Raw genomic sequence first — 276741 nt, 5'->3', positions numbered from 1 at the left:
AATTGTCAATACATTGGCAGAGCCCTGTTGTTTTCCCTAGTAATAGTAGTAGCCCTTTTCACATATGTTGTAATCCTACCCGTCAATATGTAAAAAAATAAAAAATCGATATTTTTTTCATTCAGTACCTACAAACGGTATTTCTTGTATTTGGATTTAGTTATTGCAGAGTATCACCATATAAAATTAAATTACATTAGTATAAGCATTAAATATTAGTAATTTTTAAACTAAAACATTATTTTTTAACAAACGCGAGAACCTCAAAAAATGGTCTCAGTAGACGAAAACATATGCATCGGGGCTCGTATGACGTCACAGTAGGCTTAGATTACGATAATTCAAGAATAAGCATTGTTGAAAACGTCTTGATTTTGTACGTTACGCATTATTTTTGTATTACTCACTAATCAAAATCTCTAACGAAATATAGGAACGTATCCTCAATCCTCATACCTACTTCAAAATATTACTTATTTTATACCGGCTAGCAGTTCGCTCTGCACGTGTTTTGATTAATTGTCATTGGTGCCCCACATCTTTATGAAATTGGCCTCAGCCGAATTGTACGCCTCAAGATTCCGTCATGAGCCAAGAAACTTGAGGTTTAATATTTAATATACCGGGTGTGGCCTGTAACATGAGCAAATAATTAAAACATAGATTCTACTCCTCAAACGGTGACACTTTTGTTCCACAACTTTTAAACATTATGAAGTATTTTGACTCCCTATTTTTCATACAAAATAAATATTATCTTCAATGGACGCCATCGCCGCGCCATATCATTGTGATTGACGTTGCTTGTCACGCCTTAAACATAACAAAATTCGCAATACATTGCGTCTTAGAATAAACTTTAAAGTGTACTAAAAATCAAACCATAAGTTATTTTTAAAGTCGCTGAACAAATGTTGGTCAGTATGAGGAGTACAGCCTACAGTTTAATTTTTTGCTCATATTACAGGCCACACCCAGTATAGCCCGACTTGAAATTAACGCGGTTGGAATTTGTATAAGTTTTGGTACTTTTAATTAGAGTTTGATGTCGTTATACACCGTGTTTTTTTTGTTTTCCGTTAATTTCAAGGGTGCATTCCTGAGCTTAAATCAAGTAACTTTCTCAAAGACAGCGATATTCTAATTAACTCCATTTCGGAGATAATCAACAATTTATTTTTTTCCTTTAGGGCCTCTACAAGCGTGTACACTTGCCTTAGGGCCTGTTTACATATTGATCAGTGTTTAGAATGAGTTCATACATTTGCTACTAAACTTAAGTACAATCTCGGTCGATAGATTCTGATGTTCGAAATGACATTGATATGTCACAGATTTCAATTGTTTGGTTGAGTTAAATGTAATGCCTGTGTTACAACAACGCTATATGCTACATTTAATTATTTTTTAAATTATTTTTTTGTTTTAAAAAAAGCAATTTTTTTTTAAAAATTAACTATGCCATTTAGTTCTCTTAAACGTTCTTAATCATACCCCGAAGTTAACGGAATTGAATAAAAACACGGTGTATAGCCCGACTTGAACTAAACGCGGTTAGAATTTGTATAAGTTTAGGTACTTTTAATTAGAGTTTGATGCCGTTATAGAATCGCACCAAACAAAGTCTGCAGCGGATTTGATAGCCCACGCAGTGTAAGTGTTATGTATACGTCGTAATTTCATAAAAGTTTGACGTTTAAAATGACACTTGCACTGCGTGGGCTATCGAAATCGCTGCAGACTTTTTACGGTCTGACTATAGTTCGTTTCTTTAGCATTAGAAAGAAGGTAAGGGATCTGACATGTCTTGAATTGAAAAACGCCTTTTAAAAATTTAGTAACTATTACTCATGAAAGCAGAAGAATATAAATGATCGATTGATCGTATTAGATTAATAATTGTTACATATTTGCCGTGACTTATTTTTAAAACGTGTTTTTCAATAAAAATATCTTATTTCTGATGCTAAAAATATGAACTATATAAAGTTATATTTTTTTAAGACGATTGGCCAAAAAAAGGAGAGTTATATTTTTAAATTCTATCGATGGTAATCAATCACAAAACCCAAAATAGCTAATTATTTGAACTAATTAGCAAATCAGCTTTTTCCATATACAATACATCTACATATTTATCTGGATTTCTGCGTAGCTATAATGTAACCTCAATATAACGATCTCGTAAAACAAAACATTATAAGTAAAACTGTCAGATCAGTCGCTACTGTAGAATTAGTTTAATCCAACGAACTAATGTAAGTAAACATAGAAGTTTGACCAAAGCTCAAAAATGCCTAGCGTGTAGGTAATTGTGCGCAGCTACAAAATAATTAGTCAAATACAAAATAATTCCTCGAAAGATGCTTAACATATAAAAGTTTTTTAGCTATTCAACGTCTTTTTTAATAACAGGAAATCGTGTATAATTCTTCTTCTTCCTCGCGTTATCCCGGCATTTCGCCACGGCTCATGAGAGCCTGGGGTCCGCTTGACAACTAATCCCATGATTTGACGTAGGCACTAGTTTTTACGAAAGCGACTGCCATCTAACCTTCCAACCCAGAGGGTAAACTAGGCCTTATTGGGATTAGTCCGGTTTCCTCACGATGTTTTCCTTCACCGAAAAGCGACTGATAAAATGATATTTGCTACATAAGTTCCGAAAAACTCATTGGTACGAGCTGGGGTTTGAACCCGCGACCTCCAGATTGCAAGTCGCACGCTCTCACCGCTAGGCCACCAGCGCTTCTGAAATCGTGTATAATTATTGAATAATATTTAAAGTTGCAAGCGTACACTCCTACAAATCTAGTGCATAATTATTTTCCATCGTATTTTCACGGAAACGCACGAACGTGTCTTGCTATTTCAGTCAGTCTCGGAACAGAAAGTACTGAGGTTGACTGATGTAGCCATGACAGATACGAACGTTTCCGAGAAAATACGATGAAACACAATTATGCACTACATCTTGTACCCTATATTTATAGAGACCGGAGTCAATGATTCGTGTCAGTATCAGTCATGTGAACCGTTTTTTGAAGTCAAAAATGTACTAAGGTCTTCGACTACTGTCGCGATTCGGGAAATGAATTAGAGATTCACTAGATATGAAATAGTAAAGATATGTGACGTCCCACGGGTAAGGTACTTATGGCGGTTAGCGCTTACGCTATTTTAACGCCGCTACAATATTATTGCGGCCGCCATAAGGTACGTCACATATCTTCACTATCACATATATTATCTTTACTATTTCATATCTAGTGAATCTATAATTCATTTCCCAAATCGCGCCGTACATATATTTCGTCGCTGATCTAATCCAAATATTAATAATATATCCTTGAAACTGGATCATTCTTACACACCCACATCGCAGCACTTAAACTTATTTCAAATCCGAAATATACAGTAGTTTACCCGCCAGTCTCGTATGGGACAAATAAAAACTGTCAACCGACGATATACGACCAGTGGAGCGCACTCGCAAAGCATTATAGGATGTAATAAATATAACCACTCTGTTCTACCATTTGGCCGACACTGCTATGTACATAATTGCAGACTTCTGGCCCGTTCTGTTGGAAAAAAACGTTATTTACATATGTAAGTCATGATTAATCGTGTTCTGTCTAGTGCCCTGGATCTAGACAAGGTTACAGTATCGTGCCAGACGTCTAGCCTAGTAATCTAGCCTAGGGAGTGGTTTGATCTTTTTAAGGGATAGATAGGTTTTTGGGTTGCAAGTGGGCATTTTCGTGATATATCGGTGTAAAGATAATGGAGTCTAGCTACCTGATTCGAACTTTAAGATACTTCAATTAGTAGATCTAGAAACGATATGGATTAGATGTGATATTTAAAAATTTCGCGTTTTGAACTCATATTAACTCACAAACGCCAACAACGTAAAGAGAGACCGAAGCCCTCTTACACGTATACATACAACGCGTCTGGCCAACTCTATTGTAACACCTGCAGAAGAGTCTTTAGGACCAAGTTCGGCCTGGCCAGTCACATTCGGGCCTATAACAGGCGTAATCCGTAAACTTTTTTGAGGTCACCGTCATCGAAATCGATGAGGAGGACTATATAACTCACAATTGAAATTGAATAAATTTCAATTGAAATTTCATTTGAATTTGATTGAATTTTCATTTAAATTGGTAATTGAATAAATTTTGCGTTAGACCCGTCTATAAATGTGAGTTAATATAAATTAGATGTGTCAGTGTCAAAAGTGACTTTTTGGTTGAAGAACCGTCACATTTGACACTGATATTTATATCTAATCCATATCGTTTCTAGATCTATTAATTGATTAATATTAAAGTTCGAATCGGGCCGTAGGAAATGGTCCTATCGTAATTGTAAAGGGAGAAACTAAGTCTCTTCGTATTTTTTGGTACATATTGTTAGTTTATTATTTATTGTGGGTTTCTCGGGAAAATGGGACGGGTACCGCCGTGACGGGTTGCCTAGTGGCCCAGTGCTATAACCGCGAAAATCGAAGTTCGAATTGCGGGCATTTTTCTCTGTCACTCTAATTACGCCTTCATTGGAGTAAAAGTGAAAGATCCCCGCTATTTGCAAATTTCGGTTTTCGCGGTAACCCCTCAGAGTGTGAGCCACGTAAGCTGAAGGCCTACCGCGAACCATGTTCGACGTGTTGCCTCCCTGACCATGTCACACTTACGTATGAATTTACAAGTGCGACAGAGACGCATCACATTGAACGTGGTTCGCGGTGAGCCCTCTGATGACGCTAGTTCGATTCCGGCCTCCGCCACTCAAGGGCTTGATGACTTTTTCTTTCTTCTTCTCTGTCGTATCGCTCTTGACAGAGCGGTCGTGGTCACGTTGAGGCGTCCGCATCGGTAGTAGAGGCGGACACAGCTCTTCGCACGATCTTCCGCCATCTCTCCCTGTTGGCAGACTGTCTGCTTTCTTTACTATATGACATATGACATTTATTTTATAATTTAATTTTAATTTTTATTGTTTTTTTATAATTTGTGTTATGTTTGTGTTGGGATGCTCTTTAAATTGTTGGCTGACAATTTTCTGTGTATCCCACTGTTGTTTTAGTTGCGGGGATAATAGTATTTTCTGTTTTTAAAAACTTTTTTTTTGTAAACCATTGACATGTTAGGCTCATTTCTCAGTTCTTTATAACTAGTACATACTTCTCGTAGTACCGTCGCCATCAGATATATCGGAGCGGCCAAGGTGCTATCAAATATCTGAACACGCCTCTATTGCCGGGGCGTTAGAGAGCGTGTTCAGATATTGTGGACACCTTGGCTGCTCCGATCTATCTGATGGCGATTATAACAACATACGTTGTATTGTAATCACATAAGTACAGTCAACTGTAATCATATTTTACTCTGCGAAGGCCGCAAAAATATGTGACACGCTCTTATGGCTCTACAAATAAGATCGTGTCAGATATTTTTGCGGCCTTCGTTGTGTAACATATTATTGCAGGTGACTGTACCTAATAGTGTTTCCAACGTACGTGTGTCAAAATTGTGGGTAGAAATTCACGTTCATATCCTTTTACCACCTGTCCACAGTGTCCACCATCATGAAAGACAAATAGAGTTAGACCGTAAAAAGTCTGCAGCGATTTTGATAGCCCACACAGTGCAAGTGTCATTTTAAACGTCAAGCTTCTATGAAATTATGACGTATAAATAACACTTCCACTGCGTGGACTATCAAATCCGCTGCAGACTTTTATTGGTGCGACTATAAAACTTAGAATATACCGAATAAGATACAGAATACACACTTAACCCTTTGAACGTCAAGGCTATCGTTTGCGCCTTTTGAACCTTAATAGAATGCACGAAGATTGATATTAGGCTGTAACCACGCGCGTTTACTTGTTTGGCAGTCAATGGGTTAAATATAAATAATTTTAAAAATAAATGGAAAAAGCGAAATGACTCATAATAAAATTTGGTTGAGAATTTAAAAGTTTGACAATACTGAGAGAAAAAGTAATAAAATACCTTAAGGCGAGGTGTGTCCAGAGTCCAGGCTGATTGTAGTATTTTTCCATAACCGCTAATGTTGCTTTGCTAGTTGTTTGAACTACGGTTACTAATTATTCGTTTACTTAAAAGCTAGATCTAAAATCTAATCTAAAATTTCTTAATTCAGCCTGGGCATACCTCACCTTAAACAGCAGTATGTTTCTTGTACTATTATAATCTACTGAATGTTATTTCAGTGTTCATAATGGATTTTTGCTAATATAATTTTAATTAAGTTGTTTTCAGAAAGCATTCAACTCATGACCTGAAACCACAGGATTTGAAATGGTAAGGAAAATATTTTTTTTTTTGTTAATAAGTATTAAGCTTATTATATATTTAAGTATTATAGAAATTAATAGATACAACGGCAGCAATAACGGCATCGTAACAGTAATGCAATGCAATAGAAAAAAAGTTAACCTATGAAAGGAAAAAAAACCTAAAAATATCTACTGAATATGAGCGAATGAGGTCCATCCCATCTTAAAGGCCGGCAACGCGCTTCCATCCCTTCTGGTGTTGTGGGTGTCCATGGGCGGCGGTAATCGCTTACCATCAGGTGATCCGTCTGCTCGTTTGCCTCCTATTTCATAAAAAAAAACCGGGCAAGTGCGAGTCGGACTCGCGCACGAAGGGTTCCGTACCATAATGCAAAAAAAAGCAAAAAAACGGACACCCATCCAAGTACTGACCACCCCCGACGTTGCTTAACTTTGGTCAAAAATCACGTTTGTTGTATGGGAGCCCCACTTAAATCTTTATTTTATTCTGTTTTTACTATTTGTTGTTATAGCGGCAACAGAAATACATCATCTGTGAAAATTTCAACTGTCTAGCTATCACGGTTCGTGAGATACAGCCTGGTGACAGACGGACGGACGGACGGACGGACAGCGAAGTCTTAGTAATAGGGTCCCGTTTTACCCTTTGGGTACGGAACCCTAAAAAGAAGAATGACCGTAGGGCGACTGCTAGGTCGATGGTAGGTTGGCCTCTACAAAGTAATTGGCCACTCTTAACAAATTAAAAAATAACAAGCCTATTGGAGCCTTATTGTTTGAAGCAAATACTATGTAATAGCCAATAACTAGGAACCAAATTATTTATTTCATCGCGAAATACGTAAGGCACTGGTCCCACCGCGAGCTAGTACCTAAGCTATGAGCTATCGGCTATAAACACGAACAAAAGATAAGCACTCCCGTGTAAATAAAAGAGACATGGCGATATTTATAGCTCACCGCTGGGCGAGTAACTATAAATATTGCCGTGTCTCTTTTATTTACACGGGAGTGCTTGTCTTTTGTTCGTGTTTATAGCCGATAGCTCATAGCTCACTAGCTCGCGGTGGGACCAGGGCCTAAAAGCTACACTTTTTTCTGAACCTCATAAACCTTATCAATCTAAGGTACTTTACATATGATCTGATAAATCGCTAGTAAAGGGGTAAATGGCAAATGGCAAATGGCAAGTAAAACGAAGGGTTACTCATAAAAACGTCCATGGGAAAGAAAGATTATACCTCGTATTTTTGCCAGTGTCATTGTAGAGAGATTTAGAATTATGGATATGGTATTTTACGTATATTTATTTGCATATATTTTTCCGGTAGTTTTATCTTTTTTTTGATCTCATTCAATCAGTCAAACTTTTATTGGTAAAATAGAAGTATTTTATACTTCCCGCCATAATTGACAGATTTGGCGGCAAGACAGGACCCCTATTCGACAAGCGACATTTGACGTATCGTGTTGATCTCCCGTTGATGTGGGAAAAATCATAAGTTCTCGAATACGTACAATGTCAAAATTTGACATTAACAATCCACAGTTAGGGTGACAAGCAAACCAAACCGAACCACCCTTAGATTAGAGTTGAGTTTTGGTTGTACCAAATGATATTATCCACCGTTGATGGAATCAACACTCAGTATGCAATAAAATCAACTGTTGATTTGACGTGGATGCGAAATCTGACAGTTGTACATGTCGAATTTGGCCCCAGATATGACGGACACATCTACACGTAGGTTTATCTAATATTGGTAGAAACTCATATCTTATTATGACTTATGAGTCTGGGCTATAACCGCGAAAATCGAAGCTCGCAAATTGCGGCCTATTTCTCTGTCACTCTAATTACGTCTTCATTGGAGTAAAAGAGAAAGATCCCCACAATTTACGAACGTCGGTTTTCGCGGAGGGTCTAAAATTTGAAGAACAGCCGGCCTAGCCAAGGTTACAATCGCTATCGCTTCGACAACGAAAAGCATTATGTCTCTCTATCACTCTTCCTCATTAGTGTGACAGTGACAGTTGCGTTTCGATCGCTACAGAGCGTAAGCGATTGGCATCTTGGCTACGCGGCCTGGATCGTTTTAAGAGACTTTGCTCTAAAAAGTTTCGTCTTCAAGTCCCACAGTCGAGTAGTTTGTCGAGTCTTTTTTTTTTATTAACTTAATAAATGTGGAAGATTCACTATCTCCATCGAAACTACTATTCATGCTCTTTTTTCTCTGTAAGTACGTTTTTAGTCCATTCATTTTAATGTACATTTATTTTACCGTAATAAATAAATAATTTATATCGATTCCACTTTCTATATTTACATAGAATCATAAAATGCGTCTAAATACTATATTTTATATAACTGCATTGATAGTACGCAAACATAACATAACAAAAACAAAAAACGGTTCATCAAAACCATCAAGTTTTAATAAAACGTCATCCATGTCCACATAAAATTGGGTAACTGTCAATTGACCTCGTAAAATGTCAGATATACAGCCAAGGCGAACCGAGGGAAATCTGAAGGAATTATATAAGCGTCCGGACTTCTAGAGGTCGTCAGGAGTCGGAGATTATTTGGTTATCTGTAGTTCTGAGTATAGGAGTTAGAGTATTGGGAGTTGTTTTTATAGGATTCCTTTAGGTACCCTAAATGCGAATGTAACATTAGGACTTTAGGATCGATCTTTATGGTGGTGATCTGTATGGTGTGGTGTTGTTGTGGTGGTGTTCAGGGCGTCCAGGGCCCGATTCGGATTTATAATAGACATCTATTAGATATTTTTAGACATCACCAAGATACGATAACGATATGTTTAAGATATCTCACCTGTCAAATTTGACATTTGCGCGATTCTGGACATACTCCTGAACGATTTCCACAGGATATGACTTAGAGATTCAATTCATATCTAATAGATATCTTACTCTATCTAACGTAAAAGTGACATTGGTTGCCCGAATTGCGCCTCAAAAGAGAACTAGTTGATATCTAAACTATAACGTATCTAGAATGGATCTAGTACGTGTCGTCTCTTGTGAATATCTTGAAGATCGAATACCACAGCTAGTGTAAATTTCATTCGAAAACATTTCGAAAACGTGATTAAAAAACCGGCCAAGTGCGAATCGGACTCGCGTTCTATGGGTTCCGTATATTACTTAATTTTTAACACTGTATTTTTTTATGTGGAACGTGAATGAAATGTCTTTAAAAAACCCGTAGGGTTTGAATCAAAAACTAAGTTAATAAGTCCGACTCACGCTTGGCTACACATTAGGTTTTCCTATCCTATACTATAGGTTAATAACTATTTTGTGTATTTTTTTCTAAATTTTAGACCCAGTAGTTTCGGAAAAAAGGGAGGAATGGTCGGACAGACAGACAGACAGACGCACAAGTGATCCTAAAAGGGTTCCGTTTTTTTCCTTTTGAGGTACCAAACCGTAAAAAGAGACTGTATTGCCTATTGTAATGATTATTATTTTGTTTGTTTGTTGTGATGATTATTATACTATGATGTCGACATTTTCTTCTCCCAGCCAATTCTCTGGCCATTTCCCATCTCAATACGGTTATGTTAAGTCAATAACATATCAAAATGCATGATTTACCGATATGGGAACAGTCGATCGGGCAGTTTGATATATTCGTGAATTATTTTATTCATACATGTAGGTATATGTATTCGCAAAATGATGAATAGATTTTTCTCTTTAAATCTAATGAGCGACAATGGTTTTATCTCTGAATGAGTAGTTAAGTATAGTAGTTTTATAGAATGCCAAATGAAAAGAAATAAACCGGCCAAGTGCGAGTCGGACTCGCGCACGAAGGGTTCCGCACCATTTCGCAAAAACGGCAAAAAAAAACACGTTTTTGTAGGTATGGGAGCCCCACTGAAATATATATTTTATTTTGTTTTTAGTGTTTGTTGTTATAGCGGCAACAAAAATAAATTGTCTGTGAAAAATTCGACTGTCTAGCTCTCACGGTTCATGAGTTACAGTCTGGTGACAGACAGACGGACGGGTAGACGGACAGATGGACGGACGGACAGATGGACAGCGAAGTCTTAGTAATAGGGTCCCGTTTTTACCCTTTGCGTACGGAACCCTAAAAACGCATCGGGATGCTACGAAAAGTCACATGACTATTTCCATAAATTTTTCAAGTTTCGATTGGCGTTTCTTATTACCGATTGTCATCTTAGCTAGCCCCCCAATAATATCAAAATAATATAAAGATTCAAAAGTTCCAATGTTGCTTTACGTGACATCCTATGTCTATGATTATCATACCTCGCAATCGAGCTAGCAAAACCGTAGCAAATGACAGTTGAATGTAAAGGTTAGCGTTCATATGTCATGAATCATCATCATGACTCATGATAACATAGTCACTATTTTTTAAATTTTAAAGTTAAATTTGTGTTTCAGGAAAGTAAATTATTAAATTACTTCTTTAAATTTTTGTTTATTTGATCTCAATTTGTTTACTCTTAATTTGAAATACAAAATAAATTCTACCTACTTATAACGTAATGATGTGTGTATGTGTATAGCACAAGGATGTAAATACCTTATTTAGCGTAATCACACGCAAACAGATCTTAAATAATTAATTTAAAACATAGTTTTTGTATTTGACTTAGTAAATACGTATATATACGTCAACCTTAATGTGCAACTGCTACGGTTTTGCTAGCTCGATTGCGAGGTATGATAATTATATATATCATTCACAATTGCAATAATACAATTTCAGATTTGGAGACAATAGCGGCTGGTGCGGACGGCGTATGGCTGAAAGATGTCTGTGTAAGTAAAATTTTGTATTTATATTAATTGTTATATTTATAATATTAATGATATGAGTATGACTTAAGTACTAAATGGAGCATAGGGATGACCCACGCTAGACCGGGCCGTGTCCGAGCCGGGGCGTCCGACATGTCATTTTTTATGACTAGAGGGCGGAGTACCGGTGGCAAATTTCACACAAAAGGTATGGAGTCGTTTTTATAATTATTATTTTAGGCTTGAATAATAAAATTATTCATTTACCTAATGTACTTAGTATGGTACCTACTCGTAAATTGGAAGTAAGTACTTAACACTATGCACTAAAATTCCGATAGAAGAAAGTTTTCTGGTAATAGATATAGTTAGGACTATTTTAAGCCTCCAAGGAAGTGAAACCGTGCGAAATAAACTCGAATTGGTTCTAGATAGAAACCCAGATGCTGACGAATTAAGGAATATGATTACATTGGAAAATTATAAACAAGTCCTTAAACATGCAACCATGACATCGGTAGATGTAGAGCGATCGTTTTCCACTCATAAATGGATCTTCAATAAATTAAGAAACCGATTCACTCCGAAAAACCAGGAACATGTGGCCATAGTCCAGTCATTTTATAACATGGATACGCACTTAAGTGTAGATTGTGAGGAGGACCTCGAACACATAATTCCAGTCCTCAATTGTAATTGAATGGTCTTGAAAATAATATATCGTTTGGCAGGTATAACTTCTTAGTCTAGTATTTAGTACCTAATGATAATGTTTTGATAAGAAAACATATTATTATGTATTATAGATATTAACAACATATTACATTATATTTGTATGCTCGTAAGATAATTTCTATAAGTTCCTAAAAATTATTACGCAAAATTAATCATTTATTCGTTATTTATTTAATCATAAGAATACTTAGGCGACTCCATACATTTAGTGTGAAATTTGCCACCGGTACTCCGCCCTCTATTTATGACGGTTGATCGGTGATCACGTGGTGCTTACCATAGAAAACTAAGCTCCGGAAGCTCCGGCCACGGCCCGGTCTAACGTGAGTCATCCTTAAGGGCTGATTTAGACGGCGCGCGAATTGTATACGATTTTAGTTACGACTAATGGTTACATCCAATTAAATCGACCAATCAAATACCGACATGTAATGAAACTCGCATGCGAGTTCTCGCACCGTCTAAATGAGCCTTAAAAGCATAAAAATATGGCCCAAACAACTCAAATGGTTTTCATTTCATTTCATTTCAATACCATCTATAAGTGGCGAAATGTCTAATAGGCTTAAAAAATAAGTTTTTCACCTCAGCAGCTCGAACAAGAGTACTTTGCTTCTTAAAAACAGTGAGCAAAATGCGATTTTGCTCACTGAGTCATTTTGTCTCACTCAGTGAGCAAAATCGCATTTTGCTCACTTAGTGAGACAGTATGAGTGAGCAAAATCGCATTTTGCTCAATGAGTGAGACAAAATGTCATTCAAGTGACTTTTATAGTCAAATTTCAACATGCGGGGTCTAATACAAGTTCGATATACTTGGGTTCTATTATCTCTGTCCCTCTAGGTATATTCTCACTGCTTAGGGTGAAAAATTTTGTGTACTACACGAGATCAAAGTTATTTACATCTCGTGCGCTTTTGAATCCCTTACTACGCTCAAGATTCTAAATTAGATTCACTCGCTACGCTCGTGAATCTCTATTATAGAATCTTTCGCTTGCACGGGACTCAAAATAAGCACTCGAAGAAATATCAAACTTTGATCTCTTGTTGTACAAATAACTATTTTAAAGGTAGTAGTAGTAGAAAAACACTTTATTGTACAAAATTCATAACAGTAGTCCGACAATCTTAAAGTGACATTCTATTTCCAACTGCAGCTGCAATACTGTTCATTTTACTATGGAAGTTGACAATGACAGCGACGCGTTTCCATAGTAAAATGAACAGTATTGCAGCTGCAGTTGGAAATGGAATGTCACTCTTACTCTACGCGCTAACATACTAAACGGTACTTGATCGTGACGTCACTATCAATATCGATAACATGAGTCGATATTTAATTAACCACTAGCACTGGTACGTTTTTGCCCCCGAATAACCGGGGGCAATTATAATAACTTCTAAGGGTCTCCCCAAATATATCGACGCGCATTCGGCAAAAGCCGATAGGAAAAAGCTTTATGTCCGCGCAATAAGAGCGAAAAAGTCGTCGAGGCTTTTGCCGAATGCGCCTCGATATATTTGGGAAGACCCTTACCAAACATCTCAGTTGAAGACTAAACTTATAACTTCATTAAGTCCCACTTGCACCACTAACCCGGGGTTAACCGGTTAAACCGTTAACCTAGTGTCAAATTGTACGAGTACTGGTAACCCCGGGCTTAACCGGTTAACCCCGGGTTAGTGAATGGTGCAAGTGGCCCCATAAGAACAGTAGGTAACCAGAAAAACCGTTATAATATTTTAGTAGCTCTACTTATACTTTGAATTAGAGATGGGCTGAATATTCGGTAATTATTCGGTATTCGGCATATTCGGTATATTTTTTTTATTTTCAATGTTCGGCCGAATAGTTACGTCTACGCATCGGCTAATCTGTGGCCATGAGTAAGCCCACTCATAATATAAAAAAAAAGTTCGGTTTGAACTGCCGATTATTTACCGAATAAACAAATTCTTTTATAAGAGCGCCCGCTAGCTGGTGCGGGTGCACTTCGCGGTCAGAGGGGCTACCGCGAAAACCGAAATACGCGAATTACGGGGATCTTTCTCTTTTACTCCAAAGAAGGCGTAATTAGAGTGACAGAAAAAAATGCCCGCAATTTGCGAACTTCAATTTTCGCGGTTATAGCCCAGGCGTGAGTCGGTTTTCCGTTTCTTTTCATAAACATTCCCGGCAGGTCCAGAGGGGAAAGGTCAAAAACACGTGCGGACTGCAGATCGCGGACATGTAGGGTAATTCGCCAGTAACTGGCCACCTGTTATAAACTGGCCACCCTAAACTAAAAACGAATTCTATTCACCTATAAACATAATTCATTTTAGTATAAGGTGGCTAGTTATTGAAGGCTGGCCAGTTATTGAAACCCTATACTAAAATGAATTCTATTTATAGGTGAATAGAATTCATGTTTAGTTTAGGGTGGCCAGTTATTGGCCCGTGGCCAGTTACTGGCGAATTACCCTATGAACTTGTTTTCAGCGTTTTAGGCAGTTTTAGCCCAACCGAATATTCGGTTCGGTATGTGCTGAACCGAATATTCGGCCGAATATTTGTATTCGACAAAGTCCATATTCGGCCCAACTCTACTTTGAATCAATAACCGAGTACAGTGGGAGAAAAAAGTCGTTGCATTTTATATTAGCAGTAGATAGAGATACCCTAAACAGAGGGTTGCGTAACGCCCGTGTGTGGTCTAAGTAATAAGCGGTGGCGGGTGAATATTGTTTATATTTCTTCTTCTTCTTGATCGGGACACTCTTGACAGAGCGGTCGTGGTCATCATTGGAAGTCTCCCTTTGTGACACGTTTGACGGCTCGCCTCCACTCCTCCCTGACGGCTGCGCGTTTAGCGCATTCGTGCAAGGGGCCGTCCATTGCTGCCTTTATTTGGTCCGTCCACCTCATGGGCGACCTTCCTCGCGCTCGGGTACCTTCTACTCTGCCCTGCACTACCAGTCGCTCTATGGACACATCTCCACGTCGAGAAACGTGTCCAAAGAAAGTGAGGATGCGAGCTTGAACGATGGAGGATAGACGCTGCTTGATGCCGAGTTTATATTTAATGGCTTCCTAATCTAGTCGTTCCTACGAGCAGGAAGACCAGGGTTCGAATCGTGGTAAGGGCATTTAACTATCTGATGTGTTAGTTGCAGATATTTAGATATTTGTCCCGGAGATAAAGATGTCTCACTTTAGACTAGGCCGGAGCTTCCGGCGCTTAATTTCCTATGGACAGGTGACAGGTGATCACGTGGTGCTTTCCATAGAAAACGAAGCGCCAGAAGCTCCGGCCCGGACCCGGCCCGATCTAACGTAAGTTTAACGTAAGACTCAATGGCAAGTAATAATAATATTAGACACTTGGTTTTCATATTCACTTTGTAAACTCGCACTGTGACAAGTGGCAAAATCGCTATAAAGTTCATTTGGGGGAATAATATATGGGGTGATGCAACGGATAGTACGAATATTGTTTTATGCCCAATATTCAAAAGATATTCCTACTTTTTTGAAGCTTTTTCTTATTTCTAACGCGTTTAGTCTTACAAGGAAAATCATTATCGTTGCGAGTTTTATGGCGTTATTAACATAAAATTACGTTGACTATCGCAACGTAAGTTTAAATGGAAAACAGTACAAACTCAACCTAATTTAATGCTTTAATGTGTATGTGCTTCAATATCAATATAAAAACGTTCAACCTGGGAAACCAAGCCACTCGAGAGGGTAACATAAAATAAATAAATTCAAAGAATATAAACAAATTATTCGCGCGAGTGTGGTAAAAGTATTATGATAAATTTAATTTTCTTGTCTTCCGCCCCTTGCCGCTGTATAAAAAGAAATCCTATGTTAAATCAATCAAAAGGTACGTTTTTAGGGTTCCGTACCCAAAGGGTAAAACGGGACCCTATTACTAAGACTTCGCTGTCCGTCCGTCCGTCCGTCTGTCACCAGGCTGTATCTCACGAACCGTGATAGCTGGACAGTTGAAATTTTTACAGATGATGTATTTCTGTTGCCGCTGTAACAACAAATACTAAAAACAGAATAAAATACAGATTTAAATGGGGCTCCCATACAACAAAAGTAAAGTTAAGCAACGTCGGGAGTGGTCAGTACTTGGATGGGTGACCGTTTTTTTTTTTGTTTATGTTTTGTTTTTTTTGCATTATGGTACGGAACCCTTCGTGCGCGAGTCCGACTCGCACTTGCCCGGTTTTTAGTGTTCCGTACAAAACTTTGTTTACGGAACACTTATTTTGTGTCATTTCAGTCCGCATCAAACAGATATTCGCAGCAATACCTAGTGGCCAAAGTGAAAAAAAGAGCAACAATGTGTAATAAACACATACATTTTTTAACAAACACGTTATTATTATTAATTAAACATAAATAAAGGCCCTTACCAGGATTCGTACCCGGGACCTATACTACCCAGACCTATACTGAGGATAACATTACATGATCAAATAATGTAGGTTAAAGTCAGGTCGTTCAGTGACAGATTCAGGCGGTTTTGTATTTAGTTGGTTAAGCAATAAATGTTATCACTACCCGAAAGTATACAAATCGTTTATTTACTTTTATTTAAATACCTAAAGATACAGACTGTAGTCTAGGAAGCCTTGATATTTGGTAACTTTGACTGTCACTATATTGATGCTGACTGTACAGTGATCAACATTTAAACAATACTTTAGTATTACTTTACATAACAAAAATTAGGCAAGGATTATCATACAGCACAAATTAAAGGGAAAACCCGAAAATTGTATATTTATACATACTTCTTTGATGGCAAAATATTTGCAGTTGGTTTCAGTTTGTACCTCAATTACAAATCAATTACAATTCGTATTCGTTAAATCACTACTTAGGGCATACTCAAAATTCCTGGACTAACCACTTAGAAAAAATAAGTCGTCTCATACAGTGTGGAAAGATAAGTCGGGCCCTGGAGGGAAACTACCTTAAATCCTTAAGCTGGCTCATTTTACTTAAAGGAGACCATTCCTTTATTTTTAAAAAGAAACAAAACTGCATTCAAATATTTTCTAAAACTCGCTTGCCTCGCCCGGTACTCGAACTAAAAATTGCAAAAATAAACACTCGCAATTTTATTACACTAGTCAATACAGTTAATGTTAATGATAACAATTCTCTAGGAAACATAAGGTCTTACACTCGTTTGTCGTACAAAATATCCATAAAATCTAATATTTAGTACTCAAGATTTTTTAGACCACCAAATTGACGAAAAAAATAAAAACTTTGAATGCAGTTTTGTTTCTTTTTAAAAATAAAGGAATGTCTCCTTTAAGTAAAATGAGCCAGCTTAAGGATTTAAGGTAGTTTCCCTCCAGGGCCCGACTTATCTTTCCACACTGTATATCAGAATCCAAAAACTTTCAGTATGGCCCACGTATTCGTTGCATCACTGACTATACGCGTACTCTATTTACCAGCATGACAATCTAATCATTTAAATTTTGTGGTTAAAATCGTCACATAAATTAAAATATGCCTTCCTAATTATGACGACCGGTCTGGCCTAGTGGGTAGTGACCCTGCCTGCGAAGCCGATGGTCCTGGGTTCGAATCCCAGTAAGGGCATTTATTTGTATGATGATACAGATATTTGTTCCTGAGTCATGGGTGTTTTCTATGTATTTAAGTATGTATTTGTATATTATATATATCGTTGTCTGAGTACCCACAACACAAGCCTTCTTGAGCTTACTGTGGGACTTAGTCAATCTGTGTAAGAATGTCCTAAAATATTTATTATTTATTTATTATTTATTTATTTATGAATGGTTACATTGTACACTAAAATTACTTTCATTATTAATAAACTTAGCATTTTGTTCATGTAGTAGCAGACGCGCAATTTACACGCAATTGCTCCATTTGTGTTAAAAGATTTTTCTATTCACTAATAATGTCACGATTTTAAAACATTACAGATAATAGGTAATAATTTCAGTTTATATGTAAACAATGCAGGCTTCGTCAGGAGACAAATGCAAATCAGCAACATGTTTAATTCCACCCAAACCAACGACAATACAATCTACAACCAGGCTTCGTAAATTTTACATAATATGAATTCAAATCCGTTTACATTATTTAATTTAATGATTTAGGGGCTATTCATAAATTACGTCATTTCAAATTAGGGGGGGGGGGTCTGGACATCGGATGGATCGGATGTAGCATGATGTAGGAGGACACGGGGTCATTCGAAACATGATTTGGGGGGGGGGGGGGGGGGGTCAAAATTCTTCAAAAATCGATGACGTAATTTATGGACAGCCACTTATCGCTGGTGCCCATGACATAAGCTTAAGCACAGACCATCAAACCGCTGTCGCCTGTGCCTTAGACCTCAGCGCACTTGGGCGCCGGCCAGAGGAGGCGTGCAGCACGAATCTGACTCCTCGCTATTCGGCCCCATACTGCTCCGAGATTGCACGCAGATTTTATTTAACCGCGCATTTGACCCATTAAAGAAAATTAAGGCTTGAGTTTGCTTTAAAATTGTTAAGAGTATATTCAACAGTAAAAATATGGATAGGTAATTAGGTACTTGGAGAGTAAAACTCTTTAAAGTCGAATAGTCTTACAACCAGCTTCAAAGCACGAACGTTAAGTCGTTCTTTTTCTAACAGATGGCGTTAGTAGTAATACAAAGTGTTATTCCTTTATTTTATTTTTTTTCGGTTATAAAATATTTTTATGTTTGATAAGATAACAGATAACACATCTAGATATGAATTTAAATAACTATGTTAAATCTCAAACTTAACAGTACGATAGTTTTTCCGTAAAGTGTACCACAAGAATGCATAGATTGTTAGTACACTAATTATTTTATTAAGAATATATCCTACCTTTACCCGAAACTTTTCTACTAGTATTAATTATAGTCAAAAGGCTTACCTATAATTATGTATTTTACAATTTATATATAGTAGTGTGACTACTTAAACACAAATCAAGATATTTAATAAAATTATTTGAGTTGATACCAAAGTTATATGACCCGATTGCTTGAATTTATCTGCACATCCTCTTCTTTGTAAGATTTTAAAATGAGTTTCTTCACTCTAGTATGTATAATACTTTCAATCGTGGAATTATTTGCACGAGAGCTTGCAGAAATCAACCCTTTCACTGCAATAAATATATTTCTCAACGGTTAAAATCTGAAGCGTCGCTAGTGTCTCTAGATTGGTTTCAGTCTGCGCTCCGCTACTCGTAAAATTTACTATCGATCTGGTGACTCACGAGTGTAGATAGCTGAGGCTCAAATAAAGACTTAGAGAACTTTCTTACAAGCAAAGAGAATTAAAAATAGAGGCTTATTGTCAAAGTAAGTAAAATTTTGGAGTCATAGTAAATACAAAAGTAAAGGGAGTAGTCAGTTTTGTAGTGACAATACGCCTCTATACCAAATTCTCTTTGATACAAGCTTACAATGTCTAAAACACTCATAGGTTCACAGGTCTAGAATGACGCTTTAAGTGTTGCAAAAGGGATATCACGTATATGAGCATTTAGGTATATGAGTGCAAGAGAACTACTAAATTTCTGATCTCAATTAGATTTAAGTTTCCATATTGTACGCCTCTCTGAGACAGGATATGAAGACCGTTATAAATTAGAATAATATCCTATGTAACTCGTGATCAACAATAAATAATTTGATTGATTGATTTAAATAAATGAAAAAACCGGGCAAGTGCGAGTCGGACTCGCGCACGAAGGGTTCCGTACCATAATGCAAAAAAAAAAACGGTCACCCATCCAAGTACTGACCACTCCCGACGTTGCTTAACTTTGGTCAAAAATCACGTTTGTTGTATGGGAGCCCCATTTAAATCTTTATTTTATTCTGTTTTTAGTATTTGTTGTTAAAGCGGCAACAGAAATACATCATCTGTGAAAATTTCAACTGTCTAGCTATCACGGTTCGTGAGATACAGCCTGGTGACAGACGGACGGACGGACGGACGGACGGACGGACAGCGAAGTCTTAGTAATAGGGTCCCGTTTTACCCTTTGGGTACGGAATCCTAAAAACGTGAATTTTTAAGCTTCACATCGACCACTTGAATGTACCAAAACTGTTAACGGACTGGAAAATACGAAATACGAAAAATTCAATGGATGGGATCCCCCGTCGTCGTTGTAAATTGATTATAATTATTATAATGGGTAATTAATTGATTAGGTATATCTTCCTATAAACAGATATGAATAAATCAACGATGATCAACTTTGGCCAACGTAGGACTCGAACCCACATCCTTGGATTGCCGGCCCAATGCGTTTATGCGTTACGTGATTATATCTTATTGATTGTAATTATTTACAAAAGAAAATAATATACACTGTCACATATTATTCCAGAATTCAATGGCCGGGCGTATAGTAATAAATAAATTTGACGTTCATAAGCGCATTGTAATATGCCTACTTGAATAAACTATTTTTATCTTTATCTTTTTTTTTATCAATACTTCCTAGAGTCAGACGAAGTTAACTATGCAACGTCTTTGATACCACAGAGTGTGGAAAAATTCTCATCAACGTCATACTTCTATAAAATTAAGGCGTTTAAAATAACACTTTGTAGTATCAAAAACGCTGCAGAGTTTGGTCGCACTTTTGATATTTGACAGGCAATATTTGACATTGTAGATCTAAACTACTACCACCAGTTATGACATTGACAGATACGCTCGCGTCTAAGTAACATACTTTCTATGCATCTCGCTCGTATCTGCGTATTAGTGCAAGAGAGATGTATAGAAAGTAATTTACGTAGACGCGAGCGTATCAATGTCAAAACTGGCGGTAGCCGTACAGTAGAACATAATAGCCCCTCGCCGTATATCCCCAACTCTTATTTAATACTTAAAAGAACACAATAAAATCCCAAACTTCTCCACAATAATTATGCCTCTCACATTGGCGACCATTCGGAATATATCAAAATTATGTTTCGGCGGAGCAATAAAATTTCGAAGTTGAATCTCTTTGCATTTCCGTTCGTGGAATTGAACCGCCATGTTATACCTACTGGATTTTCTTTAGAGGAATGTAGTCTTTATGTCCTGGGTTTAAGGCTTATAAACGCGCCGGGCTTATATCGATTAGGCTTTAAGACGATGTTATTTTGGAGCGTTTGCGTTACTTACGTATTTATGTAGGTTTATATTTAAGTTGTTTTAATTTAAGTAGTCTAAGATCCAGTTGCACCGACCACATTTGACAGACTGATGAACGTCAGCCGGCGCGCCCCGGCGCTTTACAATGAAACTTTCCATACATAAAAATTCAGCGATAGCTTTAACGATAGAAACAGTTTGGTGCAACCGACCCTGAGATGAATCTTACAACAAATTAGTTATTGTAAAGTAATTAAACAAATAATTATCAGTTATTATTGTAAAAATATATATTATGGTAAGGTTGACGACACATAAAGTGAGCCGATTTGTCGAACAAGTTTAAACAAGGTCGGCTCACTTTATATTTCGTCAACTTTACTTAACTATCTACTACTTAATTAGTGTTAAATAGGCTAAAACTATTATTAGGGTTCCGTACCCAAAGGGTAAAACGGGACCCTATTACTAAGACTTCGCTGTCCGTCCGTCCGTCCGTCCGTCCGTCCGTCTGTCACCAGGCTGTATCTCACGAACCGATAAAAATGATAGCTAGACAGTTGAAATTTTCACAGATGATGTATTTCTGTTGCCGCTATAACAACAAATACTAAAAACAGAATAAAATAAAGATTTAAATGGGGCTCCCATACAACAAACGTGAATTTTGACCAAAGTTAAGCAACGTCGGGAGTGGTCAGTATTTGGATGGGTGACCGTTTTTTTGCTTTTTTTTTGTTTTTTTTTTTGTTGCATTATGGTACGGAACCCTTCGTGCGCGAGTCCGACTCGCACTTGCCCGGTTTTTTTATATTCAGAATCACACAATAACATATACAGATTTAAGTAATTATATATTATCGTTCCGCTATACATGAGCATTATACACTAGGTTCGGAGCCGATAAATCGTGTCTTTGCCGTCAAGGATCTGGGCGTAGTGTTCGACGCACGGCTGACGTTTCACGAACATATTTTTTCTCTTGCCAAGAGTTCCTTTCAAAGGCTGGGTTTCGTAATCCGAAACCTCCGTGATTTTCATGACCCGGTGGCCATAAAAATGGTTTACAATGGTCTAGTAAGGAGTAAGCTAGAGACTTCGTCGATCATATGGAACCCCTACGAATCGACGTATGCTTTGCTGCTTGAGAAAGTTCAGAAAGCGTTTCTAAGGTTCCTTTATAAAAAAATATTCGGATTCTATCCGTACCTGTACCCGACAAAGTATCTTCTCGGCTCCCTCGGGTACAACTCCTTGGAGGTCAGACGGAATCACCAACTTTTAGTCACGGCATGCCGAGCCTTGCGTGGTGAGTCGGACTGTCCCGAAGTTGTCTCTGGTCTCGTGCGTCTGTTTGTTCCGGACGTCCCGAGGATGACCCTCAGACCACGACAACGCGACCTATTGGCCGTGCCGCCGGCGCGCACCGTATCGCGCAGGAACTCGCCGCTGCCCCGCGCCCTCTCACTACTCAATGCGCTCCTGGCACCTGGCATCGACACCTGAGTGCGACCTATTTGCTTGGCGATGGACGGCAGTGTATAGAGAATGCTTGAGATTCTGTGAGGCGATGGATGCTAGGTGCTCAACTGTTCCAATATAATTTGTCAAATGTAATGTGCTATTATTGTTGTTGTTAAAATAATTGTTGCTTTTATAAGTACTTATTGTTATTGTTTTTAGTCTAAGTTTCGTGACGCATTGGTTTAACTGTAATGTCATGTAAACATTTTTATCAATAAAATAAATAAATAAAATAAATAAATTATATATATCGTTGTCTGAGCACCCACAATACAAGCCTTCTTGAGCTTACCGTGGGGCCTATAGTCAATTCGTGTAAAAATTCCTATAATATTTATTTATTTATGCGTGTCAAAGAACCTCTGTTAATTGAAGCTCCGGTTTCCTCTAGGTTTATTTATTTTTCATAATAGCTACCGCTTATGACTTGGGCCGCTGTAAGATATCGGAAATAGTGCACGTCCCAGTAATGAGCGTATTGACTCGCGGGCGCGACTGTACGGACTGTGCCGGCGGTTGACCTTTGACGTGGCGATTGTACCGGCTACAGGGTGCTGTTTTATCCACTAAAATTATTTAATTACCCATAATAATATTTCTACTTAAACGATTATGATAAAATATATTTTAGTCCGGATCCCTTTGTTTGTCATAATTATTGAAAGTCATAATGTAATGATTGTCAGATTATCATTAGTCATAATTCTGAAACAGTTAACATTTCAGGGTTTTCATAAGGTTATCCTATAGATAAGTTAGGTTAGGATAGGTTTGTTTTATGGCAATCCTGAAAAGTTAAGTTCTGAGAAAAACCAAATTATGACTAACGAAAATGCGGACAAATCCTACATTATGACTTAACTTTATGGGAAACAATAGAGGCCTATTTTAGTCGGCCTCTAAAGTACACCACTTTTTATCATAAAACCAATCACATGCACCTCCATACAATTACAATTAGCTGAAATATGACGTTATAATTACTGATGACTGTGATGGGCTGTCGGAAAGTTTCAGAATTGCGAAATTTCCACAATGAAAAAATTCGGAAACTTCTCATATTTTTGTATGAATATTTGTCCAAACTGTTTTTTCATTAAATTCATATGATGTTTTCCTTTCCGAAACCTTTTCCAACTTTTTTTGACTTGCATATCTGTAGTTACATGAAATAATCAAGTTATTAAGATTTGGTGTTGAAATTTCCCACTAAGTATTTCATGAAGATTTCTTAATAAGATCTTGAACCTAATGATAAAGGAAGACATGGGCCAACTAAACCAATTCAAATAAGTAAATAATCCAAATCGGTTCAGACATCTTTGAGAAATCGAGGAACAGACTTTTATTTAAATCCCAAGAAATATATTTTCGATAAGTTTTTATTTAGTTTGTTTAAGGATTGTCTCATTTCAATCATAGACAGAGAGAATCATCTTTGTCTTACACTAGTACTTAGCACCCAAAAGAAAAGGATGAGTATAGTTTTCCTGGTTCCTCCTGACTGACAAATTGGTTTGACCAACTATTATGAAAACTTCTCATCACGATTCCGCCCCACCCTGTAGCTGTACAATGGCGGACAATGTAACGCCACGCGATCGAGATGCACTGGCGAGCACGAAAACTGCTGAGCGGGCGATTTATGCAGTACAGACAGAATAGATAAAATATATATAGTGCAGTGCGGATATGGTGGTCGTTCTTGTCTACGTGACAGCGTGATAAGACGGTGTCCGGTGTTTCTCACCCACGGGGTTAGAAAGTGACAGTTATTTTATCACGTGGATAAAGATGGATAAAGCTATCCATAATACGCCGGCAGAGAGCAGTGACGCTGTCGAATGGAATTTACTCTAGCCTCATAAGACCCAAGGTCCTACGTATAGTACTTCTTCATCATCATCATCATCATCTCAGCCATAAGACGTCCACTGCTGAACATAGGCCTCCCCCTTGGACCTCCATTCGTACCGGTTGGAAGCGATCCGCATCCAGCGTCTTCCGGCGGCCTTAACAAGGTCGTCCGTCCATCTTGTGGGTGGACGTCCTACGCTGCGCTTGCTAGTCCGTGGTCTCCACTCGAGCACTTTTCGACCCCATCGGCCATCTTCTCTGCGCGCAATGTGGCCTGCCCATTGCCACTTCAGCTTGCTAATTCGGTACTTCTTCAATTCAATGAAATATCAGTCATATTCATTGGGACAGAGTCGCTTTTGCATTGTTTCGTTAAATTTTCAAACAACGCAAAATCAACTCTGTTTCTTACACTGTAGGTTCAAATTTTAGTAGGAAATCCAAGTTTTGGATTTTTAATTTGTATGGTTGGGCCTTAGGATATGGGACTGAGCTACCATGCTAGCACCACAGAATTCGTATTTCTGTGGCTACCATAGATTCTTCTCTTTGCTTTAAGCGCCATCTATCATATTTAGAATCATAGAGTACCAGACTATCTACACATAGATAGTCTGTTCTACATAGATCTGGCTCCGTAGCCACTCTTCAATGCGTATACTGCTACAGATGTAGCGTATAATTATTTTCCATCCTATTTTCTGGGGAGCTGGGATTTCCTACTATTCCGTGTTTAACTCTAAAGAGAAATGAAACAACAAATTATCATTGACAAACTAAATTCATACATGCGAGACACTTTTTATGTATAATAATCAATGTGCCACATATAAAAATAAGCTTTTATCCAGGTTTAAACTTCGATTTCGGCCCTACTCGCCCCATTTTACGATACCGAGACTGACTGATATAGCAAGCTACATTCGTAGATACGTTTAAGTGAAAATACGATGGAAAATAATTATGCACCTCTGTAATTATTTATGTTGTCATTAATATTTAATTTTATCTAATTTCAGGTGTCACAGTCCAGAAATCGGGAGAGCTTCGGAGCTTGGACTAGCCCTACTGAAGACGGCATGACTCCTTGAACAATAGTGAATAGAATCAGGCGTTACTTTGTGGAAATCTATATTAATTAAAACCAAAATATTACTTTGCTAATCCGCGTTAAAGGTAACGTGCTAGTCAATCGGTGCTAACCCGTTATACTTACTTGCGTATTTTTTTACATGCAATTAATGTTCCCAACCTCCCACCGCAAAAATAAATACGCAAATAAATATAACAAACCACCACCAAAAGAATAATACTCGACACGTGTTTCGCCTCTCTACGAGGCATCCTCAGGAGATGTTGACAGTCTGACGCCCGGCAACGGAAAAATTGAAAAAAATTGAATTGATTTTGATTTGAATTGGAATTGTGTTTCCTAGCCTAATTTATTTGTGGATTTAAATCTGTGCCGTGTACGGCGGATGAATCTGTCTCTGATTATCGGAACTGTGATTTTTGATCTAAGCCAGCCCATTACGACACTTAGGGATCTGTTCCAGCGGTCAAATAGTTACTTACAATTCTAATTGATTCCCGGTAATTGTTTTGCCAACATTAAGATAACTTACGGCGTATCAACGCAGCTGCATCCTTGATTGTATGTCGCAAGGAAGCTAGTGAAATAGGAAATTATTCAAAATTACCTGATTTAATATAGTTACTTACTGTTGCCCGCAGTTAATATAAACATTGTACAGGGTGGAAAGATAAGTCGGGCCCTGGAGGGAAACTACCTTAAATCCTTAATTGGCTCATTTTACTTAAATGAGACATTCCTTTATTTTTAAAAAGAAACAAATCTGCATTCAAAGATTTTCTAAAACTCGCTTGCCTCGCTCGGGACTCGAACCGACTAAAAATTCCAAAAAATAAAAACTCGCAATTTTATTCTACTAGTCGATACAGTTAATATTAATGATAACATTTCTCCAAGAAACATTAGGTCTTACACTCGTCTGTCGTACAAAATATCCAGAAAATCTAATATTTAGTACTTAAGATTTTTTTAGACAATCCAAATTTAAGAAAAAAATTAAAATACTTTGAATGCAGTTTTGTTTCTTTTTAAAAATAAAGGAATGTCTCCTTTAAGTAAAATGAGCCAGCTTCAGGATTTAAGGTAGTTTCCCTCCAGGGCCAGACTTATCTTTCCACCCTGTATATGTACTTACATTTGTAAGTTTTTCAAGACTACGGGTATGAAATATTGTGTTAAATTATTTTAAATGCTCGGTGTCAAAATTTTAATTTTAATATAACTCATTATTTAACCATATATCAGTCAATTTAATAATTTAATGTTTTACATACTTACTTATAATTAACTCACATTTACTCACACTTATATACTGGTCGTGATCGCGGCTGACCAGTGAAACCTGCGTCGAAACTATTACGCGGATACGAGGTTCCGCAGCAGCAGGGCGGTGGAGAAAGAATACTCACTGTTCGCACAATGCACATGAACTTTATTATCTAGTAAATAATATATGTTAATACAATTATGGGAGCTAAAGCTTACGCGTCCGACCATCAACGCAGCCGAAACCAAAGAGAGAGGGAGCAAATAGAGTAGCAACATAGACTAAAGAACATAAGGTGTCATTCACACATGCGTACATTCATTGGTTGGTATTATAAGGGTGTACATACAAGATTCAATTTTCTAACACTTCCCCTCACACTTATAAGACCAAATGTCTCATGCTTAAACACAACATAAGTACACAGAACACTATACAAAACTAACATATGTTGTCAATGTGTATTGGCACATCCCTGATAAAAGGCTTGAACTTAATATAATATCAATTATATTAGTTAACATTTACAATAATGCTTGCCCTAAGTAGAGACTAACTCTATCCATATACACATTCGTATAATAACATGCTTTCACGAGACACAAACATGGACTGAGTGAAGAAAGAATGCATGCTATTTTTACGATTGCACATGTACATTTGTAAACAATATAAACGATTATATAATGATTTTACACGCACATAATGCAAACATGCCTACTCATTTAACTCTATATTCATGCTTTGAATAAATTTAGAATGTTTATAAAGACTCAGCGGTTTGGTAAGTACATCGGCTATCATTACTTCTGTTGGTAAGTATTTTACAGTTAACACATTATTATGTACCAAATCTTTTATATGATGATACCGTACATCTATGTGTTTGGTACGCTTATGTGAATATTCTTTACAAAGTAAAAGCTTGTGCGCACTCTGATTGTCATTGAACACAGTGATGTTAGGTTTCACATGTAAAATTTCAAACAAAATATTTTTGATGAAACATAGGTCTTTACATACATCATTAATTGAAATAAATTCACTTTCAGTAGAACTGAGTGCTACACAACGCTGTTTGCGTGATTCCCAATGTATACAATTCGAGCCTAACTTTATTACAAAACCAGTATAAGAGCGTCTATCTACATCATTAGCCCAGTCGGCATCAGCATATGCAATTAAATTCAATTCTCTACTCTTTATGAAATATAAGGAATAGTTAATTGTTCCCGCTAAATACCTTAAAATCCGTTTTGCTGCAAGCCAATGACTTTTATTAAACTTTGAATTATACTGACTTAAATGGCTACAAGCATATGCTATGTCTGGCCTGGTACAAACAGCTAAGTACATCAAGGAACCAATAAGTTCTCTGTAATTATAAGTTTCATCACATAAATTTTCTCCTTCAGATTCAAATTTACAACCTACAGACATAGGTGTAGAGACAGGTTTACAATTTTCCATATTAAACCGCTTGAGTACTTTCATAATATAGTCGCTTTGATCTAACTTTAATACATTTCCCTCCCTTACAACATTGATGCCCAGACAACTTTTTAAATTTCCTAAATTCTTACAATGAAATTCACTCTGTAGTAAATTAAAAAGATTATTTTTACAGGATTCGTTATTCGAGAAAATGTAAAAGTCGTCTACATAAAGCGCTACTACTACTAAACTATTTTTATCTTTACTTATATAGATACAAGGTTCATGTTTACTTTGAACAAACCCATTTTCACACAGTAATTTATTTACTTTGTTATTCCAAATTCTACTAGCTTGTTTAAGACCATAGATCCCTTTTTGTAACAAACAAACTTTATTTTTATGGTTATTATTAAAACCTGGTGGAAGCTCCATATAAATGGTTTCCTCAAGGTCTCCATTGAGAAAAGCTGTGGTCACATCAATGTGATCTATGCTTAAATCATACTCACAAGCTAAAGCAAACAATATTCTCATTGTACTATGTCTTACAACTGGTGAAAATGTGTCTTTATAGTCCACACCAGGGACTTGTGTATAACCCATGGCAACAAGACGCGCTTTAAATTTATCAAAGTTACCTGATGCATCTGTTTTGATTTTATATACCCATTTAGACTTTATTACGTTCGTATTATGTGGCCTATCAACTAATCTCCAAACTTTATTAGCTATAAGAGAGTCAAACTCACATTTCATTGCGGCAGACCATTCTGCACTAAGGGGACCAGTGACAGCATCCTTATACGATAAGGGTATGTCTAGGCTGTGGACAGACGCAGCATCGTGCGCTACCATGGAGTAGTCTGACGTGTAATCAGCATACCTTTTGGGTTTTTGTGACCTTGTAGTACGTACGGGACGCGAGGAATGTACAGCCGGCGCATCAGCTGGGGGCAGGGCTTCCCCTGAATGTGACGGTCGCGGCGACAGCACTACAGACTCGCTCGACGAGTCACCTGAGCCCGAAGTAGAGCAGCCTGGCTCCTCATTCTCGCTTCCGGTACAGAATTCCTCAGAATCTGAAAACACCATGGAAGAATCATTAGGTTTTTGAGTACACATTTGTTTTTCACTTCCTGGGTTGCAGATTGGAATTTGCTCACTTTGAATAGACATTGAATCCACATCAGTTTCACTAGAGACTAGATTTTCATTACATTGACTAGGGATTTCAATTACATTATTCTTATTTAGATTCTCATTATTTTTATTAGGAATTCCAATATTATTATGACTAGATTTATCGTTATCATTAGAAATAAATTCAAATTCATAAAATATATTCTCATTGTCAGATTGGTTAAAACTTAATTTATGTAAATTGTTGTAAAATTTATCTTCTAAAAACACAACATTTCGAGACAAGATCACTTTCTTAGGGTTCAACGGATCCAAAAGCCTATAGCCTTTTGTCGTTTCACTGTAACCAACAAAAATATAAGGTTTGCTTCTAGGATCAAGTTTGCGACGATTTTCTTTAGGTATTAAGGAATGGGCAATGCAGCCAAAGACGTGAAGATGCCTGAGGTCTGGTGTAGAACCTGTCCAGAGCTCTTCAGGGGTACGTCCCGACAATGCACTTGTTGGACTCCTATTCTTTAAGTATGCAGCAGTCATAACTGCTTCACCCCAAAAACACTTGCTGAGACCAGCTTCATATAGCATACATCTAGCCTTGTCAAGAAGAGTCCTATTCAGTCTCTCAGCAACACCACACTGCTGATGGCAGTAAGGAACACTCTTCTGATGAACAATACCTTCTCTTCTAAGAAAATCAGCAAAACTTTTGTTACAATATTCAGACCCAAAATCTGTCCGAAGAGTTTTAATTGGCAATCCTAATTGTTTTTCTACTAAATTCTTGTAAGTAATAAAATGTTTAATTACCTCGGATTTATGACGCATGAGGAAGATGTGTGACTTCCTGGTGTAGTCATCAGTCATGGTAACCATGAACCTCGCACCTCCAATGCTGTCTTCTTGAAACGGACCTGCTACATCGCTATGCACTAGTTGCAAAGGTACGTGTGCACGTGTAGCCTCGCCCACGGGATACGGCAAGGCAACTTGCTTCCCAAGCAGACAGGTCTCACACTTCGCTCCAGAAGTTTCCTGAAATTGTATACCAGTTGCAGGATCATCCCTTAGAGTACACATGCTTTTAAAGCTGAGGTGACCTAAACGGGAATGCAGAAGTTGAACTGGCAGAGAAGAAACAGCTACATTAGCACTCTGTGTATCTTGCCTATTATGCAAAAACATGGAAGAGTGCACTTCTTGCGAAGTTCCTTTTCCTTGACTACACCCATCCCATTCATATAAACCATTCCTATTAAATGCTGAGGTAATAGGGTTGCCATGAATTTTACAACTATTGTATATATTACATTTCTCTTTGGTAAAAACTACAGTATAGCCTACATCACACAATTTACTAACAGATAATAAATTAGCAGTCAAGTTTGGAACATATAATACCTTATTAAGTTTATCGATGACGCCTCCCACTGGCAGTTCCCCGACGCCTTCAGCCGATATAGAGTCATCGTTGGCCAAAGTCACTTTACTTCCTTCGCCCGGCAGCTCCTTGTAGTCCTTCAGGATTGTCTTGTCGTTGCAAAGATGATTGGAGCATCCAGAGTCCAGGTAAAAGGATGACTTCTTCACAAAGAACGCTTTCGATGACTCGGTAGCCAGAAGCGACCGATTCTTCACCTTGTCCTTCCTATATTTGAAGCACTTGCTTTTTATATGGCCTGATTTTCCGCAGTAGTGACAAGTAACCTGTTTTTGTTGTCTGGGTACTGTGTTTCTTGCCTTGGAGAACAGGGCGGCTTCATCTACACAGGAAGATCCTTCCATTTTCCTCGATTCTTCTTGAAGAAGGCGAGATCTCACCATATCAGCGGTGAGGTTGGTGTCGGCGATATTTGCAGTCTCGAGGTTGCTTACCAGCGCGTCGTATTCGTCTGGCAGTCCGCTAAGGAGAAGTTCCACCACTTCTTTATCTTCTATGTTCTTGTCAATATCCGCCAATTGATGAACGAGCGACATCACCGCTTCCAGGTAACGGGACATGCAGTTATATTGCTTGTACTCTATACGATGCAGCTGCCGCAATAGCAGCACGCGCCTGTACAAACCTTTGTTTTCAAAAACAGTTTTTAGGTTATCCCACGCTTCTTTAGCGGTCGTCGCCTTTCTGATGTGTTGTAGGCACGCGGTCGAAACGCTGAGGCCGATGCGAGCCAATGCTCGTTTGACGTGCAAAGGGTCAACGTCCGTCCCTTCCACAGTCTCCCACAAACCGTCCAGGGTCAGCAGCATCCTGATCTGGTACTTCCATGTCTGGTAGTTTTCCGAGCCACGTAGCTTTTCTATCGAATGGTTGGAGTAGCTGAGAGGTTGGTTTTGATTCACCTCGGCCATGATGAATGCGCTTACCGGCGATCATAGGATGATGACCCACGTGTGGATGGCGTGATGGCGAACAGTGAATATATATCAATCGTGACTGTGCCCAGAACCTATTACGCGGATACGAGGTTCCGCAGCAGCAGGGCGGTGGAGAAAGAATACTCACTGTTCGCACAATGCACATGAACTTTATTATCTAGTAAATAATATATGTTAATACAATTATGGGAGCTAAAGCTTACGCGTCCGACCATCAACGCAGCCGAAACCAAAGAGAGAGGGAGCAAATAGAGTAGCAACATAGACTAAAGAACATAAGGTGTCATTCACACATGCGTACATTCATTGGTTGGTATTATAAGGGTGTACATACAAGATTCAATTTTCTAACAGAAACGTCGGTAAATAAAGTTAATTGAATAAAATTCGCGTTATACCCGTCTATAAATGTGAGTTAATTATGTGTTCAAAACGCAAAAGTTTAATATCATATACTTATAATTTATAACCCTAAAAGAAATTCATCGTTACCGAAAAGTTTGTTAATTTCTCAGAACAACATTCTATGGTGTTGGCCGGTCGAAGCAGATGCAATTTAGCAGATGGCGCCAGCATAGCTTGCCCTGTCAATCCCTAGAATTGTGTCCATTTTTTTTTTATGGAGTTTTATGCCCTGGATGCTAGCCCTTTAGGCCAATCTCATAGAAAAAGGGGCAAGCTATGATGGCGCCATCTATGCAAACCTTTGACAGTTTCCATTCGCATAAGCATTATAATTTAAAAAGCAAAAACATTAGCCATTTTCTAAAAAATAATAGATAAGTAGATACTCGTAGATGGGCGTTTTCAGAAATAAATATCGAAAACCCACTTCTCACAGATCCCGGTGTTTTTGGGTTCTTTCAACTCAGAATCACTGGCATATTGAAATGAACCCCAGCCTGAACTCTACTTATCTAGACGATGACGGCCCAAAAATACCCCAACATTCACCTCTAAATTAAAACACTTGAAAGTTTCCCTAAATTGAATACTTACCATAATTGAAGATCCTAAATCTAACCTTATCAGGACCAGGGCTCCATGCATGTGTGGCTTATCTTACAAACTAAATTGGCCAGGCTTGTGATCAAGTGGTAGGACTCTACACTGTGAAGAGTAGCAACTCAGGTTCTTTAGAGAGAGAGAGGCATATTATTAAAACAACAGAATAGATTTTAAGGCATTTATTAAATGAAAAATTGATTTTATATTATTTTGATTGAGAGGATTTGTTTTTAGTTTGTTTTGTTTTAGTCCCTAAGAAGCTACCTGCCTAGCCTTAATTCCTAAAGCCTCGACCTTGGGTTCGTAACCTACTTCAGCTGGAAAAGTACCCAAAATAAAAACCAGCGAGCCTATCAACGCGATTTGTTTTAAGACGAAACGAAAATCTAAATCTCATACTAAAAGACTAAAATCTCTGAATAAATTCAAAGCTATTTGTACAAAAATTTGCAAAGCTAGGTGTCCCTACTAAAAATGAATATAAACAGAATCAATTCATTTGAATTTCTTTGACGTGAAGGCTTGCAGAAGCGAAGGCTCCATGACCGCATAGCCCCTGTAAATTATCTAAGCAGTAGTATTCTGACAGACAATGCCTAAGTTTTACATGCTTCCTTTTACAAATTTTACCCGCAAACAAAACCAGATTAAAGCCCATATATAAATACATACAAATAAATTATAAACTGTTCAAGTTTCAATCATTATTTATAAATGGTTATGAACACAGAATGCAGGAGAGGTTCTCTTACCCCCACAGACTTACGGCTTCGTTCAACTATCCGTTGTTCACCATATCATGAAATCTGAACAGGTTTTTGGCATACTTTTTTACGCCAGGCCTTATTCTTCTTACAAGGCTTCATTCTAATTTTATTCACATTTTATAAATCACTCAATTTTTCTTGAGCAAAAGCACATTATTTTTCATTAATTCAGTATCAAATCTCTTTAGAATCAAAATTTCCATGTTTAATATCAATAGCACATAATTTCATATTGCCATAGTTGAAGCTTTTTTATTTAATATCACTCTATTTTAAAGAAGTTCATAGAAAACAATTCATTTGCTCAAAAGTTATTTGGAAGAGATAAGTTCACCTTTATACAAATGATCAATGTTATTTTTTCTGTTTTGTTTTGATTTTTGTACAATAAAGTGTTTTTCTACTACAATAAAATTCGCATTGCCAAAATATTCTAAAATAAAGACCAGTATTAAGTTTTTCAAATTAAAAGAAAACACAACTTTATGAATTTATAAACACTCACCCGGAGAATTGAAGGCTTCTTTGAGGTGAGGAGCTCGGGATTCCCTGGACCCTGCCCTGATGCTCGGCTACCTGGCCCTTGTAGCTCTGCAAGCAGCTCCCGTTGCTCGAAGTTGTTCGGAGAATGCCCGCTAGGGCTCAGCCGATGTCCTAGGGCTCCTCTGGACTCCAGAGGCACCTCCGTAGATCTTCGACCACTCCACTCCGCTGAAGGTCTTCTGTCTGCTGTGGCTGGCGTCCCGGGCTGCGCAGGCTCCGCTAGGGCTCCGCTTCGGTCCCTGGGGCTTCTCTGGATCCTCTTCCTTCTTCTTGGTTCTTCTCCTGGAGCTCTTCTTGGTTTGGCTGCTGTAGACTGAATGTCTCTCCTAGGCTTTTGGCCCGTCTATTTATACCCCCTAAATTTTGGTATTATTTTGTTTAGTTCGTAACCATGGTTACAATCGTCGACTTCGTCACCATCGTCACCATCGTCGCCTAAAATATCTTTGTACTCTTCTAACAACCACAACATGCATTTTTTTTAGCTAAGGCGTGCAAGCAAATTTGAACTTTATATATATGAAATTAAGGTCCATTTTTCAATGACCCTGTATACTGCAAATTTTCCTATGAAAATTGTTTTTCTTACTTTTTACAAAAATTACTAGTTTTCAATTGATTTTTTAAGCAAAATTGGATGTATTTATTTTTTATCTACGATTTTCAATAAATTTCTTCCATCAAAACTCTATACTTTTGAAGTAATGGACAAAAACAATCTAACATTTTATTTGCATGTTTATGTGGAGTTTTTTAGTATTTCCACTCTTATTTATGGCTAAAACTAATTCTTAAGCTTATAATCTAATTTACTATGGCATTATTTAACAATACAAACACTATTTTCATGTTTTTTTTTACAACTGAACTTTCCTTGCAAAATTCCATTAGTACTAGTAAAAATGTGATCTTTTATTATTTAAATGTCCCATTTTTATATACAATATGCTTTATAAATTGACTAGAATACACTACTCTCATACTTCCAAATTCCCCTGGTCTCACGATGGCATACAAAATTAGCTTTTCTTGGTCTATATTCATACATAAATACACTCAAGAATTATATGCAAATTTTAGCTTTTAAGACATTATAAAATTTCAATGCCTTACTTAATTACATTCTACATAAATGAATCATGATATGCTTCTATAGTTTTAACAATTATTAGCAAGAACAGGTTCTCATTTTTCAATTTATTTGCTTATTCCATATATGTATGAAGGAAATATTTATTTTAATGGATTGACTAATTATTAAATTCCTATGTACCATACACATATAATGACTCATTTTACAATGAAATTATGTATATCAGTTCTCTAGTTTTGTAGAAATTAACAAAATTAAGTTTTTTTATATCAAGCGAACACTAATATTGTCATACTTAGTCATAAGTGATGTCTACAATGTCTTATGTAAACCATATATCTTTCTATCAATTTATTTATGTTTACAGTTTATATAAAACATCTCTACATATAATCAAACTTATAATTAATTAGTTTAATGATAACAGAGAACATTTTTATGAATAAATTTATTTTTCCCAATAATTCTTTTCTATGTAAAAACATTTTTATATGTAACTAAATGCCCATAACTTTGATGAACGAGCACAGAGGTCATCTGTCTCGTTTCAATATTCAATTCTAGTGATAAAATAAAATGTCCCAAAAATTCGTATGAAAATTGTACATTCCACTTACGTCACGCACATACAAGTGAAAAAAAATTTCATACTAAAACGTGACGTAATGGAATGGTGTTAATGGTGGGATGGAGAATGCTGTCGATTCTGAGTAGAATGAGCCCAAGAACGTCCAGATGTGAAAGAATCAGGTTTTCAATATTTATTTCTGAAAAGGCCCAGATAGAATACTCTTTATTGGCACACCTCAGTAAAAGATAAGCTTAAAGAAAAACAATTGATTAAACAAAAGACACAATAAATAATATAAAGTCGTAAATTCTTGTTTAATTGCAGAAACCCTTCGAGCAACACCGGCTTCCGACACGTCGGAAGGGAGGGGCCCAAGCGATATCTCACCGTACAAATCATTCTGCCATTTTTCGCGGGGGGAAGGTGCACACAGTCGCACTTCTCACACACTTACATACAAAATCCAATCAAAGGCCCTACCGCGAACCACGTTCGACGTGTTGCCTCTCTATGGCACTTGTAAATTCATACGTAAGTGTGACAGGGAGGCAACACGTCGAACGTGGTTTGCGGTAGGCCCTCTGTAATGACGACACAAATACATAGAAAATGACACACGTCAAAGACAAATCTTGCAAACCTCGATCTCTTTTTGTGTACGGACGAGTGACTAGTGTCACAACACGCACACTAACACATTTTCTTTGAAGTATGTCATTGTATTCTGAGAGATGAGAAGTCGGATTTGTCGCTCGACCGATCCGCAATTTGTACTGAGCGAGCAAAATCGATAAATCCAACAATTACTTGAGACTAAAATATAATAATTGTATTTAAATGTAATTAAACGTATGATATGTAAAAAAAAATATTACATGTGAAATGTAACACTTTCTTTTTGTAAATTTGATGTCCCCGACCTCTTTTTATAAGAAAAAACCGAGCAAACAGGCATTTTTGTGCAGCAGTGTTCACGCGCGCGTCTGGACTCAGTCTAGTGAAAAATCCAAGTGCAACTAGTTTTATTACCCGCGCTAGATTTTATTGACGCGCTAATCTTGTACCTCGGCAGAGGGGAAATAGTGCGAATGCCGCCTCCCTTCCGTGTTGCTCGAAGCAGAAACCTAAACACCTCTACATTAAAGTTTTCCAAACTCTTATTTAACACATTGCAAGTAACATGATAACATACTTGTAGGTATATCTATCAAGCAGCTCTGTTTGTAATAGTGCACTTTGAAACGCTTCCTGTTGTGCCTATACCGGGTGTGGCCTATAATATGAGCAAAAAATTAAACTGTAGGATACTCTCATACTGACCAACATTTGCTCAGCGACTTTTAAAAATAACTCGTGGTTTGATTTTTAATACACTTTAAAGTTTATTCTAAGACGCAATGTATTGCGAATTCTGTTATGTTTAAGGCGTGACAAGCAACGTCAATCACAATGATATGGCGTGGCGATGGCGTCCATTGAAGATAATATTTATTTTGTATAAAAAATAGGGAGTCTAAATACTTCATAATTTTTAAAAGTTGTTGAACAAAAGTGTCACCGTTTGAGGAGTACAATCTATGTTTTAATTATTTGCTCATGTTACAGGCCACACCCGGTATATGTAAAGTACATACACAAGTATATTATGTATTCTTTCTAACACGTTTACTTACATATTCTGTAGGTTACACAAATATACTTAGTTATTTATACTTAATTGATAAAGAGTTACTTATGTACGAAATATCATTTGATATTTACCACTAGCTTTTCGGTGAAGGAAAACATCGTGAGGAAACCTGCATGCATCTGCGAAGAAATTCAAAGGTGTATGTGAAGTCCCCAATCCGCAGTGGGCTAGCGTGGGGACTATATAGCCCAAGCCCTCGCGCATGAGAGGAGGCCTGTGCTCAGCAGTGGGACGTATATAGGCTGAAATGATGATGATGATGATGATAAAGAGTAGAATACTCTTAGGGCCAATTCCACCAATCCACTATGCTACTAACCCGGGGTTAACCGGTTAAACCTGGAATTACCATGGTTACCAGTACAATTTTACACTGGTTACACCGATTGGTTGGTTGATTTGGTTACACCTTTAACCCCGGGTTAGTGGGATGGTGCAAGTTGCCCTAAGAGGTGTAGAAGTCTTAGAAAAAAACCTATTCCCGGTCTGGCAGCCTCTGGCAGCCAATCTAGATGGCGTTATATAATTTGTGCTTGTATTTGCGGTTATGTAACCGAATTGTCAAACGTTATCTTTTGACAAGGGGTCATCCATTAATTACATCACAAGTTTAGGGGGTGGGAGGGGGTCAAGAAAATGTGACATATTGTGACATGGGGGAGGGCGGAGACACAAACTTTGTGACGTCACTTTAACTTCATCAGTAACCGAAAATTTATTTAAATTATTTTATTCGCTATATATTTAAATAACAAGTTTTTAAAACTGTAATCGTTTTTATTCGTTTAATTTGACTTCATTAGTAACCGAAAATTTATTTAAATTATTTTATTCGCTCTACATTTAAATAACAAGTTTTTAAAACGATAATCGTTTTTATTCGTTTAATTTTCTTTCCTAAGCAGTTTTGGGTTATAAAATTACTAATATGTATATCGTCAAAAATATTTTGATAAAATATTAATAATACTTAGGTACTTACTTAATTCGATTTGGCGATTTCGTAGAAAAAATGTGACGTCACACTAGTGGGGAGGGGTTTGCCAAATGTGACCAAGTGTGACAAGGAGGGGGGAGGGGTCAAAAAACCTAGAAATTCGTGTGACGTAATTAATGGATGACCCCTAACCAGAGTTACCACATAATTAATGTACGGACCGTACAGCGACAACTACACATTTAAATTCATTTTATTCGTAATAAATCTTAGCTACAACCAAAGATATACAACTCCGTACAAGATAAATAAAGTCTAAGAAAAAAACATGCCACCGAAAATCAAGACGAATATAATATGCTCGAAAAGATAGGCGTCATAGGCCCCGTGCATGAACTATAGGGTGCAGCATAGGAGCCGTCAGATTTTTGGCGCAAGGCGTAAATGTGTCGTTTATGCTTCCGATGTAGTCCGCAAGATGGCAGAACCTACTATGCACAAGGAAACGAACCGACGAGAACGGCAGATGGTAGCACTTGCTTTGGCAATATACATGTGCACATATGTTTCCGATTCAGGCCACAAGATGGCAGACCCTCCAACGCGCAAGGTCCCTATATAACTCCGTATAAGGTAATCATAAAGTCTAAGAAAAGAACGTGCCTCCGAAAATCAAGAAAAGTGTATGCTCGAAAAGATGGCGCCATACCTTTGGCCTATGCTAGATAAATGTCGACAACATTTAACAATTTCAACACATATCAGTGGAAGGACAAGGATCAAAGTCAAATGGCGTTCGAAAAGTTTTAATCCTGTGTCGAAAGATGGCAGTAAATTTACTGTAGAAAATTTGTCTTTGACAATGCGCCTCTAATACTAATAGTGTAGTAAATAAAGGTAGTGGACCCCGCAGTAATTCCTCAGCCAGAAAAAGCTTTACAGTATGATAAAGTATCAATAAATAAAAAGTATTGTATAAATTTCCAAAGAATAATAATAATAGTATTTAAGTAAATACCTAAAGTCTTAAATCGTTAATATCTTTTTACGGAAAATTGCTCCGTTTAAACTTTCTTCTCCGGACATGTTCATGTAACGTATTGCAACAATATATGAAATATCAAAAAAAAAATCCCCGCAGAAATACCAATATTAACAAAATATAATTTTTTGGCGTGGCTTGGACCGGAAAATTGCTCAGTCTAATTTTTTCACTGGAATGCCATTTTATTGCCTATACATACAAATTGAAAATCTAAAAAAATTACCATGTAACTATACTTTTTTTCAGAAATTGCCTTTTTACTCGCTGTGGAAAATTTCTCTATCCATTTTATTTATTGAATTAAGTTCACAGTTTTCTTCCCATTCAACTATAAAAACATCCAAAAAATAATTTTGGACGGAGGAATTACTCGGTTCAATATATAAACAGATTTGTATTTTTACGTATAAATACCTAACTTAGGAGTGGTTTTTTTTTTGGATATTTATATGTTAGTTTCGGCTCATACTATACAATAACCAAGCAAAATTTCATCGACTGAGAAATTAATGCATGGGTCTCCATACACAACTTGCTTCGTTTACTACACTATAAATCCTCTTAGCTACAACCAACTACAACTTAATTAAAACTTCAATATTACTTCACGGATTTAGATGTTTTTATTCCAACCTCATTAGTAATTGAGGTTGAATCATATCAATACGTATTTTATTTATTGTTCTCTCAGTAATTACAAGTAGTACCGTACCAGTGATAAGGTGAATGTATATTGTAAACACCTTTGTCTCATTAACAAATTGGTACTTATTTGTGTATAAAATATAGGCATAATAAGCCTAGGAACGGTGCCCTTAATAAATAACGGTAATCGTCTTTTATTGTATATTTTTATAATTATGACAAAAGAAACGTTTTGTTTTGCAATTATTTATTTATTTAATCTTTATTGCACAAAAGAAAAATCTTATAGTACAAAAGGCGGACTTAATGCCATAAGGCATTCTCTACCAGTCAACCTTAATTAATATGGCATTTATATCATTAATTGATTAAGATTTTACACCTAATAAAAAATAACTTCTTTCAATATCTCTCTCTCTCTCTCTCTCTCTCTCTCTCTCTCTCTTCTTCCCGGCCGATTTCGGCCACAGCGACTGCATTATATTATGCCTAGGAGCGGGAACTGAGCTGGTCCGCTCGCTCGTGCGCCCTCATGTGACTGCAGTACCCAATCTTCGTCTGCAGTGCTCGTCCACACCGAGGACATGTCAGGACTCCGTCAACGTAGTGATAGGTGAAGGCTGTAGGTGGTCGGGCCTTAAGAGCATCTCGTTTATTATCAAGGCCTACCCTCCTCCGCTCTTCAAAATCATCAACCTTTAAATGCACCATCCGTCTCCACTCCGGACGCTTCGCCGCTTGCGCTTCCCACTCAGAGGGGTCAATATTGCATCGCCTCATGTGCCTTTTTTGAACATCCTTATAACGGAGGAATTGGCCGCCTGGTTTCCGCTTGCCGTCCTGCAGCTCAGAGTAGAAAATGCGCTTCGCTACCCGACTCTCAGACATCCTCGAAACATGGCCACACCACCGCAGCTGTTTCAATATACAAAGAGTATAATTAGTAAGTATACATTTTATTGACTTCCCCATACCAAAGAATTTGAAATAGAGAGTTACTGTCATGGTAAATTATGTAGCTACATTACATTTACTGCCATCTTTCGACAGAAGATTAAAACTGTTAGAACGCCATTTGACTTTGATCATTATTCTTTCACTGTATACTTATGGCCGTTTACGAATGTACCCGGAAAGCTGCAGTCCGCGACGAATGGCGCCGTATTAGGGTCTCCCCAGCGAAAAAGCCGTCGACGCGTTGGCAGGTGCCGGCCGATGCGAGCCGAGCCGAACGACGACTTTTTCGCTCTTATTGCGCGGACGTAAAGCTTTTTCCTATCGGCTTTTGCCGAATGCGCGTCGATATATTTGGGGAGACCCTTAGCAAGATCATCACTCATCGAGATTTACAATGATGGCCACGACCACTCTGGCAAGACTGTACCGACTAAGAAGAAGAGATGGCCGTTAATTATTTTGACATAGGCACGTATTGTCCTTAATCCTGCCCTAGGGCGGCAAAGTAGCACCATATGTAAAGTAGCATTTATGCGTTAGAGGGAGCAAGTGATATTGCTATCTCATTCTACCGTATGGCTGCGTCCCTTGGAGTGGCCGGCGCTGGCCCATCGTGTAGAGGAGCCATTAAGAATGAAACAGTCAATGAGCTTAAATATGATACCAACGTGAACTCCATAAGAATGTTCGACATTGAACTTACATCCTTATCTTACGTATCACACACTATAGTTAGATGTACTCAAATTCAAACTGACGTATGTGTACTCAAATGTTATGGCAGTTACGCCTTTTTGGAATAAGAGGGAGCGGCTATCTCAGAAGTACGTGACTTCTATCACTCGTGAGCAGCGGGATATAGTCAGTCGTAGTGGATTGGTCACTACGTTTTTATACACAAAAGGTAAGTATAGCGTAAGTTATACAATTTAAAAGGAATTACAAATTAAGCACGAAACCAACTTTAGTAACCTAAGTGGAGAATCATATACCGGGTGTGGCCTATAACATGAGCAAACAATTAAAACATAGATTATACTCCTGAAACGACGACACTTTTGTTCAACAACTTTTAAAATTTATGAATTATTTAGAGTCCCTATTTTTCGTACAAAATAAATATTATCTTATAATTATTAATGTAAAACCTAAATGATACATCATAGATCATAACTATCATAAGGATATAGATTTTAAGAAACTCTGTTCTTTACCATTTAATATTTCCTATTCATTGTCATTTAAATTGTTAGCCGGATTTCGTCGACAACTGAACTGACAGGTTTCCAAAATATATTATATACATATATGTATACAAAGTAATAAATTGCCAGTTGTTGTGAGCCTGTCTGTTGGGTTGCACGATGGATCTCTCTACCACTCAGTATCAACTCCTATAATGTTTCTACAATAACACTTGTAAACTTCGGCACTGTTTGTCTTCTCTGTAATCCATCCTTTGTATCTTTTGATGTAATGACTGTTTGTTGCCATAATAAAATAAAATAAAAATTATCTTCAATGGACGCCATCGCCACGTCAGCAACGTCAATCACAATGATATGGATCATTGTGATTGACGTTGCTTGCCACGCCTTAAACATAACAAAATTCGCAATACATTGCGTCTTAGAATAAACTTTAAAGTGTATTAAAAATCAAACCACGAGTTATTTTTAAAATTCGCTGAACAAATGTTGGTCAGTATGAGGAGTGCAGCCTACAGTTTAATTTTTTGCTCATATTACAGGCCACTTCCGGTATAGTAGATTTAAGTGTAACGTTGTCAACCATATCGCCCGGTCGCCTCATGTGAAGGCTGAAAGTGAAGGTGGTGGCAGCAAATCAACGTGCCTGAAGAAAATAGCAATATTCGGATGGCAACTGCATTAAGGACTCATGCTAGACTGGGCCGTGCCCGGGCCGGTGATCACGTGGTGCTTTCCATAGAAAACCAAGCGTCGGAAGCTTCGGTCCGGCCCCGTCCCGGTCTAACGTAAGTCATCCTTTACTGATGCGACATTACTGCAGTATCGTTGATATCGCCGCTGTATCTGTCAATTTTTTGAGTGACGTCATGTGACGTGCGCCATTTTATCCGTCACTTCTTTTATCAAGGAACGCTCTCATGAATATGTTTTTGCTATACAGCAAAATATAATGGCCAGTCACAGCAACAAAAAAATACAAAGGCCAGTCCACATTGGCATTACTATAATACAAAAAACAAGTTTCATGCAAAGCTATTCTATTTCTTAGGTAAAATGTTGTAAAACTGAATCTACGTCGAATGTCTTTATCATTTCGTATTGACCTACGATTATGACCTTTTTTTAAGGAAGGCAATTGCTACAACTCATTCATTTCAACACTTGAATGCTTAATACATGATAAAGATAGGTACAGTCAAAGAATTTAATTTCAGTATAATTTCGTACTTTTTCACACTATTTTTTTTGACAATCTGATGGCCCCTATTTCACCAACGTGACAGGTGCGACAATTCGACAAGTCTCATTGTTGCTGACGTCACTGGCATCCATGGGCTAGGGTTTTCGCTTACCATCGGGCGGGCCGTATTCCTGTTTGTCACCATCATTGTATTATTTAAAAAAAACTTTATTATATCGGCAAAAAACAGATATTTCACTTGCTAAGTTTATGACAAATGTCACAAGAAACACGACAATTGTAACGAAATTCCGACATATAACTCATTTCCTGTCAAGATTCACCAACAATTCTACAAATATGTCGACTAGAAAAAATAATTCTTGTTTCACAACATAATTGACACAATCCGACACAAGACGGCTGTCCCATAGCAAAACCTAGTAAGTGCTTCAGACCAAATTTTACAGGAGAGCGTAAAAACATAAAATGTGTCAGCCTCAAAAAATGATTTAAATTTGAATAAAAAAATGTACATGAATGGGTTGATTAGTAACTATTGCATGTATCAACATCAATATTATATAATAATATTGTATTTATACACGTTTTATGCCCCTTACTAACTTTGAAAATGGGAGCGCCGATGTTTTGTGTTACACATTCCCAGTCCAATACTAATTCACACATAAAAAGAGCACTTACTAGTAAGTGCTCTTTTTAGGTGTGAACCTGGTGTATCACTTATCAACATTGAAGACATTTCGGGGTTTTTCCCACTAGTTACCACCAAGTTAATACCAGTGGTAACAACTGAGATTTTTTTCTCACTTTTTACCACTGTAACAACTGAAAAAAAATCCGGCTAGGTATTTACCACTAAACTTTGATGATAAATAGCTAGTGGGTGAGATGGTGGTAACTACTGGGAATTATTTTTATCTGTATCAGTAGCATACTGTAAATTATAGCATATCACGCTCTTGTAATTGGGTGTTAAAATTCTGTCTGAACACTTACTAGGTTTTAATATGGGGTCGGCTCAGTGCCCCGCGCGTCTTCCATGCATGGATACCCAGTTCAAAAACCTAGTAAGCCTGCTGGATAACCAGGCTAAAACCTAGTATGTCTCAGTCCCATACTAGGTTTTGATATGGGATTTGTGACTTGCTGAGTTTTACAATGGTAAACCGTCACTATACATGCTACTTACTAGGTTTGGAGGTGTCAAAATCTCTGCTATTTATGTCGATTTTTGAGCAGGTGTCTTTGTAATCGGGTGAGGACTTACTAGGTGGGTCCAAATAACATGAGAAACAAATTTTGAGAAATTTGTCACTTACTAGGTTTTGAAATGGGACAGCCGATTAGAGCAGCCGACACAACGGAGCCACGCCGTTTTGTCGTCTAAATAGTGTTTAGTTTTAAGTTTATAAAATACATTATGTATGTTAGTCTGTAAGGTATTTGTAATATGGGCCTTGTTGCCTGAATTAAATATTTAAATAAATAATTGTAATACATACAGTTGTAGCAAAATGCCTGTCATGTTTGTAAGTATTTCTATAGAAAATATTTTATAAAATTGTAATATGTAATGTGTCGCTTGACAATTGTCGCTCGACATATGTCACTGAGAATTGTAGCCATGGTGAAATTGGGGCCTGGTCGCTAGGGACCTCATACTATCGTCACTGTGACATTGCACGCCTCCTTGCACAATGTACTTTAATATCAGTTTAGTATTTATGACTCCTACTTTAACCTTTTCGACGCCGGGTCAAACACAAAAGCTGCTCGGACCCCACGTCACCGAAGTGCCAAAACTGAAATTGAACTTTGTGCATATGCACGTAGGTCTATGTTGCTCTGTAGTCTGTGACCGATTATTCGGTCTTTTGCGTTGGACCTGCGGTGCGGATATATCGGTCATTAGTGTCCAAAAGGTTAATAAAAATTACAGTCTGACTGAGCGGATCTAACCTAAGTAACACTATAAACTCTCGCATTTTGTACACATACATATTTAATAAAAATAAAAAATATTTAATGAAAGTATATCGTGGTAGACCCGTTTGTGTAATTAAATACGGGTCTAACCTAAAACCTTACCTAAAGTTGGTAACCGTATTTATATGAATGGCATGGAAATATACTCATTGCGCCTAAGTGACTAATAATCTGATAAATTAAATATGTTTAGGAGAGTACCTATGCAGTATCGCAAAGCCAAAGGTTATAGCGATAGCAACTGCCAAGTATATTATAAATTATAATGCTATCAGTTACAAGTTAAAATGAAGGTTAGGTTAGAAACTTCCACGACGGTTCCTCAACATCATCAGCCTATTAAGCTTAGAATAAATTTAAAAGTGGAAAAATTACTGTCTTGGTTGAGACATGAACTCAATGCCTCTGGATCGATACTCCAGCGGGCTGCCATCTGAGCCACCAAGACCTCATCCATAGCCAGGAAATCTTTCCACCATATTATGGGTCAAGGGACCCTAGCGACATCTACCGTAAGAGTGTTACACTTCTCGACATCTACCGTAAGAGTGTTACACTTCTTAAACGGCTACCGGAGTTCCAAGTCATAAGGCGCTGTACATATCGCGCCTGCATTATACCGCCACGGCTGCTGAAGTGGTGGAGTATGTACATCAGAAGACCGGCTACACGCTGAGGGTGTTCCAACTTCGATCGCGCCACTACGTGCACTTCAACTCTTGTGGTGCGCGTGCCGCGACCGCTGCAGGGGACCATCGAGTGCGCCGACTTCTGGCCGAAAGGTGTCGTGTTTCGGAGGTTCCGGGGCAAACTGCCGAATCCGACACAAGAGCAGCCGCAAGCCACAAGCAGTCTAAATAGTGTTTAGTTTTAAGTTTATAAAACACATATGTATGTTAGGCTGTAAGGTATTTCTAATATGGGCCTTGTTGCCTGAATTAAATATCTAAATAAACTAAATAAAAAAAATAAAAAAAAATATTGGAAATTCACCAGTTACGATGTGCTACCGGACTAATTTAAATTTTTAGCAAGCAGAAACGTCTGCGAACGATGCTATTAAGCTTAGAATAAATTCAATTGCTGGCTATGGATGAGGCCTTGGTGGCTCAGATGGTAGAGTTACTATAATAAAAAGGTACAGCGCTTATTTTTTACATGTTTATGCAAGTAGCTGTCGGTTTTCCCACCTCTATACAATCGACTGACGGTTTTTTTTTTATATTTTTTTTATAATACACCTGATAGTTTAGATGTTATTATAAATAAAAAAATCTGACAAAGTATCAAACGGGAGGTGATGACAAAATTTATCTTATTTTTGACATGTTTCGGTGGTTGCCATTTTTCAACCCACCAACGGAGCGCCAGATGACGTCTATGAGGAATCATCATAAATAGCCGTTAACCAATATACGAGTTATCGCCAGAGAGGCGATTGTCATGGAAATCTGTTCGTGGCTCGCGGTCAATAGTTCGTTTTTTTTAGCATTAGAAAGAACTTGCAAGAAGGTAAACGATCTTGACATGTCTTTTAATTGAAAAACGCCTTTAAAAAATCAAAAACTATTACTTATGAAAGCAGAAGAATATAAATGATCGTATTAGATTCATAATTGTTACATATTTGTCGTATTGTATTTATAAATTGTGTTTTTTAAATTAAAAGACACATCAAAATTATTTACCTTATTTCTAATGCTAAAAAAAACGAACTATAGGTATAAGTTTAATATGAATTTTATTATCATAAACCGTGATCGGACCAACACAAGCGAATCATACTTCAGTATCCTTGAAAATTAATCCTAGATCATAAAATCAAGACATTTTAACCCCTAGAACACCCACGTGTAGATAATAAGTTCAAGGAAACTAACTATTTTCTGCACAACATTATTTTTAACACTCGAAAAACAAAAACAACTGTGCAGTTTCATACTGGAGTAACATTTTCCAACCGCATTATTGCTTTGTCATCATTACTTTGTATGTAAAAGCTTGCAAAATTTTATCAAGACGCGGCTTCGATAAAGAGCTTAAGTCTGACCTTATTTATATCTAAAATGAACTTTACTATTATATATATAAAGTCTATATTCGAAAAGCTTTACAATGTAATTAATATTTTAAGAAAAGTAGCTAGTTTACAATATATTATCGTTGCGGATGTATACACGCGTAGCAGCAATCGCCGAGGTGCAAATGTCAAGAGTATTTAGATCACTTTGAACTCTACTTTTAGGCACATAAGCCCTGTTTTAGTGTGACATTTTTAAGATATTTCGTTCTTACCTTCAGATTATCAACTCGATGTATGATTTTAGCATTTTTTTATTAATCTTTCGTGTCAAAGAAAACTGAATCTTATTGTATTAAAAGTAAAGTTTTGTTTCAAAAGGCAACAAAATATGATACAGGTCGATCAGTAACATAGGTTTATATCTTGTTAGTAACTTGCTATAAGCATAGTGAAATATAAGCAAAGAAAGGGTGGTGAAGATACATCAAATTTCTTACCAAAACGCGAGTTACTGCCGTATTCGAACTTCAAGATTTTCACAAGAGACGACACGTACTAGATCCATTCCAGATACGTTATAGTTTAGATATCAACTAGTTCTCTTTTGCAGCGCAATTCGGGCAACCAATGTCACTTTTACGTTAGAGTAAGATATCTATTAGATGTGAATTGGATCTCTAAGGGTCTCCCCTGATATATCGATGCGCATTCGGCAAAAGCCGATAGCAAAAAGCTTTATGTCCACGCAATAAGAGCGAAAAAGCCGTCGACGCGTCGGCAGGCGCCGGCCGATGCGAGCCGAGCCGAACGACGACTTTTTCGCTCTTATTGCGTGGACATAAGGGTCTCCCCAAATATATCGACGCGCATTCGGCAAAAGCCGATAGGAAAAAGCTTTATGTCCACGCAATAAGAGCGAAGAAGCCGACGACGCGTCGGCCGGCGCCGGCCGATGCGAGCCGAGCCGAACGACGACTTTTTCGCTCTTATTGCGCGGACATAAAGCTTTTTCCTATCGGCTTTTGCCGAATGCGCGTCGATATATTTGGGGAGACCCTAAGTCATATCCTGTGGAAATCGTTCAAGATGAGTATCTCCAGAATCGCGCAAATGTCAAATTTGACAGGTTCGATCTTAAACATATCGTTATCGTATCTTGGTGATGTCTAAAAGATATCTAATAGATATCTATTTCAAAATCCGAATCGGGCCCTTATTTTGTAGTCGATATCTAGAGTTAGTAGTGGAAATCTTTAGTGTTTAGAAAGTAAACCTCATATCATAGGTACCTTGACTTTTAACAAGTTTTTTTACTTACCTACCTACTTGGTTCGTATGAGTTAGAGACATCATTTAAAAAAAGCTATAACTCCCGTTGGATAAACTAGACTTTACCTCCCGCTGCATTTCCGTGAAATAACACGCTTACCCACTGCGCAAGTGTTATGAAAACAATTGAAACACGTCAAGACTGAAGTTCACATCCGCCTATTTTACGGATCTTAAGCACAATATTGATAAGCATACTTATTATCAATCCAAGTAGAATAAAGCCCACGTCAATGATCCTCTTGACAAATATATTACTCATTCTTACCTTAGAGCATTTAGTTACTGGAGACGCCTTGGCTGTCGTTTTGGTCTAAGAGCTAGCTACGGAAATAGGTTTGCAATTTATAGAGCAACGAAATCTTTCTAGTTAGTGTGCGGTGGTGGTGTGTGTGTGGGTGTCCTTTGTTGCCCAACCACTGTCACACCCACAGCTGAACAGCTGCCAGGCGCCCGAATTAATTAATAATGATAGTATGGCTCACTAACTAGAGGGATTTCGTTGCTCTATAAATTGCAAACCTATTTCGTAGGTAGCTCTCCGTCTATTTTCTGTACAAAACAGTCTGCCGATTTTTGCGGAGAGGGGCACGTCAAATGTATGGCTATTTCTGCATGATTTGTACGTAACGTATAGTCAACTGTAAAAATATGGGTGTAGCTAATTTATTCAAAAATATGTCCCATAGTTCTTAATTCGCTGACATAATAGCTATGGGACATATTTTTGAGATAATTTGTGCATGCACCCACATTTTTACAGTTGACTGTACAAATAGCCATGTCAAATAAACGTCAGTCCATACAAAAGTTTGCACAATAGTGTAAGGTTTTCGGCAGAAGGTTAAGCTCTTAAAGGCGACTCCATTTATTAAATCCTCTAAGACTCTTACATCTTAGTTTTGTTTACAAAGTTTCAAGGAATTGTTACAAAACATGCCCTGGATTTAATGAGGCCTAGATGGACAAAACAGCCTAATAAATTAGTTATCATTATACTGGTCGGTTTCCACTTAATGAAGGAAAATACCACAGTTGTAAACACAACAATGTAAAATCACATATTTGTTCCCAATAAAGTAGGTTACCTAAAAAACAAGTCTGGATACCTGATTATTACCTTATTACGATGTTAAGGAAGACTCACACTAGACCGGGCCGGGCCAGGGCCGGAGCTTCCGGCACTTTCAGTTTTCTATTTAAAGCACCACGTGATCACTGATCAGCCGTCATAGAAAATGACATGTCGGACGCCTCGGCCCAGGCCCGGCCCGGTCTACCGAGACTCATCTTTTAAGACCATTATAATGATCGGAAGAACTCTTTTCTTTTTTTTAATTTAAATGGTCTATTACAATTTAAATGGTTCTATGTAAGGTCTATTACAATTTAAAGGGTTCTATGTAAGGTCTATTACAATTTAAATGGTTCTACGTAAGGTCTATTACAATTTAAATGGTTCTATCTAAGGTCTATTACAATTTAAAGAGTTCTATGTAAGGTCCTTTACAATTTAAATGGTTCTAAGTAAGGTTTATTTAATTTTCTCGTACTTCTTATAGAATAGTTAGTCCTTAAAGGCCAACAAACTTGAATCTTGTATCTCTGGCTACTTGGCCATATCGAAGTTCAACGAACGCTGGAAATAAACAACAATTATCGAGCTGGCACGCAATCTGCAAGTATTTTTAACTTAACGTAACCGTTGACACTTTAAAGGTTCGTGGGAGAACAGACTGAATAGAGAATAAAGGTCAAATTCAGAACCATGTTCCGGTCTTTCCTGTGGACATATCTTGTGGAGCTATATAAAATAATTACAGGACTAGATAGACCTACTGCCGTATTAGAACTTCAAGACATGTATTCACAAGAGACGACACGTACAAGATCCATTCTAGATACGTTATAGTTTAGATATCAACTAGTTCTCTTTTGCAGCATAATTCGGGCAACCAATGTCACTTTTACGTTAGATAGAGTAAGATATCTATTAGATGTGAATTGGATCTCTAAGTCATATCCTGTGGAAATCGTTCAAGAGTACCTCCAGAATCGCGCAAATGTCAAATTTGACAGGTTAGATCTTAAATATATCGTTATCGTATCTTGGTGATGTCTAAAAGATATCTAATAGATGTATATTTCAAAATCCGAATCGGGCCCTCTGTATGTGAAAAGTTTTATTACAATGCAACACGTTACGTAGTTTTAAAGTGAGAACGAAACTCCGTTTGTATGGAAAGGTGAAATTCGGCCGATCATGCTGGGGACTAAAATACCTGTCCAGTGTCCAATACTGAAATAAACTAAGAAAGCAGTGTGAAATACGATGTTTCATAATCTGAGATGATGATGATGATCATCATCTCAGCCATAAGACGTCCACTGCTGAACATAGGCCTCCCCCTTTGGGGGAGTGAATGCCATAATCGCCACGCTTGGAACTGAATTTGAGGGACGCTGCTGCCCGTCCACCGGTGGTCTTGGACGTGGTTTAAGGACATACCCGGATCTGTTTGTATGGAAAGTTGAAATTCGGTCGAACTTGCTAGGGACTATTAAATACCTGTCCAATACTGAAATAAACTAAAAAAACAGCGTGAAACACGATGTTTCATAATATTTCACAGCAATGCCAAGGGTCAGTGTTATTTATCTCCATTATTTGCTAAACTCCATTATTAAAGTATGTCTAATTACAGTTAAACCAATAATTGACTGTTTGTTATACTTATCAGTGTGTTGAACTGGTTTCTAAATGAGCAGGACATTATAATATGTATTAGCACGTGGTAAGAAGAATTTTATAAAACGAATGGTAATCGTATAGGTGTCGGCAGGATAGTCGCCTTAGGGCCACTTGCACTGGGCGCTGGTGGCCTAGCGGTGAGAGCGTGCGACTTGCAATCTGGAGGTCGCGGGTTCAAACCCCGGCTCGTACCAATGAGTTTTTCGGAACTTATGTACGAAATATCATTTGATATTTACCAGTCGCTTTTCGGTGAAGGAAAACATCGTGAGGAAACCGGACTAATCCCAATAAGGCCTAGTTTACCCTCTGGGTTGGAAGGTCAGATGGCAGTCGCTTTCGTAAAAACTAGTGCCTACGTCAAATCACGGGATTAGTTGTCAAGCGGACCCCAGGCTCTCATGAGCCGTGGCGAAATGCCGGGATAACGCGAGGAAGAAGAAGAAGTGGTTAAACTGTTAACCTAGTGTCAAATTGTATGGCTAACCATGGGAACTCCAGGTTAAACCCCGGGTTAGTGGAATGGTGCAAGTGGCCCTTACGAGGCTAATGTTCGGATTAAGCTCTCTGCATGGCATTTGACAAAGTGTTCCACTTCCCCGCTTTGTTCTATTCAAATCGTTGCAAAGTTAGATTAGACGGACTTTATCCGCCTAAATCGCCCTTGAAGTGTCCTAGACATTCCTGAACATAAATATATTATGAGGAATAAATAAATAAATATTAGGGGACATCTTACACAGATCAACCTATTAGCCTCAAACCAAAGACATATGTAACTTCGTATAAGATGAATAAAGTCTAAGAAAAAAACGTGCCTCGGAAATCAAGAAAAAGTCATTCTCGGATAGATGGCGCACATACCTTTGGCCTATGCTCGGCTAGATGGAGTGACGACACCGTTTCATGTTTCACAATTATAACACATAGATATTAGTGAATGAACATGGGTCAAAATGATATAAAAATAATAAAATCATTTATCCATATATGTATATTCATTTTTTTGATAATTTTATACGTGTTTATTTTGAGTTATAGTCTTGTGTGGATAGATGGCAGTAAATTTACAGTGACTACAACATTTACTATGACAGGACCCCTCTATACTATCTATTCTTTTTGCCCAAACTAAATAAGCAAAGCTTTGTACTATGGGTGCTAGGCGACGATATACATACTTATATAGACAAATAAGGTAAACGTACTAGTGTCACTTCTATTGACAATGACTTAACTTTCAAGATGACATGTACAGTCAAGGAATTTAAATTCCGACCCATTTCGTACTTTGTCACAGTGACAATCAATATGAAAGCCGCTAGAGACCTCATACGGTTGTCACTGTGACAAAGTACGAAATGGGTCGGAATTTAAATTCCTTGACTGTACTGGGACCGCGTCGAGCACCAATACGTTTACCTTGCATACTTATCATACCATGACTCAGGAACAGATATCTGTGCTCATTACACTAATAAATACCCTACCGGGATTCGAACCCAAGACCATCGGCTTCACAGGCAGGGTCACTACCCACTAGGCCAGACCGATCGTCAATCTTTATCTTAATAATCGTTAATCTCGGGAACTTATCAAGTAATCCTGTTTCCATTTAAAGGGTCAAAATAATACACTATGTGGCTATTGTTTTCACACGTAGGCCTACGGGTACTTCAGATAGGTACCTATCATAATGAGAACTCCTCCACAAGCGGCCTTAATCTCGGGAACTTATCAGGTAATCCTGGTTCCATTTAGGGTCAAAACAACATGCTAAGTAGCTATTGTTTTCACGCGTAGGCCTACGGGTACTTAAGATAGGTACCTATCATGAGGAATCTTCCACAAGCGGCCTTAATCTCGGGAACTTATCAGGTAATCCTGTTTCCATTTAGGGTCAAAATAACACGCTGTGTGGCTATTGTTTTCACACGTAGGCCTACGGGTACTTAAGATAGGTACCTATTATGAGGAATCTTCCACAAGCGGCCTTAATCTCGGGAACTTATCAGGTAATCCTGGTTCCATTTAGGGTCAAAACAACATGCTAAGTAGCTATTGTTTTCACGCGTAGGCCTACGGGTACTTAAGATAGGTACCTATCATGAGGAATCTTCCACAAGCGGCCTTAATCTCGGGAACTTATCAGGTAATCCTGTTTCCATTTAGGGTCAAAATAACACGCTGTGTGGCTATTGTTTTCACACGTAGGCCTACGGGTACTTAAGATAGGTACCTATTATGAGGAATCTTCCACAAGCGGCCTTAATCTCGGGAACTTATCAGGTAATCCTGGTTCCATTTAGGGTCAAAATAACATGCTAAGTAGCTATTGTTTTCACACGTAGGCCTAAGGGTACTTAAGATAGGTACCTATCATGAGGAATCTTCCACAAGCGGCCTTAATCTCGGGAATTTATCAGGTAATCCTGGTTTCGTTTAGGGTCAAAATAACACGCTGTGTGGCTATTGTTTTCACACGCAGGCCTGCGAGTACTTAAGATAGGTAGATAGGTACCTATCATAATGAGAACTCTTCCACAATCGGCCTTAATCTCGGTTACTTATCAGGTAATCCTGTTTCCATTTAGGGTCAAAATAACACACTGTGTGGCTATTGTTTTCACACGTAGGTCTACGTGTACTTAAGATAGGTAGATAGGTACCTATCATGATGAGAACTCTTCCACAAGCGGCCTTAATCTCGGGAACTTATCAGGTAATCCTGGTTCCATTTAGGGTCAAAATAACACGCTATGTGGCTATTGTTTTCACACGTAGGCCTACGGGTACTTAAGATAGGTAAATAGGTACCTATCATGATGAGAACTCTTCCACAAGTGGCCTTAATCTCGGGAACTTATCAGGTAATCCTGGTTCCATTTAGGGTCAAAATAACACGCTGTGTGGCTATTGTTTTCACACGTAGGCCTACGGGTACCGTAGACCGGGGTGACTTTGGAAAATATGGGGTTACTTTGATAAATTTAAAACGGCCATAGAATTACCATTATTCATTATTTACTGAAAATGTTCCTGTAACTATACCTTGTTTTTTTAGCATTAGAAATAAGGTAAACAATCTTGATGTGTCTTTTAATTTAAAACACATTTTAAAAATAAGTTACGGCAAATAAGTAACAATTATGAATCTAATACGATCATTTATATTCTTCTGCTTTCATAAGTAATAGTTTTTGAATTTTAAAAAGCGTTTCTCAATTAAAAGACATGTCAAGATCGCTTACCTCCTTGCAAGTTCTTTCTAATGCTAAAAAAAAGGAACTATAGTTAGATTACTATATATTCATATTCACCTACTGTAAAAAATCTCGCATAAATATATATTATGGCTTAAAAACTAGAATTTTAATGTCGCCCCTGCATTTGAAAGTCACCCCGGTCCTAGTACTTAAGATTGGTACCTATCATGAGGAATGTTTCCATTTAGGGTCAAAATAATACGCCGTGTGGCTATTTTTTGTCAACGGGTACTTAAGATACCTATTGCGGTATATAAGTACATCCTATCTTTATTAAATATTTTATTTTTATCGTGCGTTTGATTTCATTGACTCTAACTACATTCATTAATTCTGTTCAGTAAAAAATATATCTTACTCTTAAAACGTTGCGCTTTAATAATTTAACAATTTTTCACAATAATTGTGACTGTTCACATGTCATGCCGAATATTCGGTATTCGGCCAAAACCACTATTCGGGGAATCTCTAAAATAATTATGAGTAGGTACTGTATGCATATCATTGCCTCCTGTAATGGAGGCTAAAAGCTTACAGACTGGATTTAATTTTAGGTCTCTGAATAAATGATGACTCACTTTAGACCGGACCGTGTCCGGGCCGGAGCTTCCAGCGCTTACTTTTCAGAGATTGTAAGGAAAGATGGGCATCTTTGCAACAGTGGGCAATATAGGCGTCACTGATTATCTAACAGAGTAGAGTAACACCCTCAAGCAATTACATAAAACTGACAATTAGATTTTGTTTGCTTACTCGACTCCTGATTGGCCGAGGTTGCGACCCCCCGCGTCTATAAAAGGGGGTGCGCGCCGCGACATATCGCATTTACCTTTCGGCCGAGGTAGAGGCAACAAGTATTGCTAGTATAAGGACTGCCGACTGATTTAATTTAATTCTAGTGTTAAAAAAACCCCGCCAAAATGGGGCCTAGTTTAAGTTGGAACATGTTTTGTGTTCTTTTAGTAGTTTCCGTTTTATGGAAACCAGCGTACACTGATGGTGAGTGTTTTTTTTAATTCTTTTTAGTCAGATGACAACAAAACTCACTAATGGAAGAAAAATAAATAAACAAAAATGAACCTTGTTTTGTTACTAATACGGTTCACTATGGCCCTGACTTGTTAGTAATTACTGCGTTTCGGTTGTCATCTGACGATTTGGTACCTCAGTTACTGGCACTCAAAATGTATAAATAAATTGTTTTGATATCACTTTTTTTAGAGATATTATATATTATAAGTTCTAGTGCCAATAACTGAGTATAGGTATCACTGTTTATTTCATGCTTAACTAATCATTGTTCTAAAACAATTCGTTATTTCATTTAATAGATGCGTTCATAAGTCATACTATAAATAAAAATATCTAAGAGTTTAAATTTGATGATAGGAATAGATGAGATTTAGGGAAAAAGAGTGCTATTCAAAGGGACAATGCCCCAGGCAACATTAGGTTTTTAATGTTACCTACTATTTGTCATTTTGTAATTTTTTTACTATCTTTACTAAATATAGTTGGTCAAGCAGATATTGTCAGTAGAAAAAGGCGGCAAATTTGAAAAATGTAGGCGCGAAGGGATATCGTCTCATAGAAAATTTGAATTTCGCGTCTTTTTCTACTGACAATATTTGCCTGACCATCTATACCTAATTATATCACATGCTATTCAAACCAAACGTAACTCTAAACGGTTTTCGTTTTAAATCTTTATTTTTTTGCCTATCAAACATTTTTCTAGAATTATATTTACTAAGGAATCTAGTGAACTAACCAAAACAATACTTTTATCGCAATGTAATTGTAAAACCTTGACTTTTACGATTTGCCGTAAACTCATATCAATAAGTTTACTTCATCCAAAATGTTATGTTATGAATCATAATCATAACTTATGATTATTCAATCTTGTAATTTACAGAAATTCCTAACAACTGTTAGGAAAAATATGGTTTTTAAATTGTTTAATTTGTCTAGTTACCAGAAGCTTGAAAATTTTAAAAAGCTCACATTGTCGGCAGATAAGTCAGTAATAAATAATTTTATTTTTATTCTTCTAAATCGTAAGACGCATCTAAATTCAAAATACGAGTAGCTTAAAAAGTTTAAAAGCTATAATTATCCTACTTAAAAATTTTAATAAACGTGCTTTAGATACCTAAAATTACGATTATCAGACTCTATGTTTAACATTTTTGAGATTATTAAATCAAATATGTTAAATGACAAATGTAGTTGTTCAAAAAGTTTTCTAACAGTCTTTAAAAACGCCTGTCCCACATTAACAATAATGATTAAGTAACTTATGTAACTGATATGTTCTGAGTAGGTAAATTCGGTGTAGGACTTTTAGGTACCTACATTATATTCTTCTTTGTCTTATCTTTCTTTTGTTTAATAACCGTCAAAAATATATATTTTGCAGCTGATTTTTGTAAGCTTTCTTACCACGCAGCTGCTAATCAAGCATACTATCCATCTGATAGTAAGCTATTACTGTAGTCTACAGAATATCTGTTCTAAATGTCACCTTTAGAACCCTGTTCACTCTTTGAAGAACTGAAGCTTTTACTCATTAACGGCTTCTGTTGCCAACATGATAACTCAATGCAATAACATCGGATACACTTTGACCCCTTATCACAGTCTTATCACTATAGGTGCTCGTTAATGTAACACATAGGTATAAAGACCACACAGTGTACAATGGACAATGTTGACATTGATAATTCCGTATAATTTTCCACTTACAGTTATAATATGTCTTGTTAACCGTTCTTAAGTTAAAGATCTTGATGGCTTTTGACTACGCATACTCAAGAGGACTTAAAAAGCACACTATTATTAAAGATTATTTTTTTTAATACTATTTCACATGTAATACGTCCTTTGAGAGTCTCAAGAAAATTATTTCTCCTAAAAACCACAATTGAGCTTCAAGTTCGTAGGAAAGTACATTTGTAAAAGAGCATACTTAAAAGAAAATTCCGTGCAGTAGACTACTTAATCGAATTCAGAAAACTTATATGACTCTACGGCCCTATTAGACCGCCTGCCATTAAACCACCAAAAACGGTGTTTCTCCGGTGTTACAACATAAATCGTCTGATATAGACGAAAAGGCCTATGAAAGAATATTTATTTATTTACTTACTTAGGATTAAGCTTAGGTCAAAATTAGTTCTTTCTTATAAATTGATCCTTGTTGACTATCAAATTGACAGTGATAATTCAAAACAAGGTTTTCAGATCTTCAACTTTTTTGTTCCTTATAAAAGCCTGCATCTCGGTAATCCTTCATATTAGATCAAGCTTACTTTTTCCTTACCTAAGGTAAATTAGCATGTCAAAATTAGTTGTTTCTTATAAATTGATTTTTATTGACTGTCAAATTGACAATGATATTTTAAAAAAAGGTTTTCAATTCTTCAACTTTTTTAATCCTTTTAAAAGCCTGTATCTCGGTAATCCTTCATATCAGATGATCGTGATCATATTAGGATTAGGATCAAGCTTTCTTTTTCCTTACCTAAGGTAAATTAGCATGTCAAAATTAGTTGTTTCTTATAAATTGATTTTTATTGACTGTCAAATTGACAATGATATTTAAAAAAAAAACTTTTTCAAATCTTCAACTTTTATGATCCTCATAAAAGCCTGTATCTCGATAATTCTTCATATCAGATGATCAAGATCGTAAAATATTACAATTTAGGGTAGCTAGTATGACTTAGGTACTTCCATAATAATATATTCCTATTCATGGCTCTAAATTAAAACTTGCAAATCTTTCTCATAAATGACCAATTGTGGCCAATCGCTATATTCTATTGTTTAATATTCTCATTATTGGCCTGCCTTGACAATGACCGGTACATGATAAACAACGAAAAACAGATAGTTTTGCCCTCCGACCCGCTTATCACACTCCATTGTTTTTGGCGTATTAATAGTCTCCTATTTCCAAGGCCGGTAGATAAGTAACTGATCTTTGCACTTTCGTCATTGGAGTTGATTATGTTAAATTAGAAAATTAAAGCAATAGTAATAAAGATTAAACTTTACCATTAAATAATTGTATGTAATATATTTTTAACTTATCGGGAGACCATGTCCTCAGCACTTCAAGAGTAGAGGAGTATTGCCCCCGGTCGTGGCATGCATTTCTAAAAGCAAAATTCAATGAGATTTTTTACAGTTTGAAAAAATGAAATTAATATATTGATCTTATAAATGTCTACCTCTATTCTTCTCCATTTCCTACATCTTTATCAATATCGTTATCCGTGCCCGTAAAAAAATGCTTACTGATAGATTCGAATTGCATGTAAATTGATTTGTGAGAAAAACATCTTCGGCAGTATCAGGGTCACCAACAAATCACCTGTTTGCTACGAAATCTTAATCTGGAAGCTTACCATCAGGCATACCGTTGCTGTTATCGCTTGTTTTATTTTCAAATGATTGAAATAATTAAGTAACGAATCAATTATCATAAACTGCTTTTCAATAATCTACTTAATTGTTCTTCAATCAATGTAGTCTTGTTACCACAGTAATCTCTGCCAGTCAATCAGAGCTTATATATTTGTTTACCACTTCAAGGCCTAAACTATTCACCATCCTTATCAACCGCACCGCATTCAAACCAGCATCAATGTTACCTGCAAATACATACAGTTGCGACTTATGTTGATATCAATTTATTAACAGTCGAAATGTTTTGTGAATTGAAGTCAGATCACATGGGAAGGGGTCGGCCCCCAGTCGCAGTCAGGGCACTGATCGACAAATAGAATAATTGCTATGAGTGTACAGTTACCATACAATAAATTGTCAGTATATAATTTTCATACGATACGATACACTGATTTTAATTTTATTTCCATCAAGAGGCGAAAAGTAAAATAGGGATACCCAAAACTTCCGAAAAACGTTTATCGGAGGGAAGGACGCAAAAAATAAAATTGCCACATGGATTGCTAGCTTAATTTTGAATTTCAGGGCTGGAGTAGAATTTTTAATTAAGTATTTATAGTTAAAAGAGTATGACGACTTTGATTGTGGTTTGTTTGCAATATTTTATATTTAACAACTAGAATACCAAAACTATCAGACTCAGATCAACCTTTACTTTAGAGATCGGGCCTCAGATGGATGTCATTACATCATCCCAATGATGAAAATAATTGTCAGATCTCTTTAGAATATGAGTCTTAAGAATACCAGACAACAAATAACTAACGCGGACTGTACATAAATCACGTGGCAGAGAAAGTAACCCCATTATTTAATTTAGACATTTACAGATCTGAAGGAACCGATAAGGTGACCGAGGAAGCTTGTTTCCTTTACTGTAATTTTGTCATCAAACCTAATTTTTGTCAGTTGTGGATGGACATTAAATTTTACAAGCATCTTGGCTCTTTTGTTTCAAAATAAGTGATACAAGTGAATAAGTGACACAGAGCAAAACAAAAGGTATTTTGTACACTTTTTGATTAAAATAAAACCGTTTAGCTTAAAACTTTTTTAACTTAATTTTATTTATTAATACCACGTGTAGTTAAAATACAGGATTAAGATGGTGGTATTTATTCTTTGGATAAAAGGCTTTCATCTTTTTCTACATCGTGCAGAAGGGGGTGATTGCTTTACATTGTCCTTAGCATAGTCTTAACGTGCTTTCTGGGAATTTTGAGTTTTGTAAAGGGTATACAAAATGTAAACCTGACCAGTTAGATGTAAAACGTTCTGCTATGTAAAACAAACTATAACAACCCATTATATAATCTTCTAGTCAAGGTATTAGGTCAAACCCGTTTTAATGGCTACGCTAGATCATTCGGACTACACAACGGATGTTAAACATCGATCCATCTGCCCGTTTGTCATTGCTTCAATGAAAAAGTTACAACTGCGAAGATTTGGAAGGAATGTCGACTCTATGACAGAGAAGATAAAGGTCAAAAATTTTGGTGGGATCAATTGATGACTATGGCCGTTTATGAGTGATTGTTGCGTCCTGTTTGGGATAATTGTATCCAAGATTATTCTGTAGGCAAACAGCTTCTCTAGCAGCAGAAATTGGTTTAGTGGGCAATTTGTTCAAAATTATCTGTACACGCTCTTTTTCAAACAATAAGGTTGTAACCAAACAATTCTAACATACAAAATTTATAGATAAGTGCCAATAATATTGTTACAACTAGTATTAAAATTTATGGATATAACTGATACAAAATTTGGATTCCTGCTTACCCGAAAATACTTGAATAACATTACTATTCCATTATACTTTCAGTTATTTTGGATAGAGCTTTCTTATCTAATCGTGATGAATACCTACTAAATATTATATTCAATGTCAAATTTTATCAGCCTAATATAGACCAACATCTAATGGCTATTTTTAGCCTCATGAAGTAATTTTACTTCATCGATAGATAGATGCATCAAAAACCACACGTATCTTTGATTTATGTTTTAATTTACCACATCAAAGTAAAGAAAAAATACATTACCCTTTAGTCCTACTAATCAAAAATATATTATATTTACTCGTAAATTTCCGCTCAAAAGCTTAGCATTGTTTGATAACCAAGAAATATCCGGAACAGATAAATACAGGAATAAACAAATTTACTAATATCCTTATTGCCACCCCTATCTTAACTACAGCTGCTATCGCAAGTGTCATTAAGCTCTAGATCGAGGTTAGGAACATCCCGATGTACTGATTCATCGATAACACTGACCTCTGTGACCCCAGTGACCCCAGTGACCCCCTTACATCCGTCAACAACTTGACCTCACGTAATCACAATAGAACGCAAATATGATAACTTGATAAAATATTTTTCTAGGAAATGTTTTCTCGTATTGAGGTGGCGGAAAATAACAAATCGTGTTGATTCTTCCATGTCTTTTACCAATTTAAAAAGTTCTCTGTTATTTAAATAAATAAAAAGTCCAGGAAACACAAGAAGCTTTCATTTCGGAAATGCAAAATCTCAATTCCCATATAAAAATATGAGCCCATTCCGAAATTTTTCCATGTGCCAATTGACGTTTGATCATTAATTGCCTACAAAATATATATGACGCCGTAAAATGCCTTACTACGGCGGCTATCAAAATCGAGACCTCGACTTATCCAACCTTACACTTTACATCTTTCCTGTAATCTATAATCAAAAACTTTTTGCTTTTCGTTAATCTACACACTTTCATTTACGTGACTTTCAATAGGTATTTAGATACCTACTTTAATTTTCTGAATCTTAAAAATATCTCAAAGTATATTTTATTTGATTGTCAGTGCATTCATTAGATAAAGAAAACTTTGTCAATGTCATTAATAACTCTGTTGTTATCATGTTTTATTACAAATAACTAATTGCTGGCATAAATTGACTGATAACAAGACAATTTATGCTGTCATTATTGGACGCTGCTTGATGTAGTAATTAGATCATTAAATCATTAGTAAGTAGTGTTCAATTGTTAATTGCAAGTTTGTTTATTTTGTTATTATTTTCTTTACAGATAAGTGCAATGTTGGGTGCCAAGGATGTAAGTATACTATCTACATTTTTCTTATTTCTTTTAAAAACAATATTTGTCTTGTTACCGTATACCTTATTCTATCTTACCTTTAAGTTTTACTCTATCGTAAAGTTTTGTACTTGAGTAACTCGTCTTGTTCTTTTTAACTACTGGTAAAACTGTGTTTTGTCGGTGTTTTTTTTTCGCATTCTTGCATTCTTTTCTGGTTCCTTTTATTTGAAATAATTTAGATTGGTCTTTTCTTCGTTTGTGGTATTCTTTTTCTGCTGATGATTAGTTAATTTCCTTTATTCCCAAATTTTACTGAATCACCATTAAAATCCCCAGCCCCCTCCGGCCCAACGTTCCTCAACGGCCACAAGTACAACTACGGCGTGGAAGGCACCGTCTCCATCTACCTGACCGGCGCCGACAAGCAGGAGACCAGCGTCAAGCTCCTGGGGCAAGTCTCCGTGGCTGCCTTGGGTAACTGCGCTCATGTGCTGCGAGTTCAGAACTTGGTGATCTCTGGTCCTGATGGCAAGGTAAGGAAGAAGAAATATATTAATTTCTCATCATTAAACGAGATCTCAAACTTAATCAAGAAGAAAATACGAGTACTCAAAGTTTTTTTGCTAGTGGATGTACCGCACACATTTAAATCCAAAGGTTGCAAAAGAGCTTTTTTGTTGATTGCTTTTTTGCTAAAATAGAACCTATATAATGTAGTTGTTACATTCCGGGACGATAGCGATATTTCATTTTCAATACTACATACAAGGAGCTAAAACATGGCAATCTGGATAAATCCCTACTATACCACAACAGTAGAAATACTTTTATCTTTTCAATTCTAGTGACACGTTGTGTGACTCTTGAACGTTCTAACATATTTTCTCATTCTCCTCAGAAATACAACAAGCCTCCCGGCCTCGAGAAGCCAGTGCGCTTCACGTTGCAGGATGGCCGTGTCGGCGCAGAGATCTGCGCTGAGGAGGGCGACACCCGCCGCTCCCTTAACATTAAGAGGGCCATCATCTCACTGCTGCAAACCGAACAGAAGTCTTCTAGCCAGGTAAATGAAATCATTATCATAATTTTGTCCATTTGTTGCTTAGACTAGGCAGTTTAAGCCAGGAGCGACTCACTATTATGAGAGCCTTGAACTTCAAATACGAGTAGAGATTGAGCTGTTGTGTTGCTGCTGTTTTAATTACCAGCATTTATCTCTCTCCTTAGCTACTGTTGTACGGGAGTAACGGGAGTGACCCGCAGTCTCTCGAGTTCCAGAAACTTGTGTATTGGTTGGATAACCGACATGAGAATTAACGTCATGGCTAGAACTTTTTAAACAATGACGGCCAAAAGCTTGCTAAAAATCTCTAACGTTTTCTGAATTCTACTCCTCATATTCAATGTCCATTTTTCCCAGGTTGACGTATTTGGCGCTTGCCCCACTGACGCTTCTTCCTCTCAAGAAGGTGGCGCTGTGTTGGTACACAGGACTCGTGACCTCTCCCGCTGCACGCATCGCGAGCAGGGACAGAACAACCCGGTGTATGCCATTGCTAGTGACAATGCTGTAAGTTCAAATCTTCGAATTTCAAGTAAGATAAAATCGCTAAAATTGATTGTACACTTTTTGAAGGTCATTTTCGCCTTTACCTCAGAATACTAAGCTCTATAAATTATACTTAGTACTGGTTGTGCCAAACCGTCAGTTGTGTTTGAGACGAAGTTCTTGTAGACGAAGTTGTTGTTCACTATTGTAACCAATTTTTTTCTTACTTAGCAAATCGCCGACACCCAAGTGCTCCAATCTATCCTCAACGTAGAATCCAAGGTCAACAATGGAGTCCCCGAGAAAGTGTCAGCCACTGAGGAATACCTGTACCGCCCCTTCTCCGTCGGCGAGAACGGTGCCCGCTCGAAGGTCCACACCAAACTTACCCTGACTGGCAAGTCAGCGGGAGCCGACGCTGGTGCCTTCACTCAAGTTCGCACCATTATCTTTGAGAACCCCCACGGTGTTGTTTCCGAACAGAGCAACTACCAAGCCGCTTTGGCGCAGGTCAAGGAAACCGCGAAGACTTGTGCATCTGAAGCCAGCTCTAAGTCTGCTGGCAACTTCGCTCAGCTCGTCAGGATTTTGAAGCCCACAAGCAAAGATGACCTTGTCAAAATCTTCAACGCCGTTAAGGGCAACAGCTTGGAAAAGTAAGTAGCCTATACAAAACAATTCTAGGTAAAACGTGATGGTTCAATCTTTGCTATTCAAAATCCATCCCTTTAATCTCCCTTGTCTCATATATTTGCACTCTCAACAAATAAATTACTGCCATGAAACCTTTTCTTTCGTTGGAACCAAGATAATATCCGAAAATTTGCCTTCATTTCAACAAATATCACTGTCTTTCTTTGCTATCTTTTCAACATCAAACTTGCAAAGACTCTTATCTTCTTTTCCTTTGCTATCTTTTTTTCCTTATTTTTTCTTTCTTCGAAATATTACTCTTTTTCACCAACCACCTTTCCCCAGGCGCGTGTTCATTGACGGTCTCCTCCGCACTGGCACCGGCAACAGCATCGAGGCCTCTATCCAGATCCTCAAGCAGAAAGAGCTAGATGCCTTGGAGCAGCAGATCGTGTTCCTGTCTCTTGGCAACGCGCAGCACGTCAACAATGAGGCGCTGAAGGCTGCTACTGTAAGTACTTATGGTTTTCTTTCCCAGGATGTTCTAAGTAGTTTCCGATCAGAATTAGAATTTGTTATTGACTCCTAATAATGAGTGGTGCACTGAAAGTAATAGCTAAGGATTGAAGTTGGTAGACTAAAAACCCCCATGGTCTTCAGATTCTAGTCTTCGCAACTTGCGTTTTGAAATTCCAATATTACTGTTGTAAAAAAAAACCCACACTTAAATCGAAAGCTGATAAAAAGTTTTAAAGCTTCTTTAGCGAATGAAATATATATTTTTTTGCCGTTCATGCCAGAGAGCCTATAGCAAACATCAAAAAATCGGAATTATCCGATGGAGAGGCTGATCCTCAGTATGTATCCGATTTTGTCTAATCGAATTCATTTATCTATATTGTCTCTACTTTCTTCCACAGTCCCTCCTGGACCTCCCAAACATCCCCAAGGACACGTACCTTGGCGTCGGCGCTCTGGCCGGCTACTACTGCCGTAGCCATGAGTGCCACCACAAGAAGAACGAGGGCATCATTGCGCTGAGCACCAAGCTGGCTGCCAAGCTCGGTGGCTGCAAGGCGAAGAGCAAACTTGAGGAGGACACTGTAAGTCATGTCATGTTATATTGTTTCACTTACATATCTATGCTTGATCTTAAACATTGTAATCATTCCAACCGAAATACTCCCACTGCTGGCTTTCAACGTTCGGTCGGAACGTTTATTGGGATCTTAACCTGACTTCTTCGCTGACTATCAAATCCTAGCAGAAAATAGGTAATTTAGTTCAAAAAGCAGTAAAAGACATTCAAATAACCTTCTCTGCGCTATGCTCGGCCCAAAAGTCTTCATCGCGCTCACAGCATTGCGACGCTGTATGCCGATGGAGAAGTCTCCATGATGGAGCGCGATGAAGACCAACAAGTGTTGGACAGTATCGCATATTGTTTTTTTATTTATAAAGTCAAAACTTTAGCCAGTTGCAATTATTGCTATCAATTACACTCATAATTAGCGCTGTTCTAATCTATCCTCATTTCCACAGATCGTAGCCGTCCTGAAGGGTATCCGCAACATCAGACACTTGGAGGATGTCCTTATCGACAAGATTGTGCACTGCGCGGTTGATCCCACCGTCAAGAACAGGGTTAAGGCTGCCGCGCTTGAGGCTTTCCAGGCTGATCCCTGCTCTGCTAAGGTAAGAACTAACTACTTTAGTCTTCTTGTTAGGTTCCCGAACTAAAAATGAAAAAACCGGGCAAGTACGAGCCGGCTCGCGCACGAAGGGTTCCGTACCATAATGCAAAAAAAAAAACAAAAAAAAACGGTCACCCATCCAAGTACTGACCATTCCCGACGTTGCTTAACTTTGGTCAAAAATCACGTTTGTTGTATGGGAGCCCCATTTAAATCTTTATTTTATTCTGTTTTTAGTATTTGTTGTTATAGCGGCAACAGAAATACATCATCTGTGAAAATTTCAACTGTCTAGCTATCACGGTTCGTGAGATACAGCCTGGTGACAGACGGACGGACGGACGGACAGACAGCGAAGTCTTAGTAATAGGGTCCCGTTTTACCCTTTGGGTACGGAACCCTAAAAAAGAAACCCTTATGGTGCGACTCTGTCCATCTGTATATCTGTCATATCATTATTTTTATTATTTTGACCTTTATCTGGAAATGGTTCATGAAGACCCTTATTCGTTTTAAAAGACCTATCTAATTAATGACACACCAAACCACAGTGTTCAACCAAAAAAATTTTTTGGGGCTCTTAAATTTGGTCCCATGAAAATATTTATTTGGTCCAATAGAGGGATAGATAAATATTCAATTCAAATTAAAAGATAACACGCAAAAAAGCAGTTTTTAATCCGCCTTTGCTCCTCAGATCAAGAAAACCGCATTGGACCTGCTGAAGAACACCCAGCTGGACTCCGAGATCCGTATCAAGGCTTACCAGGCCGTCATCGAGTGCCCTTGCGGCAAGTCGGCTTCCGAAATCAAGAAGCTCTTGGACAACGAGCCTGTTCACCAAGGTATGTCATCAATCTCTACTTTATAGTCAGAAGCAAAAACCTTTGTAAAAAGGTCTACAGATTTTGAACTATTTTATAACTAACCTAACTAACCTAATTACTTATTTAAAATATCCCATCACGGTCGCCATGTGAGGAAGCGATATGATCAAATATTTAAAGGCCTAATGTTAGGAACAGCATCTCTTTTTTCTTCAGATTATGTTAAAATTCAAACTTTATCATTGATAAAAAATATGACAATGTACCTGTGCTTTATCTCGTTTCTTTGCTAACACCATATGTACAAGTGTAAAAGAGAAGTTTTACTAAATGCTATTATTGACATTCCATTTGTAGTCGGCCGCTACATTACGACCAGCCTGCGCCACATCCGCGCGTCGGCCAACCCCGACAAGCGCCACGCCCGCGAGCACTACGGCCAGATCCGCACTCCCAACCGCTTCAACGTTGACGACAGGTAATTCATTATCATTATTCATTACACTGTTTCCTTTTTCTTTATTTGGGTTTTTACTGTCGACGTCAAAGATATCTTTACAATTTGCGCCTTATTACCAAGGCTTAAGGTGCAAAAGTGTAAACATATCTTTGACGTAGACTATACCTACTAGACGTGTGCGCCGCGCCGGCGCGCCGCCGCCGCCGGGCTTTTTGACCACACCGCCGCCGCCGATAAATGATCGGCGTGAAATCGGCGTGACCTTGAGTGTTGTTAATTAGCTATTCTAAGTTGGTTTTTGAATTACAATATAGATTTTTTTGTATTATTTATGTTACAGTTGTCAAATATACATCAATCATTAATTAAATGAACCTGAATAGCCAGTTGCAGAAACTATTAGACACACCAATTAAAGTAACTGAGTAACCCAAAGTAGTCACCGTCAACTGTTAACGAACGAAAGAAGACTGCTGCTAGTGCTTTATACCTTGGACAGCTAGAAGAACAAACTTCTCCATTGTGAAAGAGCTCTATATCGCCACTCATCTATTCCAAACATGCCATGGGTGAGCCCTTAGCTTCTTCGGATATATTATCCAACGCATGATGTGGAGAAACACATTAATTTAAGCCGAATGAATGGCAAACGTGCTCGAGATGGAACATGTGTGAGATGGTCGAACGCTATGAAGAGGTCGGCTTGCAGCAGTCTGCACCGTGCAGTCCATACGGCTTATGACTGCACGAAATGGAGACAAATTAGATGTGGTCGCAAGCCTCGGCAATGAGAAAACGAGAAAGAAGATACGTCTCAGTGAGCCTGGTGCTTGTACTACAAGAAAACCATTAAAAAGAAGCCACAGCAGTGTACCATGTCTAGCAAATGTCAAGGAAATATGAAGTTCTGTTTTGTTAAAGTAAAAAGTACGTTATTTTAATAGGATAAGCCATGGAAAGCTTGAGAAAACGGAGAGTTACAGATTGGATCGAAGGTCATTGGGAGCAGAAAACCTCTTAATGAAAGCCAGTTACTAGGGAAATCAAGTTATTATACCTATCCTATATTCATTAACAAACCTTATTTTACTCACAGCATATTCAAACTATACGTAGTTCATTGACCAGCAACTTGCATTGATAAAATTTTCAAGAAATACAACAAATTAATGATTTTTCTTAAGAAACTTGAAAGTCAAGGTCACGCCCATTTCACGCCGAAAACACGCCGCCGCCGCCGATTTTTTGGCAAACGCCGCCGCCGATAATTTTTTAATCGGCGCACACGTCTAATACCTACAGTATTCGCTTCTTTAACCTTTCATGATATATAACTTTCCTTTTATTATTTTTGTCTGTTCTATGTATAATATATTGCACGAATTGAGCATTTTAAACCTTACTCTCTTTTCTTTGGCTTCTTCTTTTTTCGAAAGCCTTCCCCAGATTTGAGCATTTTCGATGCTGGTTATATTTCCTTTTTAATTTTTTTTTCCAACTTATCTACAAATTTTGTCTCCAACAGGAAATACTCCTTCTACCGCGAAGCCTCCTACAACATCGACGCTCTCGGCGTCGGTGGCAACGTAGAGCAGAGCGTGATCTATTCGCAGAACTCTTTCTTACCTCGCTCCGCAAGCTTGAACCTGACCACCGAGGTCTTCGGACACAACTTCAACCTTCTCGAGGTAACTATTATAATCAAAAAATATTACAGACTACTACGACTATATTTAATGAGTCTTTCAAATTAGACTTAAAAAAAGAGATAAAATTGACTTTATTTGGTAGGGCTTAAGAGTCGGACCACTTACAAATGACAAAGTGTGTTAATGTCATCATTATTTTTTTATGAATATATAGCATGTATAATGACACTCCCTCACTTTGTTCTGAAGTCTGTGCATAGTTAGTTAAGACGGACTCTAGGTAATTCATCGACAAATTGGTCGTTGGATCGGATCATGTTTTTGATTTAGTTTTTTTGTGTATATTACCTTTCAAGTGCTTTTATAAGATCCTTTCCTCTTCAGCTCGGAGGTCGTCAAGGCAACCTGGACCGCGTGGTGGAACACTTCCTCGGCCCCCGCAGCTTCCTCCGCACCGAGGACCCGCAGTCCCTCTACGACGACCTGAAGAAGAGGTTCAAGGAAGCTGAGGACAAGGTCAACCATGGTGTGCGTGGACGCCGCTCCATCAAGACTGAGATTGACAGCTTTGACAACCGCGTAAGTAGCTTTAAGAATATTCTTGGTCTGTGAACGATGCTTTAAGTATGGTCATCATGCTGTAAATGCAATAAGTACTTAATTCCGACTCGTTGAGTACTTTTTTATATCTAAACACAGTTTTGTATTTCCACACTTTTGATATAAGTCTCTTGATTATGATTACATACGTTAGTACCTAACCATATACTCTAAAACAAGTAGTATTATGCTTTTTCTGATACAATAATGCCTCAGGGGCCTATTTTAGATTTAAGCTAGTTATTAATTTCGTTTAGTTGTACCACTGTATATATATTGTACGTAAATAAATGTTACAATACACGGTGTAACATGAGTAAACCGAATAATTTTAAAAGCGTATTTCTGATCATATTTAGAGACAAAAATGTCCTATAAACTTTTTTGATATTCGCCTAGTTTCAGAGATATTATTAATTTAAAAAAAAAACAAGTTTTTATTGTTACATAGTGCTCAGAAATGCGTGGTTAAAATTATTCGGTTTCCTCATGTTACACCGTGTATAAGCTTCTAAATCGACTTGAGAAAGTCAGTTAAAGAAGAAATAAGTAGATTATTAATTACCTAAAAAAAATGTCCTGTTCACAGGTAAAGGCTGAATCTAACTCTTACCACAATGAGTTGGACCTCGACATTTACGTCAAGCTTTTCGGAACCGACGCCGTATTCCTCTCCCTTGGCGACGACAAGGGCTTCGACTTCAACCACGTTCTCGACCAAATAGTCCACTCGCTCAGCGATGGCATCAACAAAGTCAAGCACTTCCAAAAGGAAATCCATGCCAACGCTCTCTTCCTGGATGCAGAGCTCGTCTACCCTACCTCCACCGGTCTTCCCCTGAAACTCGACCTCATCGGTGCCGCCACTGCTCGCATCGATATCGCTACCAACGTTGATATCCGCCAAATCCTCCGCAACCCTGAGAACGCTAAAGTCGACATTAAACTGGTACCCAGCACTGATATCGAAATCTCTGGACTGTTCCTTGTCGACGCTGATGCCGTCGCTACCGGTCTTAAAGTCATCACCAACCTGCATTCCTCTACTGGTGGACACCTCATCGCTAAAGTCCTTGAGAACGGACACGGTATCGATCTGCAATTCGCCCTGCCAATTGACAAACAGGAGATCCTGACCGCCTCCAATGACTTAGTTTACTACACTGCTGAGAAAGGACAGCAAGAGAAACATATCCCGATCAAGATCGACGCCGACAGGAAGGACTACAGTGGATGCTTCGATCAGCTGTCTGGCCTCATCGGCCTCACTTTCTGCGGAGAGGTTTCCGTGCCTTTTACTGTTTCTGGTCCGGAGGCACAAAACTCGATTTCCAAGTTCCTTGCCCGTTATCCTTTGACTGGATCATCCAAGGTCAAAATAGTCGTCGAGAAGAACGACCTCCGCGGTTACCACATCAAGGGTATCGTGCGCGGTGACAATCCTGAACGCCGCAGTTTTGAGTTGCTCTTCGAGGCTGAAGGTGGCAAGAACCGTCGCGCTCAGGTATCTGGAGAGCTTGTCAACAACCAACAAGAAAAAACCATCAAACTGGCTCTGGATTCTCCCATCAAGAAGGCTGGCGGTCAAGTTTCGATCTTCACCAAGCCCAGTGAATATGTCCTGCTGGTCAAAGCCAACTTGGACAACGACCAATACTACGCCCGTGCCGGCTTCAACGTTCAAGGTAACGAGCAACGCAGCGTGTTCAAGCCCGTCGCTGAATACGAATTGCCTGGTGGTAAGGGCAAGCAGTCTTTGAAGGTTGACGGACAATTGGTCAGAGAAGTTAACGGACCTAAATCGAAATACACGCTTGAAGGCATTAAGATTAGCTTGCCTAGCAATGAGGCTGTTGATATCACCGGACACTACGTTCATGAGCCTAACAGCTGCGAAATCGACCTGAAGGCGAAGAAGGGAGAGCACAACGTGATATTGGGCGGATCATTGAAGGGCCACGACTTCAAACTCGAATTCCAGAACACTTTGAACGCTTACGTCAACTTCAAGGCTAGCGGACACACTGAATGGGGTGAATCGGTAAGTCAATATTCTTACATCACATTTTGACTCAATTTTATAATTTTTTTCCTTCAGTGTTAACAACATGACTTTTCAACTTTCAGGTGATCCATAACGATCTTGACCTGTTATATGGTGGAGACCTGCGCGACCAGCGCAACCGCGTGACCTTCAACCAGCTCTTGAAGCATCACACCAAGCCTTCGGAGTTCAGCCTTATCACCAAAAACAAATGTAAACATACACATGCGCTACCATATTATAAATAGCATTTTCATGGTGATGGCGGTGTTCATTTTTAACCGACTTCAATTCGGCTGAATGTTTTTTGTTATTTAGAATATAAATATGTACATACATATCCGGTACAAGTTACTTTTTTCCTTTACAGTCGAGGTCCACGCTTTGCCCATCAAGGTCAAATTCGACGGTGAAGTTGACCCCAAGAAGGTCGACATTGAAATCGAAGGACAGTACATCGACAAGAAGGCCGAATTCGAACTAGAAGCCCGAACTCAGATAAAACACCCCGGCGATTACAGCGTGAAACTGATCGCTAATGCTGACAAGAATGGTATTGAGGTCTTCGCTAAGCGTGACATCGTCTCCGCTGACAAGTCCAACTTGGAGAACTACATTGCTGTCAAGAACATTGGCAAATACGAGCTTTCTGGAGTTGTCACTCACAAGAACAAGCCTAATGACGTGCATCTTGGAGCCGTTGGTCATTTGAAGATTGCTGGCGGCGGCAAGAATGAAGACATTACGTAAGTAAACCTAAACTGATAAATAATTCGTATCACGAGAATAATTGCGAAAGAAACAGAGATATCTATTAAGGTGGTGGTACTAGTGCTCGACATGCTAATGCCCAATAGATGACAGCCTGCTGTAACCTCTATTGACAATGACTTAAGTTTCAAGATGACATGTACTGGGACCGCGCCGAGCACTAGTACCACCTCCTTATTAGTTATAAATCAAATAGGATCAAAGTTACATGACAGAAAATGAGATTCCAGACAATTTTTGAGTAGCAAACAACTTACCATTACGTAACGATTTTACATGTAGAACATTAATTGAAAGAATTCAATTAAATTTGCTGTGTGTATTTTTACAGATTCGACCTCGGAGTAATCGACAACAACAACTTATACTCATCCCACGCCAAGATTGCCTATTCAAAGGGTCCCATCCTTGACTGGCTTCTCAAAGTCGTCAAGGGAGCCAACTCCAAAGGAGAGCTCAAGCTTATCATCAAGGACACCATCAGCGCTAACGGTCAATACGCTGTCACCGACGCCGACGGCAAGGGTAACGGAGCCGTTTTGGTTGACTTCAAGAACGTTGGACGCAAGATTAAGGCTGATGTGAAGTTCCAAGTTAAGAACCCGGTATACAACGCAGACGTTGATGTGTTCTTGAACTTCGAGAAGGACAACAAGGATAAGGTTTCGTTCTCAACCAAGACGAAGACCACTGAGAAGCTTGTTGACTCCAAGTAAGTATAACAAGTGAAAATTTGTTTAAAGAGTGAAACAAAGTAGTTGTCTTAAATCATAATTTTGAGGTCTTGTTTTATGAAAAATAGAAGAAATTGCTGATGTTTCAAAAGCTGTTGAAGAGTTTCATGCTGGCTGTCAGTACACACTCGTCGAGACACCCCGAGACAGACCGAGAACGAGTGTGTATGTACTGCTCTCGTCACGCTCGTCTATTCGTCTCATTTCCCGCTTCTCCGATTGGATCGGAGCGGTGCCGAGACTCTCGGTGAGAGGCTCTCCACGAGTGTGTACAGCCAACATTACAACAAAAACCTCTTTTCAATAAGTCAATTATTATTTTCCTAGGAACAAGCTGGATTACGCCGGCAAGAGGACCGAACTGAACGTGAACGTGAACAACGACATCAACGCCCAGGCTGCTGGCAAGACCGCGGCGCTGATTGAGATCGTCCTGCCTACTGAGAGACTGCTTAGCTTGAAACTCGACCGTGACATCACTTTCAAGGATGATGTAAGTATACCACCGAAAAAATGTGTAGTCTGCCTTAATTTTTTCTTCTTTTCATCCTGTTACCCGCGCTGGGGTGTAGGGCTCGAATCATAGTCTTCCACTGACGCCGTTTCTGGGTAAGTTGGGTCACCTCCTCCCATCCCAATTCTATTCAATTCAATTCTTTATTAATAACAATATAATTTTACATGCCCCATCCCCAATACACCCAACTCTTGCTCCACGGAACGTCGCCAAGTAAATTTAGGGCGACCATATTTACGTCTACCGTAACACTGCTGATAAACGGTTTTTCCTATTGGTTTCCGCCCTAGCTCTTAACAACGTCCATCCAGTTGTCATCTCCACATAACGTAAAAGTTACTTTAGAAAACTCCTACACACAGTGGACTACTACTTGCTATATGTTGACACCAATGAGTAGAGATTATGGTTTTAAACAAGGCCCGTAGTCCATGAGAGGAAGTTTAACCTGTTGATGAAGATGACATTGAATTTCGAATTAATTTAAATTAATTAATTTATATTCAGGTGTACAACGGCCACGCTGAAATCATTCTCGCTGACGCAGTCAAGCGTGGTGGAGCGGCCTCCGAAATTAGCTACAAGTCTAAGCTGAACAACTGCAACTTCAAGAAGGACGTCTACCACTACGAAGGCGAGCTTGGTCTGTCTCTCAAGGATGGCAAGCAGCTGAAGAACACGTTCTTCATTAAGAATCAATTATCTGGTGACAAGGGCAAACTTGAACTTAAGGTACTTATTGCTAAAGCTTATTAAATCATACATTTCGCTTACGGTCCAGTAGACGCTAAAGAGTTTTTGAAATACTTAACTAATGTAGTTCTTCTAACTTCCGTTGTCCTGGCTTTTTCCACGGCTCATTTAACCCTTTGACCGTCAGTGATGAGTCAGCGCCGCATACGATAGTCATGGTGTTCAAAGGGTTAAGAAGCTTAATAATAATCTACACCGGGCACCAAATTTCACGAAAACAACTGTCATTCAATTTTTTTACATTCCAAACTAAAGGTACTTTACTTTATCAATGTCCCATTCGTTTTGATTGGCTATATGTGTCTGCGAAATGTTGTCTATTCAAAATGGATTTTAAATAAGTATACACTATTCAAACCTCATCACCTCTTTTAAATCCTAGAAATTCTTCATTAGAAAAAAATACAAAAAGGTGATGTTATATGATCATTTTCGCCGTAAACGATTAAAACCTTTTTGTTTCTCCTTTAGTCTGATATCAACGGCAACCTGATCCCCCACCCCGCTTCGCTGTCTGGCAGCATCGATTACACCAACCCTGACTCGTTGGAGGGCTCTGACAATTACAGACTCAAGGGTAGCTACGGCAACGACATCGGTTTCGATTTGGACGGCAAATTTGAACTCCAGGTCACCGGAGAAGGTGATAAGAAGTAAGTCAAAATTATTACCTAAAGAAAGACGCTAAGCACAAGGAATTTTTAACATTGAAATGCCTCATGCTCATAATTGCTGAAACGTTTACACAGTTTTTCAATGACACTGGAATAACTAGCAATCAGCACGCTCAGAGTTAAAACGATTATAATTCTTAGATTTCTTATAACTAGTCTGAGGGCTTTATGTAATATCTAGTCTGTGTGCTTACTTATCTCAGAATCCTCAAATATATCCAGTAATAAATAGAACTGACGTATTTAAATATTTCTTCTAGATACCTCGACGAAAGCACCGTCAGCTTCCGTCTGCCATTCGAGAAGGCCCACGACATCAAGATCGTTTCCAACTGGCTCTGGCTTGTACCTCAGAGCAAGAGTGTGTACCTCGAAGTAAGTACCTCTTTAACATTTACGTAATTCATCATTGATAGCTTTAGTCATTTCCAATTATCATTATTGCACTCTTTTATCGCTCACTGCTAAGTTAGTCTTCAAGTAGATAAACCGTACTCGGCCCTGAGCTAATATCATCTAGAAGTGATCCGCAATCTTCGAAGTGACATCTATTGTTTGGATAAAGAATTACAAAAAATTTTCTACTCGTTTCATAACTTTGCCTGTAACTTCATTAACATACAAAAGAAAACCTTTTGAAAATCTTCTTAAATATTTGTAAGTAGTATTTAGTTTCTAACTCTTACTTTCTTCAACAGTACTCTTCAGTCCAGTCGGTCCAAGTGAACGCTGATGTGTACAAATTCGACGCTAACGGCAAGGTCGGACCTAAGAACGGTTTCACCAAAGTCAAGGTCTTGGTGCCCCATGTCGATCCTTTGAGCCTGGACTTTAACTACAAGGCTGATTTGGAAGGTAAATGTTTCATATTTACAAACAGCCATGATGGTAAAAAGAAATATATTTTATTCTATTCTAAATCTTGGTCTAAGAGATGACAGTTTCAAATTTACGATATTTAATTTGGAGAATGGAGTATATCTCTACATAACAAATCTCTCTCGACAATTGGAGTCTCAGTAGGGTATACATTATTATTTACAATATTCTTAAAAATATATTTTGTTGTATAGGCGAGAAGAAGACCGGAAGCGCGGAAGTGAAGGCAGTATACGGAAAGGGCAAGAGCGCCAACATCGCAGTGGACGCATCTGCTGCACAGAAGGAATACGCTGTCAAGATCAGGGCCAACACTCCTCAGAACGACCAGCTCAAGAAACTGGAACTTAGCATCAACTCAAAGGTATCTTATCTTTTCCTACATATCTTTTTAAATAAGATATACATAGTTGATTTGAAATTCACCTTAATGCCTGGATATAAACGTGATGACATCAAATTTTAACCGTCCATCGCCTCCAAAAAAATTGCTGCAAAGTGTATCCATGAAACATAGAAATGGGCAGTGCTAAAATGTATCTACACTCTACAGACACCGTATTACTATCTTGCATTCTTTTAAGTATTCCGCACAAAACTAGATTACACGGAGCGATTATGGATCGCTTTGGTCTCTGTCCATCTTTAATAGGCGTTTTTAATGTAACTGGGTACTAGATAAACTGTTGGCCACCCTAAAACTACTATAACTTCAAAATTTCATGACGAATGTTTCAAAATGTTTCCTCTATCATTATCTTCCAGACCCCGTCTCCGGACACGTTCAGCTCCATCATCATCGTGGACGCTGACGGCCGCGTGTACAAGACCGAGTCACTCGTAGTGTACTCTAAATCTCACCCATTGGTGGATGTCAAGTACACCAACCCCAACAGCCCGAAGACTAGCAGGTAAAAGAAAATGTTCTTTGATGTATTTTCTTTCCATTTCTTATCCAGCATCCCAATCATGTAATCCAAGTTGATATTTACAGAAAAATATTTTTGTTTATTTCTTTTCCTTTCTTCTTGCACAAAACTTACCATTTGTTGTTTGGCAGGATCTACCTTAAGGGAGAATACCCCAACCAACACCAAGGCAAGGCCGAAATCAAGATAGAAAACATCAAGGATGTCAGCTTCGACGTCGTATCTGAAGCCCAGATCCAAAACAACGACATCAACCTCAAGACCTTGGCCAACTCTGATGCTCTTGGATGGAAGAACTACAATGTCCAGATCGTAAGCAAGGACGCGGGAAGCGGCAAGCGTCTTGAGTTCCATGCCACCAACGCTGGAAAGAACATCCTCAGTGGTAGCACCTCGTTCATTAGCAAACAGGAAGGCCCGAAGACTATCATTGAAGGTTCTGGATCCGTGAAGGTTAAGGATGAGCAGAAGTCCGCTAACTTCAAGTACATCCGCACTCTTCTGACTGAAGGCAACGAGCAGGGAGTTGAGGTAAGAATCAACAAAAATATCAGATACTATCGACATGAACTTGCTATGTTGATACTCTTATAAGTAATGTACGACGCTTGTCAAATTAATTAACTCTTAAAAATAAGGATTGATCATTTTATTTCTTCCATCCTCTGTCTTTTCTCATAATCCACAGTCATATATTTTTCTTCATTTTTATCAATATCTTAATTTTTTCTAGACTTTCCTGAACCTGGCTATCGGCGAGCGTAGCTACGTGGCTGAGTCCCGTGTCACCAATCTAGAGTACAAGAACTCTTACGTCTACTGCGAGGAGAAGAAGCAGTGCGCTAACGCTGAGCTCCACTCCAAGATCAACGTCCAGAGTGAGTACATATAAATTATTTTCAAAAATCTCAGTTAAAGTACCTACCTAATAGAATTCACAGCAGCTTGACCTGGAGAGTTACTTCGGTTTACTACGGCTTTTGAAGAAAGTAGCTTCGATTTCCCAACGATTTGTTTTCTCCTTTCAATTTAATTCTCCTATTTAATTTTCAACTTTCTCTACTCAACAGAACCTGGCGTCTTCCAACACACGTTCAACCTAGGCGTTGACCTGCGCAAGTTAGGTTTCGCGCCCGAGTTCGGTCTGCAGATCAACAACGAGGTCTCGGAGCGTAAGCTGCCTCAGTACAGCCTGGACCTCCACATCAACAAGGAGGACAAGAAGTACCACCTCCATGTGTACAGCACTCCTGACCAAGGCAGTAAGTAGTCTTATGAATTAAATTTTTGTCAATTGTCATTGCTACTTACTTGTATTATCACAATCTAGGGTCTAATAGGACATTATTTCGTCGACGGGCTAAATTATTGAAAATTTAAGTCATGCTTGTAAAATTTTACGCGTTTACGCGCGTAACTTGATTGCAAAGACATAAAGTCTACGATTATCATAACGTCGGATGACAAGCAAAAGTCACTAAGTACTGTCAAAAAAATTAAAGTAACAATGCACTTTATTACACTGGTTAACACGGTTTCATCATCATCATCTCAGCCATAAGACGTCCACTGCTGAACATAGGCCTCCCCCTTATGATGGGGGGGTGAATGCCATAATCGCCACGCTTGGCAGGCGGGTTGGCGATCGCAGTCGAGTACACCGAATTTGAGGGACGCTGCTGCCCGTCCACCGGTGGTCTTGGACGTGGTTTAAGGACATACCCGGGTCTTTAACACATCCGTAACACGGTTTATTGTCCAATAATTTCAATGGTGTTAGTTAGTGACTTTTGCTTGTCACCCGGCGATAATTATCAGTATTTTATTCCAAGATAGTAACTTCCATTTAATCTCACCAAGAATCACGACCACAATAGAAAACTATTAAAAACTAACATTTCTAGAGACCGATAGAAGATTTGTGGGAAATTGTTACTAACTAACCTTTTTCCCCCAGAATACCCCGCCGGCGTGACCCTGACCCTTCCCACCCGCGTCTTGGCCCTCGAGTCCGTCGTGTCCTATCCCACGGACAAGGCCCTGCCGTTCCCCATTCAAGGCCACATCGAGCTCCATCCAGACAAGAACAAGCCACAACACAAGGCCGCTGCCAGGTTCCGTGTCGATGTTACCGGTGCTGACAAGTCGCATAGTGCTATTGCTGAGCTGGGCTTCAGCCATCCTAAGTTGGGCAAGGTAAGTTATCCTCCAAAGTGAAATTAACGTGATAAGAGCTTCGAGTTCACAAAGTGGCATTCTGATACTCAGGGTGATAGAAATAGATAGAAATTCATTTGAAATCTTAAGATTGGAGCTTTTATATTGATACCTGAAAATTTTAACCAAGTAAGAAGCGCTTAAGAATGATTCAAATGCTTACTTGTTAATGATCTCATAGGCATTATTAATGACAGCATATACTTTCAATAACATCTACCAAATAGCCTTTTCCATCTCTGGATTTCAGAGCTAAATATCTTCTCTCGTGTATCGTGTGCACCCTTTTGTGTAATTAAATTAATCTGTACTCTTTTATTCAATTCATTGTTGATCATTTTTAGGAGGCCGTCATCAAGGTCAAGGGAGGACTCCACACCCCGGCCGAGAACACCGTTAAATTCGAATCTTCTGCGTCCATCTCTCACCCTACTCTTGGAAACGTAAGTATTAAACCTACCTACTATACCTAGGCAACGTAAGAACATGGAAATGGCAACGATCAATATCATTGTCTCTAATTTCCCTACAAATCTCTCTCTCTCTATCTCTCCCTTCTCTTCTCTCTCTCTCTCTATTACTCTCTCTACAAACAGCCTATCGCTTTCCCTAAAAACATCACCAAATAAGTTTTCCGTTTATTGTCCTGACCTAACATTTAATTTGTGTTTTTGTTGCAGGACCGCGAAACGAAAATCCTCTTGGAAGCCAGCCCGTCTCTCGTTAAGCTGCTGGTAAGTAAATTATCCTTATTGTGGAACCAAATAACGAAAGTTGTATTCAATCTGTGAAAAATATCAAAATCCCCAATACGACGAACTTACTCATCCAATTGACTCACAAATAATTTACCACTGCTTCTATCTTCTTCTTCCAGTGCCATCTCCTACTGGAGATCAGCTGTCGTTAGGGCTTTAAGGACTTTATATACAGCCGCGCGGGAAAATGAGCCTGTGCTCTGTTTAAATGTTCGAAGATCAATATCTAATTCCAACCCTTCTCTTTTCAGGTTGACACTCCCCTCGTCAAGGTCATCGACCTGGAAGCCAAGTCTGAGCTGAAGGAGAACCTGCAAAAGGGTGACCTGAAGGTCAGCCTGCTGCAGGGCAAGCCCGTGCTCGCACGCTTCATCATCCAGGACTTCCAGTACTACGAGTTCACTACTGGATACAGTGGTATGTCTATTATCATACGCTTTTTACTAGTTCATTGTTAGGGTTCCATTTCACTTAAAAGTTCCCTTTAGTTTTTTAACTTTCTCCACACTATGAAGATATTTAACTTCTCAGTAACTGTGACCACAACTCTCGATCTAGTCAAGTCACAGGACTTCAAAGATACGTAGAACTATAATATTTCTACCTTAACTATTGCTGGTTTTATGTGGATCGCCATCTACTACAACTTTCGGCTTAGACTTCAGAGAATACGATGATTCTTTTAACCATAACAGTATCTTATTTACGATATTGACAAATCCCATTTTGTTGTGTAGACGACAACGGCCGAAGACTAACCGTGGTCGGCCATATTGAGCCGGAGAAACGCGTTGACATCAGCGCTGACATCGTGCTGCCGAACCAGAAGAAGAACATCATCCATGGAGCCTTGTATCTTGACGGCAACCTGGTCAAGAGCGAGTACGGCGTGTCCAAGGAGAACTTCAACTATTTCGTGGTGAGTACAACTAATAGAATAGAATAGAATACTCTTTATTGGCACACCTCAGTAAAAAGATACAAAAGAAAAGAACAATACGTCAAATACAAAAGACAAAACCACAAGTCATCATAAAATAAATGCACAAATAACCAAACCAATAACACTTAATCAAATATAACCCACCACGAGTTATACAAGGCGCAAAAGTTCTCAACACGCTCGCTGCGTTCCCGCGTTGAATCGTAATAGATAACCTTTTCATCAAGAATGACCTGGAGCAGGAATCAACTCCTCTTTCGCTAGCGACTCCAAAGCTCTCTAAAGAAGGAAACACACAACTAAGTAATTATTCAATGATTATAATCCAGTGAAATTGTAGAATTTTGTAACGTGGCTCGATATTAGACAAAGTTGCGTTCAGCGCTCGAAGTCACCAGCTTGTATTATTCATTGGGCCAACATCATAAACACGTCTGCAAAAAATCAGAACTACCGGATTTAACGCAAACGCGAAATGTATAAAGTTACTGTATTATTAAAAGTGAGTGATTATTAGTACATTTCTGGTACGGGGGATTGTAATTTTCAGGCGCTAATTGCTAGAAAGCAGTTGAAACGCTTTTAAACTAACCTCGGACTATTATAAATTTTAATTACAGTCGAGTTTAAAGACCTGTTAAATTATATCAATACTAGATCGGATCACCAGCTTTCCAGTCTAACATATAGGTTTTTTTTAGAATGCCCTCAAGAACGACCTCGCCACCTTGGAGAACCGCATCAAGGAGCTGGGAGAGAAGGCCAGCAAGGACTTCAAGGACACCCTCAAGCGTGTCGAGCCCACCGCTAAGAATATTGAGAAGTCCCTTGAGGAGGAGCTTTCCAAGCTCAACCAAGAGATCGCCAACGACAAGGTTCTGAAGGACACTTTCCACTTCTTGTAAGTATTCCTTTCTTATACCTACATTCCTTTATGGCAACGGTAGAGGTGACTGTTGAGGCAACGGTAGCGATGGGTAAATTTCAGATTCTGTAAATTTTTTCACACACAAGCGCACTTCACACACTCTACCTCATTGGGACAGGTCAGTGACCCATCAAGTTTTTTTAAGATAGCGTGTTTAGTTTGGTATTAACCTCCTTTGAGTAACAGAAAATGTAAAAGCGTTTCATTGAAAGACAAAAGAGAAGCAATACATTTTACTCTTGCTTTCCTTGTCTGTTCATGTCACACGTATGTATTTAAATGTAAATGGATGGAAGGGAATTCCCCAAAAAAATGGATCATAAATTCGACCAAGGCAGAAAACTATTAGAAAAAAGCGGCGTAAACCCAATCATTGTAGGGGTCCTTGGAGATTATAGGCTTGCCTCTGCCTGAGTTTAAGAACACGCACGCAAACTCGAATACTCGTCCCTTCCTAATTAATATAGTTGAAAAAAGATGGGTAGTTTATTTCGCGGGCAAGATACTAGCCTCCTTGGCTCCCATGTTCCATATCTCACTATCTCTCCTAGTTTCATATGTCCCCTTATGTGGCCTTTCATTTATTTATACCTATATTATTTTTAGGGGAGAAATCTACGTAATCATCGCTAGGACCATCGAAGATATTGTCAAGAGCACGAAACCCCTGGTCGACCAGACGTATGCCACCTTGAAAGAAACTTGCCAGAAGATCGAAGCTCTGTACGAAAAGAACGTAAGTACAGTTTTATTGATTTCGATGTAAATGTAAAACTCATCAAATATGATAGCATCAACACGACCAAAAGTAACAGTATCGTATGGCATAAAGCCGGTGTGGACTGTAATTTATGCGCTATACCTACAATACTAACCTGTGTGAAGGTAACTGGGCTTACTGGCTGGCAGAGGCCTCTGCGGGTTGATGGCTGCTTCCTGGTTATTACACTCACTTAAAATAAGGTTTTTACTGTTTTATTGCAAATTAGGATATGTTACTTCCTTCGCGATTCGTGGTGACACTGAAGTTGTCAGTTATTGTTTTTCTTTGTGTCGCCGGCCAGTAGCCTCGCTACTTCAAGTAAGTTAGTATAGCGTGGTAGTACTAAGGTGGAATACTAAGCACTTAGCCTATAGTCAGGCTGCAGCAGTCAGCTGCATATTCATGTCGAGAATCATTTTGCTAATCTTCCAGAACAGAACGATGGAATAGTAATTTCCGTACTCTCGGCTTACCTGTGATAAAATGAGCTCAGTACTGGAACGGGATGACTCATTACTGCTAGTCTTCCAAACTCTTCATTCTTTAAAATCAATCCATAACCAACAATTCCTTTCCAGATCGAGCCCCAGCTCAAGCAGCTGTACCAGACCGCTGCAGCCCTGGTCCGTGAATACCTGGACGGTCTCATCGACCTGGTGGCGCACTTCGCTGCCCTGGTCACCGACTTCTTCGAGAAGCACAAGGCTGAGCTGCAGGAGCTGACCAACACAATTGCTGAGATATTCAAGGGTGAGTGGAATAAGAATTTCAACAGCATCATGAAAATGTGATGTGCTCCTTAATTCTTCATTTGTTTCTTCTTCTTAGTTCGATAATTTGTTTGAAGGTTCTTTAATTTAATTTAAAATACTGTGCACAAATTAACTAAATGGGATTTAACTTAATAAGTACAGTAAGCTGCACATATCAACCGAAGTTTTCGGAAACTTTCTCGACGTTTTAAAAGCATTTTCAATAAGCACGTCTGTAATATCATTCAGAACTGTTTGTTTATGTTTGCGATTGTCGTCTTATTTATATCAATATCCGATCATAAACATATACAAAAACACCATTTCTGAGGCTGTTCTGGTTATTTTACTGACTATTTATTGAAGATAGCCCTATTAAAAGAAACATCAACGTCCAAATAACTAGATTTTGTTTTCTTGGTACTATTTTATAATTGTATTAAAGATGGGATGGGAGGAGGTTACCCAAGCTTCCCGGCAGTGGCAGAATGCGAGCCCTACACCTCAGCAGGGGGTAACAAGATAAAAAAAAAATAGATGAAGAATTATTTTATAACCTGAACCATCTGTTTACAGACCTGACCCGCCTGGTTGTGGCCCAGCTCAAGGAGTTCCGCGTCAGAGCTGGAGAGATCTGCAGTGCCATCACCCAGCAGATCAAGGAGTTGCCCTTCGTGCAGACCCTCAAGGAAAGTGTACGTACTTTTCAAAATTGTATCACTTGCTTTTAGCAGCTGTAGCTACCAACCATGACCCTTATTACCTGGACAATAAAGTTCACTGAAAAATATCAATCAAAGTGGGTTATTTTCTTTACTGACATAAAAGTTTATGCTTTTACGACTAACTAAACTAAGTAACAATAAAAACTAAATGAAAGTTACAAATATATTGTCAGTCTAACGCGTCAATCTATTCACTGCTTACAACATCAAAGAGTGATTTTTGTCTTGACTCACTATGGAACATATCAAACTATTTATTTTTTATATCTGGTACTAGAGCCATAGTAAATTTGTGATATAATTTGACAAAAGTCGCTTATCAGTAGAGCAAAGGCAGAAATAATCATGCTGTATTTTCAATTGCTAAAAATATCAAAAGAGGGATGTATTATAAACTACTGTTACTGACAAAATTGCTTTAACAAATTAAGTTTATTTAATAATTTTACGGTTTAGACTCACTTGTTTTCACAAATCACTCGCGCGACACGTTTCGGAGAGCCTAGGTCTCCTTTATTAAGCACTAACAGTGCGAGCAGCGTTCACGACGGCCGTGTATCGCGTACTGCGGCGCACCGTGCTGCACGCTGCATGCAAATTAAGTTTGTTTTCGTTGCCGTTACTAAGTATTTTTTTGTCTACAGTGGCAAGAGCTGGCTGTGCCCGACCAGGTCATTGGTCTCCTGAACAACGTCTACAACGCCATCCAGGATGTCGTCCCCACTCCCGAAGCCAAGGCCTTCGTGGAGGCGCTACACAACTATGTGCAGAAGGTAACTATCTTCATCTATCACTTGAAAAGGCACGTGTTTTTTTTGCCCAGCGTAAACGGAACAGTACAAAATTTCAAGTGTTCTACGTACTCTTGTACGGATATGATGGTCGTTCCTGTCTACGTGACACCGTGATAAAACGGAAATTAGAGATTTATATTACGGCAACTGGCCCTATTACTGAGCTGTTCTGTACTGTAATCTCACCGAGCAAATTTCTCCTAATATTCTAGTATAGCTAAAGGCGAATCATGGATCACTAAGATCTGTCAAAATTTATATCATTTTCTCGCTGTCTCCCCACGCCGTCCCCTCCCTCTGACCCCGCGGATTTTGAAGTTCTGTTTCATATTAAGTATATGTTCAGGAATCAGGAAGTCTCCTCTCATTTCAGTATCATTGTATCCATCCTAATTAATCTACCGACTGAATGGTTCCAGCGAATCGAACATCCCAGTGTAATACGAAAGACATGATCATGGATCAAGTGGTGGTTTCAAATTCGTATGGTTTCCTAAAGACCCTTAACCAAAGCCTGACTTTTCTTATAGAAACTCAAGCAAGAGAAGTGCGACGACGCTAAGGAGATCCGCCAGATCTACGAGAAGTTCGCCGTGGCTCTGACGTCACTGGTTCAGTTCGTGCGCGGCCGCGTCAACGCCGCTGGCGTGCCCGGCATTGTCAATCTTAACCCGGTGAGTAGGAAGCTACTACTAACATTTCTACAGAAGGATTGAATTTGAAGGTCTAAGTTAAATCTTTCGAAACGGAAGAAAAACATTAAGAATCAAAATTCTCTAGACTCTTACCACGCTAACTTTGCAGAAACTTGGCAGTAAGAATTCATACATATCCCTCTATACCTACTTGGCGTAGCACTTGGCATGAAAACTTTTTCTACGGAAGCCACAATCGGAACAAAGATAGAAGCCAGCAAATTATATAAAAAAAATCATCTATCTATTCGTATCTGAACTTATAATTTTCTAAAAACACGGAAGTTTTATAAATCCTAATTATTGAAGCCAAGATTATTCTCAGTAGGTATTATCAGTACTAGTGTGAGGGCAGTCCTAATCCTTTAGTAAAATGAAAGTCCTGTCCAGACGTATTTATCATTGAGGTTGTTGATGATCTACAACTCACCCTATTTCCAGACCGCCTTCTTCACCGCCCCCGGCCGCTTCTCCGCACCGTCCATCTCCGGCGTGGCTTCCTTCAGCCTTCTCAACCAGTTCCTGAGAGGAGACGTTCCTGATGCTCTCGCCCTGCTCAGGGCCTACCGCCCACGCAGCCTGAACCCGCTTGATGAGATCCCTGCTAAGCGTAAGTTGATATTACATACATCACCGGCTCAGTGACCCAAAGAGGATCTTGGCCTCTGACACAAGAGAGCGCCACTCTGCCCTATTCTGCGCCACTTCTAGCCAGTTGGGTATTCCGAGGGCGGACAGGTCTTTTTCGGCTTTGTCACTCCAGCGGTATTTGGAACGCCCAGATGGACGGTTTCCGCCCGGAAGCCCCACATACGTTCATCGTCTTCTTCTTTTAGTTGATATTAATCCTTGTTTACCTGAACTTCTTTCAAATAACTGTATCCAAGTAGTCCAAATATTATTATGTATTCGCCAACTTTAGATTTACCCGGAAAAAAGGTTAATTTAAAGTTCAACATTATAACAAGCAGTTTGTATAATGCGAGCCTAGTTTTGGGTCCTTTGCCAAGACACTAGTCTGGTTCCAGTCTATGCAGCAGTCAAAGCTGTTCTCTACAAGTGATCGATTGTTTCATCTGCCATCAACAATGAGATATAAAATCGCGGTATTTCATTCTAGTCTAATCAGCTACTTAATAAACGCTTTAGAAAATATGGCGAAAATCTCTCTGAACCACTTCACAAATTGAAGAAGGATTTTTCCAATATTTTGAATCTGATCTTACTTCCACAGTCCGCGCTGTGGTCGTCAACGGCCAGCACATCTTCACCTTCGACGGCCGCCACCTGACCTTCCCCGGAAACTGCCGCTACGTCCTCGCCCACGACTACGTCGACAGGAACTTCACGCTGGCCATCCAGCTGCAGAACGGCAACCCGAAGGCTCTCATCCTGGAACACCAGGATGGCAAGTCTATTGAGCTGAAGGAGAACGGACAGGTATGTGCAGTGGCGAATTTGCACTTAGGCCCAGTAGGCCCGGGCATAGGATGCCAAGATATTACGGGCGGCTAATTGTGACAAAAATTCGCTGATATAACTCAAAATGTAGTCAATATGATGAGTGCGGAGAAAGAGGCGGCTACAGGGCCTGGGGCCTAGGGTGACAAAGACCGCAAATCCGCAACTGGGTATGTACTTGATACCTATGATCGAAAGTAAGGGGTACACCAAGCACAATTAGGAGACTGATCAACGATCAGCAGTGAACTTTGGAACTTCTAAAATAAAATGATAATATTGACAGACGGTTTAGAGCAACCGATCCAAATTCTTAGTGGTCAGGGACTATTTGAGCTATGCTCTTCACAGAATCACAAACTTTTTTGAATCTCAGATTATATCAGATAGTTAATCTGTGATCTGTGTAAGAATGTCCTATAATATTTATTTATTTATTTATTTATTTATTTTAATATATAATCTCACAATTAGCCCAGTTACTATGTGCTGAGACATTAGTCCTCAATTCTTCTCTCCGTTTTAACTTTTTAAATAGACTCCGACCAAGCTAACCCTACACTGTTTCCCTCCCTGTTTGACTAATTTGGCAAACGACAGTGTAGAAGCCACCTTAAGCCTCAAATTCCAATGAACAAAATATATGACAGCGGTACTTCCACAATTTTTATACCACATCGGTGGCAAACAAGCATACGGCCCACCTGATGGTAAGCAGTCTCCGTAACCTATGGACGCCTGCAACTCCAGAGGTGTTACATGCGCGTTGCCGAACAATCTGATGTTCCAATCTGAACACTGCTTCCAAGTTCCAAGCTGAACTTTTCATAAAAATTCTCTATAAATGTGTAAATAACTAACAATTATCCTTATTCAGGTTATGTACAACGGCGCTGCACACGGCTTCCCCGTGTGGGAGAAGGATGTGTTCGCCTACAAGATGGCCAACGGCCGTATCGGTCTCGGCTCTCGCTACGGCATCTCGGCTATCTGCACCAGCAAACTGCAGGTAACGCAAACTCAACCTTATAATCTTTGATATATTGGTGAAACTTCAATGACATTATAGCAGTCTTACGTCATAAAGATCAGTACATTTTAATGGTAAAGTTTTAGTGAATGGTTCTCTAATAGTTTTCTTTTCGCAGGTGTGCTACGTTGAGGTGTCTGGCTTCTATTTGGGCAAACTCCGTGGTCTTCTCGGAGATGGTAACAACGAGCCCTTTGATGACTTCAGGCTGCCCAACGGCAAGGTAAGATATAAGTACAACCGTGCTCGATCAAAGGATCAAAGGATCAAAGGATCAAAGGATCAAAGGATCAAACGACGCTAGACCGGACCGTGCCCTGGCCGGGGCGTCCGACATGTCTTTTTCTATGACGGCTGATCGGTAATAACGTGGTGCTTAACCCGCGCGTGGTGCCGTAAACGAAGCTCCGGCTCGGACACGGCCAGGTCTAACGTGAGTCATCCTTTAACCGTCAAAAATTTGATTTCATAAACATCTCCATAAATTTCAAAGAATCTCGAATTTGGCCTGACTCGATAAAATGACACAAATGGCATTTTAAAAAATCTGATATTCTAAATTGTAATCCAAAACACTCGTTAAAGACGACTTCAAAAATTATATTTACATTGGTATATCCTTTTCTATCCATCTGTGTTCTAATCGCGATTTCTGAACTTCGATTTCCCCAGATCACCACCTCCGAGAGCGAATTCGGCAACGCCTACAAACTGGCTTCCAGCTGCCAGCCAGTGAAGACTCCTGAACATTCGGCCCACCAGCACCACGCTGCGCTCCCAGCCGCCTGCGAAACTGTCTTCGGAGGAGCTTCGCCTCTTCGCCCGCTGTCGGTTGTGCTCGATGCTGCTCCATTCAGGTACTTGCCAATATCCTTCTATTCTTTTGTTTTACTTTGTCCAGCCGGCCTAGCCAAGGTTACAAACGCTATCGCTTCGACAACGAAAACCGTTATGTCTCTCTATAACACTTCCATATTAGTGTGACAGTGACAGTTGCGTTTCGATCGCTATGGAGCGTAAGCGATCGGCATCTTGGCTACGCGGCCAGGAAGAGATGCTTGTGATTGACGCTGCCCCATACCAGTGTTACTTAACCATCCAAACCGCTTTTGATCAATAAATGACAATGAAAACAGGCATAGCCTTCATCAGAAAGTATAGTAATAAGCGATCTTACAGTGTTTTCATACTTATATAAAATCGTAATCGAGAAATATATGATTACGCTCAACAGAATGTCTTTGAAGTAATCATATAATCATCTTATCTCTAAATTACTAGATCGATGCGCATGTTCAACAGACTTCACGATTACTTTTTATCTAATGTAAATCACTCCATCCTTGTCACCTTTTTGTATTCGCAATGTAAATCTAATCTTTCCCAACAGACAAGCTTGCATCCACGCCGTCACCGGTGATGGTGCCAACGCGCTTCACCAGGCCTGCGACCTCGGCCGCGGTTACGCTGTCCTCGCCCTCACTGGCCTGCTCCCGGCTGTTTTACCTCCAGCTTGCGTCCAATGCACGGATGCCGACAAACCCAGGACTTTAGGAGAAAGCTACGAGCTGAAATTGCCAAAGAAACAGGCTGATATCATTGTTACCTTTGAGACCACTAAGGTAAGCTGTCTAAAGCAACAGAGGACATATACTCTGGCACACCCACTTAGTAAGTAGAAAAACGCAGAAATTAAAATAATCTAGACACGAAAGTTTGACCTCCCATAGAAAATAAAAAATTTGCGCCTTTTTTCTACTGACAAGTAGAGTCTGTGCGGAAAGAGAAGAGTTGTGGAATGTATGGGGCCCCATACATTCCACAACTCTTCTCTTTCTGCACAGACTCTACCTAAAGTTGGGTGTCGTAAGATTGAGTCGAAGCCACAAAAAACTTAGTGATAAATCCTCAAAATAGGACTTACGGTACATCGATATTTCTGTTAAGTGCAATTCTGTAATAATCATAAAAACTTTTGGATGGCGCTAAAACCCTAAAGCCAAAAGTAAGCTAAGGTATTAACCCAGCATGATAGTTTAGTATTTAAGTATCCCCAGCAAGCTAGGCCGAATTTCACCTTCCCATACAAACGGGTTTAGCTTCTCATTTTAAAACTACGCGTTGGATTGTAATGAAACTTTGCACATGCAATGATATGAGGTTTATCTAGTCCTGTAATTAGTTTATATAGCTCCAGCTCATAAAACAAACGAAATAGAGCAACAATTAAGCATGAACCTGTTTTCAGCCTACTGAGAAGAGCTACAAGGAGCTGGCCGTGCCGCTGGTTTCCCAGCTGGTGGATACCCTGAAGGCGAAGAAGATCGATGACATCAAGATCTTCCTCACCGGAATCACACCTCAGTTCCCGTACCCTGTCATTTATGACACTGACCGTAAGTATTCAAAGTCATTAGACAAATCTAAAAATAAAGCCTTTAAAAAATCATATATTCGAGAAATCACGACCCATGCCACCATGACTTGGGTGGCCTAATGTTTATGGCATCGAGAATGCAGACACTGGTTCAATCCCAGCCTTGGGCACTGGAGGCTTTGGACACCGTTTCTTTCGTATATATCTATTTCAAAGTAGAGGCTTACTCGGGGGAGGGGAAGGGTACTGTAACGTTGTTCTACACCTTTATACTTACTTTTTTATTGTGAGCCTATTGTGTCCCACTGCTGGGCAAAGGCCCTCTTCTTCCATTCGTCCTGATTTTGAGGTCTGGGCATTCTCTCAAAAAAGAAGACCAACAGAAGCAACAAAAGCGTTACAACACTTTATCTTTTATCTTTTTGTAGTGAAACTGAAGAACGCGAAGGTCCAGTTCAACGACGAAACCCGCGCAGAGCACGTCAAACACATCGTCACCGGCTGTGAGAAGGCAGACCAAGCCCAGAGGCTCATTCTGGACTTTGTCGAGGAATTAAGAAGATTGTTCGGTAAGGGCTTTGATATTTTCTTTACCATCTTTATGCCCTGGCATTACATGGGTGAATCAACTTTTTCTTGTCGTTGGTTACATTCATCTCGTTTTATAGTATTTAAAACAACCAACCTAACTATGGCAGTTATTAGTCTTTTCCATTTCTTAGAGTCTATGCGGAAAGAAAAGAGTCCTGAAATGTAGGGGAGCCCATACATTCTACGACTCTTCTCTTTCTACGCAGACCATAGCATATTAGTAGCACATAGTATAACCAACCAAACAACCAACTATGCATTGTCGCCTAGCTGACGGGACAGAATAACAACATTAACAACAAAAAAGTTGATCCACCCACTTACTTACACTCTATCATGTTGAAATTATGTAGAAATCTATTTTCTCCCTACCCGCAATATCAGTTTTCCTTTTACTTTGCTCTAACATTGAGCCTTATTGATCGCTTGTATTTTCACCATCACTTGTTTTTTCTTCTTTTCTTAATTTGTAGGAAGGTGATCTGTGTAGAATTCTCTCCTAATATTCATCTTTTTATTTTATTTATCCCAGGTCTTACCAACGTGATGGCTGGATACCACTCAGTGCTAGAGCTGCCGCTGCGCCCCGGCGCTGTCAAGCACGCCATTAACGTTGTTGGAGAGTACTGCAAGCCTCAGGACTTATTGGTAATTACGTTCTCTTAGCTGCTGTCACGTCTGCCAAATATCGAATATAATATACATATGGGCATTTTCATTTAACTTGTACTAGTTAAGCGCGATTTAAGTTGTGTTTCAGTAACGTCTAACCGTTACATTCCTGACAAAATGTATGGGATTTGACATTGACTGTCAGTTTTGTAACGTTTGCTAACCGGCCGTTAAAGGTGTTCAATTAAGTGAAAATGCCCATATAGTCCTCCTCATCGTCATCCATGACGGCGACCATAAATAAACATTATGGACGTTGTCTAACGTGAGCCCTTATGTGGCTAGCCAGGCCGAACTTGGTCTTAAATACTCTATTGCACGCGTGACAATAAAGTTGGCTAGCTGCGTTGAGCGCCTACAGGTAGGAGGGCTTAGGTCTCTCTTTCCGTAATGTCGAATAAGAGAAAACTCGAATCAGAGATCTAACAAACCCCGCAAGCAATGGCGGGATAAGCTAGACTCCTTCTTGAATGAGTGTTCAGATAAAACACTGGTTTGAGGTCATTGGGGAGGCCTTTGCCCGGCAGTGGGACACGGCAGGCTTCATAAAAGAAACTTCCCTTTATAAGTACATTTTCGAATTTAAGGTTTAAATTGCATTCAGCCTTATGACCGACATCAGTCTAGAGTATTTAGATTAAGTATCTACGTCTAGTCAAATGTCTAGTCAAATTAAGATGCTATAGCTTACTGACAGATGAATAGTTTGCTTGTTTGGTACCATGGAACCTATTTAATTGAAAACTCCATTGGATTTTGATGATATTAACACTTCTCAACATGTTTAGTGTACTAGTAATTCTTTCCAAAACCTAAACAACTCTAGGTTTAGTAGGTAGGTTTAGGTATTTCTTCATGGCCAGATTCTAACAACACATCTTTCCCAGGTCCGGTTCTTCCAAAGCCAAGCCTTCAACACCATTTTCGCCGAGAACGCCTACACCCACACCCTGATCACTGTAACCGAGGGTCTCCAGATCGGTGGTGGCAAGAGCCCCGACCAGGTCGTTGGATGGACTGATGAAGCGGTTCTGCTGCTGGGAGACAAGAAGCAGAGCCGAGAGTCTGAGCAGCTCAGGCAGAGCTTGGATATCCGTAGAGACTCTTGCATTGAATTCGCTGAATCGGTAAGTCCTTTGGCTTTAGTTTCGTGGGTATCTCTTTCTCTGGTTTGTTCCTCATGTCTGAGGATCATGTTCGGCATCAGAGTAAATTGTATTTATTAACTAACTCAGCGCAGCGTAGGACGTCCACCCACAAGATGGACAGACGACTTTGTTAAGGCCGCCGGAAGACGCTGGATGCGGGTCGCTTCCAACCGGTACGAATGGAGGTCTAAGGGGGAGGCCTATGTTCAGCAGTGGACGTCTTATGGCTGAGATGATGATGATTAACTAACTAATTTCTCTTTTCAGACGGACGGCATCACACTCTCATCCACCAACTACCTGAAGCTGAACCCTGGCCAGCAGAAGCAGTTCCTCCAAACAGCAGCTGGTGCCATCACGCATAAACTGCTCTCGCAGAACCTCGTCCAGGACTGCACGTGCGGTTACGCTGATCCGTTCCTCGCTCGGTCCTTCTGCGTGAACAAGAGCAGGAAGGAAGCTGTAAGTATCTTCTGTCTCTCATAAACTGCTGTAGCCTCATAGTAGCCAGCCATACTAGCTTACTCATGTAAAGGAATTTACTGCATAAGGCGTTAATTTTTCAGTCGACAAGTACAAGAATTATGTCGTATTACACTCAACTTTATGACCAAAATGAACAAATATTGCAGATAAGCTTATAATATGTGGATTGATCAATCAGTGTATATGTCGCCGGCCGATCGTAAGATCAGGCATAACGTGAAATTCCTAGGCATATCGTGAAACGTGAAAATCTTTTTGACTCGTTCCCTGAGTCGACGGAGCCCCGCTACGCGGAGCTCCTATTTCTGGACAATTTGCCCTCCGGGCATCTGAAGCAACCTAACGAATCTAATCTTACCTATATAGTGGTTTAATGTTACTGTCCTCAAAACAATACACAGGAACATTACGATCTGCCTGATCTTACGATCGGCCGCCGACATATATATTAACTGTACGTAATTAGGCATTAAAACACTTGTGTGATGTTGAAACTTGCTTTTAGTTCATTTCATAAACCAATTCCATAAACCGTTTCATTATGTAGCAGTCACATAACCTACTATTATTTAAGTTTCTTTTTTTAATCGTTAACCTCTTTTGTTCACAGGCCCACAGAAGAAAGTAGAGCGACTTTAATCTAGTGCTACCGACCAAATACTAGACCTACAATCAGTCATTCTGTTAGTGTAAATTAAAATTATTAGGCAATCATTGAGTATAGAAAGAAAGAATATTTAAACTGTACCTATTTAAAGTTTTTAAGCGCCATTAAAATTAGACCAAGCTCTCTGTATGGCGTTTGCAATTAAAAAGTGTGGTAATGTCATCATAAATGTGTAATTTCTATGAATATAATTATGACGTTTATAATGAAATTTCCACTTTGTGTTCTGTCAAACTAGGTGCAGAGTTAGCTTAGTTACTATCTTTCGAAAGAATTCGAATATTTATAAGTAAGAAAAAAAACCGATTTTTTCTATTTATTAACACTTTGAATGCAAAAAACGAAAGAAGACAAGAAGAAGAAGAGTTTTGTTGTGAGTTTGAAGAGGTGTCGTTAAGTCTTTGTGCCTATAGCGCCAAAAACGCCTCTAAGCGCTACGGCCTACGCAAATCAACTTTTTCTTTGAAGTAGGTAAAGTTTACATTGACTTACTTGAGCGATTTTTATATGTGCCTTACGTATGTGATAAATGGCGTCTAAGTAGCAAAAATGTATGTTCAAGGTATATTGTTATAATTATTTGAACTATGTATCTCTCAAATTGTTTATACGACAACGGTTTCACTCACTTGAATTTTTAGTCGCTATTGGCGACATGTGAGTGAAACCGTTGACAATTCAAAAAAATTATGTCTCACGAAAGTTTAATATCGATTATGTATCTCTCTTTTTCTCTACTCTGTGACATGTCAGGTTTTAAGGCAGTCTTTATTTATCAATGCCGATTATTCTGAAGGTATTAAATTACCAATCGCTTGACATTGTATTAGAATATTAAAAAAATATGTTACAAGTTCTGTGTTTTACTTTATAACTTCACTCCTTAATATGAGGGGCATTTCATATGAAGCGGACAGGAAAAAAAAAGTGAGGTTCCCGAATTTGTTTATATTTGGTTTAGTACTTCTTCTAGTAGGTATAAAACCGGACGCTAAATATTTTTTATGTGTGACGTTTATTTTAAAAATTATGAGCTTTTCAAAAATTACCGTAATTGAAATTCCGATTTTTTGAAACTCGGATATCGTATAATTAAAATATATAACTTATTATTAAACCAAGCGTCTTGTATAGAATTTTTAATGATCTTTTCAGCGAAGAAATCAATTTTGAAGAATAAAAAAAAATAATGGTTAAAACCGGAAGTAAACTTTTCGAAACCATTTTTCGAAAACTTTAACCAGTTTTTTTTTTATTTTTTTTTTATCTCAAAATATAGCCCTAAGTATGTACAAAATACACTAGAAGTTGCAGGATGGGATCTCCATTGGTTAAAACAATAGGTCAATAAATGTACATTCATGTCGCCCTGAGTGCGACGTACCGTACTGGTATACATACATATAGCAGCTGTTTAGCTTATAAGAACATGTATTCAGTAAGACTGCTGGTAAATTCTAAACATAACATAATGAAATAAGAAAGTCAACAATTCTAACCAGTTTATTTCATAATTTTTATTATTTTACAATAAGAATCTATGCTAGAGCTCGTTCTTTTTACAAGAAGTCCGTCAGTTTTCGGAATAAACCCATGAAACTTTTTTGTTCCTGGAATCGTGACTGCGGAATCAAACCTGGCCTGCAAAAATATCCTCTGACGTTGAATATCGTCTTTAGTTAGAGCAATAGTAGATTGCCGTTTGCTTCAAAGATGATTTTGCCCAGTCATACAATCGCATTGGTGAAATTATTGATCTACTTGGAGGTAACTGCAAACTTGCACGCGTCGCCAAACGTTTCAGGTTCCCTCCGAGACCGTCGCAGGGCCCTTTACCGTGAGATGTTGCGTGAAAATGTGCCTCTGCACTCGTATTAAAATCATCCTTGTAATGAATAAGATGAACAAAGTTAAACTTATTTTTAAAATGTTGTGAGGCACCATCGGTTATGTATATGATTTTAGATGCAACTATTTCTTTTTCTGAAAGGTGCTTGTGTAGTAATATTTGGTAAGCATAGGCAGCTGTGTCATGGTTTAACTTTGTTAATCTTATTCATTACAAGGATGATTTTAATACGAATGCGGAGGCACATTTTCACGCAACATCTCACGGTAAAGGGCCCTGCGACGGTCTCGGAGGGAACCTGAAACGTTTGGCGACGCGTGCAAGTTTGCAGTTACCTCCAAGTAGATCAATAATTTCACCAATGCGATTGTACAGTCGCCATCAGATATATCGGAGCGGCTAAGGTGTTCACAAATATCTGAACACGCCTCTATTGTCAGGGGGGCGTTAGAGTGCATGTTCAGATATTGTTAACACCTTGGCCGCTCCGATATATCTGATGGCGACTGTATGACTGGGCAAAATCATCTTTGAAGCAAACGGCAATCTACTATTGCTCTAAAGACGATATTCAACGTCAGAGGATATTTTTGCAGGCCAGGTTTGATTCCGCAGTCACGATTCCAGGAACAAAAAAGTTTCATGCGTTTATTCCGAAAACTGACGGTCTTCTTGTAAAAAGAACGAGCTCTAGCATAGATTCTTATTGTAAAATAATAAAAATTATGAAATAAACTGGTTAGAATTGTTGACTTTCTTATTTCATTATGTTATGTTTAGAATTTACCAGCAGTCTTACTGAATACGTTCTTATAAGCTAAACAGCTGCTATATGTATGTATACCAGTACGGTACGTCGGACTCAGGGCAACATGTATGTACATTTATTGACCTATTGTTTTAACCAATGGAGATCCCATTCTGCAACTTCTAGTGTATTTTGTACATACTTAGGGCTATATTTTGAGATAAAAAAAATTAAAAAAAAACTGGTCAAAATTTTCGAAAAATGGTTTCGAAAAGTTTACTTCCGGTTTTAACCTTTTTTTTTTTATTCTTCAAAATTGATTTCTTCGCTGAAAAGATCATTAAACATTCTATACAAAACGCTTGGTTTAATAAGGATTATGCGATGTTTATGCCATTATTGTTTCCACCTAGTCGCGATTCTACACAATATGAATTCCACGCAGCTGAAGTTTATCACGAGCGTTATTCTTCACAGTCATTATTTCAGCACAATCTTGACTCTACCTGGTAGCGATTCTACACAATATTTATTCCACACATCTGAAGTTTATCACATGCGTTATTCTTCACACAAATATATTAAGTACTATACAATCGTCGCAACTCTTATTAATGTGGTTCTACACAACTCCATTTATTTTTTGCATTTGCTGGGTGAGAAGTATTAGATGGAGGCAATACGGACAATATTACCTATCCACGGATATCAGTAAAAAGCAGATCAGCTCTACTAAGTTGAACGTTTTTATACTTTCGATCTATTCTCACTAACGTACTTATAAGTAAGTAAGAAAGAGATAGACACTATGCTGTCGCACAGGTCTTCACTTGTAATCGTCCCAGTTATTCACGAAATCGTAGCGAATTTTTTTTTGGAAAGGTTACCCTGGGGATCGTGGCGAAAGTTATACACGGTGTATCAGGAGGAAACCGAAAAATATAAACAGCGTGTTCCTGACCATATTTAAAAAATAAAATCGGACAAAGTTACGGACGGATAAAGGTCGGATAAAGTTGGCTGGATTCATCTTAGTTTTTGAGATATTAATATTTTAAATTTAAATAATTATGGGTGATTACTCCATGCCTAATGTACTTTTGCTAACGACGTTGCCGCATTGTTATACAGTCTAGGAGTTACTATTACAGAATCTCGAAAAGACAGATATCACTCATGAAACTCATCTGCTTTAGAAAATAAAATCTTTGATTTCGCGTTTTAAGTCTTTGTTTCTTACGATACGCCACTGTATTGGTTTTACAAAGAAATATGCAAAAATGACAGTTTTGTTTTTATTTTTTACAAAAATGTATATAACAGTTTTTGCTTCTAATAACCTCAGGAATGTGCTGTTAAAATTATTCGGTCTCCTCCTGATACACCGTGTATAACCTTCGCCACGATCCCCCAGGGTAACCTTTCTTAAAAAAAATTCGCTACGTTTTCGTGAATAACTGGGACGATTACAGGTGAAGACCTGTGCGACAGCATAGTGTCTATCTCTTTCTTACTTACTTATAAGTACGTTAGTGAGAATAGATCGAAAGTATAAAAACGTTCAACTTAGTAGAGCTGATCTGCTTTTTACTGATATCCGTGGATAGGTAATATTGTCCGTATTGCCTCCATCTAATACTTCTCACCCAGCAAATGCAAAAAATAAATGGAGTTGTGTAGAACCACATTAATAAGAGTTGCGACGATTGTATAGTAATATATTTGTGTGAAGAATAACGCATGTGATAAACTTCAGATGTGTGGAATAAATATTGTGTAGAATCGCTACTAGGTAGAGTCAAGATTGTGCTGAAATAATGACTGTGAAGAATAACGCTCGTGATAAACTTCAGCTGCGTGGAATTCATATTGTGTAGAATCGCGACTAGGTGGAAACAATAATGGCATAAACATCGCATAATCCTTTAATAATAAGTTATGTAATGCAACGTAAAAGAAACCACTGCGCGTAGTAATAATATGAGTCATACGCGCTACTTGCTGTGCCCGGTATCGTAGGAACCCGCCTTACCCCGCGCGCGCACAGCCCGCACGGTCGCCCGCGCCAGGCCTTTATAAGCCGCAGCGCGGCTTCGGCTCGCTCACGGAGAGCCACTCGGAACCTCGCACGGACGCACCTCACCAGCACCTGCATATCCGCCGACGATTTTCCTGAGAAAATCGAAGCCGGAACGCGCCCGGCCCCTGCCGGAGGGGAAGCCCAGCTGTGACCAGAACCCATCCACCGATGGTCGCCCTGTCTAACAGGGTCGACCGACGGTGACGCGTCGCGCAGGTCCCGCACACATGGACAAGAAGCCACCGAGGTCCCCCCCCGTCCCTCCGGGGCGGGTGAGTAGACAAGAAAACGGATTTTACAATCCACCCGCAGCCATAACAGTAAAGCTCGCGACCCCCCCGGTCCCCTCGGATAGGGTGGGTAGTTTGAAACGCGAGTTTTACGAAGTACCCGACGACACCAGGACTCCCGAACCCGCCCGCGGCCCCACAAAGCCGTGGCAAGCAGACTTCGACGGACTCATAGAAGCCCTTGGACGCCCCTACGCACCGACCCCCCCGCGGGTAGCCCCAGACCGACTTTCCCCTCGCGGGCAACTTGGGCCCGGAGAAAGTCGGTCACATACCTCCGCACATGGAGGCATATCCAACAGTCTACAGGCTGTGGGGGCTCGCCCCTGGGACAGTGGAGCCGTCCATGGAAGAAACCCAACCACAGCGCCACCTGGACGAGCGCCCGGCCACTCTTCGACCTTCGGCAGTTGAGGAGGGACCGGAGCGCAGCCCGCCTGACTGCGAAGAGGATGATGATGATGATGACAACATCCCGCCGCCCAAGGACCAGCAACTCCGTGCCAGCCCCGGAGTCGCCCCGCAGCCCCACAAAGGCCCTTCTAAGGGCCCCCACCACAACAACGACGCCGGACACACAGAGGCCCCCAAGCTGGGAACCTCTGTACCAGCACCCCCGGTTCCCGCGCCAGCACCTGCTCTCGCGGACGCCGGCTCCACCCACGGAGCCGCCTCGCAGCCCCACAAAGGCCCTTCTAAGGGCCCCCACCACAACAACGACGCCGGACACACAGAGGCCCCCAAGCTGGGAACCTCTGTACCAGCACCCCCGGTTCCCGCGCCAGCACCTGCTCTCGCGGACGCCGGCCCCACCCACGCAACCGTCGCAGCCCCACAGCTGCGCCCGAACAAGACGTCCGAGCGCGCCGCACGCTCGCGTCTCTGCCATCTACTGGGCATCGCGCCGCTCCACGCACGCCCTCCGGACAACCGCCGACAGCGCCAGCGCCCCCAGGGCACGGGTGCCAGAAGGAGAAGAAAAAGATGCCACTCAGCGGGCACTGCGCCGCTCCACGCACGCCCTCCGGACAGCCGCCGACAGCGCCAGCTCCCCCCCTGGGACACCGGCGCAAGAAGCAGAGGGAGTCAGCCCGCAGCAGCTACGAGGCCCCACAGCCACAAAGCCGCTGATAGGCTAAAAAGAAGAATCTAAAGCCATGACAGGCCATCACGGCTAGCCATGGCGCAGAAGCCACCGCCCTTAGAATAAGGGCACAAAACAGACCCACCCGTAGTTACGGGTGGCGATTAGAAACCGCCAAAAATCCCCAAAAGGGATGGAAAGGCATCTCATGCCTCCCTTCGGGAGGCATGAAAGAAGCAAGCGCGGCTCGCTCAGTTTGTCTCGCGCAGCGATCCGATCACATTGAAATGGGACGGAGTAGCTGACTTGACGAGCAAAGCATCGCGACCGCCCGGTATTGCTTCCGTAGCACGGTTCGTGCCGGTCAGCCGCGACGTACTTTTCTAAGTGCTAGGACGTACACTTTGTACTTAGGAGTAGTTGCGCTAAGCGATACTTCCGTAACACGGTTTATCTGTTTGGCATTGCACTACGTTTCGTTTGCATGTTAAGTTAAGTAAACCGTAAGTTGTAATATTTTGTTAGTCTCTTTTGTTATGTTGTGCATTTAAATATTTTATACGCTAAGTTCTCTAGCTTGCCGCTTAATTGTTAAAGTTAGAGTCTTTTAGCTTATACTCTGTTGCCTTGTTTTTGCATATGTTTGATTTTCTAAACGCTTAGCATTATTTTAGTTTAGCTTGCTTTGCAATATTATTATTCCCCTTGTAAACTTTCACGGATATTTTCTTATACGCTTGCCTTGTTTAATGTTAATGTTTGCACTATAACAATTTACGCTTGTTGCTTATTGTTTAACTTTGTTCTTTCTTACTTTGAGTATTAACTTGCCGTACTGTTTTGCTAAAGTTTACTGTGATACATTAATTTCATTGCTTTTAGTTTAGTATTTTCTTAGTTTTAGCTAACGCTTGCCCTACTGTTTCTATAATATTCACTGTGGTGCGATTTTCTTGGCAATAAACGTCTTTAACTCTGCCGTGGTGGTTTCTATATTCGAACCTGCATTACAATCTGGCGCCCAGTCGTGGAGGCCAAACGGTATAACTTAAGACCTAGAACTGTCGAGAAATCCATCAAGACGAAGGTCATCAAACCAGAGATGTCGACCGAATCTTCTCCGAAGGAGCCTTCCCAGCTCATGAGTTTATCTACGGAACAGTTCAGGGAACTGCTACAAGCGGTTGGTAGTAGTAAAAAGAAAACATTACTTAGCAAATGTCCTGCAAGATTCAATGGCACTCGAAGTCCTACAGCAGTAGAAGCATTCATATCAGGCGTTTCAACCTTTAAGCAAGTGGAAGATTTAGAAGATAGTGCAATCCTAGAGGGGCTGCCCTTGATATTACAAGACGATGCTGCAGTTTGGTGGCAAGACGTTAAGCATGAAATAGATACCTGGAAGGAATTTGAAAATCGTTTACGACACGCTTACGCTCCAAAGAAACCTACTTATGTAATCCTACAGGATATTATCGAGATTAAGCAAGACAAGAATACACCAACAGAGATTTTTATACAGAAGAAGCGAGCACTCATTGCACAATTACCACCACCTCGGTTTACAGAACAATTCGAGATAGATATGATTTTTGGACAATTACGTTTTGAGATCAGGGATAAAATTAACAGAGACACAGTAACTACTTTTAAAGAGTTATCTGAAAAGGCCAGACACGTCGAACGCAGTTTAAGTGAAAGAGCGGCGAAGATGGAAAAACCAGTAACCAGTCACAACACAAAATTGAAGTCACGCTGTAATTATTGTAGAATACCAGGTCACGCGGCTGACGTTTGCAGGAAGTTGTTACGAAGAAACGAACAAGCTGCTGAGAAACCAGAAGTGGCCCCAAAGCCTAGTCAGTCAGCAACAGCGTCAGTCACTCCTTTGGATCCTGCAAAGCCAAAATTTAAGTGTTATGGTTGTGGTGAGCCAGGCGTTGTTCGTAGTCGGTGTCCGAAGTGCAATATTGAGAAGGTGAAGTTAGAAGAAATCTGCTCAATTAACTTATCTGGACCACGCCGAAGGCCTACAGTTCCCATGAAGATTGATAATATAGAATCAATTGGCCATGTTGACACATGCGCGAAATCCAGTGTCTGTTCATACCAATTGTACCGAAGACTTTCAGACGAGGGATACAAGTTTAAACAGGAACGGAGATATATAACCCTCGCAGATGGTTTAAGGAAGATGCAAGACGTCCTCACCATCACCGTACCTATCTATGTGTATGGTAAAACAGTACCTACACTACTTGTTAAGCTACCAGGAACCAGTAATACGAAGACATTATTAGGAGTAGACTATATAACCGACGCTCTGATGGTCCTCAATGTTCCTCAGCTCACATGCCGATTTTTAGATGAGCCCTCCAAAGTTTTCGATTTGATCCTGAAAGACATAGGAGAAACTCTTATTAGCCAAATAGTGTCTGAAGTTTCGTTGCCAGAACTACTCTCTCCAACTTTGTCGACTCCAGAGAAATGTGTGACTCCCAAGCAATCTACATCAATGACTGAAATGAGTCTTGAGCGTCCATATGGACCTTCCTTCAGTATTGGGTTAACCGTGTCCCCAAAGATGGCCGTTAAGCGACAGCTTGAGCCGCAACTAGCTGATGAAGCTCCTTCTACCTCTGCACAGAGCATGAGTACTAGCCAGCTACCACCTGAAGAGATTCTTAAGAGTTATGGACCTCTAATACCGATTGACCTGCGCACACCTCCCAAACGTCAATGTAACGAACTGCTCGATGGCTACTCTCCAATTATAGATGCCTTGAAGCTTGATGCGATGAAAGCTTTTGAAGAAGATGACATAGAGTTATCACCCGTTTCCAGAAATCTTTTTGGAACTCCGAGCACAGATATTGCCTCTATTGACATAGCTGAACGAGTTCTCAGCTCTGAGGAAGATAAGCAGTTGAACGAATTAATAAGTCGACACGAAGACATTTTTATTCCAAACGGAAAACCAACAACGCAGACAGAGCATGTGATCGAAACTGGAAGTCATCGACCCATCTCTGTACCACCGTATCGTTTACCGCCAGCAAAAACTGAAATACTGAAAGCGGAAGTCAGTAAAATGCTCAATGAAGGGATAATCAAACCATGCCAGTCGCCATGGTCCGCACCTGTTGTTATGGTTCCTAAGAAGGACGGAGGAACAAGAGTTTGCGTTGATTATAGACAACTGAACGCTATTACAACACCTGACGTGTATCCCTTACCGCGCATTGATGATCTGCTGCACAATGCTAAACGAACGCCCTTCATGTCTACCATAGACTTGCGTGCTGGCTACTGGCAAATCAAGGTCAAAGACGAGGATCAATCTAAAACTAGCTTCGTCACGCCATTTGGCATGTATATGTTTCTTCGTATGCCATTCGGACTCCGCAACGCGCCAGCCACATTCCAAAGACTCATGGATGGTTTCCGCATATCTTTGAGCCATATAAAACTTTTAGTTTATCTCGACGATCTCATCATTATGTCCACATCGTTTGAGCAACATTTAAAAGATCTGCAAGATGTATTCGCTCGTTTGAGGGAGTATAACCTAACAGCGAATAGAGAGAAGTGTAACTTTTGCGTCGCAAAGATTAATTATCTTGGCCATTACATCACAGCGGATGGACTCGAACTCGATCCAGATAAGATCAGTTCAATCTTGAAGATGCCCGCGCCTTCCAATCTCAAACATTTATTGTCATTTATACAAGCGTGCTCATGGTACCGAAGATTCGTGCCAAACTTTGCCACAGTTGCTGAGCCTCTAACACGCTTGACAAAGAAGAACACAGAGTGGACTTGGAAAAGCGAACAGCAGACTGCGTTTGAGACTTTACGAAAACTCCTCGTTTCAGCTCCCGTTTTGGCACAGGCTGATGATTCTAAGCCTTACATAATAAAATCAGATGCTAGTAGCTATGCCATCGGTGCAGTTTTAGTGCAGGGGGAGGGGGATCAAGAACATCCCGTTGAATACGCCAGTCGGTTGTTAAATCAGGCAGAGCGCAACTACTCGACTACTGAACGAGAAGCTTTGAGCGTCGTGTGGGCAGTTAATAAATTTCGAGGCTACATAGAAGGTTCACCGATTACGATCATGACTGATCATCAAGCTTTAAGATGGCTTATGACGTTAAAGTCTCCAACAGGTAGATTAGCCAGATGGGCTCTACAATTGCAGCCATTCGACTTGACCATAAAATACATACCCGGTCGAACAAATGTTGTTGCCGATATGTTGTCACGCCCTAACTGTGATTTGGACAACAAGGAAAGTTGTGGAATCTGTAGCGTTGTAGTAGATACACCTACAAAGAGTCCAAAAGAAATAAGAGAGAAACAGTTGAAAGATGAAAACATAAAGAAGATTATCACAGCTTTAGAAGGAAGCTCAGTAGAAGATGCAAGATACTGGAGTCATAAAGGATATATCATGAACAACGGCATATTGTACCGATATAACCCTGACAGTGATGCTGAAAACAGTCAGCTTGTTGTTCCAGTAGACGAGCAAAAAGATGTTATCTCTGTTTACCATGACGAGCCTACCGCAGGGCACTACGGCGCAGAGAAAACCTTTAATCGTATCAGTATGCGATACTTTTGGAAAGGCATGAGAAAGGACATCGAGAATTACGTCCGCAATTGTATACCATGCCAAAGATACAAGCCTTCCAACATGAAGCCAGCTGGACTACTCCAGACGACAGCTATGAATAAGAGGTTTGAAGTCATTGCCTTTGATTTATTTGGCCCTCTACCGACATCATCAGATGGAAAGTCATGGATTCTCATCATTGAAGACTTGTGTACTCGTTGGGTCGAATTATTCGCACTGGAGAGTGCAACCGCTGAAGTTTGCGCAATGACACTCATCAACGAGATCTTCTTGCGATATGGAATGCCAAGAAGGATGATCAGTGATAATGGTACACAATTTGTCAGCGCTGTTATGCAACAAGTAACGTATGTCCTCAAGATCAAACATGCGTTTACACCCGTGTATCATCCAGAGACCAATCCCGTTGAACGAAAAAACAGAGATCTCAAGACGCAACTAGCCATACTAGTAGGTGACAATCATCGTGTCTGGTCTGAGCAGCTACCAAGTATACGTTTCGCAATGAACACAGCAACAGGTTCAACCACTGGCCATTCACCTGCTTATCTGACGTTTGGCCGCGAATTGAGAACCCCTGATGACAATGAGCATGATCTAAGGGAGATAATTCTGTCAGAAAATTTCATTCCAGAAATAACGCCAAAGTTATTAACCATAGCGGAAACGTTGAATAGAGTAAGAGAAGTTCAGGAAATGAAGGAGGAGAAGAGGAAAGAATACGTCGACAAGAGTAGAAGAAATTGTCCAAATTATAAGCCTGGAGATCAAGTGATGGTAGAAAGCCCTGCCATTAGTAAAACCGCTCAAGGATTTAGTGCAAAGCTCGCCCCTCGTAGAGATGGTCCATATACGATCCTCAGCAGCCATGGACCAAGTTCCTTCCATATTGCCGACCCTAGCCATCCGAACTGTAGTATTGGATTGTATCACGCCTCTGCACTGCGCCCATACCAATGCGAGAAAGATAGCCCATTGCCATCACCTGCTATACCAATCCGCAAAAGAGGTCGTCCTCCAAAGAAGCCTGTAACCAAAGACACATCTCAACGCACTTCGCGCCCGCGTGGTCGTCAGCCCCGTCAACAAGATAATCTGGCTTCCTCGCCGAGACGTCTTCGGAGCCAGAGGGGGAGATTGTAATGCAACGTAAAAGAAACCACTGCGCGTAGTAATAATATGAGTCATACGCGCTACTTGCTGTGCCCGGTATCGTAGGAACCCGCCTTACCCCGCGCGCGCACAGCCCGCACGGTCGCCCGCGCCAGGCCTTTATAAGCCGCAGCGCGGCCTCGGCTCGCTCAGTTTGTCTCGCGCAGCGATCCGATCACATTTCAATGGGACGGAGTAGCTGACTTGACGAGCAAAGCATCGCGACCGCCCGGTATTGCTTCCGTAGCACGGTTCGTGCCGGTCAGCCGCGACGTACTTTTCTAAGTGCTAGGACGTACACTTTGTACTTAGGAGTAGTTGCGCTAAGCGATACTTCCGTAACACGGTTTATCTGTTTGGCATTGCACTACGTTTCGTTTGCATGTTACGTTAAGTAAACCGTAAGTTGTAATATTTTGTTAGTCTCTTTTGTTATGTTGTGCATTTAAATATTTTATACGCTAAGTTCTATAGCTTGCCGCTTAATTGTTAAAGTTAGAGTCTTTTAGCTTATACTCTGTTGCCTTGTTTTTGCATATGTTTGATTTTCTAAACGCTTAGCATTATTTTAGTTTAGCTTGCTTTGCAATATTATTATTCCCCTTGTAAACTTTCACGGATATTTTCTTATACGCTTGCCTTGTTTAATGTTAATGTTTGCACTATAACAATTTACGCTTGTTGCTTATTGTTTAACTTTGTTCTTTCTTACTTTGAGTATTAACTTGCCGTACTGTTTTGCTAAAGTTTACTGTGATACATTAATTTCATTGCTTTTAGTTTAGTATTTTCTTAGTTTTAGCTAACGCTTGCCCTACTGTTTCTATAATATTCACTGTGGTGCGATTTTCTTGGCAATAAACGTCTTTAACTCTGCCGTGGTGGTTTCTATATTCGAACCTGCATTACAGTTATATATTTTAATTAGTCGATATTCAAGTTTCAAAAAATCGGAATTTCAATTACGGTAATTTTTGAAAAGCTCATAATTTTGAAAATAAACGTCATACATAAAAAATATTTGGCGTCCGGTTTTATACCTACTAGAAGAAGAACTAAACCAAATATAAACAAATTCGGGAACCTCACTTTTTTTTTCCTGTCCGCTTCATATGAAATGCCCCATGATCCAGCCGGGGTATTATGGATGGCTTTATCCATCTTTATCCACGTGACAAAATAACTGACACTTTTTAACACCATAGGGTAGAAAGTGGCGGACACCGTTTTATCACGCTGTCAGGAGTGGCTCACTCCGCGATTTCGTCGCTTTGCTACAGGTAGCTAAAAGTACATCCGTTCGACCCCAATTTTGGGGTTTGCCATAAGCCGCGCGTGGCGCTGTCGCCACCTAGCGGCCATATCTGTGCTGATCGTGACAGACGCGTTTTGTTAGAGAGTGAGTCTTCTGTACTTAGTACTATTATTTATTCTGTGACGCTGTCACGTAGACAAGAACGACCATCATATCCGTACAGGATCCCCTTTTCCAGTCATAGTATTTATCGACCTCATAGAATAGAATTTCAACTTTAGCATTTCGATTTAAGGTTCAAATCAGATTGCACGTTCGGGAAATGTGTCTTCGTCAAATTAATCGTCAAAGCTGGAATAATTCGAATAAATTTGTATTATTTGGGAAAACCTAGTACAGCTTGGCAAAAAAGAGTAGAAATTAAAAAGTGGCAACACTGTAGTGTCGTCCCTTTCAAACCAATTTATATAAGAAAACGGGACGACACGACAGTGTTGCAACTTTTTCATTTCTATTTTGCCCACTACTCTCTTTTTTGCCCAGCTGTAGATTAGTGCGCCCAGCAACATAGGCGCTCGTATATTAACTTACCTATACTTCGTTTTTTAGCATTAGAAATTAGGTAAACAATCTTGATGTGTCTTTTAATTGAAAAACACATTTAAAAAATAAGTTACGGCAAATATGTAAAAAATATGAATCTAATACGATCATTTATATTCTTCTGCTTTCATAAGTAATAGTTTTTTTTTTTTTATAAAGCGTTTTTCAATTAAAAGACATGTCAAGATCGCTTACCTTCTTGCAAGTTCTTTCTAATGCTAAAAAAACGAACTTTAGTTATGTTTAGTAAAATTCGTCCACTAGATGGCGCGATTGCACGGAAAGGTTGAGGGGGTTAACGTAAAATATAGTCGCACCAATAAAAGTCTGCAGCGGATTTGATAGCCCACGCAGCGTAAGTGTTATTTATACGTCATAATTTCATAGAAGTTTGACGTTTAAAATGACACTTGCACTGCGTGGGCTATCAAACCTGCTGCAGACTTTTACGGTCTGACTCTAGTACACACATTCAGGCTTTTAAAGCTCTTATATCGTAGGTTCCAAAAAATACTAAACATGTAGAAGCTCCTTACAGATTAAAATAGCAATAATGTAAGCAATACAAGGATCCAAAATGCGACTTTGCTCACCATTTTCTAGCAGCAATGCACCATAGTACGGTCGCCATCAGATATATCGGAGCGGCCAAGGTGTTCACATTATCTGAACACGCACTCTAACGCCCTGACAATAGAGGCGTGCTCAGATATTTGTGGGCGCCTTGACCGCTCCGATATATCTGATGGCGACTGTACATGTACGTGCCCACGCTTGTTCAATCTACTAAGGTAAAATAATACTTCCTACACTTCACAGAAGTCAAAAGAGTACAACTGCCGTATTCGAACTTCAAGATATTCACATGTGACGACAAGTAAGTACTGGATCCATTCTAGATACGTTATAGTTTAGATATCAACTAGTTCTCTTTTGCAGCGTAATTCGGGCAACCAATGTCACTTTTAGGTTAGATAGAGTAAGATATCTTAATAGATGTGAATTGGATCTCTTAAGTCATATCCTGTGGAAATCGTTCAAGAGTATCTCCAGAATCGCGCAAATGTCAAATTTGACAAGTTAGATCTTAAACATATCGTTGTCGTATCTCGTATCTTGGTGATGTCTAAAAGATATCTAATAGATGTCTATTTCAAAATCCGAATCGGGCCCCAACTAGTACAACTAGTAGGTACAAGTCATGGAACCAACTCCAAGAGATATCGCTATCCGCTATCGTAAACAAAAACTACTCTCTAACCCCTTACAATACGGTTCAAATTACAAACGGGTATCATGTATCGGTGCAAAATGGTAAACATAGCGATAAAACTTGTAGCTCTGGTCAAAGGGAATTATACCATAATACAACGAGCTAAAGTGACGTTTTGCATATTTTAAAAGTCATTATGTCTCATTTTCTCAAAGAATGATGGAATATAGGTTATTTCTTTGACCGCAGACGCATTCTTTACTTATTGTTTCCTTCTGATTACGGTCAGATCGTCAGGTATTGACCAAAATGTAAGCAAACAAGCGTACGGCATACAGGAGCAATCACTGTATTCTGTAGAAGTCTTCACTTTCCATCGTGTGACTAGAGCCAAACGCCGATCAGTTTATAATAAAAAATAAAAATAAAAAAAAGTGTAGACTATACTTTGTAGAGAGATAGATTGCACATAATATTATTAATAGAAGTAACTATACCTATCGGTATAATAGTGAGATTTTTATTACTGTGAAATTGACAGTGTATTATTAAAATGATAAAAATTCTAAATAGCAGATTTTGGACGAAAAAATGTATTTTATAATTTTTTTTCCAAACATTTCGGGAGGGGTACCAAAAAGAAGGGACTTAAAAAGATGATTAGGTACAAAAATAAACAATACATTATGTATTAACTCACATCATAGACGGATCTAACGTGAATTTCAATTTTTTGAATTTGAATTTTTTTTGCGAATTTGTGAGTTAATATGTGTTCAAAACGCGAAAGGTTAATTTTTTATAATATATTATGTCTTCAATTGTCTTTTGTTACAAATCGCAGTCAAGTTTAAATGTATAATTTGTATTTGTATAAGTAACTAAAATGATAAAAGAGCAAAAATAAATGTTTAACTAAGGATAATCCATACAAATTAATATAGTCAATATTGAATTATAAAACCGCAGAATGAGATCACGGGTGTATTTCGACATGTAACAGGATAATTTCAAATGCCAGTGCTACATTGTGTTGTGTTGGAATTTGTAGTCTGGATTGGGTATGTGTTTTTTTTATTATTTTATATATATTAAATTATTATAAATATCAGCGACATCTTACACAGATCAACCTAGTCCCAAACTAAAGTGGCCCACTGATTAACAGTCCGCCGGACGGTATTGGCCTGTCAGTTGTTCGGAACTGTCAAAATTTTCTTCTACCTGACAGGCCGATACCGTCCGGCGGACTGTTAATCAGTGGGGCTCTTAATCGAAGCTTGTACAATATATACATAGAAAACACCCATGGCTCAGGAACAAATATATATTTTTTTATTATATTTGTGTTCATCACACAAATAAATGCCCTTACCGGGATTCGAACCCAGGACCATCCTCTGCCCTGAGATTCTGTGTGGTAACTTAAGGGGTCCACAGATTACCAGTTCCCCGGACAATCAGCCTGTCAGTTGTTCAGAGCTGTCAAATTTTGCGTTTAACTGACAGGCTGATATTGTCCAACTGGTAATCAGTGGGCTCCTTAAGTTACATACACAGACTGGATCCCACAGAATCTCAGGGCAGAGGATGACCAAAACGAAGATGGTGGGACAACTTGATACATTTTAAAGGCTTTCATCTCTTTAGCTGTTAGTATGTAGGTATGTTATCTATTGTGGGTCAAATCTTGGAAGCTAAAGACCCACTTCTCGATTTTCGTTTGAGCTGAAACTTTGCATACATATGTACTTAAATCGGATGACAATGCAATATTATAATGATACTGAGCTGATGTGAAGATGGAGACAGGAGGTGGGCAGGGGAACACTAAGTAATTGTGTGGGGTTGTTACAATTGTCTTGATGACGATGAGTATTAGTTGCCTGTGGAAAGGAAAGTACAGATTTTGAGTCCCAAAATTAGTCCCAAAATAGCAAGCAAAATGTACTAGAATCCTTTAGAATCTCTAGATTTTACATGATTCTGAATCACTACTGAGAGTACTGAAGAAAACAGCATTAGAGTTTTCGTTTAGTGCAGCCAAAATCTAATAAAATGAAGCGATGACACAAAGTCTAATCCGTATATTGACACACCGTCCGTCTCCTATCATACAGGGTGTAGCCTGTAACATGAGCAAAAAATTAAACTGTAGGCTGTACTCCTCATACTGATCAACATTTGTTCAGCAACTTTTAAAAATAACTTGTGGCTTGATTTTTAATACACTTTAAAGTTTATTCTAAGACGCAATGTATTGCAAATTGTGTTATGTTTAAGGCGTGACAAGCAACGTCAATCACAATTATATGGTGTGGCGATGGCGTCCATTGAAGACAATATTTATTTTGTATAAAAAATAGGGAGTCTAAATACTACGCCTCGCCTTCGTTCGCCTTTGTACCTTTATTTCTGTAAATATTATGTAAACCTGTGTTGTGTACAATAAATTGATTACTACTACGTAATTTTTAAAAGTTGTTGAACAAAAGTGTCACCGTTTGAGGAGTACAATCTATGTTTTAATTATTTGCTCGTGTTACAGGCCACACCCGGTATAAGTACTTAGAGCATTAAACTATGTATGCAGACTGTATATGTACGTCATGTGTCATGTATATACATAGGCTTGTTAGTCATGTCCACCATATCCTTGGCAAGGTAAACCAGGTGCATCTTACGATGTACTGTATAACACTTTTATGCTCTCACAATACATACACTAGGTACAGGTAATAGTGTCTTGAAAGGTGACCTAAGTAGCCTTTCCTGCTCGCACATAAGCATAAAGAGCAGGACGGACAGTCTTGGAAGGTCGTTTCACTTAGTCATACCTGGAATTCGCGCCTAAACGGGCAGTGATTGAATAATATATGCACTTAAGCGCAATAAAACGGGTCATTTGTAAGATTTTCTTAGAAAGTGACCCGTATTCTTGAATGTTGAGTGTGTGTTATGTAATTTGACATGTTATACGAGTCCACGACTTTTAGAGATCAATTTTAATTTTTAACATTTGTGCTACAAGAGAGCAAAATTTGTTTTTACCTCGAGTGCTGATTTTGAGTCACAAGCAAGCCAATGATTCGAGTGACAGAGATGCAAATATTTATATAGTTATAGCGAACTTCGAAGTGTTTGTATACATATCTGCATGTCTCTATCATTCCAATAATACATAAATAAATAAATAAAATTATTTTATTTCAGACAAGTCCATATCATTAAAACACAAATAACAATTACAAATAGGTACAAATAAATAATATAGTACACAGGAGATAAAAAAAGTACATACGTATACAATTAGACGTATATATATATATATAGACGTATATATATACACATACAATACATTTCTTTCTATTTAATAGTTATGAGAGTCCATTATTATAAGCTAACCCTGCGACTTTAACCCTGTGACACCACACTTTGATAGAACAAAGTGTGGTGTCACAATATTATAAATGTCATATTTTCATGTGGTATTTAAACAGCTTTGTAAGATTTTCAAACAAATTTGTTTGTTTGTTTTTCAAACTTTCACACTTAGCCTTAAGAAACTACATATATGACTCAAATTTCACCTTGCAATGTCCGTCTCGAATATATTTTACTCACTCAGTCACAGAATAAATAATAGTACTAGGTACAGAAAGGTGAAGACTCACTCTCTAACAAAACGCGTCTGTTACGATCAGCACAGATATGGCCGCTAGGTGGCGACAGCGCCACGCGCGGCTTATGGCTCTCCCCAAAATTGGGGTGTAACGGATGTACTTTTAGCTACCTGTAGCAAAGCGACGAAATCGCGGAGTGAGACACGCCTGACTCAGCGATGAAAATACTTCAAAATCTAAGAATTCTTAACAAATTTAGCAGAAAAACTATGATATCATAATTCATTAGTGTTTGCCAAAACTGCATGATAGAATTATTCGAAAATATGTAGATCTTATAACTGAGGTGCGTAGGTTGAAAACGTATTGGGATATTGGAAAATGCAACGCTTTGGAGCGTCATGGTAGTATGACAGGGTTCTATAATAGTTTTCAGAATAAATTACACTCTTAAGCATTGAAAACGACAGGTGTTTATGAAGTGTCATAGATGACTTAGTTATAGGCCCCGTGCATCAACTATCATCATCATCTCAGCCATAAGACGTCCACTGCTGAACATAGGCCTCCCCCTTGGACCTCCATTCGTACCGGTTGGAAGCGACCCGCATCCAGCGTCTTCCGGCGACCTTGACAAGGTCGTCCGTCCATCTTGTGGGTGGAAGTCCTACGCTGCACTTGCTAGTCCGTGGTCTCCACTCGAGCACTTTTCGACCCCATCGGCCATCTTCTCTGCGCGCAATGTGACATGAACTATAGGGGGCAGCATATTAGGAGCCGTCAGATTTTTGGCGCGAGGCGTAAATGTCTCGTTTATTCTTCCGATGTAGCCCACAAGATGGCACCTAATATGCACAAGGAAACATACCGACGAGAACGGTAGAGGGTAGCACTTGCTTTGACAATGACCAAAAAAAAAAGGTAGGTACATGTGCACATATGTTTCCAATTCAGGCCGCAAGATGGCAGACCCTCCAACGCGCATGGTCCCTATGTACTACTATGTAGTGTGCTGGCAAGCAACTTTGTTGTGTTGAAAAGGAGGCAAATTTTAATATTGTAGGCGCGAAGGCTCGATCCCTCATACAAATTTAGATTTTCGCGTATTTTTATCACTGACTTGCCACAGTACAGTCAGCCAAGAAGAAGACTCTATCAATCAGATGATAGAGTCGAAAAGTGGTAGACCATTTTCTTGACTGACCGTATCTATATAACGTCATATGAGGTATAAGTAGTACCTAAGTAGTAAAAACAACTAGGCGGGCAAATGGTCCAAAATAAGCTGCACAGCACGCTCTTTTTTCTCAAAAACAATGTTATGATCAGATAATTTTGAACACCTCATCCGCTTAGCTGCTTCTGCTCTAAAATGACATGCGAAATAGTATCCAATAAAAGTCTAAATCTGGGCTAAAACCGCGAAAATTGAAGTTCGCAAATTGCGGGCATCTTTTATTACGTCTTCATTGGAGTAAAAGAGAAAGATCCCCGCAATTTGCGAATTTCTGTTTTCGCGGTAGGTCCACTGAATTAAGTACCAAATTGAATCGTACCAAGCTATTATGTGCTACAGTGGCGCCCCCCTGCTATATGAAAGGGAACGGAAGTTTTATTTCTCCTAATTCCTCCACCACGCACTACGAATGTAATATGTACATACATATATTATAGAGCCAATATGCGTTGGCGGAACTCCGTTAAATCATGACGTAGTCAAAAAACTCATCGTTTTTTCTCCTTAAACTGGTTCACTGACTGAATCAGTATGACATCGACCTGCTGACTATTTTTAGATCTTATCTCGTTGCATTAAAGTTCAATAATGGTCAATACCTTGTCGATCTAACCAATATAGTAAACATAATTGAGCTATATAAGACCTTATTCCTTTGAAATAAGGTTGATGAATGTTTAGGTTCTTTAACGATGTAGTCATAGTCTGAGTCACCAACGCGCTCATCCAATGACTTATCACAGTATCAACACGGCTTTTGTATCGAACGGTGTTCGTTGTAAATTATTTGAATTTTAAAAAGTTTAAGTGATATTATAAAGTTTAAAGTTTAAGTTATACTTAATTATAAAGTTTAAAGTGAAGTGTTTATATCTCGTAGGATTTTTATACTGATCATATATTATTAGGTAAGTATGTTTTGATTATATGAATGTTTGATATATTAATTAAATCAAAGATGTCTTAAAGATCTTTTGTTATGATATCCTGCGTATGTTTAATGCAGGTTGGGGACTTAGTGACTATTAAAAAGTTTTTAAGTTTAAAAGACGCATTAAAAGTTTTGTTTTCAATGACTTTGGAAGACGTATTTTTAAATTAAATCATTATAAATTGCAACTAAATTTAAATAATTACTTTTTTTTACCCAACAGTAGGCCAAGATAGAGTCCAGATAATAAAATCATGCAGTAATATACGAGTAGGTAACAAAAGACACTAGATTGTTTAATATTTATATCTATAATGCTAATTGGGTAGGTACTACTTGAATCTAACTTGAATTAAAATGTTTTTTAGAAGTTTAAAAAATTATTATAATTATTTTATTGAATTGCCTTATGCCTTATGGCAATCATATTATATACCTACCTAAAACTATATAAGGTACTTGTTTAAAATTTATAATGGTAAGTATGCATGTTGTCTAAAATGCGGGTTAGAGGCTTTTAGTCTTATCGTAATTATGAGAAAGTTGTTTCAAGTTAAGAGCACCATTAAAACATACAAATGACACAAGACCCATACCAGGCGTGGCTCACTCCACGATTTCGTCGCTTTGCTACAGGTAGCGAAAAGTACATCCGTACCACACCAATTTTGGTGGCTAGCCATAAGCCGCGCGTGGCGCTGTCGCCACCTAACAGCCATATCTGTCCTAATCGTAACAGACGCATTTTGTTAGAGAGTGAGTCTTCTGTACCTAGTACTATTACCTATTTATTCTATGCCCATACTGCCCTATATCAGGTACGACGTTACTACATAACTGGAACCATATAAGTAATTCTATTTTAATCAATGTTTTGTTTTCCTTACTCGGCTCACAATGTCAAACAATATGTACATCGTCCCAGTTAACCAACCAATTGTGAACCTAAATGCAAGGGCTTAAGGTCCAACTTATAAGTGTAATAATGCTGTAACGCCGTTGACATAGGTTGACCGTTTTTCAACCTTATTGGGACGATATAAGAGCTAACAATGATCAGTAGCTGTACTGGCCAGCCGTTGATACAGGTTAACCGTTTTTCGACCTTATTCCAACGATATAAGAGCTACTAATGATCAGTAGCTGTACTGGCCACTTATCATTGTTTAACGCTACCTAAACAGCCACAGGATAATACTCTTCCTTTATACTAATTATGAAACTAATATTAATACTACTGTGTTAATATGAATCATGTTTAGGTACTATAATTTTGTATTTTACTTCCGCTAGTGATGGTATTATTGGCGATGAGTCTGCTGTCTATTGGACACAACATTGAACTTAGAAAAGAGCGTATCCTCCCTAGCGAAGAGCGTATGCTGGCAACGCAACCGGCTCTATTAGGGGCGAGTTTCTCGAAAACTTGTAACATAATACAAGATGTCACTTTTTGACAGCTATTGTTAGAAAGGGACTTCCACTTGTTATTACAAGCTTTTGATAAACAGGGCACAGGTGTCCAGCTCTGGAGAAATCGAGGGAACTCTTCAAATATCCTGGAGGTTAATGTATAGGTGACAGCTATGACCGTAGGTAGCTACGCGAGTATTGAAAAATACTGTGGTGGATAGTCATATTAGTCATTTATTTATAATATTTTAAATATTACATTACATGTCAAGTTATTAACTAATCACGGTCAATATCCCGGTCGATATAAGTCTGATGAGACACTACAGTATTTTTAGAGTTCTCGATATTTCTAAATTATTTAAATACCTGTTCCAGATAAGATGCCGTCGTTATCGCTGAAGATAATTCTAGAAGATGGCGCCGTCACGCGCACGATGAAGTTTCCTAATGGCTGCACCGTCGCTGATGCCGTGCAGATTGTGGAGGAGAAAGTTCTTACTGGGGCTGCGGGGAAAGGTATCTTATCTTATCTTCTTACTACCCTTGCGCCCTTTGCCTTTGGGAGACCTTTGATCCATCAATATATCCAATAAAGTTTCCTAATGACTGCACCGTCGCTCATGCCGTGCAGATTTTGGAGGAAAAAGTTCTTACTGGGGCTGCGGGGAAAGGTATCTTATCTTATTACTATTGAGGGCTTAGCCATGATGCCAATCGTTTGCCGGAACGGTAATCTCTCTATCACTCTTCCATATTATTAGGAAGGAGAGACATTCGCGTTTTGTTCACTACGGAGCAAACTATTGGCAACTTAGCTAGGCCCTCCGATGTCCCATCTGTGAATAAATCGTTAAATGATTAATGCCATTTAGTTTGTTCATACGTATTTGCATTTGCTTACAGACTATGGACTCTTCCTAACCTCAGCAGATGATGAGCTCTCAGGGTGCTGGTTGGAAGACCCTCGCCGTTTGGACTACTACCTGCTGAAGGATGGAGACAGCCTGCACTACCGCTGCAGAGTGAGGAACCTCAAGATTAGAATGTTAGACGGTAAGATCTTGAAGAATTTCAACAAATTCAACAAATTATATATTATGTCCTATGATGATAATACCTTCTTTGCAATAAGCCCAGTCACATTGTCCACCCATACTTCAATCCAGAGACCGGTATACTATCCAATTTTATCTACAATAGTCCCAATGTCAGCTGCGACGGGTTTATGAGTATGTTGTCTGTGAACGGGTTCCAAGCTCTCCAAACGGCGTCTACGTGTTGGATCTGTATCCCCACGCAAGCCTATCAAAAGACCGGAATTTATAGGCCCGAGAAATCCAAAATGATAATAATAATACTCCTGACTGATTTCGGTACGGTTTTCGTCTTCTTCTTTCCATCTTGTTACCCCCTGCTAGGGTGTAGGGCTCGAATCTTTCTTCTACTCCGGTCCTGGGCAGCTTGGGTAGCCCCCTCCCATCCCCAGTACACCCAGCTCTTGATCCAGAGAACGGGGCAAAGTAGATTTAGGGCAGCCATGTTTCCGCTTGCTGGGCACCTTCCAGGTCAGGGCCACTTTGGATAGGTGTGTTTGGTAGAATGTTGGATAGGACTTACCACCACATCCCCAATACACCCAGCTCTTGCTCCACAGAACGCCGCAAAGTAGATTTAGGGTGGCCATGTTTCCGCTTGCCGGACATCTTTCAGGTCACTTTGGATAATAGGTGGGTTTAGTAGAATGTTGGACAGGAAGAATAAACCCTTCCAACATTCAGATGAGATGAACTTTCTAGCCATTTATTTATGCAATAGTGGTAGAGAGAGAAAACGAGGAGACGTAAACCTATAGTGGTTTAATACTACCCAAAGTACAGCTGAGAACTCTAAACATTTTTATACTTCCAGTCATGAATACAAAATGTACCGTGAAGTAGCAAATACCCGAAAAACCATGTCAATAATCTAAATTATTAATTTGAAACATGTATTACACATGTATTGCTTACTAATTAATTAGCATGATCTAATTAGATATCATTATATCATTTAGCTCACTCAGCTGTTTAAAAACATCCAAACACATTCGGAATTGTTTATCAATTTGTAGCTACCGCAACAATAGAAACACGACACCTATTATTGCAAACGGTATAATATTATTGAGGATATTGAGACTATCTCTCTATATCTACTTGATATATTATAAATGCGAAAGTAAAATATGTCTGTTTGTTACCTCTTTATGCTTAAACCACGGATTCAATAATTGATATGTGACATAAAGATAGTTCCGGAAATCTTTAATTTCGCGCCTTAGTAGGGTTCCATGTCCAGAAAGTAAAAAGGCACTGTCATTTAAAAAAGCATTCCACAAAATTGTACCTATACTGTATAGGTACTGTTGTCTCCTAACCCATAAGTACAAATGCTAATTTTCAGATGATTTGCAGAATACAGAAGTTTTTTTTTTGTTATTAAAAATGCTCAGTAAAGTAATTATTGACTGTTTCAACATTATATTATTCCTCGCTAAACTGCAATTGCATATTGCATATTGTTGTACTATATGATAAATAAATAAAAATACAATACCCTATTTAGTGATCGAAATGGCGGGCCAGACGTTTATGTATTTAATACATTAATGTATTTGTATGTGGTATTCCAGGATCTGTGAAGACGATGCAGGTGGACGAGAGCAAATCTGTGGAGACCCTCATGATGAACGTGTGCTCCAAGCTGGGGATCACCAACTACGAGGAGTATGGGCTGGTGAGGAACTTTTTGAGGCAATAAATATGTACGCCATCAGATATATCGGAGCGGCCAAGGTGCTCACAAATATCTGAGCACGCCTCTATTGTCAAGGCGTTTATAGAGTGCGTGTTCAGATGTTGTGAACACCTCGGCCGCTCCGATATATCTGATGGCGACTGTACCGTCAAGCTCCACGATTGTTACGCCATTTATGGTCCTAGCAGTGGCGGAGCGTCCATAGAACTCGATTCCCATCGGCTTGTCTGATTTTCGGGCTCTTGGGCTATTTTCTTTAAACTTATGAAGAAAAAGAAGGGAAACTCAGCTACGGCTTGCCTACGAAAAATCTAGACGCGCCGCCACTGGGTCCTAGCTAAATTGGATGTTCTATACTTACAACATGGAATGTCCAATTTAGCTAGAACCCTAAATGGCGTAACAATCACGGAGCGTGACTGTACCTAAATGAGAATAAATGCTGATGTCGAAATACCATCATCAACCGTCATTTCGTACTGTATGGCAACTTGACGCCTCTAAATCTGTCAAAAAATAAATGCCCAAAGGGTCTCGCCACATGGTGTCCATGTTGTCTAGGTATTCTTCGAAAGAAAATAAACAAAACTTCGTCTAAATCATTCATCATTTCAAATTTCGTTTAATCATTTTCTTTTTTCTTCATCTCAATTCCTTTAATTCCTCAGTGCCGGGAAGATGATCCAATGGAGGAGCACCCAGCCACGGGCACCCTCACCTTAAAGAGGAAGCACCAGCATAAAGAGAAAGATGCTGCACTGCAGCAGCTCAGCAAGAAGCTCAAAACTGATGACAATGGTATGGAATATTGAAATATATTACGAACTAAATAATTTGACCAAGCCCGAGATAGCTCGAGGCATTTAGTGTTCCGTACGCATCGTTGTATTTTACAGAGGTTGTTAGCTGTTTTTAGGATTCCGTATTCAACTACCCTACAGGAACCCTTATTGTTTCGCAACCCTTGTAGTTTTTACTACATATTTAATATATTATCATTAATTCTGACTGTTTGTGGTGGCTGAAAATTGCTTTGAAATAGGTATCCCCAGTGCTTTCCGACATGATAGGAACGGATGACTGGATTACAAAATGATCCAACGTTATGCAGATTACAGCCATAGAATACAAAAAAATCTGACTCGTCAAACACACGCGAGTTATAAGGAATGCGAAAATGCCGGGTCAAGCTTCTTAAGTCAGTTGAACTTATCTGAGTTCACCAGCCCAAGTCAATTAGCTCTAGTCTCTACTTAAATCTTCTACCTGAGATTTCTCGGATTGCGCATATATCTACTGCAGTACAAAAACTACTATAACAGGCAAATTAACATAATTTCACATTTTCAGTGGAATGGCTGGAACAACACAAGACCCTCCGAGAGATGGCAGTCGCGCCTACAGAGACGCTCCTTCTAAAGAGACGACTGTTCTACTCTGACAGAAAAGTGGATGCGAGAGATCCGGTGCAACTGAACCTGCTATACGTACAGGCCAGAGATGCGGTGTTAGAGGGGAGGCATCCTGTCACTGAAGAGCAAGGTATGTGGTTCTTGCAAATATATATTGCATGTAAGATCCTCCGAGAGATGGCAGTAATTTCCTAGTAGACATTGATTCTATGTTATCTAAATACCCGTTTTATCTTTTTACTTAGGCCGCGTTCCCACTAAGTCGTAACGATAGATAGTCGTGTGTCATGGCCTGTATATTTAAATAGAGGCGTTCACATATAGATGTAGGTTTTTTTTTTCAAAAACCTTGATTTTATCTAATGAATCATCAAGAAAAGGTCATTGTTGGTACGAAATAAAATTCAACATAAATTACAACAACTATTATTAACCTACAATATAACTACCTAGCATCACTGCTCGAAGCATTCAAATTATCATCTTTATTCATAATCTGCTGCAGCTCATAATCCTGCACAACTTGAAATATCTTACTCTTCGCCTGATTCAAATAGTACGGACTAAATCTCCTAAGCGTAGATCCTATAGTGATCAGGAACACGTCTATAGGATCAGTTGGGTTTAGATCCTGGAATTGGTTCTGGAAATCCTCTTTAGGTTTCATGGTGTTGATGACTGGTTTGGATTCTTTTGGCTGGTAGGATTCGACGTCGGCGAATACGTCCGATGGTGAGATGTCGTCGCAGGGTGTGTCCTAGAAAAAAATGGGCCGTCAGATTACTGCCAGTAGCATGGTATAATACTATACTCCGCCTGGTACTCTCTTTCCGTCTTTTCTAGGTCATCTGACTGACACAAGCCTACGTCATCATGCGACAGCGCTATATGATAATATGCGATAGCGCTATATATAGCGGCCATGTTATTGTGACGTAGGCTTGTGTCACTCTGGGAAGAGAAGACCATGTTTTATTAGACTGGCCAGTAGGTAGTTATAGTTTGGCCACGTACTGTCTCATTTCAATCAAACATGAGAATCATACCTACTGTCTTTATCTTACGCTAGTATTAGCACCCAAAAGAAAGGGATGAGTATAGTTTTTTGTTCTTATTCATTGACAAATTGGGTTTGTCAAATTATACCACTAATATACCTAATTTCTGTTGGTTATGCTGTTCAAAATTTCATTTTGGACTTGCGTAGGTACCCTAAGTAAAAAGTTGTGTGAGCAGTGTTGAGGGGCCGTAGTATCGCAGATCTTGCAAGAACGAGAAGTATAAGAGCAAGCAAGATGGAAGTTTTTCTACTGTCTTTTTCCTATGAAATAAATTAGATGGAAGTAGAGAATAAATACCTCTTCGATAAACTCAGTATATTCCTCATTGCTAGTATTGGAGTCCTTAAAGTACGGAATCATGAACGACATCTCTTCTTCATACTTGTAGTTGTATGAGCATCGTTGAGGGTTCCGTAGTCTTTCGCAGATTTTGCGAGAAAGAATACCAAGCGGGACGGAATAATTGCATCGAGAGGACCAAGAGAGAAAGGGAAAGAGAATCAAAAGTATTTCCTAAAGGAAGAAATGAACATACCTCTTCAATAAAGTCAGTATATTCCTCATTGCTAGTATTAGAATCCTTAAAGTACGGAATCATGAACGACATCTCTTCTTCATACTTGTAGTTGTATGAGCATCGTTGAGGGTTCCGTAGTCTTTCGCAGATTTTGCGAGAAAGAATACCAAGCGGGACGGAATAATTGCATCGAGAGGACCAAGAGAGAAAGGGAAAGAGAATCAAAAGTATTTCCTAAAGGAAGAAATGAACATACCTCTTCAATAAAGTCAGTATATTCCTCATTGCTAGTATTAGAATCCTTAAAGTACGGAATCATGAACGACATCTCCTCTTCATACTTGTAGTTGTATGAGCATCGTTGAGGGTTCCGTAGTCTTTCGCAGATTTTGCGAGAAAGAATACCAAGCGGGACGGAATAATTGCATCGAGAGGACCAAGAGAGAAAGGGAAACAGAATCAAAACGATTTCCTACAGAAAGAAATGAACATACCTCTTCGATAAAGTCAGTATATTCCTCATTGCTAGTATTAGAGTCCTTAAAGTATGGGATCATGAACGACATCTTTCTTCATATTTGTAGTTGTATGAGCGGTGTTGAGGATTCCGTAGTCTTTCGCATATTTTGCGAGAAAGAGAAAGAATACCAAGCGGGACAGAATAATTACATCAAGAAGACCAAGAGAGAAAGGGAAAAAGAATCAAAAGGATTTCTTAAAGGAACAAATGAACATACCTCTTCGATAAAGTCAGTATATTCCTCATTGCTAGTATTAGAGTCCTTAAAGTATGGGATCATGAACGACATCTTTCTTCATATTTGTAGTTGTATGAGCGGTGTTGAGGATTCCGTAGTCTTTCGCATATTTTGCGAGAAAGAGAAAGAATACCAAGCGGGACAGAATAATTACATCAAGAAGACCAAGAGAGAAAGGGAAAAAGAATCAAAAGGATTTCTTAAAGGAACAAATGAACATACCTCTTCGATAAAGTCAGTATATTCCTCATTGCTAGTGTTTGAGTCCTTAAAGTACGGAATCATAAACGACATCTCCTCTTCATACTTGTAGTTGTATGAGCGGTGTTGAGGGTTCCGTAGTCTTTCGCAGATTTTGCGAGAAAGAATACTAACCAGGATGGAATAATTGCATCGAGAGGACCAAGAGAGAAAGGGAAACAGAATCAAAACGATTTCCTACAGAAAGAAATGGACATACCTCTTCGATAAAGTCAGTATATTCCTCATTGCTAGTATTAGAGTCCTTAAAGTATGGGATCATGAACGACATCTTTCTTCATATTTGTAGTTGTATGAGCGGTGTTGAGGATTCCGTAGTCTTTCGCATATTTTGCGAGAAAGAGAAAGAATACCAAGCGGGACAGAATAATTACATCAAGAAGACCAAGAGAGAAAGGGAAAAAGAATCAAAAGGATTTCTTAAAGGAACAAATGAACATACCTCTTCGATAAAGTCAGTATACTCCTCATTGCTAGTATTAGAATCCTTAAAGTACGGAATCATAAACGACATCTCCTCTTCATACTTGTAGTTGTATGAGCGGTGTTGAGGGTTCCGTAGTCGCTCGCGGATCTTACGGCGCATCATGTCCCGAATGTTGATCCAACGCGCTTTGCACACTTGGTCTGTAATTAAAAAAAAACATTAACAAAGGTGATTTTATTAAAACTTTCATAATTTCTACATTTAAATCTGGTCGTTTTTTGGCAAGATAATTAAACCTGGAGGGTTAATCGCGTATAATTCTACAGTGTTATACAGTATTAACATGAATTACCGATGTAAAATTTAGAAAAACTATAAGTATGTATCTAAAAATACTTAGAAAGCATTCATGACACGTAAAATGGGATTCGAACCCAGGACCATCTACTCCACTTCACAAAGAAATTGGGCCAAATGAGAAAAAAAATCCAAAAGAATAAAACATGAAAATCACGCAAAGTATGTATGTTATCATACATATCTACAAAAATAAATAGTTTGACCATGCCAACTCGGCAACTCAGCGCAGCACAGACGTTTTTTTAGGGTTCCGTACCCAAAGGGTAAAACGGGACCCTATTACTAAGACTTCGCTGTCCATCCGTCCGTCCGTCCGTCCGTCCGTCCGTCCGTCCGTCCGTCCGTCTGTCACCAGGCTGTATCTCACGAACCGTGATAGCTAGACAGTTGAAATTTTCACAGATGATGTATTTCTGTTGCCGCTATAACAACAAATACTAAAAACAGAATAAAATAAAGATTTAAATGGGGCTCCCATACAACAAACGTGATTTTAGATCAAAGTTAAGCAACGTCGGGAGGGGTCAGTACTTGGATGGGTGACCGTTTTTTTTTTTGCTTTTTTTTGTTTTTTTTTTTGCATTATGGTACGGAACCCTTCGTGCGCGAGTCCGACTCGCACTTGTTCAGTTGACATTCAAAATAATACTTACACTATGTGCTATCAAAATCGCTGCCAACTTAGCTTGGTCTAACTAAGTACATTCATAGGTAATAAGATACCTGATACCTACTTACCGGATCTGTTAAGGGCATCCCCAATTTTCTGCCAAACCACTTCTCTGGCATCAAAATCCAAATATCTCGGATGTTTAGTGTTATACAATATAGAGTTCTCTTTCACTAAAGCTAACAATTTCAAGTCCAAACTCTTGTTAAAAGGCAAAGGCATTTTCAACAATTCCGTTATTCATTCGTTTCGTGCGCGCTTTTCAACTCTTTTATTTTGAATTTCGAACGCCGGTTCAATTCGTGCGTCCTTTTGTGCGTGCAGTCTCCGTGACTGTAACGGGACGACTGGCGGGGCGAGTGGGCGACGGGACGAGCGCGGACGGAGCGGCAACGTCGCACGGAGCGCGTACGATATGCGGCAGTGAGCGTTAACGCGGCGGGGTCACTACTAAACTTTGGATTATACTAGTTTTGGATTTGAATAAAAATATGGGATCCTTGCTATGCTAATATTACAAAGTCTGAACCATACAAACGAGACCTACGTACATCATACGAGTAATGTTACGCGCATAACTTTATATTTAGTACTTATTGATGTCTATATGCAAAAAAACAACGGGTTGCACTCCGGGAGTGCCGACAGAAGTGAAAACTCAATGACTAGTCCAAAATGTCTGCAGCACTATGTATAATTGATCCATCCTCCTTTCTATTGAAAAACTTTAGTTCCGAAATAGAGTTCACTTTTATTAGCGATTTCATCGAGATGTAGCTTTATTGAATTATATTGGAGTGATATAATGTTAGAAGGTAACTGTGAGATCCTCGTATTTCAGCCCGTACAAGATTAGCACATTGCTCTTTATTGCTTAATATAAAAGTCCAGTTTTAAATAATTAACCTGATTATGATACAGTAGAGTCCGGTTAGTACGACTCCGCATATAACAACCAACCGCTTATAGCGACGTAAGTATAGGCACTTGTTTGGTTTTAGTACAAGCTACTATTAAAGCACAACCGTTTATAACGACTCCGCTTATAACGACCGATCGCTTTTAACGACGGAAATTGACTCAAAATCCGTCCGTCAAGTCCGGTTACAACGACGAGCGACGTAGTTTTTACAAATAAATTGTTGGTAAGAAGCTTACTCCGTCCCGCGCACCCAACTCTCCTCCCCCTTTTGAATATAGGGAGCAAGATGAAATAGATAGTCATGCGACTTTTCGTAATCTTGCAAACTAAATAAAACAATTCCCATTATTCGATTGAGCTTAAACTTCACACACATAATAAAAAAATAAGATTAATAAGATATAATTATGTAAGTTGGGTGACAATGCAATATTTTGGTAGGTACCTTCGAGCTGATCTGTCGATGGACACAGGAACTATGTGATAAAACAACGTCATCTTGATTAGATCCCCAAGAATTACGACTTTTTATTTTACGGGATTCGAGTAATTTGCGGATGACGAGTGAGTACGCGTACCTTGATGAAAAGTGGCTTCTTCTAAACACACAAGTCTCTCCATTTAAGACAAGGTGTCGTAATACTAACGTAGATATATATTTTAAAAGAAATGTTTTATTTCTTTGATTGTCGCGTTGATAAATACAAAATGATGTAATTATTTTGATTAAAAAAATATATTAAAATTGGCGGCTCGTTTTGTACGACGTCCGGTTAGTACGACGTAATATCAGCGGTCCCTTGAGTGTCGTTATAACCGGACTCTACTACGTTATGACTAAAGTTCTTTGCTGAATAACATTCTCCGTCGCACATGACGTCAGCCCGTTACGCGTTACGCTGTCTCAAGTTTATCATTTTTCCCCACCTCATAAAGTGCTCAGCGCCGCTAAAGAAGTTTTCACTTCAAAAAAGCTAGGATAAAAATGATTTCTTGTGACAAACTGGTAAATAGGTACTACATGTTTATTTATTTATAACGTTTCACTTCTACTAAATTAGTAAAGCTATAGGTACTTACACCTTAAAATTACAGGTAACCAAACTGGTTGCATATACCTAATGTACTTAGTTATAACTACCTAAAATAATGACTTTTAATGTTGTCTAAATAGCAAAAGGGAAATTTTACATCTACAAATAATCCCATTATAAGAAAAAAAAACCGGGCAAGTGCGAGTCGGACTCGCGCATGAACGGTTCCGTACCATAATGCAAAAAAATAATAAAAAAAAAAGCAAAACAAAAAAACGGTCACCCATCCAAGTACTGACCACTCCCGACGTTGCTTAAATTTGGTCAAAAATCACGTTTGTTGTATGGGAGCCCCATTTAAATCTTTATTTTATTCTGTTTTTAGTATTTGTTGTTATAGTGCAGTGTGATGCGCGCTTGGAATCGGACGCGTTTCACTGCATAATATCGAATAACATATTTATTCGCGATAGGCATGACTTAGGTCGCTGCCCCGTATTTTTCGCGATGGGTTCGCAACAACTCATAGCGAATGAATTACTGGCGTTTGTACAGAATGCCATAGACACCATGGATGAAGTCAGCATCAGGCAGATCTGCAAATCAAGTTTCAGTGAAGACGACATTTGCAGTGGCAAGGCGCTGCTCTTCCAGACGCTCGGCAAAACTGACCAGATGCCACCCCGTCGGAGGGATGGGGGCGTGAAGAGTCTCCAGGACATAATACAACTGTTCAAGGAGATCGATCCAGACGACGTGCCTGCCTTCGTTGCGAAGCGGCTAGACCGGTTACCGCCGGTTGGTTACCTTTGATCACGTCGATGTCACCAGGCTGCTGAAGGACATAACATTCCTGAAGACGAGTCTGGCAGAAGTGCAGGCTAAGTTAGAGGTATCTAATAATACCATCAGTGAGCTACGTTCAGAATTGGCGTTATTACGTAGCGCACGTTCGGAATGTGGGTCAGATACCTCTAACATAGCCGTGTGTCACGTTGCGCGGAATGTGTCCATCGGCGGTATTGAACCCGCGAATTTGGATGCGTCGGCGATTGCTGAGCAGGCGACCGCCGACCCGCGCCCCGCCGCCCGCCCGTCTACGTCACCGGAGACGCGCACGTCACGCGAGAGTACGTTAACCCCGAAACGTTCTTACGCTGCTACTGCTGCTAAGCCGTCTGCTGTGTCCAAGCCTAAGCAGCGGCCGAAGAAAGGGGTGCAGAGCCTTCGTGAACCTGTTCACAAGGACCAATCACAGCCGACTCTAAGGGAGTCGCGATGCGACGCGGACGGTTTCAAGAAGGTGGAGAAGAGAAGAAAACCGGCTCGTCAGAATCAGTGTGGTACCGCACCGACTGGACCCAACCATTTGCTGCGTCCTGCAACACCGTCGACGCTGCTGTATGTGTCCCGTCTACATTACCTTACGAAGGTCGACGACATCGTAAAGTATGTGAAAACGAAGACCGGATTCATCCTGAGGGTCACGAAGTTGGAATCTCGACACAATGCGAATTTTAATTCGTTTGTGGTGAGCGTTCCGACTGATCACCTAGCGACCTTCACCAAGGAGGAGTTTTGGCCGAAGGGTGTCAAGTTTCGGCGGTTCCGCGGCCGGCTCCCTGACACTGCGGGGTTGCGTAATGCATCGCAGCCATAATGTGATTTGTAGTGTTTAGTTTTAAAATATATTTTTATAATATGTATGCTAGTTTTAAGGTATTTATGTATGGGCCACTAGTTGCCTGAAATAAAGATTTTCTTTCATTCATTCATTCATAGCAGCAACAGAAATACATCATCTGTGAAAATTTCAACTGTCTAGCTATCACGGTTCGTGAGATACAGCCTGGTGACAGACGGACGGACGGACGGACAACGAAGTCTTAGTAATAGGGTCCCGTTTTACCCTTTGGGTACGGAACCCTAAAAAATAAGAAAAAAATCCAACACGAGGACACGCCATCGTAACGCACATCGAGCCGGTTCTCGTCACGTGAACGCGACCGAAGCGACGCGATCGATGCAAAACAAACTCGCAACGTTTCTCCACCAAATAAACTGATTAATATAGACCTTATCTCCTTGTAATACAGTTTACTAACGATCAGTCAACTGTGCCAATAATAGAACCACTGCCCGAACCTAATTGCGACGACAAGTTTAACAATTGCTTACATTGCGTGTTTTGTGTCAGCGTAAGAATAATATTTTCATACTTGGTCAGCAATGTATGCTGATGCTAGAAGTATGATCTTGGTATTGCACAGGTAGATGAGCGTTAGTAGTGAAAGTGTATTTATCGCAGGCTATAGTGGAATTCGTTTTGCATTGCGCGCTTTCTTCGTAGAGTGTAACTGAAGTCTTCTTTATAACAGTAATGCAAATAATACTGATTGTTTATGTTATAAAACTCTTAGTGCATCGTGCATCGACACTAAAATACATTTTACCCCTAGCCGCCCAGAGACCTATAAAAAGGTCTCCTGTTCCATTCCAATTTGAACTTTGTGTTGACAAAATAAAATTTAATTTTGCTTGGCAAGGTTTGACGTATGGGCGGCTAGAGGATAACCTCTGAAGAAGTGTATATTATGACTAGCTTCAACATTCAAGATAAGCTAATAAACCTAAGCATATTTTAGGTACATTAGGTACTTATGTGACTTTGACAAGTTTATGTGGGACGTTTTGCCGGCCGCGGTCATAAAGGCATGTATTCGGCAAAGTTCATATCCGGCCCATCTATAATGTTTGTATGGATTCACTGATTCAACTAGGAAGTATTTGGTCACTGTTATTAATTTATTTCTTATTAGATGTTTGTTCATATAGATGAGTCATTTGTAGTTTGTTATGTGAAGGTGAAGTAATGACGAGGACGGAGTTTAAGTGAATCACGACTAAGGGCCCGATTCGAAGTTTAAGATGACGTCAAAACAACTTCTAGATACTTACGATGTGGATTAGATAGGGCAGTGTCAAAAGTGATTTTTATTTTGAAGAAATTTCACTTTTTTAACTTTCGTAAGTGTGACAGGGAGGAACAAGTCGAACGTGGTTCGCGGTAGGCTTTTATGGCTCCTCTACACGATGGGCCAACGCCGGCCACTCCAAGGGACGCAGCCATGCGGTAGAATGAGATAGCAATATCAATGGGATATAGCGATCTAACGCATAAATGCGTCCCTTGGAGTGGCCAGCGTTGGCCCATCGTGTAGAGGAGCCATCAGCCCAAACACCAAGACCATCGGCAATGTCGTATCAAAACCAGTTCAAACCCAAAACAAATTATTAAATTACAATAGGCCTCCGTTTTACTATGACCAGGAGTGAAACTCCTCCCTTCGGTCAAACTCGGCTCCGTTCGGCTCAGCATTGCTCCGAGCAATTATTAGGGTTGACACAACATGACGTCACTTTGCGTGCACGACCACAGATAAAATAATGGCTTGAATTATGACAACCCTAAGTAGCCGAAAGGGATACTGCCATATTAGAAAGGGACAGCATGATTTAACCCTAAACCGCTGCCAAACTCCGGTTTTGTCCAAAAAGGTTTTGGGATTATACTGAGCAACTTTTACTATCAAACCAAACCCGAAATCGAGAAAAAAAAAACCGGGCAAGTGCGAGTCGGACTCGCGCACGAAGGGTTCCGTACCATAATGCAAAAAAACAAAAACAAAAAAAAAGCAAAAAAAAAACGGTCACCCATCCAAGTACTGACCACTCCCGACGTTGCTTAACTTTGGTCAAACGTCACGTTTGTTGTATGGGAGCCCCATTTAAATCTTTATTTTATTCTGTTTTTAGTATTTGTTGTTATAGCGGCAACAGAAATACATCATCTGTGAAATTTTCAACTGTCTAGCTATCACGGTTCGTGAGATACAGCCTGGTGACAGACGGACGGACGGACGGCTAAAAAGGCTGTTTCATGCATTTTGGCTGGTACATTTTCTATAGGAGGATAAAAAATTTATTCGCGATTTCGGGATTGGTCCCATAGTAAAAGTTGCTCAGTATAATCCCAAAACCTCCCTGGCAACGGGAATGCAGTTATTTTTTACCGTGTATAAAAATACTATAATTCATCATCATCATCATCATCACAGCCACAAGACGTCCACTGCTGAACATAGGCCTCCCCCTTAATAAAATACTATAATTATAATAATGTAAATATTAATTTCATGAACATCGAACAGCGGTGCAATTCGCCGGGATCCAGTGCCAAGTGCAATATGGGGACTTCCAGGAAGACAAACATAAGGCCGGCTTTATTGAGAAGTAAGTACCTATTGTTCTTTTAATATCCTTGTGGCCGCGTATCTGTCGGCGGCCGATCGTAAGATTAGGCATATCGTAAAATTCCTAGGCATATCGTTAAACATGAAAATCTTTGACTCGCTCCCTGAGTCGACTGAGCCCCGCTACGCGGGGCTCCTATTTCTGGGCAGTTTGCCCTTCGGCCATCTGAAGCAACCTAACGAACCTAACCTACCTATATATTGGTTTAATGTGACTATCATTATACAGGGACATTACGATCTGCCTGATCTTATGATCGGCCGCCGACATATCTAAACTATCTGACTGGCAAAAACGATCATTCAAAGGCCATACCGTGCAATTAAGTATTTTTGCTGAACGGAAAATTTTACCTACATATTTACTAAAAAAATATAAACATAATATATACGCATGTATTTAATACACGTTTAGTTATTGCACATTTAATGCAAATAAAGAATTTACTTTTACTTTACTTTAAGCAGGACAGTTCTAGAATTTGAAATATTTGAATACGTCTTCATTTTCTAGTGCAATGTTTACATTAATTTTTTTAAGTGTAAATAACTCTCTATTTAACATTTTACATTTAATTCCAACCAACTAATAATCAATTGCTGTATTAACGAAATCAATCACAATTAGCTACTTTCCTCTACTTAAAATAAATTATTTATATATTATTATACGAAATAAAACACCAGATAATTATTAGAAAAACATAGAGAACAGTTAGATTTAACCACAAATTCTATTTATTAAATCGGATTGAAATATAAAAAGTAAGTGCGTTGACCGTGACGTCACTACACACGTTTTCATATAAATTCTATATTAGCAAATCGTTTTGACGGTTCTATAAAAGAAGCTGATTTGACTAGTAGGAAAGTAGCCAATCACAATTCAAACCGAATTGTAAAAAAGGTATAATACATAAAACGTTACTTTATCTCCAGTCTCAGCGAATTCCTGCCCCAGATATACGCCAACTCCTGGGGCATGGAGAAGAAAGTCATCAAAGAACACAAAAAGCACTCGGGCCTTACGCAGTTGGAGGCCAAACATCTCTATACCAAGACCGCAAGAGACCTGCCGACCTATGGAGTCACATTCTTTCTTGTTAAGGTTTGTTTTAGTATTCTAGCCAATCACAGCATTTTAAAACTATAAAAACACTCCGGCTTCAACCAGTTGGAGGCCAAACATCTCTATACCAAGACCGCAAGAGACCTGCCGACCTATGGAGTCACATTCTTTCTTGTTAAGGTTTGTTTTAGTATTCTAGCCAATCACAGCATTTTAAAAGTATAAAAACACTCCGGCTTCAACCAGTTGGAGGCCAAACATCTCTATACCAAGACCGCAAGAGATCTGCCGACATATGGAGTCACATTCTTCCTTGTTAAGGTTTGTTTTAATATTCTAGCCAATCACAGCATTTTAAAAGTATAAAAACACTCCGGCTTCAACCAGTTGGAGGCCAAACATCTCTATACCAAGACCGCAAGAGATCTGCCGACATATGGAGTCACATTCTTCCTTGTTAAGGTTTGTTTTAGTTTTCTAGCCCTTTTTTTTAGGCTTCACCCAGTTAGAGCCCAAATAAAATATCTGTACCTACTTATACCAAGACTACAATAGAGATCTGCCGACCTATGGAGTCACATTCTTCCTTGTTAATGTTTGCATTGATTTTCTTCTTTTTTTTAAATAGATACTTGAATATTGAAAAAATATACCTTTTCAGATGTCACTAAAACTCGTGGCTCTCGGATAAGTATAATTTTCTATTGACTAAACTAAACCATTGGAGCTAACCCGATAGAAGCGAACTCTATCAACTATCATATTATTTTCATTTCATACGTCTCCTTAGGAACATATTGAGCACTGAGCGACATCAACACTCTGTCAGTTCATAAAAAAGCTGCCTCTAGAGACGTCGTATAAAGTTATATGAGCCAAGTAAAGGAGTACGTAGGGGCCGTGACGTACCAAGACACTAAAGGGTTGGCTTCGGGTCGACCAAGATGGACAGAACTTTATCACGCTGCACCGACAAAAGCCCAGCTCTTAAATTGAATGATGATGATGAGAGACGATGTCAACATAGCGTAACTTAGTTCTTTAACTATAACACTGATATTTATCCAGGAGATGCAGAAAGGCAAGAAGAAGCTGGTGCCCCGTCTGCTCGGCATCAACTCCTCCTCGATCCTGAGGCTAGATGAGACCACCAAGGAAGTGCTCCAAGTCTGGCCTCTCACCCAGGTCAAGACCTACAAGGCTGGGAAAGGGGAGATGTTTACACTGAACTTTGGAGATTACAGGTGAAAGCATAAGGATTAAGATGGTAGTCTTTTTTGAGGTATTCGGGGATGCGAATCGGTCGAAGCAAGTATCTCACCTCGATTGATGTAGGACACTCGTCAATTTTGAAATATGAGTTACGCATACAAACTCATCTACGGAGGACATTGTAATATTTTATTTTAAATTTAACACTACGTATAATTAAATATACCTAATATTTTGATTTCAGTGAAAAGGAATACTGTGTAAAAACAAACGACGCGTACCGCATCAGAGACATTCTTCAGGGCTACATCGACCTGATCCGCAAGAGAATGGAGGGTGCCTTCAACAACTCGGGGACTGAAGGAGGCATCATACACCAGGCCACTGTGGAGAGCGGGAAGTAAGTAAATTATTCATCTCTCATCTTTTTCATTTATCGTTAGATTAGGAGCCAAAACTAGTGCCTACATCAAGTCATGGGATTAGTTGTCAAGCGGACCCCAGGCTCCCATGAGCCGTGGCAAAATGCCCGGGTAACGCGACGAAGAAGAAGTTAGATTCGGAGCCACCAGTTAGTCTTTGATCTGGTCGTTTTAAGCATACGTAGCCGCAATCTGCCAGGAAAGAACTAAAAATCATTTAGATAAAGTTGAATAAAAGATTTATTACTCATGTCAAATTTTCTTGATGATTTTTATGGTTAGATAATGTGACGCTAAGTAGCGTTGGGGATATAGACAGCTTTTAAAGAACAACAGTAAAAATTGGGCTTGGATTGGACAGACGACCATGTGACGTTCCGCGGGAAAAGGTACCTTATGGCGACCGGCGCTTACGTCGCGTAGCACCGCAATAGTATTTGCGCATTAGTGCCAACCACCATAAGATACCTTTACCCGTGTGACGTCGCATAATAATTAAGCTTCCTCAGAATCGTGTAGGATTTTTAAGAAACTAAGGAAACAATTCTTTAAGTAATTATACTACATCACAAGATTTCACTCTGATATTTCTTTACAGAGGTTCCACGATGGAGGTGGTTTCACACTCAGCACAAAAGACCGTGGAGACTTCATTTGTCGGACCCAGCAAAATTATTACGGCAGAACCAGGTAATATTCTTATAACTGAATTCATCGATTATTTTTAGCAAAGGTTTATTGATTGTACGTCTAGAACAAATTCTTGCTTCTAATTTGACAGCTAGGTACTTAATTATGGTTTTATTCTGGTTGTCAAAAGATGACGTTTGAGAACTCAGTTACCACAAAGTGTATGGTATGATTCATTGGTTCATCATCATTTTAGTCTTCAGTCGCCCACTGCTGAGGCCTCCCGGTCTTGGACTAGTCTCATCCAGAAGTCACTTATTGTTAGTTCTTAGTTATTATTATTATAACCGAATACGTTTTGTCTTTGTTTTCAGGTTCAAAGGCACAAGCTAGCGGGGCGCAGATTCTCACCGCGCATTCACTAATCGTAAAAAACAAACAAACAAACGAACAGACTGCAAAGGTGGGTTTACTGGTTTCTCTATTAATGAGAAGTCCAGCACAAGTGAAACAGATTTACTGGAGAAATTAGTAACATATACAGTACCTACAGGTAGACTTTCAAATATTGAATAGTTCTAGCAGTGGCGTCTAGTCAAATCTGGAAGCGTCTCTACACAACTTTTTAATAGTCGCTAGTGTGGAGTGGCCCTTAGAAAGACTCCACACTAGCATCTTTTGAGCGTCGGCGTCTAGTCAGCGTCAGCGCTATGGAAAATGGTGTCGCTGTGCAGTTGCTCCAACGTTGCGTCGAGCAGCAGTCGTAATAGACTTGACTAGACGCCGATACTCGGAAGACGCTAGTGTGGAATGGCTCTAAAAGGTTAACTTGACGCAACCCTTCAGTAAGCGGCCAGATAGTGGTTGATTTTACTATTCGAGATAAAAGTTAGGTCTCATACCTTGGGCAAAATTAACTATGTTCCTCATTCTTCCATTTTCTGGTTCCCTCAATGCTCTGGATACCGACCCCATGTATTTTGTCTCAATTTTGTGCGATCACAAGTCATGTGGACTTACATTGTGCAGAATGTCTCTATCCGACCTCGACGCGTTCGACCGTCAGATCTCACACGTGCCCCACCCTAAGAACATTCATCATGTTCCTTACACTTCGCCAATGTCATACTGTAATGGATTAAAAGCAGTATTTTGTTTCCAGCTCACCGGTGTAACGATGCGAGGAGAGATGTCGATCGACACGGGGAGGAAATTGAACGACCTAAACGCAAACGCAGTCAAGATTGTGACTCTTCTCAATGGTAACTCTATTAGTAATAAGTTAATCTTCTACAGGATTGTCTCTGTTGAACCCTCTAATAATATTTAGAGTCTTTTTCAGTTAACGCTCATTTTTATCACAAAAAAATTTAAATGCGTTGTCTTGTAAAATTCATGGGTTAGGTAGGTACACCGTACAATAATTATATAACCCTTATTTTTTTGCAGATCCATATCAGGCCAATATAGAAGCCGCAAAGCGAATAGTAGAAGACATCGTCAAAGACTATCCTACCGTAGTTGCAGGTAAGAAAATATTCAATCTAATATTATATGACGTCAATAAATATCACCTCAAACTCAATGTTTCGATTACTACTGACAAAGCTATCAAAGGATGTATTCAAGAAATTATGAGGCCAGTAGATGTTAAAAAGAATTACCAATTTAAAGGTATTAACATTTTTCTGCCAATCCTTCCCCTTGAAATTTTCAAATAGGCGCAGACTATTTGCTATGGAGTACTCCAGGGAAGTAACTTAAGTCCAACTCTTTTCCTTTTGTACACTACTAGATACGATTAGAGGGATGAAATATTATTTTTTTGTTAATCAGGTGTAAAACACTGCATAGATCAGCAAACCGACGAAGCTGCCAAAAAGAAACTCATGTTCGAGCTGAACGAACTGAGCGACAATGTGAACCAACTGAACGGCTTTATGGTAAGTACATATGTATATCACGATCATGTAAATCAACTGTATGGTAAGCGAACACTGTAGCTTATGAACGCTGGCAACTGCATACGGAGGTGTCACAGGTGCGTTGCTGATTCCTTAATTTACAGGAATTATGATGACAGGCCACATTATATTTGTACTTTTATTGACAAATATGTATTTTTCAGAGACCGGTGCCCATTTACATAAAAGCTTGGGAAAAAATCTTTACTACGAGTATCTTTAATACAGATGAAAATTTATCACGTAAATCTTAATGTCATTACATATCTAAGCCAATACAAATATGCAGGTATACTTACACTGTTCCTTGGTTTTATTTTTCAGAATCCTCAGGATGCTCAAGAGGCTGCAATGAGAATAGCAGATCTCACCACCCAGATGTACTTCGCTCTTGATAGCACTGTAAAGAAACGTAGCCAACTGGTCAGGGTAAGCATACACACAGTCACAGAGTGCTGTAAGAATTCAAACCTAAGTGCATCATAATATAATATATCTTACACAAAAAAATAGGTACAATAATTCCGCTGCCCAATGCGTTGAAAACCAGCCTATGATTCTCTTTGCTGGCCAGATTTCGCGGTGGTGGAAAGCGAGATAGTAAATTTGTTGCTTCTTTTATTTGTTTTTTGACATTATAACGTCATATAAATCGATGAACACCGGTAGCATGCACGAAAAAGTGTCACGTTATGGATAGATCTCCAAGGTAACGTTACGTAATGTAATGGTAATGTTTTCTTATGACGTTAATTATCACGCAAAATTATCAACCGATTTTTCAGACAACATTTTTTTTCGTACGAAAGATTTTGTCCAATTTTGTTCTAGAACTCTCGACAGAGCTTCATAGAAGACGAGAAGACGCAAGCGACACTACAGCGTGCTTCATTTATCAACTGCGTAGGCGCCGCGAACCACGCTATAGATGATGCAAGAGATGTCTTGACGCAGGTAAATGTTGATGTAGAAAACGACCGAATAAAGTGAATATTAAGCACTACGGCCTATCTTAGTAATAGTGTAGTCTTTCTTAAAGCAAATAATCCATACAGTGGTCGTTAGTAGAATTACGTCTAGTGGCACGACTGTAAAGGTTGGAGTCCCGCAGGGTTCGATTTTGGGACCCCATTTCTTCCTATAGTTTTCGCAGACATTTAATGCCGATATTAATTAGGAACAAAAGCTATTTATAGAAGAATAAAAATATGATTTCAGAAATATGACGGACCAGCGTTAAGTCCTAAAGATGTAGAGGACCTCGAACGTTCAGCGCGCGACCGGCTGGCCAGACTCAACGCGGCTATAGCTAGGCTAGCAGCTGCGCATGCTGGTGAGAAATATAATGAACTTCCTGTAATATTCTGGCTCAAGTACAAGAAAGGAAATATAAGGCATTAAACTCCTTTTTTACGTACTTATAATGCGCTTGTTGTGTTTTTCTTTAGAAATTATTCTTATTTAAAATGTATAATAAAAAGGCCAAATATTTTTTTTTCAGATCCGAAGAATATAGACTACGGTGCTGCTGTCAGCGCGATGAACACTATAAAAGAACTTGTACCAAAATTAGCCAAAGGTAATTATTATTAAACTACGTTACGTTACGTTATTATTAAACGTAACGTAGGTTAGAATTACTTAGAATTAATAGAATAGAATATAATATTAGTTTCACAGACAATAAACATGTATAAAAGAACACAGTGAAAATAAAGTGTCACGAAATGGCCCCATCTCAGCATGTTGATGTTGATGTTGATGATGATGTTGATGTTGATGTCGATGATGATGTTGATGATGTTCAATGTATACACTTTAAGCCATCTATGTCTTTTACGGTCAATGATTAATAATAGTCGTAGGTACCTACGATATAAAAAATGATATATAGTAGTGTACCCTATGATGGGCGTGGAACCAGTAATGGGACAAAAAACCACAAATCCTGTAAAATAAGTGTCTAAAAGTAGTTTATAAACACTGCCTGTATATTATCATAAATAAGAGTCCTAGAGCTGTTTCAGTTTGAATTTTTATTAAATTTGGTTGTTTTTTAAGAAATTGGCGTCAACCCAAAAGTTGTCGTGTCAATGAAAAAAAATACCACTACGAATTCTTAACAACTTCGCTAAGAGAGGTGAGTTAATTTATTAAATTTTAATTAATTAATACTTGATGAAAACTAAAATGTGTTTTGTTAATTGCATTTACCATGAGATAAGGTATACAACATACTATGTTGTGAGTCCACAGATGTAAAAAAATAGTGGTATTTGGCCCAATCCCATTATAGGAGCTGTAAAACTGCATACCTCCTATAATGGGAAATTTACATAATGATGCTTGCCATGCCATCATTTCATGTTTAAACAATACAGAAGTAAAATGTAGTTACGAAATATGTCAACCAGGAGGTATGCTCGGACTTCGGATAAATTAATATCGTTTTTTAGTGTGGGTCAAATCTTGGTAGCCGAGTTTGAGCCACTTTCCCGTTTTCCGATTGAGTTGAAATTTTGTATTCGTAATTAAATATGCAAATCGGATGATAATGCAATATTATGATAACATGGACCAGATCTGATGACCTATTTCAATATTTTATACTGATAGAGTAGTGTCCATTACTGGGGGGCCCATTACTGGAGCTTTGGTGTCCATGACTGGAGAAAAATAGCATAGTTTTAATTTGTTAAGTATGTGGAAACTCATTGCAGTATCTTTGATACAACACGCCTGAAACATGAAAGACGGGTAGGACTTTCATCTTTCAATACGCTAAGCGGTAGACCATTCACATGTATTAGGGAAATATCACAAATACTCCAAATTCCCTCTTAAATGTCCCATGACTGGTGCTGTTACTATATGGCTATTTTTTGCAGACGCCCAGATACTTGGCTCTGTAAAAGATGGCAAAGACAGAAGTGGTCTGCTTAAAGAAATGCAAGAACTACTGGATGCTACTGCAATGATGACTCAGAACGTTGGCTGTGATGATTTGCAGGTAATAGATAAAGAAAAGGTCTAGTTTTATTTTATCATATGCCTGCAAAGGTATATAAGTAAGATAATTTGTGCACTAAAGCCTTAGGTTGACTAGTATACTTAGGTTGACCGCAAGGTATTTACTTAAAAGGTTATTTATAATGACGCATCTTTTTACAGAAAATGCATGATGTAACTGACAATTTTGCTAAAAAGTCCCGTAGATTGCAATTTATTTTTGGACACGGAAATGCACCGGACAAGGAAAATGAGGTACGTAGAATAGATTTTAGAAAATGAGGTACGTTAGAAATTAAGGTCTTAATTCGCAACTACATATATACGATCTTTTGTCCATTCTAAATCGATCACATTTTTTGTTGCAAATCATTTAACAATTTAACTTAAAATGTTAGATCCCTGGGCTAAATTTTCTAGTAAAAAGTATTTCATATACATGTATATCACCGAGAGTCCAGAATTCAGAGCGCTGGCATTTTTCCACTTTGCTCTATCAAATTCAGCGCAGAGTTAGCTTTAAACGTGCCCTTGCAAACTTTCTTTCTTCAGATTAAGGACTTATCCAAAGAAATAGACGACAAAACCCGCCAGCTGGTAGCCTCGTTGAACCAGCTCGCTGGCGAGGTCAACGACCCCATGTCGGCGAAGGTTATCAATGCTGCCCACAAGTGTGTCAATGCTGTAGCCGCCTTAACATCTTGTGCTGAGGTATGAATGGAACTATAAATACATATCTAGTCCTAAATTATCTTCATCATCTTATGTACCTCACCGTCTTACCAATATTCCATTTCAGCCAAATAAAACATGAATCATAACTATACGTAGTCAAATTTTACCTTTCCCAGTTTCGCCTTTCCCTTTACCCACCTTTCGCTTGACTCAAGTCCAAAGAAAGACTTTAATTTGTAGTTTGAAGTCTATAAAATATTTAAAGCTGCCAGGAGAAGAGCCCATGTCAGATCGTAAAATAGAATTAGTAAATTTTAAACCCAGGAATGTAAGGTCACAACTGCATCTAAGATATATAAGGCTAAACATATAAAATCAGTAGACTCAGTTAACAAAACAGCAGTTATGACTAATACTTATAATGTACATGCTCATATTACATAGGAATTTTAATATAAATATATCTCCAAGCCGATAACTGGCACTATCTTGTGCAGAATCACAAGAGTGTCAGAGAAAAATATCTATCGCTATACCATTAAGTTAGTTAATTATATCAATATCGACCAATCTATTTCTGCAGCTCACAGCTTCATCAATCCACGAGCCGTACTGCCGCAGCGCCCTATTAGCAACCCTCGAAGATCTATCATCCTCAGAGAAACTTCTTGATGCTTCTTACAAATCCTTTCTTGATCACCCAGAAGGCCAGAAGCGAGCAGATGCCATTAGGAATCAGAATGCTGAACTTAGAAAGGCTTTGGATAAACTTAGGAGTCAGTTGGATGGTAAGTTATAATCTTTTCAATTTGCACATAAGGTACTTTCTTAATCATGAGGTTTTGAATTTAGGTTTATAGGGTTCCGTACCCAAAGGATCCTCAGTCATGAGGGAACGACGAAGAAGACTCAAAGGATAAAAATGGGACCCTATTACTAAGACTCCACTCTGTCTGTCTGTCTGTCTGTCCGTCTGTCTGTCTGTCACCAGGCTATTTCTCATGAGCCGTGATAGCTAGACAGTTAAAATTTTCACAGATGATGTAGCTCTGTTGCCGCTATAACAACAAATACTAAAATGTACGGAACCCTCGGTAAGCGAGTCCGACTCGCACTTTCCGGTATTTTTTAATTTAAACTTTGTATCTCATTTGCGAACCATTTACAAAACCTCCTGGGCTGCCCTACAGTTAATGAGGTTTAAGTAGAAAAACAAATTAAGGGACGAACCTTAATTATGCCTAAAACTAGAAATGAAATATTCGCCGTAAAAGTACCTACACTTCGAAAGCTCAGTTGGTACCCTGTGTCACAAAGCCGCAAATACTTATCTCACAATTAATATATTTTTTTTTAAATTTATCCATCTTTAACAGAAAATACTTTCGAAAACAAGAGGAGAGATCTTCAAGGAGCTGTTTCACGAGTTCAGGATACTATAAAACAGGTACATAATAATAATTTTCTTTAAAAGAATATTTGACGTGTATTTTTTAGTTATTTTGTTTATCAGTTTAGATTAGTGTTCTACAATCTGTGGGTCAATTAGACCCAATGCTCGCAGTTAATACTTTCTCGAATCTGGCAGCATGTCAAAAGTAAAACAGTTCCCGATGTCCTGTAATAATTATAATAAAGCAGCATTATTTATTGAAGGAGACTGCAAATATGACAAATTGAAAAAAAAAATGTTTGCCTGAAATTAATCGGGGGCAGTTGAACTTATAAATCGTACTTATTTCTGCAGCCCTTGACATCAAAGGCTCTGACGCCAGCCGAGGAGAAGCAGCTCAAAGAATCGCTGGCGAAGAAACTTGCTGAACTAAACGCCGCTATTGCTGGACTGATAAACTCTACATATGCACGCGGTAGGTTTAGTGGTCAAACCGAATTTGTCAGTAAATAATAACAAAAAAACTATACTCATCCTTTTCTTTAGGGTGCGAGTACTAATGTAAGACAAAGATAATATAATTCTCTCTGCCTATGTTTGAAATGAAACAGCCTTTGACAAACTATTATCCAATTCAATAAGGTCATGTGGGGTTAGAAAAACAGTCACGTAGGGCAGGAGAATCCGTATGAGGATTCTCTACAAGTGTTTCTCTTCCCCCATTTAACCTCTTTTTTTCAATCGAGAGGGAGCACGTTATAGGTTAAATGATAAAAATCAAAAAACTCCATTGCTGGAGCTATCTACAAAGCTAAAAGTCTAAGCTTGGTGTATCAGTATCTCTAAGGTAAATCTACATCATCTTCATCTTCCAGATTCATCGAACATTGACCATGGCGAGGCTGAATTATCTATGGAAGTTATACAGCGGTTACTGCCTGAAGTTGTTCAAGGTAAAGTCAGAATTGAGGCTAGAGTTAGACCAAGAAAAGTCTGCAGCAATTTTGATAGCCCACGCAGTGCAAGTGCAAGTGCTATTTACACGACATAATTTCATAGAACTTTGACGTTTGAAATGACACTTGCACTGCATGGGCTATCAAAATCGCTGCAGACTTTTCTCGGTCTGACTCTAGTTTGCTTACCTTTCTCACGTGTCATTAGCTTGAAGTTTTCTTAAGAAATGTTGGATAGAACACAATTTCATGGTAGATTATTTTATTTATGACTTGTCTTCAAAAGTGAAATAAGATTAAAGTTAAGCTTCTTATGGTTTCTGCTCCGAGCTAAAAATTTTCCAAAACCGAAGACTACAATTGATTTAGGCGACTAATGTCGGCATGGAATAATGACGGGGTTTTATGATTCCATCAAGGGGTTGATAACGGAGACTGAAAGGGTCTATAAGTACTCTGCGATAAAATATTGAGTTGGAACTCTTAAATATTGCATCAATGTGTATTCAAACAAAAATATATCTGCAAATATAAAAGCTTGTACCTATCAAAGTAGGAATTTTTTGAAAAAAAAAATTGTTAGGGTAATTTTATTAATTTACAATCTTTTTTGCTTTTTCTTTTAGACGTAAGAGCCTTGAACAGCGGTAAGAGTCCCGTAGAAACCCGTGCTTTGATGGACGAACTGAGGGCTCTATGCGTTGCTACCAATGCGCTTGCTGATGGACATAATTGCAAAAACCCTGGGGTAAGTTAGCCGATGGGGTCGAAAAGTGCTCGAGTGGAGACCACAAAACAAAAAGAACAAGAAGAAAGAAGAAGAGGAGTTGCGAACTGCATCGCAGCCATAATTGTGTTTTTAGTTTTAAGATATATTTTGTAATAATATGTATGCTAGTTTTAAGGTATTTATCTATGGGCCAATAGTTGCCTGAAAATAAATGTTTTCATTTCATTTTCAAAAAGAGACAAAAAAATTGTTTACATTCAGATGAAATAATAAAGTCAAAAATGAAATTAACTCATTAATTTACTATCTTTTTAGCAATTACGAGTGTAATAGTAATCCACCTCTTAACGATTTATAATATTTCACAGGTGCTGAAGACCATTGCGGATCAGTATTCTAAGTCTGCATCCAGGCTAGCTTTCATATGCACGCCACCTACTTCAGCGCAAAAGAATCAAGAGCAAGTAAGTAAAACCTGTACTAGTTGTACCTACTTGAGCAGACTTTTTGCATTTTCTTTTATTTTAACCGGTCTGAAGAAAAAAATATTTTTCAATTTGTCGGGTCCTTTTTAGGGTTCCGTACCCAAAGGGTAAAACGGGACCCTATTACTAAGACTTCGCTGTCCGTCCGTCCGTCCGTCTGTCACCAGGCTGTATCTCACGGACCGTGATAGCTAGACAGTTGAAATTTTCACAGATGATGTATTTCTGTTGCCGCTATAACAACAAATACTAAAAACAGAAATAAAGATTTAAATGGGGCCCATACAACAAACGTGATTTTTGACCAAAGTTAAGCAACGTCGGGAGTGGTCAGTACTTGGATGGGTGACCGTTTTTTTTTTTGTTTTTTTTTGCATTATGGTACGGAACCCTTCGTGCGCGAGTCCGACTCGCACTTGCCCGGTTTTTTTATTTCCCCGAATTTGAAAATGGTTGCGTAGATATAGGTTTCACAGTTAGCCCCAATGTCATGTGATAGTAGATATGAGCGCCGATAGGCATTTAGCCGGCGGCGGCGCGCCGGTCAAAATCGGTCGGCGGCGGCGGCGAATCGGCGGCGTGGCCTTGAAACATCTTTGATTAATGAAAAAATAATTCAAACCGAAATTTTACCGAAAAAACATGTTTTTGCTGCAGGAAAGTTATAAAATAAGTGCATTTTTCAATTTCAAGGATAATTTATTGAATAAACGTACGAAAATAGTTTGATATAGTATAAACACTCGCATAAACGGTATCGCGCTTCATCAGAGCCAGTCTTAATCTTGGTGAGGCCGTGGCCGGAAGATCTTTGCGAGGCCCTTATCTTTTGTGCTAACTAAACAGTAGCGGATTGACTGTATCATCAGGAAAACGTCTTGTCGATATTCTAAAGAGCCGAAGTGAGGAAAATCAAGCTTTTTCGTTAACCAAATCAACCCAACAAAACCGATTTATGTCTAAAGGTGAGGCTCGAGGCCGAGCTCCACTTAACACCGAAGACCTGATTCCGACGCCTTCCCATGCGAGCATGCGAGGCCAGAGGCTGAGCTGCTGGTATTAAGCATACAGCTTAGAATCGAACGCCAATTGTGAGCTTGGCTGACGGCCCAATGCCTGGAGCGCCGATTGCGGTGCGCTTCTGTGCAAGGCCGAAGATCAAGCTGCAAGAGAGCAGAGCTTAGAACTAGTGGTCCAGTGTAAACAAGTCCGAAGGCCGATAAAGACCGAGGCCATAATGTAAAAACTACGAAAGCGCCTGTATCTCCATACAGGCGCTTTCGTGCGAGGCCAAAGCCCGTGCTGCAGTGGAGCTAAGATCGGACAAAAACCAGTGACCAAACATTTTAAAAGCGAGGCCGAAAGTTGAGCTCCAAACAGAGCCGAAAACTTGGCGATTCAGATAGCGGCATACTTCCATGCGAGCGATGCGAGGCCAAATATTGAGCTTCGAGAGAGGAAAGTTTGAAATTTGAACAATGGCCAAGTTTATATGAGAGCCGTTTCCGACGCCCTTCCTTTGGACGCGAAAACGCTTATTATCTGATATTAACCGCTTTTTATACATTTTCAAAACATTCAGCCATGCTTGCAATGGTTAATTTCGCGGCGAATGACGGATTACCTAACCAGCTGGCAAAATTTGTAATTTCGTTGTCCTAAGACTAGTAGCGCGGTTACCAGACAGAAAAGTTTGAATTTACCTTCGATATTTTTGAATTATATGGACCTCCACCCACAAGATGGACGGACGACCTTGTTAAGGCCGCCGGAAGACGCTGGATGCGGGTCGCTTCCAACCAGTACGAATGGAGATCCAAGGGGGAGGCCTTTGTTCAGCAGTGGACGTCTTATGGCTGAGATGATGATGCTATGGACCTAAACTACCTTTTAAATGTCTATAAGCTATTCAGAGTGGCGCCGTTAAAGATCTAAACTAGATAAAATCTGATTCTGAAAGTAGTTAGTATCTACCAAGGTCACGCCGATGCCACGCCGATAGCGCAGCGTCGGCGGCGGCGGCGCGAAAATTTCGTCGGCGGCGGCGGCGCGCCGGCGCGGCGCTCATATCTATGTGATAGTGAGATCATGAAGAATATGAAGAATTTTAGGGAACTCTTCAAATAGAATATGTACACCAATAACTTTGAAAGCTACATTTCGTGAAGAGGAACTGTTGATGAACTACATAAAATGGTAGCATATATTGTTTTATAAAGTTGATTCTTTTTGATGAAAAATTATCTCTAATTTGCAGGTAGTACACAAAGCTCAGAACGTGCTGGATCGCTCCTCTATGATGGTGGAAGCAGTGGACAAGCTGGTGAAGAGCCATCCTGACGACTTTCGGAACAGAGCCGTGGATGAGAAAGCTCAACAGGTGGAGAGGGCGGCGTCTGCATTGCTTGGTACCGCTCAGGTAAGAGTTCAGAGTGCCGTTCGACGTGTTGCATCCCTGTCACACTTACGGACGAATTTACAAGTGCGACAGAGACAACAACGTGGTTCGCGGTATGCCCTCTGATTCTTTTGAAAGATCTTCTGATGAAAAAGACGTTCGAAGTAAATATGTAGTAGAGATTAGAATTTGGAAAACAAGAAAACAGAACAACATGGTTTTTGAATGATCGAATGTGTCTTCGGAGTAAACCAAATACAAATGACTAATAAGAATAAGAATAAGAGATGTTTATTAGCACAAATCTAACCAAAGTACCAATTAAAAGTAGCAATTACACTTTTTGTAGCACGTTGGCTCCAAAAAGAGCCAAATGTCGAAATGTCGTTGAAATTATGACTATAAAACCGGGTCTCTATAGTTCGTTTTTTTAGCATTAGAAAGAACTCCACAGAAGCAATCGTGCAGTTTTTATAAGGCTCTTTAATTGTTAATAATTATTGAATTATCTAATGTAGCATGGTCAATACATATAATTTATTTCAAATGATTACTGCCGGATTTGGAACCACAAGCTTACTTCTGCGAAGTTCTTTCTAATGCTAAAAAAACGAACTACTTATAATGGTTAATTTATTCCATCAACAGGTGACAGCGTCAACCCTTAACACGTCACAATGCCGAACAGCGCTACACCAAGCGGCCACGGATCTGTCCCGAGCCATATCTCAACTCGACACAGCCACGCATGAACTAGTGGGAGCAGATTTGTTAGGACAGCAGAGAAAGAACTTTGATGAGGCGGTGCGAGAACTAATGGCCGCTATCAGTGGATTGGAAGGTACTATCACACTTCAACACTAGGTAGATGCAGATGAGATCCGGGCGATACGCAGAATTCAAAAAAATATGCTTCACACTGAAATAGACGCTGAAAAGTGCTCGAGTGGAGACCACGGACTAGCAAGCGCAGCGTAGGACGTCCACCCACAAGGTGGACAGACGACCCTTGTTAAGGTCGCCGGAAGACGCTGGATGCAGGTCGCTTCCAACCGGCACGTATGGAGATCCAAGGGGGAGGCCTATGTTCAGCAGTGGACGTCTTATGGCTGAGATGATGATGATGATGATGAAATAGACGTCATATCATATACGACAAAAAAAGTGACAGAGGCCATCAGTGCCCAGGACTGATATCGAACTAGCTTATGCAAATATGCAATCTCTTAAAAGCTTACGGCGCCCTTTGGCTAAATCAAAGATGAAGGGTATTAATTGCTTCGTACCTCCTATCCCAATCAACTCGGAAGATTCCGAACCATACTGTTCTTAATGTGATTAATTGTGATTAATTTTAGAATTATAGGTATGGTTTGTTTTTATAGTAAGCACATAATCATTATTTAGCCATATTTCTAGAATGTAAACATATCAAACTGATACCTACCTAAATGAACACAAATTTAACTCATAAGTTTGCCGTTATGTTAGTTATTATTTATTTAAGTAGTTTTATTTTTTCAACCTGAGATACAGGATTTTCCTAGTTCAGGTAGAAGTCATTAAAAAGCCTTACTGGATAAGATATTATTAACCTAATGTTAAATGTATAACTATGTTTTTCTGAATAAAAAAAAAAAATTTTGTTCTCCCTTAGAGTTGGCCTAAGGGCACCGTATTTAAGCCTTTATGAGATAGCATGCTGTAGTTAAAACAAACATATTACATTGTTTTACAGAGGATTCTAAGCAGCTCCATAGAACCATGTCTGCAGAGAAAGAGAAAAACAGACTGAAGTTCGTCGCCTCTCGCTTGGCCGCGCAAACCGCTCTCAACGGGGCAGTGGAAGAATTGAATAAGGTACGATCTTATACTAAAATACTAAATCACGTTGAGCAAAAAGTTATAATCCTAATATACAGGCGGCAGCAGAGGTGAGAGGAGAATTAATAAAGAACTTAGTTGATATAGGCTCCCAGTGGATATCTAGTTGGCATTGGCTGACTAATCGGCCTAAAAATCTGAGCGTAATTATTTGTAAAAAGTCTTCCACCTCGCGTTATCTTGGCATTTTGTCACAGCTCATGGGAGCCCGGGGTCCGCTTTGACAACTAATCCCATGATTTGACGTAGGCACTAGTTTTTTACGAAAGCGACTGCTATCTGACCTTCCAACCCAAAGGGGAAACTATATAGGCCTTATTGTGATTAGTCCGGTTTCCTCACGATGTTTTAGGTACTTCACTAAAAAGCAACTGGTGAATATCAAATGATACGAGTATTTCGTACATAAGTTCCGGAAAACTCATCGGTACGAGCCGGGGTTGGAACCCGCGACCTCCGGATTGAAAATCGCAAGCTCTTACCGCTAGGCCACCAGTTGGTAAAATGAGCGTGTGCGCACCTTTACATGTTGGTAAAATGACAGTTTTGTTCACAGACTGGAAAGGTAGCGCCTCTGGCTCCACCTCAAGCGTCGCTGCTTCAAGCGAGGCTTGCTGACAAGCTTGCCACTCTGAATGCTGCTATTGCTACCCTTCTCACCGCCACCAGAGGTGAGAAATCGTCCATCTCTTGAAACTTTTGAACGCCGCGCCTGTCGTATGCGGTGCGTCATCGTAAACCTTGGCGGCATCGTAAGGTTGATATTGGATTATTTTTCAAGTTCGATAATCGTATAACATGTTATGTAGATAATTAGTGGATAGTGGAAACTTTTGGTATTCCCGCGCTCTTATAAATACTTAACCGTAAAATTTTGTATGTTAGAAATATACGTTAAAATGTTTAATGGTAACCTTAGAGAATAAAACCAGGAGTGGTCATTAACAGGCGTTCCCCTCTGTCGAAAAAAGGCGGCCAATGGTCAACCACATGTCAAACACATGTATGGACTGACGTTTATCTGAAATGGCTATGTTGACGTTACGTATACATTTGATGTGCCCCTCCCTCGCAAAAAACGGCAGACTATTTTGTATCGAAAATTATAAACATGACGTCTCCGTTGGTTATATTCTCTAAAATGGTAACCTTTTGAAAACGTGTTAAACAGATCCTGAAAATTCCGACTACGTGCTAGCGGAATCAGCCACCGCTACTATACAGGAGCTTGTACCGGACTTAATCAAAGGTAATTAAGACCGCGTTGTAGCAATAAGTTACGAATTACAGCAATGAGTTACAGTTCACAGCAACCTTGTAGAAAACTTGTAACTTCATTAATACCTAATTTCAGATGCGAAAACCCTACCCGCTGGGAAAGACCAAGCGGCTCGCGCCAATATGCTTGAGCTATTACGAGAGCTATGTGAGGCCACTAAAGCAATCAGTAGCGGTGAAAATAGCGGAAAAGGACAGGTATTTACTGGGACTATTATTATTTAAGTACTTATAGGTTTATTAATTATAGGCGAAAATACGAGCAGATCTTGAGAGGTCAGAAACTTATTATTGTCCTTTTTTTGTAAACATTTTCCATGTACATTGTATGATGATATTTATGATTGATGATAGCAATATTATATGTTAGATAGATAGAATACTCTTTATTGGCACACCTCAGTAAAAAGATACAAAAGAAAAGTACAATTGATCACAAATTGGTCTTTATGTTGTATCACATCTGGACATATTTTTTTTTTCTAATAAGATTTTTTTTATATTACTTTAAGAAAATATAACTCTCATCATCGCTAGGAATAATTAATTGTTTTTAGGAACTGCAAGATGCTGTAGAAAAATACACCAAGGCATCAGGGAAACTAGTGTATACCTTCAATCCTCGTGCAAATCCGGAGAAAGAAGATCAGGTAACGATTACAACTTGATTTTTAACTTTTTTATGTGTCAGTTAATTTTCAGAAAATCATGGGCAAAGGAATACTCATTTACTAAGGACACGTAAACTGGAGAAAATACAAAGTGATCCAGGAGACGTGAGCAATATTAAGGATTACCGTTCGAGTCGGTTTTTTTTATTTAATTTGTTGGACTTCCTTTCCAGATAATTGATCTAACTAAATCCACATGTCTGAAGACGTCAGAACTTCTAGAGCGGGTGTATGACCTAGCGCAGAGTGTGGAAGGTCAGGCGGCGGCAGATTTGGACGATCAAGGCTCCAGGCTGGCTGATGCTGCACAGAATCTACTCACCACTGCTGAGGTAGGGTCTTCAAGTTTTAACCTTCAAAGTTTGTACAAAACACTAGAGGCTCGGACATTGCTCGGACGGCACTAGTGTTAATGTAATAAATAAACTAGTGTCGGGGGGCCCTGACGCCCCGGCCCGGGTCACGGTGGCGCTCCTGACAGCCCCTGTGTCGGCTCGCTCCGGCCCGCTCCGGTCCGGCCACGGCCCGGTCTAGCGTGAGTCATCCTTTATGCTTTAAGCTACGGTTTATACTCGTTTAGCTTTGTCCCTGTCAGTGCCTGAACCTGGTTCTACAGATATTTTTCATGCTTTATTGTGCGACGTATTAATGCGGGGCTGTACAGTCGCCATCAGATATATCGGAGCGGCCAATCTATTCACAATATCTGAACAGGCACTCTAACGCCTTTACAATAGAAGTTTACTCAGATATTTGTGAGCACCTTGGCCGCTCCGATATATCTGATGGCGAGTGTACCAATGTGACGTGTGCGACACATTACGTTCAAAAATTAACCATTCTTTTTATTCACAGATCACAGCACCTTCCATCTCCTCCCCCCTCTGCCAATCCTCCCTCCTAACCTCCGTTTCTGCACTGTCCTCATCAGTAGACCACCTGTTCTCGTCCCCTGTGCTGACGCTGCCCCAACACGCGGCCAGGAGACAGCACCTTCAGATGGCCAGGGCTAAGGTGGACCAGGAGATCGAGAGGCTGAAGGAGGCGTTAAAGGATGAAAGTAAGTTTAATTTTCTTAGTTTTTAACAAAATATTGCTAAAGACGTGATTAAAGTTAGTCTTTATTCTCATGCTATATTTAGCCATTCCTAAAGTTATAGAAGATAGACTGTGAAACTCTAAACCTTGTAAAGTAACTGTACACATACTTGAAAATATTCCACAGGAGTATTGGATGCCGCAGCCATTGAAAAGGCAAAGAAGGAAAAACTACGCTTCATCGCATCCATGGCCTCTGCAGAGGTTGCTATCCAAAATGCTGAAAAAGAAATCACAGAGGTACATTTGCTTCATCGGTGAAATGTTTTAGATATATATTTGACGACTAGCTTCTTCTGCGTAGAATTAGTATTTCATCCCCCTTTTGAATCTCTTAAGGGATGATAACAGGTTACAGGAAACAATCAGTAACCGTGAAAATAAATACTAATTTGGTATTGATACTAATGGTGTTGATAATAATATAAAAGATGATAATGATAATGATAATAGCAAAGAAGTAAGAAAGAAAAGGAACGAATAAACAGAATTTTTTATTTACTTTTATGATTTGTATTATTTTGAAATAGAAAAACTACAACGCGTACGTGCGTAATAAATTGAAACAGGTGTTTATTACATCTAAATAAAATAAAAATTAAAAATAGTTAAAGATTAAATATAAATACTTAATATATTTGCAGCCATACGGGAAGCCTTTGCCAGCGTCGGAAGCTGCACCTCTCCAGGAGTCTCTGTCAAATAGACTAGCATCTCTAAACGCTGCTATCAATTCTCTTGTAGTTGCCACAAACGGTGAGTGAAACATTGACTTATACCGGGTGTGGCCTATAACACGAGCAAATAATTAAAACATAGATTGTACTCCTCAAACAGTGAAAATTTTGTCCAACAACTTTTAAAAATTATGAAGTATTTAGACTTCCTATTTTTCATACAAAATAAATATGTACTTATTATCTTCAATGGACGCCATCGCCATGCCATATCATTGTGATTGACGTTACTGGTCACGCCTTAAACATAACAAAATTCGCAATACATTGCGTCTTAGAATAAACTTTAAAGTGTATTAAAATTCAAACTACAAGTTATTTTTAAAAGTTGCTGAACAAATGTTGGTCAGTATGAGGAATACAGCGTACAGTAAAATTTTTTGCTCGTATTACAGGCCACACCCGGTATATTACGAGTACTTCGTTAATTCATCATTCATTAAGTCGGACCTTAAGAATGTTACGAGTAACTTCCAAAAATTATCGCACTAAATAGAGACACAGTGTGACAAATCACTGAAAAGTGAACGACTAAAGGCCAGAGCACACCGGCTGCGTGTATGTCGACGTGCACGTGCGGCTCAAATATTGGAGCCGTGCACGCACACGTCGCGCAATTGGTGTGCCGTCTCAAATAAAGGCCTGTATATCACAACGCGCATGTGCACGAACAGAATCCTTTCTTTAAAAGCCTTTTATAATATAGGTCTGCAAAAATGCGCTTGAAATTATTCATTTTTCTTTATTTTTAACCATGTTTCCTTTCCAGATCTCAACAATCCAAATTACTTAGAAGCTGAGACTGCTTCAAAAACCATCCGAGAGTTGATACCGGATATCGTTAAAGGTAAATAGGTACAACAATATTGATAAGATAATAAATTAGAATAACAATGGTTACTTTCAACAACTAACATTTTTAACGAAAAACGTATTAAAATTGCACTTCGAGTTTAAGAAGTACACTTAAGTACCGACTTAACATTTTAACCTTTAGACAGATTTAAACTTTAATGTAATATAAGAGAGTACGTAGAGACTGCACGATCCCACAGTCAAACCGTGTAAACTGTTTAGTGGGACATTGTATTTGTATAAGCTGTATACTTTTATGTTAATAAATAAAAAAATAAAGCCGTAGACTGATACATAAGACATAACAAAATCAGGCTCATTTCGCCGCGGTTAGATAAATAAGACAAAACTTCGTGCAACTACGGCCCCCCGACGACACGAGCACGCTCGATGACAAATTCTATAGCGGTTAAAAGGAAACTACTTCTAAAATGTATTCGAAGAAATGTCAAAGAATCTGAGTAAACTGTTCCAGATTCGAAGAGCCTGAGTAGCACCATGGATCAGCAGGCAAGGAAAGACTTGCTCGAACAGATCAAGGCACTCTGTGAGTCAACACGCTTGCTGGGAACGAGCGCAAAATCTGAGCAGTTGAGTCCTGAGGTAACATCCTTTCACATGACTTCGAATGTTTTACAAAACTTTTCACTTGGAAAAATCTTGGAACTTCTCAAAGTTTTCAATAGTATTACTCTCTTAAAAATCTTTCAGTTACGATGAAAAAAAGATCGCTGAAGCGTTTTATAATTTCCTATGGGAAACTTTCCAAAATTGATGCTTCTTCTAATTCCTGATCATTTTTCCAGAAGTCTCCGAAAATATCTGAACTTTTTGGAAACATTCAACTTACAAATAACCCATAATCGCATCAATGACCAAACTGCGCAGCGTGTAGTGAAAACTAAACCTTATTAAGAAAGCGTTTGTATAATTATGCGCTTAAAAAAGCTTTATGCATTATTTCTGTACTTACAGGAGCTCAATAAAGCTGCAACACAGTATTCGCTGGCTTCCGGCAAACTCAACTTCGTGTTCAATCCCCACGTAGACCAGAAAAAGACACACCAAGTAAGCAGAACATGGCGTATCTTATAAATCTTGATATTTCTAGTCCTAACATTGCATTAGTTAGATGATTAGACTCTAAACCGAATCACTAGACGTTGAGCTTTCCTCCTTTCTTTCTTTCTTATGCAATTCCATTTCTATCTGTTGTCCATTTCTATAAATTTCCATTTGTTCTTACAAACCAGAAGGGAAACTCTGCCTAATTAGGATTTGTTCGTTTTCTTCCTTTGCCAAAGAGCAATTGTTAAATAAATTAAATACCTACGACGGGTATTACTAGTTCCAAATAACCCATCAATTAATTCCGTACAAGCAAGAGTTCGAACTGTACCTCCACTTTTGGAAGCTTACGTCTTACCATTCGACTACCAGTGCGCTGCTATCACGAGTGCAATAAATATATCAATATAATGGTTTTCTTTAAAATATATCAGCAGATAATCGACACGTGCAAGTCAGCATGCATTAAGACATCTGAGATGCTGCAGAAAGTTCACGAGCTAGCAAAACAGGCTGGGGCAGATGGCACGGCTCTGGACACCAAGGGATCGCAGGTTTCCGACGCGGCGCGCTCTCTGGTCACCACTGCACAGGTTCCAGTTGCTTATTAAATGACTTTGCCCGTGACTCTTAATTTTATATATACCGTGTGTGGCCTGTAACATAAGCAAAAAATTTAACTGTAGGCTGTACTCCTCATACTGACCAACATTTGTTCAGCGCCTTTTAAAAATAACTTGTGGTTTGATTTTTAATACACTTTAAAGTTTATTCTAAGACGCAATGTATTGCGAATTTTGTTATGTTGGCGTCCATTGAAGACAATATTTATTTTGTATGAAAAATAGGGAGTCTAAAATACTTCAAAATTTTTAAAAGTTGTTGAACAAGTGTCACCGTGTCACTACTTTCCTAGTTAAACTGTGGAATGTACTGTCGCTCACGGTATTTCTGGACCTATGCGACCTTTAAACCAAGAAAAGAGCGTATATTCCTACCTCACAGTCGGGCAACGCACGTTCTACCCCTCTGGTGTTACAGGTGTCCATGGGCAACGATAATTGATTGCCATTAGGTGATTCGTCTGCTCGTTTGCCTCCTATTATCATAAAAAGAAAAGTTAATTTACTAAGTGATTTGTAATTTGAATAACCGATTTCGTTATTTAGTTTCTAATGATATCACCTTTCCACAGCTCACAGCGCACTCCGTCAACTCTCCCCGCTGCCAAACCGCGCTCCTTGACTCCGCAGACCGCCTCGCCTCCTCCATACAAGATCTGCAGACCACGTGGACGCCCGTCGTCAAGGCTCCGAAGTTCAAGGCCATTGGGGAAGACCTGGCCAAGGAAAAACAGGCGGTTGATGCAGAGATTGTTACGCTGAGGAGACTGGTTAATGATGGAACAGGTATTTTCTTCTTATTTCCACTATAAAAAGGTCAGAGGCCTTTAAAAAGATCTCCAATTCCATTCTATTTTTTAACCTTTAGTTTGACATATCAAAATTGCATTTCTCTTGACACGTCTTGATTCCTGGGCGGAATGGACGTCTTCCTGATCAGTTTCATTTCATCTCCAGCACCTTTATTCAGAATTTTGATATTCTGTAGTAGCCAGTTTTTAAAGTCCATTTTTTCGCAGGCGTGAAAGGCAAGAAACCTCCAGTTCCAACTAGGATAGACTCTGAAAAGGGAGGAAAGAAATCCGAGGCGCGACTGATTGGTGCCACCAGGGAGTTCTTAGACAGGCTGCGACTCGAGGGCAGCATGGGTATGGATTTAATGTATATCTACTTATATATGTCGGCGGCCGATCGTAAGATCAGGCAGATCGTAATGTTCCTGTGTAATGTTTTAACGATTGTCACATTAATCCAATAAGTATATAGGTAGGATAGGTTCGTTAGGTTGCTTCAGATGCCCGAAGGGCAAACTGTCCAGAAAAAGGAGCCCCGCGTACCGGGGCTCCGTCAACTCAGGGAACGAATCAAAGATTTTCACGTTTCACGATATGCCTAGGAATTTCACGATGTGCCTGATTATTTTACGATCGGCCGCCGACATATACACAATCATTGCCAAAACTTAGGTATCTTATAGGCGTCAGGCCTATACTAAACGACTGTAACTTTTGGAAAAAACTCGAAAAGGCAAAAAAGAAACGGCAGATGTCCTCTCGACAAATATTCCGTTTTGCCAGTAAGGGGCCGTGTAAGTCAGCCAAATTTAAATTTTAACCGATTTAAAGTTGTATTTCTATACTTATCCCAATATGAAATCATTTGAAAACACCATTAAGATTTTATTTATATTTCCAGAGATAGACAGTTGCGGCGAACAAGTAAAGTCGCCAACGTCAGCAACGCACCCTCAAACCGATGAAGAGAAACGGGCCAAGCTGCAGTTTGGAAAGTGCATCGATGATGCACGGAAGAGCATTTCCTCCGCTGAACAGATATTACAGTCGGTCAGTACATTATGTTTCTTTAACAGGGAATATAAAACTAAAACTAACTACAATTAAAATAACTAAAATTAAAAATACCTATCAAAATTTGGTGCCCTTGGCCAACACGCTGGCAGCGTTCCCGCGCGGCGGTCGCCCGTTGCCTCCCTCAGTCGTTTGTTTGTATTCATTTGTCTCTACTATAGAGTCATCATTCGCTTGCCCTTTCCCCATCATTTGGGGTCGGCGCAGCAAGTTTTTTTCTTCCATACCGCTCTTTCATTCGTCATCTCATCATTCACCTGCTTCCTTTTCATACAATTTATCCACCTTTTCCTTGGTTGTCATTTCTTACATCCCTCCGCCTTCATTTCTAATAGCTTTCGCGTCACATGACTTTCATTCCTTCGCATGCACGTACCACGCTAGGTGATTTGATTTATCTGTACTATACATAGAGTACACTTCATTATTGAATATTATTTACACTTAATTATTCAGAAGACGCTCCATTCATTCAGATCAAATTGCTATTAGTAGCCTGTTTTTTTTTTACATATTTGTCACCCGGTAGAAACTATATTCTACTAAAGTTTGTCCAGCGAGTTGTAACACAAACCATTATTTTAATTTCTTTATTATTGATATATTTCTCAATTATTAATTTGGAGCTGTAATTAAATTTCATAGTTATTTTATTACCAACTAAGGTTTTTTTTTAAATTAATTTACAGATGTAGTGCATAATTATTTTCCTTCGTATTTTCACGGTAACGTACGAACGTGTCTTGTTATTTCAGTCAGTCTCGGTACAAAAAGTACTGAGGTTGACTGAAGTAGCATGACAAATGCGAACATTTTCGAGAAAACACAAAGGAAAGCAATTATGCACTACCCTCTGTACCCCAATTTGCGATTCGCCGACCAGTTAAATTGTTTTGCTCCAAGGCACTCAATAAATTATCGTTATAATTTTCCCCCCAGGCCTTCGTATCTGACGGAAAAGTCCGTGCATCTCTCGACGACGCTCAAATCCTGGCCCTTAACAAGCAGATGGAACATAAGGTGGCGCGGGCCAACGCTGCTGCCGCTCATTTGCTGGCCTGTCGAAGTAAGTTCACCAATAGATGGCGTTGAAGATAACGCTATCTCCGACACGGCCATTCTGATATTGTACGCGGCATTTTGTGTAATATTTTTTAAACAGATTGAATTTAGTTCACTATTTCCAGAAGTTTTTTATGTAATCGGTACTCACTGGCTTATTTTATATATTGATATAACTACACTGAATAGATAATATCTGCACCTTTTCTTTCCAGCCAGCCGTGATGATTTCTTCTCAGTAAATCCCATTGACATTACGCTAACTCATATAAACTTTTTGCTAAAATGTTATTCTTGTACAACTTGCAAGACAGCCTTAATACCTATTCAATGTCTTTATGTATCCTCAGGTGGAGACAATCCGGATTACAAACTTGGGACGAAATGTGTTACTGCAATTTCTGACCTCATGCCGACCATTGCTGCAGGTAACTTAATTAAATCTACATCATCATAATTATCACCAGCCTACCTATAGTCCAGCGAGACAGGTTGCCCTAACTGAAAATTAAAATTAGGTACAGTTGCCTTTGATATCCGTATATCGGAGCGGCCAAGGTGTTCACAAATATCTGACAGTCTCTATTATCCAGATGTTTAAGTTGTTTTTCTTCAGATATTTTATTAATGGCCGCTCGGATAAATCTGATGGCAACTGAAGGTAATTGTTTTTTTTGCAGTATAATATGCAGTTTTACCCATGACATTTTCCTTTACTAAAGAGTTGCTCGTATATTTCAAATTATATTTCAAATCTTATTGGCACAAAGACTTGTGGTTCGCGGAGTACAAAAGGTACTAAAGAGGAATGAATGGGTTTTTTCGATATGGACGAAGTTGCGGGCTAAGAAATAACTATGTATGTTTCAACACCAGATGCCATAAGGCTGGCAGACCAGAAGGATCCAGTCGGGAGGAAGCTTTTCCTCGGCGATGCGTCGGGTCTCTGCACCGCCTCGAAGAAACTTTGTGACACAGCCAAGACCGACCAAAAGGTGAGTTGAAAGAATGTAGGAACAAATGAAATCCTTACAAGATCTTAAATGACAAACATTGCTTCCTATGATATATTTAGTCTAGGTAAACGTGTTTCAGATGTAGTGCATAATTGTGTCGCTTAATTTCAAACTCGGGTAAATCCATTCGACTCTCTCATCAAATATCTACCTTATTACCTTTTCTTAATACCAAAATGCATAATCTGACAGATGAATTTAGCCGATTCAATTATTTTTCATCGTATTTTCACGAAAACTTACAAACTTATCTTGCCATTGCAGTCAGTGTCGGTACAAAAAGTACTGACATTGACTGAACTAGCATGACAAATACGAACGTTTCCGAAAAATACGATGAAAAACAATTATGCACTACGTCTGTAGCACATTGTCAGTGATTAATACACAGTAAGTACACTCACTTGAGTTGATTTTTTTTTACCATATAAGACCATAACATAACATTACTCACAGACTTCGCTAAAATTTACCTATAAAATAATAAGGTAATTAAATGACAGTATTGTTTTTTTTTTCAGAAACTAAAAGATGTCGCCGTGGAATTCGGTAATCACTCATCGAAGTTGCTGTATGCGATCAGCACCGACATTGATCCGAGCCAGGAGAAGGAGGTATGAGCTGTGACATTTTCTAGAAAATGTTAGGCTTTTTTTTCCAAAGTATACACTTTCTACTTTTAAAGGTAAAGACCCACTCTAACAATTTTGATTTTAAAAAGAGAAAGTGGTATATAAGTAACTAAAGAGTTAGTTATATACCAATCATTATCTTTATTGGTTAATTATCGTGATCTGTCTGATAATTGCCCTTCTTTTTTTACATTTACCTAATTTTTGCTTGATTCCAGATTTTGTTACGAGTGAAATCGGCCGGTGATGTGGCTTGCCGTGTCACGGAGAATTCCGCGGAGGTGCCGACGGCAGGGCGCTGCGCGAGCCAGACTACTCACCTCATGTACACCGCCAGGGTTCGTTCTTCCTCCTCCTTTCGTCGGAAGTTTTCTTAAAGATTAACTGATTTAAATTCACCAAACATATTTCCGTTACATCATTCCCTTACGCATATTGAATTAGAATGTGTTACCATCTTTTTCTCCCAAACTGATACAAGTGACAACACCTGGAATAAAAAAAAACAACGGTTTGCACTCCGGGAGTGCCGGCAGAAGTGAAACTCAATTACATTGCACATTGTAACAGTTTTTCGATCAGGTCACGTGTCAGTCTTACGAATTTTCTATCTGTCTAATCTGTCGGTCACGTGACCTGTCGCGAGTTTAACATTTTTGCCATCACAGAAAGTGCACAGCGCCGCTAAATAAGTTTTCACTTCAAAAAATATCATTGCTGAGTGCAAGTATGTATTTCATTTATTGCCGGAACCTATTAAAGGGACATACAATAAACACAAGATATGGTTGACCGACCAAGCTACTTTTCTTTTAGTTTCCAAATAATATTCGCATTGCGTGGTGCGAATGACAATACACTTATACTTCTAGCTCGTAGCCCCCTCAATCCAAGACCCAGAATGTCAAGACGCACTCATCACCGCCTCCAAAGACCTGTCCACCCAGTTGAAGACCATCCCCTCATCCACTCCGAAGCTGACCCAGGAGATCATGGAGCTGGAGAGGATCCTGGAAACCTTGAGGAGCGATGTGGCCAGTGGGAAACTGGTGAAGAGGAAGGAAGAGAAACTGGTGATTGAGGATACTCCATTGAGGAGGTTGACGGCACAGATTATTGAGGATTGTAAGGTAAATATAATTTTCTTTGATGTTCCACTGGTAAACCCGGCAAGATATTTGCTGTAGTTCTTATTAATCCTTGATAAAATATAATGTCAAATTATAGTTTTTCAAAAACTAGTAAAAAGTTTTGGAATGTTGTGGAATTTAAGAGTTAGAGGAAGTTTTCAGTAATCTATTGAAACAGTTGTTATTTTGCAGAATCCTATAGTAAGTATTATATAAAAATTAATACCCGCCCTTATGCTTTTCTTTCAGCAAAACGCAGAATGCACTACGAACCCTGCAGCAGAGCGCACGGCGATGGCCGACTTCGCCAACAAACTCTCTGATGCCCTCAAAATTATGGATGTGGCCAATGCTAGGTGTAAGAAGGAACCTCATGTAAGTGCTAGAATGAGTAGAATGTAAAAAAAAAATCTGACAATAGAATACTCCTTAAGCCTCATTTAGACGGTGCGAGGACTCGCATGCGAGTTTCATTACATTGCGGTTTTTGATGGGTCGATTGAATTGGACGTAACCAACAGTCCGCAATGTAACTAAAATCGCATGCGAGTTCGCGCGCCGTCTAAATCAGCCCTTAGTGGTGCCCCAAATCAAACTTGATCCTCTTCTTACATTTGAATACGTACTTTAGCTCTTGAGTACAATTAAGTGTGATCTATTTGACACCACAACTCATGTAATAATTCGGTTTCCTCATTGTCACGCCACTTTTTCTATCTGCCTTTTTTTCACGATTCTCTCTGCCTGACGAGCTGCTGGTCTTGAGATCTAAACTCTATTTCAAATGATTTAAACCAGCATCTCTAGCATAACTTACCACGAAAGGCGCGAGAAGGGACAATTCGGCGCGACTTGAGGGCTTGTCGCGTGTTGGCAGTACAACTCACGCGCGAGAGCCGCGACAAACTAGCAATCTATGTCGTTACTCCTTATTACAATATTTTTGTTTTGTAAAATATTTTTTTACAACCAGGATCTAAGAAAACGTGAGGAGTTGGAAGACGCAGTGTTGAACTTGCAACACCTAGTGCTGCAATGCCGACCACGTGACGGTGCTGTTAATGAAGCACAGAGCAACATCGTCAATCTTTCGGTGAGTGATTTAATTGGTATAAGACACCGTGCGCGTTGGAGGGTCTGCCATCTTGTGACTTGAATCGGAAACATATGTGCACGTGTACATTGCCAAAGCAAGTACATACTACCATGTACCGTTCTTGTTGGTACGTATCCTTGTGCAATAGTAAGGTTCTGCCGTCTTGTGGGCTACATCGGGAGCATAAACGCCATATTTACGCCGCGCGCCAATAATCTTACGGCTCCTATGCTGCCCCCTATAGTTCATGCACGCCCTATAAGTGACCGAAAAAACCTATGGTAACCCTTCCATCCGAGCCTCGATTCTCAGCAGTGAAAAACCAATTAGACGAAGAGGACGTGCCAAAGAAATTTTATCAAAATTTTATCCTTTCTTATTTAAGTTGTGTCAGGAATTGTCCAATATTATCAACTATCCCTTCTTCCCCAGGACTTTTTAACAGATGTATCCACGAACGCCTCACGCCTCCAACGCGCCGCACACGCTGCGGAGAACAGCGCTGGGCCGCACTCGCGCGCCGCGGGTGCAGTGCGCGCGCAATGCCAAGAGCTTTGTGACGCCGCGGCTAAAGCTACTCCTAAAGAGCTAGATGCACCTATGGTCGACGTTGATCATGCTGCTAAGGTAAAAAAACATTATCCGATCAGTGACGTTAAACAAATAAAAAAAAATATAGTGTGTGTCAAACCAACCGGCGTATGATAGACACGGTAGAATAGAATGGAATAGAATTCGTTCGTAAGCACAAACAAACGAGACAATACATACTATAAAAGAAAACACAAAATAAGATTAAGGTGCCACGACATGACCCCATCTCAGCATGTTGCTGGTGGCTTCCAGCGCTGATCTTCCGATGAGACCATCAAGTGAGAATAACCACGTTACGTTTGACTATGACAAGATAAAATATCCAGTACTTTTTTATGTGTTAAAAAATGTCTTATCACGTGATTATCGGTTCCATTAAACACACGAAAACTAACACAATAACACTCTTCGTATGTTTTAGGAATGTGTCAGTCGTGTGCATAAGATCAACACAACTATCGAGTGCTGCCCCGAAGGCGCCGGGAAAACTAACCTCCAGAAAGAAGCACGCCCACTCAACGAGAGCTGCACATTGCTACAGTAAGCCTTCTTCTTATTACCTACCTACCTACCTATTTATCAGCCACGGACGTCCACTGCTGGACATAGGCTTCCCCCACAGTCACTGGGAGCGATCTCTAGTGGTTAATTTTAATTTATTGTTGCAAATTGATTCTCATCTTCCTGCATGTCACATTCTTCCTGAATGTCTCTATCTTGAAAGCTATGAATTTTTAGTTTCAAATTCACGCATTTCATTCTTATACAGGGAGTTCCCTGGTATTTTCGGTCTCTCTCGAAATCTTGGTCCTTGCAAACCTTTTTGACTGTTTTATTATTATTTTAGATACGCATCTCAATCAGCGCTAGCAACAGCTCAATGTGCGGCGTTGGATGAAGCCCTCAACGACCTGACGGATCTGGAGAACAGGATAGACATGATGCTGCAGCCTAGGCAGGGAGAGAAACACACAGCTCAGGTAAGATCTTTCTACTATACTCTTTTAAAAAGAGCGATACGTGAGGTTAGTATCAAACGAGTGTTTACCAGCATTCACATCTAACATTTTGCATCATGTAATAAGACACTTTTTTACGGAGTTTTCTATGCTAGCATGGCGGGAAACAACGAAAAAGGCCATACAACGACCTCAATGACCACGACTGCTCTGACAAGAGTATCCGACTAAGAAGTTTATTTACTTACTGTATAACCATATTTTGAACGACCCCGTACTGGGGTCTTGGCCTGTCCAATTAGTATCTATCGCCATACAGCGCGGTAATGCTGCAAGCGTAATTGGACTTTTGGACCGGCATGGCACAGAACGACATTGTACCATTCCCCGCGCTGGTGGATCTTATGCCTTTTGTAATAAGGTCCACTGATTTACAGGTCAGGAGTGTTACTGTTTGTACACACAGTATTTTTAATTTTTCATCTCTAACCGCATCAAAATGTTTGAGGAAAACCGCCTCAACATCTTAGATGCCAAACGCCAACAACGTAAATGAAATGAAATGAAAAAGAAATGATAATGTTTATTTCATGCAACTAGTGGCCCATACATAAATACCTTAAAACTAGCATACATAATAAAAATATATTTTAAAACCGACCGACTGACCGGTAAAGAGAGACCGAAGCCCTCTTACGGCCTGGCCACGACATTGGTCTAAGGCGATCGGCGGCGGCGACCGGCGGTAAGTCGCAAAAACAATAACCCGGCGACGCATAATGCATGCCACGAGCCTTGTCGCCGAGCGGCAACGCGCGCGGCGTGCACCGGGCGACCGGCGGCGGCGGCGAGCGGGGAGGGGCGCGACTCGAACATTTGTATCGGGCAGCGCGGGCGATGCCACGACTTTAGAGCGGCGCGACCAGCCTAGTAGGCGCTACGGATCGAGCGGGGCGATGCGGAACAAAACATTTTGTTTTTTTTTCGAGCGACATGGAGACGGAAGGGTTTATTATTGAAATTTTGAATGTACTTTCGCGTATTTAAGTATGTTGTGACGTCTCCACACTTATTCTTGTGTAAGTACTCGTTTATTTGGGTGCATTATATATACAATATATAAAATACTAAACTAGATGTAAATAAATTTGTCGTCTTGTATTTAGCCCATGCACCCATTGACAAACAATGAAATATATTCTAGGCACTTTTGAACAAGAAAACATGATTTTAAATACGTCTACGTCCCAGCCGCTCCTAGTTGCTGCCGCCGCTACTGAAAGTACGTGGCATGCCTGGCGGTCGCTTGCGTTTTCCGCCCCGCCCGCCGCCCCGCCGATCGCCTTAGACCAATGTCGTGGCCAGGCCGTTACGGCCTGGCCACGACATTGGTCTAAGGCGATCGGCGGCGGCGACCGGCGGTAAGTCGCAAAAACAATAACCCGGCGACGCATATTGCATGCCACGAGCCTTGTCGCCGAGCGGCAACGCGCGCGGCGTGCACCGGGCGACCGGCGGCGGCGGCGAGCGGGGAGGGGCGCGACTCGAACATTTGTATCGGGCAGCGCGGGCGATGCCACGACTTTAGAGCGGCGCGACCGGCCTAGGCGGCGCGACGGATCGAGCGGGGCGATGCGGAACAAAACATTTTGTTTTTTTTTCGAGCGACATGGAGACGGAAGGGTTTATTATTGAAATTTTAAATGTACTTTCGCGTATTTAAGTATGTTGTGATGTCTCCACACTTATTCTTGTGTAAGTACTCGTTTTTTTGGGTGCTTTATATATACAATATATAAAATACTAAACTAGATGTAAATAAATTTGTCGTCCTGTATTTAGCCCATGCACCCATTGACAAACAATGAAATATATTCTTAGCACTTTTGAAAAAAAAAACATGATTTTAAATACGTCTACGTCCCAGCCGCTCCTAGTCGCTGCCGCCGCTACTGAAAGTACGTGGCATGCCTGTCGCTCGCGTTTTCCGCCCCGCCCGCCGCCCCGCCGATCGCCTTAGACCAATGTCGTGGCCAGGCCGTTACGCGTATACATACAACGCGTCTGGCCAACTCTATTGTAGCACCTGCAGAAGAGTCTTTAGGACCAAGTTCGGCCTGGCCAGCCGCATTCGGGCCCATGACAGTCGTAATCCGTAATTGCTGAGGTCGCCGTCATCGAAATCGATGAGGAGGACTATATTTTTAATTTTTTTGTTTCAGTCTGTCCCCTCAGCATCTCTGCTGGCATCTCGCGCCCGCCTCGCAACAGCGGCCGCGGGCGTCAACCGTGACGCTCAAGAGCTCGCACCAGCGTTCACCCGCTACGTGGCTGACATGAGAGGACATGTCGATGTTGCTGACGAACAGAAGAGGAGGAGGTGAGTTCAGCAAACAAATTCTAAATTCAAATACAAAAAATATTTATTTCATAAATTGATATTACAGGGAAGCAGTACAATGATCCCCACACTAGGCTTAGCCTGTGACGTGGGGATCTTAGCGAAATACAATTATTATTAAAGCTACTACATTACAACTAAGAATTTTTATTAATTGACTGATCCAAATAATAAAAAGACTTAAGTCGGTTAAAAAGGTCTTAGTTAGTAAGCTATAAGTAAGTGGAAATGTTTATGTGAAGTTATGTGGGTATGTATGTAGGAGTGAATTAGTTATGTGCGTGTAATTACCTACGAAATAAAAGCGTAAAAGAATAAAAGAAGTCGTGTGTGAGCGTTTCTTTTATTTTTTGGCATTTTTATATATTGTGATCTTTTTTGCCACTTTTGTGTAATTTCTACTCAGAATCACGAGCTCTTTCGAACCTAATGGGATAAAAAAAATGTCCCAGAGTAATTTACTATTGTGTTACCATTTCCCTGTATACTTTGTATGGCGGTTACGAAAGGGAAAGTTTGAAAAATATATGGAAATTTTAGGACAATTATTTCTCCTATAAGGATGAAAAGGGCTCGCGATCCTGACTAGAAATAACCCAAAAGTGGCAAATAGGGCCACAAAAAAAAAAGAAACTTTGTTATCTTTCATTGCGAGCACAGGAGATACTGGCGTATTCGAACTTCACGATATTCACAAGAGACGACACGTACTAGATCCATTCTAGATACGTTATAGTTTAGATATCAACTAATTCTCTTTTGCAGCGCAATTCCGGAAAATGTCACTTTTACGTAAGATAGCGTAAGATATCTATTAGATGTGAATTGGAGCTCTAAGTCATATCTTGTGGAAATCGTTCAAGAGTATCTCCAGAATCGCGCAAATGTCAAATTTGACAGGATAGATCTTAAACATATCGTTATCGTATCTTGGTGATGTCTAAAAGATGTCTATTTCAAAATCCGAATCGGGCCCATTATGTTTTGTGGAAATTCTTCTACATCTAAAAACTCTTCGGATTTTAATGCACAGGGAACCCAGACCTAGATCTATTTTTTTTATCAGGTTGGCAGATCATCTTAAGAAGCTCCAGGATCGGCTGAAGCTCCTCACCTTGGAGACGGGACGGCAGGTGGTGACGTGGAGGCCTGCCAACGAGGGCGAGGTGGTCACCATCACAGATGATATCCTCAAGGTAAGCTTGATTTTAGGAGGAGACTAGTGTTTTTCGTCAACTTTTCGAAGGTCGAGGTTCTAAATCTGATGATAGATCCAAAAAAATCAAGGGAACTCTATAAATATTATAGACACACAGTATATTACGATTGTCGATTTAAAACACTTCCTTCGGTCGTGTTTCAGTTTATCGCCACTCGTTGTGAATTTCCTACTTTTCGCACTTGTATTGTACAACGTTTTACAGTACATATGGCCCTTTAAATTTTTGACACAGGCACGTATTGTCCTTAACCTCGTAAAGCCAAGGCCCTACCTATAGTACTTATTCAGTTCGATGAAATTTAAATCATATCCAATTGGAACAGAGTTGCATTTGTCTCGCGTCGTTCATTTTTTATATAAAGCAAAATCAACTCAATTTCTTACAGTATAGGTTCAAATTGCAGTGGCAAATTTTGGATTATTTATTTGTATGGCTGGGCCTTAGGAGGTTAATTACGCCCTAGGGCGGTAAAGTAGCACCAGATGTACAGTCGCCATCAGATATATCGGAGCGGCCAAGGTGTTCACAATATCTTAACAAGCACTCTAACGCCTTGACAATAGAGGCGTGCTCAGATATTTGTGAGCGCCTTGGCCGCTCCGATATATCTGATGCCGACTGTACTGTAAATTGATTTTGGGTATTTTTTGTAAAACACTAATTGGCGAATAGCGCGAATAGGAATCATAAAGGACCATAAAATCGTAGCTATTTTTTGTTTGTTTTTTTCTTTTTTGTTTAAGGTTTACACAATTATATTTCTTTTACAGGAATTGGATAACGCGGAGGCAGTAATCGGACTGAAAACTGATAAAAACAACAACATAGCGTACGAAGACTTGAAGAAACTCCTCCTGCCAGTGGAAACTTATAAGATGGAAGGGGATAAGAAGTAAGTGATTTCAATTTTTTTCTCTTGGTTCTATCATTTTCAATCTTCAGTACAGATGTAGTGCATATCTGTAACATTCTAAAGCACAACGCAGAAAAATACTCTTTTGTTGTATATGGCCTTATCATAGTGCATTTGCCTCACCCGTATTTTTGATTTTTAAGAACAGAAAACACAAGTAAATATGTGATTTAGAACCTTATACTTAGTATGACATGTTTAAACTTTTTAGACAACCAACAAGTAGCCTATACGTATACTGTCTGAAAGCACTTGATATTTGCACCCACAAGTTATCAGGTTCTTTTTATACATATATTTTGGTCCTTCTACAGGAAACTAGAAGCGAAACTAGAGTCCTACGCTACAAAACTCAACTCTATGGCGGAGACTTTAACGCTCAGTATTGGCAAGCCGGGTTCCCTCGCCCGTACTGCCCACGTCACCGCTGAATCTGCGGTTCAGCTAACAGCACTGGCTAAAGCCTTGAAGAGCGATGAGGTAAGCGAATCGATACCCTTTAACTATTCTTTTAAGATTCAAATCAGCTTGCCAATGAATTATGAAATGGTACACTACTAAACTCAACTCTATGGCTGAGAACTTAACGCTCAGTGTCGCAAGCCGGGATCGCTCGCCCGTACAGCACACGTCACCGCTGAATCTGCTTTAGGTAAGGCTTTGAAGAGTTATGAGGTATGCGAAAACATGCTCTATGACTTTAACTTTAAAGTTAATAATCAATCGTCAATTTAATGTGCACTATGTTGACCAAAAAATGGCAGCTAAAGTGGAAACCGTTATAGTCTCCGATGTCCAGGCTTTTTGTCATAGTTCGCTATGGGCGCTTAGCAACGTAGGTACCTATTTATGTTCTAGAATTCACACACCAATTGTTTCTACAGGCGGACTTGTTGTTGAGCGGCAGCGATTTTGGTAGCACAGACAAGTGTTATTTTATAACACTTTAAACTCTCGTGTTTTGTACACATATTTAATTACACAAACGGGTCTACCGCGATATAATTTCATTATTTTTACCTTTAATTCCGACTTTTCAGCTGAGTTGCACAAGCTGTGGTCACGGAAAGACTGACAAAAAAGTAAAAACAATTAAATTATATCGCGGTAGACCCGTTTGTGTAATTAAATAAGTGTTATTTTAAACGTCATAATTCAAAAGAAATTTGACGTTTACAATAACACTTGCGTGTGCAACTGATAACATAGATACTTCGTTGATACCATAGAGTGTTCTATGCTATCCAAATCTATGCCGGAGTAGATAACTATACAAAAGCGACTGCCATATTAAAATTATGATGTTCTTCTAATCTTCTGGTGGGGAATGTAAAGAAATTGATTACTTTACATATATATTGAAATTTTGACAACCATTTTCAAATTTTCTATTATTTTCATACCTACTCTTTCTTGCCAGGACCCAACAAGGAACAGCAGAATAGACGAAACCTCTCAGGAGTTATGTTTCGTAACTTACTACCTCCTGAAAACTGCGGAGTTGGGTAATAATGTAAGTTAACATTTTTAATTAATTAAATATAATCATGTAATTAGTAGGTGACTTAAATAAATTAAATTATGGATTTTATTAAGTGAGACTAAGTAAGTTTAATAATACAAAAGATTATTAATTAAACGGCTTTATATCCATAGGATCCAAACACCTTCGAATCGAGAAGAAGAATGCTGGATGCTTGCCGGTCGCTGAGTGATGCTATCAACAAATTGGTAAAATATACTTAGAAATACTTGCTCATTATTTTTATTGTATGCAAATTTGTATATCTAAATAAGACCGGCCAAGTGCGAGTCGGGTTCCGTACTTTTTAGTATTTAGTATTGTTATAGCGGCAACAGAAATACATCTCATCATCTGTGAAAATTTCAATTGTCTAGCTATCACGGTTCATGAGATACAGCCTGGTGACAGACAGACGGACAGCCGGACAGTGGCGTTTTAGTAATACGGTCCCGTTTTTACCCTTTGGGTACGGAACCCTAAAAAATGATAACAGTAATAAATTGAAAATCTTAAACCTCCTACACACTATACTTACTTACCAAAAGGAGTCTTGGCCTCCAACACAAGAGCACGTCTTTCCCTATACACCTACTTTTCCTACACACAATGCAAAAAAAAACTATTTATGCCCTCGTATAACCCAGGTACCGATTATCTATAGTCTATGGTTTATCATTCTAACAGGTCAGAGCCTCATCAAGCGGAGATAAGCTGCAACGCGAATGCAACGAGATGAACAGAGCGTTGCAACTACGTCAGAGCACAATACAAGCCAGGCCCACCTGCGCGTTGCCGTACGCCGAGTGCGTGTCCGCCTTGCAAACGCAACATGAAGCTATCAGTAAGTAAAGTTACTCATGCCATGTCAACCCAAAACCGTATACGCACACAATTTTGATGTATGTAAAATCCTATGCAAACTATAAATTGTAAATACAGGTGGATTTTTTCATTGTGATTGACATCTGTATTTACAATTTATAGATTGTAATAATGTGGTGCGTCCCACAATAAAAAAAGTAAAAATATATTAAGTTGTATCCAGACGAGAAAATTTTTCGCCAATCTGATGACATTCTCCGATCGAACAGGGCCGTGCGGACGCAAATACCAATTTGATTCCCCGATCACATCAGCAGGTGCAGATACACAAATGCCAATTTTCATAGTAGGTAGAATGCAAATTGGTGATTTAATTTTTGTACGTGTGGACGCTAGATGAGATTGACCAATTATTTTCCTGAACAAATCGATTGATTTCGTCAGTCCCGTCTCGATACCCCTTTAACATCCAATGCAGAATTCCACCAGACTTTTATCATTAAATTTAATCAAGTAATCCTGTTCGCAGAGAACCTGAAGAGCGAGGAGCCGGTATCCAGAGAGGAGTTCAGCACCTCCCTCGACTACTTGGCGTCGGCAGTTAACAACAACGTGGATTATGCTGAACACTGCGCTTACTTGGTAAGCATCTTACTTGAATCAACAAGTCTTTATATCCAGAAATATGAGATTTGAAATATAATATTGGATATTGGCATACCAAATAATCTGACATAATGGGGTTTTTGTTAGTATATGATATTTATTTCAGTTTAAAATGGGGTTGGAGACTGTCAGAGGTTTGCATAGATGGCGCTATCATTGCTTGCCCCTTTTTCTATGAGATTTGGCTTAAACTGGCATCAAGGGCATAAAATTCCATTAAAAAAACAATAATTTGACAGGGCAAGCTATGCTGGAGCCACCTGCTAAATACTTCGATGGCCAACCCCATTGCTTTACAATATGACACAGAATGCTTGTAGGTGGCCTAAATAAAGTTATGTCAGCTATAGGTGACAACACAGAAAACTCTTTATTTAAGCAAATTGTAATTACTAGGCTAAAGTTGCCAATTCTTGGACTCTCCAAAGCCATAAGTATGAGGTGGCTTGCTTCTCAATGCTAAGTTAAAATTTTGATTTGGGCCAAAAGGTGTCTGAGGCTGACCCTAGCGCAGAGCTTTTCGAGTACGCCACTTATCCCGGTCCTGAGCCAATCTCATCCAGAAGTGACCCGCAACCTTCCGAATGTCGTCCACCCAACGAGCCAATGGACGCCAGGCACTTCGTTTGTCTGAAAGCGGCCACCATTCCGTTAACACTTTGGCCCACCTGCTATCACTCTGCCTGGTAATGACGTATCTGTTTTATCGCGTTTTTCAAATGGATTTTTCTTGCAGCTGTCAGTATCGGAGCAGCATCCAGAGCTGTCCAAACACGGCATGGTGGACACGGAACGCATTTACAAGCTGATCGCGACTGCACAGGATTCTTGCTTCCGAACCACTAGACCGGGCATCGTGCACCAGGTATCTATAATTCTAAATTTAAGATTTCAATATATCATCTAAATGTTATCAACGCCATCTGGTAGATTAAGAAGCATTGCTGGTGGACAACTTTTTCAAATAAAATCGCAACTAATTCTGTCGATCTGTATTAGAGATGATTAGGATTCGTGGACATAGGTTTCGTAAAGTAGCCCAAAGAAAGTACTATAGGTACCTATAGTAAGTATAGAAGTAACCTTAAGCTCGAGAAAAACTGGCTGACGCAAATCGTCAAGGCATCATTTTATCAACATTAAAAAACTTGTATCCCATAGATCACGAAGTAATAATAAATTATAAGTGTTAAATTTTTTATTCGTATTTCTGTATATATATACAGGCTATATCTGCTGGACATTACTAAAAATCTATTTATGTACAGGCAAAGGAAGAATCGTCTCTTCTCTCTAGACAGCTCTCCGACCTCAAACAAGTCATACAGGAGAGTTCCTCCAAAGTCAGAGACGAGGGCGTCAAGAAACGTCTCCTGGAAGCTAGCAGTGCGGTAGATGCGGCTGGAACGAAATTAAACGGAGAATTGAATAAGGCGGATGTTTCTGTGGTAAGTTTGATATTTAATTTACGTTGGGGTCTAATATTCAAGGGTTGGACCGTACAGAAAACAGGAGAGTTCCTCCAAAGTCAGAGATGAGAGTATCAAGAAACGTCTCCTGGACGCTAGCAGTAAGGTAGATGCGGCTGGAACGCAATTAAACGGAGAATTGAACAAGGCGGATGTTTCTGTGGTAAGTTTGATATTTAATTTACGTTGGGATCTAACATTCAAGGGTTGGACCATACAGAAAACAGGCCATACACACAGGAAAGTTCCTCTAAAGTCAGAGACAAGGGAATCAAGAAACATTTCCTCGAGGCTAGCAGTAAGGTGGAGACAACTGGGACGAAGTTAAACGGGGATTTGAACATGGCGAATGTGTTTGTAATTAAATTTACGGTTCTAACATTCAAGAGTCGGACCTCAAACAGGCCATTCAGGAGAGCTCCTCAAGCGTCAGAAAGTGGCCTTCAAGAAACGTTTTCTTGATGCTTGAGGTGGAAGAATAAAGACTCTCACTTTCACTATATAGACTGATTATCGTAACTCAGCAAAGATATAAAGTGTGAAAGTTTTTCTTATTCAATACTGTTTGTTGCAAAGGTAACTGTTATAGTAAGATATTTCTTGGTGTTTTACAGGAAACACTGACGCCAACAGCATTCGCGACGATCGAGGCTTTGTCCGCGCTGCGCAGTGCCACCGAGCATCCTGCGCTCACGCCGGTGGCCGCGCCCTCGCCGGCTGCGCAGAAACGGGCCGACGAAGTTATACAACAATCTAAGTAAATACTTCATTTATAATGCTCATTAAATTCGTCTTTACTCCGTGTGTAGGCTGCACAAACGATAAGCAGGGCAAAATTATGCTATTAACGGCCACTTGCACCATTTCACTAACCCGGGGTTAACCGGTTAAACCTGAAGTTATAATGGTTACCAGTACAATTTGACCCAGGGTTAACGGTATAACCGGTTAACCCCGGGTTAGTGGGATGGCACAAGTGGCGCTAATAAGTAATGTAAGCCCCTAACCCACAATACAACCCACAGGCAAGTCTTGTGAGCCGCCCATCGTCGTTCCATCTTTAGAGATGTTATTCACACTGTTTACGTATCTTTTGCAACTTGATTATTTCAAAAACTACGAGTGTAAAATTTTGCTCAGAAGACCAGATCATACTAAATATTTTATTTGATCCAAATAATAACTAAACAGATTTAATAAAATGAATGATTTCTAGGGAGCTCATAACTCGGGCATCAGGACTGATGCGAGCCATCAAGACCCCAGAGAACCAGCAAGCAATGACGTGGGTGATGTTCAACACCTACACCAAGGGGGTCATCGAGATCTCGGAAAAACTCGTCACTTGCGTCAGGTATAACTTGAATTATTAATATAATAGACTAGCGACCCGCCCCGGCTTCGCACGGGTTAACAAATTATACACTTAAACCTTGCTCAAGAACCACTCTATTGATAAGTGAAAACCGCATGAAATCTGTTCAGTACTTTTTGAGTTTATCGGGAACAAACATACAAATACACAAACAGACAGACGCGGCAGGGGACTTTGTTTTATAAGGTGCATAGTCTAATAAAACATGGTCTTCTCTTCCCAAAGTGACACAAGCCTACGTCACAATCACATGGCCGCTATATATAGCGCTATCGCATATTATCAGATAGCGCTGTCGCATGATGACGTAGGCTTGTGTCAGTCAGGTGACCTAGAAAAGACGGGAAGAGAGTACCAGGCGGAGTATATTATTATACCATGATAAGGTGTAGTGATGAGGAAGGCTCACCAAACTGTAGTACCTACATCCAGGTTTCAGAATATGTTTTTTTTTAGTTTCTCAACTGTTAACTTCTTTATTTTAATATTTGATTTTAATGACTTTCAACTATAAAATAGTAAAGAAAATTTTAAACCAACCGGTTAAAATGTACGAAAAAGTCTACCGGTACCGACCCAGTACAATATGTTTTTTTTTTCAAACATTTATATCCAGTGACATAAAAGAAAATGTTTTTTTAAAGAGTAAGAATCCAAAAAAAATGGTATTTAGTTAAGCTAAGGCAAAGCCGTAAGACGAAACTTTCACATATATTGTGTTTGTACGTTGATGATCGTTACCGCACCTCTTGTAATTCGTTTCCAATGTGATTATCTGAATTAATTTTAAATCTTTTATTTATTTGCAGGGAAAATGGACAACAAGCAGGCTTGATAGAAGGAGCCATAGAAGAAGATGTAAGTTGTTGTGTTGTATTATATATCTTGTCGAACGAGCGAGCGAAGCGAAGCGAAGTTCTTACATTCGACTTGGATCACGCGGCTGGCTAGCGGCACGTCCCGGCATTTCGATGTTTTTAAGCTGAACTATCAGAAGATAGTTTGATACTCAAGAACTTAAGTAAATTTGTTCTAATTTAAATGAAATTGGGTTAACGTGTAGTTGAGGGCATTATATTTAGTCATTAATTTTTGAGCAGGCTCGAACAAGAGGTTATTGAGCTAGAAGACCTTACAATGCTAAAAAGCCATTTGTGAGGGGTCTTGCTATTCTGGTCATTTTAATTGCAAGAAAGTATGGTCGAGTTTGGTATCAAATGAAATTGCTCGGTTTGTTACACATTAATAATAATGTTTTTTTTTTTAATTTACGATTTTTTCAAAAATGATGATAATTTTGGATTCCAAAATGGCGGCCATGCACTTTGTCATAAAAGTCGTCATGGGTGTCGTTTTATAGGTTTTGGGGGACGCAGATTTTGAAAATGATGACCATTTTGGATTCCAAAATGGCGGCCATGCACTTTGTCATAAAAGTCGTCATGGTTGTCGTTTTATAGGTTTCAGGGAGCGCAGATTTCGAAAATGATGATCATTTTGGTTTCCAAAATGGCGGCCATGCACTATGTCATAAAAATCGTCATGGGTGTCGTTTTATAGGTTTTAGGGGGCGCAGATTTCGAAAATGATGGCCATTTTGGATTCCAAAATGGCGGCCATGCACTATGTCATAAAAATCGTCATGGGTGTCGTTTTATAGGTTTTGGGGGGCACAGATTTCGAAAATGATGTCCATTTTGGATTCCAAAATGGCGGCCATGCAGTATGTCTTAAAAGTCGTCATGGATGTCGTTTTATTGGTCATAGTCATTATTTTCGAAATCTGCACACCTCTTACAAATAAGGTATCCTAGTAAGTCACCAACATCTATACTTTTGATAGTAGTAGTACGAAATGTAATCTGAAAGGAATCAAGTAATATATTTCTGTAATGAGGAATCGACATTGATTCCAATTACTTACTAGTATTTGTAATATTCGAAATATTGATTCCTGATTCCTCAAATGGAATTGTAGGTAGGTACTTAGTAATTTGGTATTGTTAGATTACAAAGTAATCTGGGAATCGATAATCAGGTTACAAAGTAATTTCAAGTAATCGTGGAATCAGGAATTAATTACGAAATGCCCATCTCTAACTAAGTAGCACTGCATTCAATTGATCTTTTTGGCGAACCGCGAGTTCACAGTTCGGGGCGAACTACTAGTTAAATAAATTAAATATGGTGTCTGTAAAGTTGGTTTACGGACGATAACGTGCGTGCGATTTTGCGTGATAACGTCATAAGAAAACATTACCATTACATTACGTAACGTTACCATGGAGATCTGTCCACAACGTTACCATGGAGATCTGTCCACAACGTTACCATGGAGATCTGTCCACAACGTTACCATGGAGATCTGTCCACAACGTGACACTTTTTCGTGCGTGCTACCGGTGTTCATCGATTTATAAGACGTTATCACGTCAAAAAGATATAAAGAGTAGAAGATCTTCCTTCTCATATCGAATGTTTAATTTTGTTTGCAGGAAGGTGACATGACAGCAATGAGCTACGTTCAAACACAGTATGTATATTCTATTTTTTATTTCCGTAACAAATATAATTAAATTAAAATCAGTAAATATGTATTACAACAATCATAAGTAATACATAGGCAAAGGGTTAGGTAAGACATATGTGGGTAGGGTAGAAAAGGGGTTTCAGTCGATGTGTGGAAGGGCGGCACCGTCGTCGAACCCAAGCCACCTGGCAGTGGACTTAAACCGGTAGCGTGTGCCTCGGGTATGCTGGTGGCGCGTATAATGGCGATACTGATCCTGCATCTCATATAATTATATGTATTATGATAGCAATCACCATATCTATGTGAATAGTCTACTTTTATTATGAGATATTTGAATTAGTATAGAGAAAAATACTGGTAGGTATTCACGTCATTCTAACTGAATTCTCCTTCATCACGTTTCCAATTCTTAACTTACAGAGTGCTCATCGCCAATAAATGGCTTCAGAAGCCGACTTTCAAGGTTCAAATCAAGACAGACGGAGAACAGGCTGCGAGGAACGTCATTGATATTGGAAAGAAGGTAAGGGAGACAGTTTCTTAGTTCTTAGTCTTAGTTTGTTAGTGGGGTAAAAGGAACTTTGGATTCGCACTTAATAATGTTTAAACGGCTGCACTAGGCACAAAATTAACTGACTAATGCCATCCCGGAGAATATATACTAGGGTGCATTGGGGTAAATGCGAAGGCGGGGTAATTTCGAAACTGGCAAATAAACTAAACTAAACTAGAAACACTTTCTACTGTAGCAACAGTACGTAAGATGCCATGTAAGCATTGCAGCGGCGTAAATGTTGCTAAGATCACTTGTTGCTAAAGTATGAAGTGTTTCTAGTTTAGTAGATATTTGTATAGTAGAGTTTGTATTTTATTTTGTGTAGTTCCATTTCATAACTTTGACTATAAAGAGGAAAACCCACCTCACCCCGTAGTGCCTCGTATTTGAGGTGAGAGGGTTTTTCATACAAAGGTGATTTTAGAAGATTGTTGGATTGATTTTTTTTATTATGCGTATTACTTTAGCCCCATTTTAAATTGGAATACATTATTTTTGTAGCAGTAGCCTTAAAATCCCTTCTCACCCCCCTCTCAAACCTTCTCTCCCCATTCACAACCCAACTCTCCCCGCGAAACCTACTCACCCCGTTTTACGGTAATAGCCAATTGAACTGGTGTATAAAAGCCCAAATCATAATGACTTATTTTGTTTAGGTGATGGACCTCCTAAAAGAAGCCGATAGAGAGGAGATGAAACACCTTATAGAGGAGTGCGAGCAACTCTTACAGCAATGCAGTGCCAAATACACTTTGGAGACCGGCAGGTCTGTAACTTATGTCTATATAGGCCATTATATGCCAATTATACCTCGTTTTTTTAGCATTAGGAAAAAGGTAAACAATCTTGATGTGTCTTTTAATTGAAAAACACATTTTAAAAATAAGTTACGGCAAATATGTAACAATTATGAATCTAATACGATCATTTATATTCTTCTGCTTTCATAAGTAATAGTTTTTGGTTTTTAAAAAGGGTTTCTCAATTAAAAGACATGTCAAGATCGCTTATCTTCTTGCAAGTTCTTTCTAAAGCTAAACAAACGAACTATAATTGTCCATCACTTAATCACTGATCACTGAACGGTAAACATTTTCATACATTTTGAATTAAGTGTAATAGCCTTTTTTTTAATTTTACCCTTCATTTCATTTGGTAATCAGATTAAGGCTCAGAAAAAAAAAGGATAAGGAAAATATTTAAAAAATACCAGAAACCGGTTTCGATCCCTGAATAAAGAAAGAAGAAAGAAAGAATACCTTTGCCTATAATCCCCTACGGGATCCTATCTCATAGCATAATAATTGATTGTCATAATGTTATGTTACGCATAAATCTCTTTTCGCATATTTTTTCTCTAGCTGAAACAGAAAGTATTTTCGAAAATATTTTTAGGTTAGGTTTGTGTTATAATTTTTCAGCAATGTTAATATTTCCAGCACAATAACAATTATGCAAAAAGAGTTTTATGCGTAACATTACATTAGGACAATCAATTATTATGCGACTCAATATGGACCCCATTGCTACTTAATTTCTGTGCAGAAATTCCCTCATAAAATTCTATGGTTGTTTGATAATTAAAGTCGCTTGGTCTGATGAAGATGGTTTCATCATCATTTATTTTACTTTAGAAATATATACGAACCTGATCACTTTTGATTAGTATATTTACAATCAGAATAGTCGGTTGACAAAGCAATCACTCGGTCGGATACCTCCCTTGTCTTATATGATTTTTACGAATAAAATTGTCTTCGTAGCGTTTTAATGGACCGATTGAAAGACCTGGCCAAGGCAGTGGACCGCAGCATCGTGACCATGGTGGTGGAAGACCTGATAGAAGACGAAGAGCCACTTGCTGACATGGATATACTGGTTGATGCGGAGAGAGGTATGTATCTTAAAGGATTGACTGAAAGACCTGGCCAAAGCAAGTGGATCACATCATCGTGACCATGGTGGTGGAAGACCTGATTGAAGACGAGGAGCCACTGGCTGACATGGATATACTGGTGGATGCTGAAAGAGGTATGTATCTTTAAATCGTCTCCGTAGTATCTTGATGGATCGACTGAAAGACCTGGCCAAGGCAGTGGACGGCAGCATCGTGACCTTGGTGGTGGAAGACCTGATTGAAGACGAAGAGCCACTGGCTGACATGGATAAACTGGTGGATGCTGAGAGAGGTATGTATCTTAAGGGACCGACTGGAAGACCTGGCCAAGGCAGTGGACCGCAGCACCGTGACCATGGTGGTGGAAGACCTGATTGAAGACGACGAGCCACTGGCTGACATGGATATACTGGTGGATGCTGAGAGAGGTATGTATCTTCAAATCCTCTCCGTAGTGTCTTGATGGACCGATTAAATGAACTGGCCAAGGCAGTGGAGCACCGTGACCATGGTAGTGGAAGATCGGATAGAAGATGAAGAGGCACTGGCTGACATGGATATACTGGTGGATGCTGAAAGAGGTATGTAGCGTGTCAGTTATGAGTAGCAATCAGGTGACGAGGCAAAAATTTAATTGTAGAGGTAGGTTATTTGAACCTAACCTAAAATTAAGAAAAACATTGAATATTAAATATACGTATTAAGAACGGGTCACGCACGTATTTTAAGTCGAAAAACGCGCTACATGTTTCACTTCACTCCGTACCGAGTCGAGTCATCAGGAGCTTGCATTGACGGTGAAGAGGACGGCCCCGTGGCGCGGAGGGCTGCGGCCCGCAGTCTGCGCCGGTCCGTCACCGTCAACACAAGCTCCTGATGATACTCCTCGGTACGGAGAGAAACATGTCGAGCGTTTTTCGACTTATAGTTCGTTTTTTTTAGCATTAGAAAGAACTTCGCAGAAGTAAGCTTGTGGTTCCAAATCCGACACTTTTAGCGGTAATAATTTAAAGTAAATTATATGTATTGACCATGCTACATTAGATAATTCAATAATTATTAACAATTAAAGAGCCTGATAAAAACTGCACGCTTGCTTCTGTGGAGTTCTTTCTAATGCTAAAAAAAACGAACTATAAGATACGTGAGCGACCTGTTCTTAATATACGAATAGGTATTTAATATGTCTATGACTCACGGAAGTTTTGTTTATAAAAATATTGCATCTACGATTATAACATACATACATACATACATATAATCACGCCTATTTCCCGGAGGGGTAGGCAGAGACCACGGATTTCCATTTGCTACGATCCTGACATACCTCTTTCGCTTCCTTCACATTCATAACATTCCTCATACACGCTCGCCGGTTTAGGGTGCTCTTGACCTGGCCTTTCTTCAGGATTTCCCCGATCTGATCAGAGAAAGTCCGCCGAGGACGATTATAAGCTTACATATATATTATTTTTATTAACCAGATGAAGCGAAACGCAAGTTCATTTTGGAGCGAAAGATAGCTGATCTCCTCGCACACCTGGGCCGAGTGACAAAGACAGCACGAGTTATCGCAGATGTACAGGGCGGTGATGGTACCGAGCTGCGTCAATCCACTAAACAGGTAAATAATCTTCATAAATACCTTCAGAGTGGCTTGAAACGTCATGACTGTTCGCGCATGATAATGCCATCTCTTTCACTCTTGGTTGGTCTTAACAAGGGTAAAGGAGATAGCATTGTGATCTCAGTCGCCAGTTGATATTGCGGCAAGTATAGCTTCATCGATAAATCGGCGCTGAAGCGCCACATGAAATGCCACACAATGGAGAAACCTTATAAGTGTGAATACTGCAACTTTTCGACTGCGTATAACTTCGATTCAAAAAAATGCTAAGATTCATTGTTATTCAAGTTGGATCTGGATTGCAGTCCCTAATTATACTTTGATGCATTTTATCTATAGGTAAGATTTGTGGAATTAAAATAAAGAGAATATCATTAAAACTATGTTTTCAGACTGAATTGTTGGCCCCGATGTTGGTGAAAGCTGCAGAAAAGAGAGTCATGCATCCTACTGAGACGGTAAGAACATTTGAAAACATTATTCATTTCGAAAATAATCCAGATGGGACAGATTTTCCATACAAGTTGAGGCCCTAAGAAAAGCGCATTTTACGAATGGTCCCACTAAACCTAGCTAAAAATAGCCAATAGGATAGAAAGCATGTTTTGATGTAAGTATCCGAAAACATACACACTTGAATAACAAGTGTAATTAAAAGTGTTAAAACTGTTTACCAACGTGTTGGTATGTTAACAAAATCGCTGAAAATAGTCATAAACTAAATATTTTGACAGTTATCACTATTTTGTGATGTTCTATACGATCCCGGAATCCCGGAACTTAAATAATCAAAATAATATTTTTAAGAAGCCGACTCCATATAGGTACTTGCTGAGCTTTTTCCGGGAATTTGCTAAGTTTAGGTATAAAAGCATCCGAATTTCCGATCCCTGTATATTATACTCATACTCATACTCATTCTTTATTGGCAATAGGTAATTACATGTCAGCTTACATAACTATACTTCATTTTTTTTAGCATTAGAAATTAGGTAAACAATCTTGATGTGTCTTTTAAATGAAAAACACATTTTAAAAATAAGTTACGGCAAATACGTAACAATTATGAATCTAATACGATCATTTATATTCTCCTGCTTTCATAAGTAATTGTTACTGATTTTTAAAAAGCGTTTTTCAATTAAAAGACATGTCAAGATCGCTTACCTTCTTTCAAGTTCTTTCTAATGCTAAAAAAAACGAACTATAGTACAAATAACATTAAAAATTAAAATTAAATACATTAGCTACTTGCGTAGATTTCTATTTTTATCATTAATATTTCGAAGTCAGAAATTCTTCTATATTATAGAACGACCGCTCAACAAGCCAAGCTTTAAGTTTATTTTTAAAAATTAACAAACTAGGTGCGTCTGTTATTACTGTTGGTAGATTATTATACACAGAGGGGCCCATGACGTGTATAGTTTTTGCCGTCTTTGCTAAGCTACGGGGCACTGCTGCTAGTTTATGCCCGTATCGTGTAATACGGTCGCTGTTGTCACCCCGCCTGTGGTATTTATCTAAATTCTCTCGCGTGTATGAGGCTATTTGCAGTGGCGGGACTTCCATACAAGCCCAAAAGCCGGGCTTGCCCTAAGGCAACTAATTGCCTTACCGAAATTACGTAGTGATAAGATCAATAAAGATTATTTTGAAAATCGCGCGCCAAACGAACCCGTATTATTAAATTCAAGCCACAGCGGCCTCGAACCGCGGCACAAGCGTGTTGCAAAATTATGCCGCGGCGTGGCGCCTCGTCCGCGCGAACTAAATCAGGCGGAGGATGTTCTAGCTATCCTGCTCGAACTCGCACTCGTTGGCTTGCAACCGTGCTTGCTTTTTCGTCCCGCTCTGGGCACTATCAGCCTACAAACCGTCAAAGAACGATGTAACTATTTGTTGGTATGTATAGCAATTTTATAAGACGATTTATGCTTGGATTTTGTGTGAAGTTAGCTGCATAAGTTCGCACAGCGCGCGTTCGCGTTTACTTCAAGTGTATTATTATTTAGTTGAGCCGAGTCAGTGGTCGAGTCGAAAGTAACGAAAGTTTGTTTAAGTGAATTTGATTAAATAGTGAATGTGAATTTGTTCATTGTTGTGGCGCTTAGTTTAATAAGTGTTAACAATGGATCAAGAAGTGGTTCCTTGTGACGGTTTGAAATGCGTCCACGTTTTAGTCAACCAAAACAAGGTAAAGTCTTTGACCTTTGTCGAAAAACGGGACCTAATTTCCGCGGCAAAACCAACACCCAGCAATATTATATATATTATATTTATTTTTTTGTGTATTTCTCAGTCAAGTCAGTCGCGTAAGAGAAATTTCTGTAGGGCCGTCTACAAAACTCATTGGATTGTTGGTTGTTCCCATACAAATAAGATGTATTGCTGGTGTTGCATATTTTTTTCGAACGATATTAACGTTTGGAATACTTCTGGCTATAACGATTTAAATAATTTATCTGGAGCAATAAAGAGGCACATGAATTCCGGTAAACATATGTGTGCAGTGATTTCTTTTAGCAACTTTAGCAATTATCTAGTAATAGTATGCCCTCAGTGCGCTATGATTAGCTCGCCTCGTCACGCTAGCAGATGCATTTGACCCCGAAGAGTGAAGATTGGACAGTTATTACGAAAACATATCTTTCGGCTTGCCCTACTCCAAAACCCTAGGCACGCTACTGGCTATTTGCAATATCAAGAGACCTGGCAACGTGATAATCCCTAGGTTGGTGAATATAAATGTAAAAGTGGAGTAATATGTTTTGTGTGATGCAGGCGGTTGTTGAAGAATACAGAACCCAGCTGGCGCAGTATTCGCAGTCCCTGTCCAAGGTTCGAGACCTATGCGACCGCGCCGTGGACCCCATGCAGTTTGTACAAACTGCCGGTAAGCATCCTAATTCTTTTTCATCATCATCATCACTATTTAAGAGCTATGCTCTTGTCGGTGGAGTAATCGCCACTCTTCTTTTTGCTGGGCCAGCCTTTTAACTCCCTCGTACGACACGACAGAAACTTTATCTTATTTGGCTGAGATATGTGAGCATGGGCCTTCCTCAGCGTCACCATACGAAATCGTCAATGTTCTAATACTATGTACTAAGATGACATTATATTTCAGAGGAAACTATGCAGCGTATGAAAGAAGAGTCTACTGCTCATCAGAATGACCTGCAAAAGTGCTCAAACACCTCTACGGCTATCAGAAAGTAAGTATTTATATGCTTTTATTTAAAAGAGCTGTGATAACCCTCCTGCTTCTTATTATAGCTCTCTCGGTCGAATCCTTAAAACAAGCATAGTGTGAAGGTATCTTTATTATATCCACTTGCCTTCTGACAATCAAATAGGTATTTGCAGTGTTTTGTTTCGATTAAAAGACAACGCAAGTAATGTACCTAGTCTAATTTAATAATCAATTTTGGTTATGAAACAATTGTTAATATTTTGCTCAACCCTACCCAGTACCGTCTTTACCATAAGGGCACATGGGGCCCGTGCCCAAGGCCCCCATCCTCGAGGGGCCCCGAAGGACAGACAGTAACAGTATATACGAGCCCCGATGCAAATGATTTCGTCTAGTTCCGCGCAACAATTTTGTTTATTTTAATAAATTTTACACATGAACATATAATGACCCAGTAATGGGAACCATAATAGCAATGTTTAATGTAGTTTATTTTGATCGTATAATAAAATTGCATGAGACTTTTATTGCTGAAAAAAAGGACTTTTCAAAAACGTTGTCCAAATCATATTGTCCTCTCTTACAGCACTGCTGCATGCATGGGCTCGAAACAAAATTGTCAGTACATTGGCAGAGCCCTATTGCTTTCCCTGGGAATAGCCCTTTTCACATATGTTATAATCCTACCCGACAAAAAAAAAAAAAAACATTATTTTTTTTCTTTTAGTACAAACGGTATTTCTTGTATTTGGATTTAGTTATTGCAGAGTATTACCATATAAAATTAAATTACATTAGTATAAGCATTAAATATTAGTAATTTTTAAACAAAAACATTATTTTTGAACAAACGCGAGAACCTCAAAAAATGGGGTCACCTGACGAAAACATATGCATCGGGGCTCGTATGATTAGCCATAATAAATAGAAGATTATAGTAGAAAAATGTTAGTTTAATTCACTTTCTTTACTCCCCAAGAGGGCCCCAAATTCTTATATGCCCAAGGGCCCCAGCATAGTTTAAGACGGCCCTGACCCTACCATTATTTCCAGGCTCGCACACCGTGTGATCAACGTCAGCATGTCATCACAGAACGCCCAACGCGACCCAGAGCTCATGCGAGCTCTGACAGCCGCGCAGCAGAAGCTCAAAGAAGCTGAGCCGGCACGGACCCTGCGGGCTAGCAAGCTGCCTGACTGGAGGGACAACATCACTGAGGTGAGATACATGACCCTGAGGGCATGAGGTTGATCAACGTCAGCATGTCATCACAGAACGCCCAGCGCGACCCAGAGCTCATGCGAGCTCTGACAGCCGCGCAGCAGAAGCTCAAAGAAGCTGAGCCGGCACGGACCTTACGCGCTAGTAAGCTGCCTGACTGGAGAGACAACATCACTGAGGTGAGATACATGACCCAAGGTTTGCTTGAGCGATGTTGGTCAACGTCAGCATGTCATCACAGAACGCCCAGCGCGGCCCAGAGCTCATGCAAGCTCTGAAAGCTGCGCAGCAGAAGCTCAAAGAAGCTGAGCCGGCGCGGACCCTGCGGGCTAGCAAGCTGCCTGACTGGAGGGACAACATCTCTGAGGTATGATACATGACCCTGTGGCCATGAGGCTGATCAACGTCAGCATGTCATCACAGAACGCCCAGCGCGACCCAGAGCTCATGCGAGCTCTGACAGCCGCGCAGCAGAAGCTCAAAGAAGCCGAGCCGGCGCGGACCCTGCGGGCTAGCAAGCTGCCTGACTGGAGGGACAACATCACTGAGGTGAGATACATGACCCTGAGGGCATGAGGTTGATCAACGTCAGCATGTCATCACAGAACGCCCAGCGCGACCCCCACAGCCACACAGAAGAAACTTAAAGAGGCTGAGCCGACACGGACCTTGCCGGCTAGCATAATGCCTTACTGGAGGGACAACGTCACTGAGGTGAGATGATATTATCAAAGGCTAACTAACCCTCAGCATGCCCTCAGCGAGTTGTAAGGGGCAGCATAGCAAGGGGCTCCTGCTAAGTAATAAGCTGCGGGGCAAAGTTATCAGACCCTATGACGTTCAAGAGATTGCGCGTGGACAGTGCCAGCTTATTGGCGTGAAGTGACATTCACTGTTTGACTATTTTATTTAGGTCACAAGGTGAAATTAGACCCTTCCTATTCTAGTCTCTTTATGATCTTATTAGCGCCACTTGCACCACCTCACGAACCCGGAGTTAACCGGTTAAACCTGGAGTTACCATGGTTACCAGTACAATTTGACACTGGGTTCACGGTTTAACGGGTTCACCCCGGGTTAGTGGGATGGTGCAAGTGACGCTTAGTGGTCCTTGTCTATTCCTAATGGTGCCATCACCCTAGGATCAATTCAACTCCTTCTTCTTCTTCTTCTTTAAGTGCCTTCTCCATCCCGAAGGTTGGCGACCTTATGTCTATATGCCATTCTATCTGAAGTCATGCGAATTCATTTCTCTTCAATTCCACATAGACCTAATGTTTGGATTGGTGTTCCAGATCCTCCGTGCCACAGGGGAGGTGGAATCCGTGCTCGGCGGTGAGATGATCTTCCAGAAACAGCGAGAAACTGATCAACCTATATACGTAAGTGCAGTGCAGTCAGTACGGGGGTAGGGGTGGTGATATTTATCATTAGGTATCATAAAATCTTTAGATTGCACGAAGGTTGATATTGGGATGTAGGTGCGCGCGTCAGTTGACGTGTTTGACGTGAAGCTGCCGGTGGTCAGGGCCCCAGAGTGAGGAATTGACGTACTATACGCGCCGTGTCCAAAATTACCGCCTTCTGCATCTGACCCTTGATCCAATATTATTATTACAAATTGTTTTGTAGAACGCAGCCCTCAACCTCCACGCGGCAGTCCGCGAGTGGTCCGCCCGGGACAACGAGATAGTCGCTGTGGCGAAACGGATGGCTGTCCTTATGGCCAAACTGTCGGATCACATGCATGACGGTACGTTCCAATTCTATTATTTATTTGTATAACTACACATGTTAGTATCCAGGGGCTCATTTAGACGGTGCGAGAACTCGCATGCGAGTTTCATTACATTGCGTTATTTGATCGGTCGTCTGAATTGTTATAACCTCAATGGTCCGCAATTAAACTAAAACTCATGCTAGGGGCCCGATTCGGATTTTGAAATAGACATCTATTAGATATCTTTTAGTCATCACCAAGATACGATAACGATATGTTTAAGATCTAACATGTCAAATTTGACATTTACGCGATTCTGGAGATACTTTTGAACGTTTTCCACAGGATACTTATGGCTTAGAGATCCAATTCACATCTAATAGATATCTTACTCTATCTAACGTAAAAGTGACATTGGTTGGCCGAATTGCGCTGCAAAAGAGAACTAGTTGATATCTATTAAACTATGACGTATCTAGAATGAATCTAATACGTGTCGTCTCTTGTGAATATCTTGAAGTTCGAATACGGCAGTAGTCCACGCGCCGTCTAAATGAGTCTTAAACGTCATCAGAATATATCATATTTTATGTCTTTTGCGCCAAAAGGTTTGCATGAGCTGAAGCCTGAAATAGAAAAAAACTGTAATTTTAATATTTGTGTAATTTTAGTATTTTGGGATGAAGTATAATAAGTATCTACATAAATTTTATATTTTGGGAATTTTCCAATTAATTTTTGGATAAATAATTTTGTTACTAACTATTTTGTCAAACTTTCTTCAACCAGAATTTGGTCAAAATGCTCGTTGGATGGAAGACTCGGGTATGAATATAAAAAAAAATTGAATCAATGTCATCTGGCTGTTGGGTTGTTTGGCTTTCTACAGGAATGAATAAATCATTTGATTCAAAGACAGAAGTGCCGTGGTGAAGTGAGCGACGTAGCAAAATCGTTCTGCGCGCCAATGAAATTTAGATAAGATAAGATAAGATAAGATACATTTATTGATAAAATTTTACAAATTTTACACGTCGGTTAAATATAAATTACAATGTTAGATTTGTCTCTGTAGTTTATTAAATAAATACAGTTTTTATTATCATGAACTACAATTATTATTTATATTTACTCATTTAATATCTCCGTTTTTTTATATAATATTATTCTTTCAGGCTCATTCACACTTCCTTAAAATAAATTCATTCACACTGTAGCAACACAGGTCAACCAACATTTTTTTAAGTTTATTATGGAATATAATATCGCTCGCTGAGGTAATCATTTCAGTAGGTAGGGTATTATAGATCTTAACACCTAGGACAGCGAGTGACTTTCGGGCTTTAGCGAGTCTGCGGTGCGGGACAAGTAGCAGGTGTGCACCCCGGGTATTTCTACCATGACACTGACCGGGCGTTGTGTATTGGTCCAAATTAGACCTCACATGCTGGCAGGCCATTAAGATGAAGATACAAGGCAGAGTGAGGATTTTATGCTCCTTAAATAATGCTTGAGCTGGGTGATCGTAGGCCTTACCAGATATTATTCTAAGAGCCCGCTTCTGTAGTTTAAATGGTCTGTCACAGTCTGCTGACGTACCCCATAGCTCAACACCTTGGGTTAATATTGAGTGAAAGTACCCAAAATAGGCGGTTCTGAGGTTGTCTGGTGTGAGGGTGGGTGCAAGTCTAGATAAAGCAAAACAGGCAGATGCTAGCTTGTCACAAATTGCGTCTATATGGGGTGACCATGTTAGACCTGAGTCCATCGTGAAACCTAAATATTTTTGAATTTGAATACCTACTGTGTGGAATCTCATATTTTTGTCAGCTTTTGGAGCTGATGCGTGTATAGGTATTTGTATTTACTGTGCACTATTTTAAATTCTCGAGTTAGCGATGGGCGAGTCGAGTTATCTGATTCGAATAATCCGAATCAACCTACAGATGAGTTGATTCGAATCAAGACTATTGGCAATCCGAATCAACTCGGCCACTAAACTGACTGGTAACTTGGTATCCGATCCGCTGACTCGGCGAATGAATCGCCAATTCACCAACTCTCCGAGCCGAGTCAACGGTACGCTAAGGCCATTCAAAAATAAACCTTAATTCGATAGCCCGTAGGTTCTTTTTACAACAACTGCCGCTTGATTCGCCGTTTCAATCCGAGTTGACTGTTACTATGACCATTCAAAAATAAACCTTAATTCCGTAGCTCGAAGGTTCTTTTTACAACAACTGCCGCTTGATTCGCCATCCCGAGTCGAGTTCACTGGTAGTATGGCCATTGAAAAATAAACCTTAATTCGGTGTCCTGAAGGTTCTGTTTACAACAACTGCCGCTTGACTCGTTTGCGGCTCCGCGGCCCGTGACCTTGTCGCGAACCACGCAAACCGTCGAGTCGAGTCAGTTCGAATTTCAACTCGGATCAGTGGCCGAATCGATTCGAATGATTCGAATCGAAAAAAAGTGGACTCGTCACATCGCTATCTCGAGTGTTTAATCATTATCAAAAAAAAACTGTTTTTTTCGTTTATCGTTTCGCTCGTCACCGCGGCAGTTCACGTGTCAATGTCAATGTCAGTGTCAATAGTCTTAATTGATAGTTCAACCATTAAGAGACTCCAAAAGATGCACCCTGCCAACGGATATGGGAATGAAGCATGTTACAGCACAAATAACAACATAGCACCAAGGGCCCGTTTCTCAAAAGCTTGTAACTTGCTTAATACAAGAGGAGAGGATGTCACTTTTGATTGACATCAGCTTTTGTTAGATTGCCCTGTTTATCAAAAGCTTGTAGGTAACTTGTAATACATAAGTGGAAGTCCCTTTCTAACAAAAGCTGTAAAAAAGGGACTTTCACTTGTATTACAGTTAAGATTTTGATAAACAGGGCAAGGGACTTCCACTTGTATTAAAAACAAGCTTTTAAGAAACGGGCCTCAAATCTCAATTTCACAGCACTTCATATTTACCGCATTATTTTTTTTTCGGTTGTCGTCGAATAAAATTGTAAGGTCTCCTGTCAGTCACAGTCAGAAACCATCCTGGAAAAAGCCATAAATAAATTACCCATACATTCCATTATTCCGAGTCATCGGTTCTTAATATCCATTATTAAATTGGCATCACCAGAAATTCTATCATGATCAGGATATCAATTGCTTTTTAAATTTCACATTTTCAATATTTCAAAAGGGAACATTTGTTCTTCTTTCGAGAAAGAAAGCAAGAAATTATTGAAATCGCCTTTATTTATGTACCGTTATAATAACAATAGGGTACCTAAAGGTATTACAAGTATTGCATGATAGAGATTCCAATTTCATGAATTTTCTATGCATCATGCTTATTTTACTATCTTGTTTCTCCATGTTTAGATAAGAAACGCGAGGTGATATCAACATCGAAGGCGATCGTTGCCGCTTCCCACGAAGTAGCGCGGTTGGCGCGAAAACTGGCGCTCGAGTGTACGGATATGAGAATAAGAACGGTTAGTACTGTCAAAGAGAGAGACAAAACTTTACACCTCAATCCCCCCCCCCCCCCCGCCCTCTACGCCTCTATTTAAATAGAGGCGTATTGTCAAAGTAAATTTCTAGTCACGGTCAATTTACTGCCATCTTATGACAGATGATTAAAACTTTTAGAACGCCATTTGACTTTGAGCCTTATTCTTTCACTGATATGATTTAAGGTATGGTGCCATGTTTTCAAGCGGTGGCGCCATACCTTTGGCCTCTTCTCGAGTAGATGGCGACACTTTTTGATATTTAACAAATTGAACACATATCAGTGAAAGAATTTAGGGCTGATTTAGATGACGCGCGAACTCGCATGCGATTTTAGTTACATTGCGCACTGTTGGTTACATCCAATTCAACCGACCGATCAAAACCCGCAATGTAATGAAACTCGCATGCGAGTTCTCGCACCGTCTAAGGGTCGGTTGCACCAAACTGTTCGTATCGTTAAAGAGTTCGCTAAATTTTTATGTATGGAAACTTTCATAGTAAAGCGCCGGGGCGCGCCGGCTGACGTTGATCAGTCTGTTAAATGTGGTTGGTGCAACTGGCCCTAAATGAGCCCTAAGGATCAAAGTCAAATGGCGTTCTAAAAGTTTTAATCATCTGTCGAAAGATGGCAGTAAATTGACTGTGACTACAAATTGTACTATGACAATAACTCTCTAAAGTACACTATTATTTTTGGTACTCTTAAAAACAAGGTAGGTAGTTAAAAAAAATCAAGATGTCGAACGAAGACAATATTCACTTTGTTTACAGAATCTGCTGCAAGTGTGTGACCAGATCCCCACGATCAGTGGCCAGTTGAAGATGTTGACCACTGTCAAGGGATCTTTCTTAGGACACCAAGGTGAGTGACGTCTTCCAAGCCCTCGTTGGCAGTATCAGGGTGGAGAGGGGAAGTAAAGTTAAAAGACGATGTTCATATGATTTTTTATAGTAATAGTTTTCTAAAGGGGCCCATTCATTAACAGTCCGCCGGACGATATCGCCGTCAGTTGTTCGGAATTGTCAAAAAAATTTTCTAACTGCCAGGCCGATGCCGTCCGGCGGACTGTTAATCAGTGGGCCCCTTTAGACGTCGCATAATTCTCTAAATTTGTATAATAAAGATTGTAGTTCATTATAAATGACATACCTAAATAGGTGTCATTATATTAGAAGAGTAGGCAATCGTGTACAAACCTTCTAATTAGTGTAATGCAATAGGCTTACTAATGAATGCGATTTCTTCCAGGTTCTGAAGAGGACATTGAGGCGATGAACATGCTGATAGGAAACGCCCAGAATTTAATGATGAGCGTAAGTACATTTTCCTAACTGAATACTTTAATTTTTTTAATTTGTTCATCTCATTATTATGTAAAAAATATACCGGTTTTCGACCCTAGTTATTTACTAAGTGTTCAACACGCGATAATATTAAAATTTAAATTGTTTGAATGGCCCATCTCATAATATTGAGGAGTCCTATATAATTATACATTCATCATTTTATTTCCTAAATTAAACTTTCGTGACACATATTTTAAATATTTAGAACACAACGATTACCGATTACACTCATTTGTATTTTTAGTCGCTATTGGCATCATGTTTGTGCAGCCGCCGCGAACACTCCAGCCTGAAGAAGGACCCCCGGGGGGCCCGAAACATGTCGCCTATCGACTAAAAATACAACTGAGTGTAACCGCTGTGATCTAAATATTTTTTTCACATCACCTATTTTTCTTCCCCGCTAGGTGGGATCAAAGTGGCACTTTTCTTCGCTGCAAGGAGGGATCAAATTGTACTTTTCTGTTCTAGGACACGATTTTTTCTTTCTTGCATACTATATATATTCAAACTAAGTCAAATAATTCATATTTTGGAACATAACAATTTCCTCATAGTTGATGTGAAAAGCAATATGTGTCACACGGTATCAAAATTATTTTGTCTTGGGCGTTAACACTTGAATGCCTCATTACACTCAGGATTCAATGTACGCCCTTGAAAATATAATCATTTTGATCCCTTGTAACACAAACTACTATTTTTCCTTATCCAGATCCAAGACGTAGTGAAGGCAGCGGCGAGCGCATCAGTTAAGATCCGCTCTCAGAGCGGCGGTCCGAAGATGCGCTGGGTTCGCAAAAACTACCACTGACGAGGGGACCAAAGATGTATACGTAGCAATAAGTTGAAATGTTTAACCTCTTCGACGCCGCGTCGCAAGACAAAAGTAAAAAGTAAAAAATATTTTTATTGCACAGAAAGAATACAGTGGTAACATAACAACACGAGTTTCTGATAAGAGTTGTGCATAACCAACTTGACATTCGGAGATTCCAGGAGTCCCCGTATCTAGGCTAGGCCTGTATCGCGGGAGACCAGATGTACATTGTATGTCATGCAAGTTAAGAAAAGAAAAATAATTTTTATTTTAACAATTTTGTAAAGTCTATCTGTTATTACGTCACCGAAGTGTCAAAACTGAAATTGAACTTTATGCATATGCACGTAGGTCTATGTTGCTTTGTGGTCTGTGATGTGTCTGTGACCGATTAATCCGTCTTTGGCGTTGAACCTGCGGTGCGGATATATCGGTCATTGGCGTCCAAAAGGTTAACAAGTGCCATTTGTAATTTAATTTAATAAAGATTTTATATTTTATCTAATCTGGATTTTATTACAAAAACATATAATCGAATGTTTATCCACCGTGGCGGCTGCAGGGCTCGGTAAGCAAAAACTATTTCTGATGAAGGATACCAAATGTTGTATACGTAAAAATATGTTGATATTGATATTTATTGAAATTAAATTTTACAGCATTACATCTAACACCAATGCACTGTAAAATTAAGTAGTAAAATTAAGTACCTAAGTAATAATAGAGCGATTAATAAGCTAGCTATTGGATGTTTGTTCGCAAAAACGTAAAAAATCTTTAACAAGTTTATGACTTTCGTCGGCAAACAAGTCGGAGTTAGGTGCAAAAGATAAGAAATTATGTTGTTCTTAGATCCATAAATAAAACCAAGTATGTATATATAAGAATAAATATTATATTTTTCTTTAATATATTATATTTACTAATTCAGCTCATCTAACAGGACGTAGCCTACGGTTAATGTCAACCATTTATACTGAAAATCGTAATTCAAGACCAAAAAAAGTAAGTCCATGTTGCCACTTTTTACTAGCGCGTCTTGTATTTATGTAAAAATAAGTAAATAAAAGTACTTTTTTAAATCGTAGGAGTAAAATTACCAATAAATAAATTAATTATCTTTGTGTGTTTATTTATAAAAAGGAATTTACTATTTTACAAACAAATTATTGCAGTGGCAACATTAATTGTCTTACTTTTTTTGGTCTTGAATTACGATTTTCAGTTTAGCTAATTTAATGCGTACTGTCGTACAGATATATAGGAGCGGCCAAGGTGCCCACAAGTATCTGCACACACCTGTATTGTCATGGCGTTAGAGTGCGTGTTCAGATATTTATGAGCATCTTGGCTGCTCCGATATATCTAATGGCGACTGACTATAATGAAATTGCGATAAAAGGATTGGTATTAAATGAAACTACTTTTTAGGCCAAGTAGAAACTACCTCGTATAAATAATAATTTCTTAAGTATATATAATTTATGTGCTAAAAAAAGGACGCAAGGAATTTCGTACTTTGAACCGGCTGTTCCTATCTCTATCTCACGCGCATAATTGTATTGCTGTCCCGCTTGCACAGTGCCATTGACCGCCGGCATCATGGGCGGGACAGCAATATAATTACGCGCGTGCGATAGAGATAGGAATAGGCGGATCAACGTACGTAATTCCTCGCGCTAGTCGTCCTTTCTTTATATCCATTATAGAATTAATTAAATATTCATATACCAAGGCGACCAAGCGCAAACAAAATTAAACCTTATGCACTCGTGTTAAAAGCGAAGTCAGGTTGTAAATAACAATAATAATTCATATTTATATTTACATTTAAGCCGAAAACTACCAAATTAAAATAAGTAAAAGGAAATAAAAGCCCAAAGTAAAAATAATCCTTTATTAGAATAAATAATAATCAATAAGGCAACAAAAAGTTATAAAATATTAATAAATCACGCTATTATTAAAATTTAGTGACAATTTAGCACATTTCCTACATTAAGTTAAATAAATCTTCTATATTAAATACTCTTAAATCTATTTACTATGTACTATGTATAATGTACTTAACCTTTTTTACTCCATTATTTACTGGTGAAAAGGTTATATTATAAGAGTCAAGGTAAGGTGTGCAAGACTACAAAAAAATACTATAAAAAGTATAGTACAGTCAGCCGCAGAGATAACTAACCCCCCTGCATTTGTTTGCAGGGGGGTCAACTATCTCTGCAGCTGATTGTACATTCCTGGCAAGTAAGGTTAACCTTTCGTATGCTACTCTAAAATGTTGGCTGTCCAAACGTGTCAATACTAAGACCCATTTGCACCATTCCACTAACCCGAGGTTAACCAGTTAAACCGTTAACTCAGTGTGAAATTGTACTGGTAACCATGGTAATTCTAGGTTTAACCGGTTAACCCCGGGTTAGCGGGATGGTGCAAGTGGCGCTAAGTGACTTGAAAGTAAAGATGTAGGGATGCACTCATCAGTGCTCAAGGATACCAAAGATAAACTATGACACAAGGCCTGGCAAGACCGAAATGTCCTATTTTTAGGACAAAAACAGTTCAAACTGATGGATACGGTCAATTATTCAAAAACAAATTAACTCCATATTTACTGTTAAAAAGAATCATTATGTCCTTTTAATAGGACACTCATAAAAACCTAATAATTTCGCTTGCAAAGACAGAATATATACAAACCCATACCTATTCTCATTAGTATACCAATCACACGATCATACAAAAATATACATTATTTCATTTTGTACAAGACAATCTCTCAAGGCGAATCATAAGGCGAGGCTACGCCTGTCTGATAAATACGAGTACAACAGTACATTATATACTATATATGGGACATCACAACCGGAAGACATACTGTTTATTTTCTAATACTGTGAAACGTCACAACTAAACCCCTTATTCAAAAATTAAGCAAACTTATGTTTAATTTTATTACCATTTAAAACAGAAATATCTAAATGACAGATACGGACAAACGTTTATCAATTGCTTGTTAGACTTGACAGGAGTTTATGAATAACGAATGTGAACTGCATGTTATGAATAATAAATTTATTTTCATTTCATTTCATTTAACGCCGTAAGACCGTACATACAGTAGTAGTAAGGCCCAATGTCCTTTTTTTAGGACACACATGAAATCATAACGGCCAAGAAGGACATTTTAACTTGCAACATTGCACAGTACACAAATACCTACATACAAAGGGGTTTAAACTATCAGCAATATTTTGGCTGTAAAATAATATATATATTGACAACTTGACTCATACGACATCAACTTATTGGGAAGACAAGAAAATAAACCTAAATTCATAAATAAAAACTGTTACTAATTGTTCTTGTCTAATACAAAATGAATCGCACCATAACTCCCTTACTAACTACATCCATTCTTAATTGTAACTAAAGCGCCTAAAATTCAACCTTATATTTAAAGGCATAGGGTGGATATTTAAAGGCCTGCTACTTAGTATACCAACCATTATGTAGTCATAAAAAGGCCATTGACCCTATAGCAAGAGTTAATAACCTTTTTATATACAAATATTTGACACGAAGTATAATTATACATTGCATAGTACAGTCGCCATCAGATATATCGGAGCGGCCAAGGTGTTCACAATATCTGAACGCGCATTCTAATGCCTTGACAATAGAGGCGTGTTCAGATATTTGTGAACACCTTGGCTGCTCCGATATATCTGATGGCGACTGTGTGTTACGCATAACTTTATATTACGAAATAGCACGAATATATCAGATTCTTGTAAATGTAATATTATATAATTAATTCTAGTATACAAAAATACATGATATGAATTAACATACGGTTTTCGAACACCATTAGTAGAAAAAACTTACTAGCTGCCAAATTATGCCGTAATAGTGCATTACGATTCAAGTACGAAAAGTAGGAAATTACCTATTCGCACGTGTGTCGTACATCATTTTTTACACTACATGTGGCCATTTGAATTTTTGACATAGGCACGTAATGTGCTAATGACCGCCCTAGGGCAGTAAAGTAGCACCATTTGTACTGTAAAAGTTCATTTAAAAGCAGTATATGACAAGAAAAAAACAACGGGTTGCACTCCGGGAGTGCCGGCAGAAGTGAAGACTCAATGACATTGTAACAGTTTTTCGATCAGGTCACGTGTCCGTCTTACGAAGCGTCTTACGCTGTCGCGAGTTTAACATTTTTCCGCCATCACAAAAAGTGCACAGCGCCGCTAAAGAAGTTTTCACTTCACAACCATAATAATACTAATAGTGTTCGAAAACATTTTATTAGCATCAATTTCTACACCTATATTATATTATAAAGCACTAGCACATGGCACTTACTTTCCTCATCACACTTTGTTCAAAAAATAATTCGTTGTAAAAAAAAAATGCCAGCCGCCAAGCGATTTTCATCCTTGTAGAATACACATACAGTTTAATTTATCTTTTTACTTGACGGTGAACGAACACAAATGTAAAAAATGTTTATGATTCGTTTCATAACTTATGAAAGTGTTACTAAAATATTATTAATTGCATGATCGAACGTACAAAAATAAACTAAAATGTAGCAGACATGTTGCTTTATAAAAATGGGTATAATTCTGTTACATTAAGGTTCACTTTTGTATAACAACCTAAGGTATAAATTATAAGTATTATAAATATTATGCGATCTCATGCAGCTTTCCAGATACATTTTGAACTTTAAAACTAAGACGATAGAGTTCAATATGAATGCTTATAAGAAATCTGGGGTACAGAACCAGTAAAATATAAGTAAAATTAAATAACACATTTTTATGCTGTGTTGGTTGATTATATTCACATACTTGTATTGCATTGATTGTGGAAATTTAGCACTAGGTATTATGCATATCGTTGATTCGGAAGGTTTAGATCTGATGATAGATCTGATACCATGCAATCATTACAACATCTAGCGACCTTCACCAAGGAGGAGTTTTGGCCGAAGGGTGCCAAGTTCCGGCGGTTCCGCGGCCGGATCCCTGACACTGCGGGGTTGCGAACTGCATCGCAGCCATAATTGTGTTTTTAGTTATAACCTCGTGCCGCCCAATGTACATTAGGATGTACACTTCGTTTCGATGGAATGTGAACCTTAATTAAAAACAAAGTAGGTAGAATTTCATTTGTCTCCAAAATTATTCGTACAAATGAAATTAAACCTAATTGAAAATACAATAAGATTCTAACTTCCTTGGCTATAATTTTGTATGGTGGGCGGCACGAGGTTAAGATATATTTTGTAATAATATCTATGCTAGTTTTAAGGTCAATAAGACCTAATACGGTAATAGGGTAATGAGGGATCTATGGGCCAATAGTTGCCTGAAAATAAATGTTTTCATTCATTACGTTGATTATGCAGATTTAGATCTAGTACCAACGCCCACACTGTTAACTGTACATCGGTGGACCTTATGCCTTTTGTAATAAGATCTACCTATGTACAGTTAGCTTGCTGTTTGTACACAACTTAAGTACCCCTTTCCTTCGCCTTAATGCTGTATAGAAAGGTATCAGTTCACTTATTACATTATTTCTTGGTAGATATTAAGATCTGGTACCATTGCGTTAATTGTACGTTTAGATCTGGTACGGTTGAGTGTAACAATATGGATGCAAAAACCATCTCTAAAATATGTCCCATAGGTCTTATATCAGCGACTTAGGAACTATGGGACATATGTTTGAATAAGGTGTGTAGACTCATATTTTTACACTTGACTGTACATTGGTGAATGACGCACCCAGCGAAGCCTGTAACTTCCTGCTCGGTTCTAATCTCGATAGAGTACCTATGTTTCTATTCTAGTCTGTGGTTTTACAGATCTGGCTGCATAGAAGTACATTTTTATGCAGTGGCAAAAGATATATATCGCATTTACTTCTCGCATACATTTAGATCTGGTACCATGGCGAGCGGCGCACCCAGCGAAGCCTGTAGCCACCCTGCTCGGTTCTAATCTTGATTGAGGCGCCTTCAGCCGCCTTTACTGTCTCTTTCACCTGATTAAAAAAGAAAAATATTGTAAGTTTACATACATACATATAATCACGCCTATTTCCGGGGGGGTAGACAGAGACCACGGATTTCCACTTGCTACGATCCTGACATACCTCTTTCGCTTCCTTCACTTTCATAACATTCATTCATTTTGGATGATAAATATTTAATAACATTCATTTGCATTTGAATTGGTTTGTTTTTTTTTTTGATATTTTATATTTAACATTTGCTTCGGGTTGGTGTGGTGAAAATTTTTGTGTTTCACTCGGGGGCAAATTTTGTTTAACCCTCGTGCTTTGAAACCCGAGTATTGCAATGTTCAATATTCCAATTTTGGAATCTTTCGCTTGCTCGGGTATCAATATTAGCACGAGCGGTTAAACAACAACTTTGCCCCCTTGTAAAACAAATAACTATTAAACATATAAATAACTTACACTCTGCATCAGATTTTGTGCGTTTCCGACCAGCATCTCCGTCGCTTCCTGGTCTTCCTCGCTCCCTGTAAAACAAAATAAGTATTTAATAACTTAATTCTACTTGAATGACCAATCCATGACGCGTTGGCGTTGGTTTTGCGTAGGAGATTCGTGGCTCGTCATATCGTCGGGTGACAAACAAAACTCACTAAGTACTATCAAAAAATTAAAGTAAAAATGATAGATAGATAGATATATAGATATATAGATAGATAGATAGATAATTTCTTTATTCATACCCACAATATACACGCACATACAATGCACTTTATTACACTTGTAATTGTTTATTGTCCAATAATTTCAATGATGTTAGTTAGTGACTTTTGCTTGTCACCTGACGATATATATTCGTGTGTTTAGTAGTGTGTTTTGAACTCTTATAAAAAATATTTTTATTTATTTATTTATATGAGCCTAGAGTGTCCCACTGTTGGGCAGAGGCCTCCCTCCTCCCTTTCCACGTATCCCGGTCTTGACCCGTCTCCCGCCAGTTCTTATCAAAGGCGTCAAGGTCAACTCGCCAACGCCCTCTAAATTTCTTAGCGTTTTTCCGCTTTGTAGAGGAAAGGGACTATGAACACATAACCCGCCGGGCGGGTTCCCGGCACTCAAAGTGTTAACCCTTTAACATTCCTTTCTAGTCATTCGATTTCGAACCGTAATTCTTATAGTAGAGATGAGTTTTTGTTTTAAGTATGATGGCAAGCATGTTGCCGCTTCGAACTAAAGGGTTAATTTACTATGAGAAGTGTGGTGTATATGCTATGCATTATTATGAGTGCTATAAATACCAGTGGCGGCGCGTCAAAAATAACCATAGGCAAGCCGGAGCTAATTTTAGGCTTACATATTTCCTTTACAACTCTGCTCAAACGTCCGAAAACAGGCAAGCCGGTGGGAATAGGCTTTTATGGACGCGCCGCCACTGATAAATACGGTGATTTCAGTGCTTATACGAAATGTCTTGAGCAGACATAGAAGTCATTGCGACAAAATAAAGTGATTGACAAAATGAAATATCGACATGTCTGTTATCGATGTTACCTTAACTTTATCATAGATATTTATAACACTGTATAATATCAATAACTTAATAACCTACCGCGAAGTACACAATACGTTCGATATCTTCTTTGATACTTTTGTTAGTTTTTTATTCTTTTGGCCCTGTATACTACAGTTTACGTTTTTATTTTTAAGTACACTAAATAAACATTTAACAATTAGAATTTTGACATTATTTGATGAGCACGCAGTATGTAAATAGTTGGCTTTTATTATTAAGATGACAATTAATTTGTCATCTTAATAACTCTAATCTCACGTTAAATATTTGTATGCCTCATACGGCCAAAAGTGGAGCACTTAATTATATGTATGTAACACCTGTTTGTAACACTACCTGCTTTGAAAGTACTTAATAAAGATATTATGTACCGGTATGTTTGATTTGCGTTCTTAAAATTTGTCAGTAATTTAGCAAATAGAAGTTACATCTTTTAATTATGAATCTGTTACAGACTTATCGATAACAGATTTATCGATGTTTCATTTTCTCAAACACTCGTGCGACAAAAACTTATTCTATCTGGTCTTGAGTTTGACTACAGTGAGTATACAGTGAGTATTTGATGAGAACACGGTGCAACCACATAGCCCAGCGGTAAATACCTTTGAAATCCGCCATGCCGACTGTTAGGAAGCAAGAAGCATAGTTAGCGAAGCAGTAATTAGTTATTATTTAAGAAAGATTTGATCCGGATTGCCAAAATGTTACATTTGTCTGAATTGGGCAAATGGTTCGTGAAACTTAGTTTAGATTCAATGGTTTACACCAGCGGTCGGCAAACTGCGGCCCGCGGGCCGCATGCGGCTCGTGAATCTGTCACTTGCGGCCCGTGTGCCGCCTTGGCTATTTCGTATGTAATAGTGACAAACGACAATGCCTCGTAAAGTCATAAATATTAACAAAGTACGGCCCGCGTCATCTGCGTTAACTACTATGTGGCCCTTGGCTGCTAAAGGTTGCCGACCACTGGCTTACACCGACGTATTTTCCTTTTTTTTTTCAATAAAGCAACGTTCAAGAAAAGAAAGTATTACTCGTCAAGTTTAAGTAGGTGTAAAATAATAAAAGATATAGCTATATAATATAGCATTCTTTTTTGTCAAATACAGTCTGATAACACAATTAGGTGTATAATAATATTAACAGTGGCGAGTGTTAAATGCAGAATTATTTGAACAAGTATAAAAATTTAAAGTTGAATTAACAGAAAATTTAAAAACAAGGCTATATCGTCGAGTGACAAGCAAAAGTCACTAACTAACACCATTGAAATTATTGGACAATAAACTGTGTTACAAGTGTAATAAAGTGCATTGTTACTTTAATTTTTTGATAGTACTTAGTGACTTTTGCTTGTCACCCGACGATATTAGTATAGAAATTCAAAGTAAAGAGTAAAAAATGTGTGAATGACTAACAATAGTAGCATAATAATATTATTGTAATTCGCTGAAAGCTTCAAGAAAGACACTTTACCTTGGGCTCCCAACATGGTAGCCTTGACAGTTGAGAGGATCTTCAGCTGAGTGCCGATAGTGGGGATGCGCTCGCACACTTGCAGCAGGTTCTGAAATAAAACGGGACATTTAGATCACATGTTCGGATAAAATGCTAAGAAAAAACCGGCAAAGTGCGAATTGGACTCGCGCACGAAGGGTTCCGTACCTTTACGCAAAAAAACAGTAAAATAATCACGTTTGTTTGGCCGGTTTTTTCTTATTGCCACTTCTAACATCGAGTATGACTTAAAGGAAAACCGACACAAGTATTTTGTACTCACGGTCCTAATTCAGTGAGTTTAACAGGAGTATTTTTGATAGATACGAATCAAACAAAGAAAAACTCTACTGCCATATACTTACGCTCCTAATTCTCTTGCCAGTGCACTCCAGGGCTAGTTTCTTGGCGAGCCTCGTGGCCTCTTCAGAAGCTTCGGCGATCTCCTTCTCCGTTGAAAAACCAACTCTATATCAAATACTTACGATCCTAATTCTCCTGTCGGCGCTCTTTAGATACCGTTTCACTACCACGTCTACACGACACGATACAAACGAATAACAACTCTACTGTCATATACTTACGGTCCTAATTCTCTTGTCGGCGCTCTTTAGACCCAGTTTCACTATCACGCCTAAATAAAGGACTCGATGCAAACAAATAGCAACTCTACTGTCATATACTTACGGTCCTAATTCTCTTGTCAGTGCACTCCAGCGCTAGTTTCTTGGCGAGCCTTGTGACCTCTTCAGAAGCTCCGGCGTACGCCTTCGCCGTTGAAAAACCAACTCTATATCAAACACTTAAGATTCTAATTCCCTTGTCGGCGCTCTTTAGATACCGTTTCACTTCCACGTCTAAAAAAGTCGATACAAACAAATAACAACTCAACTGTCATATACTTACGGTCCTAATTCTCTTGTCGGCGCTCTTTAGAGCTAGTTTCACTATCACGCCTAAATAAAGGACTCGATGCAAACAAATAGCAACTCTACTGTCATATATACTTACGGTCCTAATTCTCTTGTCGGTGCACTCCAGCGCAAGTTTCTTGGCGAGCCTCGTGACCTCTTCAGAAGCTTCGGCGATCGCCTTCGCCGTTGCGATCAGCTCGCGCTTGCTACCTGCAATGGACAATGGACTTTAGCGGGTTGAAGATAGGGTTTATTTTAAATGGTCGATAATGTTGTATTTTGAAAATGATTATACAAAAAAAACTGAGTGCAGAAAAACATGCACTACATAGTGAAAATAAATGATGAAAAATTTATTATTAAATGTATACAACGAGTGACAAAACATGAATAACATTATGACGATTTAAATCATTTCATCAATGCATTTCAGAAAAAGTCCTGATACTCGTAACTCAAACAAAGATTGAAAAGAATGAATCTGAACCTGTGCTTATTCATTATGGATAGGATGGTTGCACTTTTATCGTCTATTGCGCATGCGTCACTCTCGCACTTCTATACTTAGACGACTAAAGCGCGACCATATTAGGCCCGCTATAGTTCAAGTCATAAAAAAAAGTTCAAGTCATTGAAAAGGGTTAAATCAGAAGATAACCTAATAAAAAAGATGTACATAAATATACCTAAATATTATTGCTGATAACTACTAATTATTCTCTAGTTGCAGCTAAAATAAACTCTAAACACATACACACAGGGTACACATTGCAACAAGCAACTTACCACTCAGGTTCATAGCGACCACTGTCCGGAAAGCGGTGGGCAGACAACGATTACATGATAGCGATATATACAGACATGATATTATGTGATATTGTACATATATGCTGTTAAAGCATGGACACAGTTATATATGCATATAAGCCCCGTGCATGAACTATAGGGGGCAGCATAGGAGCCGTCAGATTTTTGACGCGAGGCGTAAATGTGTCGTTTATGCTTCCGATGTAGCCCACAAGATGGCAGAACCTACTATGCACAAGGAGACGTACCGAAGAGAACGGTAGATGGTAGCACTTGCATTGACAATGTACATGTGCACAGAAAATATAATGGTATTATAAGTTATTTGTTACGTTTTATTAATCTTATTGCGTGTATTGTAGATTTTCCGCACATTTGAATTTTGCGCGCGTCAATCGTGCAATGTTATTTCGTAAACGTTTTTTGCCCAGCCGGTTGTCTATTTGCGGCACAAAACAGGCTCAAAAATGATGGTATTGCCGTCCGTTTCTGCTCAACATAGCTAGGGCACTGTCGTGCTTCTAATTCCAGTCAGTGATGTACTTATAATTGATTATGACGTGTATGTACAATAGCTCACACAACTACTGGTATGGTATGACGGCGGTGTCCATACGAACACAAATAGTACATACTATATAGAAGCGCGCGGTAGGTTGTATTTGAGAAGTCCTGTTTGGCACGCAGGGAGTCTATACATACCCATATCATTAGTATACTGAATGCTATCTAAATGTTACATAAAGAGCAATTCAATTAGGTCACTTTATGTCAAATTCCCGTACAGAATAACCTGTTTTTATTGCTCTTTCAGATCATTTTATTTATAGAACTTTGATAAGTTAATAAATAACAAAACATAAATATACACTTAGGGCTCATTTAGATCATACGAGAACTCGCATGCGAGTTTCATTACATTGCGGGTTTTGGTCGGTCGGTTGAATTGGACGTAACCAACAGTCCACAATGTAACTAAAATCGCATGCGAGTTCGCGCGCCGTCTAAATCTGCCCTTATTTTTTCGAATATCAATAGGCATAGACGCATAAGTTTTAAAACTTAGTAACAGATTAATTTTTGCAGGAAGCTAAGCTTAAATTAAGCTTTAAGCTTTGATTAATTTACATATATTTGTATAAGTTTAAAGCCAATTGTTACAATATGCCAAGCCGGGACGATATATCCTGAGACAGTCAGCTGCAATAGTAGCTAGTCAAATCTGCAATTCTCTAATACTTTTACAAACAATGTACGATTAGTATCTGTGTATAACAAAGTACGTACAAATGCGAATTTTCTTAGGACTCTTTTTTTTTTTATGAATGGGCTTACTCATGGCCACAGACTCGCATGTGTAAGATTTTTTTTCTGTCACAATGGATTTAAAAAATAATCATATGATTGACTTGAAACAGTTCATGAAATGCCCCTGTGTGAGATACTTTTCAATACCAACTATAGATATTTGTTAAGCTATTGGAGGATGACAGATATATAGGTAAATAGATTGAGGACGGTGTTCTATTCGCTACTATTGGCGCCGACTGTACTAGGGTTATACTCTGAAAGAGACAACTTTTGTTTTTCTGTGTGTGTATGACTCACAAATATTGTATTTTTAGGAGCTTCGTTTGGTATTCCACCCCCAATTTCTTGGTCCGATGTGTATTTGGAGCATTCCACGGGCTGTCCCTTCCCACTTATATCCTGCATTTTATTTCCTGTGTTGCGACTTTTGCATTTTAAAGCTGGCGATTATTTATCTGTGCGTATTTTTGACCATTTGTGATAGAAAAAGAAACTCTTATGTCTGCAAATCTTCAAAGAATTCGCGTTTGAACGGGACAACGGTATACAATTTCCTGGAAAGCTCCATTTTCGTCTCATATTTCGAATTGGACAAATTGGACAGGTGGAATACCACCCTTAGAGAAATAAGAAGGAAATGAAAGACATACCCTTAGAATCGGAGCGTACGAGTTCGGACAGGCGCGCCATGAGGATAGCCATGCGTTTGGCGGCGGCGATGATCTCGTTGTCTTTGGACGACCACTCGCGCACGGCCTTGTGGAGGTTGTGCGCTGCCACCTGAGAAACAAGTATTAAAATTAAAAAATAAAATAATTCAGCCTATACAAATATGTCCCATTGCTGGGCACAAACCTCCTCTTATGAGCGAGAGGGCTTGGGCTATAGTCGCCACGCTTGCTTGCTCGCTTGCTGTGAAATTCGAAAGAATAAAATTTAGTCATAAGGTTGATATTCGCTATGAAGTTTAGATTTGATTCCATTGATGCAATTTTTGTAATAAGAGTCTATTTTATTCATATTATTGTGGTTACCATCAAGCTCCCCTCATGGGCCACCAAAATTATTATTTACATCACGCATTGGTAGAATGACAATAGATGTTTGCAGAAAAAAAAAACACAAGTAGAGGTAAACAACAAGCGGTCTTATAGCTAGCGATCTCTTCTAGACGACCTTGAGGTATTTAATGTGTGTTTATGGATTACTTTGTTCTTAAAAGCAACTCGCCTTAAATTTGTATCTTTTTCCTAATCATTAACATAGTTAATCGTCGACCCTAAAAGAACACGTGCCAGGGCTTCGTAGATGGACCTTATTTTATCAAGGTCCAAAGTCACTTATAGGTCGATCGGGATGCGACTGCAAGCAGTTTCATAACAGTCGTCCTCTCATAGGCCACCAATATCTTACTAACTTTGACTGGCCATATATCGTCAGGTGACAAGCAAAAGTCACTAATGACTAAAAAAAAATTAAACAAAAATCGACCTTCTATTAGTACTAACACGGTTCACTATGGTTATGAACTCGTGGTGGTACTTAGTGACTTTTGCGATATCAACCTTAACGCACCGAGATAAGGTTCAAAGTGGCTCACCAGAATAGGTTGGCTGGGATGCGGCTGCCTGCTGAATATGTCCTCGCCCTCGTCGTCGGTGTCGGGCGGCGGCGGGCGCGGGGGCGGCGCGCCGCCGGCGGGCGGGGGCGGGCGCGGGGGCGCTTGTTGCTTGGACACGCGCAGCGCCGACAGCGCCTCGGGCAGCGCCGGCGGCGGCGGCGGCGGCGCGTAGTGGCGGGATAGAGCGGATTCCACGGCGGAAGCTGCGTTGATGATCTGTGAAAAAAAACAATAGTTATTTGTTTTACAAGGGGGCAAAGTTCTTGTTTAACCGTTCGTGCTAATATTGATACCCGAGCAAGCGAAAGATTCCAAAATTAAACCACGAGCGTAGCGAGTGGTTCAAAAAATGGAATCTTGAGCGTTGCGAGGGTTTCAAAGCACGAGGGTTAAACAAAATTTGCCCCCGAGTGAAACACAAAATTTTTCACCACACCAACCCGAAGCAAATATTAAATGTAAAATATCAAACAAAATCAAACAATATCAAATCCAAATGAATGTTATTAAATATTTATCATCCAAAATCTTCACTCAAAAGTCAATTCTACCAGCAAACATAAGAAAACAACTCAAAATTTGCATTTGATTACTTTGCCTCACATGTGAATAAAATGCAACTTTGCTATTAGTTTTTGAAGTGCAAAGTTAACCTTTCCGAGCTGGTGTGGTGAAAAAGAAAGTTATTATAGGTTGTAACAGGCGTGGCTCACTCCGCGATTTCGTCGCTTTGCTACAGGTAGCTAAAAGTACATCCGTTTCACACCAATTTTAGTGGCTAGCCATAAGCCGCGCGTGGTACTGTCGCCACCTTGCGGCCATATCTGCCCTGATCGTAACAGATGCGTTTTATTAGAGAGTAAGTCTTCTGTACCTAGTACTATTATTTATTCTGTAGTTGTGGTTTTGACATTGTACCTGCGGAACACATAATTTTCTTATGCTTTACTATCCGTCAGCGGTCGGCAACAGGCGGCCCGCGAGCCCTCCTGGCTATTTTATCACTGTCTGATAAAGTCACAAATATTAACAAAGTGCGGCCCGCTTCAACTTCGTTAATTACTATGTGACCCTTGACTACTTAAAGGTTGCCGACCGCTGCTATCCGCCAATCAGAGTCTGTTTTCAGAATTAGTCCCATAGTAGGTAAAAGTTGTTTAGTGTGATCTATATAGCTACCCCGCAAAGTGTAGCTAACCGTGTAACAAACCGCTTTTACATATCTTACCTCAGAATTAGCCTGCCGCCACGCAGGCGCTTGTGAAGAATTTCCCAAGGCCACGGCCTTAGCGCGGTGCACGGCCGGGGCGATAGCCGCTTGCAAGCGTTGATGTGCGCTGTTAAGCAAAGTGTAGCTAACCGTGGAACTAAACGTTTTTACATATATCTTACCTCAGAGTTAGCCTGCCGCCACGCGGGCGCTTGTGAAGAATCTCCCAAGGCCACAGCCTTAGCGCGGTGCACGGCCGGGGCGATGGCCGCTTGCAAGCGTTGATGTGCGCTGTTAAGAGCGCGAGCGACTTCGGCGTCCTCAGTGTTTTCGCGCTCAGCGCAAAGTGTAGCTAACCGTGTAACTAACCGTTTTTAAATATCTTACCTCAGAATTAGCCTGCCGCCACGCGGGCGGTTGTGAAGAATCTCCCAAAGCCACGGCCTTAGCGCGGTGCACGGCCGGGGCAATGGCCGCTTGCAAGCGTTGATGTGCGCTGTTAAGATCGCGAGCGAATTCGGCTACTTCAGTGTTTTCGCGCTCAGCGCAAAGTATAGCTAACCGTGTAACTAACAGTTTTTAAATATCTTACCTCAGAGTTAGCCTGCCGCCACGCGGGCGCTTGTGAAGAATCTCCCAAAGCCACGGCCTTAGCGCGGTGCACGGCCGGGGCGATGGCCGCTTGCAAGCGTTGATGTGCGCTGTTTAGAGCGCGAGCGAATTCGGCATCTGCAGTGTTTTCGCGCTCAGCGCAGTGTAGCTAACCGTGTACATATCTTACCTCAGAGTTAGCCTGCCGCCACGCGGGCGCTTGTGAAGAATTTCCCAAAGCCACGGCCTTAGCGCGGTGCACGGCCGGGGCGATGGCCGCTTGCAAGCGTTGATGTGCGCTGTTAAGAGCGCGAGCGAATTCGGCGTCCTAAGTGTTTTCACGCTCAGCGCAAAGTGTAGCTCATGTAACTAACCGTTTTTAAATATCTCACCTCAGAGTTAGCCTGCCGCCACGCGGGCGCTTGTGAAGAATCTCCCAAAGCCACAGCCTTAGCGCGGTGCACGGCCGGGGCGATGGCCGCTTGCAAGCGTTGATGTGCGCTGTTTAAGGCGCGAGCGAATTCGGCGTCTTCAGTGTTTTCGCGCTCGGCGCCGCCGACCAGGAGAACGCGGTTTGCTAACCTAAAAACAAAGAGAATTTGAAATAGAGAGTTACCTGTCATTGTAAATTATAAAGTTACAATACATTTACTGCCATTTTTCGACAGACGATTAAAACTGTTAGAACGCCATTTGACTTTCACTGATATGTGAAAAAATAAGGATCAAAGTCAAATAGCGTTCTAACGGTTTTACATTCTGTCGAAATATGGCAGTAAATTTAAGCAGGCCTTTACTGTCCACACTATAGATTCATCTATCAGTAATCAGTAATAAATATTTTCGGAAAAATCGCTGCTCCGAAGGCCCAAGAAAATGTATAACGTATTACAATTTATAGTCACGGTACCTGGCGATAGCGGAGGTGTTGTCCACCATCTTCTGCGAATCGTTGTTGCGGATGGCGTCCTCGCACAGATACGTGTGTTTCTGCATCAGCTCGCCTACAAAACACGAATAAATGATAAATAAATATTATAGGACATTCTTACACAGATTGACTAAGTCCCACAGTAAGCTCAAGAAGGCTTGTGTTGTGGATACTCAGACAACGATATATACAGGGTGAAATTTAAATCACTGGCCAAATTGAAACACCCGAAAGAACTCGAAAAAATATTAAACACGTGTTTTTCCTTTTAATACCGCTCAGTACATTTTTTTCGAAATAACTCATCATCAAGTTGTCCTAAAAACCTCGTACGTTATGGTGAACCGACAACTACCCACTACACTTCTCTCTTATCAGTTAAGGTCATTGACACCCCGCCGCTCCCGCTGTTTGCAATCGCGTCACCAATTATGAACCCTATTGCAGCGAGATTACCTACATAAGTTGCTAATTTTTCCTTTCATACTTTAACGGGCTTAGAACCGTCAAAATGCAAAGGCAACCCATTTTTAATCTAAAATGTTATTTCTGACTAATAATTATTAACAAAACGTCCGTGGCTTAAAAACAATGAGTAAAAACTAGGTCAGGAATCTTTGCATTCAGGCGTATTTAAAAAATTGAATCAACTTATGTACTTACATTTGATTAAAAGTCGACGCAATTAATGAAAGTCCCACGAGATGGTACTCTTGGATTCAATCCTTGTCTGCGAAGGCGTGGAACTGATTCCATTTCGTATAATCTTTGTGCACCACGTAAACACTCACCACTTAATAAATAACACCGTACCATTTCGTAATATTCCCGGTTCGAAATCATTTTTTTAAACCTTAGTACGCGCGCGATTATTATTTTAAGGTTAGCGAGTGACGAGTGACTAATCATTTATGCTTACCGTTATGTTTACCGCTAGCACGGAATGGTTTAGACTACCCTCGAAATTGATAAACCTGCCTACCATCGCCAACACTAACTGGGTGGACCCTATTGCAACGATTATAAGGTTTAGTGTAGGTCAGATAAGGGTTTGCTGATGTTGTTGTTAGAACCTACTATTAGGTTTGTTTACATTTGTGGTAATAGGGTGACCACGACTCGTGGAAAATATTTAAAAATTGAAAAATGAAAATTAAAAAAAATGTACTCTTTTTTTTCGCTAAATAGATTCCTTAAGTGTGACCTAGTGCCGGGAATGAATATGGCCAGTGATTTAAATTTCACCCTGTATATATAATATATAAATACTTAAATACATACCTTACTGACTGTTTGTGACCTTACTGGGATTCGAACCCAGGACCATCGGCTTCGCAGGCAGGGTGGTGACGAATGTCATGTAAAAACTCTGCTACATTCTACTAGAAAATCACTTTTTATCGCAATCGCCTCGCAGATGGTAGGTACATCGTATTTTCCCGGAAACGTTCGTATTTATCAACGATACTTCAGTACCAGTCCCTCAGTATTTTTTTGTATCGAGACTGACTGAAATAGCAAGACACGTTCGCTCGTTTCCGTGGAAATACGATGGAAAATAATTAAGTGGCTTTCACTTTTCAAAACTGCTGTATCTCTGGTTGAAATGACAATGATGATTTTAGAAAAATAAAATAATAATGTCTGGGTTCTGATATATTTTTATCCATGGGTAACATTATATTTGGATAACATTATGTATAATATTAAATTGTCTTACCGGCGGTGCGTACGAAGTCAAGCGGGTCGACGGCCTGGTCGCACAAGTCACGCACGCGCAGAACCGCGTCGGCATACTGGTTTTTCAGATTGTTGAAATGCTCCTCTGCCACCTACAAAACCAATTAAATTACTACTAACTATTATTATTTTAGCTAAATCAATTTTGTGTATAATTTAGGTTTTTTTACCTGTTTCATTCTTTAAACAAGTTAAAGGTTTGTTGTACCTATTTAAACCGTACTAATATGTATTTAAAAAAGCATAAATATTAAATTTAATATTTTGCACGATTAATTTTATTTAACTAGCACAACTTTTGGAAATAAATTAAATTATTTTGATTAAATATTTTGATTTGAGTTTTTTTTAGTAGTCACACTACTATAATATTTTTACTAAATAAAAATCTAAATTTCGTTGTCTCTCCATCGCATAGATAGATCGCATAGAGATAGAGAGACAGATAACGAAACTTTTATTTTCGGGGTAGGGTTAGGGTAAAGGGTTATTATCTAACTCACCTTGCTTTCGGGATAGTTGAGCCTGATCTTGCCGGCTGCCACGAGTTGGGGAGACAGTTTTTCAACCTAAAAGAGAAAAAACAAGTTAAATATATGTTAACCTTTCTCACGACTCGACTTATCGTACTTAAGAACAATAAAAACGGTTCATTACCATACAAACTAACCGGTTTTCATAGCTTATTCGATTTCTGATAACACCAGAAATTTGGTAACAATATGACCCCTCATGGGCCACCAAATAATATCAAAATACGACCAATCTACATTATTTACATGAAAGGTCGTATATAGTTATTTTAGTTGTATGGTTAAGCCTTTATAAGGCAGAGGGAATCAATTTCCCACCTGTTGAACTTTATTTCAAAGTGATAGGGATCAATTTTGCATAAATTCTGACACCCTTATACCTTATAAAGGGGTTAATATTACGGTTGAAGAGAAAATAGAAAATAAAACTACAAAACAGCATAACCACCTGCTTATATCACAATTTTTAAGAGTATAGTCGTGCTCACACGGTAGATTTAGGTACCCCCTAATGTCTGCAAACAATAAGGGATACGGTGGAAATGTTCACCGCTCGGTAACTCGGTAAAGCGGTGGGTCGGTGTCCTAGTCCCATAAGTTCTAGTCTCACCATGATTTTTTCTATTTTGCCTTTACTTCATCAATGTTTTATCGATTACCTCTCTAGCATGGTGCGTGAGCTGATCAGCAAGCCTCTTGTTATGGTGCGAGTTAGCCGCAACCATATTGGCAGTGGCGGCAGCTCGTTGGCTGAACGCCTGTAGGGCAGCTGCCTTGTCGTGGAAGTTGGCTTCACGGCCGGGGGTACCTGGTAAATTGATACAAGTTAGAGATTTCCTGTATTAGTTGACGAGTTTGTATTGAAGGCCTTTTAGATCTAAGCAAAGCGTTTGACTTTGTAATATACCGATATAATAGAACAAATTAGAAGAGCGTGTATTAAGAAGAAATGCGTTAAACTGTGTACACTTTTACCTTACTAAAATATATCAATGTACAAAAATAGAACATAAAGCTAGTTTTACAAATACCATATTCGTTGCGGAGTGCCACAGGGGAGTATATTAGCTCCAATACTGTTGTACCTAAGTTTTTACAGTCTTTTGCAATATTTTTATTTATTTATTTATACAAGGAATTCCAACAGCTATGAATGATGCATTAGACTTTTTAGATAGCATTACAGAGCCAATTATAGGAACTCGCAAATAGAAACTGAATATATGATACGTTACACAGTACACGCTATAATATATATGTCTGTAATTATTGCGTTTCTCGTCAATTACTAAATTATAATGCTATAACTCTCCCACGTAAAGCCTACCTTCCCCAGAGGACCCAGTCCCACGCGATGGTCAGACCAGTGCCCTGTTTATCAAAAGCTTGTAACTTATAATACAAGTGGAAGTCCCTTTCTAGCAAAAGCTGTCAAAAAGGGACTTACAAGCATTTGATACTAGTAAACAGGGCCCTGGTCTGCAAAGAACTGCAGATGCATATGTCACAGGTTCTCCATCAAGCTGAAGAGCACAATAAATGGAGAAGCCTATTGCAACGTTTCCGTCGAAGCCGCGATCCTCAGCAGTGAGGGAACGACTGAGGAGGAAAGCCTACCTTCAGGTGCGTTGACGGCTTCAGTAAAGTGGCGCAGCGGAGCGGCGACATCGATGAAGTCTTCAACCACGCGGTTAACGCAAGCGCGATCCATGGCACGCTGCAGTGCGTGCAGCTTCTCTGTCAACTCCCTAAAACATTATTCCGATTATGGAGATATTCTCAAATGCCGACATCGAGGGTACAATTTCAAATATAGGATGCAATGCAACTATAAACATGACGCAGTAAACAAATCCCATTTTCACACAATTTAACTCGACTTTCATGATATTATTACCAAACCATTTTCACTTTCACCTCATTCTATGCAAAGGTCAACTGGAAAAAATGACACGCGCAGCAATTTCCTTGCAAAGCGTACTCGATTTGTGAGCACGGCCAAACTTCAAACTTCAACATTTATTCAGCAAACAGGCCACAAGGGCACTTTTACACGTCAACATTGAATTTACATACACGCAAAAATAATAATAATACATCAACAATTATAAAATACAACTAACTGGCAACTACCAATTCAGGATACGCTTTCTTTACCCACAGCGAGCAATAGTTAAACATTACATTGTAATAATGTTACCTGGTGATCGCTCGCGCTTCTTCGGAGTCTCCACGTCCGCTGGCGCACAAGTCGGCCAACTTGTCGGATAAACGTTGCACGTCCGAACACAGTTGAAGGATTTCAGCTTTCTCTCGCCCTTGAAGGCCATCCGCGATCTGTATAAAAGAAGGTTTGTTTAGTTGTGAGGTAAAAGATAAATGCGTCTCACTTTCTCATTAAGCAAAATGTGAGAAGTAAGTACAGTCGCCATCAGATATATCGGAGCGGCCAAGGTGTTCACAATATCTGAACACGCACTCTAACGCCTTGACAATAGAGGCGCGTTCAGATATTTGTGAACGCCTTAGCGGCTCAGATATATCTGATGGCGACTGTACATATTGGACCAAGGTATTGGATAGATGGAATACTATCCTTAGGCCCACTTGCACCATTCCACTAACCCGGGCTTAATCGGTTAAACTGTTAACACAGTGTCAAATTGTACTGGTAACCATGGTAACTCCATGGTTTAACCGGTTAACCCCGGGTTAGTGAATGGTGCAAGTGGCCTTTAGATGCACTCTGTTAAATATAGCCCACTGGCCTTGAAGATGATGCTTTGAGATGCAGCCACGACTGACGAGGACTAATGCGGAATACCGAGCGTAGTGAGGGGCACAAAAACATATTTTTCTTTAACCTCACCCTTCGTCTCTGATTTCTTTGTGAATAATGTGGAATCCCGAGCGTAGCGACGGCTTTACGTTTTTTTGTTACTTACCCTCTGACCCTGAGAAACGATACTGTTAATCGCCTTCTGGCCCTCGACCCTCGTGTGGGGGTCGGCGTTAGGATGCAGAAGCCATTTATGAGCGGTCTCCATTCTTGCTCGCATGGTTTTCCCCCCGGCTTGCTCCGCGGCGCGGACTCCTTCGTTCACTATGGAGTCCACTTCGTTGATTTGGTTGCGAAGGTCAGAGGCTAGGTTTAGTGCCTGCAAAGAATTATAACGAATGATATTTATTTTATAATGACAATAATCGATAGTTAGCTGACATTTATATTGAATTAACAATTCTTATTACCTCAATATTTATGATAAAATATTAAAATTGTAACTGACAGAAAAATAGGCAAGATAAAACGTTTTCATGGAGATCTCGTTTTGGTAGTAACGTGACGTCAAGATCCTAATTTTATTTTTATTTCGATTTTTGGGATAACAAACAACTATAGGATAAAGTAAATAAAATTATCCTATAGTTGTTTGTTATACCAAAAATAAATAAATATATGAATATAAATATGAACTAAAACAAAATAATATATATTTGTTCCTTCAGCAATTGTTTTATGTCTATGTTCTGATTAAATCAAGAGTGAACAGGCACCTTCTGGGCGAGCTCGCTCCATCGTAGGCCACGTCTACGCCTCGGCTAGTCTGTGGCCATGAGTAAGCCCATTCATAATAAAAAAAAAATCGAACGATAGGTAATTGAATTTTAAAATCAATAAGAATTCTAAAATATATATTGAGACATTACCTTGGCTTCTCTTCCATGGCCGTATTGTCTTTCATCGCACAGTTGATCGCCATTTATCCCGCCAGACCTGAAAACAGAACACGGTGGGTATGATGATGATTGAATTTTATAACTGTATGGTACCAAATTTTGAAAAAAAATTAATATATTTATTTTATGAAGTTTTCTATAAAATCACTTTTTTCGTAACTAGGTTGCTGTGAAGGATCTCACATATACGAAATCTACATATTTGGGTTTGTCTTTGCCGTGTCGAAAAACCGTGTCAGAGATTTTAATTTGAAACTAATTAACACAAAAGTTATGGCCAGAAAACCAGGTTTTTGGCCTAAAATTGTTCAAAACGATGAACTTTGAAGTAAATATGGGATACTATATTGCTTAAAGCCGCTGCTGTTAATACGATAAGCTACAAAAGACATAAGAAAACTTAAGGGGCCCACTGATTATCAGTCCGCCGGACGGTATCGGCCTGTCAGTTAGAACAAATTTTGACAGTTCCGAACAACTGACAGGCCGATACCGTCCGGCGGACTGTTAATCAGTGGGCCCCTTAAGGGATTCAGATCGAAGGTCATTGGCGTTAGGGTGCCCCCTTAAGACCCAAAGCCTTGCAAACGAAGTTCATCCAAACTATACATTATTAGCAGGCATAGAAGTCTATGTGGCAAAAAGGAGTGTTTGAGAAAATAAAACATCGATAAATCTACTTGCTGTAGGTAAGTTACCGAGAAATTTCAATAACGCAAATCAATTACAAAGCGGTATTTTTTTTTATTAGGTACATATAGTTAGAACTTGAAAATTAAAACGTAAACACGTGTAGTATACAGTGCCAAAATAATAGAAAACTACCAATATATCAAAAGAGAAGATGATATCGAATGTGTTGTGTATTTCGCGGTAGCTATCTTCTTATAAAATGTAATGCATAAATATTTAAGTAAAAGTAAATTTATTTATTATTAAATTATTATTCTCTTTATTCATCATTGTTCTTAGGCTAGGGTTTTTGTAATATGAATACAAAAGTAAAATATAAAAACACTTACAAAACAATAAAAAATACTTATAAACACATTATAAAAAACCTAACCTAGGGTGCCGCCGGCAGCGGGGCAGGGCCCAAGCTGCCGGTGGTCAGGGCCGCAGAGTGAGGAACCGACGTACTATAAATTATTATTATTTTTAGCATGAAAAAAATGAACAAAAGGACAAAATATCATGTTTAAAATACAAGTCAGCAATTTAATAATAAATAAATTTACATATGTCGTTTAAAAAAAAGTATAAGTTAAAGTATATAACGTCGATAACAGACATGTCGATATTTAATTTTGTCAATCGCTTTATTTTGCTGATTATTAGCTTACCTTACGAGTCTGCGAATGGCATCAGCGTGGGTAGGTCCCAGATGTTCGGCGGCGCGTTGCGCTGAAGTAAGCACCGAGCGGAGAGCCCTTTCGCCGCTGCTGTTGCGTAAGGCGTCAGGATCCTGCACAACAACAACAATAAATACTCAAAAACAGTCGTTTTCACCTTTGAAATTACAAATTTATTTCATAGAAAACACCAGATTCTGGAACCACTAAGCCGCCACGAACTTTGATTTGCGCCTGATTTGTGACGATATGTCGTGCGCGAGAAAGAAGTGAAAAATTAAGGCCTATTGTCCACGGAAGCGTAGCTGCTTGGCTTTTCGACAGTTAGGGGCTGTTGTACCAAATGTACCAATTACCCTTTTGTTACGGTACCTAGTATTTTTTTTTAAAGCCTATAAGGTGTCCCACTGCTGGGCAAAGGCCTCCCCGCTAGACCTCCAATCCTCCCGATTAAGTGCAGCATATGTCCAATGGCTGAGAAATGTGTCCAGGTCGTCCCGCCATCTCCTCTTAGGCCGACCTTGCCGGCGTTTACATTGTAGCACCCACTCCGTGGCTAGTTTAGCCCACCTCTGTGGTACCTAGTAATATTCAACAGAAAACTTTTAAGGTGTACAATGACAGCAACATACTAAACGAACTTACATTGAGGAATTCGTGCGCGTTAGCCATCTTGCCATGTATCTGCGCCTGCAGAGCCTTCAGGACGGCAATGTTGTCCTTCTCTCCCCCGTCCTCCACGTACGACGTCAGCTGCAGTACTCTGTAATAAAGAATGGTACATTAATACATAGTCTGAGAATTGCTGGCCGAGTTGGGTCTAAAAGGGCAAGCGAAGAGAGGTCGTTCGGTTATAGGGAATATTAGGCAAAGCTTTGCGTAGATGGCACCTTTGTGGCACATACAGTAAACAAACCACATTGACACATCACACGTCACGTCAATCACATGACCTATCGCGAAAAAAAAATCGAAATTTCGTTATCTAATCTCTCTATCACACTTGCACATTCGAGCGATAAAGAGGCTGATAACTAAATTTGGATTTTCGCGTTTACCGGTAGGCCCTTGTTAACAAATCGCCTTGATGCATCAATGTCATATTTTATTGTCTGTGAAAACTTGTCAAAAAACAGTTTAAGGCACAGTATGTATAGGTTAGTCTATGAATTTACTGAGTCGGTAGTGCTGCACTCTGGCGGCAGAACATTGCAGTAATATCCCCTATTCAAGACGGGTCCCTGAGTATAGTATGTTTAGCACACATAGGTATATCACAGAATTACCACCTAAAACAAAATAACTATCTGAAATTCTAATATACATAAGTACATAAGTTCCGATTAACTCATTGGTACGAGCCAGGATTTGAACTCGCGACCTCCGAATTGAAAGTCGGACGTCATATCCACTCGGCCACCACCGCTTACACCATGCAATGAAAATCCTAAGCTAAAGCACCCAATTAATAAGTTTTCCCAGTCTACTGTAAGGCCAAGCAATTTAATTTCAGTGCCATTTCGTACCTTGTCTCAGTGACAATAGTGTGCACTTGTATTTACTTACCCTAGGGCCATGCGGGCCATAGCCCGGGGCGCCAACCCCCAGGGGCGTTATATGCCGCCCCTGGGGGATTGCATTTTGTTTTTGTTCCTTAACTTCTGGGGCGGCGAAACGTATTGGCCCGGGGTTCCAAATTTCAAAATACGCCCCTGATACATAGTATGTGGTCCCTTAGCGTCTTTCATATTGATTGCCATTGTGACAAGGTACGAAATGGTACTGATATTAAATTCTTTGACTGTACCAAACTTAATGACAATATTTCCGGGCATGTTACGGAAAAGTAGTATTATAGCGCTATGAATTAAATCAGACAAGACGGTAGGTAGGTTTTCTAGTAAATTACACAATTACACATATGAGACTAAGAGTTAGAGTTCGCTAAATTTTTATGTAAGGAGAGTTTCATAGTAAATCGCCGGGGCGCGCCGGCTGACGTTGATCAGTCCGTCAAATGTGGTTGGTGCAACTGGCACTAAGGGTCAGTTGCACCAACCTCATTTGACAGACTGATCAACGTCGACCGGCGCGCCCCGGCGCCTTACTATGAAACTTTCCATACATAAAAATTTAGCGAACTCTTTGACGATACGAACAGTTTGGTGCAACCGACCCTTAATCTAGTTATATTTACCTGATGATTTCATGAATTTCGTCAGCCATCCTTTGGGCAAGGTAGTTTCTATTCTCCGCCGCCTCTTCAATACCTTTGCCACCTGCCAATAAAAACCATTGATATGAGATAACAGAAGACAAACGCTTGAAACTTAGGAAGACCTAAATGTAAGAGAATACTGTTGCAGTATAATATGTTTTTTTTATGTCAAAAAGGTATCTTATTTCCATTATGGCAACTCTGCATTCACATTCACCGCCGGTGCGAGCTACGCTCAACGAGCGTAGCCGATAGCGTGGTTTTCCGCTTTGTAGCAAAAAGCGACTACGAACAGTGAACGCTGGCAGTGAATATGTTAAAATATATTTTGATATAGAAAGCCACATCAGTGCCCAAAGGGGTACGACATAGAGATAGGTCATCTCGCTCGAATACTACACGTGGCGGCCTTGTCCTCTTATCATCGGACGGGCCGCACGTTTGTTTGCCACCACATAACAATCACGCTATTTAAAGCGTTCTGTCAGAGTTTCTATACGAGCTGCCTGTGGTTCAACTCAGAAGTCGCTCAGTGCCCTGAGGGTTCAATATAATAACGGCTTTCGGGCATTGTTGAAGCTGCCCCGCTTCTGTAGCGCTCCTAAAATGTTTGCGGAGGCACGCACAGACGGGTTTCACGCCATCCTGCGCAAAAGAACTGCCTCGCTAGTCAGTAGGATGCGGAGCAGCTCCAACGGCATCCTAAGGATGTTTGTGGAGAAGCCTGATTCTCCCATGCACAAGCACATTAATAAGTTAATGATCATAGTTAATTGAAAGTGAATAAGTTAATTGTGTAAATTTTATTTTAAGTAATTGACTTGATTTATTGTGCATTTCAATTTGATTGATTTTATTTATTTTGATTTTTAATTTAACTAATTTTATGTTGTGCATTTAAATTTTATTATTTTAAGTTTTAGTATTTTAAATATTAACAATAGATTTTAAGTCACTATGTACTTAACCCCAATGGATACTAGTTATCTGAATAAATAAATTATATTATTATTATATTATATTATAACAAAACAGGCCGTACCTTCGGTAAGAATATGTATGTATATCTTCATAGAGCAGATCAGCACGGGAGCCAGTTGCTTGACGCTCTCAAGACACCGCGCCAAGGTTTCCGCGTGAGGAGGGTGGGTTAATTCCGCTGCGCGGGCCGCTACCTACAGACAGGAAAACACTCAATCAAACATAAAAGCATTTCAGTGAGCTCAAACTTGATCGGGTTTAGAATGGGTTTAAATCGTGCTTTTAAATAAAGGCAATTCAGTTACATACGAATTGCCAATATAATATAAGCTAAATACAATAAGTTTTTGGCAAAAATACATTTTTGGTACAAGCTTTTATCGCTGACTGTACTTTTCTTACGACAGACAACTAATACTCATCGAGACAATTCTAAAAACCCCTAACACAATTAGGTTTCGTTGTTTTATCACAGAGTTCCTACCTCCTGTCTCCATCATCAGATCAGCTCGATGACACCATAATATTGTATTGTCACCCGACTTACGTATGTATGCAACATTTCAGCTCAATCGGAAACCGGGAAGTGGATCAAATTTAACTTGCAAGATTTGATTACAGACCGACAGACAACGGTCAGGTGAAAGTAAATAAAAGCTTGTAAAAAAGGCGCAACCCGCCAATACCTAAAATTTTAAATCACTTAGTTCGGTTTCAAATGTATTTACCTCTGTACCGGGTCACTCTAAGCCCTGAATTTGCACGGGATAATGGATTTACGACCTTAGTCCCAAATACTTAAACTTGCAAATCTCTTAGTTCGAAACTTACCTCTCTAGCGGCCCTCGACAGCGCCGGCGATATGTCTCTCAGGAACTGCACCAAGTCTTCCATAGTATCTATCACTTCTGCCACGCCAAGGTAATCTAGCACCTAAGGACACAATCACAAGGTTCTAATTACAATGAAAGGGATGTATCATACAAAAATATCGGAGGACAGAGCTTTACCCGTCTGCTGAGCACAGAACAGGCTCTATGGTCTGCAAATATGTAAAAAATGTATCCACAAAAGCAGCAAATATGTTTATTACACGTAAAAAAGAAATGGGTGCGATGGGTGCATTCTAATAAGTATTGTATTGACTGCTGCTTTCCTAGAACACGGGATTTCTCAAAATGGAATATGCGAACCGGGTTCGTTCAGAGATGGTAAAGGAGACTCAGCATATGACAGGTAATGGTAGACTAGCTTACGTGTATTACGAAAATGCGTTATGAAAAAACAAATTGAGTAAGTCCACAGTCGTTTAGGACTCATGGTTATTAACAAAGAGAATTTGATATAGAGGCGGATTGTCAAAGTAATTTTTGTAGCCACAGTAAATTTACTGCCATCTTTCGCCCGCCTGCCAAAACTTTAAGAACGCCATTTGACTTTGATCCTTGTTCTTTCACTGATATGTGTTTTTGTTAAATGTCGCCATCTACACAAGCATAGGCCATATGGTGCCAATTTTCGAATTTGCGCCGTACCTTTGGCCTTTACTTCTTTTTGCAGTAAATTTACTTTACAACAAGTGCGAGTCGGACTCGCGCACGAAGGGTTCCGTACCACAATGCAAAAAAATAAAATAAAAAAAAGCAAAAAAAAACGGTCACCCATCCAAGTACATACTGACCACTCCCGACGTTGCTTAACTTTGGTCAAAAATCACGTTTGTTGTATGGGAGCCCCATTTAAATCTTTATTTTATTCTGTTTTTAGTATTTGTTGTTATAGCGGCAATAGAAATACATCATCTGTGAAAATTTCAACTGTCTAGCTATCACGGTTCGTGAGATACAGCCTGGTGACAGACGGACGGACGGACGGACGGACGGACAGCGAAGTCTTAGTAATAGGGTCCCGTTTTACCCTTTGGGTACGGAACCCTAAAAATAACTGTGAGAATCCGTCTCTATACTAAATTCTCTTTGTTAAGTTAGAGAAAATCTGGTCTAGCATGATTATTGGGCCTAGTTATGAAGTTATTATCTTAATGTACCTTTTTGCATTCCTTGACGATTTTCCTGACTTCAGACTCATCGAAGCAGAGGAGAAGAGCCGACGTGCCCTGGAGGATGCCTCTCGAACCTTCTATCAGCTTTTTCCTGCAAAAAGATAAATTTGATGAATATTTCTGTGTTAATATCAACTACAAGCATATTAAGACAATTTGTGGTCACCACACATCGGGTAAACTCCCTTCCGTAACTAACAACGTGAAGTTCAGCAGATCTGGGGATCTCACGGGTTTCGTACATTCAAACTATGCAAACTATGGGGAAACGTGACATGGGAGGGCGGTGCAGACTCTGTATGGAGGCAGAGACGCCCTTGCACATCCTCACAGAGTGCCCTTGCCTAATGCGTACTCGTGACTTAATCCTGGGCGGACACATATTGCGCACGGAGGAGTTGGAGGAGGTGGTGACGTCTCTCGAGATCAAAAAGATCCTGCAGCTGTTTGAAGTTGCAGGTTTGGATCGAGGATAGAGAGGTGGCGATCACAATAGATCAGGAATGGTCGCAGTGATGCATAAGCTTTGAAGCAGAACCGCCTCATAGCGCGGGGTTTTTAGAGGAATTTTGTTGATAAGTTGGCTGGTTTGTACTCTACAAAAAACATATTATGTTACAATTGAGTTATTGAAAAAGGCGAGCGTGTATGAGGAATGTTATGAAAGTGAAGGAAGCGAAAGAGGTATGTCAGGATCGTAGCAAGTTGAAATCCGTGGTCTCTGCCTACCCCTCCGGGAAATAGGCGTGATAATATGTATGTATGAGTTATTGAAATGCGCTACTCGTCTCTGCTTACTAATGTTAATATTTTACCTGGCAGGCCCGGAGTAAGGATCAGCTCGTAGCATATCAGAAGCTTGTTGTAGTAGTGTGGCAGCGCCTTCCACTCTTCGTAGGGCTCCGGGCATATCGTGTCTGAGGATAGAGTCGTCTGAGGACTCGATGGTCTCATGGCCCACCTGTATGACAAGATGATTGCTGTCAGGATTTAAAAAAAACGGGCCTGAGTGTGACACAAGTTTACAAACAAATAATGGAGAAAATATTTTTTGCCGACATTCATACATAAAATATGATATGATAGATAGATAGATAATATTTATTTCTGATTGAAAATTTACATGTTATTCTTCCTTAAAAATAGCAGAAATTCACAAAAAGATCGTCAAGTGTATACAAATCAAAATTTAAAGAATAATAAAAATAAATAAGAATAATAAAAAATAATATGCATTAAATCGTAATTTGTTTGTCATATCAAAAAAGATCAAAATTGACATGAATGAACTAAAAATACTCCGTCAGTTAAATATGCAAGCTATGTATTCGCCGTCTCACGTCTTTTTCCAAACAAGACATTGACTATTTACGGATGTTCTGCGTTTTTTTTTCGATGTGGCGCGCGCACAGCTCTTGTGAGCAAGGACCCCGCTAAGGACACGGGCGAGCCTTGCTCATATGCATATCTGTCGCCAGTTTTCCCTTAGTCGCCTTATACGACACCCACGGGACGAGATGGGGTGGTGCTATTCTTTTCTGATGCCGGCACCACTCGGAACGGCACCACCTACACTGCGTTTTATGATGTTCTTACCTTGACAAGATTATTGACGGCGAGCGACACGGCCTGCACGGGCCGCGCCAGGTCCGGCATAGCGTTGCCATCTTCGGCCTCTTCGTGCAGGATAACCAGCCGCGAGACCTGGAAAAAGATACGGCTATTACTTCACATATCATACAATACAATATAAATCCTCTTTATTTCACAACCTCACGTTTAGAGAGAGACACACATAACTGACATAATACATGAAGACAAGAGGTAACAACAGGCGGTCTTATCGCTAAAGAGCGATCTCTTCCAGACAAGCTTTAGGTAGTGGAGATATGATTCTAAAAATTTACACTGAAATAGATCAACACAAGGCCTCCAGTATCCAGAGCTGGCATTGAACTCTGGGATGATTTTAAGGGGGGGTCAAACATCGACAAAAATAGATGAGGTAATTTATGAACAGCCCCTAATAGGTACTTAGTTAAAAACAAGAAATTTGACCGAAGCCTAAACCCACTAATGCACAAAAGTTTTAAACCTGAACCCACAGACAAAGCATCCTCCAGACTGAGCATAGTCGCGCTACCCCCTCTGCCACGCATACGGTAATTTTACTCCATGAGCGAGTCGAAAGTGTCTTTGTGTGACGTTCGTGTCTTTGAACGGACCAAACACGGCACGGGATTTCGCTCACCTCGTCCCGCGCACCCCCGCATTTTTGGCATCATTGGTTACATGAAATAATTGCTCTAAACTCGGTCTAGAGGATTCCTAGTCTATGCCTGAACCTAAATACTTGAAAGGAAATGGTGAAACAACAGATACTTAGCATACAACGCAGATATCTTAAGTCTTAAGCTTGCACCTGCCTTATCAGTTTATGAGATAACAACGCTTTACTTATTCTCATCGTGTACAAACATGTACAAAATATGCCGGTCAGAAGAAATTCTACTCTATACGAAGACGGTAAGATCCAAAATCGAAAAAGGGGGGTACCTATAAAATTACAGTTACATGAATTTAAACTTTATGTCAACGGGCAAAGATTCTTAATCATACAGCATTGTTAAAAATATAAGATGTGCATCACGTAGTATCTAGTCTTTAGTTTAGTGCTTTACATACAATACAGGGTGCTTCCCGTAACATGAGCAATAAATTAAACTAAAGGCTGTACTCCTCAAACTGACCAACATTTGTTCAGCAACTTTTAAAAATTATGAATCCTTTAGACTACTTCTTTTTCATACATAATAAATATTGCCTTCAATGTACGCTGACATCAGTGTGTTTGACGTTACTTGTCACGCTCTTAACATAACAAAATTTGCAATACATTGCGTCTTAGAAAAAACTTTAAAGTGTAATAAAAATCGAAACACGAGATATTTTCAAAAGTTGCTGAACAAATGTTGGTCAGTTTGAGGAGTAGAGCCTACAGTTTAATTTATTGCTCCTGTTACAGAAAACATACTGTATACGCGCTTATATCTGTCAGTAAATGCTACTATACTACAATACAAAAGAATGTCGCAAGTTGTTAGATTTAAAGTTAAAAGACAAGACTCCACATTTATTTGAATTTAAAACTTATTTGAAATTGTTCGCAGAAATCGCGAAGCGTCTGGTTGACGTAACTGGTGATCGAAGGGCTGCTACCTCGCATAAAACGTATCAGCATTGCGATACAGCGAGGTAATGCCGCCAGCACCCTTGGTACAATGCCTCGGGGGCCTATTTTAGATTTAAGCTAAGTTATTAATTTCGTTTAGTAGTACCACTGTATATATCATTTATTTAGTTTACATTCCATCAAAACTTGCACTCAGGATGTTTCCGGTCACACGCCTATTCAATCGGAAATGGACTTTGGGCGTTTTCAGAAATAAATATTGAAAACCTGATTCTTTCACATCTGGACGTTCTTGGGCTCATTCTACTCAGAATCGACAGCATTCTCCATCCCACCATTAAAAAAAGATGTCCCAAAATGTCCATTCCATTACGTCACGTTTTAGTATGAAAAAATGTTTCACTTGTATGTGTGTGACGTAGTGGAATGTACAATTTTCATACAAATTTTTGGGACATTTTATTTTATCATCAGAATTGAATATGCTAGTGATTCTGAGTTGAAAGAACCCAAAAACACCGGGATCTGTGAGAATCGGGTTTTCGATATTTATTTCTGAAAACGCCCTTTTATGTTATTTATTTAAAGTTCAAAATAGTTTGTTTCAAAAGTACTGAGCTTTGACAAGTGCCTGTACAGTCGACGTCAAAGATATGTTTACACTTTTGCACCTTACTCCTTTGTAATAAGGCGAAAAATGTAAACATATCTTTGACTTCGACTGTACTTATAGTAAAATCAAACACTCGCTGAACGCGAATACGTAGTGTTCTCTGTCACACCTACCCGCCGTAGGTAAGTGTGACAGAGAGCACAACCACGTATACAGTACTATTTAAGTGAAAGTAACCGCATGGCGCGTTCAGATTTCGTACTTTGATACAGATTCCTTATACTGAGAGCCTACCGCGAACTACGGTCGATGTGTTGCCTCCCTGTCACACTTCCATACAAATTTACAGGTGCGACAGAGAGGTAACACGTCGAACGTGGTTCGCTGTATTCTGAGACAGTAATGTCAGTTAAGGTCAGCGACATGGTTGACCGCATTTGAGTGAATATCATTCTATTTCAGCTGTGTGCCATAATGAAGAAAGAGATGCAGAAACCTGCTGTTTGATGAACACAGCTGTTGTGTAATGTAATGCTGATCGTAGAAAAAATACAAGTAATATTTTTATAACAATATAGAGCCTTTTCTCGCTTTTCTTTCTAACACTAGAATCATTAGAAAACTTTATCTAACAAAGAGTAATATAAGTATATAGGTTTTTAGGGTTCCGTACCTCAAAAGGAAAAACGGAACCCTTATAGGATCACTCGAGCGTCTGTCTGTCTGCCCGTCTGTCACACTCACAGCCTATTTTCTCGGAAACTACTGTACCAATTAAGTTAGTATTTGGTACACATGTAAATTAGTGACCCAAAGATGGAAGTATTTTTTTTTATTTTTAAATACATAGGTTCGAAGTTATTTAAGAAATTAGCCAAAAAATTACCATCCCCCCCCCCCCTTTATCTCCGAAACTGGGTCTACAATTTTGAAAAAAATACATAATATAGTTATTTACCTATAGATATCAGGAAAACCAATTAGAAATGTCCAGTCAAGCGTGAGTCGGACTTATGTGCGGAACCCTACAAACGCGAGTCCGACTCGCACTTGGCCGGTTTTTTATATAACATATATATGGCCATGTAAATTTTATGGTCAGCAATCAATAAACATTGTTTTAAATTGATTCTAATTGTTATTCTCGTCATAAACAGACTATTAAATATGTTGGCACAAATATAGGTCTATAATGAATCGGTACATAAGGACAAACTACTCAATGACATATATTAAATAGCTCCATTCATCTCTGACTAATTGATTGCTGGAAATATACAATGTTGACAATGTTTCTAATAAATCCTGATGACATATTTACTCGTATTTGTATCGAAAAAGTCACTTATTGCTGACCGCTGGAACAGATCCCTAAAGGTGACAGTCCATTTCCAACGACAACAGCAGTACCATTCGTTTTACTATGGAAATTGACAATAACACCGACGCGTTCGTACTAGTACTAGTAGTGCAGGGCTATAACCGCGAAAATCGAAGTTCGCAAATTGCGGGCATCTTTCCCTGTCACTCTAATTACGCCTTCATTGGAGTAAAAGAGAAAGATCCCGCAATTTGCAAATTTCTGTTTTCGTGGTAGCCCCTCAGCTGCGGTCAAAAATGGAATGTTACCCTCTCGCGCTATCGAATGAAATTTAAGTGGTACCCAGACGGGACTGACGAAATCAGTCGATTTGTTCAGGAAAATAATTGGTCAATCTCATCTAGCGTCCACACATACACAAATTAAATCACCAATTTGCATTCTACTATGAAAATTGGCATTTTTGTGTCCGCACCTGCTGATGTGATCGGGGAATCAAATTGGTATTTGCGTCCGCACGGCCCTGTTCGATCGGAGAATTTCATCAGATTGGCGAAAAAGTATCTCGTCTGGAATACAACTTTATACTAGAGGTTCTGTCTGGCACCAAACTTGCCAAACAAGCACCTTAGTTGACGGCGTGTAAAGTTTTTATCTCTTTACTACGAGTATCATTAGTATAAATATAAAGGGTTAGAGACCATTGAATTGTTTTTGCCTACCATTTACACAACTAATGCAAAGAGATTTCATTCATGAATGAACGCCTACACAGTCGATACTCTCTACATATAAAAGGCCGTGCGCGCGCGCAGCGCCGCTCCTAATCCGACGGTTCATTTACACATTTTTTGTGTGCATGCTTTAAATGGTTGGGAGGATTACGCTCCAATGGGCAGCTGTCTGACCGGCGGCGATTAGCGAGAAGCGTGCAGCGATAAATCAAATAAATTTTCTGTTAAGTACTGATAAAGTTAAAGTGACGATGATGTCACAAAGTTGGTGACTCTTCCTCCCCCTTGTCACAACATCTCACATTTTCTTGACCCCCCCGTGTGATGTAATTAATGGATGACCCCAAAGGGCAAAATATCAGTCTATTTACTACCTAATAGGTCAAGTGGGGTTTTATTTGAAAGAGCTTGTTTCACACGCTCGGCATTTAAAGTATTTTAACGTGGGTTTCTTACGTGAGGAAATGGTCGCTACCTGCACCAAAGTGATCCGGGTACAAAGCCAATCGTTTACGCTTCGTAGCGAACGAAACGCAACTGTCAGTCGCACTAATATGGAAGAGTGATAGAGACGTTTCATTGTCGTAGCGCAAGTCACTTTGGCTAGGCACCCTGTCCTTCATAATCATAATCAATTTGTCAGAATACAGTAACATAAGGTCTTAAATTATTATAAACAATCCTTCTATTCAGCATGCGAAGCGATAATGTTTTCATCGGTTTTCTCTGATTCCTTTCATTTTTAATCCCTGCAGTGGACATGTTACTTTGACTCATTTTTTTGAGGGAGAAAGCTCGCTTCTCGCTGATCGCCGCCGGTCGGACGCCTGCCTTATTGATGACTGCGGTGCCGACTAATAACTTTAAATGAATGAGTAGGTCAGTCGCGTACTCTTGCTTTCAATGGCCGCCTGTTCCAACGCCAAGGCACGTCTCATTTATACATCTTACTATAAAGGGGCCCACAGATCACCTGATATCAGCCTGTCTGTTGTTCGGAACTCTCCTTTTGCGTTTGACAGGCTGATATCGTCCGGTGAACTAGCCCCTATTTCACCAACGTGACAGGTGCGACAATTCAACAAGACTCATTGTTGCTGACGTCACAGGCATCCATGGGCTACGGTTATCGCTTACCATCGGGCGGGCCGTATTCCTGTTTGTCACCGTCATTGTATTATTTAAAAAAACTTTATTATATCGGCAAAAACAGGTATTTCTTTTGCGATGTTTATGATGATAATGATGACAATTGTCGCAAGATTTCAAAGAACTTTCGGTAATTCTTTACAGCAAATACAAGAAACACGACAATTGTGATTAGCTTAGCAAAATACTCGTAAGTACTTATTAACTGGCGATATAGTGGTTTTTTTTTTTTAAATTAACATGTTGGTGGCAAACAACCACACCGCCCGTCTGATGGTAAGCGGTTACTATAGCCTATGGAGGCCTGTGACGTCAGTAACAGTGATGTCGACAATTGTCGGACCTGTCACGTTGGTGAAATAAGGGGCCTGATATCAGCCTGTCAATTGTTCGGATTCGGAACTCACCTTTTGCGTTTAACTGCCAGGCTGATATCGTCCGGCAAACTGGTAATCTGTGGGCCCAAACAAAGTCCCCCGCAGCAGACTTGTATGTATGTTTGTTCGCGAACTCAAAAACTACTGAACGAATTTTCATGCGATTTGTTATGGTTAACCCGCGCGAAGCCGTCCCTAGTCTTCAATATATCCACCCTTCACAATTTCCCTTGTATTCGTACAAGACAATCTTCATTAATGGGCCATAAAGGCGCGGCAGGGCGCGGCGGAGGGTAGCGGGTTCATTTCCCGACGCGTAATGGCATGACATTTGGTTCCGCCGCCTCAGGGGTTACATAAGCATTTATGCTGTTGTGTCTATACAATAATAGTCTATCAACTCTATCATAGCGCCTACCGCGAACATGGAAAAGTGTAGTTTTTAAACGGGACCCTATTATTAAGACTGCACTGTCCGTCTGTCTGTCGCCAGGCTGTATCCCAGGAACCGTGATAGCTAGTTAAAATTTTCATTTATGCTGTTGTGTCTATACTGTCACCTGCAATAATATGTTACACTTCGAAGGCCGCAAAAATATCTGACACGATCTTATTTGTAAAGCCAGAAGAGCGTGTCACATATTTTTGCGGACTTCGAAGAGTAACATATTATTGCAATGACTGTACAATTTTAGTCTATCAACTCTATCATAGCGCCTACCGCGAACATCGAAGTGTAGTTTTTTAGGGTTCCGTACCCAGAGGGTAAAAACGGGACCCTATTATTAAGGCGCTCTTATAGTTGAGTTTTACGTTTCCGAGGGGGTGAAGCAGACGAGTGGTAGAACAGGCGGGCGGGCGCCCCGCGCGCCCCGCCGCACCATTTCCGCGCAGCACGTCTACATCCTTATTCTGGCGCCATCGGTATTCTGAATATTCTGATTTGTCAGTTCCGGGATTTTTTCCGGCAATTAATATCGAATAAGGTTTATTAACAAATTCGTATTTTAATGAGTATTTAATGAAATTATATACAATATGAGAGTATACCCCGACAAACTAAGAACCTAATCAAATTATACCCAATTATTATGAGACAGAAATTGGTACTTACTTACCTTAAAAATATAATAGAGTTAGACCAAGAAAATTCTGCAAGGATTTTGATTGCACACGCAGTGCAAGTGTTATTTTGAACGACAAACCTTTATGAAATTATGATTAACACTTGCACTGCGTGTGCAATCAAAATCGTCGCAGACTTGGTCTAATTCTAGAAGTCAATTTCGGGCAAGTAGGTTTGAAAATAAGGAAGAATACTGTAGTTCGTTTATTTTAGCATTAGAAAGTACTCGAAAGAAGGTAACCGATCTTGACATGTCTTTTAATTGAAAAGCGCTTTTTAAAAATCAGTAACTATTACATATTATGAAAGCTTATTTTATATATTAGGACTTTTATTTTATATATAATCAATCCACATTTGGCATGATGTGTCACATCCCCGTAGCTGCAGGCGTCCATAGCCTATGGTGAATGTGGGTCGTATGCTTGCTTGCCACCAGTGTGGTATATAAAAACAGTATTTTTTGGAATAAATTTCCCATATCGCACGGTACGGACTTGGCGGAAATAAGGTAGAAGTACTAGTGCTCAACGCTGCACTAGTATTCGACACGGGCACTTTATGTCAAAGTGACAAGAACTAAATTTGACTACAGAAAGATCGTCGCCGTTCAAATTTAACCTATATTACTTTGACATAAATTATAGTGTGTAGCTTTCAAATAGAGCTCAACGGCTAATCCTATTGTCTATTGTTAAGGGGCTGTCCATAAATTACGTCATCGATTTTTGACGATTTTAGACCCCCCCCCCCCCCTTATAATCATCCAAAAATCATGCTCCAAATGACCCCATTTCCTCCTACTTCATGCTACCGTCATCCGATGTCCAGACCCCCCCCCTCCCAATTTGAAATGACGTAATTTATGAATAGCCCCTAAGTAAAACCGCACGTGCTACTTACCTGCAAAAAAGGGTCTTAATTATTTTATTTGGCACCTGAGCGCGGGCTAGGCCAACGCTCAAAAAACCAGTGTAGGTGCGCTCTCCGATAACGCGCCTTTGTTACGCATCTCGATGACACATTTTAAACTGGTTCTGTAGCGTTCGACTCGCCGGCACTCAGTAACCGAAGTACGTATTTTTTATGCAGGTGGTTGTGGCACGTGGCACGAGCGGTTTTACTTAACAATAGACAATAGGATTAGCCATCGAGCTCTATTTGAAAGCTACACACTATACCTTGTCAAAAACTAGTGCAGCGTCGAGCACTAGTACTTCTACCTTAGAGTCTGTGCGGAAAGAGAAGAGTCGTGGGATTTGAGGGCGCGCCAGTGCTATTTTATGGTTTTTGCTATGCTGACAACACTGGTCATGTGATTATAGTACGACACTAAAGGTCATGATACTTGTATCCCTTTTTTTTCCGGTTTTTTACCACGGCTTACTAAACGGAGCCTGGTGGTGGTGTCGGCTCGTCAAATCAATCCTCTGATTTAGCGCAGGCACTAGTTTTCTTTTTAAAACACACTTTTGTTTTTATGTTTCAGATACTAAAAAGTGACAGTGCGATTGACAAAACTGCTAAAACTAGTTAAGAATCTGCCCAATACAACTGTAATTTTAGTACCAAACAAGATAGAGTCTCATTTATGTACTAAGTACCTAATTTGTGCAGTCCAACAGTTATTTTAATACAAAACCGGGTAGATCGGGTAGAAATTGGGCATTAGAACTGTAATTTTACTATCAGGGATATATTTCATCCATTGTAAACTTGACTTGTAATGTATGTGTACATTATTAATAATAAATATGAATATGAATAAAAATAGTGCATAAGTAGGTAGGCCTTATTGGGATATGTCCGGTTCTCTCATCTCACGATATTTTACTTCGCCGAAAAGTCTGTTAAATATGAAATACTTATAATTTCGTAACTAACAGAACCTAGTAAACGAACTTACAAATAAAGAAATATTTTTATGAAAAGGTTTTATTCTTTGTAATCGACGTCTGAATTAAAATATTCAATGTCACTTATGTTTGAGCTAGCTTCAGAACAATCAGGGACTGATGTGAGGAACTGGATGTGCTTGAATCCGGCACGTAGATTACGAATTCTTGCATATCACCTACTTAGCGGTCTTTTATTCGAGATACCGTAGGTACTTTTACACAATCCTGAAAAAAAAATTACATAAATATGCATAAAATGGCAAGTATCAAGACTATTTGTCAGTTATTTTAAAGATCATGAATGACCTGCATATTTATGAAAACTAATATATTTTGAATGAATATACTTACCGATTATGTACCGGAGACAAGTTACTTAAGGGGCTTATTAAATAGGTAATTATTTGATATTAAATACAACATCAATACCCGCGAATAGCGGAAACACGTTCCGCGACTTTTTGTAAGTCGATAGTCGGCTTTTAGCCGTTTTCTTCCCGCTGACAAAACCGAACAATGTTAAATATAATTTTTCTTGTGGTTTTATGTACGGTTTCATCGTGTTTTGAAAATATTTTATACATAAAACTTGCGGTTTTTGTTAATAAAAATATACAATGACAGAAGTTTGTTTACTTTTTACAAGACAGGTGTCAAAGGTTTGATTGCCATATAAAATTTAAAATGTTAGTTCCCGTTTCTGCCACGACTCTTCTCTTTCCGCACAGACTCTACCTAATATTAAACACGAAACCATTTTAGGCATTTTTCGACCACTTCCCTTAAAACGCATGTAGGTAACTCGGAAACTAAAAGCGGTGAAATGGTTACCACCATACACTAAACACTCCCACATAGGTATTTGAATCCCGTACACATATGTTTAAAAATGATTCAATTTGATTAATTTAATAGCCTTTAATAAAATATGTTTACACAATTTATCAATCGTGACTGAATTCCGGATTGGTTAGATGGGTGTGTGCCTTTGCTTCCCAACTTGTTATAAATTGACAATATGACGGGCGAATGTCTGAAATGTCACAATAATTAAGAATTATTTTGCTTTTCTTCGTAAGTATGTTGAAAAACATTGTGTGTATAACATATTTGCATATTTATACAGTGGTTACCCATTTTATGAAACGTCCAGTAAACTAGCATAGGTCCGACGCTGGCAGTGGCCACGGGCGTACTGGCGCGGGGAATGGGCGCAAGGTATTGCCGCGTAGGGTGTAATTTAGTAGGCAAAAGTTGAATTCATAAAATTATGAATGAAAAGATTAACGTATCGATAAAAGGACCAGTAATAACGAAGATTTACTTAAAAGCTATCGAATGAGGTAAGTTTCATATCCATTTTCGTCGTAGTACTTCTAAAATATGGATCAAAAGACAGCTTTAAGCATGTTTTCAACTTAAGATTCTATCGAGAAAATAATGAGCCGTTGTGTTCCTGACAAGCAATAACGTAGTTCAAGGACTAAAGTTATACATACTAGAAAATCATGCTTAAAATCCTTGTAAAAGTCTGTAAATATGGTTACAAAAAAGCGCATTTTACTACACACCGCGCCTTAAGACTTCACGCGACAGCCAGGGCTGTCAACACCGCTACCTACTGGGCATCCATCGTATAAAAAAGGAACCTCGACACGAAAAGAAGAAGACTTCACTGTCCGTCTGTCACCACTTCACCAGGCTTTATCTCATGCACCGTGGTAGCTAGACCGTGGAGAATTTTCACAGATGATGTATTTATGTTGCCGCTACTTATAACAACAAATACTAAAAGTATTACGGAATCCTCGGTGGGTGAGTCCGAATCACACTTGTCCGGTTTTTTTATGATATAGGAGGCAAACGGGCAGACGAATGTCGTTGTCGCATTTATTCACGGCCATCGACTCGCAAGGTCGCGTCGTGTTTTATTTAGAATTCGGAAAGAGAAAAGTCAAGGAATATTTTAAGGGAACCAATACATTTATGACTCTTTCTGCACAGACTGTGTGTTTTATAAAAACATACGAAAACCGATGTGCAGTACCGTCTTTACCATAAAGGTCTCTACCCACTAGTCCCACTACACCGTATCATACCATGACCGTACTATGAACGTGCCCATGGATCCTCAAGGGGCCCCGAAGGACAGATAGTAACAGTATATTTGACCATAATAAATAGAAGATTGTAGTAGAAAAATGTTAGTTAAATTCGCGATCTTTACTTTCCAAAAGGGCCCCCAAATTCTTATGTGCCCAAGGGCCCCGGCATAGTTTATGGCCCTGCCGAGGGAACGTCATCGTCTTTAAACTACGTTTTCTCAAAAATGGACGGCAAAGTCGACTTTGCCGTCTAAAAAATAGGTCGCGAAGCGCTTAGTTTATGGTCAGTTAAAAATTAAAAAGTTAAAAACATTGCAGTCTCGATTTTGGGACTGCAATGTTGCATACAAATTCCATTATTTGTCGAGTTCCAAACTTTTTAAAAGTTGAAATGGCCATATCAATTGAAGGCACAGGCCCATTAAACAGCCAAACAGATTATTAGTACCGCGACTATTTAGTTGTCTCAAATAGGTTGGCGTATTTTCGGCAGAAAAATACACTTCTATTTTTTTATTAAAAAAAATAAAAAGGCGGCAAGGGCTTTCTTCTGTGAAAATATATACGTAACAACGTTGCTTTTGTAAAATATTTCTATGATATTTATATTTCTTGCACCATTTTTGAGAAAAGCACTATATATGACTCGGCTGGAAGGCTACTTGCTGGCTTCGGATTCAATTAAACGGACTCCCAAGGTCGTCCGTTTAAAACGAATCCTCAGCCTGCAAGTAGCTACTTCCGAGCCTCGACAATAATGTACTATTCCTTACATATGTTTTCCAAGTGATCCCTTGCCAACTGACTTCAAAGTTTCTTGTTAATAAGAGAGCATTATGATGTCCGTTGGCATCGAAAGCAAGCTCGTCGAGTTGTCGCTTGTCGCAGTGGGTCACGGCCGCCGCAAGGCCGGCGAGCTTCGTGATAAGTGTATAACTGTTTACCCACGCCGAGATTGTATCATGTCATATGTTAGTTCCATCATTATCGAAATAAGTGTTAATATGTTCTTAAGCGGCCGGGCTCACTGATTACCAGTTGGCCGGAGTTTGCTAAGGGACGGAGTCACAGAATAAATAATAGTACTAGGTACAGACTACAGAAGACTCGCTCTCTAACAAAACGCGTCTGTTACGATCAGGACAGATATGGCCGTTAGGTGGTGACACTGACAACGCCACGCGCGGCTTATGGCTAGCCACCAAAATTGGTGTGGAACAGATGTTATTTTAGCTACCTGTAGCAAAGCGACGAAATCATGGAGTGAGCCACGCCTGACGAAGTTATATAGGTAGCTCCGTCCTTTAGCAATTCAGTTTACGTCCTAAACAGAATCGCAATAAGGACATCATGGTAAGGCCCCAGCCTGTCAGTTAAACGCCAAATTTGACAGCTCCGAACAACTAACATGCTGATATCGTCCGGCGAACTGGTAATCTGTGGGCCCTTTTATGGACCCTAGATTTTCACAGGATTTACCCTTTGAAGAGCACAATAAAATTATTATTAAAAAAAATACTACCCTAACCATCCCGCTAGAAAAAATACAGAACGATGACGTTATCTTTTAGTATTTTTTTCTTATGGGGCCCACTGATTAACAGTCCGCCGGACGGTATCGGCCTGTCAGCTGTTCGGAACTGTCAAAATGTTGTTCTAACTGACAGGTAATTTTTAGGACTATGAGGTGACAGTGAGGCTTAAATTGAGGATTTCTTATAATCGGGTTTGTTGAATGGTTTCCATGTAGGTAATTGTGTTATTAATATTTTTTTTTAATTTTTAACAAGCAGAAACGTCTGCGAACGATGCTATTGGCTATGGATGAGGTCTTGGTGGCTCAGATGGCAGAGCGCTGGAGTATCGCTCCAGGGGCCATGAGTGCAAGTATCACCCAAGACAGTAATTTTTCCATTTTTAAATTTATTTTAAACTTAATATTTTTTAGGTAGTGAAAGTAGGCAAGGTAGGAATATGTACCTTTTATGTACAGACACAGCTTATAATGTAAGCCACTTGAAGTAACGTCGACAGTCGCCGGAAATGAAAATGTCAAGAGCCGGAACATGACATTTAAGCTCCCTGTCTGGAATCGGAGCGAGACATTTTGATTGTGAAATTATTGAGCGCCTCGTCCTTGCGGTAGAGTTTTCTCTAAACACTAAAAAACCGGCGAAGTGCGAGTCGAACTCGCGCATGAAGGGTTCCGTACTATTAGGCAAAAAAAAACCGGGCAAGTGCGAGTCGGACTCGCGCACGAAGGGTTCCGTACCATAATGCAAAAAAAACCAAAAAAAAGCAAAAAGAAAACGGTCACCCATCCAAGTACTGACCCCTCCCGACGTTGCTTAAGACTGCATCGAGCAAAATCAGCGAAAAAGGCAGTCACCGTTTAGTCGCTAGCGTTCACATCTCTTGATAAAAAATATTATAATAAATGTCATTATTATCCCAAAGAGTGTGTTTACAACGAATCACCCTTGAAAATCTGAAATCTTTTACAATATAATAAATACACTTATGCAAAGTTGTACCTAAAACGTGATGAACGAGTGTCAGCGTTTAGTAAAATTTGTATAAAAAAATCGATGCTCATGCTATAAAATCGAGTGATTTCGAAAGCCAGATAACTGGACTACAACGAATCAGGCTTTTCCTATTTTTCCTCTTAAAGGCTACAGAGAAATTCAATCGTAAACGTAAACTTTCGTATAATTTCCATACATCCGCCATATCTGTCAAATTCTCCTTCTCCTCAGATGCCCGCTGTGGGCCGTTGGAAGCGGACGCGTACTTCTTTCTCCCAAGTTGACAGTTCGATTTGGCATATATATTGACAGAAATTCATGTCCGTATACGAATGATGATACCAGTGAAAAACTGTGTTCAAAATAAATAGGGTAAATAAATAACGTCACACGGAGATCTAGAGTCATTAAAATTTCGATTTATTTTTATTCACAAGTCATAATACTTAAAAAATATGACAAATTATTTAATAAAATATATTAATACAACCAAATCAGTGTAATTAGCTTCTTCCTAATTCACTTAAAATGAAAAAAGTTTGAAGAATTGTTATTTCTTATTGGAATAAATTTTCATTGTGCTGGTATTCATATTACGTCATTTTAAAAACATATATGACATAATGTCAATATACTAGATAAACAATTTATCAACAAAATTCTTCACATTTTAGCCTAAACAATATAAACTATTAAAATTTTATTTATGAAGACGAAGCAATGTTGTTCACATAATTTCAGCAATAAAATTCTTAGTTTCAACCAGTTTTGTTGCTATTCTAAGAGCTATCATGTGCTTTGAAAGTTAATGCAATGATATATCATCAAGAAATTGAAATCAAGACTCGACCTGCAGTTTCAGCGGGTTTTTGTGGCTATATCATCAGTTGAAAGAACGATATTTAAAGCCAGTAGCATCGCAGTGGTCTGGTTTACGAGTGCCTATATTGGTTTCATGTGACGATGTTTATATAAATGTATCTATCAAACAACAACGTGCTTTTATTTCATTGATATTCGGTGCAAAACGATAACTCAGTAACGAAATAAAATTATCAGAAATGAATTTGGGTTTTTTCAGTGAACGTTTATATTTATGAAGTCGTTTATGAGGTCTTATGTCTTATCGGCGTGGCTTTGGCCTTTGGACATTTTTGTAATGCTTTGTAATAAGGTAGGTGAGGTATCTAAATCCCTAATTGTAATAACTTTTTTTGAATGAATTACAATTTAATTATTTAAATAAAAAAGTGGTCCACAAACATACACATCCGCTTGGTCCGCTAAAATAATTTAAGTGCCCTACATAATAGGTATATTTAAGATTAACAATCAGTAAACATAATTAATTACGCTCAAATGCTTATGTTTCAGTACAAATTGGGTGAAATATTTCCGACATAAAACCTAAAGGTAAAAGTACAATTTGCTAAGTAAACTGTCAATCTAGATTAATTATAATAGATAGACTCTTATATTATAAGTTAGCTTACTGAAGATTTTGAACAACATATAGGTACTACCCAAGTAGCACAGATAGCTCTATAACTAATCACTTTTAGTTCTATCTAACGCTCTGCGCGTATTAAGACACTTATAACAGCACTATCGTGGTCCTACAGCTGTATAATAGATCTCAGTGATATTTATATAGCTTAGGGCTGATTAAAAGCTGCATTACCGCTCTGAAAACTACCATTAATACGCAAAGAGTGATATAAAGGTATATTTGCTACGACCCTATACAGCTTTAAGGGTTATCAAATGCTTTAACCGTTATAAGGTCTGTTTAGTGGATAAAATTACGCTATGTGCTGTATAAGGAGGTAATTGTGGACTTTTATTACGTTGACTTATTAAGGGAGCACAAGTGAACTATTATGAAGCTAATAGACGTATAATGGAACATATGTGGCACATAATACAGCTTGTCGCTGAACATGTTTACCGCTAAGCAGCTTTTATTACGCTGATTTTTGAGGGAGCACGAGTGAACTATTATGAAGCCAATAGACGTATAGTGGAACACACGTGGCGCATAATACAGCTTATAGCTGAATATGTTTACCGCTAAGCAGCTTTTATTATTCTGACTTTTTAAGGAAGCACGAATGAACTATTATAAAGCCAATAGACGTATAATGGAACACGTGGGGCGCATAATACAGCTTATCGCTGAACATGTTTACCGCTAAGCAGCTTTTATTACGCTGACTTGTAAGGAAGCACGAGTGAACTAATATGAAGCCAATAGACGTATAAATGGAACACATGTGGCGCATAATACAGCTTATAGCTGAACATGTTTACCGCTAAGCAGCTTTTATTATTGTGACTTTTTAAGGAAGCACAAATGAACTATTATGAAGCCAATAGACGTATAATGGAACATATGGGGCGCATAATGCAGCTTACCACTGAACATGTTTACCGCTAAAGCAGCTTTTATTTCGCTGACTTATTATAAGGGAGAACGAGTGAACTATTATGAAACCAATAGACGTATAATCGAACACATGTGGCGCATAATACGGCTTAGCGCTGAACATGTTTACCGTTAAGCAGCCTATATACTACCATTGAGACTGTCTGCATAGCGGCTGTTTAAACGTTCACAAGATGCCTTATAACTGTTTAGAGGTTCACTAGTGTATTGAAATAACGACTTGGACTTTATAGTGGTTCACTTAAGTATCTTTATCAGTCGTATGCTGCATATTAGAATTTTAATGGTTCACGTTGCTTTTTAACATTGACCGCCATTTTATCGTAGATAACCTACAAAATTGGTATTACTTTTTCAACTTTTAAGGGTAATAATATTTTTTTGTGCATGAGTTCTTAACCTAAATCATTAGTTTAGTACTTTCTATAACTTATTATTAACTTTTTATCTCATAATTCTGTCCAAACCACTGAGATAGTTTTTATACATAGCTTATTTATATGATTAATTTAAATAAATACTGATTATTTTCGTGGCGCACTGAAATTTTCTTAGATAATGTATATATATAATGTCAATAAACTTGCATTCCCAAACATCTTTCTCGCATTAATATATAAAAGATCATGTATAACTAAACACTTTAACAAAATGACTTATGGTGTCGTTGCGCTTGACGTTTTCGCTTCAGTATAAATATGTTCACCTCTGCGTTCGTCGTCAATGTCACTATACTAAATAATAGCTGTTTTTTAAGGCAGAGGTGTAAAAGTATGTTATTCATTATCTTTTATTCAGCCCAACGTCAATCTTTCCCGGTATTAGGGCGCACATGTGACATATTAGCTGAATAAAGGGTAACTGGTGGTCTCTTACCCAGTCAATATACACCTCTTATAACTCCTGTTACCCCTTATAATTCCGTTAAATTGCTGCTACAACGCTCTTAAGTAGCTATGTGAACTTAAGGCTGCTTAATTTGTGCCCATTTAAGAGTAATAAAAGCTGAAAAGACGCTTATACAGCTCATATGCAGCTTTTTTATCCAGCTTCAAGCGTATTCGTATTTCATTATGCGGCTGCTATACAGCTAATCTGTGCTACTTGGGTAAATAAAATACAATTTGTTTTTCCATGACTCATGTAGGCCGTATTTTACTATAGACCATTTTAAATTTAAGATGAATTAATTCATGATAAAAGCTAATAAGGCCCGGTAGTATTTTCTGTTATTCTTGAACTTGTACTATGACTAATTGTAAGAAGGCCCACTGTCAGTGCCAGTAACAAGGCCCGGTTCCGAACCAACATGGTATGTTTTTTTTATAAAATGGATTTTTCAAAAGCGCCGGAATATTTTTATAACTATTTTGGTATATTAAGAAACATGAACTAACTAACTATTTTGGCTCAGCGATCCAAAGAGAGTCTTGGCCTCCGAAACGAGAGCGTGCCACCTGTCCCGATCCTGCGCAACTTCCTGCCAGTTACTGACGCGAACCTGAAGTAGATCCGCCGCCACACTGTCTTCACAGCGATACCTGGGCCGACCCACCGGACGGCTACCAGTCGGTCGTCCCAAGAACGCCTTCTTGACAGCCCGATCCTCTCCCATTCAGAGTAGGTGACCGAACCAGCGAAGTCTGTGCGCTTTCGTTTCGCCGATGATATTGGGTTCGGCCACTAACTCCTCGATCTCGGCATTTTTCCAGTTCCTCCAGGTGCCGTCATCTCTCTGAATAGGTCCCAGGATCTTGCGATAAACTTTTCTGTCTGCTACCAGGAGCTGACCTTCTTCTTTTAGTGTTAGGGACCAGGCCTCACAGCCATACATTAAGATAGGCCGTATAACGGTTTTATATATCCGTAACTTTGTATGTTTGTTGAGAAGCCCGGACACCAACACTTTGTGGAGGGCTGCACTGCACCGCAGGGCGTTTTGGATGCGTATTTTGATCTCCTCCTCTCTGGTGTTTGTGTCGGTAACAGTAACAGTGTAAGAAACATGAACAAATGAGAAATATATATTGAATTGGTTTGGTCATAATATCCTGATTATTAATAAAACTATTTCAGTTAATATAAAGGTGGGCCTTATATGCCTCACCTGACCTTATTCGTTCACATTTAGATCCTATTACTATATTTGGTCACTTTGGCCGTCACTATCTATTTGATGCCGATTGTACTAACAATTAAAAGTACAGCTCATATGTACTTTTACCTGTACTGAAACTTAAGCATTTGAGCGTAATTAATAATGTTCACTGATTATTAACATTACGTGTTAAAGAACTGTGTCCCGATTTGGGCCATGGTGCGTCCATTAATGAATCGCATACTAACGGATAGAGGTTTACGAGTACATTCACAGAAAAATGATTATAGGCAACCCAATACTAGTGGCTTAATTGCCGTTTAATGATTCTGAATCTGAAGATTCTTCTTGGATACTGTCAAATCTTATAAAATATGTCACCCATTTCAGTTCATGGAGGTTTTATTAGTTGTGTTAGATGCCTTGCATACCGTTGTATGTTAATTAATTCAGTTTTTAAATAATCGTTATAGGTATGTATAACGATTCATGAAAATAAACTGATTTTTGCACAATAAATGAATATTATATGTATTTTTTTACAATCACAGTGTGGTGATTTGTACTAAATAAAAAAATTGTTAAATTTTGCTCATTTATTCTCCATTCTAAAAAGTATCACTTTAAAATAGGCACTCATATATTTTTTCTGAATAATAATTGTGGCACCGCACGTGGCAAGTCAAACATTAAATATTGAAATAAAATTAAATAAAATAATCATCTGGCATTTGAAAAGTGTGAATACAATGTTTTTATATTTTACAGATAAATTACAGGTGATAATTTTACAAATGAAATGAGTTTCTGCCACCAGTGGCACCCTATTATAAAGCAGTAGACTTTTTTACTAATAAGGTATGCCCACCAAATACGCTCATAAGAACGATATATTCTATCGATATAGGCTATGAACTATCTAATGATATACAGGGTGTAATCGTTAAGTGTAGTCAGGCTATAATTCCGTAAATATAACAGATATCAGAAAATTTCGAATTGATATAGAGAGCGCGTAATCCAATGAGTAAAATACATTAATATTTTTTTTTCATAAAAGCAGAAATATCCCAAACATTAACTTTAAACCCTCCCATACATTTAGTACGACGACTCACCCCTCAAAGAACGTTGGTGTCGTAAGAGATAAAACTGCTTGAGATTCATTATTTGCGATAATAAACTGTAATAAAATAATAAAACTACCGTTTATGAAATAATAAATCCAACATTGATTTTTTAACTATACCGCAAAGTTCATTTAGAAATATTTAAGGGGGCCCGTCAATGTATCGCACAAGAAGGGCGTCATTTCGAGAAACTACTGTAAACAAAAAATGTACTTCCTTTAAAAAGAAATGTTGGATGTATTATTTAATAAACGGTAGTTTTATTATTTTATTACAGTTTACTATCGCAAATAATGAATCTCAAGCAGTTTTGTCTCTTACGACACCGACGTTCTTTGAGGGGTGAGTCGTCGTACTAAATGTATGGGAGGGTTTGAAGTTAATGTTTGAGATAATTCTACTTTTATTTAAAAAAAGTTATAAATGTAATTTTACTCATTGGGTAATGCACTTTTGATATCAATTTGAAGTTTTCTGATATCTGTTATATTTACGGAATTATAGCCTGGCTACACTTAACGATTACACACTGTATAAGTTACTTCAGGACGCGTCATGGAGCAGAACCCATACTATCCGGGACACAGTTCTTTAATAATATGTAGGGCTAAAAAGGCCCTCTGTCAGTGCGGGTGACAAGGCCCGGTCCTGGGCCTTATTGAACGTATGAGATGAAATCATCATCATCATTTCGGCCTATATACGTCCCACTGCTGAGCACAGGCCTCGTCTCATGCGCGAGAGGGCTTGGGCTATAGTCCCCACGCTAGCCCAATGCGGATTGGGATGAAATGAGATGAAATAGTAAATTTATATATTTTAATATAGGTAATTATGAGTTATTTGATTTCCCAATAAGTTTTAAGTAAGCATCACTTACTGACTTACAAAAGTATAAGTGTAGTACCTGAATTTTATTAGATGTTTTTAAAGCTTTATTATTAACAGAGCTTTAAAAATTAAGTTATAAGTGAAATATAATAAGCGTCTTTAGTTGTAAAAAAATATGTTACAAGACCTATAAGTAATAAAGGGATAATTTTAGATATAGTCCACTTTTTTCGAGTAGGTAAAATAGATGATTTCTTATATCTTTAATAATAAAACTCCTAGGTTTAATTCGGTCTGTCTACAAACCGCATACCTACCATTGCCACACTGTTAACTGACAGTCCGTAAACCTTATTACAAAAGGCATAAGGTCCACCGATGGACAGTTAAGAGCGTCGCCGTTTTGAACCTATCTTAATACAAAAGTCAACAACGAAAATAATTAATTACCTAATACGTCACATACCTATGACATGACATGAACAAACAAGGAAAGCTATATATAAAAAAGTGTTTTTTCTCTGTCTTCTCACAAAGGAAAGCTGTGACAGTTTGAATTCCTCAAAGAAGGTTAGTAGTTAACACTAAACTCGAAACAGCACCTTTAAAAAAACATTAGGGGTCACTGACCTGTCCCAGTAAATTGAGGTAGTGTGCGTGAGCTGCGTTTGTGTGTGAAATGGGGTAATTTGACAGAATCTGAAAATTTACCCTCCTCTACGCCCTCTTAACTTTGGTCAAAAATCACGTTTGTTGTATGGGAGCCCCATTTAAATCTTTATTTTATTCTGTTTTTAGTATTTGTTGTTATAGCGGCAACAGAAATACATCATCTGTGAAAATTTCAACTGTCTAGCTATCACGGTTCGTGAGATACAGCCAGGTGACAGACGGACGGACGGACGGACGGACGGACGGACAGCGAAGTCTTAGTAATAGGGTCCCGTTTTACCCTTTGGGTACGGAACCCTAAAAACGGCAAAAAATCACGTTTGTTGCATGGGAGCCCCAATTAAATATTTATTATATTAAATTTTTCGTATTAGTTGTTGTAGCGGCAACAGAAATACATCATCTGTGAAAATTTCAACTGCCTAGCTATCACGGTTCATTAGATACAGCCTGGTGACAGACAGACGGACGGACAGCGGAGTCTTAGTAATAGGGTCCCGTTTTTACCCTTTGGGTACGGAACCCTAAAACACTTTTCTTTATGTTTATTTTCTTCACTGTCCAAACAAGCTTCATTTTTTCTGGATATAAAAGTTTGACAACATATTCTATACCAAGATGTCACTGTACAGTCACCTGCAATAATATGTAACTCTTTTGAGGCCCCAAAAATATCTGACACAATCTTATTAGGGTTCCGTACCCAAAGGGTAAAACGGGACCCTATTACTAAGACTTCGCTGTCCGTCCGTCCGTCCGTCCGTCTGTCACCTGGCTGTATCTCACGAACCGTGATAGCTAGACAGTTGAAATTTTCACAGATGATGTATTTCTGTTGCCGCTATAACAACAAATACTAAAAACAGAATAAAATAAAGATTTAAATGGGGCTCCCATACAACAAACGTGATTTTTGACCAAAGTTAAGCAACGTCGGGAGTGGTCAGTACTTGGATGGGTGACCGTTTTTTTTTTTGCTTTTTTTTGTTTTTTTTTTGCATTATGGTACGGAACCCTTCGTGGGCGAGTCCGACTCGCACTTGCCCGGTTTTTTTTGTAGAGCCATAAGAGCGTGTCACATATTTTTGCCGCCTTCGTAGAGTAACATATTATTGCAGGATTTGCAGGTGACTGTACCCCGCCCCCACTATCCTCTTAACTTGGACAACAATAATTCTTTCCACAGATAATTTATGTCAACGACAAAATTGTCTCGTTTAATGGCCCGCTATAACTATAACATTCGATATTCAAATGATTTTCGCCATATGGCCGGCGCCTACGCCCGGCCGTGGACCCTGCATAGCTGGGATTTCTTCACTGCTTCTATTATGTACCTACTTATACATAAAGCCGAATAGTTCCATTGATATGGTAAATAATCTTCTATGGCAAAAAAATCTTAAGTTCGGGGTTGTTCATTTATTACGTAAGGTAATTTAAGGAAGTGAAAAATTTTATACTTTTTTTGTTAAGTAAAGCAATTTCAATAACGCACAATTTTGAAAATGCGAAAAGTAGTTATTTTTAAAATAAAGTTCTTCGAAGAATACCCCTACTGACCTACAAAACTAACCTATAAACTTGATATGTATTGTTTTCGACATACACGAGATGAAAAGTAAAAAAATAAGCAAGAAACCCAAACGGTAACCTAACTTGCACTTGACCAATCCATCGTATAAGGACTATAAGGATAAAAGACCATTTATGGATTATACATATTATAATCTTATCGAGACATTTCTCAGAAAACACGCCTGAATGCCCATAAACTCTACCAACATAACGTCATCGATATGACGTCACTGAATGACGTGTTCGATTCGAATATTGAATTTTAAGTGCTCATAACTGTTATACTTTGCAGTAATATCATAAATATAACACGAAATTACTGGCAAGCATACCTGAGTGATTAGTAATTGGATTACGATGTGATGCCCCATATTTAACTATAACATTGTTATTTTTTTATATGGATCAGCGTGAAGACTAAAATAAAAACCGGGCAAGTGCGAGTCGGACTCGCGCACGAAGGGTTCCGTACTATAAGGCAAAAAAAAAAAAACACAAAAAAAAAACGGTTACCCATCCAAGTACCGACCACTCCCGACGCTGCTTAACTTTGGTCAAAAATCACGTTTGTTGTATGGGAGCCCCATTTAAATCTTTATTTTATTCTGTTTTTAGTATTTGTTGTTATAGCGGCAACAGAAATACATCATCTGTGAAAATTTCAACTGTCTAGCTATCACGGTTCGTGAGATACAGCCTGGTGACAGACGGACGGACGGACGGACAGCGAAGTCTTAGTAATAGGGTCCCGTTTTACCCTTTGGGTACGGAACCCTAAAAACATATTTTTTACGTTAATTACAAAAGAAACACAAATTCAAACAGACCAAACACAAAACGCTATTAGCTTTAGCTAGACGTGGAATTAAACTGTGCTAAAAAAAATGCACTTTTCACCTCAAATTTTCGATTTTCAGTGTCATTTATAAACACTTCAACACTTTACAATGTAAAGATGATTTAAGTGACAACCTGTCATGTTGATGTTGTTAACAGGTCAGTTACGAACAAAACACGGCGGCCGATTGAGAAACACCATTCTAAATACGAAATTAGGTAGCATAGGTACAAATAAAATACAACCAAGCTAAAAAAAGACTGTCGCAAAAACAAAACAAGCAACTAAGAAAAAGAAAATGTCACATCAATGCAAGCGTGCAACGAATAAATAATAATGTGCCTTATTAACGTAAACATATGATACAAATTAGCCTGACGCAATAATGCACTATAACAATTTTCCAAGCTTTATTTACGTTTTAAAAACAAACGACGGCCGATTGCGAAGCGTTCTAAATTTAAAATTCGGGCGCCAACGGAAGGCGCGAAAATCGACGGTTAAACAAAACGAGCGTATGAGTCAGTGCCGGGAACAGAAATATTTTATGACACCTGGCAACAATGCATTGGATTACATAATGTGACCTTTGCCGATATGATAATATCTGTGATGAAATCATTTGACGGGGTGTTACACGGAAGTATTACAGTTGGCAGACAGCTACCTACTTGGAAATTCGGCACTTTGTAAGCGAAAACATGCAGGTATATGAATCACTAAGCAATTTCTATTGTTGTTGTTACTGTTTATACTTTGTGTGATAATATATGAGTGGAAAGTGAGTGTTATACGATGACGCTAGTTGGGAACTGCATAGGTATTTTCCAGCCTTGTATCACAAATAAGAAACGAATGCAGGTGACATGTTTACGAGTTAACGTTAAAAAAAGTCGACTGCATCATTAATTCATTAGGTATATTGACGATTTATTATTAGATCACTGCATTTTCGATCGAATCCTCATCGGCCGCAAATAGCCTGAAAGTGACACTATGCAGACTATCTCCTGCCGCTTTTAGACTTGACTAATGTAAGTTGCAAGAATTTTGTGCGACTCTCTCCCAAGTGATATTTGGGATGCTCGGCTTGACACCTCACGTAATTAATGGACGCCCTCTTGTCACTTGTAAATTTTAGGAAAAGATAAACAACAGTTCCTAAAAAATTGCTGACAGTGTTCTGAAACTTTCTGGAAAATGAGAATCATTCGTTATTTCGCTCTCATTTCCTAGCCGTTTTCGGCTACGGCGACTGCTATGCTACAGCTGAGAGCGTCGCTGGTGCGCTCTCAGGTGACTGACGTAGCCAATCTTTGCAGCAAATGTGCGGCCACATTCGCTGCAGGTCAGCACCTCTCCGACGTAATTATACGTGATGGCCACAGGTGGTCTGGCCTTTAGCTCGTCACGCCTGTGCGTCGCCTGGCTTCAAATTCACGCTCCTGCGTCTGCACAATATGCCTCCACTGTGGACGTTATATTTACTGTTTTTATAACCCAGAGGTAAGATAGACAGTGAGCCAAGATGGAGGTAATTAACAGGTGCGTCCTCGCCGCTTCCGCCGGCCCCGGCTATTTCGGCCCTTCGCCAGGTTATTTCAGGAGTCCCTTGCGATTGAAGGCTGTATGACAGCGAGAACAGATGTGTCGAAAATAATAAAAAGCTTTGTTTTATCAACCGAAACTCTACTGCTACAGGACAATATTACTTCCAAAACAAAAAGTAAATATACTACCTCAATAAGATCTCGGGCTTTTATATTCAATAGAATTATTAAATCGAATTAGCCATGTATGTATGTGTATAAACTCTTTATTGTACAAAACACAAAACATGTCTTTGGCCTTTGACGCTACTTCTCTCTAAGTGAGTCTATGCTCGTCTACCATGGTTATTTCTATGATGTTATGTCATATGGCATTATTTTGTGGGGTTCCATAAAACTCAACCATCACACCTAATCCAATCGACCAGATCTACAAACATTGGTTTATCTTATACGACAGTGAGAAACAAGGCCTGTTCACTTCCTAAGAAAGTTATGTCCCCAAATAATTGCGCATGTTTGCGCCTGAAGCTTCTATGTTTGCGTTGGCCTCTGAGAAAAAGTTGCGAGTAATAAAAATAAAAACATTTTTCTACAGCAACATTGGTCCCAATTCTGATTTAAATTATCACGAATTTTATATATTATTAATCATAAAACGAGTCTTAAAACGCTTAAAACTTAATTATACTCGATTAAGTTTTAAAATTGAATATTTGCTTCCAACTGTCTTTATCAATGTCCATAAAATATATGGAGGGTACGTACGTCTACCCACCATAATACAAAAATATATTTGTCAATGACTTTGTCCAACTGCTGTGGTTAAAGTTCATAACGAAAATTTTATTTATTAAATCTACTACCACTAGACTACCACTACCGCGGTACTACCACTTAAGACTGTAAGTCTGTACCTACATGGATTACAGCAATGCACATAGAAAATGTGCTAAATGCGGAGCAACGGCTGTTGAAGCAGCCAGAGTGAAATTCACAGCTTTAGTGGGTTCAGAAGGAACCGAGTCATAACGCATCTGGAAAGCGTATTAATTAACCGTGAAGAAATGTAGGAATACAAGTTGGAAATCTGTGTAAAATGCCGTGTGTAAAGTGTAGTGTATCTGCGTGTAAAGTGTAATTGGTAAGGTAGGCATGCCTAATGTTATTTGTATTAGTTATACTGAAAACTTTGTGAATGCGCTTTATTAATGTCTATTTTTTTATTAAGTTGTCAGAGTTTAATTTTCAGTGTATATTTCTATATGTACGAGTAAAACATTTTTTTAATGAATAAAATAATACAATGTTATAAACATAAATATGCCTTTTATTTAAATCAATTGATAATACCACAAACAAGGGGTTTGCATCTTGCATATATTTCGTGATATGAAGATAACAAATATGTTTATCAACAGAATTACTACCTACCAATACCCGCCAGGCTAAACCGGTTGTCAACTTTAGTTCCATTGGTACACAAAGACGGCGCCACTAGTATAAACGTATAAACGGTTGGGGACATTTTTTTGTATGGAGTTACCGTTCTTCTCCTAGTGAGTATTATATTCTTTGGTGAGATGTCTTATCGGCAGCGACAAAGACTATCAATCAGCACAGAACTTCTGTAGAAAATACATGCCCAGTCCATTGTCATTTGCAACTATTATAACATCGTAACTATTAGTTTATTATAGTTGTTCTATCTTTGACCTAAAGTGGCATTTATTTGTTGTCGTTCTTAGGTAACCGCGAGAATGCCAATCTAGCCCGTGCAAAGAGCCAATTTCAAAACAAACCCATGAAAAGCGGAGGCTTGGACGACGGTCGTGGAACTCAGATCAGAAAATTTAGTGATCTAATAACTAACCTTTCAAACATGAATTAGATGCCTGAAAACATTTTTTTAACATCACGTTTAAAGGATACAATACAAACTTGCTTGTAAACATATTATGTTTGTAAACTTGCCAATCATAATCCGTAACTAAGAAACCGTTAACGCGATTTCCACGGTTCTAATATGCTCGCCAAAATACGTATATTACTTATAGAATATAGACAGAATAGAATACGGATGGAAATAGCGCTATGCAGTAACTGCCAAACCGTTATTAGATATGTGGTAAAAATAGCTCGTGTTTTGGGTCAGATAGGCCGAAAACTGTAAGGTGTGCCGTGTGCCTCCATACTGTTGATTGGCAATTTGGAAATCGTATCACACGGATATTATGTTGAGCAATCATCAGTTGCTGTGAGTACCAATTATATTTTAAACTTATGTAGTTTTTACTCTTTTTCAAGTTTCTGTTCCCGATATTTAAAACTACGCACACTCTAAAAAGAAATATATGGACGTACGTCGGTGCCCTACATTTGAAGACACTGATTAGAGATATATTTCGTACATCATACCTCTACTGTACCGTCTTAACGATTTTCTACAGGAAATTACTTTTCTTAACGCGTAAACCATCCCTTTACTAAAGTCCTACATAATTTTTATTCCACTGCTTACTGAAATAATCAACCACACAATTCGTTATTCCTAAGACATAAATGTCACCAATAACAAATATAGTACGTACGTCTCAATCTCATCATGTCACTGAACCCCGTACAACGTACAACGCTCCACTGGACAAGAACAATAGTTCCCTTTAAATAACAAAAGTCAAACTGACTTCAAAAAAAACCGGGCAAGTGCGAGTCGGACTCGCGCACGAAGGGTTCCGTACCATAATGCAAAAAAAAAAAAACAAAAACCCATCCAAGTACTGACCACTCCCGACGTTGCTTAACTTTGGTCAAAAATCACGTTTGTTGTATGGGAGGGTTGTATGTAGAATTTGACCTATCAGTTAACCCCACCAAAACAGAAATGGTAATGTTCACCAATAAAAGGGTACTTGGCAACTTTACCAGACCAACACTTTTCCAGACTGAGCTACAGCTGACCGATGAAGTTAAGTACTTAGGGCTGACTCTCGACAGTAAACTCAACTGGAACAATCACATCAACAAACGCATAGACAAGGCGGGAGTAATCTTCTGGCAGTGCAGCAGGATGATTGGTAAGAGGTGGGGACTTAACCCTAAAATTACCCTTTGGCTCTATAAGACCATAATCCGCCCCCTACTCTGTTACGGTGCTCTGGTTTGGTGGCCAAGAACAAACCTAGGCAACGTACGAGACAAGCTACAAAGACTCCAGAGGCTCGCATGCGCGGCCACCACTGGCTGCACGAGGTCCACTCCGACTGCAGCCATGGAGGTCATGCTAAACCTTTCACCGCTGCACTTACACATACAACAAGAGGCCAGTCTCTCAGCGGTAAGGTTACGAACCCTCAATATATGGTCTAACACCACAGGAGCTCTTCACACAACATGCCTGGAAAAGTTATACAGCGAGTTTCCGGTGCTCATGGCGGGCACGGATCGAACTCACAAACAAGCCATTTTTGACAAAAGGTACAAAATACAATTATTCGAGGACGACAACTGCGAAGGACTCAATCCCCGGGAGCTGAGAATCTTCACTGATGGGTCCAAAACAGACAGCGGATCAGGCTCTGGAACCTTCTCAGAAGACCTGAACATGTCAATCACCACTCCGCTAGGAGCCCATAACTCGGTATTCCAGGCTGAGTGCATGGGCATTATTAACGCGGCGGCTGCCATCACTGCAAGGAAGGTAGTAGGATCCTCCATCCGCATACTCTCCGACAGTAGAGCAGTCTTAACGGCCCTAAAAAGCCATATAATCACATCCAAACTTATACACGAATGCCACGAACGACTAATGGAGGTATGTCAGAACAATAAGATCACCTTACAATGGATCAAAGGACACAGTGGATCCCGAGGCAACGACGCCGCGGACGAGCTCGCCAGACAAGGATCGGGTGCAGGGGCTATTGGCCCGGAACCGATCCTCCCGATACCGTTTAGTAAGGTACGCTCAATGCTGCTGGCACGTACAGGGAAACTACACACAGAACACTGGCTGAACCAAGCTGGATGCAGACAGGCCAAGCAAGCCATGCCTAGCATGAACGGTAAGCTCACAAGGACGCTCCTTCAACTAGGAAAGGTTCGACTGAGTATGGTAACCAGTGTCATAACAGGTCATGGACTTTTTAACAAACATCTTTTTATAACAGGTGTCACAGACAGTCCCCTATGCCGTGGGTGCATGGAGAAAGAAGAAACAGCCTCTCACGTGGTGCTGGAGTGCAGCGGATTGGCCCCATACAGGGCAAAACATCTCGGATCCCCGAGAGACCTCCCCGAGGTCCTACTCAACATCAAAGGTTTGATAGGATTCCTCGAGGAGCTGGGCTGGCAAGACTAGCCCACCCCCTATCACGCAAAATAGGCGCAAGACGTCGAGTTGCGGAAAATCGCCCGTACTACAATACAATACAATGGGAGCCCCATTTAAATCTTTATTTTATTCTGTTTTTAGTATTTGTTGTTATAGCGGCAACAGAAATACATCATCTGTGAAAATTTCAACTGTCTAGCTATCACGGTTCGTGAGATACAGCCTGGTGACAGACGGACGGACGGACGGACAGCGAAGTCTTAGTAATAGGGTCCCGTATTAATAATATTGTACCCTTTGGGTACGGAACCCTAATTACAGTCACATACAAACAGCAACACTTAATTATCCATCGGTGGACCTTATGCCTTTTGTAATAAGGTTTACCGATGGACTTTTCCCATCCAATCTTTGATGGAGCAAAAGCCGATATAACTTTGGAAGAACGTCAGATACGACCTTTTTAAAGGATTCAGATCACTTCATTTGCACACAGCTGTTTGGTGTCAATGACTTATTGCCCTTTGCAAATTTGCTGTGCGAATATAGACTTTAATAACACAATCTGAGAGGCAGAAAATGGTTTGACTGCCAGTCGACTTCTGATATACGAATTTAGAGTTTATTTTTCGAGAAAAACAAAAGTAGCCGAGTACACGTCACGTGATTAATGAACTACCCCGTACGACGATAAATATTATGGAATTTCTTTGACACCCATCACAAACTTGGTGGTTTTATTATTTAGACCCGACAACGGATAGGGTATTTATTTTTGCAGTTCTATGCATGTATGTTTGTGTGTTCCACCGTAACTATAGAGTCGTTTGTAGTGAATAAGATGCAAATAATTTGAAATTATGTAACATATATATCGATATATCTTCAACCGACTTTAAAATTGGTTATTACAAACCCTAGTTGGGTGAAAGATTTTCTAACGGTTTGCTTGTAGTCATCAGCAATAGTATCTTACACAACTAGGGCCGCAAAAATATGTGACACGTTTTTATTTGGAGCGCAATAAGAGCGCGTCATATATTTTTGCGGCCCTAGTTGTGTAAGATATACTATTGCTGATGACACAGTAGGTAATTGTACACTTGGAGGCAAATAAACATTTCTTTTTCTCCGGTAATATAGGTAATACATTTTGTATTTAAGTACCTACTCTTACTATCTTTCTTGGTTTCTCATAGTTTCACGTAATTAATGTTACATGTAGAATGAGCGAAGCAAACAAAGAAATCGAGTACGTGTATGGGAAAGTTTGCAAGCAGTAATTATTACTGCAATACATAATTAGAATTTCATGGGAACTAACGCCAAGGGAAACTTATTAGAAATATTATAATTGATAATGGCATGTGATTTATAGTTCGTTTTTTTAGTATTAATAATCTTGACTTGACGTGTCTTTTTATAATAAGTAATATGTGTCTTTAAATACTTTTGAAAAATAAGTCACGGCAAATATGTCACAATTATGAATCATATCATATACAATTATTAACATTATTTTGCTTTCATAATTTTTAAAAAGCGTTTTTTTTATATATAAAATATCTGGACAGGCACTCTAACGCCTTGAAAATAGAGGTGTGTTCAGATATTTGTGATATATCTATCTCAATAATATATATCTCATGACGACTGAACAATATAATGGAAATTTCCCTATTACACTATCAGCAAAACCGCAAACTGGCAATTTGGTTTGAAAAAATGCTAATTACATTTTAAATTTTTCCTTAAATTAACCAATAGGTACCACAGGGAGCAGGAAGTATGGTTACATAATTATTATTACCTACCAAATTAATTACTTTGATATCAGCACTTATACCAGCAGCAGCAGAATTAAGAAAGCAGGCGAGATGTTCAAATTGGTCTATACCCTTAACAAGTTGCATTCAGATCATTTTGGACACATTAGGGCTCCCCCACATCTGGCGTCTTTCGAGCGTCGGCGTCTACAATTCTATGGCCGCTGCTCGATGCGGCGTCGACGCGGCGTCGACGCAACTGCGCAGCGACGTCATTTTCCATAGCGCTGACCAGACGCCGACAGACGCCGACGCTCGAAAGACGCCAGATGTGGGGGGCCCTTACCCGCTTAGCAACTTCTGCTACCGACAGTTTACATATTCAAGAACTCAAACTCATAGCGGGCCCGAAATGGAGAAGAGGGGCCCACGACAGACCCCAATGGCAATGACCCCAAAGCTGGAGGAGGCCTTTGCCAAACGGCACACTGAGCTAAGAGACATACTCTAACTCAGAATAAAGGCCGAGCCACACCGGCTTGCGTGTGCGTGACGTGCGCGTGTGCGTGCGCTAAAATGTTGGAGCCGCACACGCACACGTCACGCAAGCGGTGCGCCGTCTCTCATAAGGATCTGCATACTACAACGCCGCACGCGTACGTGCACGTCACGCACACGCAGCCGGCCTGCACAGGCCTTAAATAGACCAGCGGTGGAACAAAAATGGGTTTTGATAACATTAAAGTTTTTTCTTTTTTGATATGTTATTGTAAGCATGTTAAATAACATTCATGTAAAAAGTTAGAAAATTTTAGGTGGAGCGTTCGGCCATATTTAAATATTTCAATTTTTGCTAAATAACTATGTAAATATAAAATTAAAGTTACAAAAAACTTTAACATATTCAATAACACTTTAATTTATTCACAATATTCGGTTTTTAGAAATCTGGAACAGCTGCTTTCTGGTGAACGTAAAAACATGAATTATTATGCAAATACAGAATTAGAGTAGCTGATATTGCAAAATTACGATATTATCTATCAACTTAGTATACATGTAAAAAGTTAGAAATATAGACAATGTGCTTGTCTAGATATTGATTTCTGGTTAAGCAGTATAGCCAATATTGAATTAAAGTTTGTAGAGATAATATTACACGGTCATAATAAAGATCTTACTTCTCACACAAAAGATTAGAAATATAAAATCACGGCGACACTAAATACTGATACGTAAGTATGCATTCCGAGCTTATATTAAGTTACATTTCAAACGCGCGGCGTTTTCGCGCGCCGCGCTGTGCGCCGTGGCAGGAGGCAGCGATCGACGGTCGCGGGCTAGCGGTTAGCGCGGTGCCCTTAAAAATACGCAAAGCGTTTATAAAATTATTATCAATGGTAAATAGTTATTTTACACAGTACACTAATGCAAACTTACCTTCCCTTATTTATTTCTATACTACTATTTTTATACTATTTATTTATTTATATACTAGGGATTGCCCGCGGTTTCGTTTACGTAGAATTCGTTATCGTGTTAAGTATAGAAATAATAGATACATTTGAAAATTATTTTAGGTGCATTGTCATACAGATAACTACCCTTGTTAAAGTATTCTTCAAATTCAATACACAGGTGTCATTTCAATATAATTTTGCGTAATTTGGCGCTTTTAGGTTATAAATGACTAGCGACATATATTTTTTAAGAGCCCTTTAATGTGCACACTAGCGCCACTGCTAAATAATCGTGATTATTTAAATTTAACGACAGGTATACTGCGTCAAGCAAATCTTGTCAGTAGCAAACGGCGGCAAATTTTCTAAATTTGCCGCCGTTTCTTTTTCTAAAATTCGTCAATCTAGGAACTCAAAACAAAAACGGCCGTTTTTACTTTGGCCGCATAGATTGACAAATCCAGCAACATAAAAACTAGTATGATGTATTCAAAAGGTACTTAAATACACAATACAGTCCGTAGCGGCTCCCTTTTTTAAATATCTTTCGTGAAATTTAAATAATCACGATTATTTAGCAGTGGCGCTAGTGTGCATGTTGAAGGGCTCTTAAGAGCGATCATCTCCGCTAATATTTACTTTATCATAAAATCAATTTCAAACTAACATTATTCAATATTTATCATTTTAACGTCAATATTACCAACCAACTGATCCAATTTACCTACTGAAACAACTCAAAATTTGCATCAAATTAAATGCCACTTTTCTTATCCGTTCCGAACAATCAAGAGGGCCTTTATGAGCTGATGTGGTGAAAATTTTATTTAACCTTCGTCCCTTGAAACCTTCACTACGCTCAAGGTTCAACTTTACGAACCACTCGCTACGCTCGTGGTTCAATTTTAGAATGTTTGAATTTGTGAATGTACTTCCTGCCTCGCACAGCCAAACTGTGGAATGAACTGTCCGATACGACCTTCAAACCTTCAAAGACCTCCATCTTAAAGGTCGGCAACGCACTTGCAACCCTTCTGGTGTTGCGGGTGTCCATGGCCGGCGGTAATCGCTAACCACCAGGTGATCCGTCTGCTCGTTTGCCTCCTATTTAATAAAAAAAATGTTTCGCTTGTTTGGGTATCAATATTAGCACGAGCGGTTAATCAACAACTTTTCCCCTTGTAAAACAAATAAATAAGGTAGGTGAGGTGCAGGCATATGAGGCCCGGCGGGTAACAAGGCCCAGCATTCAAAAATAGCAGTTGCTCCCTATTATTCCCAATTATTCTGAATTTGTACTTGTTGCTAAGAAGGCCCACTGTCAGTGCAGGTAAAAAGGTCCAGTCCCGGGCCTTATTGAACGTATGAGATGAAATATTAGATTAAAAAATTTTAAGATAATTTTGAATATTTTTAATCTATTATTAATAAGGTCGATTTGAAGAAACTTCTATGAAATTATGACTTATAAATAACACTTGCGCTGCGTGGGCTGTCAAAATTGCTGCAGACTTTTCTTGGTCTAACTCTAATAATTTTTCACTTGCTTTATTGACCTAAAGACGTTTTAAAGAATCAAAAAGTCTAATAACATTGAGGCACTTATACTTTTTAAAGGCAGTGACTATTTACGTGTCTCTATTGTTTCCCAAATAGTTTTAAGTCATAATGTATTGATTGTCAGAATTTTCGTTAGTCATAATTGGTTTTTCTCAGAAACGCGTAACTTTTCAGAATTGCCACAAAACAAACCTAACCTAACCTAACCTATCTATAGCATAACCTTAGGAAAATCAGTTTTATGACTAACTGAATGACTAACGATAATATGTCAAACAATACATTATGACTTAAAACTTTATGGGAAACAAAGGGACCCCACTATTTACATGTGACTTTTTTTTTGTTAATACATAGGAAGGTATTTACGATAGAAGTGCGAAAAATAGATATTTTGCAACGAGTGACGAATTTTAAAACGCGGCCAAAGGGAGTGTTTTAATGTGCTTATTATAGCACCGGTGTCGTAATGTAGCACCAGATGTACTGTAATAATTATGTTAAAATATAATACTTACTGTTATGAATAAATATTTATACTGTAAAAAATTATCACGCCAAACACATTTTCATGTAAATTGTTGCTAAGACGAAACCATAAGACTCGCACTGTCAAAAAGTTGTCAGATCTATTGTCGAGCCAAGCTTCAATCTCTACAAGCCCTAACTTCACTAACTCTACACCTTAGTCAAAATATGTGGCTTGGCTGTTTCGCTACCGCCACATGGGCATAAGGTGAAAAATTTATTAAATTCATTTTTTTTAGGGTTCCGTACCTCAAAAGGAAAAATACTGAACCCTTATAGGATCACTCGTGTGTCTGGCTGTCCGTCTGTCACAGCCTATTTGCTCCGAAACTACTGCACCAATAAGTTGAAATTTGGTATACACATGTAAGTCTATAACTCAAGGACATACATGTAAAGTAAATAACAGAAATTCAAATAAAGGGGTCACTTTTGAGATGAATGATAAATAGAAGAAAAAAAACTATATCTTGTTATATATCAAATGAAGGGGCTCATTGTGAGAATCTCAGATATATTTTATATCTGAGATTCGCAGATATATTATAATTTTAAAATAAATAGTTTAGAAGTTATTTAAAATACAAAAAATGACCATTCCCCCTCCCCCCTTATCTCCGAAACTACTGGGTCTAAAATTATGAAAAAAATACACATATTAGCTCTTTTCCTATAGATGACAGGAAAACCTATTAGAAATGTGCAGTCAAGCGTGAGTCGGACTTAAGTACCTAGTTTTCCGATCCCTACGGGTTTTTTAATGGCATTTTACTCACTTTTCTCTAAAAAAAATATATTGTTAAAAATTGTGTAACCCTTGGAACGCGAGTCCGACTCGCATTTGGGCGGTTTTTGTATTATACTTACATGTTACAATAGTTCTTGTAGAAACGAAACGGCCAAGCCACATACTTTTGGTGTAGAGCTAGTAAAGTTAGAGGGCTTGTAGAGTTAGAAGCTTGGCAAGAGATCTGATAACTTTTTGACAGTGCGAGCCTTATGGTTTCGTTTGGGCAACATTTTACATAAAAATGGTTTTAGTGGGATTTCACTTCTTTTTGTAAGTTGCTTATGACAATCTTCCATCCCCTAATTTAAAGGGTTGGGGTGATTTACTATTAAAAATCCTGAAATAAGTATCTGGGAGCATCTGTTACACGATGTCCTTCTTACTGATTCCCCATATAAACCCTTCACTCCGTAAGGGTAAACTTTGGGGTTGAAATCTGCCTTCACCCCGTAAGGGTAAACTTTGAGGTTGAAATCTATTCTATATCCTTCCCCATACCAATACCTATCTACATACCAAATTTCAAATAAATCGGTTCAGCGATTATCTATTGATTCCCCATACAAAATTAAACCCCCTCTTCGTCCCCTTAGGGATAAAAAATTTCAAGTTTTTGAATTTATTTGTTGTTTGTGTACTAAAACTATCTTACATACCAAATTTCAGCTTCTTAGAGGACTTCAGGAAGTAAACGGTATTGATGATCTTCAAGTGAGTGAGTCAGTGACGAAATCGAAGTTTTTAGATATGAATAAAATCTAAAGTAAAAGAGCTATGCAATTGATATGCTTATAAGTCCGAGAACTTTGTTTATCTGGTATAATCCAACCCCAAGTTATGAGGGTTCCAAAAAACGACAAAGCGCTTCGAGAAAAGGTAGATAATGCCCTTGCGCTTTGCTCGTCTTGGCGGGGGCACTTCCGTGCCCCCGGATGTTAAAAGATGATACAACTGTAACTAATAAAGATTTATGTTTAGTTACCCACTATTTTCGCGTAAACTAGCCAATTTTTATATCTTTAGTTATTAAGGCCCAAAATAATTATTTTCACTTATTATAAATAAATCCTCCTGATATGAAGTATCAAATATTGTTATTTGTATATGTATAACTCTTAAGTTAAAAACAATAAAATCTGTTATTACCTACAGTCAAAATGATTCTTTTTTACGGGATTAAGTAATACACTGCTAGTGTTCAATAAGGCCCATAATAGGACTTTTATAAAAGGTATATATTCCAAGAGTATCGTAATATTTTTATAACTATTTTGGTATAATTAAGAAACTTAAATAAATGAGAAACCTATTTGAGTGAGTTTTTCATACTTCATATCCTGTTCATTAAAAAAAAAACATTTTAATTTAAGGTGGGCTGTATATAGGCATATACGGCCCACACGGAATATACAATAAGGTAAGTGAGGCCACTTACCTTATTGTATATTCAGGATGTACTTATACCGTGTAATATTGAGCAGTTGGTTTATAATATACAAATAATGATATTGACGTTGAATAGGACAGGACATGACAATAGGAACCAGAAATAGGTATAGTTGGTCAAACTTTTCCAAAGCTTATTATACCACACAGGACTACATGAATGATAATACAACGTGGGATTAATTGTTATTCGAAATGATTATTTATTTATTAGGTATATTTGATTATTGATGAGGAAATGGATATTCCGATGTAATACTATCTACTTGTTTGTTACATTGTTTTTTTGACATTTAGATTTTATTCTAGAAATTCTAGACTAGTATTTTTTTATACAATTTTTTTTTTATGTTTGACGATCCTTTTGTGAAATTCTTAGTGTTAAATTTGACATGTATAATAATCCAATTTTATTATGGAATAATATTAACATCAATAAATTGCTCTGATAATTAGATTAAGATTAATTACGATTCATAAGAGCTTGTTGCTAGGCCTACATGAATAAAGTATATTTTGATTTTGATTTGATTTTGAAACCAATTTGCCAGTAAATAAAAACAAAAAACTATATTCATCCTTTTCTTTTGGGTGCTAGTACTAGTGTAAGTCAAAGATAGTATGATGATTCTCTTTGTCTATGTTTGAAATGAGACAGTCCTTTGACAAACTATGTATAGTAAAAAATAGTTGTGAATATCTTATACATTTTTATTACAATATTAGTCAAGATAATGAAATATAGCTTTCTCACTAAAAAAAGGCGCGAAATTCAAATTTTCTATGGGACGATATCCCTTCGCGAATACATTTTTCAAATTTGCCGCCTCTGACAAGATCTGATTGACCAGATGTAGGTATTTTTACGTAAAAAGATATTTTAATTTCACGTAATGTCCGCATCTAATTTATATATGTGCACGGTAAACCAACAAATGAATGATAAGAAAAGACAGACAGTGTTACTGAGCGGGAGGTGGGGCGAGGGGCGAGGTATAGGTAGGCTATGATAGGCTCTCGACCGCCGCGCCGGCGACTGACGGACCAGCGCGGCGTATGTATGAATTTCGCGCCTTTTTAACTAGATTTTACTATTACAATGCAAGCTACACACAGAAATTTCTTACTTTCCATAATATGGCTGCGTATATTATTTTATAGTAATAGACTTATTTTTACAGACTCTAATTCAATATTAGATATTATAGGACAAAAAACGTATATTAATTCTAAAGCATATATCTTATTCTTCTAATTTTTTAGCTTGTTTATTAACTTTATAATTTAGATATGTTGTTGTGGATTTATTAAACTTTAATTCAATATCGACAAAATAATAAGCTAATTGTAGTTTGACAAAGAAGCACGTTAAAAAAAATTCTAATAATTTTACATTATAAAGCGTCATACATATTATTAACAATGGAACTTAAACATTGCACTTTAATTCAATATTAAAAAAACATTACTAAAAATATATAAATACCTAATTTATATCTAACGCTCGTTCTAACTTTTCATCGTATACTGCAAATATGCTTAAAAATATGTCCCATATGAGATAAGTATCACTTTTTCAACTTTAGAATTATCAAAACTTTTAGTGCAAAAATCCGGTCCCACTATTGAGCTAAAAAGGGCTTAATAGATAATAGAATTTATCAATATCACTCAGGCCAGGCTTTCATTTCAAGAAGAAATATAAATATGTTGATGATATAATAAAACATAAATGGTTCATACATTCTCACACATACTATAAATTAATGTTTTAACCTTGGACCACTTCAAAAGTAATGGTAAAGATGTTAGAGCAATTAAATATGTCAGTGGACTGCAACCAAACATGTGTGATTTATAGTTCGTTTTTTTAGCATTAGAAAGAACTTGCAAGAAGGTAAGCAATCTTGACATGTCTTTTAATTGAAAAACGCTTTTTAAAAACCAAAAACTATTACTTATAAAAGCAGAAGAATATAAATGATCGTATTTGATTCATAATTGTTACATATTTGCCGTAACTTATTTTTAAAATGTGTTATTCAATTAAAAGCCACATCAAGATTGTTTACCTTTTTTCTAACGCTAAAAAAACGATGTATAATGATATTCAATACTCAGTGTGCCTGCAGCTCTGCCCGCATGCGATTTGGGTTTAGTCATTTCCTACACTCTTTCTAGGGCTGAATTTCAGAATATCAGATAGTCGTCATAGTCTAATAAAACATGGTCTTCTCTTCCCAGAGTGACACAGGCCTACGTCACAATAACATGGCCGCTATATATGTAACGGTGCGTGTAACGAAGCGTTACACTATCGACCTTCATACTATTTCTGGCACCATACAAATTCTAAATTCCTTTTTGAAATTCAAATCCTATTCCAAATTCCATTCAATGATTTTTATTTTCAGTTCGATCACATACTTTGATCGATAAACATCATTTTATTTAATTTTCTATTTTACAACCAACCTTTTATCTAATCCTCAACCGTTTAACCAAAATTCCCCCCTTAAATAACCAATTACATATCTAGACACGCGGCAGCGTGTCAAGCCAAGTTCAAGCAAAGAAACTGGCTAGCCAGCGCCAAGTGTAATATTACACGAACCACTTGGTGCCACTTTTGACCCTTCTATAACTCAAAACATCTTTAACGTAAACACATAAAACAACGTGTGTTTAATTATATCCATAAGGACATCTAGAAGCCCAAATTTCATGAAGCTAGCTCAAACGGTTATAAAGATATGGAGGTCAAAAAGTCGTAAATTTTAAGACTGACTGACATACCTATAGTACCTAAACCTAACCTACTTCCAGATGACCTAGAAGGATGAAATTTGGAATCCAGCTCAGTTATTGTGTGAAAGCGTAGGAAAAAATCTAAAAATTAAAAAAAGTTATAAAATAGGGGGGGTCCCCATACAAAAAAACCATTTTTTATTGTGACTGACATATAAGTACCTAAACCTAACCTACTTCCAGATGACCTAGAAGGATGAAATTTGGAATCCAGCTCGGTTATTGTGTGTAAGTGTAGGAAAAAATCTAAAAACAAAAAAAGTTAATAAATAGGGGGGGTTCCCATACAAATTTCTTTTTTATTGTGACTGACATATAGTACCTAAACCTAACCTACTTCCAGATGACCTAGAAGGATGAAATTTGGAATCCAGCTCGGTAATTGTGTGTAAGCGTAGGAAAAAATCTAAAAATAAAAAAAGTTAAAAAATAGGGGGGGTCCCCATACAAAAAACCTGTAATACGCGCTAAACAACCGGCCCACGGTGTGTCGTTGGCGGCGCGCGGCACCACATAATTAATACAAAGAACAGAAGTAAAACATGCAGCGGAAACACAAGAAAAAACATTAAATCTCAATACCTGCCTAGTTTTCTTTACAAAAAGTATTGATATCCCATCAAAAACATAAATGTAAAAAAGGAGAGCCAAGTTCAATACAAAAATTATGCTTGGCTGTGGGGTTCGCCGCAAAAAGAATGGAGATTTAAATGAGTGCCAAGTTCTATGCAAAATCCAAATATGTATTTATAGGAACAAAATAACATTATAAACAAGTATTAAACTCTATTTCTTTGCTTTATTGGATACCTATAACAATTGCTGTTATTTAAAAAAAATGTGAGATCTTAAAGTAGGTTAGATTTGGCTTGGCCAGTTTTTATCAGAATTACAAAATATATATGTTGAATAACTTTATAAAATGATTGATGTAATGAAAACTGGCCAAGTCAAATCTAACCTGCTTTAAGATCTCGCATTTTTTTTAAATAACAGCAATTGTTATAGGTATCCAATAAAGCAAAGAAATAGAGTTTAATACTTGTTTATAATGTTATTTTGTTCCTATAAATACATATTTGGATTTTGCATAGAACTTGGCACTCATTTAAATCTCCATTCTTTTTGCGGCGAACCCCACAGCCAAGCATAATTTTTGTATTGAACTTGGCTCTCCTTTTTTACATTTATGTTTTTGATGGGATACATCTATCATCATTCATCATCTTATACCAATTTATCTATATCTATTTTCTAATCCCTATTATGCCAGCGTCCTACGCTTTTTGTCGCGCCACGTAACAAAACTCTTAACATAGTGATTACACAAAACATCTATCACATACAATTACACAATCCAAGATTTCCACTGAAATCTCACAAATTGGTTTCAATCCTAAGTGTTTTTAAAACTCCTTGGAGTCACTGAAGTGCGAACCAATCCTGACTTACGGCAGTACTGTTGGAGATAATCCGATAGCTTATCCTTCACCCGATTAAATAAATATACACAACTAAGCCTAATATCACAATAAACTTCTCCTTTCGATTCAATAAAAAATAAAATTTAATAACTACATATTTTATTTATATTGATAACATCAATTATTCTCTTCGTGATAGGTATCCACTTTAATAAACAATGAATCCAGCACTATTAAATAAACCTGAACTCATCTATGAGCTCAAACTCAGGAACATTCAGTTCCCAGCCACCGCGCAGGCTGATGATTTAAGACAGCTCCTCACTCCAAATTTATTCGCGGACCCGTGTTCGAATCTCTCCAGCCCATATGATCTTGAACAGGATATCACCGAAATTAGCAGATGCCTCACAATAGTTTCTTCTCAGCTACAGCTTGCGACCACCAACCAAGCGAAGCACGATAGAATAGCGGTTTTCTTATTTCATTTATATAACAGAATAGAACGTCTCTATATTACCACTGAATTATCTCCAGAAATTATTGACAACTATTCGAAAATATGCGAATTATTGTCAAAATGTCAAACAAAATTTAACATGTCACAACCGTCAACAACAACGTCAACTTACGCGTCAGCAACCTCTTTGATAGATGATTCCACAAATTTAGACCTACTTGCTCGAAAATTAACCAACCTCTCTGAAGCAAAACCAAGCGATTTTAAAAAATTCAACTATAAAGGCGATAGTTGCCCTTATGATTTTATTCGAAACATCGAAGAGTTTGCAATTGCACATAACATTGACGACAAACGCTTACACAAATATATATACGATTTTTTATCAGGCACTCCTTTAGATTGGTATAGGTCAAAGAAAACAACCCTTACAGATTGGAAATCATTTAAAACCCACTTCTTAAAAGATTTCGAATTGCATGACCATGACCACAACTTACTACAAAATATACATTCCCGTAAACAAAAACAACATGAACGAATAATAATGTATTTTTCAGCCATGGAAGCCCTCTTTTCCAAATTACATGAACCCCTTTCTGAAAAACAAAAAATAGATATCCTCCGTAGAAACATGAGCCCTTATTACAGTTCCAGATTAGTTCCTACAGATGTTACGTCTATAGACACATTATTCCAATCGTGCAAATGGTACGAAAGCTGTAATACTACCTCTACTTATAGCTCTAGCAACTATACCAACATTCAACAAGATTCTAACCATACCCCCCCTTCCCAACCGTACATACCACCATTCCCATTTAATAAACCGGTCCATACTGTAACAGCACCACCTTCTACGTTACGTTACTCCTGTCCGCGTTGCAGAACAAACGATCATTCTTTAGATATTTGTACAAGTAAAAATATAGTATGCTTCCGCTGTGGCAAACAAAATGTCACTTTTGCAAAATGTACAGTTTGCCATAAATTTCCAAAAAACGCATAAAGGAGAAAAGTAACTTAAATAAAACTACTGCTACAGAATGGAACCAATGGTTAGATACCATTAAATTATTTATGTCATCATACAATACTACATCAGCACTTTTCACTCAAGATCCATACGACGAACGACCTTATGTCAACATCCAGACAAATAATTTAACTTTATGTGGCCTCTTAGACAGTGGCAGTGCTTTAACTATTTTCGGAAATAATTCCCATAAAATTCTCTTATCCCACAATTTTACCATAAATTACGACCATAAAGTCGTAGGCTCTGTAGCCGACGGCTACCCTATATACTCTATTGGTACAATTCAACTACCAATTTCGTACAAAAATACTGTGGCTATTATTACCGCTCATGTTATCCCTACTGTAAAGCAACCCTTGATTCTAGGCACAAATTTTTGGAGAAAATTCAATATAGCTCCCCACATATTACCTGACATAACGTCATATTCTGATAAACATATAGATACCCTAGTTATTTCCACCTGCGACCAACACATCACTAATTATGACAACCTTTCTGAAACTCAACAATTAATTTCAGATACTATTATTGAAAAATTTAAAAATATTTCAACAGAAACCAAACCCTTAGGACGAACCCACCTCATTGAACATCACATAGATACCGGTGACCATCCACCAATCAAACAGCGATGCTATAGGCTTTCTCCAGAGAAACAAAAAGCTTTATGCAAAGAAGTTGATGAAATGCTAAAGCTTAATGTTATCGAACCCTGTGAAAGCCCATGGCTAAACCCTGTCATAATAACTCCTAAAAAAGATGGAACGTGGCGTTTTTGCATCGACAGCCGTAAACTAAATTCGATTACGCGCAAAGATGCCTACAAACTCCCACTCATTTCTGACATTCTAGATAATCTAAAAAATGCTAAATATCTATCATCGATAGACATAGCAAAAGCATTTTGGGAAATACCCCTACGCCCTTCTGATAGACCTAAAACTAGTTTCCATGTACCCTCAAAAGGCATGTACATGTTTCGCGTAATGCCTTTTGGATTGACTAATGCCCCTGCTACCCAACAACGCTTTATGGATGCGTTATTCCCTTCTGAAAACCTTGATAACTCAGTATTTACCTACTTAGATGATATTATCATCATAAGTAATACTTTCGATGAACACATCACTTTACTTAATAAAGTTTACCAAAGGCTAGTACAAGCCAACATTACTATAAACTTCCCCAAGTGTTCATTTTTCAAAAAAGAACTTAAATATCTTGGTTACATAGTTAATGAACACGGCTTTCAAACAGATCCTGACAAGGTTAAGAGCGCTCTTACAAGAAAAGTCGAAATAATGCAAAATTGATGATACTAGTCGACGAAATTCAGGACTTTGTGCTCATTATTAGAAACAATGAGTACTTGTTCCAGTAAAAGCGTCTTCTTATCTTTTTAAATATCGTTGTAAATATTAGAAAAAGGACTTATTAAATTAGTAATGAATTTTTTTCTGATGGTCGTTTCCGAAAAACCCCGTGAAGCACTGAACGGCAAGCTCTTATTTAGAAATGTTGAGAAGTTTACTCTGCTAAACCTGGCTATTTTGTATTACTAATACCCTGTACTTTCGGCATATCAAACGATATTTTTTCTACATACCTTTGAGAAAGAGAAAATCAAAGTAAAACGAACTCAATTTTCTCTCCGAAACAAGTGTCAATTTCTACGAAAATCTACTTAATATCGAAGTCATTTTCATACTCAAGCAATCTGCAACGTTTGCTTATACTGTTGGTATACATTAGTGTTTATGAAATTCTACTATAATTTTTTGGCAATTTTTTGAAAACTACTCTATATTACCGATGACGCGCGCTCGCCAGCTCAGTGCCGCGGCAGAGCTTGTACAGGCAGGACGTGTGTCGGTCGGCTCCGCACATTTTCAACGGCGACGACGAGGTTTTTTATCATTGTGTGCGGCGGGCGCCGTGTAAAACGCTATACTGTGTGCGTGTAAACCGCAACGAGAGACTTTGATCCTAGCACTGTTTTTATAGTATTATAATTTATAATGGTACAGTTTAATAAACTACCGGACAAGATTAAAAATATTTGAAACGACCTGACATTCTATATGTATTTATTTGACTCAAGATAGTACTCAGGGTCTGATGATGGAGCCGGAAGGTGGTCACCGGTACCAATCAACCATGCAACTAAATCACTTCGTGTTTGGGCACGTTTGATTCGGCTCAACAAGATCTTTGACTTAAGATAGTACTCAGGGTCTGATGATGGAGCCGGAAGGTGGTCACCAGTACCAGTCAACCATGCAACTAAACCACTTCGTGTTTGGGCTCGTTTGATTCGTCTCAACAAGATCTTTGACACAAGATAGTACTCAGGGTCTGATGATGGAGCCGGAAGGTGGTCACCGGTACCAATCAACCATGCAACTAAACCACTTCGTGTTTAGGCTCGTTTTATTCGTCTTAACAAGATCTTTGACACAACATAGTTCTCAGGGTCTGATGATGGAGCCGGAAGGTGGTCACCGGTACTAATCAACCATGCAACTAAACCATTTCGTGTTTGGGCTCGTTTGATTCGGCTCAACAAGATCTTTGACTTAAGATAGTACTCAGGGTCTGATGATGGAGCCGGAAGGTGGTCACCAGTACCAATCAACCATGCAACTAAACCACTTCGTGTTTAGGCTCGTTATATTCGTCTCAACAAGATCTTTGACACAAGATAGTACTCAGGGTCTGATGATGGAGCCGGAAGGTGGTCACCGGTACCAATCAACCATGCAACTAAACCACTTCGGTTTTGGGCTCGTTTGATTCGTCTCAACAAGATCTTTGACACAAGATAGTACTCAGGGTCTGATGATGGAGCCGGAAGGTGGTCACCGGTACCAATCAACCATGCAACTAAACCACTTCGTGTTTAGGCTCGTTTTATTCGTCTCAACAAGATCTTTGACACAAGATAGTACTCAGGGTCTGATGATGGAGCCGGAAGGTGGTCACCAGTACCAATCAACCATGCAACTAAACCACTTCGTGTTTAGGCTCGTTTTATTCGTCTCAACAAGATCTTTGACACAAGATAGTACTCAGGGTCTGATGATGGAGCCGGAAGGTGGTCACCGGTACCAATCAACCATGCAACTAAACCACTTCGTGTTTAGGCTCGTTTTATTCGTCTCAACAAGATCTTTGACACAAGATAGTACTCAGGGTCTGATGATGGAGCCGGAAGGTGGTCACCGGTACTAATCAACCATGCAACTAAACCACTTCGTGTTTGGGCTCGTTTGATTCGTCTCAACAAGATCTTTGACACAAGATAGTACTCAGGGTCTGATGATGGAGCCGGAAGGTGGTCACCGGTACCAATCAACCATGCAACTAAACCACTTCGTGTTTAGGCTCGTTTTATTCGTCTCAACAAGATCTTTGACACAAGATAGTACTCAGGGTCTGATGATGGAGCCGGAAGGTGGTCACCAGTACCAATCAACCAATGCAACTAAACCACTTCGTGTTTAGGCTCGTTTTATTCGTCTCAACAAGATCTTTGACACAAGATAGTACTCAGGGTCTGATGATGGAGCCGGAAGGTGGTCACCGGTACCAATCAACCATGCAACTAAACCACTTCGTGTTTAGGCTCGTTTTATTCGTCTCAACAAGATCTTTGACACAAGATAGTACTCAGGGTCTGATGATGGAGCCGGAAGGTGGTCACCGGTACTAATCAACCATGCAACTAAACCACTTCGTGTTTGGGCTCGTTTGATTCGTCTCAACAAGATCTTTGACACAAGATAGTACTCAGGGTCTGATGATGGAGCCGGAAGGTGGTCACCGGTACCAATCAACCATGCAACTAAACCACTTCGTGTTTAGGCTCGTTTTATTCGTCTCAACAAGATCTTTGACACAAGATAGTACTCAGGGTCTGATGATGGAGCCGGAAGGTGGTCACCGGTACTAATCAACCATGCAACTAAACCACTTCGTGTTTGGGCTCGTTTGATTCGTCTCAACAAGATCTTTGACACAAGATAGTACTCAGGGTCTGATGATGGAGCCGGAAGGTGGTCACCGGTACCAATCAACCATGCAACTAAACCACTTCGTGTTTGGGCTCGTTTGATTAGTCTCAACAAGATCTTTGACACTGAAGATACACAAGGTTTGATTATGGAGCTGAAAGGTGGCCACGGGTACCAGTCTATCATGTAACAGTATCATGAGGACAGAAGACGATTGAGGATTGACCGATCAATTCGAATTAACGATTATTAATCGTCAATCTTCAATCAGTAGATTTAGAATTAGTTTCGTCAATCGTCAATTCGAATTGATCGGTCAATTCTCAATCGTCAATCGTCAATTCGAATTGATTTTTTGCCAACACTGCTATCATGTAACTGAACCACTTCATGTTTGGGCTCGTTTGATTCGTCTCAACAAGACCTTGGACACAAGTTAGTACTTAGGGTCTGATGATGGAGCTGGACTGTGGCCACGGGTCCCAGTCTACTATGTAACTGAACCACTTCGTGTTTGGGCTCGTTTGATTCGTCGCAACAAGATCTTTGACACAAGATACTACTCAGGGTCTGATGATGGAGCTCGAAGGTGGCGACGGGTACCAGTCTATCACATAACTGAACCACTTCGTGTTTGGGCTTCGTATTTGGTTTATCACCTAGTGTCAAAGATCTTGTTGAGACGAATCAAACGAGCCTAAACACGAAGTCGTTTATTTGCATGGTTGATTGGTACCGGTGACCACCTTCCAGCTCCATCATCAGACTCTGAGTATCACCTAGTGTCAAAGATCTTGTTGAGACTAATCAAACGAGCCTAAACATGAAGTGGTTTAGTTGCATGGTTGATTGGTACCGGTGACCACCTTCCGGCTCCATCATCAGACTCTGAGTATCACCTAGTGTCAAAGATCTTGTTGAGACTAGTCAAACGAGCCTAAACATGAAGTGGTTTAGTTGCATGGTTGATTGGTACCGGTGACCACCTTCCAGCTCCATCATCAGACTCTGAGTATCACCTAGTGTCAAAGATCTTGTTGAGACTAGTCAAACGAGCCTAAACATGAAGTGGTTTAGTTGCATGGTTGATTGGTACCGGTAGCCAACTTCCAGCTCCATCATCAGACTCTGAGTACTGTCTTGTGTCAAAGATCTTGTTGAGACGAATCAAACGAGCCCAAACACGAAATTGTTTAGTTACATGAGAGACTGGTACCCGTGGCCACCTTCCAGCTCCATCATCAGACCCTGTGTATCTTCAATGTTAAAGATCTTGTTGAGATGAATCAAACGAGCCCAAACACGAAGTGGTTTAGTTACATGATAGACTGGTACTTGTGGCCACCTTCCAGCTCCATCATCAGACCTTGTGTATCTTCAGTTTCTTGTAACTTGTTTCTTGTAAATAAGCGAGTACCTACAATTTCTTTCGAGTTATATACGTTCATAAGTACGAGTATGGGGCTATTCATAAATTACGTCGTTTCAAATGGGAGGAGGGGGGGGGAGGGGGTCTGGACATCGGATGATGGTAGCATGACGTAGGAGGAAACAGAGTCATCCGAAGCATGATTGTTGGATGATTTGAGGGATGGGGGGTCAAAAATAGATGACGTAATTTATGAACAGCCCCTATGTACATTTGCACTGCATTTAGTATTTTCGTACTTACCAAATAACAGTTTTAGGACTTTATAAGTTAAGTCCAGTTAGTGTTGTTATGGTTGATTTCAATATGCTTCGCGAAGGATCAAGAATGTTTAATCCATCATTGTAGTGCGAGTGTGGTAGAAGGGATCGGAATACTGAGCTCGCACGGCCTGCCGCAGCGCGTAAAATACCTAAACTCGCTCAACCCCGAAATGTAATAGCACTCTTAAGGCAATACTTAACATCCCACCTCCCACAACTCCTCGAGAAGTTAAAAAGTTCCTAGGTACAGCAAGTTGGTATAGACGCTTTATCCCCGATTTCAGCACAAAGGTTGCACCACTAACTAAACTTACCTCCACTTCCAAAAAAGCACCACCATTTAAATGGACATCACTAGAAGAAAATGCCTTTAAATCCATTAAAGAAGCTCTAGTCTCTACCCCTGTTCTTGCTTGCCCAGACTTCTCAAAACCCTTCGCAGTCCACTGTGATGCATCCAGCTTCGGCATCGGTGCCATGCTGACCCAAGAATTTGATGGCGTTGAGAAACCCATTGCTTATATGAGCAAATCCCTAACTGGTCCCCAAAGAAATTACTCAATTACAGAAAGAGAACTCTTAAGTGTCTTACTAGCCCTAGAACATTGGCGTTGCTATCTTGACAACGGCTTAAAGTTCACAATCTACACAGACCATTCCGCATTACAATGGTTTCTCCATCTAGATAATCCAACCGGACGTCTAGCCCGCTGGAGTATTCGTCTATCTACATTTAACTTCGAAATTAAACATAAACGTGGTAAAGATCATCTAATCCCTGACGCTTTATCACGCTTACCTTCAGTAGACGTTATTAACTACAATAGTTCTAATACCAATGACGACTGGTATAATAATATCTACGCTAAATGCAGTTCTAACCCCAACACCACTCCAGATTACATAATACATAATAATAAATTATACCGATACTCAAAAACCCCTTCGTTACTCCAATCTGAGTATAATTGGAAAGAAGTTATCCCACTAGAGTACAGAATACCCATTATCACAGAAAATCATTCCACCCCAACTTGCGCTCATTTCGGAACATTTAAAACATACAATAAAGTTAAATTGAAATATTTTTGGCCAGGAATGTACAAAGATATTTCAAATTTTATTGCCAAATGCGAGACTTGCTTAGCTTGCAAACACCAAACCCAACTAAAACTTGGCCTAATGGGTAAACCTAAGCAATGCTCTCGACCCTTTCAATGCATTTCAATAGATTTGATCGGCCCCTTGCCTACTACACTAAAACACAACAGATTCATCTTTGTCGTTACTTGCTGTTTTTCAAAATACTGCCTCCTCTTTGCGATTAAACGTGCTACGTCATCAGTAATCGTTCATATTCTAGAAAACCTAGTTTTCCTAGTGTACGGAATCCCACAGACCATAATTCTTGACCATGGTCCTCAATTCGTTAGTCAAGAGACAACGGATTTATTCCACTCCTATCAGATCCCAAAAATACACTATTGCGCAATTAAATGCGCCCAACCAAATCCCGTGGAGAGATATAATAAAGTTGTTACCACAGCAATATCCTCACTCATACAGGATGACCACAGGAATTGGGATATCAACCTACATAAGATACAATTTGCTATTAATACTTCCGTAAATGAAACAACAAATTATACTCCTTCTTTCCTTGTATTTGGTCGCGAATTAGTCACATGTGGATCAGCATACGATAAATCTGATCTCACAGATGATATTATATTCGCGCCCAGAGACGAATACGCTGATAATCTTGGTCTTCTCCAGCCTGTCTTCTCCGAAGTACAAGCCCGTCTTTGGAGAGCGCACCAAACCAATTCTTCATCGTATAATAAACATCACCAACATTTCGAATTCAACGAAAATGACATCGTCTGGAAACGAAATTACGCAATTAGTAATTCTCCTAAACACTATTCTGCTAAACTTGCACCCAAGTTTATTAAATGTTCTATCCAAAAAAAAATATCACCCTTAGTATATGTCCTACAAGACATGTCCGGCAAAATGCTCGGACGATGGCATATTAGAGACCTTAAACCTCTCCCCAAAATTCTAAAATAAATAATATACTGTTTTTCCTTAATTAGATTCTTATTTGACTCAAACTTAGCTACTTTTCTCCTAAGCTCCTAACTTGTAAAATATTGTATATAATGTTATACATTTATAATTATATCTCATCCCCATTATACATTTCGGACCCATTACATTTCGTACATACCTACTTAGTACGAATTTATACGTTCATTTATACTATTTAATTTATATAACGTTATATTACGTTCATATAACGTTATTCAAAGCTAACTCTACCAGAGTTAGAACAATACTTATTTATATATTTCTTCCCTTGACATAACGTTCATATTTACGTACTTAGGTACATACGTACCGTACAGTACATTTATTAATTCCATTAAGGAATTATCTTATGATATTTTGTAGTAATCCTACATTCCATACGGCATTATTTTGTTGAATAAATTTCAACAATCGTACTCTTTGTAGGTACACATTATTGTAGATATTATATTTAGATTCATTAATATTCAGCGGGTGGTTACTGATTAATAAGCCTTAATACTAATGGAGAGCGATTTAATGAGTACGTCCTCTACTTAAAGGAGTACTCTATTGAAACTTATTTTGGTTAAACAATTAACCAAAATTTTATAAGATGATGTATGAATGACCTTTGGTATGCATGTTTAAATCGCCTCTCTTGTATGATAAACATTGTATATAACATCCCCACCTTCTAAATTTATCACTCATACCCATATTCATTACATTATATTTACATTACGGAAAAATCCTTTGGCCATAAGCCCCAGGATTTTCCCTTCCAGGGCGACCCCGGTAGTGTAACGGTGCGTGTAACGAAGCGTTACACTATCGACCTTCATACTATTTCTGGCACCATACAAATTCTAAATTCCTTTTTGAAATTCAAATCCTATTCCAAATTCCATTCAATGATTTTTATTTTCAGTTCGATCACATACTTTGATCGATAAACATCATTTTATCTAACGGACTGTACTTCCCAAGTTTCTAAACACGACCGTTTAAGTGTGATTTTTATTAGTAAACGTAATAATTCATAAGTGCGTGCAGTTCAGTATAGTGCTCGTTTTGTGGCCCTGCACACCTTCCAGATATATATCTACATCATCACCAAGGCACATATTGTAAGTTATTTGATTTCTAACCTTCTGAATTACGAAAGTGTTTTTATACATACCTATCTGTTAACACGTAACCTGTATTGTTACAGGTGCCTTTTTATTTAAATAATAAATACCCCTCATCGCTCTGGATCCTGCCTTTTCATTCCCATCATCCCTGTGAGGCTCCTCTACCTGCCCCCTCACAATATATAGCGCTATTGCATATTATCATATAGCGCTGTCGCATGATGACGTAGGCTTGTGTCAGTCAGGTGACCTAGAAAAGACGGGAAGAGAGTACCAGGCGGAGTATATTATTATACCATGGATAGTCGTCATGTCGCTCAGGATATAACAAAGAAGAGAAGAAAATCAGAAAATAAAAACTCTTTTGTACCTACTATAATCGTCATGAATGTCATGATAGTTATCATTGATGAATATGCTTTCTAACCCTTTCCAGATGTTAGTCAAACTCTTCTTCTTCTTCTTCCTCGTTCCCTCAATACTGAGGATCGCGACCACATGCAACATGTCCCCACTGATTGCGGTCATAAGCCAAGTGAACTGCAGGGTGCAGGCTGCCGCCACTCGCCTTCTTCATGGCGTCAGACCATCTCTTACGAGCCCCACCCTGAACGCGTTTACCATTCATTCGCCCCAAGATGATACACTTCTCCATATCATGCATTGATGATCTCATAATGTGTCCGAAAAATCTAAGGGTTCGTTCATGGCATGCTTCGGAGAGCCGTGTGGTAATACTGAGTTCTTCCAAAATAGAGATGTTAGTTAACTCTAATTAGGGCCGATACCAGTACGGTACGATACGAGTATGGTAGTACTATTAGTTATTCTGTGCCGATACAGACAGACTGCAACCCAACTGCAATTTGTATGGGAACTATTCTATTACAAGTTGCAGGTGGGTTGCAGTCCGTCTGTACCCTTAGACATATCAAAAACAACATTGAATTTCTTCACAAATGTGTAAACGCACAGGGCAAAACTAAGTTGTAAACATCCTTATTACTTACATTAAAACCGGGCAAGTGCGAGTCGGACTCGCGCACGAAGGGTTCCGTGCCATAAAGCAAAAAAAAACGAAAAACAAATGCAAAAAGAAAACGGTCACCCATCCAAGTACTGACCACGCCTGACGTTGCTTAACTTTGATCAAAAATCACGTTTGCTGTATGGGAGCCCCACTTAAATCTTTATTTTATTCTGTTTTTAGTATTTGTTGTTATAGCGGCAACAGAAATACATCATCTGTGAAAATTTCAACTGTCTAGCTATCACGGTTCGTGAGATACAGCCTGGTGACAGACAGACGGACAGACGGACGAACAGCGAAGTCTTAGTAATAGGGTCCCGTTTTACCCTTTGGGTACGGAACCCTAAAAAACTTGTTATTCACAACCTTACATGAATGAAAACTTGTTATATTCAACTCTTACGACTGTGACTCAGTTTTCTCAATGTAATTCATTGGAACTCTTAAATGATGAGTCATCGTGCATTAGTTTCATATCTGCTACTATTTGTTATTAATGGGCTGTGATGGTAGTATGTGGCCATTGTCGTTTTTAGTACCATATTAAAGATACAAACGCCATCAAAGATATCAAAGCGCCCAAGGTGCCCATAAATATCTGAACATGCACTTTAAATGTTGTGGCAAAATGCCGGGGCAATATGAGGAAGATGATTAGCATAAAGGGACCCACTGATTAACAGTCCGCCAGATGGTATCAGCCTGTCAGTTAGAACAAAATTTTGACAATTCCGAACAACTGACAGGCCAATATTGTCCGACAGACTGTTAATCAGTGGGCCCCTTAAGTTTTGTGTGATATTTACTTTTTGACCTGAGACTGTGATATTGATGCGATATAATGTGCAGTCCGCAGCAATAGTTGCTAAGCGGGCGAGGTGTTTAAAATGATCTTGACTCAACTTTATTGTTAAGAGAATAAGAGTGTGTCAAGGTAATTTTGAACACCTCGCCCTCTTAGAAACTTCTGCTGCTGACTGTATATCTCTATACATTCAATATGTGCTCTCAGTTTTCTATACATTCAATATGTTGTGTTCAGCTTAGGATACAGTTGCATAAGACCTTGGCAACACAAGCAAGGTCACACAGATAATACTACTCTTATCATTGCTAATTGAATTCCAATAAGATCACTTACATGTCTTAGCACCTTTATCTTACAGACTTAAAAACAAATTAAAACTAACAAAAATAAATTAAACTAAGAATTAAACAAACTAAACTAAAACTACCTAAAAAGTAAAAGCCTATAAATAGCGAATGGGTCCAAATTGGGTTGGGTGTTTAAATTGTTGTTATTATATTGCTATGAAGCCGATGGTTCTAGGTTCAAATCCCAGTAAGGGCATTTATTAGTGTGATGAGCATGGATATTATTTTGTTTCTGATTTCTGAGTAATAATCATGCCAGTTATGATTTGAAATACAACAGTTCATGTAAGTGTATGCTGAAGTAGTTAATAAGATTTAAAACAACAGCATCACTAAAATTGGTTTAGCCAAGAATTTGATGTCATAAATATAAAGTTAAGACGAAAATGTTTGCTATGAGCTCATGCTCTAGACGATATAAGACTCAACAACTATCTAACGTTCGAAATAAACATTTAGCAATTGATATACTCGTTAATTAGCAAGGCTACGGACAACATATGATAGCTGTAGTTATGGCGTGCGAAACGCCGGCCGACCAAATATAGCTATTACCGGCGACTTCAGCGCATCGATGACATAATCCGTAAACCGAAAACATACGGTAAACAATAAACGAAAGATTCGACACCTACACGAGAAAACTAGAACGCTAAAACAGTCTATAAATACCAAAGTTATTTCGTAAATAATCATGTAGGACTTACCTGTTGCGCGACCGGTTCCAGTATACTCTCGATGATCTTCGTGTGGAACACAGGCATTTTGGATGTACACAGACACTATTTTAACATTAGATAAAAAACACAAATAAGATACAATTAAGTAGAAATGGTGAACGGTACACAACCAAGCACGAAGAAGGATAGAAAAATACTGACGGGCGGTGAGTGAGGAGAGGAGAGGTGGGAAAGTGACGTTTGAGAGCGATGTTACCAGTAAATAAAATTGAATACTACTAAAAAAATAAAAATGTTTCTTTATAGGATTTTCAACTATTTTATACTAAAGGGAAAAGTAATACCCTAATATCAAAACAAAATAAACATTTTAGGTTCTTCTTTACAAGTACTTGTGAAGAATCATAATACAAAATACAAATACCTTTGCCTTTGTAAGTACTAATGACGAATGTTATTTTTCCTGTTTTGTTTTTATTTTTGTACAATAAAGTGTTTTACTACTACTACTACTACTACAAAATATAAAATTCTTTATTTCTTTAAAATACTGGGCATGAATGTCATGACTGTCATGATCTATACTCTGTATCTTTAGGTATTTAAATAAAAGTAAACAAACAATTTGTACATTTTCGGGTAGTTGCAACATTTATTGGCTAACCAACCAAATACAAAACCGCCTGGATCTGCCACTGAACGATCCGACTTTAACCTACATTATTTGATCATGTAATGTTTTCATCTACCCTCAACTGGCTTAAAGAGCCATTTGAGGGTAGATTTTGTTTACTTTTATTTAAATACCTAAAGATACTGACTATAGGGATTCTAGGTAGTACTTGTTCTAAGGTCCCGTTTTCTAAGGGGACCTTGCATTTTGGAGACAAAGCAAACCGCTTGGAACAGGTGTTTCTGGGGGTGATCTGAGCCGATTAAGCCCGGTTGCCAAGAGGTTCCAGCCAGCA

The 276741-nt window shown here is 39.1% G+C and overlaps 4 protein-coding genes and 1 long non-coding RNA gene across 6 annotated transcripts; 3 read left to right on the top strand and 2 right to left on the bottom strand.

Annotated features, from left to right (window-relative positions):
* The first annotated feature begins 5319 nt into the window (after positions 1–5319).
* LOC134675565 (uncharacterized) lies at positions 5320–26886 on the top strand. Its single transcript, XR_010099769.1, has 3 exons — positions 5320–6338; positions 11112–11164; positions 25465–26886. It is a non-coding gene; the product is annotated as an uncharacterized LOC134675565 (long non-coding RNA).
* Positions 26887–55608: 28722 nt separating this feature from the next.
* On the top strand, positions 55609–94913 carry LOC134675622 (apolipophorins). Its single transcript, XM_063533950.1, has 50 exons — positions 55609–55784; positions 62331–62357; positions 62679–62875; positions 63241–63405; positions 63763–63912; positions 64123–64547; positions 64870–65035; positions 65445–65627; positions 66067–66219; positions 66916–67063; positions 67403–67523; positions 69031–69193; positions 69539–69733; positions 70344–71795; positions 71882–72011; positions 72169–72544; positions 72901–73281; positions 73631–73796; positions 74328–74552; positions 75045–75226; positions 75508–75622; positions 75946–76102; positions 76321–76490; positions 76892–77037; positions 77187–77586; positions 77789–77933; positions 78126–78317; positions 79013–79251; positions 79617–79715; positions 79953–80006; positions 80282–80447; positions 80768–80949; positions 81675–81874; positions 82508–82637; positions 83243–83414; positions 83993–84111; positions 84786–84914; positions 85466–85609; positions 86072–86240; positions 86865–87070; positions 87969–88100; positions 88240–88344; positions 88794–88978; positions 89512–89743; positions 90370–90517; positions 90927–91067; positions 91622–91737; positions 92649–92888; positions 93177–93371; positions 94006–94913. The coding sequence occupies exons 1-50, from the start codon at positions 55706–55708 to the stop codon at positions 94021–94023; spliced, it is 9930 nt and encodes a 3309-aa protein (XP_063390020.1). The 5' UTR covers positions 55609–55705; the 3' UTR covers positions 94024–94913.
* Positions 94914–116561: 21648 nt separating this feature from the next.
* On the top strand, positions 116562–191565 carry LOC134675547 (talin-2-like). Of its 2 annotated transcripts, XM_063533810.1 has the most exons (84): positions 116562–116698; positions 117086–117235; positions 118854–118957; positions 119647–119776; positions 120329–120520; positions 130612–130693; positions 131653–131821; positions 132851–133026; positions 133239–133394; positions 134015–134106; positions 134421–134509; positions 135209–135308; positions 135496–135573; positions 135883–135989; positions 136335–136439; positions 136842–136964; positions 137229–137343; positions 137512–137589; positions 138899–139020; positions 139182–139274; positions 139572–139730; positions 140278–140482; positions 141071–141141; positions 141442–141562; positions 141963–142040; positions 142670–142791; positions 143142–143237; positions 145516–145677; positions 146305–146497; positions 147395–147516; positions 148097–148211; positions 148712–148789; positions 148895–149016; positions 149376–149468; positions 149663–149821; positions 150345–150549; positions 150715–150827; positions 151232–151343; positions 152094–152171; positions 152655–152782; positions 153155–153247; positions 153685–153840; positions 154443–154656; positions 154890–155018; positions 155566–155714; positions 156678–156804; positions 157151–157228; positions 157677–157795; positions 158338–158430; positions 158667–158786; positions 159321–159578; positions 159828–159953; positions 160552–160671; positions 161107–161301; positions 161690–161808; positions 162116–162248; positions 164450–164607; positions 165695–165824; positions 166622–166743; positions 167079–167244; positions 168185–168277; positions 168421–168495; positions 168974–169130; positions 169641–169753; positions 170514–170642; positions 171046–171225; positions 171861–172003; positions 172463–172600; positions 173431–173479; positions 175117–175154; positions 175575–175677; positions 176367–176476; positions 177474–177604; positions 179092–179231; positions 179627–179692; positions 182019–182130; positions 182365–182452; positions 183484–183649; positions 184948–185034; positions 185285–185405; positions 188759–188871; positions 189665–189755; positions 190143–190207; positions 190956–191565. In XM_063533810.1, exons 1-84 carry the CDS (start codon positions 116563–116565, stop codon positions 191052–191054), a joined length of 10341 nt encoding a protein of 3446 aa, XP_063389880.1. In that variant the 5' UTR covers position 116562; the 3' UTR covers positions 191055–191565. The 2 variants fall into 2 exon arrangements, with proteins under 2 accessions (XP_063389880.1, XP_063389879.1); XM_063533809.1 differs by lacking the exons at positions 116562–116698; positions 117086–117235; positions 118854–118957; ... (2 more) ...; positions 130612–130693; positions 131653–131821 and adding exons at positions 132153–132244; positions 186162–186197.
* On the bottom strand, positions 120801–124893 carry LOC134675519 (uncharacterized). Its single transcript, XM_063533782.1, has 3 exons — positions 124513–124893; positions 123430–123614; positions 120801–121147 (listed from the first exon to the last, which is right to left on the bottom strand). Exons 1-3 carry the CDS (start codon positions 124664–124666, stop codon positions 120836–120838), a joined length of 651 nt encoding a protein of 216 aa, XP_063389852.1. The 5' UTR covers positions 124667–124893; the 3' UTR covers positions 120801–120835.
* Positions 191566–192943: 1378 nt separating the features above from the next.
* LOC134675562 (vinculin) lies at positions 192944–275954 on the bottom strand. Its single transcript, XM_063533842.1, has 24 exons — positions 275801–275954; positions 221787–221894; positions 221006–221151; positions 220176–220281; positions 218960–219061; positions 218190–218322; positions 217127–217208; positions 215575–215692; positions 214921–215042; positions 213548–213614; positions 212785–212997; positions 212040–212176; positions 211457–211587; positions 210499–210647; positions 209810–209875; positions 209287–209398; positions 207546–207639; positions 207028–207217; positions 204814–205050; positions 203864–203993; positions 201193–201305; positions 200161–200251; positions 197571–197635; positions 192944–197132 (listed from the first exon to the last, which is right to left on the bottom strand). The coding sequence occupies exons 1-24, from the start codon at positions 275855–275857 to the stop codon at positions 197025–197027; spliced, it is 2877 nt and encodes a 958-aa protein (XP_063389912.1). The 5' UTR covers positions 275858–275954; the 3' UTR covers positions 192944–197024.
* Between the last annotated feature and the right edge of the window lie 787 nt (positions 275955–276741).

The sequence above is a fragment of the Cydia fagiglandana genome, chromosome 22, assembly GCF_963556715.1.
Source record: "Cydia fagiglandana chromosome 22, ilCydFagi1.1, whole genome shotgun sequence".
Classification (NCBI taxonomy): Eukaryota; Metazoa; Arthropoda; class Insecta; order Lepidoptera; family Tortricidae; genus Cydia; species Cydia fagiglandana.
Note: the sequence above shows the minus strand (reverse complement) of the source record. Positions and strands in the feature narration are given on the sequence as shown.

Excerpts from the sequence above, each read along its gene's own strand:
- LOC134675519 (XM_063533782.1), bottom strand. The coding sequence starts at position 124,666 with ATGCCTTTGCCTTTTAACAAGAGTTTGGACTTGAAATTGTTAGCTTTA. Across the intron at positions 123,615-124,512 it reads GGATGCCCTTAACAGATCCG|ACCAAGTGTGCAAAGCGCGT; the intron begins GTAAGTAGGTAT and ends TTTTAATTACAG. Across the intron at positions 121,148-123,429 it reads ATACTGACTTTATCGAAGAG|GACACACCCTGCGACGACAT; the intron begins GTATGTTCATTT and ends ATTTTTTTCTAG.
- LOC134675622 (XM_063533950.1), top strand. The coding sequence starts at position 55,706 with ATGGGGCCTAGTTTAAGTTGGAACATGTTTTGTGTTCTTTTAGTAGTT. Across the intron at positions 79,252-79,616 it reads GCCATCCTAAGTTGGGCAAG|GAGGCCGTCATCAAGGTCAA; the intron begins GTAAGTTATCCT and ends GATCATTTTTAG. Across the intron at positions 91,068-91,621 it reads GGAATTAAGAAGATTGTTCG|GTCTTACCAACGTGATGGCT; the intron begins GTAAGGGCTTTG and ends TATTTATCCCAG.
- LOC134675562 (XM_063533842.1), bottom strand. The coding sequence starts at position 275,857 with ATGCCTGTGTTCCACACGAAGATCATCGAGAGTATACTGGAACCGGTC. Across the intron at positions 215,693-217,126 it reads GAAATTCATGAAATCATCAG|AGTACTGCAGCTGACGTCGT; the intron begins GTAAATATAACT and ends TCTTTATTACAG. Across the intron at positions 212,177-212,784 it reads TCGTTTCTCAGGGTCAGAGG|ATCGCGGATGGCCTTCAAGG; the intron begins GTAAGTAACAAA and ends TCTTTTATACAG.
- LOC134675547 (XM_063533810.1), top strand. The coding sequence starts at position 116,563 with ATGCCGTCGTTATCGCTGAAGATAATTCTAGAAGATGGCGCCGTCACG. Across the intron at positions 160,672-161,106 it reads GCAACATCGTCAATCTTTCG|GACTTTTTAACAGATGTATC; the intron begins GTGAGTGATTTA and ends CTTCTTCCCCAG. Across the intron at positions 185,035-185,284 it reads AAACTGATCAACCTATATAC|AACGCAGCCCTCAACCTCCA; the intron begins GTAAGTGCAGTG and ends ATTGTTTTGTAG.